We start from the raw sequence: 267,253 nt of genomic DNA on the forward strand, positions 1-267,253 counted from the left end.
TTTGTGACAAAAACCTATATTATGTCAAAAACTTGATCACAATCCAAATTCAGACAGAATCAAGCTTGAATATTGTGACCAAATTTGCCCCAACTGTTCAGGATTCAACCACTGGGGTCGTATAAAGCTGCGCCCTGCGGAGCACCTGGTTTTTAAATTGTAATTGTAATTTTGCTTAGTTTCTTCAAGCTTTTACCTATTCTAAACAAAATATATTTAACCCAGCTGCATTTTTACAGCTGTTTAATGTTGTTAACCACGAGCCTTTGTTATTCTTTTATTTTTATACGACCGCAAAATTTGAAAAAATTTTCGTCGTATATTGCTATCACGTTGGCATCATCGTCGTCCGAATACTTTTAGTTTTCGCACTCTAACTTTAGTAAAAGTGAATGGAAATCTATGAAATTTTAACACAAGGTTTATGACCACAAAAGGAAGGTTGGGATTGATTTTGGGAGTTTCGGTCCCAACATTTTAGGAATTAGGGGCCAAAAAGGGCCCAAATAAGCATTTTCTTGGTTTTCGCACTATAACTTTAGTTTAAGTGAATAGAAATCTATGAAATTTTGACACAAGGTTTATGACCACAAAAGAACGGTTGGGATTGATTTTGGGAGTTTCGGTTTCAACAGTTTAGGAATTAGGGGTCAAAAAAGGGCCCAAATAAGCATTATTCTTGGTTTTCGCACAATAACTTTAGTTTAAGTAAATAGAAATCAATGAAATTTAAACACAATGTTAATGACTACAAAAGGAAGGTTGGTATTGATTTTGGGAGTTTAGGTCCCAACAGTTTAGGAATTAGGGGCCAAAAAGGGACCCAAATAAGCATTTTTCTTGGTTTTCGCACCATAACGTTAGTATAAGTAAATAGAAATCTATGAAATTCAAACACAAGGTTTATGACCATAAAAGGAAGGTTGGTATTGATTTTGGGAGTTTTGGTCTCAACAGAATAAGGGGCCCAAAGGGTCATAAATTAAACTTTGTTTGATTTCATTAAAATTGAATAATTAAGGTTCTTTGATATGCCGAATCTAACTGTCATGACTGTGTATGTAGATTCTTAACTTTTGGTCCCGTTTTCAAATTGGTCTACATTAAGGTCCAAAGGGTCCAAAATTAAACTTAGTTTGATTTTGACAAAAAATGAATCAGTTAGGTTCTTTGATATGCTGAATCTAAAAATGTACTTTGATTCTTGATTATTGGCCCAGTTTTCAAGTTGGTCCAAATCGGGGTCCAAAATTAAACTTTGTTTGATTTCATCAAAAATTGAATAAATGGGGTTCTTTGATATACCAAATCTAACTGTGTATGTAGATTCTTCATTTTTGGTCCTGTTTTCAAATTGGTCTACACTAAAGTCCAAAGGGTCCAAAATTAAACTTAGTCTGATTTTAACAAAAATTGAAATCTTGGGGTTCTTTGATATGCTGAATCCAAAAATGTACTTAGATTTTTTATTATGGGCCCAGTTTTCAAGTTGGTCCAAATCAGGATCTAAAATTATTATATTAAGTATTGTGCAATAGCAAGTCTTTTCAATTGCACAGTATTGCGCAATGGCAAGAAATATCTAATTGCACAATATTGTGAAATAGCAAATTTTTTTTAATTAGAGTTATCTTTCTTTGTCCAGAATAGTAAGCAAGAAATATCTAGTTGCAAAATATTGTGCAATAGCAAGATTTTTTTTTAATTGGAGTTATCTTTCTTTGTCCAGAATCAACTTAAATCTTTGTTATATACAATATACAATGTATATTCACTTTTTACTACCAACTGATAAATTAAAATAATCTTTACCATTCAGTGATAACAAGCAGTTTTTTTACATCTTAATATTTTATGATGTATTTAAATGAGTAGTTATTGTTGCAAACTCCATTAGAAATTTTAATTGAGATTAGTTTTGGAATAAGGGAAAGGGGATGTGATTAAAAAAATTGGGTTCAATTTTTCTCATTTGAAATTTCATAAATAAAAAAGAAAATTTCTTCAAACATTTTTTTGAGAGGATTAATATTCAACAGCATAGTGAATTGCTCTAAGAGAAAACAAAAATTTTAAGTTCATTAGAACACATTTATTCTGTGTCAGAAACCTATGCTGTGTCAACTATTTAATCACAATCCAAATTTAGAGCTGAATCCAGCTTGAATGTTGTGTCCATACTTGCCCCAACCGTTCAGGGTTCAACATCTGCGGTCGTATAAAGCTACGCCCTGTGGAGCATCTGGTTAAATTTTGGTTTATTGTGGTGCCCATTTCACTGAACTAGTATACATTATTGTTTTGCTGTATCACTTTAGCAAAAGATAACAAACAGTAGGAGAAAAGTTGCATGTCTGAATAATTTTTTTCCCACAAGAAATCATAGTATTCTACATATTAAACATGGGAGTTTCAACTTGTGTAACTTGTTAGCCATAATATAAGAAAACTGACCTTGACCTCATTTCATGGATCAGTAAACAAGGTTAAGTTTTGGTGGTCAAGTCCATATCTCGAATACTATAAGCCATAGGTCTAGTATATTTTGTTGATGTTGCTCATAAGTGTTTCTCGTTTTTGTCGAGCCTACTATAAGCAATAGGTCTAGTATATTTGGTGTATGGAATGATTGTAAGGTGAACATGTCCAACTGGCAGGTGTCATCTGACCTTGATCTCATTTTCATGGTTCAGAGGTCAAAGTTAAGTTTTTGAGTTTTGGTCTTTATTTCTAATACTTTATGCAATAGGTCAACTAAATTTAGTGTATGGAAATATTTTACGATGTACAAATCAGTCTCATAGGTTTTATTTGACCTTGACCTCATTTTCATGGTTCATTGCTCAGTGTTAAGTTTTTATGGTTAAGTTTGTTTATTAGATACTATAAGCAATTAGTCAACTGTATTTGATGCATAGATTGATTGTAAAGTGTACATGTCTGTCTGGCATGGTTCAACTGACCTTGACCTCATTTTCATGGTTCATTGGTCAATGTATAGTTTTCTTAGCTAAGTCTGTTTCTTAGAAACTATAAGCAATAGTCAACTATATTTGTTGTATGGAAGGATGGTAAGCTGTACATTTATTTCTTGTTTGGTTTTATATGACCTTGACCTCATTTTCTTGGATCCTGTTAAGTTTATGTTATAGTTGTAGTTGAGCATTATATTTAGGACTATCAACATAATATCTATGGTTAGTAAAGAAAGCAAGACATTTCAGCGTGTGCACTCTTGTTTATATAGATTATACTGTTGGTTTTCCCTTTTGAATGGTTTTACCAAGTAATTTTTCTGGCCTTTTATAGCTTGTTGTTCGATCCAAGACTCCTTTTGTAATTTGACCTATAATGGTTTATTTTTATAAATTGTGACTTGGATGGAGAGTTGACTTATTGGTATTCATACCACATCTTACAACTACTTAAAATCAATAAAAATAGTTTGACTGGTACTGTTTAGTAAGCAGCATCAGCATATAAATATGCATGAAGTTATTTCTATGATAATTTGGAATAACATAGGGATTTCAGGGGCGGATGCAGGAATTTTCGAAAGGGGGGGTGCTAACCCAGGGCACCCAGGGCAAAGGGGGGGTGCAAAACATATGTCCCGATACAAATGCATTGATCGGCAAAAATAAAGGGGGGGTGCGCACCCCCGGAACCCCCCCCCCCTGGATCCGCCACTGGATTTTTTTTTCATTTAACTAACACTTAGAATTTTTTGAGATATTTGTAATTCAATGGAACATAAACTTTGTAAAGTTTTTTTTCCAGATAACATTGAGATAAATTAACATGGAAAAGGAATTTTCTGTCATTTCTTTTCATTGTTGTCTTCTCTTTGTTATATTTTTTTTCTGCTACGAACTATGCTATTCCGAGTTATCGGGCTTTATTCAATAAAAAAGGGGGATTTTCAAGTTTTGGACAAAAGTTTTAAAGTGCTTTGAGCAGTTATTATGAAACTTTGGTGACTGGTTTCTATTTAGAAAACTTCTCTGTACATGTAGATTTTCATGAATTTCAGATATAACTTCGAGAAGTTATTGAATATTATTCTTTGAAAAGGGACTGGCGTATTATGACGGCTCATGGCGCAGCTATTTATTACTACCATGAGATTATGACTTCTGAATAACAAACTATATAAAACTTCCCCATATACGAAAACCAACTCAAGCAAAAAACGTCTGTTCACCAAATATGTCCCTGCATACATGCTGAAATATTTATTAGTTGAGTTTGGTTTCAGGGCCGTAACTACCTATGAGGCAGGGGAGGCAGTTGCCTCCCCTGAATTCTCTACACCAAATTTTTTTTCAAGTAATAAAATGAAATATTGACAATATGTACACGAAGAACTTGAATTTATATTATAAACAACCTAAGTTTACAGTTTTAACAGTGTTCTCATGATACGTGATATATGTCATTTTCCGGATTTTTGATCGATAGTGAACCGTTTCAGTATTTGTTTTATTTTATTTTTTCGTGTGGCCTTCCGTCAGTTATTCAGTATTCGTACGAGAACACATATATGAAACTTTGCTTTCGACAATTTTGAATAAAACTTAACTATTCACATTTATTTAGGGGCTCAATTAAGCAGAGGAAGTTGCCTTTGTATTGTGAATCGGCTGAATCAGCTGTTGGATAATTTCTCCCGATCGTACGAGGACATTTTGGTCAATGCCTTGGTAGTTAAACACTCCCATTCGTTGTAGCAGGGACTTTCTATACTAAGTATATACTAGTATAAAAACTTTCAAAGTCCCTGGTTGTAGTTATATACATGTCTGTTTAGCTTTCAACAATATTGAAATTCAAGGTCCTAGATAAAAAAGATATCTTGCGTTCTATGATATCGCTTTATATGTTTTTTTTTAACTTACCAGTTTGATTTCTAACAAAAATATCTTTAAATACAGATGATAATTGTTTGCATAAAAATTGCTTCCAGGATCCAGCAATACTTATGTTTCTTAAAGTAAGGAAATCGAAGGAAAACGGGTCATTTTTAGCCACTGATTTTATTGAGAAAAAAATCTGCGGTCACAATGTATAAATTTAATGTTAATAAATATAGGTCAAAGTACGGCCTTCAAGACGGAGCCTTGGCTCACCCCGAACAGCAATCTCAGCCTCTTTTTGCATAAAAATTGCTTCCAGGTTCAAGCAATACTGATGTTTATTAATGAAAGGAAATAGAAGGAAAACGGGTCATTTTTAGCCATTATACTGAGAGAAAAAAATCGGCGGGGGGGGGGGGGGGGGCTGCGCCCCCCAAATCCCCTTTCTTACAAGTTTTATTGTAACAATATCTTTTACTTTAATAACATAACGAAATCTACATTTTGAAATACTTGAATATTAGAACTTTGTCATTAGGTTCCTTGACATTGTCTGTAAACTTTGCTAGGCCATTACCAGCTGGTCTGTATGAAGCTACTATTACTGTTCTGTCGTTTCCTATAGCTTTACCCATTCCCATTTCCTGTGTGTCTTTCCATACCATTTGACTAAAATGTCCATAACCTGAAGTAAATAAGTTACCGTTGTACAGCAGGTGAGGATCCATGAATTTGAAATTTAAAGGCGGTGCCTGGTAAGTCGAAATTATACATTTTTCAACTCATTCGGTATTCAATAGCTTTCAGCTGCTACTCAAGTCTGTATAAAACGTCACTAGTGTCTGAGCAGACAGTTGATAAAGGGTTGTGTCAAAGAACGTCAGAACATCTTGTTCTTCAAGTTCTAAAAATGTTTATCGGAAAATACCAAGACCTTGTTGATAGATATTCCATATCAAATTCACAAGTAATAAATGATGGTCATGAAGTATAGATTCTAGGTATTGACGTTCTTGATAGTCTAAATCACGTGTTATATTGTGCTTTATATTTGTCTTTGTATATTTTATTCTTTACTTTTAAGTCAATTTTTGTACATACTTTTGGCGTGAAGCCCTACGTATTTATGCATCTATTCTCGCCTTTGTGTTATTGTGCTATGGTCGTTTTTGTATTCTTGTCTTTCATTTTCGCTGATGCACTTTATGAGCGTCTAAATGCCATTTTGTTTTTCTTCGTTTGAATAGTGATTTGTTTTATGGTGATTTTAAGATTATTACATAATGTTGACTGCTGTACCTTAATTTTTGACATTTTTACCTATTATGTTTCTTTGTTTCGCTCACACATAGTTGTCAATATAATGGAATGCTACATAACTGTCATACAAGCGAGAGGTTTAGCTAGCTATAAAACCAGGTTTAATCAACCATGTTCTACATAATGAAATGCATGTACCAAGTCAGGAATATGACCATTGTTTAACACAACATATCTAGCATGCCAAAAGTTTGTCATCCCCTTGTTTTACAAGACTTTTTCTAACTAAATGTTCCTGCCACAGTTCAATATTTTATGATAAATATATGGAAAATGTTGCCATGGATACACAAACGATTTTTCACCATTGTAACCGTTGAGAAATAAATCTATGTGAGATATAGTAACTGATTACATAACAAACAGCTAGCTTGATTTATAAGGACGTCTTGAATAGAAGATGGATAAAGTGCTACCAAAGTTCATAGGAATATATGACATTATTACCGACACATTATCAAGAATAAATGATACTAGTATGCTTTGAAAAGAAGCATCAGATATCAATGTTAACAGGGTCTTTGATTTTACCAGGTAGGGCGTTGATATTTATTTTCTAACTGTATAGAGTGCTACCAAAGGACATAGGAATATATGACATTATTACCGACACATTATCAAGAATAATGTCACTTTTATGCTTTGAAAAGAAGCATCAGATATCAATGTTAACAAGGTTAAAGTCTTTGGTTTTACCAGGTAGGGAATTGATATCATGGGGTCCCAAACTCGGAGTCGAGTCCACAGAGATATATTTATAAAAAATTATGTCGATGGCAGATCCTTTATTATCTCTGTTTATCTGCAGCTTATTTACTTGATAGGTTAAGGCCTATTTACAGCTTGACGTTCTGCATAGACACTTGTCTACGGTTGAAGATTGGATCCAGATGTATATAAAAAGATGTGATATACACATGGTTGCCAATGAGACAAATCTTCACAAGAGACCAATTGACACAGAAATTAACAGCTATAGGTCACCGTACGGTCGTCAACACTGAGCAAAACCCATACCGCATAGTCATGGCCCCGAAATGACAAATTTAAAACAATTCATACGAGGAAACTAGTGGCCTAATCTATGTACAAAAAAAAAGAATGAATGAAAATATGTAACACAGCAACAAACGACACCAACTGAATTACAGATACAGACTTGGGACAGGCACTTACACACAAAATGTGCTGGGGTTAAACATGTTTTCGGAATCCCAAACCCCCTTAACCTTAGACAGTGGTGTAACAATACAACATGAAAACGAACTATAAAAATAAGATGGAAAAGGCTTAACTCATCAGATTGATACAAATAGAAATGCCTCTAACAAAACGAATAGAGTGGACGTGACCGGGTACTTGTATATTCGAAAGAAAAGAACAAACACTGCTTAAGTAAAGATCTAAGAGTACTTTTAGCAACTGACAGCTAGTCCAAATCCAATAACAACTAAAAAAAAAAGCATGCATCTAAGAATAAATTATAAATCATTAGTAAACATATCCAACATCCAATGGATTTAGTGTAAAGACGGAACAATATGACCTTGTGCAAGGTCGACAGATTGTAGATTCCTGTATGTGTATATGTATATAACAATTGATTAGTTTGCTTTTTATTTACTGATTACAAAATCAATATTAATACTACAATAAAAAAAATAAAACAGTAACGTCAAAACTGTATCAAAATACCTTTAATTATTTCTAATGGAGGTGGTTCCCTTCCAAAATATGGTTGGTAGATATCGACCCCGCTGTACCATTCTTTTATAATATCTTCAGCTATAATTATAGTGATGAACTTTAGTAGTCACATAGCACGAACAATTGGATCATACGGTTAACCATTTTATAGGTGATGTTAATTATGCCATTGCATGTTTATTTATGCTTTTGCATTAAGATTTATTCATTCAAACTAAAAAAATCGACAATTTTGTGCTTGACTATTCTATTTCCTTTTTACACGAATAAGAATAACCAGCAAGATTGCAGAGCTATTATAGGGAAAACTCAGTTTTGTTTTCTCAGTTTGTGTCTTGGATTTCAGTTTTAAAAAAGATGGGTTTTTATACGACCCCAAAAAATTTTTGGGATCGTATAATGATATGATGTCGTCGTCTGCGTCGTCGTCCGAAGACACATTGGTTTCCGGATAATAACTTTAGTTTAAGTGAATAGATCGTCCTGAAATATTTTTTAGAAGGTTCAATACCACAAAAGGAAGGTTGGGATTGATTTTGGGGATGATGGTCCGAACCGATTAGGAATTAGGGGCCCAAAACGAGCATTTTTCTAGTTTCAGGATAATAACTTGTGTAGAAGTATTTCAATTGCTCTGCAATGTTGAAAACCACAAGTAGAAGGTTTGGATTCATGTTTGGGGTTATGGGGCCAAAGTTTATGAATTAAGGGCCAAAAAGGGGTCAAAACAAGCATTTTTATACGACCGCAAAAATTTTTTAGTCGTATATTGCTATCACGTTGGCGTCGTCGTCGTCGTCGTCCGAATACTTTTAGTTTTCGCACTCTAACTTTAGTAAAAGTGAATAGAAATCAATGAAATTATAACACAAGGTTTATGACCACAAAAGGAAGGTTGGGATTGATTTTGGGAGTTTTGGTCCCAACATTTTAGGAATTAGGGGCCAAAAAGGGCCCAAATAAGCATTTTCTTGGTTTTCGCACAATAACTTTAGTTTAAGTGAATAGAAATCTATGAAATTTTGACACAAGGTTTATGACCACAAAAGGAAGGTTGGGATTGATTTTGGGAGTTTTGGTTCCAACAGTTTAGGAATTAAGGGCCAAAAAAGGGCCCAAATAAGCATTATTCTTGGTTTTCGCACAATAACTTTAGTATAAGTAAATAGAAATCAATGAAATTTTAACACAAGGTTTATGACCACAAAAGGAAGGTTGGGATTGATTTTTGGAGTTGAGGTCACAACAGTTTATGAATTAGGGGTCAAAAAGGGGCCCAAATAAGCATTATTTTTGGTTTTTGCACCATAACTTTAGTATAAGTAAATAGAAATCTATGAAATTAAAACACAAGGTTTATGACCATAAAAGGAAGGTTGGTATTGATTTTGGGAGTTTTGGTCCCAACAGTTTAGGAATAAAGGGCCCAAAGGGTCCAGATTTAAACTTTGTTTGATTTCATCAAAAATTGAATAATTGGGGTTCTTTGATATGCCGAATCTAACTATGTATGTAGATTCTTAATTTTTGGTCCCGTTTTCAAATTGGTCTACATTAAGGTCCAAAGGGTCCAAAATTAAACTTAGTTTGATTTTAACAAAAATTGAATCCTTGGGGTTCTTTGATATGCTGAATTTAAAAATGTACTTAGATTTTTAATTATTGGCCTACTTTTCAAGTTGGTCCAAATGGGGGTCCAAAATTTAGTTTTGGGTTAATTGCCCAAAATATGTAGGAATTAGGGGCCAAAAAAGGGCCAAAAAGAAGCATGCTTCTAGTTTCCAAACAATCATGACAATAATTTGTGTTTAAGTGTATGGATCTCTCTGAAATTGTACTACAAGGTTCAATACTGCAATGGAAAGCATAGGATTGAGTTTAAGGGTTATTGCTCCAAGGGGGTTTCAAAAAGTTGGGGGGGATTTTTTGTTTACCATTTTTTGAAGGGCTTCCTTTTTTTTCAAAATTTTTGAAAAGTTTCAAGAAGAAATCTTCAATTGCACAGTATTGTGCAATAGATTTGTTAGATCTTTGACCACATTAAATTTGTGACAAAAACCTATATTATGTCAAAAATTTGATCACAATCCAAATTCAGACAGAATCAAGCTTGAATATTGTGACCAAATTTGCCCTATCTGTTCAGGGTTCAACCACTGGGGTCGTATAAAGCTGCGCCCTGCGGAGCACCTGGTTTTCACAATGTCAAAATATTCAGTGTTTGACTCATGTAAACTTTAAGGCACGAAATACTATAGAAAAATCGAATACGTCTGCAGATGGTTCGTTTCTTAATTTCAATCGTCTTCCCAAATGATATAGTCAGCTGTTTGTTTCAATGGTTTGTTTCGGGTAAAAGTACTTGTGTACAAAACATCTTTAAAAGATAAAACTGTACTGACGTTAAATATAGCTAAAGATCCTTGCTTGTGCTTTGTCAAGTAAAGGTAAAGATAAAGAGCATACGTTTCAAAAGAGGTAGGCTCAAAAAGTTCTCTCATACTACATAAAACCTTATACCTTATATAAAGAGAGTCGTGGTGTAGTGGTTAGTGCATCGGACTACTAACACAACGGTTCCTGGTTCAATTCCCGTCTGTGATAAAAATTTCCGGGACTGAATTTTCGGCTCTCCCTTGACACCATTTGCGAGTATGGTCTTGAGGAAACGATGATAGTCCGTCGGACAGGGACGATAAATGGTTGACCCGTGTTAAGAGAGAGTCATATCTCTTGCACGTTACTTGTAGATTTCGAAAAAGAGCAGGCTAATGCCGCTACAAGGCAGTACTAGCACCAGCAAAGTGGAAAGGGATTAATATAAGTTGCAAAACTTGTTTCCCAATCCACTATAAATAAATACGTTTAAATTAAACTAAAACCTTATACCTGAGTAATCGACGGCGTAATTCTCGTAGGAATCTTTTACAGTGATATTCTGTCCGATATTCTTTCTTCTAAGATGCTGGACCTCAGGCGTGTCTTGATTTGTCTTAACTAAATACTCCGCCCATTCCTGTGCATGCTGGACTAGATCTTTTGCAAACTTTAACGGTGGAACGTTATGTTTGCGTCTTATGGTATTGTGTAGGATCAAACCTTCAGAGGTAAATTGTTTGACGCTTGGGTATTGAGGACTGCATCCGAAACAACTCATTCTGAAAATGACAATATTAAGATGAGTATATGATCATTGTGGTGCTCCACATTACAAATGAATTTGATTTAAAATATTAATAAACGAAGTCGGTGAACATATAATCATATTTTAGATCATTAAAACGAAAATGTATGTGTCAAAAACTTTTTTGGTTTTAGGAAATCTAATACAATGGATTTAATATTGGAAATGTCATGTTTTTAAGACAAATTTAGGAGCGTTTGTCGCCGAATGCGAGTGCTTTCTATACAAATGCTCACCTATTTCGAAAGTATTCAATCAGTTATTTTTCAGAGAATAGAAGAGATAAATGCATTTTTTTTCGATTTTCAGCAAAGTTTAGTTCAACGAGCCAAAGTTGTACTCGGAAATTGTTATAAATGATAAAGAACTCATTTTAAAACTGTTGGATATGTTTTTTTTTCAAGGAGGACAAAAACAACTTACGAAAAAAGACAAAAATAATGTACAGATTTGAGCTAAATTTATCATTTTTATCCTGTTTAAAGTGTCAATTATTCAAAATAAAAAAAATCTTACAAATAACATCAAAGGAATTTAAATTAATCATGACATTAGTAGATCAGATAAGATGCCATTATAAAAAATTCTAATTCCTTATAACTTAAGGATATTCAGAATTCCTTTCAGATAATCTATAAATGAGAACGCATGCTGGCGAATTAAAAATAGATGACTATTGTGGATGAAATGGAGGGAAATTACACGTATATTCCGAGATGTATGGCTTTGCTATTTACATTTGATTGATTGCACATGATACATACAACTATAGGCTACCGTACGGAGTTCAACAATGAGCAAAACCAAAACCTCCTCGACCAAAATCTTTAACCTGAAGCGGGACGAACGAACGGCGAAAGATACAAAAGGAACAGTCAAACTCATGCATAGATCGAAAAAAAAAACTGCAAACGCCATGGCTAAAAAGGAAAACGACAAACAAACAAACAATACTACCAAGGCCGTAGCATCCATTGAGGCAAGTGAGGCAAATGCCTCACTAAAAAAAAAAAGTATGGTATTGATGTTTAAAAAAAAATCCTTTATGTATCCAAATAATGAGCGATGACCAAAACTAATCCTAAAAGTGGAGGACAACTATCTACTTTGCGTTCTTAGACCATGTTTGTACCGAGATGGAGAGACGTTTTCCACATGATCAACGTCAGATGATGTTAGGCCAAAACTTGGTCCATCAAAATTGGCAAATCTTAATGATACCATACAAAACGTTTCAAGTTTATTCCCCGGATCTGCCAGATGTAAATACATGGGAACAAGAAGTGACAAGGTGGAAGGTTAAATTTTCTGACATCCCGAAGGCCAAATTACCAGGTACACTCAAATCTTCTTTGAAACAGGCACATCAAGACTTTTATCCAAATATCAAACGGATATTTGTGCTACTGTTGACAATGCCTGTCACCAGCGTTTGTTGTGAAAGATCCTTTTCAGGACTTAGTAGACTGAAGACGTGGGAAAGGTCCACAATGAGTGAGGAACGCCTTTGTGGACTGGCAATGCTTCACACTCACAGGGACAAGGATGTTTCACGGGAGGATATTCTACTAAGATTCGATAGAACTGGACACAGACGGATTGGAAAGCTGACATTTGACTAGAAGATTTCACTTAAATGAAATATAGGCCCTTATAAATGTGTGAAATTTTGATTTTTGGAAGAAACAGTTTAATGACCACAAGTCTTGTCTTTATTTTATTCATCTTTTTTCTCTGACAGTTTTTCTATTTGCCATAATCGCCGATAATATCTACGTATGACATAAAAATGCACATAACCGCGCATTTGTAAACAGTACCACATTTATAATTTACCAGATAAAGAGGTTCCAATTTATTCATTTTACACATAAGTAACCATATCCCCCCCCCTTTTCAAGAAAAAAAAATGTTTTATCACTTTTATGGCATATGAACCCCATATGATCGATATCACTAATATAGGCTCAGGAAACGCCCAGATAGCAGGATTTTGCACCGTTTACCCCAGAGCTTCTGGGGCCCTTGAGCGGCCCCCAGACCCCCTGCCAAATTTTGTTTGCCTCGCTCCGCTCGGCGAAAGGAACTTGCCTCACTATTTAAAGGACCCTAGCTACGGCCTTGACTACACAAGACACAACATAGAAAACTAAAGAAAAATGTGCCCAAACCCAAAACTGGGAGTAAACATGTCTGTGAACGCTCAACACACTATCATTTTCTGTGTTCAGTGGACCGTGAAAATATTTGATGAAATTGAAGTCCAATGATCAACTTGAAACCAAGGACGTATAACTAACATATACGTCCTTGTTGAAACTTAGTATAAAACATGTTCCCTATGACATGATCTTTCTAATTTTAGTGCAAAAACCGTAGTCAGAAATAAAAGGCCCAACATAGCAAAATATGAAACAATTTAGATAAAAAAAAAACAGCCGGATAATGGCCTATTAAAAACAACCAACGAAAATAATAAGATGAAACAAACCAACCAACGATAACCACTGAATATTAATAAACGTTTACTGACTCGAACATTAAACGAGCCTGTAGTAAGTATGTTTATTCTAAATATCTGGTCTCTAAAACTATAGATCTTAGTATATACATTAAGTTCCCTTCATAAATTCGTCATTTAATTCGGTACTGTACAGTAGTCATGATTGATTTTGATGATAATTTTCTTACAGGGAAATAAAATGTAAATCTTACCTTCTGCATGTTAGTTTTCATTAATAAATACAAATGGTAACATACTGCACACTTCATGCGTCTATGAATAATTAAAGATCACTGTCAATATCAGATTTCACAATCTTTTACTCATTTGAAACATAATACTTGACTAGTTACAAAAGTTATTGTTTTATTAGTTTTTATGCTACAGGAAAAAAATTGGGACATATATTTATCGCTATACGTTTGCGTGCCGTCCGTGCCGTCCGTGCGTCAATTAGTAAGAAGTCAATTGATTAGGGGTCGTTGTTTGTAATTTAGTGCGTCGTTCTAAATCTCGTATCGTTAATTTTTGTTGGTAGTAGGATATACTGAAATTGAATGTGTATAGTTACGATCACTTCCGGTGCTTTCGAAAAGGATCCAAAGCACTGGAATAGGATTTTTAAATGGCAGCAATGATACATTTACTACAAATTCGTGACAAATAATGAAAAGTCAACACTTCTGTGACATTTGCATTTGTCTTACCATGATGTCATTGTACATTTAGTTGAAAAGCAAAAGGTACAACTCGGACAGGTCTACCACAGCTTTCATAAGCCGTAGTTTACAATACAAGTCCCCTCGTGCATTCATAGATTAGATACTAGTCATATTTTTCAGCTTCGATATAAGAGTGTGAAAAACTAAAAAGTTTGTTATTAAAGTGACTAACATGTTTAAGTTATACTGTCACTTGTCTTTCAGGTGTTGCGAATCCATGACAAATCGCCCCCACTTGCAAATATACCACTTTCGAGTTCATCCGTCACCGGAAAAAACTCGTCAATTATGCACGCCTTTATGATGTCATTTACCAGATAGAGGGGGTCACCTGTATCCCTGCACTATTAACGTTCACCAAGCGTCTTAGTGATCGTCATTGTGTAAGATAAGCTAGAAATACTATTTGTTTTGTAGGTACATGTACTTAATCACAATCTCCTAATGACAACAATGCTGATTGTCAATTATGAGAATTCAATTTGCCGATTAATTTCGTACAATATAGCATTATAGTTTTCCAACCACTTGCTCAACATTGAAACAGAAGTGACGACACACCTAAACGCACAAATGACGTTCACTAAAACCAAAGTTTTTGATGGAAATGCATCGAACTCGAAAGTTGTCTATTGTCCCACACCAAATTGCCCCACTTCTTCACCAACTAGCCAGGGTACTTATGAAAAACAGTGAAATCCCATTGAGCATAGGTTGGATAACTTGCCCCACTTATGAAAAAGATTAAAGTCCCACTGAAATGAGGTCTGCCAAACTTGCCCCACTTATGACAAATAGATAAACCATGATGAATTTAGTAATGCCAACTCACCCGACTTATGAAAAAAGATGCAATCTCGTATATATATTTATGTTAAAAAATACCACACATTCTTAAATGTAAAGGAATGAAAGGACATTGATTCTCTTTGATGTTTACTTGAAAGTAACATTTGCCTTTCACTAATTTCTAATTAGTGTTCAGTTATTATTAATTTGTTTTTTTGTATTTTGTGTAGATTACATTTCATTTAAGTGGGGAGATTTGGCAGACCAGAAAATTATATATCTATCAAGATTTTACCTTTTTTTCATTAAATTAGGGCTAGTTGCAATTGGCAGGAGTAAAATGAACGGAATTTAACCCTTTTCACAAGTGGGGCTAGGTGCTGAAATAGGGGGCAATTTGCCAGTGGGACAATTTGTTCTGCTTCCAGTGTTGCCAATGAAAGAGAAATACCCTTTACCGTTAGGCATTAAAGAGTCATTTTCAGCTACTGTTAGTGTCAAATTAGTTTTAATAAAATACCCTGACTCGTCAAGACATCCTTATAGTGGTTTGTCATACTGTAGGTCCTAAATAATCATAGTTACCATTATTTTTGAAAAAAATTAATGTGAATCATCAAAATCAGTAGAATTTTTTATCGTCTGAAAGAAAGTGTACATTTTTGTGCCTGTCCCAAGCCATTATCACTGAACTAGTACACATTTTTGTTTAGGGGCCAGCTGATGCACACCTGCAGGTGCTGGAATTATTCGCTGTATTGAAGACCCATTGGTGACCTTCGGCTGTGGTCTGCTCTTTGGTCAGGTTGATGTCTCTTGACACATTCCCTATTTCCATTCTTAATTTCATTTTATCGTCATGCACCAACAATTATCTTTCAAGTCATTTGGCAAGAATGTTGACTGCTTTTTGTCATGTAGGTTCCCACATTATGACCCTCATGAAAGAGAATTTACATAAAAACTGTTTAAGGCTCATATTGACTTTTATCTGAAATGACTGTTTTTACACTTCAAAAACTTACACAGAAAAACACAGCCAATTATTAGGAGGACTGAACTATTCAGTTTGATACAAAGTCAGCCATTTGAATTTTGCAAAGGTCTAGAAAACTTGGCAGGGCTCGAAAGTATATATTTATTCCACCAGCTTACAGAAGTTCCACTGGAAACTTTGTTTAACTTGGCAGGGCTCCAAAGTATATTTATTCCACCTTACAGAAGTTCCACTGGAAACTTTTTTATGAACATTGAATGTCATAATATTTGTTCCTGTTGAAACAGATTTTATATACCCTTTATTCCGTAAGGAACAAATACTGTAATATTTGTTCAAATGGAAACAATATTACAGAATATTTACTCCACTTGAAACCTTAATTATGAAGGAACTTCTAATCCATGACAATTCAAAATTACTTGATCTTTCATGGGCACTTGAGTTATTGGATATCATGCTGTAATCTCCTTAATTTTTCATTGTTAGTTCAAGGTGCCCAATATAAGAACTCTTTCAATGGAATCTATTTTATATCTTATTTTTTAGAAACAATGGACAGACAGATGCAATCACATTTTACAGCCACCCTCAGCCATAGCTTTAGTATGCCTAGCTTGGCTGAGGGCAGTGAACCTATTTCTGAAGTGGAGGAAATCAATGAGGTAAAATTAATCTCAGCCATTTTGTTAACACTCAACCCTCAACCTTTAACCCTTACAGGCTGGTACCCTATAGTGTTCACAATATAAAAAAGAAGATTTGCCAATGAAACAACTGTCCACAAGAGACCAAAATGACACAGAAAAAAACAACTATAGGTCACTGTATGGCCTTCAACAATGAGCAAAGCACATACCTCATAGTCAGCTATAAAAGACCCTGATATGACAATGTAAAACAAAGCCTTCCAAAGCTGAGTTTGTGAGTTCCAAATTTCCTCCTGACAAGGTGGTTTTCTATCAAAGATCATGATTCTCTCGTTGTGGACTCTTACCTCCTCCTTTAATAATAACTGGCACCCATGATAAAGCAGAGAGTGCTGCAATCCGCATTAAACACAAATATTCAGTCAATCTAATTGGTACCTTAATAACACAGAGTCAAGTTTTATGTCACTAACTATAGTAATATCTCAAAGTTTCGTACATGTAGTACTAAAAGACAGAAAAAAACATGCATTATAAAATTGACTGATGGAGAACTAAAAATGAAAACAATATGTTATCAAATTTCATGCATCTGAATCACTTTTCTTGATTAACCTTTACAAGAAAGGCTCAAAACTGAAAATTTGAAAGCCAAGGATGTATAAGAAGCGAAAAAGTTGAAGAGCTGTATTACCAAAAAGGACCATAAAAATTGGTCAATAACTTGATGATAATATATCATTTAATCAACATGAAGTTCCAAATTGTTAAGAAAAATTATGTCTCTTTCAATTTAACTTGAGTAGTGTATAGTATGATTGCTAAGGTCATGATAAAATTCAATGAAACACTATCACGACTATGAATGTCTTTCTTGAATATAAAGTTATTTCTGTTGCCTAACATTGCAAGGTGATTTTGTTGTAATATATATTTTCAAATATCAACAAAATTATAATCAGATACATTTTTTTTAAACACAATTTAATACACTTCAATCTGATTCAATTGTTTAACTTCTGTTGACATAACTTTTTTTTTTATTTCAGATTAAATCACTTCGGGAAATGGGAGACCAAGCTATGCAATTACAAGACTTTACTGTAGCCATAAAACGTTACAATGAAGCTTTGGAAATTGATGATAAAAACATGGAGGTTTTATTTGCAAGAACAAAAGCTTTTCTTGACATGGGAGATAACTCTATGGCATTGAAGGATGCTGAGAATTCAATAAACATAGAACCTGACAACCCAGAGGTTTGATTTTACATAATATTTAGCTGCGAAAACGTAGCTCAGACCATCTATGGCAAAACAAAATTCAAAGGATAATAGGGTTACGTTTTTGCAGCTACATAATTTTATACATGTCTACAGTAAAATAATAAAAAAATATTTAGACTATGATAAGTATTTATCATTTTAACAGTTTGGATTAGTAAAATTACTTTAAAGGGAGATAATTGTCTTCATTCTTGTTAAAAAAAAATTTGATTTCTTTTTTTGCCATAAACTTATATGAAGATGCATTATTACATAAGAATTTGCTAGTTTGAGAAAAAAATAAACATAATTATTTCTTTACAGGCATACCGACTTTATGGCTTGACTTTATGCCAAGTTAACAATTATAGAGATGCTGTCTCAGCATTTTTGACTGCCCTTGACCTTGACCCTGACAATGCAGATGACCTTACAGACCACATTGCAGAAGTTGCTGAACATATATGTCATATTCCAAAAGATGTATTAGAGAAACTAGAAGGTTAATATGTTCCCTTAAAAATCTCAAATTATACATTTCCAAGGTTTTTTTGGTCAAATACAAATATATTTATGATTGCATAAGAATGGTTAAAGAAATTTTTACTTGTAAAGTAATATTTGCTCTTGAAAATAACATATTAGGAAAAACTTGATATGCAAAATCAGATGCAATCAATGCATTTTTCCAAAAAAAAAATTGACAACAGAAAACAAATATTTTTATGTCACAATATGGATTTCTCAAATGATCTTTGGTCAGTTCTGTCATGTCACTTAGATTGGAATTTAGTGTTACTAACTTTTCCCCCCTTAGCATTCAATTTTATAAGTTGTATGTTTTCTTTATTTTTAGAAATGGACTCTTATAAAAAGTTAAGTGAAATTGGTGTACATCTTTTCCAAGCTAAAAGATATGACTTCTGTATAACGATTTTGGAAGCAGCTCAGAAGTTTCAAACAAATCAGAAAGGAATAACAATGAGGATATTATTGACTTTAGCCAATGCCCATTCTGCTTGTAAACACAATGAACAGGCAATTTCTATATACCAGGAATGTCTGTCCACGGCAATTGCTACTCATGAACAAATTTACCAGACAAAATCCCTTGTGAACATTGCAACTCTTTATCTGGAAAACAGAGACACTCATCAGGCTATAGTATTCTATGAAAAATTATTACAATTAGAGGCGGAGCTTGAAGAGGAGGCTGGATCACAAAGAGAACTCCCAGATTTCTGGACAAAAGAACTCCAGTGTGGTTTGCGTCTCAATCTAAGTATTGCTTATAAAACAATCGGACAGATGCATCACGCAGAACATCATGCTAGGAAGTATATATCCTTGTTAGAACAATTTAAACTGGAAGGTCGAATAAAATCAGAGTCTTACCACAATACAGGCATGTTGAATGAAATCCTTGGAAACTATGATGAAGCTATGAAAAACTATAATTTGTATTTACAATCTTCTAAACGGAATAAAGATCGAAAAGGCATGGCCCAGGCTTATGGATGTTTAGGTAGTGTTTATGCTGCATTGAGAAACTGGAAGCTGTGTATAACATATCATGAGCAGTATATATCCATGGCAAAGCGTTTTAAAGACACAAAGATGACTGTAATGGCATGTGAAATGTTAGCTGACACGTACCTCATGAAGGAAGATTATGAAAAGGCCATTGAAGTTTATGATCAGATGTTGAATGCTGCCATTCGAACAGACTACAGAAGCAGAGCCACAGCTTTATGTAAAACTGGCAATGTTTACAGAGAGATGAAAAGATATCAGCATAGTTTATTTTTCTATGAACAAGCATATGATCTTGCTGATGATATGGAATATTATGATATACTTAAAATCTGTCAGTACAACATAGCATGTATACAACAACATTCAACACAGCTTAAAGATATTGAACAAGCTCGGCAATATTTTGAATCACTGATTCCTTTCTATGAGACAAAGATTAAAGAACATCATGATGAAGATACTTATTGTCCACCTGACTATGAAAAACAATTGACTGAATGTTATGATGGCATGCAATGTGTTTTGAGCAAGCTTGGTAACAAGAATGAATGTTTACAGTTTGCCGAAGCATATCGTAGGAGATACATTACAAAGATGCCTGGATATGTAGGATCACAGATTGGTCCACATTTAGATTCTGTAGAACATATTACCAGAATTGTTAACCAACAGAATGCCAATGTTTTATATTATTCCTTACTACCCAGTAGACTGTTGATATGGGTTTTACTTCCTGGTCAAGGTGTTGTCAGATTCTATTCTGGGAGAGCAGAAGAGGATGAGGGCATGATAGAACAGGTGGGTCATTCAATCAATGTTGATAGATATAAGAAGATGTGGTATACATGAGACAACTCTCCATCCATGTCAAAATGTGTAAAAAGTAAACAATTATAAGTCAAAGTACTGCCTTAAACACAGAGCCTTGGCTCACACCGATTTTCATTGATCTTGAAATTTAAACAAAATCATGAACTTTCATACTTGTTGTACTTTATGGAATGCATTTTTTGGTGGAAAAAACAGACACCATTTACAATGATACTTTTCTGCCTCAGCTGTAAAAAATAAGTTCAGTAGGTCAGACGTCAAACATATGATTGTTTTGGAGGAATATCACAGATATACATATTTTTATGTAGGCTTAATAATGAGAAAGTATTTTTAAAGTTCTTTATTTGTCGTTTAGAATATATATACGGTACATGTACCAAATTGCTTGAATTTTATTATTTCGTTGTAGGTCCAAACTTTATTGAAAGAGATCAGAGGCAACGCTGACTGGAAAAATTTGCAAACAACTTGTGAAAACCGAGCAATTCCATTGAGTGAAGAAAGACTCAATTTAAAGAGACACAGAAATATGATGCTTGCTGAAAGAAAGTCTGAAGACCACAAAGAAAACAAAAACAATAATAATGAGAATACTTCTAATAAATCTCCATGTCATAAACTCTTTAACTTGCTTATAGCACCTGTTGAGGATATACTGATGAAGTTAAACAAGGGAAATAACTTAGTAATTATACCAGACAAAGATTTATTTCATTGCCCATTTACCATCTTACAGGATTGGAGTTCAAATTATTTGTCAACTAGACATCATATAACCATATTGCCTAGCATATTAATGTTGGAAAAATGTGTGAATAACGAACTTAATTATTTAAAGAGTCAAGATGAACTAGACTTCTTAAGATCACAGGTTAGAAAAGGTGGCTTGAATAAATATTTGACCAAAACCATTTTGTCCAACGCTACCACTCCAGCAGATGATGCTGAGTCATCTTTATCCTTCATGTTAGATCTACGTAAGGTATCAAACCCACGGTTAGTCACCACACAACTTTCTCTTAAGTCTGAACTTGAAGAAAAAAATGACCAGTCGAAAGAAAACACTCAGTTATCATTGGAGGGTAACAGAATGACGTCTCCCCGATCTCCTAGTCAGAATTTACCACTAATTCCTGAAAAATCAGCTTTGAAGGCTGCCGATTTCTTATCCCGTGTTGGAAGTCCAACATCACTTGAAGCTTTACTGAGTCTACATAGCTACTCTACACTGACCACATGCACCTCTACAGGAACAGATATAACATCGTCTTCTAGTGCGGTTACGGAATTTCAGCAAATCAGTGACAGGGAGAGATGTCTGGCAATCGGAAATCCCCAACTACCTGAAAGGTAATATATAGTGTTTAAATATATTTGAAATACATTCCAGTAGATGTGAAATTGAGAATGGAAATGGGGAATGTGTCAAAGCAACAACAACCCGACCATAGAGCAGACAACAGCCGAACAGTGTTGGTTTGAATGAATGAGACAGCAACCCAACAACAACTGTAACAAAAATGTGAAAATATTTTTTTGTATAATACACTGACCGAAATGAAAATATGTCAATGTGAACTTTAATTATGTGACTAGTGTTTAATAATTAGTTGATTTTTTTCTTACATGTGAAGGTATAATTAACTTTTGTTCATTTGTCAAATAATAGCTGTAAATAGATGTGCCCTGTAGAATATTGTTGAATTCTACTGAAAAGAGTTTCATAAATTAAAAAAAAAACTTGGGAGTTGGGACTAGTCATAACCATTTTGAATAAGTGTAGCATAAATTTGCCAATGAAATGTTAGAATAAGTTTACTCATTATATTTTCCACTTTAATGGCAATAGAAATTTCTCCCTTTATCCAATTAAACTCTGTTTACAGAACCACAATATAGTTAAAAGTCAATATTACATATTGGATATAGTGTAAACTCCTTCTTGTCCTGAACATGTGTTAAATAGTTGCTATTGGCTGTTGAACAAACAATAAACTAAAATATATATTTACTTCTCTGACATTTAACAGTGCAATATTGCATGGTAGTCCATGGAAGCCATCCTGTATCAGTCTACCAGCCGCCAAGAGAGAATTGTCAGCTGTAGGTTCCTGGTTAGATGTTTCTCCTATAACAGGTTCACAAGCTACCAAGGAGGCTTTTCTGAAAGAAATACAGAATTCAACAGTCATACATATAGGTAATTAGAATTCAACAGTCACACATGTAGGTAATGAGAATTCAACAGTCACACATGTAGGTAATTAGAATTCAACAGTCATACATATACCGGTAGGTAATTAGAATTCAGTCTCACATGTAGGTAATTAGAATTCAAGAGTCACAGTCACACATGTAGGTAATTATAATTCAATAGTCATACATATAGGTAATTAGAAAACAACAGTCAAATATATAGGTAATTATAATTTGACAGTCATACATGTAGGTAAGTATATTCCATATAAAAGATCCTTTTTATGCCCCATTTATAGGCATTGTGTTTTCTGGTCTGTACATCCGTTTGTGCGTTCGTTCGTCCGTCCCACTTCAGCTTTGTTTAAAGGGAAATTCCGCGATTTTTTACTTATCATCTAATTATGTTCATCTTAACATAAAAAACACATTTGCAAAGTTTTAAATTTATATTCCTTCTAATGACGGAGAAAATCAAGTATTTGTAACTTTTTTGGTTGAATTCTCGAGTGGGTCGTGACGTATTGGCCCGATTTATTGAATTCTGGGAAAAAATAAAATCTGTTTAACTCTTATAGCTTATCGACAATATACGTAATTAAAAGCGCACAGCTGACGAATGGTCGAAGTTATTAACCACAATTTAAGAATGAACGAAAATGAATATGCATATACCGTTTTGTATTGATTGAATTAAACTCCTATAAAATTATCTCTAGTAAATGTTTTCGAATAAATTTCATTAATTATTGTTGAGATTTTTTTCATAAAATATTTATTGAACATTTTTACTGATATTGAACTGAAAATATTTCAGTTCTATTTACCGTTATTGTTTTGATAATCATTTCAATGCAACTAATGTGTGAGCAGAGTGTGTATATTATTTTGTAAAGGTCACTGTATATTTCTCGGCTTGAGGTCAATTCGTTTACCTTGTAGCTATTTAGCCGCAGGTGTGAGTTCAAGCGTACACAGGTATAAATGTTGTTATTTGGAAAGGATAAACAGAAAGGATTAGAAAGAGTATGCTGTCACGATGTTAATACACTAAGATTTAATACACGATGAGAATAAAGATACAATAATTAAATTGTGTAAATTAATTGAAAATAAAATTCAGATTCGTAATTCCGAAAGTGTATAAAAATAAAAGGAAACAATTTTTGATTACTTTCTTAGCGGCAATTGGCGTAAAGATTCAAATATGAAGCAAAAAATAGTAGTTTTAATCTTTTATAAAAACTAAATGCAATATTACCCAATTTGATATACCATTGTACATCTGTTTGATATCATTGACTTTACCGGAATTTCTTAACTTGTATTCAAATCTGGCTGTGTTTAAACAAGGATTTGTATATTTAAATGCTAATAAAACTATTGCAATTTTAAAGTTTTTAATTGACAAAAAAATACAACATACAACATGCATGATTTTTTTTTAGTTTCTTTTTAACATTTTATTCTTACATAATTAAATTCATTTGACAATCATTTACACGAACTTTTTGTGAAAAGAATATCAATTATCTAAGCTAAGGCATTATTTCTTTTGAGGATTTTTGAGGATTTTTTTTTAAATTCTATGATAATATTTGTGCAATGTTGAACATGATAGCCGTCATTAATCCAAATAAGTAATACAGTACTTGTAATAAAAGTTATATTTTAGTCATGCATAACTGATATTGACGAATTTATAATAGTTCGTCCATACATCGTTGTTCTTGAAACAATCATTATTAGTATACATGTAAGTTTCCTGACGTATAAGAGCCATTGAGGATGAGCTCCAGAGAAATCAGACTAGTGGCGTTTCGTTCGTTTGTTTGTTGGGAAAGGAGAGGAAATGCAACCGCTTGTACAGATAAACGACAGAATTACCATACAAGCATTTATAGTCAACACAATCAGAAAGAGTTCCCATCGTTAGACGGGGAATATGAAGGCTTCCAAGAATGAACAAGTGACATGTCTAACTCTGAACAGTTAGAAAACACACTATCGACATCGACCGCTTGTTCTTAATATTTGAAACTGTATGCATATATATATACATATACGTTTATGATATATATAGTGATGAGTTCTTGCGTCTGACAAAAACTAAATTCCTTCATGGTTATATCTTGCCATACGTTTATATTGGTTTGTAAGGTGATTACTCACAATCGTTATTTGAAAATCCTGTTTGTGAGATGTAGATTCATTTCAATACAGAAATTTCGTCTATATATTTCACAAGTGTAACACGGAGAAGCTCTGAAGGTCCATTACTCCCATTTTGTTTGGGTGTGAACCATCGATGTTTACAGCAATATCACAGAATAAGATGATGATGGTAGAAAGAACTATGGGCGTCATGTGGCAAATATTACATGCATATCGGACAATGAGTTGTCAATCTGTATGAAAAGATTTCCAATACAACCATATTATTGAGAAGGAATGTTTACATGCTATACTCTCGTACTAGTATTACAGGGTTCTTGTGGCGTTCACCTTAGACACACATCTTTTTAACGATGTTTAAAAAAAAGACAGAACCAATTTAATGTCATATTTCCCTATTTTTTAAATATAACTAAAAGTCTTTTATCTGACAAGAATACCCCTATTTAGCGAACAAGTAATTTATTCTTTTTTCTGTTATTGAATACCAAGAAAGAAAATAAATCCCGAAATTAATTTGAAACTTTGATACTCAAAAGTTTCCCAGCAAAATATTCACATTCCCTGGGGATAATTAGTGTTCGTCCAGTGGCATATATAACAATTGTGATGACGAATTACTTCCTTTGTTCGAGAACAATCTTATTGAAATATAAATCTGTGATTTTACTAGGTCCACAGCTTCAATGAACCAAAGCAAAAGTTATACATCGACCTGTATTTAAATCAAATTGGTTCTCTTCTTCTTCTGGTATACAATAGTCTATCGACATTCGATGATTACATACTGTTGGCATATGTGGACTAGTCTATTTACAACACTTTTACCCCTATTTATTCAAAATATATGTTTTTCTCTTATGTTCAATGTATACATGTATATATTTTAAATTGCGCTATAGTTCCGTAACTTTCTATCCAGTCGTATAAACGAATCGTCGGCAAGTGCGTACATTTTTTTTAAATCAATATTTCTGGTCTGTTCCAATCTGTCCTTCACTATTGACAATGACTATATATTACATTTTCCCAAATTCACCCTTGGAAAAAGTATTTAAATAGATTTTAATTTCATCAAATCTTATTTGTTGGGTATTATTTATATGTTTATGAATTATATTCTTTACACCAGAAATGTTATTTATAAACAAGCGTATGAGTTTAGTAATGACAAGTAAGACAGAGTTGTATATTATTCATCTGATAGTTCAAAATGGAAAGTTATAAGTTATAAGTTATCAGCTGTTTACACTGATCAATACCTGCAGAAGTGAAATGATGCATGAACTTGCAAGCCCGACAGGAAATCGCTTGAATACCTGGACGTGTCACCTCACACCCCTCACAATACCTTTGGAAGTAATACCTTTAGCCATGCTGGTGATCAGATGAGGGAAGATCAAAATATATTTGTTTATTACTTTAAAGAATTATGAACAAATTAGATTTTCGAAAACAATTTTCACGTAACACTTATTTATGATTTCAACTTTGACTTTTCACCTAATTCCAATATCAACAGTTTAAAAACAACAGACCATGGTAATTTAAAAAAAGTAAGAATATTTTTCGAATCAAGTTAGTTAGTCGTATAAAACAACCGTACGATTGACAAGATATCGACACGCAATTACGACTACATTGGTTACTGTAGTTTTGTTTCTTTGTGGTTTATAGACATATCGTTTTTATTAATCGGGAAAGAAGACAAAATGGCGGATCACAGAGAATTGATACTCTAAATTTAAAATCGATGGTGATCGCTTATCTAGCGGAATAAAACTTTAATATCTATGAATTTGAGCATTTTTATACAGAATGAACATAATATCAATTTTTGATTTTTTTGCGAAGTTTCCCTTTAAAGTTTTTAGTCGAGGTAGTTTTTAGAAAGTTTGCTATAGCTTGCTATTGCTACTTTCCTTAGGTGTCGGCCTCAAACTTCCAGTGACAGACTATCGCAATGTATTCTTCTCCATGGTAATGTAGTACTAGTGTTTGAATTCTGATTCTTGGAAGATTCTTTTGAAATTTTGAGTAACTACTCTTTTGACTGAAAAGATAACAGCTTGAATAAAAAAGAAATGAATGTTCAATGACAATTCAGATGAATTTAACTTCATTTTGAAAATGAGTATCAACAACACATTGCGGATCTGCCATGCGCTGAAGAGAAAATCACAAGAAATCTACGCTAGATTGCATTTTCATTCATGAATATTTCATGAGTGAACATTTTCCTGCTCTACTTTTACTATATATACCTACGTAAACGTGGTAAAAGCCCGAGTGTATCGAAAGAATCGGGAATGACTGATTAAAATGCGAGAACAAATTGACATTTTGACCAAGCTGTCAGATAATTGACAAGTGATAATGGTTTGTTTAAACAATACACAGGTGATAGAATATAAAATACTCGATAATTATACGTCTAATGTCTCACGCCAAAGAGGAGCCTGTAATTCAGTGGTTGTCGTTTGTTTTAGTGTTACATATTTGTTTTTCATTCATTTTTTTATTTAAATAAGGCCGTTTGTTTTCTCGTTTGAATTGTTTTACGTTGTCATATCTGGGCCTTTTATAGCGGTATGGGCCTTGCTCATTGTTGAAGGCCATACGGTGACCTATTGTTAATAATGTCTGTGTCATTTTGGTCTCTTGTGGACAGTTGTCTCATTTGCAATCATACTACATCTTCTTTTTTATATTTGATAAAAAAAAATGCATTGTTTTTGTCTAAACATCTATCAGAAGGTTTTGATACCAAAAATCATTTGAAAACTTTTAATTCCGTAATTTGAATACTAATTGTTTCATATTCCAATGTGGATATAAGGACCTTCACTCGTTCAGCATGCTCAAGTGGATCAAACTGACAGCAGAAAACATTGATCCAACGTCAATTTTTCTTCTTCCAATAATTTACATCATAAGACCTCTGGTGTATTAATATATCGCAAATTTGTATCGTATAGCATCCGTATTGAAAGCAACCGAGTCAGCATCTACTTCTTAGAATATTATAGCTCAGTGTATCAAGACAAGTGCTGTAGAAATGATTAAGGTTCATGATGTGTACCCTCTGGCTAAAATGGCTGCATTTTCACCTCAAAATTTATATAGATTACAGACAAACCTGTACATCTCAAAAAGTTTCAAGGCATAACATGCCCTTTATAAATAGAATTCAATTGCTTTGTCATCCAAACACAGATGCAATGATTACTAATATATCAAATTAATGGCTTAAAACAAAAATTCTCAAATTTTATTGACTCATAAGACAATGCTTAATTTCACAGCAGCAACTAAAATGTGTTACAGGTTATTAGCACCTCTATGAATCTAGTGTTATGTATATAAATTGTATTCCTGTGGTCATACTGCTGTTGTTATGCCCCCACCGTATTGAGTTTTATCCGTGTTCTTCTGTAAGTATGTACGTCCTTCCCTTACTTGTACGTACCTCCGTACATCCCAAAATTCATTTCTGTTTTCTTACTTTAGTTTGCCTGAACCAAATTGTATGAAACTTATATGCAATGCTTATAACCACAATACACAAGTCAAGTTTGAATTTTGGTTGCGTCACTTTTACCATTCTAGCATTTTATGCTACTTTACAAATAGAAAACTTGCTGGAAATTTTTGTTTCTGTTCTCTAACTTTAGTTTGTCTTAACCAAATGTTATAAAACTTATACACAATGCTCATTACCACAAACACTGATCAAGTTTAAATTTTGATGGCGATAGTTATACTGTTTTAGAGTTATGCCCCTTTACATATGTAAAAATTGCTAAATATTTTCGTTTCAGTTATCAAATTTTAGTTCGCTCAACCAAATGTTATGAAACTTATACACAATACTTTTAACCATAAAACCAAGATCAAGTTTGAATTTTGGTGGAGTCATTTTTACTGCTCTAGAGTTGTGCTTGTTACAAATGGAACCAGATGCTCCGCAGGGCACAGCTTTATACGAGCGCACAGTTGGGCAAGTATGGACACAACATTCAAGCTTGATACAGCTCTGAATTTGGATTGCGATCAAATTTTTGACATAATATAGGTTTCTGACACAAAACAAATGTCAAGATCTTACAAATCTATTGTGCAATACTGTGTAATCAAAATGTATACACAATGCTTATTACTCCATAACTCAGATCAAATACAAATTTTGGTAGCGTCACATTTACAGTTCTTGTGTTGTGACCCTTTGTAACGTTAATGCTAGCGGGGGCATCATTTGTGTCCATGGACACGTTCCCTATTTTTGATCAAAGCCTTTAATATAAATTCACGTTCATTACAGTTGTATTGATTTAAGTTACTGTAACTGTCTTATTTATAAAAAAGGATGCAATATTTTTTGCAAAGAACCAATGCTATCCAAAAGAGTTCAAAGGAGAAAAATGTATTAATAACTAAAGGCCACCATACGGTCGTCAATAATGATAAATATTTGTACCAACAAATATGGACCATATACGTGTAGAAAGCTATAAAAGGCCCCGATATGAAACATGTGGAACAATTCAAACAAGGAAACTTATGTGTTAATCAGTAACAAAACATGTTGCTAAAAACAAATAAGAAGGACCTAAACCAATAGAAAAATACTAATTCACAGGCCTTTGAAGTTGACATGGCATGGGTACTTAAAGAAATTAACAGAGCTTTCTGTATATTTCATTATTTTAGATCTACAGTTTTAGGTTGCAATAGAAAATATCAAAACTTTTTGTGATAAATATGAAAAAAAGTGATTTTTGATAATTACTGATGAGACAATGGTTTAAAACATCAAAGCTGTGATGAAATACATATTTGAAATAATACACGTCTATAACCTTTTTGGACTAATGCAGTTGCAAACTTTTCAGAGGTGCTATCCAGCACCTTGATTGATGAAGTTAAAGTCCAATCAACTTGAAACTTAGTAAACATGTTCTTTATGATATGATCTTTCTAAATTTCATGCCAAGTTAGACATTTTACTCCATTTTCATGGTCCACTAAACATAGAAAATGAAAGTGGGGATGGGGCATCCGTGTACTTGGGACACATTCTTGTTCAATAATAAATTTGAAGGCATTTATGGTTCGATTTTAACAAACGATTTTGTTGAAAAACGCAGATTAATGTGTTCAATATTTGTTTTTGGGGTTTTCTTCAGTTTTTTTCTGGTCAACCTGTATTATTTGTCGGAATAATCTTAATGTCTTGTGGTTGAGTCTGTTGTGCCAGCCTTCAACATCAGCAACTATTATGCGCACATCATTGAAAAGCAACTATTATGCGCACATCATTGAAATACTAATCAATTATAATGAAAACGATTTCTTTGAAAATATCACTAGCTAGTACTTTATTCACATTTAAAATATTAAATTGTCACGAAAAACTAACCTTAATAATTAATAATCAATATATCATGCCCAATATATCTTTCTTCCCAACTAATTAATAATAAACCATAGATTTTTTTTTTTAGATAAGTTAGTATTTAGTTACATTTGATATAAGTTAATCATTAAAAATTAAAATAATAAGGCTATTTAAATGGTAAATATTGTTTAATTGAGGGGGGTTAGAAGGGGTCCTAATCCCAAAATTCTGGGCTAAAAACATGAATTCCCAAAATCCTGATTTAAAATTCGTAAAAAGAATTCCCCGATCCCGAAAGGGTCAATCCTGAAATCCCCAGCTTAAAAACACCCGATTCCGGAATCCCGATGAAGGTCTATCCCCCCTCTTTAATACTGTTTTTGAATATGTTGGAATGAACTGACAAGTTTTTCAAAAAATTGGAACAAACTGACCTAGCAACTTGGGACGAATTTGTTGGTATGAATCAGAGTTGGAATGAATCATCCTGATACAGAAATTATTTTATGTGAATTTTTAAGTAATTTCTCAAAACATGACATTCTGTTTACCTTTTCAACTTCAACTAACAGGTAAGAAAATAAGCAAATAATAAATTTATTTAATTTATTTTAGCAACCTTTGGTTGTTGGAGAGAAGGATATCTTGCATTTACACCTAACCCAATCAGACAAGAGTCAGGTCCTCCTCAGCAATACTCATATATTGTCACAACCAGTGATATTTTAGCCTGTAAACTAAATGCTCAGCTTGTTGTGTTAAATGTTGGATACAACTCTAACAGGACAGAAGAAACTATTGAACAGGGATACAGTTTGCCGTCTGCTTTCCTAGCTGCAGGTAGGTGTTTATATTTGATAAGGAGATATGGTATGATTGCCAATTAAAAAACTATCTGAAAGACCAATGGGCTAAGAAAATATTATACAAAATCTTAAATAGTGAAAATTTCAACCATACCGTTATAAATCATAATAAGATGGCAAAATCAAAAGCTAAAACACATCAAATGAATGCAACACTACTGTCATATTCCTGACTCAGAACAGACATTTTCTTATGTAAAAAATGAAAGATTAAACCTGGTTTATATATCAGGCTAAACCTCTCACTTGTATGACAGTTGCATATAGAATTTCATTATATTGACAACAGTGTGTGAAAAAGATAAAAAGACATTATAGGTAAAAATGTAAAAAGTTTGAAATATTAGCTTACATTGTTAATTATGCCCCACCTACGATAGTAGAGGGGCATTATGTTTTCTGGTCTGTGCCTCCGCCCGTCCGTCCGTCTGTGCCTCCGTTCGTCCGTCCGGTTAAAGTTTTTGGTCGAGGTAGTTTTTGATGAAGCTGAAGTCCAATCAACTTGAAACTTAATACACATGTTCCCCATGATATGATCTTTCTAATTTTAATGCCAAATTATAGTTTTGACCCCAATTTTATGGTCCACTGAACATAGAAAATGATAGTGCAAAGTTCAGGTTAAAGTTTTTGGTCAAGGTAGTTTTTGATGAAGTTAAAGTTACATCAACTTGAAACTTAGTACACATGTTCCCTATGATATGATCTTTCTAATTTTAATTCCAAATTAAAGTTTTGACCCCAATTTCACGGTCCACTGAACATAGAAAATGATAGTGGGAGTGGGGCATCCGTGTACTATGGACACGTTCTTGTTTTATATAATTTCAGAGACCTGAATATTTTTTAGATAAGATTAGGGTAATGAGTATTTAGGAATTTTTGTTATTAAGTTAAGCATGTGTGATGAGGGCAATATTTATTTGTTTGTTTTTGATTGCTCAGGAGAAGTTTATTTTGTATTTTATTGCTGTATTTTTTAGGAGCCCAATGTGTACTTGCATGTTCCTGGTTGACACCAAATATTGCTAGGGAAAAGTTTTTCTATAGATTTTACACAGAATTACAGGAAGGGTGTTTGGTAACAGAGGCTATGTACACAGGCATGCGATTTCTCCAAAGTGATGAAAGGTATATTGTGAATTAATTTTTATGCATAGGATACTGATTTCTTTGGATTTTCTGGGTAAAGGTGACTCACAACATGCATAATTTGAATATTCATTGAAGTAGACTCAAGTAGTCAAAACCAAGTTATCAAATATCCTCTGAAATACAATTCTTCATCAATCCTTGGAAGTACACATTTTCTAAAGAATTGAAAACAGACATTGGCAAACCTATGAAATTAAATTTTTGCAATAACACAATTTTTCCTCAATCCTGGAAAAATGTTACCCATGCAGTGCCAGATGTCTAAATATCTTATTTAATGTTTTTTAAGATTGTACTTCCTCCAGTCATGGAAATATACTGAGTTAAAAAAGTTTAGCAACATAGAAATTAATTAAACATTATTGATATAATCCTTAATTTTACCTGTAATTTAAAACAGTCGTACTTTTTTCCTGGTGATTGATTTCCCGCCATTTCAGCTTTGCATGTGTATTTGATGTTTTACCTTCTGTACTTGTACTTTTAAAATCATACCAAAAATTTCTTTTTCACTAACGTTCAGAAACACACCATTGGTAAGAAAAACACATACACCTTTAAAAAATTGCATGGGGTGTCAACCAGGCCTCCCTGAAAATGACTGCAGAAAGCTCTTGGAATCTTTGATGCCGGAATGAGTGTTGCTGACATCGTGGCTCGATTTAATATGCATAAGGCAACAGTTTAGAGACTGACAAACAGATATTGAAAAAATTGCAATTGCACAGGATAGGTCGATACCTCTTAGACCAAAAAAACTATTGTCAAGGGAGAAGTGCTACCTTCGCTTTACGTCAACAAGTGACAAGTTTTTTTTTTCGGCCACAAGAGTAGTTCATTGAATAAGGGCAGCTGCTGGTGTGCCTGCCAATACTTGATTTGTGCACTTAGGGCATGGCTGAGAAATTGATTTTGAGAAACACTATATTCATTTCCACACTTTGACCCTCCCGCGCTCCATACAAAGAATATCCTAATGAATATGAGTGATAAACATTCATGTTGCTTCTGACATGTCATAATTTTATTTTGTTATTATTAAAATTATATGTTGTTATGATTTTGTAATAAAATAAAATTTCACATTTTTGTTGCTAAACTTTTTTGGCTCAGTATAATTTGAATTGCTTTTCAGCACACAGAATACACACAAAACTACATGTACAATGAAATTAATAACACTGATTTTGATATAAATGTACAATGGTTTTGGTTAAACCTTATGTCTGCTCTTTTTTGAATTCCATTAAACATACTGGTAGTCTCTGTGAAAGCTTACATTGCAATGCATTAAAATGTAATGTGGTATTTTATTTTTTTCCTCAGATATTCAGATATTCAAACATGGTGTCCATTTATGCTGATAGGTAAAAATGTTGCTATTAACCTTAAACAGATACGGCATGCAATGTTAGACCAGAAACTTGATCAAACAGAAAAAATGGTGGAGGAAAAAAGTGGAAAAGAATTCTTGAATCCAAAAACATTTATACCATCAGGTAATTGCTGTTGTGTTATGGTGCTGCCACCCATTTTTACCCCCAACGATTCCTCAGTAAACTCTTTATAAGAATGCATTCAAATTATCTCAGAATTCTAATTATAAAGCCATTGTGCTTAACCATTGTTTTTTATCCACTAATATTTGAACAGTTTCGCTAGGCAAATCTTATACTTCGCAATTTATGTTGTGGGAATAAAGGGTATTATTTTGCTAGCTTTGCACAGAGAACTATATTGGTGGCACTGTATATAATAATAGTAGATTTTGAAAATATTGTAAAGAAATGTTTAATCAACTCTGTATAAGCCAATGAAAAAAAACAAGCTTTGACCTATTTTGTTTAATTTTTTTTTTATCTCAACATGATTTCATCTCTAGTAGAGAATTGTTTCATTGACAGTAGTACCACATCTATTTTTTTTTATTTGAACAAAAAAAGAATTTGAAATTAATTTGAATCAAGTACTGATCCAAATGTTTTTCATTTTACTGTAGTGCCTTCCAGGGAAGAAAACTTAGCATCTGTACAGAGAATTCTGGGAGAAATATTACAAGACCACAAATATCATCCAATGGTTGTTTCTGACTTAATTGATTTGGTAAGAACTGTTATAGATATAAAAAAAATTGAGTTTTTTTCTAGTTTTATGAAATAAACTTGAAAGCTTTGAATCAAATTCAATGAAAATTTAGTGACTGGTTTAAATCTATAAAAATAAGCTTCCTTAAGTTTTTTTTTATAAATTTATGATATGACATTGAGGAGTTATGGAACTTTATTCATTGAAAAAGCGACGACATAACATGCACTCATGGCAAAGCTCTTTATTGATTATGATTTAAATTTCTTTTAATTTTTGATGCAATAATATGCAGGATCTTGTGTGACCTAAAGTAATGGCAGACAAATTTGCATACAAGTGTAAATATGTCTATTTTTAAAATGATAGAAATTATATATTTGTATAAAGAATATTTTACACCATTTTCTTCTATTTACAGTTGGATAGTGCACTGAAGAGACTACACACCCAGGATAACAATCGACAGATTAGTTTAGTGACGGACAACCTCCTACACAGTAGACCTGGTCTTGACTTACTGAAATTGCTGGGATTTCATTTCCAAGCCAAAGCTGAAGATATTATGCAACCATATGTGGTTTATCCACATTGGAATAAAGATGAACTACTGATCCCAGTTTATGATGCTCTCAGATCTATTATGGGTAAAAATTATACGTAAAATGGAACTATATCAAATGTATAATTCTTGATATGAAGGCAAGCAAGCAACTGTTAATTGATAAATAAGTTTTTTAACATTTTTATCATTTCAAGTGAACTGAGTTAGGAGTTATGTCCCATGGTCAAAATGGTTGATTTTCTTATTTGGCTTAAACCAGATTTATGAACATGTGAAAAATGTAAAATTGTTCAGAAAACAACATTATCTGCAGTCTTACAGTCATTATAATAACTAAAACGGGTTAAGTTTTGTTTATTTAGGAATAAATTCGTACATTTTAAACTTTTTTTTTTGGCAAAGGGAAATAACTTTCAATCAAATTATGTCAATCCAAAACATTTATCATGGTATATTTTTGTTTTTATCTATATAGAACATTTCCCTAGTCAGAGTTTTTTTCTTGTTTGGTTTATTTACAAACTTGATCACAATTTTATACCCTTTGCCTCAAATGATTTTTTTTTGCATCTTCAGGTTGTTACAGCTAATATAGATAAACAGTTCTTTGAAATTTATTTTTTTCAGATATATCAGAAGACAAAGACTGTACACAAGCTTTACATGACATACTACCTGCACCACAGGAACAAATATCACTCTTTGTTGACCTGGTAGGTAATGAGTTATCTCCACTTTGTTGTCCTTGTAGGTATTGAGTTATCACCACTGTGTTGTCCTGGTAAGTAATGAGTTATCTCAACTTTGTTGTCCTGTAAGGAAATGAGTTATCTCCACTTTGTTGTCCTGGTAGGTAATGAGTTAATCTCCACTATGTTGTCCTTGTAGGTAATGAGTTATCACCACTTTGTTGTCCTTGTAGGTATTGAGTTATCACCACTGTGTTGTCCTGGTAAGTAATGAGTTATCTCAACTTTGTTGTCCTGTAAGGAAATGTGTTATCTCCACTTTGTTGTCCTGGTAGGTGATGAGTTAATCTCCACTATGTTGTCCTTGTAGGTAATGAGTTATCACCACTTTGTTGTCCTGGTAAGTAATGAGTTCTCTCAACTTTGTTGTTCTGGTAGGTAATGAGTTATCTCCACTTTGTTGTCCTGGTAAGTAATGAGTTATCTCCACTTTGATGTCCTGGTAAGTAATGAGTTATCTCCACTTTTTTGTTCTGGTAGGTTATGAGTTTTGTACACTTTGTTTTCCTGGTAGGTAATGAGTTATCTCCACTTTGTTGTCCTGGTAGGTAATGAGTTATCTCCACTTTTTTGTTCTGGTAGGTTATGAGTTTTGTACACTTTGTTTTCCTGGTAGGTAATGAGTTATCTCCACTTTGTTGTCCTGGTAGGTAATGAGTTATCTCCACTTTGTTGTCCTGTTAGGTAATGAGTTATATCCACTTTGTTGTCCTGGTATGTAATGAGTTATCTCCACTTTGTTGTCCTGGTATATAATGAGTTATCTCAACTTTGTTGTCCTGGTATGTAATGAGTAATCTCCACTTTGTTGTCCTGGTAAGTAATGAGTTATCTCCATTTTGTTGTGCTGGTAGGTAATGAGTTATCTCAACTTTGTTGTCCTGGAAGGTAATGAGTTATCTCCACTTTTTTGACCTGGTATGTTATGAGTTATCTCCACTTTGTTGTCCTGCTATGTAATGAGTTATCTCCACTTTGTTGACCTGGTATGTAATGAGTTATCTCCACTTTGTTGACCTGGTTGGTAATGAGTTATCTCCACTTTGTTGTCCTGGTAGCTAATGATTTATCTCCACTTTGTTGTCCTGTAAGGTATGGAGTTGCTTACTTTTAGTGGGCATACAAGCAGATACTTTTGCATATTTCATTGGGAGCTTTCCCACAATTTTGGTACATGTTTTGAAAATGAATATATTATCTATTATACCATAGATTTCCTGTGTGAACACTTTTTACTTGATAAATTTAGTTTATTTTTATGGCATTTTTCATTGTAAAGGCAGAAAACTTTTCATGGTATGATGTGTAATTCAAATACACAAAATTCCTTCATCCACTTGACAAAGCAAATAATTAATTAATAATTGTTAAAATATTTGAATTAATTGCTCAAAGTTTAAAAATTGACATGTTTTTTTAACCTCTTAATTGGAGAATTGGATTTCTCTGGTGTTAATTTTATTTAATAAATTCAAAAAAAAATTAAAACAGAAAGTAATATTAAATATCAAAGAAGACCATGTGATATAGGTTCTACTAAAATTATTTGCTTTAAATATCAGCTCTCCCCCTTTTTATGGAATTGACACTTTTGTCATTGTTGATCATTTTGAATACTAATTTTATTATATCTCTAACTAAAGCATGTTGAATCCTGAATTATTACACTTTAGTTGATGAATATCAAATGATCGTCAAGAACTGTATTCAACTTTTTTACATATATATTTTCCACTTAAGATACCAAAGTATAGTAGTAACTCGATTTAATCTTTGCAGCTTGCCATTACAAAGCATGCACCAGAGATACAACTAAAAGTGTCTGACTTGTCTGTGCGCCCATTATGGCAAAACGTGAAGGCCAGGAAAGTGCTGATGAACTCTGGTTTTCATCAGATTGGTATGATTCTTAACTTCAACAGGACTCCATTATACAGGTAATCTCTTACCATATAACTTTACAATAATTTCAATGTTATACATGCAGATAGAGTCTTGATCAAAAACTTTAATCGGATATGGGATGAGGAAGTTCCTGAACAAACTAGTTTATTTCTTAGTTATTGTCTCATCAACTAGAAATGTTCTGCCAAATTAGGATTTTGAAATACAGGGCATGAACACTGAAATGTGTGTTGGTGTGATCAGGGCATGAACACTGAAATGTGTGTTGGTGTGAGCAGGGCATGAACACTGAAATGTGTGTTGGTGTGAGCAGGGAATGAACACTGAAATGTGTGTTGGTGTGAGCAGGGCATGAACACTGAAATGTGTGTTGGTGTGAGCAGAGCATGAACACTGAAATGTGTGTTGGTGTGAGCAGGGAATGAACACTGAAATGTGTGTTCGTGTGAGCAGAACATGAACACTGAAATGTGTGTTGGGGTGAGCAGGGCATGGTGATCTACTTGACACATACTTTTTTTTTTTATCTCAATAAGTAATGAAAAGTAGAAGAAACAAACACATTGAAAAACAGTCCAGAAAAAATTTCTAACGCTAGGAGATACAGTGACAAAGAATTTTACAAATACTATTAGTAAACCTACAAAATTCAGACATTCTTGTATGGTTTTGGTCGTAACATAATTTTCAGTGTAAATTATTTCTTTCAGACGACTTATGACATCAGTTCTACAGTTTTTCCTGGCTGTAAGCGCACACAAGAGTCAAGTGCTATTGTATAGGTTAGATGTCAACTTATTAGGAAAGCCAAGTATTTCTAAGGTAGATATATTGTCATTTGGCAAAATCTTTATTTAACTTTGATGCATACTTTTTCTGACATTTTCATAGCACTCTGAGGACAATATTAAGCAGACACGACTTGAATTGATGATTTATCTCTATGTTAAATGAAAATTCTAATGCAAATTGTATGTAACAATTTTTTTCATTGGCTAAAAGTTGCCGTCAAATCCACAGTTGACCAGGCGTAACTAAGGATGGACCCGCCATTTTGAATTGTTGAATCAACAAATGTTCGATTACTACTATATAATTGAAAATAAAACAACACCACATCTCGAATTCGCCATTTTAATGTTATTTTATCCGAATTTGAATCGTACAGGTAAAGTAATAATCTCCAGTTTGTAAGTTTTCATTTGTATGATGTCACGTTTAGCCATGTCGTCTTTGCGCCAAAATCATTCATGAAGTTTCACAGATTTTTTTTATTTGTCAAATTTAGACCTTTTTTCAAGTTTTATCGTATTATTTCTTTTTGTAATGCATTAGAATAGGAATAACAGTACTAAAGTTGAAGAGTTGCCACCGTCAATTTTGATTTGACGGTCTCAAATCTCTGTTTTACTGTCTCCGCTTGGCATTGCCAGTAAAACTGTATTTGCAACCGTCAAATCTACAATTGACGGTGGCAACTCTTCAACTACAGTACTGTTATTCCTTAAATATAATAATTGCTATAAGTTCATGTATCATGCTTTTTTTTTAATTCTTCTAGTACTTTCAGTCATGCAATATCCAACAAGAAAGAAATGTTTTTCATTGAGTTATGAAATAAACTAAGAATATTTATAGAAATTGTAGAAATTTTTGAAAATTGAAGTTTTATATTTTTATTTCTAGAGTTCTCAGTTTATAGAAGCTGGAAAATTGCCATCACTTACGCCACTGATTCTCCCCAGAAATCAGGTTTGTTAATAAAAACTCAAAATTTTGTTCTTTCAATGTATATGGGTCATGGAAAATTTCCTGCTCTGTTGCAACATAAAGTAAACCATATCATTAACTAAAGAACAAATAAGAGAAGACACGAATTGGTCCAATAAAAGCAGACAACACATTTGCTTAAAGAAAAACAAGGAAAAGACCAACAACAATAACAAAACATGTCATAGAAACTAAAGATTTAGCTACATTAACTTCACCAATAATCAGGTGCTCCAGAAGAGAAAGCAGTTTGTGCTCCTCCACACGTGGCACCAAATAATATATACCCATCAAATCCCTGACAATATATTTTTTAAGAAATATGCCTGGCTACCAAGAAGCTAAAAAAATAGTAACATTGAAAGTTTCTAAATTAAAGAATTTATATTTTTTATATACTGGTGCAATATTTGTTTGCCAATGTAATTGTGAAAATATTTATCTGTATAATGCAGCCAACAATATTGCTTAATCTATAATTTAAATCAATTGATACAGTTGAGGATGAGCACACCTTGGCTGAGTCGAGCAGAAAGAACTGAGGAAATGGATGAAAAAATCAAGTTGGCAAGGAGGTATTTACATACTGTGTAGTCATTTATTTTCAAGGGATCCAATTGTCATGAATTTAGAAACAATTCAATTTTCTTAGATATTAGATTTTATGGTTTTGTATGAAAATAAGAAGATGTGGTATAATTGCCTATGAGACAACACTCCACTGTAGACCAATAGGTGTATTTACACTTGTTTGCAAATTTGTTTGTCACTTAAAATCACACACAAGTTCTCTTAAATTTGACAACACAAATTAAAAAAGTTGACATCATAAGTAAAAAGTTATCGTTACTTGAAGTCAGAAGATTATTCAGAGCTGATCTAAGGTCATTCTAAGACAATATTCAGCTAATTACTGAAAGTGTTAAAACAATTATTGACAATATTCAGCTAATTACTGAAAGAGTTAAAACAATTATTGACAATATTCAGCTAATTACTGAAAGTGTTAAAACAATTATTGACAATATTCAGCTAATTACTGAAAGAGTTAAAACAATTATTGACAATATTCAGCTAATTACTGAAAGTGTTAAAACAATTATTGACAATATTCAGCTAATTACTGAAAGTGTTAAAACAATTATTGACAATATTCAGCTAATTACTGAAAGAGTTAAAACAATTATTGACAATATTCAGCTAATTACTGAAAGTGTTAAAACAATTATTGACAATATTCAGCTAATTACTGAAAGAGTTAAAACAATTATTGACAATATTCAGCTAATTACTGAAAGTGTTAAAACAATTATTGACAATATTCAGCTAATTACTGAAAGTGTTAAAACAATTATTGACAATATTCAGCTAATTACTGAAAGTTTTGAAACAATTATTGACAATATTCAGCTAATTACTGAAAGAGTTAAAACAATTATTGACAATATTCAGCTAATTACTGAAAGTGTTAAAACAATTATTGACAATATTCAGCTAATTACTGAAAGTGTTAAAACAATTATTGACAATATTCAGCTAATTACTGAAAGTGTTAAAACAATTATTGACAATATTCAGCTAATTACTGAAAGTGTTGAAACAATTATTGACAATATTCAGCTAATTACTGAAAGTATTAAAACAATTATTGACAATATTCAGCTAATTACTGAAAGTGTTAAAACAATTATTGACAATATTCAGCTAATTACTGAAAGAGTTAAAACAATTATTGACAATATTCAGCTAATTACTGAAAGTGTTAAAACAATTATTGACAATATTCAGCTAATTACTGAAAGTGTTAAAACAATTATTGACAATATTCAGCTAATTACTGAAAGTGTTGAAACAATTATTGACAATATTCAGCTAATTACTGAAAGTATTAAAACAATTATTGACAATATTCAGCTAATTACTGAAAGTGTTGAAACAATTATTGACAATATTCAGCTAATTACTGAAAGAGTTAAAACAATTATTGACAATATTCAGCTAATTACTGAAAGTGTTAAAACAATTATTGACAATATTCAGCTAATTACTGAAAGTGTTAAAACAATTATTGACATAGTAGGATAGCAACTATAGGTTGTATATAGGTCACCTTTTTTCTCCTCGAAAATTGTATTAAATTGAACATTTGAATTCCTTTAAGTATTTTCTAAATGCATTCTCTGTAGTCTGTGATTGGCACACATGTACCAAGTTTATTTGACCTTTATAACTTATTAGGACCTTTATAACTTATTAGGACTTGTATTTAGCATAGCTTCGCACCAAATCACTATAATGACAAGAGAAATATATCTGAAGGTAAATTGTCAACCAAGAGAAAAGTTTGAAAATGCTTTCTTTTTTTGTCAGATTGAAATAAAATACAAACCTATTTTCTATAAAAGAAAATAAGTTGATGTTTCTTGATTGCCAATGAGACAGCTATATAATCCACCAAAATTTAAATGAAGTGGAAGGAAACAGTTATAAGCAACCATACAGTCTACATTTAGATAATTGATATTATGAATGAGGTTTGATATGGTGAAGTCTGCCAGAATATAAATATGTCTTTTACATGGAATTGTTTGAAAAATTCTAGCTATGTTATATTATTCATAAAATTATGAAACTGTTTTTCAGTAAATCCGACCTGAAGGAAAAGTACCATAACTTTGTAGACAGAGCTAAGACCTGGCACCAGATCACTGTTTCAGCTCAGGTAAGATTTTTATTGGATACACTATTTTCAAATTTGCCATAGATATCTAAATACATTAAGTTCAAATTTACCTCTGAAACCTGATTAAACTAAGTTCACACTTATCATAGAAATCTTAATACATGTACTTTAATTACAAATTTACCATAGATATCTAAATACACTAAGTTCAAATTTACCATAGATTTCGGAATACACTAAGTTTAAATTTACCCCTTTAACATTGTCACATGATGATTAGTCAATAATACTTACACTACTTGTGGTCAGTAATCTTATATAAGAATATGTATTACCAATGAATAAATAAATTTGGTGTATTTACTGTCTTTTGATCGGCTAAAGAATTGGCTTTATTTTCAATGTTATCAATTTTTATGGAGACACGCCCACTCTAACGTTGTGTATTCATACGCAAACATCTGTGTACGTTGTTATTGGTATTAATATATATCTTTGAGCATTATTTTTGATAGAAATTTATTTGTAATGAATGGCAATAATTTATTTTGAATTTATTGAACCATAAAATTAATTTTTGACTGTTCACATTTAACATAATCCGCTTCGCGGATTATTCAATGTGAAGAGTCAAAAATTAATTTTATGGTTCAATAAATTCAAAATAAATAAAAGCCATTCATTAAATAGATGGGATCTTAAGATTCCCAATAATACTTGCACTACTTGTGGTCAATAATCTCATATCAGAATATGTATTACCAATGAATAGATGGGATCTTAAGATTCCCAATAATACTTGCACTACTTGTGGTCAATAATCTCATATCAGAATATGTATTACCAATGAATAGATGGGATCTTAAGATTCCCAATAATACTTGCACTACTTGTGGTCAATAATCTCATATCAGAATATGTATTACCAATGAATAGATGGGATCTTAAGATTCCCAATAATACTTGCACTACTTGTGGTCAGTAATCTCATATCAGAATATGTATTACCAATGAATAGATGGGATCTTAAGATTCCCTGTCTATAAGTGTACTATAAATCTATTTATTTTTTTGTTGATTTCATAATGATATTTAGGAAATGTGCATAGTCTATGACCTATTTGATTTTAACAGCATTTTTTTCAAGTATTTTTTATAGCATATTGAGTAGAATTAATCAATAGGGAGAAAATGTGTAAAATATAGAGTTTTTCTACATTTAACCTATGTGATGAGATTGTGAGGCATATTGTGAGATACAAGCTTTGGACATCACAAAGGCTTAATAGCACAAGAAACTTATAATAAATCCAGGAAAATCTTTCAAAGTGAATTTAAAACTGCAATAAATATTGATGTATTAAAAGCATATCATGTATTCTAGAAAATATTTAATGCATGAAAAAGAAAGACTTTTCTGTAGTCCTATGTGTTTAAAATATTACTAGTTCTAGATTTTTAGATGAATATTTAGGAAAGGTGAAAAGTTTTGATATATGGATATATAAATTAGAAGTTTCAATATAACTATACACTAGACAGTTAGTCATCAGCCAAAGACGAGTGATCATCTTGGTATCACTGTCCAAACTTAAACAGAGATCAACAAACCATTTCATAGGACGAGTTTAACTATTAATGAAGTCTATGGTTAACAAATTTGGAAATAAGAGAGGCAAAAAAACAACAACAATACAAAAATAATTAAAGAAAGCATTGGAATACAGCATACTAACTTGGGACAGATATAAATTTAAAATCATGGTTATGGTTATGGAAAAAAGTTACAAATCTTAACAAATATTTCGTTTTGTTCCAAGGAATACATTTGCTCCATACTTTGTCTGTCAAAATTTTCTTTGCATAAATAACATTTAAGAATTATAGTTATACATTAGAAAAGATAAATTTTAACGGAAAAAAATGATGGTTCTCATTATTTTGGCTTCTTAAGTCATGCTATTTTGTGAGGTCATAGACAAATGATTGAAAATTATATAATAAGAATACAGAGGTAGCTTTTTGTCGTATAATGCATTTACATTGCTTGTGCTACTTTTGAATTTTAGACAGAGAAAACAGAGGTAAGGGAGATAATTGCATGTTGTTATGCACAACCAAATCATTGTAGAACTGTTTTTTATCATTGCTGTCATTATGAATATATATATCACATGTCATTATAGTCATGATTATAGAAAAAGATATTTAAATTCCTTCTCGGTTTTCTGAAGAACATTTGTTTATAATTTGGACTTTAGATCCCAGGTTTAAATTATAAATTCACTTTTAGTAACATCACAGGCTAAATTGAAGTTTAAAATTGAATTTATTATTATTATGTTTTTTTTCAAAGTATTCCGTGTACAACATCTTCAATTTGTTTAAGGGTATATGCAACTGGTATTTAAAAAAACAACATTGAATTCTTTTTCAAAAGGAAATGAATGAAATACATCAAAATTTTGAGAAAAATAGAAAGCCATGAAATGAGGTCTGCTTGCTTGCGTTTAGTTACAAGCAATTTAAAAGTTTAAATTTTTTACCAGAAAAATATTTCTCTTGATTTATGACCTAAAATTGGAGGGAAGAAATGAGGGTTTCACTGTATAAAAAAAACCTCATCAGAAATAACAAGAATTTCAAAATATTTTACCATATTGAATAAATATAAGATGTTAGTTTTATAGAATATAAGGTGTTAAATGGTAAAGAATTTTAATAATTATAAGTAAGAGGTGTTATGAAATACAAGTTGAAAACCTAAGATACAAATAACTGTAGGTATATGGTTCACAGTAACATGTACTGATGATATTTATGTTGTAAAACAGTCAATAGATTTCAGTTGATAATGCATGCAAGTTTCAATGATTTTCTTAGTTTTAATTTTTGAATCATTCCATTAAAGCTGATTTCTTTAATCCTGCTTTGATGTTGTGAGAAAATCCATTTTTGTATTCAGCATGTTTAAAAATTTAATTTCACATTCATTGCTATAGATGTTTTCTCAGTACATTAATTTTGTTATAAAGTTCTATCGTAGTCTTGACAAGAAGTGTTAATCTGTACATGTATTACATTGTATCCATGTAGCTCAATTTGAATTTGTTTTCAATAAAAAATGTCTTTATTATATATTAAAAAGTATTTTCAAATGTACTAGTATTCAATATAGGTGTGTTACTGCAGATGAAATGTGATAAAAAGAAGAATTAAAGTAATAGAAATTATCCAATTTTATCAATTTCACAAATTGTTACATTTCATGATTTCATGTCATTGTGTAATTTCTTTTGAAGTGACTTCATTTCCTCTACCTGTACATAATTGTAGCCTTAATTAGAAGGAAAATCCACCCCATTCTTTGTAAAGATACAGCCCTGATTATTGTCATGAGATGTACCTATCCTTGTTTAGAAATAAATTATAACAATTAAAACACCCTAGAGTTATAGCCCTTTAGTAAGTAAAATAGTTACAATTCTTAAAAAACTAACCATTAGAGTTAGAATTATATTTAATTGTTGTTTTGATTGTATTTTATGGTATTTCATTGCCTAACAGCTATAACCAGTGCCCAAATTCATAATTGTGCTAAAATTTCATAAAGACCCTCATGCATGCTTCTTGTGATTTTATGATTGATAATCATAAATATTCAATTTTGCATGACATTAACTGATACCAAAACAAACAGTCATCCTGTACATTTTGACTTCATGTTAATTTATATGCAAACACTAATTCATAGTTGAACTGACCTTTATTTGAATAAATGGTGTGTTATGAATATAGTTGTTTCATTACATATAATTATGAATAGACTAATGGATATTATTTTCAATTATCTGAAATACAACACCCTATATTATTGTGTTACAAAATTGGTGTCCATATTCATCCTGTATAAATGATGTCCAAGTACAGTCATATTTAGTAGAGATTATCTGAACTGCCTAGAGGCACCAAAGCTAAATTTATGTACTTCCATTGAAATTTCATACATATTTACTTTGTATGTTTTGTTTTTATCATGCAATTATTTTTGTTATGATACAACTGAGCAATGGGTTTGATGCAAGTTTGTATTTGATTTTGATTCACCTACTTTTTGGCGAAATGGCAACACTTAGACAGAAGATAAACATTATAGCAATCATATTGCACCTTTTACTTTGTTGGGGGTATTTTTTCTTGATTTAAGGTACTGTGGATTCATTTATTTTCGTGGATATCAATTTTCTTGGATTGACGAAAACCAGCATTTCCGTGGATAATTGATTTCGTGGTGTTGCCAATATCTGAATACAAAGCCTATGGAAAATATGTATTTCGTTGAATATTTGAATTTGTGGTTCACCTGTACCCACGAAAACCAGGAAAATTAGTATCCAACGAATAATAATGAATTTACAGTATTTCCTGATATTAATTTGATTTTTTAATTTTCATAGTGAATATCTAAAGGTTAAAAAAAATCAAATTTGTTGGATTTTCAACTTTTGAACTCTTTTCTGGAAAAACCTGTATCAGGAATGAAAATTAATATATTGCTGGTAATATATAGATTTGTAAATTAAACCATATTCCAAGGGCCACTGGCTTTCATTGGTATAAGTTTTCCTTCCAAGTTTACTTTGATCAAATTTAAAGTCAGAGTTTAGTTTTCAGATTCTAATTTAATAGATTTACAATGATATAATTTACTGGAAAGGTGAATCTTTAGGAATTTCAAAACCTAAAGAAGGTCAATTGAGACTGACATCTACAAATCTTTCTTCATTGACTTTTGTCAAGTATGAGAGCATCCTACGTTAAATAGGCCACCCAGACATAACTTGTCTTCCTCATTGAATAATTATATTATATTTTAATGTCCAAATAATAGATGACCTACAATGGCACCAACTTAATGGAAATTGTATTTAGGCGAGCCTCTGACAAAACAATTCAGCTGATCATTGTATGCTATAGTTATTTTTTCTTCTTGATCTGTACGTCAAATTCTAAGTGTCAGACCTAAATTCAGTCATGTTCACATTAAAGTAACATTTTACTTTAAAATATATTTTGATTTTATATTGGGGTTTATTGAGCAATTTTTAGGATAGATAAACTTTGTAAATATATAGACAGCATTTGTATTATTAATCTTGAAATGAAAATACTGTAAACCAACTTGTTTTTGGGAGCCATTTATATTTGCAAATTTCGCAAGTAGAAAAATAACGCAAATATGTAAAACTTAGATCATTCCTTATTCTACTACTTCAAGTAATTTGGGAATAGCGAAATTAATTCGCTGCAAAACGGGAAAGAGAGGGCTTAATGTGAACTAAAGTATTCACAAAAATAAGTTGGTTTACAGTAATTTATGACTACGAATTTCATCCTTAAAACCTATTTTCAGGATCAGTTTATTTATTTCAGAGTCCGAAGTCTCCAATGTGTAATACTAACATGGGGTTAAAGTTGTAATTGTGAACTCATAAACTTTATATCCAATTACCTAATATGTTGTTTACAATTTTTTTTTATAGGCAAATGAAGAACTAGCCAAGTATGGGAGACCTAAGTCAACTCCCAACAAGGTCAAAGTTCTACCTGGAGCCTCGGCATCACTTGAAAGAGTTCCTTTGAAGAAGGAGAGATTGATGGTTATTCCAGAGGTGGATCAGAGACGTGATTATGCACACTTTGTATTACAACAAAGACTGAGTAACATTGATGTCAGGCACAAAAATGATGTCATGAAACTTTACTTACCGTACATACAAAGTACTTAGGAAAGACATAAATGAGGGTCTAGTGGAATTTACAGAATTATAGAGAATCTAAGGGGGATAAAATGTAAATCAAAGAAATTGAAAAAAAAAGAATTGAAAAAATGGCTATAAAATATATTTGAGTGAATACAGAGATGAGGACGTCCCATCTAGACCCTGATTGATGACATTTATAGAAAAGATAGGATATTGACTACTTTCTAAGGCAACATTTTTTATTTAAATTTTCAATCTATAGCAGGTAAAATTAGAAGCAAAATAATGGAAGATATGATTATTTTTTTTAATAAATGACACTCTTGTTTTTGAACATAATTTTCTAAGTAAATGACAAAGTGTTTTTGTTAAGTGCTGTTTTTGTTTTTTGTTTGTTGATAATACAAGTATGTTTTTTGTTTGTTGATAATACAAGTATGTTTTTTGTTTGATTCATTTACTTTGATTCATTCCTTTTATTGACTAAATTGGGACTTTTCAGTGAAAAACAACAAAATTTGTTAACATTTATTAAAAGTTCATGCATGTCCAATACAAAATAACCTTGTGTTGCAAGCACTAGTCCTGGAAAAATGACCTCCACACAGGATAATAAAACTCATTCTCAATGATCATTTGCACTCGATTTAAAAAAAATATTATGAAATAAAATAATAGTAAAATATATTTATATGTTTAAACTGTGATATTGTCTTTGACACACTGCTTTTGGTTTTTGTTTGTTTTGAAAAATGTTGTCCATTTCAATTGTCTTTAGAAGTGATTTTTTTTTATATAGATTTACTAATACTGACCAATATGGAAACTTTTTTGACCACATTTTATGTAATATAAAGTGTTTAGCTTGTATTGTAAATTTTATTTTTTATATGTTCAGAAGATTCTGGTACAGTAGTATAATTCTCAATTTACAAAAATTTAATCCCATGAAAATTAATAAATCCACAGTAAGTTGTTTTTTCAAACTTCTCAATGAAAGATAAAACATGCTTTTTTGATTGAAAAGAGCTGAATCCTAAATTGAAAAAAATAAAACAAACATAATTATGTGTAACAGTATATCTGTGAAACACCCAACCAAACTTGGTGCCAATGGGGATACCAGATGACAAAATCTCTTACACAGTACACATCTTGAGAAGACTTATTCCCCAATAAACATCTCACACATATGGTAACATTGAATTAAGTTACTGTTAAATTTTTTCCCCCAACATACAATAGATGTGGCTGCAATAAGCTTTCCAGTCTTATGTGTCTATCCCATAATGGGTTGAAGTTTTTTTTTAAGGTAGTCTCCCATAAAGTTGTGCTCAAATCAACTTGAAACAAGCACACATGTTCAAAACGATGTGAACTGATTTAAAAATATTTGCCTGATTTGGAAGGGGCTATTTACCAAGATTTAACAGTTCCCTGAACATTGAATTTTGATGGAGAAGCCTTAGCATGTTGTTCCATGGACACATGTTCTTTATTAAGTTGTCTTTGCATCATTCACTTGTTTTTTGTTCTAATTATATTAACTATAAGTATTATTTTTTTGTTTAGTTTTGTTATGTAAAGTTTTATTTCTACTACTGTTATCTTTATAAAATGATTTATTTTTTACATGACACATTGCGATATAAAAGTATACCAAACATTTTTGTGTGTTTGATTTTATTTAATATGAATAAATATGTGGGATTTATGGTAGAGACCAGAAACCTAGAGACACAAAAACTAAACACTAACAAGTTTACACCACTTCTTTTAAGTTTGTACACTTTGAAAAGGCAATCTGAGATCCTAGAGTAGAGACTTTTGGTAATTCTAGCCAATGACTTTCACAGAGGAACTATTTTCTTTTCATAAACTTTAGATGCTGTTTGTAAGGTATTACAACAACCGAAATGCATCTTTATCTCAAAAATGGAAGTCTTCAAGGGAGGTGTGTGTTTTGTCTTATTGTACAAACTAATATGAAGAGAAATGATGATGCCATCTTCAACCAAAAACCCAAATTCAAAATCAAAATAGCAGGTGCACAACTCTTTGTCATGTAGAAAGACTTGGGCAAGTTAACAAACTGGTTAACACCTAAATGTCGAGCAGCACTGATATTTTTTTTAAGGCAAACACAGAAATAACTCAGATATTACAATAACAGGTCAAGCTGTCCTCCAGGAGTAAGTGTTATAGAGTGACAGTGTAGATCCTTTTGTCATTTTAGCTGAAAATGTCCCAGGTAATTAGACTGTCTGAACGACCACAACAAAGCATTGGTATTTAGTGTTATAAAGAATGAAATTCTCATATCTCTCTGAATGTTTATAATAAATACATACACTTATCCTATATATATATATATATATGAAAGATTAATCAAGTACAATTTGCTCAGCACTTTCTTGATTTCACCAAAAGGAGCATAAGGTTTTCTTTGGAAATGTACATCTTATTAGTATTCTGCTAAACCCAAAATCAAGTTACTTTTATAGCCGACTATGCAGTATGGGGTTTTGCTCATTGTTGAAGGCCATATAGTGACCTATAGTTTTTAACTTTTATGTCAATTGGTCTCTGGTGGAGAGTTGTCTCATTGGGTTAATCATACCACATTTTCTTATTTTATAATTAAGCAAACCTCTGAAATTCCTGACATGAAAATAACTTGATAAATTGTAAATGATATCAAATACAATAGATCTACCACTCTGCAAAAGGAAAATGGAAATTGCACACAATGTGAATAAATATAAATGGTCCAGAAAAAGACTTAATTTTTATTAAATGCCATTAATGAACACTGTTGTGCTTTTTAAACATGTTTTGGATTGTATTTTCTAATTACAAACTGAAGATAATGGTTTTTATTTTATTTTTTATTGCACATGTTATTAGAAAATCATATAATGTCATATTAATATATATATATAATATATGGAAAACACGCAACAAATAAACAATATACCAATAACTATAAATTAACTAAAGAAAATAATAGTGTGAAAGCATTTGTATTATGAGTTCTTAAATAGTCTGTCTTGACCATCAAAACCAATTTCAAAATGTTCAAACAATTTCTTTCCTTTTATTTTAAGGAAGCATATATTCAGGTTGGCATATCCAAATAAATTCTTGGTTTTGAAATAATTCGTTATTTTGCCATTAGTGAGAAATGCCACTAGAAAATAAGTGTTGATCGTTTTGTGTTTATTTTTTTATCTTTATTCTACATTTTGCCCCCAAGAATAAGAATAAAAAGTCAAATTCATGATTCTGGGATACAAATTTCGTAGATTGGTTTATAATTTTGGGCAAATTTCCTAATTTAATTCATACATTCTTTGAGTTATGGTGAGTATTTAAGTATCATGATAAATTCTAGTAAACTAAAAATATGTATATGAATGCATACATCCTTTGTGATTCAAAAATGACAAACCTTTTTATTTCATCTGCAATCCTGCATTTTTATATATGGGGGTGATTATGTGTTATAATGAAACAGTCTGTAAAATCGCATTACATTGTTTTGATTCAAAATCATATGGGAAAATGAATTATTTAGATCACCAGAAGTGCAGGAATGCAAATGATCAGACAGAGCTTTTTTGTTAACAAAAGGAGGTGTGTAGTATATTGTGAAAAGGGGAAAAACAAGACAGGTTTACTATAAAAAAAAAAGCATTAAGAGGTCACATTCAGTCAATTGTAAATATGGTCTTACTTAAAAGGATAAAAATGTTTCAACATGCAACCTTCAAAATTATGAATATGAGTATTCTCAATTTAAACTTCAGAAGCGTATTTAGAGGGGGGGGCCCCCCTTTTCTGGGAAAAATTTGGTTGATTATATAGGGAATCACTAAAGCATGACGTGAGCAGGGCCCCCACAATTTCTGGATCCACCACTGAACAAAAATTATTTTCCATCATAACTACTTTAACAGGTTATTCCAAGCACTATTATTAGTATTCACATAACATAACATAAAAGTATAATTCCTAAACATATGTTTCTGGATTAGCCTTCATCAAGTCAGAAAAAATTAAAATCACAAAAACATGAAAACAGCCAAAAATGTCTGATTCACATTTGACGGAGGGAGTTCCAACCTAAGCTAAAGAACATAATTTATGCTGAACTAAAAATTTACAGACAAAATATATAATCATTTAAATAATGCCAGTAAAAAACTGTATTGGTTTGCTCCTCTTTAAAACAAGTCGCTGCTAACAAATGACAGTGGGCAATTATCATTTTTAAAATGCATGAAGGCTGCAAAATTAAATCTATGTTTATAATATTTTGAATTATCTCCCCTTAACTCTTCACAGAGACATATTTATAAAGCCTGAATATGGCATGCATAAGATTATGTCTAGAGTTCAATTATAACAAATGACAACCCATAGAAATTCATCACTGTTTACATCACTTCTGTGGTACATGTTCATTTTGTCTGTGGATCAACTAATGCTTTCTGTTTTGCTGTCTCTTTAGAAACATTGGAATAAAGTTTGTTAAGACGATCCTGAAATAAAAAAAAATTAAACTGAAACTAGTTTACAGACTAAATTTATTCGTTCAGTGTATAAAATTGAGAATGGAAATGGGGAATGTGTCAAAGAGACAACAATCCAACCATAGAATAGACAACCACAGAAGGTCACCAACAGGTCTTCAATGTAGCAAGAAATTCCCGCCCCTGGAGGCTTTCTTCAGCTGGTCCCTAAACAAATATATATACAATGTACTATTTCAGTGATAATAAACACCATACTAAACTCCAAATTATACACAAGAAACTAAAATGTGTATGTTCACCTGTGTTAAGCCTTTTCAATTGATAGTTTATAGTGTGTCTTTATATGTTGTGATGTTACACTATTGTTTCAGATAAAGGTGATGTTTAAACCTGCTGCAATTGTTTGCACCTGTCCTAAGTCAGGAATCTGATCATGCTGATGTTCAGTAGTTGTCGTTTGTTGATGTGGTTCATAAGTGTTTCTCGTTTCTCATTTTTTAATATAGATTAGACTGTTGTTTTTCCTGTTTCAATAGTTTTACACTAGTAATTTTGGGACCCTTTATAGCTTGCTGTTCAGTGTGAGCCTAGGCTCCGTGTTGCAGACCATACTTTGACCTATAATGGTTTACTTTTATAAATTGTGACTTGGATGGAGAGATGTCTCATTGGCACTCATACCACATCTTCTTATATCTAATAAAAAATACTAGCTCATTATACGACATTGTATTTTCCTACCATACATGTAGGGTTTATGTTACATGATGTCAAACTTTTCACGACTTTTTAGTTGGTTTTGTTTATCAGTTTGATTAAACTGGTAATGTTTATATCACATACATTTGGAAATGATGCTGTTTAATACATTATCAAGTGTACCTGAGCATTCTGTAATATATTATTCACTAGCATAACTCTTCTTCTGGAATTGTTGAGTTTTTTCACATAGGGTTCAAGATCTATTGGAATTCCTTGAAGCTCAGCTATTTTCTTTAAATCTGAAAAATACATATTATAATCTTTAAAAGTGAGTGAGATTGACCAACAAAACAAGCAAAATTTCCTACACATAAACACTTTTAAGAAAGCATTGTCTGTCCCAAGCCAGGATTTTTGACAATTGATTGAACAACTGCAACATTAGCAGCAATACTTTATTTTAAGGGGGGAACACAGTTAGCTTCTTTATAACTTATCTTCACTTAGGCCCTCATCATAGAAAAAGCATACAAAAAAATAGATACATGGCAATGATGGCATACATTAGTAAAAATGTCAAGTATAATAATAATGTTCTATACAACTACATAATATCAGACTCAGAGGCATATAAAAATATGTATATATATGTCTCTAATAATATGCTATGAAAAAATAAACATTGTGAAATCATTAATATATTTAATATTTTTCAGCTGGTTGCTTAATCTTGAAACTTTAATACAGAAAGCTCACTTGTGATGTCACTTTGAACTCATTAACATGTTGAAATTTACAAATTTGACTTAAAATAATCCTTTCTCACTTAGTTTTTGGAAGAGACATATTTTTTATATGTCTCTGGTTTTTGGTCAAACTATTTATGAGCAAGAGCAGGACCCCAAATTAAGTTTTAAACACATTTACATAATGATAAGCTTGAATTGAAAGCAGTTTTCCATGACCAACTACAGACAGAACTATTACTGGCAGAAACAACAGAGATAAAAAAATAGAATTTTTACAAATTCAACCCTGAAACAATATTAAAAGCATGATGAACAAAACTAAGGGTTGAAGTTGAGTGCAGGAGAAGGTTAAGTAGTAGGCAGTGTCTGCGCGTACCCGCTTTCGGGTACGAATAGTCAAATCGCCGGTCTTGGCTGTGCGTACCCACATCCGGTTTTCTATTAAAATGCCATGCATCGGATCGGGAATGAAACGTGAAATATATATGGAAATTATCAAAAATATGGGGATTTCGTGTAGAACGAGTGAAGTGTATGATAAATTATATTTTCAAATTGTATTTATTAAATAATGATACATAATAAACATTGCAAAATTATGCACAAGATGGAAAATGAAACTGTACAGTCTCTGTAAAAGAAAAACATGATAGAAACTGAGACTACTATGTGTTATAGTAGTCTCAGATAGAAATTAATACTTTTATAAAATCTAAATGAAAATTTAAAGAATAAAATTTTAATAATTTAAAAATATATCCATATAGCTTGAGTTTATAAAAATTAAACAAGCAAGTAATAATATCAATTTAAACCAATTATTACAGATTCATGATCATATTGGATATGTAAAATTTGTTTCAAATCTTAATTAGTTACATGAATCTTTTATAATTGGTTTAAATTGATATTACTACTTGCTTCTTTAATTTTTATAAACTCAAGCTTTAATTTTAGTAGTTTTATATATTTTAAAATTTCATTTTCTGTTTTACATTTTACTAAAAGATTATTTTAAAATATCATATGGATATATTTTTAAATCATTAAAATTTTATTCTTTAAATTTTCATTTAAATTTTATAATAGTATTTAAAATTTCTATCATGTTTTTCTTTTACAGGGACTGTACAGTTTCATTTTCCATCATTGTGCATTTAATTTTGCAATGTTTATTATGTATCATTATTTAATAAATACAATTTGAAAATATTATTTATCATACTCTTCACTCCTTCTACACGAAATCCCCATATTATCGATAATTTCCGTATATATTTCACGTTTCATTCCCGATCCGAGGGCATTTTAATAGAAAACCGGATGTGGGTACGCGCAGCCAAGACCGGCATTTTAACTATTCGTACCCGCATGCGGGTACGCGCAGACACTGCCTAAGTAGTATCTGCTCCACTTGTCATGTTACTTATATTGTAAGTACAAATTTGGCAATAATGTAAAAATTGAGGACAAGAGGACAGGATTGAGGATTTGAAAATTGGAACATATCAGTAATGGTCTTTGATAAAGCTATTCCAATACAATTAACCAAATCATGATTTCACCCCTGATTTCTTTCATTAAAAACACTTTTTGGGGAGTATTTGGAAAAATAACTAAGTTATTAAAATGATTAAGCTGCATAAAATGCATTGTACCTTCAGCCACCAGATCAATCTGCTGTCTAAGTTCAATCTGGCTCTCTCTGAAAAAAGCAAATAATTCAGGAATCAATCAATAACTAAGTACTGACCATCATTAATCATGGATCATACTGAACAGAATGGTCATGTGTGGTAGAGTCTCAAGGCTTAAAATTGGTTTATTTGTGCTAATTGTGAAAAAAAATCATTTGTTTTTAAACATGTTAAATACATTGTTTTGAAGTGCTATGTTTTATATTTGCAGAAAATGAATAATCTGTCCTCTTAGTTTACAAAAATAAATAACCGATCAAAAACAAATCCTCCTGCCCCCCCCCCCCCCCCCCTCACCCCAGAATATCAAATGGTAATACAAAGTACATTTAAAATTATGTATTAATGACCTGGTTCCAAAGATATTAATTGATAACCTATAGGTACTTGAAGAACATTATTTATAATTTGAAATGGAGGAATGAGACACATGAATAGATCATGCATAAAGAATTTAAATGCATGATGTCATTGGAAAACCAAAAGGATTCAGTTAGAATTTATTGTTTCCAAGTAGCTATAGTCTAAGTCTGTTGACATTCAACTTTAAGAAATGTTTGCTCCATCGTTCTTATCTGTTTCTGAATATAAAGCTATATTTGCTTAAAATACAGATACAGTGTATATATAGGGTCGTTTGTTTATATATAAAAATTATACTCTGCAGAAACAAGTCGAAACGCCCACTTCTTTGAAACTGAATGTCTGTTCTATATAGATCACCTGACAGTTTTCACACGGCCATCAATTTCTTCAACCGATGGCTTCAGCAAATCAACCAATCCATCAGCAATCGCATCTCTTGTCGAACAGTCGAGAGGTTTTTCTTCTTCCTTTTTCGCACCGATACTGGACATTTTTTTCTTTTCAATGTCAATTTTAGTCTTATTTCATAATTCAAAACCTTCATCTTTAAAACGTACTGTAGACTAAGCTTTTGATATCACCAATGACCCATTCAGAAAGGAGAAAATAATGGCAAACGACTTACATTTTTAAAAACCACAACGTCTTTAAATCGGGCAATAAAATAAAACAAAATAAAGTTCGACGATTACAATGGTGTACATTTATGCAAGGACGTATAATTCAGGATTCTACTTCGTCAAAATTGTCTCCCCATTACGCCAGTTTATTTTCACAATCGTAGAAATGGAAGCCATTGTAGGGATGACGCGCTACCAATTTTGCTCTTGAAACCAATAAATTTATCCACATTGCACCATTACGATCCTTATATGTCAGTTGTATTTTAAAAGACAAATGTATCTACTAGCTAATGAGCATCAGTTAATGATCTTGTCTGCATTGATTTTTAAAATTTAAAACTATTGTCTGATCAGTTGCCAGGTGGAATTTTCGAAAATTCATAAACATTTAAAAAAAAATCTAATTATTTCGTGGAAGGGCAGACTAGATTTTTTTAGTGGGTAAAGACTATAAACCCTAGTTATCCGACACACAAAATTATAATTTTTAGAAGATATGCATTTTCATCATCCAACTTGAAAGACTGTTGTCAAGTACTTTCATTAGATAGGTATTTCACTTGACCAGACCCATATATTTCATCTTTTAGTACTGTGATATTTTTCTGTTATAAAGTCAACCTGTAGCTTTGATATATAAAAATGATAGAATCTGAAGCGAGACGATGTATGAAATATTCTTGCTTTCTACCATATCAAGACAAAATATTCAACTCAAACACGCCCTTACATAAAAAGGTGCACTAGATTTTCTCTTTTCGATACTATTCTCACCCATTTTTTGGAATTTTTTCTTGAGTCACATAATCGAAGGGTAGACACGAAAATTACTGAACTAATAGATTGATATGTTTTCCATCCGTCATAATTTTTTTTCTTAAATCAGAGGTTATGCATTTTCTACATCCAACTTGAAAGATACCCATGTCGTCGACTTGATATCTAATTGTTCTGCCTAATTATGTACTAGATAAATTTAAAACTTATGCAAATGGTGTTTTTAAAATAAATCACTTCGTAATTAAGAAGAAAATTGTAATTTTGTTTGTTTCTATTAACTTTTAAAATTTTTGTCACTATAGTAAACATTACAGTACACATTTATCGCCTTCTCAGATATCATTGAGATGGGAGCCATCTCTGTAGGCCCGCTGTGAATAATGTGTAGTAAAACATTGTTTATCTTCACCATGGGGTTGTCAACTGAAATCAAAGTTTTTGACATAGAAAGTTATACATAAATTATGACACACCCTCTGATGTTGGTTTATATACATGTCAAGCATCAACTTTGAAATCATAAGGGAGCTACCATTTGATTTTTATGGGGGGGCTAGGATGAAAAAGTTTGTCCTGCATTTTTTTTTAGCTGTAATCTCTGTCCTGCCTTTTTATTTTTCACTCTGTTCGGTCCTGCCTCTTTTTTTTTTAGTTTATCCTGACATTTTTTAACGTAAATTGTCGTCCTGACTTTTTTTTTTTTGCAAGTGTCTCATCCTGCCTTTTTTTTTTACTCAAAACTCCTGTCCTGCCTATTTTTTTCAAATTTCATCCTAGCCCCCCCCCCCCCCCCCCCCCCCCCCCGCATAAAAATCAAATGGTAGCTCCCTAACGGTTCTCTAGATATAGAGAGGACACAGACATGGGGTTGTCAACTGAAACCAAAGTTTTTGACCTTGACCTTTGACCTAGAATTTTGTGCATAAATTATGACACACCCTCTGTTGTTGTTTAATATTAGTGTTGTCAACTGTAAACCGGTTAATCGGTTAACCGTTTGAAAGAACGAATACCGAATACCAAAAACGCTAAAACCAGACTTTTTTTTCAATATTGATAGATTTGATATAAAGTATTGTTATCATAAAATAGTTATGTTTGCTTTAAAAATTGTCGTCGCGGTAATTAATTTGATGGATCAATTGTCTAATTATTAATTGCTATTGTTAATCAAATAACATGAAATTGATTAGAACTTGTCTCTCAGCTCGGGGCAAGATCTTAAGGAAACATAATTGGCATACATGTTTTTTTAACAATAACTTTAAATCATTAATAGTGTCGATTAAATTTTACGAATTACTTCATTATTTTATTTTTGTTCTTCTATTGTGAAGACCTACATCTGAATGTGCAATCGTGCATGGCTTTTTCACACTTTAAACGAAATGCTAACTCAAAAATTATAAAATGCAAATCAATGTGAATATAATCAATGTATACTTGATAGTACGAGTAACACGCTTGGATTAATCATTTAAAATTGAAACACTCTATATAATTTTCGGAGACAACAAGAGAAAATGAAAGAATCATTGGTTTCAGATGGCATCATCGGTTTCAGATCTATCCCAGGAATAGATTACCTTAGCCGTATTTGGCACAACTTTTTGGAATTTTGGGTCCTCTATGCACTTCAACTTTGTACTTGTTTGGATTTTTAACTATTTTGATCTTAGCGTCAGTGATGAGTCTTATGTAGACAAAACGCGTGTCTGGCGTATTAAATTATAATCCTGGTACCTTTGATAACTAATCAGACATTCTAAGTTCTACGAGATCAAGAAGGTTTTTTTTTATTTTTCTATCTGAAGTTAGTACAAATGTAAAAACGCTATAGTTGATACGGTGTATTTGATTATCAAAAGTCAAAATTCGCAAGGAATCTTCACAGACAAGCCTTATAATACCAAGGCACAAACTTCAATTCATCATTTTATAAGAACCTAAATGTATGACTTGGTAGGAAGGTTGTCACATTGAGACTCATACCACATCTTCCTATATCTATTTGTAGGGTACTATAGATAAGACCTTCAACCATCAACTTGAACTACGGTACCGGTTTACTGGTTAATCGGTCGAACGATTATCCGAGTAACTGGTTAGGCAAAAGTGTACGATTTGACAACACTATTTAATATACATGTCAAGTATAAGCTTTGAAATCATAACAGTTCTATATATATAGAGTGGACACAATTTGTTATGGAAAACAATGACCAATAAACATGTAAATGAGGTCAAGGTCAGATGAACCCTGCAAGACAGTCATGTATGCTTGCAATCATTTCATACATCGCATATATAAATTCAATTCAATTCAATATTTTATTTACGTTTCACCTTATGTATAAAATTACACAATATATTTATAAAAGATACATTTTATATACATAAGCCAATCTGTAAAGATTTATGAGAGACGATATCTGACCTTTTGCTTTAATATAGTATCTGAAAAGAGTAGCAAACTACTGAAATATTAACAAAAAACCATGTAAATTGTCGTTAAAGAAGTGATATTGGCAAGACGGACAGACATGAACAAATCATTCCATACATCAAAAACTGAACATTGATCAATAAAGCATGAAAATCAGGTCAGTGTAGGAAGAAACCTACAAAACTGACTTGCACATCATTAATTCATGTCATTATCATATAAAGTTGACCTACTTCTTAGATTATGTAAGAAACAAACCATATGGTGAGACTTTAATGTTGATCGCTAATCCAAGAAATGAGGAAGAGGTCAGTTTATTTTTGTAGGATGGATATGAAGACCTTGCAAAGTACCCATATAACAAATAAAGTTATATGCAAGTAGGAAAATCACGACATAAAAATTGTATTTTCTTTAAGGCAGTCACTAAACCATTAAAATGAGGTATAGGACAATGAATATCATCATCATGACTGATAGAAGACTCCTGTAAACAAGGAATAAAAAAGCTGAGAATTTACTTTTCAAAATCAAGTGATTGTATTAGATCAGAATACAAATGGGGATTATTTAAAACAGTCTCAAGTTTAATCAATCAATTTCTACATACAGAAATAGAAATGCCTGTACAAAGTTAGAAATAAGACATTTGTTTTCCATTTGTTTGGTGTGCTTGAGTTTTTGATTTTGCAATTTTATAAGGGACTTTCTTTTTTGAATTTCTTTGGAGTTCATTATTTTTGTTTTACTGTTTCTTTGCGGTTTGTCTTGGTGTAGGTTTATTTTTTTTAAAGAAGTTGTGGTTTGGTGGCAGATTTGAATTGTAGTTGGTTTTGGATTACCATTGTTAGTACATATATCAATGATAGATAACCTTTAAAAAAGTTCATTGATAACAAACAAACCAAAAATCAAATTTATTTTTAATAATAAAAGAGCACTTCTGGAATATTGATACACTTTATAAAGTTGATACATTCTGGTAAATTGTAAAGCTAGTAATCTCTTTAACAACAATATACAAAACATTATATTCCAAAGAATCACATCTATAAATATCTCACATCTCTGATTAATTGATTAATTGCTTGATTGATAGGTATTTAATACCACTTTCAACACTATTCATGGAGATCAATTCTTATTGGTTGAGGAAGCTGGAGTGCCCAGAGAGAACCACCAAACTCAGTAAGAAAACTGACAATCCTAGCCAATCAAAACTGGAGATCGGTGAACCTACGAAGTGTGGGATTCGAACTCGCAACCTCAGTGTTGACAAGCTAGGGATACAGTAATTCAACTACTCAGATCACTCAACTATCGATTTTCCTGCAAAAGGGTGGTGGTTTCCACCGAGTACTACATCATCCTCCTATAAATTTAAAAATTCACAAATTAATTCCAATTGAACAATGCAAATGTTCATATTAAACATAATAAAAATATACTTAACAGATATGTAAAGGTTTACAAAAACAAAGAAAGATCATATAAAATACCGGTACATATCTAAAACAGTAACTTTCAAGATTTAATATTCATCTGTTGAATAAAATAGTGTATTATTTGCCTAAAATTATGATCATTATTATGAAATACTGTAATGTAATATTAGTCAGCATGCACAGTCACATAAATGTATTGTAACCGGAGAGCACGAATTTCATTACAAAATTGCTTGTCTCCACCGGGACTCGAACCCGGGACCTCTGTGTTACAAGGCAGCGCGCTAACCGACTGAGCTAAAGAAGTACTTCTTTAGATCAACCGCTTACGGCTGACTAAGTATCTACTAAGTTTTTCTAAGGGAAGCAATCCCGTCACACTTCCCCCACCTCAAGAGTCATCATACCATTATGACTCTCACACAAACATACCCTAGCTAGAATTCCTCTCTAACTACTGTGGGTTTTTTAGTTGGGCGCCAATGTAACCGGAGAGCACGAATTTCATTACAAAATTGCTTGTCTCCACCGGGACTCGAACCCGGGACCTCTGTGTTACAAGGCAGCGCGCTAACCGACTGAGCTAAAGAAGTACTTCTTTAGATCAACCGCTTACGGCTGACTAAGTATCTACTAAGTTTTTCTAAGGGAAGCAATCCCGTCACAGTATAATGTAAACAAACCAAAAACAATTACATTCAGCTACAATAGTTTATTCATTAACATTGTGGTATTGTTTATTGCACATTTAGACTAGTTACTACATCATTTGAAACATCTAACAATGTTACAAAGAAGTATCCATGAGACAGTATCCAAGATTTGTGAACTAAAAATCTAAAAATTATGTAAGCTGTGTATTTTACTGGCTTTGAAGCAAAATTTAAAAAAAACACATAAAAAACCAACATTTATTTGTTGCTATGTCATATGTCTGCATTGCTTAACATTTAGTTGCTGCTTATATCAAATATGGGAATGAATAATACATTACAAGAACTTATAAACATATCCACTCCAAATATCAATTATCAATTATGATTACAGCTGATTCCATTGTAGGCAATGGTTATATCTTTTGGTTAGCTTGCTTGCTGGCTGAACCGTGAAGTCAATTTAAGGTCAAGTATACTACTCTCCTTTCGAAATAGCCTAGTCCAACAGACAGATAGATTGGTTTGCTGTCAAGACTAGTTTACTCTTAAAGTAGTGTAGTTTACCTAACCTAAGAATGACTTCACGGTTCAGCTAGCAAGCAAGCTAACCAAAGATATTACCTTTGCCTACACACTCAATGGAATCGGCTGTAATTCTTCAAAAGCACACTTCTATATTCACCCTTTTGGTAGAGCAAGTTTAAAATGGTTTTTTTTTTTCTTCAGAAAAATCATTAAAGAAAAAGAATTGAATTTCACAGTACAATTATTGGTGAATGTTTTTCAAATTCACAAAATTGTAAATATTCAGATATGAAAAATAAAGTTACTTACAAATATACCATCTAACATGTCTAACAAATATAAGTACTGGCAGTTAAGTTAATACACAATCTGAAAACTGTTAACCCTTTAACTAAACTTAAGATTTTGACTAACATTATTTATAAGAGGTAATCCAATATACAAATAGGTAACACTCTTATTTCACAATATAGATAAAGGTAATTCAATTAATAACATTCTTAACTATCAGATCTAAAAGTATATCATAACATACTATTTTGAATTATAACAAATTCTATAAATATTGGCCCTATTTTAACTTTGACTCTAAGATTGTCTGAAATAAATCATTTAAATCTGTCTTTAAAGCTTTGATAATCGTGATCTCTGTATCCTTGCTGATATGTTCCCTGATGGCTTGTCTGTTGGCATATATACCTAGAAAAGACACAATAATAAATTAATCATTCTTTTTTAATTGTGGGTGGCAGTTACTGTCGAAAAAATATACTGTGGATTTATTATTATTTCGTTGGATACCAATATTTTTGGATTTCATGGGTAACCAGGTGCTTCGCAGGGCGCAGCTTTATACAACCCCACAAGTCGAACCCTGAACAGTTGGGCAAGTATGGACACAATATTCAAGCTTGATACAGCTTTAAATTTGCATTACAATCAATTTTTTTTAACATAATATGAGTTTCTGACACAAAACAAATGTCAAGATCTTACAAATCTATTGCACAATATTGTGCAATTAAAGATTTCTTCTTTTAATTTTTCAAAAATTTGGAATTTGAGAAATTTGAAGAAAAAAAAAATTGAAAACAACTACCATCCCCCTTTTTTTGCAAATAGTCCAAAACCTGACACTTCTTTATACATAATATACAAGTAGTGCATTGTATGTTAAATGTTTTCGAATTACCTCCCTTACCCTGCTTTAAAATTGTCTTAATTATCCATTGACCAGAAATACCTAGTTTTTCCCCTTTTTTGCCCCTAATTCTGAAATATTTTGAGCCATAACCCCAAAAAGTCTATACTAACCATTTTCATTTTACATACAATTTCAGAGAGATTCATACACCTAAACATAAGTTATTGATTGAAAACTACAAAAATGATTAGTTTGGGCCCCCATTTCGGCCCCTGATTCCTAAACTATTGGAACAACAACCCCCAAAATTAATCCCAACCTATTCTTAGTGGTATTGAACCTTCTTGTACAAATTTATAGAGATCAATGCACTTAAACACAAGTTATTGTCTGTAAACTAGAAAAAATGCTTCTTTTTTGGCCCTTTTTTCCTACATATTCAGGAAAATTAACCCCAAACTGAATCCCAGCCTTCCCTGTGTTATATGGAAACTTGTGGTATAATGTCAAAGAGATCCATACAGTTACACACAAGTTATTGTTTGGAAACTAGAAAAATGCTTGTTTTGGCCCTTGATTCCTAGACTATTTGCCCAATAACCCCTTAAAATAAATCTCAACCTTCTACTTATGGTATTAAACATTTTGGGACAATTTCAGAACAATTGAAATACTAATACACAACTTTTTGTTCTGAAACTAGATAAATGCTGTTTTTGGCCCCTTTGGACCCCTAATTCCTAAACCTTTGGGACCATAACCCCCAAAATCAATCCCAAGCTTCCTTTTGTGGTTATAAACAGTGTGTTAAAATTTTATTGATTTCTTTTCACTTATTCAAAAGTTATTATCCGGAAACAATCCATCTTCGGGCGATTCTGACGCTGACAATGACGTGATACCAAAATACGACCAAAATTTTTTAAATTTTTGCGGTAGTATAAACCTAATTTTTTTTAATTTTTGCGGTCTTATAAAAATGAATCTCATATTTAAATGTTTAATGAATTACAGTTTTTCTATCAGGTTATATGCAGACTTTGGAAAAAACCATGGTAACAAATATCAATGAAAATGCAAGTTTATCATGTTTATCTCCAGCCACAAAAATTGGAACAAACGAAAATAAATGAATTCTCAGTACTGTAAATTCCAGGAAATGCTGCATACAAATAAAACAATGCTGTTAAAATTCTAAAAAGAGAAACATATCCAGTTGTTGTTTTCGCAATAACAAAAACATCGCAATAAATTCTTTATAATCTACACTAGTTTTACTTTAAAAATAAGTGAAGTACATTTTGGGACTTTTAAAGCCAAATTAACTAACAGAAAATGAGGCATAATCCCATTATATGATAATATTACTAAGGGGTCATCCATAATTGTCAACCATTTCCAACGTGTACAAAATGTACACTTGGGGGGAGGGGGTTAAAAAATCAACATTTTTACCGTACGCTTATAAAAAAAATTAAAATAAAACAAGTCTGATATATTTCAGTTTATTTTCATTGCAAATTTCGATATTAAACGCAATTATGATAGACAGGATTGTCTTTTTATTAAGAATGATTGATTTTTGTCTTTAAATCTGAAAATGGTTGATGTACACTTTTAGAGGGAGGGTGGGGGGCGGGGGGCATGGGGGGTCTGAAAAAGAGTATGTTTCGTACACTTTGGAAAATGGTTGACAATTATGGATGACCCCTAATGACATTGTTTAATAATCAGAAGGAATGCTCCCAGAAAATCAAATTCAAGCAAATGCACAGTTTGACAGTGATGTTATAAAACAAAAGATAAAAAAAACTTATGCTTGTATGCTTTTTTGTTAACACAGAATATTGTGATTTTTTTTTTAAGTATCCTTAAACCAGAACCATAAATACCTTGTAATGGCAAATTTTTGACATGTTTACCTATTATGTCTGTTTGTGTTGCTCACACATTGTTGTCGTATAATGGAATTTTATGTGACTGCCGTACACGTTATTAAAGAAATGCCTGTACCAAGTCAGGAGTATCAGTTGTTTTTCATTCATGTGATGTGTTGGATCTTTCGATTTTGCCATTTGTTAAGGGACTTTCCATTTGAACTTTCCTTGGAGTTCAGTGTTATTTTACTTTTTGTTGTTGAATGATTATATATAAACTATAAACAGTCTATATTGTCTTAAAGCTAGTGTACACTTAACATATATAGCTACATATAGGTTCATAAGATACCTCGTTTTTATAATCTTTTAGGTTGATCTTTGTGAATTTGTTGTAATCCATACCAAAATAATGGACATTTGGTAGTGTAATCTCCATCTTTTCAACCTACAAAATATAAAATAGACATTAGTCCATTTGCCAATTACCTAATTAATTTTGTAATTACACAATGATAACATAAATTACTTCCCCTTGTCAATTGTAGATGGTTTTGATATGACAAAATAGGCTTCTACTCATGCAAATTCATAAAACTTTTTATAAAATTCAAGTAGGCCAATGTTGCTTTAACATCAAAGTGTACAAGCAGATATTGAATACTGTGTATTCTTTATAATTGGTGTGTTACTAATTTTCAATTATTTCATTGCTTAAAAGTGAATAAAAAAATCAAATTTTCAACAAAATATAAATTTCATTTTGTCTTGTTTGCAGAATAACAAGTATTTGATTTTTCAAAATGTATAAAATTCAGGTATAGAGATTCAGTTTCACACCACTTTTTAATGCTGCAAGATTCAAAAATGTTAATTTACCTGAGGTATCTTTGATAAAACATTTCTGACTGTTAAATGAAGGGTATTCTGTACTGAAGGGGAGAAAACTCCAGTTGTCGCTGGTCCTGCAAATGTATCTAGAACAATACCTTTAATACCTTCCCTGAAAAAAACCCACAATGAATAATTTTGGATTAAAATGAAATTCTTATTTGTCTTCAATGCTGTCAGACATGCGATTCTTCCAACATGTCCTGTGGGAGACCAAAATCATCAAAGTTTTAGGCCCACTTTTGTCCCTCTTGTTAAAAATTAATATCGCCCAGCTTCTAACTTTTTGACAATTTTGAAAATTGTGAGTCTTCACATTCAGTTATGATGTCCATAACATCAGTTCTCTTTATCAATTTTGTGTCAGAACAGGTGGAGTCAATGAAAGGTCAAGTACGTTCTTAAGGCATGTTTATGACTATACACCATTTAACAATTTTTGACAATTAACTTTTCACTAACAAGGTACATGTAGATTAAAATGACATATGCAAAGATCAGTAATAGTGAAAAACAATAATGGAAGTAGTTGAGTAAGCAACCACTCAGTGATCTTTGATGCTGTTGAAAACTTTGAACTGATCATCAAAGAAGTTAAAATCTTTAAACTGACTGTCAAAAAAATTGAAAACTTTGAACTGATCATCAAAGAAGTTAAAATCTTTAAACTGACAGTCAAAAAAATTGAAAACTTTGAACTGACCATCAAAAAAAGTTAAAACTTTAAAATAATCATCAAAGAAGTTAAAAACTTTGAAGTGATCATGAAAACAGTTAAAAACTATGAACAGACCACCAAAACAGTTGATAACTTTGAACAGACCACCAAAACAGTTCATAACTTTGAACAGACCACCAAAACAGTTGATAACTTTGAACAGACCACCAAAACAGTTGATAACTTTGACACTGACCATCAAAGAAGTTGAAAACTTTGAACTGAGTATCAAGGTAAAAAAAAGAAACAGTGTTACACCTGGACCATCTAAAATGAGTGTTAGAAAACATTGAGTTACTCCCCTTTTTTTAACTATATTTTTAAACGCTAAAAAACAAAAAAAAACATAACTCAAAAGTTAATCAAATGAACAGTTCATCTAGAAATTTGCAACTTACAACAGTTTTTGAAGAAGCTGTGTCAGTGGAGTAATTGTTAACAGCCTGTGCAATATTGTATATGAATAAATAAAAAAAAATGTTTTTGAAGTCTACAACACTATCAAATACATCATAACATAATAAACTTTTTTTACAACAGAGCTATAATGTCACAATAACTTACCACACCTTTGTGAAGTCTACACTGTTTACTGAATTATACCACCACCATGAATCTACAACAGTACAAAATAATCTGTCATCAGCATCTGGCAATGTCCTGAATTCATCATCTACAAACTTTCTAAAGGCTGACTGTGTTGTTTTCATGATCCTCATTTCTTTAAGTCCTGATCTCAACAATGGTTTTCCTTTAAAATAAAATATAAAGACTAAAAGGTTAATTACTCTAAACTTCTTTAAATGGGAACCAATTTCAGTAATTGGTTTTTTTGTTTAATGGGAACCAATTTCAGTAGATTGAGATTTTGTTTGTCAAATATATTTGATTTTGTGAAGTCTGTATACAAGCCTATAGAAAAATGAGTACTTTGTAAACATCTGAATTTGGTAGTGTTAAGTAAGCAATCTGGTATATGGAAAATTAATTTTACTAACAAACTTCATTAAAGATTCAACTTTTCAATCTTTTTGAACAATATTACCTTGAATTCACAATAACATGGTTATTTTTTTCATTTAACAAATTTATTCAATATCAAGTTATATCAACATCAAGGTAGTATCATTGACATGTAAACATTCTGAAAAATATGTGAAGAGTTGTTTTTACCTCCCCTTTCCTGAGTTACTTCACACCTTCTTATAGCCTCCTTACTGAAGAAAAAGGCATGCACATGCTCCTGTCCATCCTGTAAAAATAGATAATGTCAATGCTATAGTTTTCAATGAAATTTATACAAACAAATGGGAAAATGTTTCAATGTGTTTTAACTGTCTATTTTTAATATTTAGGGGACAAACTATTTGTGTGTAATTAGCATATAGAATCTAAGTCAACTTGTTTGTATTGTGAATAATGAATTTATAATTTTTGTTTTTAAAATAACCAGTTTAAACTGTTAATGTTGCTGTAACCAACATTTTGATACTTTGTTAAATGCCCTCAATGTGTACACAATAAGCTAAATTATGATAAACATTAGTGAAGTTGGGAAGTAGTGGTTTTACAGCCTATCTGAAAAGCATGGATACTTGGACCAAGTATTCATTGTTATTTGTCTTTTATGTCTTCTTAATGGATAATGTGGTCTGTTGAACTGTGTACTGGTAGTATTTTTTGTGTTACCTGTTATCCTATTCTATGTATAAATATACTGGTATCCATATTGTTCCTTGTAACCACACACAAATAAATGTGATATTAAACCAAAAGGATGTATGCTGATCTTGTTTTCTGACCTTTTGTCAAGATGTTTGGAATCCTATGTTTTGATCCATGATGTGCTATGAATAAATTTGGCAACTAACCCCCTACTTCTTTTTATTATATCATTACATGTAGCTTAAAATGCCATTTAAAAAAAAAAATGAAGGAAAAAGAAAATTGTGCCAAGGTTCATGATGTTAAATTCTTAAAAATTCAAGAACAATCGTTATATTAACAAAATATATGAAAAGATATTATAAAGTCAATACCACATTATAACAGACTCCTATGCATCCATGGTACATGTGTGCACCCTTACAAGAACAAAGTATGCATGAAATATTTAACTACAGTTTTTTTAACCCTTTCTTTCATCTACTGTGGATTAATCTATTTTCGTGGGTACTAATTTTCATGGATAAAAGAAAACTCACATATTCGCGGATATTTGATTTCGTGGTTTTGTCGAAGTCTTCATACAAGCCTATAGAAAATTTGTCATTTATTGAACATTTAATTTCGTGGTTGACTTTGACCCACGAAATCCACGTAAATTGGTATCGAACGAATATAAATGAATCCACAGTAACAGGGTAAACAGATTTCCTGCCCCAAAAAGTTTCTTTCAAGTTTTGGTGGAAATAGTTTACATGGTTTACTAAACAATCAATAGAATGAGTTTTTGAGTAATATCTATCAGTTCTCAGATTCTTATTGGGTGGTTAGGAAATTGGGAATTCTGTGCTATTTACCCACCAAAAAAATCATGTCATGAGACACATTAAATATATCAATTTACCACAGATATTCTTTTCCATGGTGCTTCTTCAATATAAATTTGAGTATTGGTAACATGACTATATTTCCTCAAAAAGTGGTCAGATATAGTCAAAGCAAACTTCTCAATGGTCTCTATCTGAAAGAAAAATATAGAATTTAATTACAAGGCTCATTGAAAATATCAAACAAAGTGTATGTAAAATTATGTCTTTGTATGCCTTTTTTTTTAAACAATAATAGAAATAGAAATTCCTAACATAACATATAACATATTCTCTGAAAGTTAGACTATTTTGATTGTGATTCTTAAATAATGGACAAAATGCCAAATAAATGATTAAACAAGTATTTAAACTTGGAAAAAATTTAAAATCTGGAAAATAGACTAAAATGTTTAATGAGAATGCATTCATATTGAAATACCATTAGCATGCTGCCCAAGTGAAATATTTTTAAAACGATTACTGGAAATGAATACGTTAATCAAAGAGCTGATAGCTCTGAGGTGGAAGAAGGTGAATAAAAGGTAACCTGAATTACCACAAAAGCAGCCCCACTTACCAAGGCTGCTTTGTTCCATTATCGTTATGATGTATTTTTTTTTCTTCAAACAAGAAAAGGTTATAAGTACATGGATTTCCCATCCGTACAATCATTTTCTATGTTCAGTGGACTGTGAAAATTAGGTTAAATCTTTAAATTGGCAGTAAAATTAAAAAGATCATATCATAAGGAACACATGTGCACTAAGTTTCAAGTTGATTGGATTTCAACTTCATCAAAAACTACCTCGACCATAAACTTTATAACCAGAAGCAGGACGAACGGACAGACCAGAAAACATAATGCCCATAAATGGAGCATAAAAATAGTAAGGCTTGTTACATACCTGCCAACTTTTGAAAGTTCCCATAGGGGTTTTTAGTGCACAACAACAATTTTAAGGTTACAATTTTAAGCGAAGTATTTTGCACAATCTGGATTGTCTAGAAATAGTGTCATATTTGTATGATGAACTTACATGCCTTTTTCTTAAGTCTGTTTGCATGATTCTAGTTATTAAATCGGTAGAAGAGATGAAGCTAGCAGATCAGTGTTTATTTTCTTGCGTAAGAATATTAGATGCTTGTTGAAATTTCCAATTTTGAATTATGCACACAAAGATGGACCTTTAACAGGTTGGGAACAACACTCCAAATGAGGGGTAACCTTATTGGAAGAACATTACAACCCACTGTAAAAAATGAGCACATTTTTATTCATATTATTTGATGAAACTTTCCCCCAAGAACTATGCATCTATTAAGTACTAAATGGTCAAAATATGTCAACAGAATTTTCTGTTGTTTCTAAACTTATATCTTCTTTATTAACTTGACCCCTCATTTAGAAAAGTTGTTCCATATATAAGAATTTTCCCACTTTTGAGTTTAATAAAAATCTTTAAAATGTTCTTTCTTTTTTTCAAAAGTAAAATGACCCCTTATTTAAGGGATACCACTCATAATTGGGGGGGGGGGGGGGGGGGGGTCCAACCTGAATACAAAAATAAAATATGTAACAACCAGTATTATGTCAATAAATTAGTGAAAAAAATTACTATTTACTATCTTTATCATGTTTATGGTAGTACAGTAGACTCCAGACAATCGGATACCCAAAATGTCAGTTAAAATATCGGATTACCCGATATATTCAATTAGATGATGAATGTATATTCAATGAATATTCTACAATAATAAGTAGATCTATTGCTTAATATGTGAAAGGGCTGGAGGATTGATGGAGTGATTTTTATCAGTTACATCACCACGGTGTTTGCGAGAAAAATTATCAGCTGATTATGTAGCTAATGATTAAATTTGTTTCCACTTGCAGTTTTTAAATCCTATATTTATTAAAATCAATCAAATGTCCTGAAATATTTATGTAAATTATTATTTTCCATCCATAGTTTGTCTTTACTTGTTTAGTAAACAAATTATTTACATTTTCACACAGGTAAACTGAAATAACTTAGGCATTTACAAGACAACAAATATAACATGTGGAACGTGTATTTAAAATCTATACAAGAACACATAACAAAGTTGCTAAGGATGTGACGTTACATATGGAACACCAAAGTATAGCGTTACATAACGCGCGGTTAAAGTCATTACATAAACTAATTTGGCTATAAATAGATCAAAGCATGTCTGAGTAGAATCTCTTATCTAAAATCGTAATTGTTATAATTTTATTTCTTTAAATAATCAAATTTAAATTTATGAAAATAATCATGATTTATAAAATAGTATTGCATAAAGTTTACGCTTTCAGAGACAATTTATGTTTAGGTCATGGTTCTACAGGCTTCTTCACATACATGACATATTTGTATACAAACCAATATGGCCGCCACACGTGATTACCTTTGCACATGTGAAAAAAATATTTCTGACAAAAGTCAGATTTCTCTTGTCAAAAGGGATTTATATTTATATTGCAATAAATTATTCAGAAGGAGGTCAGTTTCAATTATATTTCTTATTCTATGAGCATTTAGAGTTTAATCAAATTCTCCCAACAGTAATGCTGCTCTTGTCAACTGTGTCTTGAATAATTTTATAAATAGATTCAAACCATTTGAAGTAGAAAGGCATCTAATTCACATGACAAGGAAAACAATGAATAAAGACACCAATTTAATAAGAAATAGATCCTTTTTATTTATTAAATACAAAATCTTCTTGTCTGCAAGATTGCAAATTTGTAACTTCAATGGCGAACTTGTAAACAGGGCGAGTTGTCCCGATACCAAATTCACGCATGCGTACTACAAATATCTACAGTAAAAACATCCGGTTACAAGTAAACAAATAACGTTCATGGATTTCATGTGGATGAGATGCAATCTATTAATTTACATAAATAAAAAGGTCATATTTACGATAGTGATTGTTTTTCAATCCTAATTTACAAATTAAATGATTCAGATGCTTAATCATGTGTAAAAATCGGTGTTAGGAATCTAAGTTGTTAAGAAATTGTAATACACAGAAACGAATGCGGCATACGGAGGCTCAATGAGTTTAAAGTCGGTCCCATAGGTCTTCAGAAGACTTGACGTCTTCAGAAGACTTGACGTCTTCTTCCACCAAAAATGATAAAAGTTTAATGAACCTTAGCCATGTGTGCATGGCTAACAAACTTACTTTAGTTTAGTTTAGGTTAGTTTAGATTAGTTTTCCTTATATATTTCTTATCAATTTTCCGGAATCCAAAATTATTTCAAACAATGCAATTCCTTATTTTACAGTTAAAAGAAAATACTGCATACAAAATGCATAATGCCATGAATACCGTACAAATTTTTATGTGACTTTGCATTTTTGTATTACCTTTCTGGTCACAGTTTTTGCAATAATCAGATAGTAAAAGTATTTCTAAAATGTCTACTTAAATATTACGATATACATTTGTACTAAACTTACTCCATGTTGTCTAGCTAGAACATATACTGTGTTTTTCTGTGAATCTGTTGCAATGATGTCAGAATTATCACCATGTATATAGTCTTTTGTGTTATTAAGGGTCAATTGTGTGCTGACTTCTATTTCTTTCACATAGTGTATTTTACCTTCCCGTCTTAGTTGTAGCACTTTTACAAAGTTTTTACCATAACCACTAAACTCAAACTCTGTCTTTAAGCCTGACTGTGACATTCTCTCAAAGGAAATTAAAAACTAAACAAACTATTTGTCAAGCTAAGCTGAAAATCTCTGATCTGAAATAAAAAGTAGACAAAATGCTTCAGAACCAGAACTTAAGCATGTTTTTGTCCAAAATTCAAAAATTTCATAAAGGACATGATTTCTCCTGCGGTAAGTAAAATAACAAAATCCGAAAACAAACCAACATTCTGACCGATTATAGACACAATAGGATATATATATATTGGTACTTGTATCAACGTATATATACATTGATAGTGGGTCTTCCCATGAATAGAAACAAGTGCCTGTGGTGTAGAATCCTAAATAGGCTTTTTTACACGGTTTCAATCCAACCACAGGAGTTTGAAATCTCAGCAGTAATGGTGTATAAATATGTCAAACTCGACTATCATAAGCTCTAATACGATAGTCAAGTTTGACATATTTATACAATTTAATTGCTAAGATTTAAAACTCCTGAGCTCCAATGAGTCCAAATAACTATGAAGTCTGGCAATTTTTTTTTTCTGGGACACTTTCTACGACCTGTAGGAAGGCGTCCAAGAAAAAAAAAAAAATAGCCTTGTCAGACGTCATAATTATTTGGACTAAGCTCCAACATGCCCAGGCAGTACCATTCTTTTGATATTTCAAAGGGGACTACAGGGTGCTTAGTTGGGACATATTCTAAGTACTTTATTCATAGGCATAGGTTTATACAGAAACTGCTGTGAAAGGTCTCAGAGGGTGGTAAAGGGGGTGCTTGCACGGAAAAAAGTGAAATAAGACATCATTTCACGTTGAACGTGAAATAATTTCTGTAATGAATGTTGCACGAAAAATAAAGACTTTGATGTGAACCTTTTGTGACTGAGTTCTGAGACTGAGTCACTGTCGAGTCATTGTCCTTTTGTATAATATATAAACTTAACAACCTGTTTTACTTGATATTCCCAATTAAGTATACACAGTTATGATATAAATGGTTTACAACTTTTGATAAAGTTTATAACGATCTTCTTAACTTTTAAAAGGCAAATATCCCGCAGACACGAAGTGTATTCTTGGTCTAATTCATTGTCTTTATTGACAAGAATACACATATCATTTTTTCTTGACAATCCCTGCCAAGTGTTTGAATTTTATTTGAAAAATTACGAGCACGTAAAATAAGCATTTGAAAATCTCGATGCACATAAAACTAAATCATTTGTAAATAGACAGAACACGTTTAACGAGGCACCTGTCTTGCACGACTGAACGCGAAATAAAAAAGTAAAAACACACATTGAATGTGAAATAAACAAGAATGTGTCCACAGTACACGGATGCCCCACTCACACTATCATTTTCTATGTTTAAAGGACTGTGAAATTGGAATAAATTCTCTAATTTGGCATTAAAATTAGAATGATCTTATCAAAGGGAACATGTATACTAAGTTTCAAGTTGATTGGACTTCTACTTTATCAAAAACTACCTTGACCAAAAACTTTAACCTGAAATTTGCACTATCATTTTCTATGTTCAGTGAACCGTAAAATTGGGGTCAAAACTCTAATTTGGCATTTAAATTAGAAAGATCATATCATAGGGCACATGTATACTAAGTTTCAAGTTGATTGGACTTCAACTTCATCAAAAACTACCTTGACCAAAAACTTTAACCTGAAGCCAAAAACTTTAACCTGAAATTTGCACTATCATTTTCTATGTTCAGTGAACCGTAAAATTGGGGTCAAAACTCTAATTTGGCATTTAAATTAGAAAGATCATATCATAGGGCACATGTATACTAAGTTTCAAGTTAATTGGACTTCAACTTCATCAAAAACTACCTTGACCAAAAACTTTAACCTGAAGCCAAAAACTTTAACCTGAAATTTGCACTATCATTTTCTATCAGTGAACCGTAAAATTGGGGTCAAAACTCTAATTTGGCATTTAAATTAGAAAGATCATATCATAGGGAACATGTGTACCAAGTTTGAAGTCGATTGGACTTCAACTTCATCAAAAACTACCTCGACCAAAAACTTTAACCTGAAGCGGGACAGACGGACGAACGGACGAACGAACGGACGGACGAACGGACGCACAGACCAGAAAACATAATGCCCCTCTACTATCGTAGGTGGGGCATAAAAATGGCGATCAGGTTGCACGGAAATAACCCATTTACCACCCTCATCTCAGTAAATCATACTTATTTAGATACTAAATTTATAAATCTAAATCATAAGGGACGGTGCAATATTTATCAAGCAAGGGGACCGGTACAAATCGCAAAACCTGTTTGGAAAAAAGTATTGTCCCATGCTGATGTGCTAGGAAAAAAAGTTATGTCCCATGACCTCTATTTATTGAAAAAGTATGTGTCCCATGAATATCATGAATATATTGAGTGAATAAAAACACAATCTGTACCTTAAATAACGTAAAGCAACAATATTTATTGTGATATAAATGTTTTTGACAATCATTTTAACATTCTCGACTAGTCTTGACCTTCAAATTTAGTTTTGACTGGTGTAAATCAGCCCATCTAACTAAATTAAATATTGATCTTACAAAATTCAAGCTTATTAGGTAGTTTGATTTATTGCTGTGAAATGAAAGAATTCAATTTTACAATAAGTAAAAATAAAAATTATTATATAAATTCAGACAGGCATCTTTAATTTTTTTATAACTTTTTCAAATCAACGTGGATTTTCATCAAACTAAGCAGCTATCTTAGATATATATTAAGCTTACTGAATCCCATGTCATTTAGTTTTTTGTTGTATTGCTGTAAAATTTAAGAATTAAAGTAATCTTGGTAAAAAAAAGCTAGGATTTGCAATTAAGATAGGCATCTTTAATTTTTTTAATAACTTTTTCAAATCAACTTAGATTTGCATCAAAATATGCAGCTATCTTAGAGATATATTAAGCTTACTGAATCTTAGGTCATTTTGGTTTTTGTTGTATTGCTGTCAAATTTAAGAATAAGATAAATATAGGTCAAAAAAGCTAGAATTTGCAGTTCGAACAAAATAGAGATAGTACACTTTACAATTTAATTGTTAAATTTGACAGCAATACAACAAAAAACAAACATGACCTGGGATTCAGTAAGCTTAATATACAATGTATATCAAAGATAGCTGCATAGTTTGATGAAAATCCAAGTTGATTTGAAAAAGTTATTAAAAAAATTAAAGTGTACTATCTCTATTTTGTTCGAAATACAAATTCTAGCTTTTTTTACCTAGATTAATTTAATTCTTGAATTTGACAGCAATACAACAAAAAACAAAATGACCTGGGATTCAGTAAGCTTAATATATGTCTAAGATAGCTGCTTGGTTTGATGATAATCCAAGTTGATTTGAAAAAATTATAAAAAAAATTAAAGTGTACTATCTCTATTTTGTTTGAACTGCAAATTCTACCTTTTCTGACCTAGATTAATTTAATTTTTAAATTTGACAGCAATACAACAAAAAACAAAATGACCTGGGATTCAGTAAGCTTAATATATCTAAGATAGCTGCATAGTTTGATGCAAATCCAAGTTGTTTTGAAAAAGTTATTAAAAAAATTAAAGTATACTATCTCTATTTTGTCTGAATTGCAAATCCTAGCTTTTTTTACCAAGATTACTGTAATTCTTAAATTTTACAGCAATACAACAAAAAACTAAATGACATGGGATTCAGTAAGCTAAATATACATCTAAGATAGCTGCATAGTTTGATGAAAATCCAAGTTGTTTTGAAAAAGTTATCAAAAAAATTAAAGTATACTATCTCTATTTTGTCTGAATTGCAAATCCTAGCTTTTTTTACCAAGATTACTGTAATTCTTAAATTTTACAGCAATACAACAAAGAACTAAATGACATGGGATTCAGTAAGCTTAATATATATCCAAGATAGCTGCATATTTTGATGAAAATCCAAGTTGATTTGAAAAAGTTATTAAAATAATTAAAGTGTACTATCTCTATTTTGTTCGAAATACAAATTCTAGCTTTTTTTTACCTATATTAATTTAATTCTTGAATTTGACAGCAATACAACAAAAAACAAAATTACCTGGGATTCAGTAAGCTTAATATATATCTATGATAGCTGCATAGTTTGATGAAAATCCAAGTTGATTTGAAAAAGTTATAAAAAAAATTAAAGATGCCTATCTGAATTTATATAATAATTTTTATTTTTACTTATTGTAAAATTGAATTCTTTCATTTCACAGCAATAAATCAAACTACCTAATAAGCTTGAATTTTGTAAGATCAATATTTGATTTAATTAGATGGGCTGATTTACACCAGTCAAAACTAAAATTGTTTATCATATTCTGTTTCTGTTAAGTGTTTGAATGTTTCTTGTGTGTATTTTTGGGCTAATTAAAATAAAATGTTTACTACTTAAGCATTTGAAAAAAGTGTATGTCCCATGCATTAAGATAATGAAAAATCATCAGGTCCCACTACTTTGCACTTTGAAAGAAGTACATGTCCCCTTACCATTTGCACCGGTCCCCCTAGTCCAAATAATTATGACGTCTTGAAAGGCTATTATAATTTTACAGGCGTCAAAGAAAAAAATTATAATAGCCTTTCAAGACGTCATAATTATTTGGACTACGGTCCCCCCTGCTTGATAAATAATGCACCGTCCCTAAATGAAGGTAAAATTATTTTGGAAGACAAATTCATTACGAATCAAAATCAAATAATGTCAACACATACAATTGGTTGTACTGTGAAATTGGGCATATCTGCAATACCTTTTGATAAAATTCTATGGCAATACTTACATTTTGCCTAGTTATATCACCCCAAAAACAAGGTCAGTGTCCAACGTGATGACAGACACGGAAAATTATCTCCCCTTTTTTTGTTTCGTCCTTGACACAAGAGTTTGTCTCAGTACCAAAGCTTTACAATTCAAAAAGTAGGACAAAAAGGGCGGCTTAACCTATTTTCGTGGAATGTTTTACTGATTGTATACAAAATCAGATTTGTACTGAAATAAGTAACTTTAAATTCTCCAATCATATATTTTGTCGATAGCCAACGATATTTCAATTTATGATGGCAAAAAGTAATTTATGTCCTTTCGATCGACTTCGGGTTTTGGATATATATCACGTGACATTTGTTATTTATATATTTGTCAACTTTCGCAATACTTAATTTTTCAATAATATTTTAACAAAAAGTGATCTTCCAGTGATATAAATCACTCATTTAACCCAACAAGAGTAACATACAGTAGCTTTTAAAGGTAATATTGATTTAGATTATGGAAAACACTCACACAGACTCTATACACTATGATTATCTGGTTTATAAATTATACAACATGTCATACATAAATATCTATTGTACATGCTCTATACTATAGAAAGTAATATAAACCTTAGCCTTAGAAACACAGTGAAATATGAAGATTACAGTATAATTACCCATAAAATTAAAATTAGACAGGAATGGTCCTGCAGGTCATATTTTTAACAGTATCACTACTACTGTAAAAGGAAGGAATTGAATTACATGATATAGTGATATAGAAGCATACGTAATAATAGGCCCTTTCAGTTTCAATGTTATTACAGTTACATTGATTAGGGACGACATCAAAAGTTCAATGAAGGATAAAAAACTTAATTCAAATAGTTTTTTCACTGACCCCCCTACCCCCCTATTAACTTAATTTGGGAAAAATTGATTGACCCATATGGATATATGTAAAAATCAATGTCGGATAACAAAATCTTGCAGCAGTTCAACCCCCCCACCCCCAAACTATTTGAATTAAGTTTTTTATCTTACATTGATCTTTTGATGTCGTCCCTTAGGGAATAGATTTTCATAATGAAGGTAAAAAATGGTTTGAAATACAGGAAAACATCATTGAAACCGAAAAGTTGCATGGAAAACATTCAGAGGATTTCTGTAATTCAGTGGTTGTCGTTTGTTTATGTACGTGTTACATATTTGTTTTTCGTTAATTTTTTTTTTTGTATAAATAAGGCTGGAGTTTTCTCGTTTGAATTGTTTTACATTGTCATATATATCGGGGCCTTTTATAGCTGACTATGCAGAATGGGCTTTGCTCATTGTTGAAGGCCGTACAATGACCTATAGTTGTTAATGTCTGTTTAAATGAATGACTGTAAATTATTGCAGAAGAATGAGCTATTTCTTTGAAATGTTGTTGTTTATTTCTCAATTGTACTTTTATCTTGATACAGTCATACTAGTACATGTACTTGATGTTTTTTTATTGGTAAATTGTGTTTCAATGGTTCGTGCATGTGTATGTTTTTACTGTGTTTAATCTAAAGTGATCATAATTTGTACATACATTATACATGTTATATATACAAATAGAGAAAAATAATATTGGCTGTGTATAGTGGTCTATAGTGTGTCAATGCATAACTAAAATTTAACTGATGTTTTCTGCAGAAAGTAATTTATTATTGTACATGTTGTACTTACATTGTATAAGTTGACCCGTGACAAATTTTTGATAAAATTTCTAACCTACATGTATATCAGTATAACTTTGGCTTTTTAAAATAAAAGGAAAAGCATTCTCTACTACATTTCAATCACATGTACACATAACACATATATATTCTACTATTTCTTCTGATTTCATTCTGTGTATTGTGATCGATGAAATCAAGCTAAGTCACTAGGTGATTCGTTAATTACATTTTAATGTAATCACAGCTATTATCACAGGTAGTTAATTTCTCATTTGAGTGATTAAAAAGGTGTCAACATTATCATGATTAATACATTGTAGATGTGGTAGTATGATGTGATGTTCCCAGCTTAACCTAATGTGTCATGCATGTGATAAATAATTTTAAAAAGGTCATAAAAATAAGAGAAAAGCCAAATTAGTGGTAACTTTTCATTGTACACTGAAATTTGACATAAAATTGAGAATGGAAATGGGGAATGTGTCAAAGAGACAACAACTCGACCATAGAGCAGACAACAGCAGAAGGTCACCAACAGGTCTGCAATGCAGCAAGAAATTCCCGCACCCAGAGGCGTTCTTCAGCTGGCCCCTAAACAAATATATATACTAGTTCAGTGATAATGAACGCCATACTAAACTCCAAATTGTACACAAGAAACTAAATGAGTTTCACTTTCAATGTTGACATTCTTTTCCTTTAAATAACTTTACACATACAATTCACGTGTTATCCATCACAAGCTACATTTGTAAGGGGTAAACCCGGTTAAATTGAAGTTCACATGAATACAGATTCAATGAGGTCTAATTTTTCACTTGCAAGTGAATAATTCATAATCAATGTTTTTATACGACCGCAAAAATTTTAATTTTATGGTCGTATATTGCTATCACGTTGGCGTCGTCGTCGTCGTCCGAATACTTTTAGTTTTCGCACTCTAACCTTAGTAAAAGTGAATAGAAATCAATGAAATTTTAAAACAAGGTTTATGACCACAAAAGGAAGGTTGGGATTGATTTTGGGAGTTTTGGTCCCAACATTTTAGGAATTAGGGGCCAAAAAGGGCCCAAATAAGCATTTTCTTGGTTTTCGCACTATAACTTTAGTTTAAGTAAATAGAAATCTATGAAATTTTGACACAAGGTTTATGACCACAAAAGGAAGGTTGGGATTGATTTTGGGAGTTTTGGTTCCAACAGTTTAGGAAATAAGGGCCAAAAAAGGGCCCAAATAAGCATTATTCTTGGTTTTCGCACAATAACTTTAGTATAAGTAAATAGAAATCAATGAAATTTTAACACAAGGTTTATGACCATAAAAGGAAGGTTTGGTTTGATTTTGGGAGTTTTGGTCCTAACAGTTTAGGAATAAGGGGCCCAAAGGGTCCAAAATTGAACTTTGTGTGATTTCATCAAAAATTGAATAATTGGGGTTCTTTGATATGCCGAATCTAACTATGTATGTAGATTCTTAATTTTTGGTCCCGTTTTCAAATTGGTCTACATTAAGGTCCAAAGGGTCCAAAATTAAACTTAGTTTGATTTTGACAAAAAATGAATCCTTGGGGTTCTTTGATATGCTGAATTTAAAAATGTACTTAGATTTTTAATTATTGGCCTAGTTTTCAAGTTGGTCCAAATGGGGGTCCAAAATTAAACTTTGTTTGATTTCATCAAAAATTGAATAAATGGGTTCTTTGATATGCCAAATCTAACTGTGTATGTAGATTCTTAATTTTTGGTCCAGTTTTCAAATTGGTCTACATTAAGGTCCAAAGGGTCCAAAATTAAATTAAGTTTGATTTTAACAAAAATTAAATTCTTGGGCTTATTTGATATATGCTTTATCTAAATATGTAATTTGATTTTTGATTATGGGCCCAGTTTTCAAGTTGGTCCAAATCAGGATTCCATATCAAGTATTGTGCAATAGCAAGAAATTTTCAATTGCACAGTATTGCACAATAGCAAGAAATATCTAATTGCACAATATTGTGCAATAGCAATTAATTTTCAATTGGAGTTATCTTTCTTTGTATAGAATAGTAGTTGATAATATATGTTGGAAATTTGCCAGACATGACTATGATGTCATTTTCTATTTTTATTTGCCAATAACTTTATGTAAATGACTTCATTGGAAATTTGCCAATATAAAATGTTGCTGATGAAGCTTTTTTCCCTTATCTTATCTAAAATGTTTTTAGATAATGTATGTTGGACATTTGCCAGACATGACTATGATGTCATTTTCTATTTTTATTTGCCAATAACTAATAACTTTATGTAAATAACTTCATTGGAAATTTGCCAATATAAAATGTTGCTGATGAAGTTTTTTTTATTGTTTTATACAATAAACAATGTATATTCACTTTAACTACCAACCAATCTTTACCATTTAGTGATAACAAGCACTTTATTTTACATTTTAATATTTTATGATGTATTTAAAAGAGTAGTTATTGTTGCAAACTCCATTAGAAATTTGAATTGATATCAGTTTTGGAAAAAGGAAAACGGGGATGTGAAAAAAAAGGGGGGGGGGTTAAATTTTTCTCATTTCAGATTTCATAAATAAATAGAAAATTTCTTCAAACATTTTTTTGAGAGGATAAATATTCAACAGCATAGTGAATTGCTCAAAGGCAAAAAAAAACTTTTAAGTTCATTAGACCACATTCATTCTGTGTCAGAAACCTATGCTGTGTCATGATCAACTATTTAATTTTAGATTTAAAAAGTTTGAAGAAGAAATCTTTAATTGATTTGTAAAATCTTGACATTTGTTTTGTGTAATAAAAACCCATGTAATGTCAAAAATTTGATCACAATCCAAATTCAGAGCTGTATCAGGCTTGAATGTTTTGTCCATACTTGCCCCAACTGTTCAGGGTTCGACCTCTGTGGTCGTATAAAGCTGCGCCCTGCGGAGCACCTGGTTTTTAGCTTATTTTGACAAAATGATCCCATACTGGCTGCTAAAAGCCACTTACAATGTATAATTTCCCTGTTTGCATTTCATTAATGATTGAGCCAAACAAATGAATTATCAGATTTTTTATAAATTTGTAGCTAGTGCCCCTTTTAATATTTCAAATTATTATTAGTTTTTATAATGTGATTATGTTCCAGTGTTCTCCCCAGATATTTCATTTAGCATCCTCGTAAACAGGGGAAATTGAAATACCATCTTGTTTCTAAAAATTATAGCATCACATCCATAACATAATCTATAACATGTATAAGAAAACCACTTCAGATAGCATCACATTTATAACAATAAGGCATTTCTGTATGTAACTGGTGACACAGAACATTTATATCTCTAAAATAGGGATGTCAATGTGTACTCGAGTAACGCTCGATAGTACCAAGTATCAATTACCAAAATGATACTTTACTAATCAGTTTCCTGTTAGAATGTTGTTGCTTTTTTAAGCTTAAACAAAAAAATATTTTTATTGAGAGCACCTGCTGCGAAATTAAATATTAATCAAATATAACAAAAATTAAAATATGATTGGAACGTTTGCGTTTAACTGTTCTTTAAAATTGCTCCAAACAGAGGTAGGATATATGAACAAGTGCACTTATCCTAGGCCTACATTGTTAGCATATCTTAGTCATTCTCCCACCTCTGTACCCTCAGAGCATATATTTTCATCAGTGGAACTGTTAGTATCTAACAATCTTGGGAAGTTGCCTTGTTTCAGAAAAAGTTGACAAGATAATACAAACAATTGGTTGCACCCTATGTCCACCCTTTGAAAATGATTGAAGGCATCAGTAAGTTCTAATCATCACCCCTTTGATAAAAAATAAATGTTTTTTTTTACAGTTTCAAAATACTGATGTTTGTCAAAGTAATCATTTTTCTTTCGATATTAATATTAATTAATTACTTGATTAGATCATTGTGAACTTACATAACTTAGAACATTGAGTAACTGACATGGGCTATTAATTATGAAATAAAATTCCTTGGACTATAATCTAGTTCTAGGTAATAAGGTTGAGGGTTTTATGTTCATAATGCAACGACCAACAATACATAAAATTTGTATAATTCTGCGTTTCCATTTTGTTAATGTTTTACCGAGCGAGTACTTGAGTACGTATCGCTCAGTCGGTTAATCCAACAAGTACTCGATTAGTTCATCTTCACCATGTTGACATCCCTACTCTAAAGACATTATTTGTGGACTAATGGCATGAGTAAACTTATATAAACCTCAGTAGGCCAGTTATTACATGGCATTTAATTGATACTATTGATATTTTTCAAAATGGATTCACTATTTTAATTTACTAATTAAATATGTATAGGCAGATACATAAACACAGACCATATACATATTGATATGAAATGACACCACACTCCAGCCCTACATAATAATAATAATGAAGTTGATATAAAATATATGTGTCATGTGTCTCATATTGATTAAATTTTGAACAATATACAATTTAACATACATATGTATATACAGTATTAAAATTTAATCAATTTCCAGCCAAACAAATTAAGATATTTAAAAATTATATTACAAAGTTGTATACAGTGCTTAATAAAATGAAGCTAACGATTTTAGAGTAGATCTGGTTCTTCACCTCCTCCTTGACTAGGGCATGGAACCTGTACTTTATTTCTCATATATGGGTCAGAATTTACTGTCATGGAATTTGTGTTACATCTTACAATTTCTTAAAATGTATGGCAAATTAAGATTCTGAATGAATAAAACATAGAATGGGAGAAAACTTGCATGATGATGATATAAATAACCCCAATAGAATTCCACTTTTTCTGATGCAAGTGTTTCTTATACTAAATTTCAATGTGACTTTTGGTGGACATTTTGTTGAATTTATCGTGTCCTTAAAAATCTTGTTGTTAAAAACATGTCTCAGTTGAATGTATCTTTCAAATACTCTTTGCTATGTGAATATTAATATCAACAAGAGATGTTAGATAACTATTTCATGGTGCTTAAAAGGGTATATATGTTATATTAAAACGAGAAAATAGGTTATATTTGCAGAAGTTGAAGATGTAACATTTGGTGTCATAAATGTTACATCCGAAAAATGTTACTTAAAACAGCTTTGAGATGTTCCCTGTCCAAAACATGCAGATTTACACGGAGATAAACTGTTCCAATATTTGGGTATAATGTTGTGCATGGACGGTTTTTCGTAGAAGAACTTCAAATACACAAGTGATTGACATTCATGAAAATGGTGTCAATTTGTTACATCTTATATACAACACTAATAAATTAAATAAAAGAGAACCAATTAACATAATAGCAAAGTTCAATTGAAGTTTTGAAATATTTATTACATTACGTCATACTATTGTACAACCATATTCAACACATGCAGTCTTTTCAACTTTCAATGAAGAAAACAAGGTTGCAAAATTGAAGGAAGTGCAAACCAGAGATTTGTTACATCATGTACATAAAATATTTCAGTTATATCTACCACATAAATATACATGTAATGAAGGATTACTGTGATTAGTTTAGTTATTTCTAAATCTGATATCATCTAGATTGTTAACCTGACAAATTTGGTACAGCTAAGTTTGATGTAAACAGACTTCTGATAGATAAAGAATGGCACAACCATTTCAATGCAATAATATTGTTACACCCTTGACTTTTTTGTCTAAATTTAGGCTAATGAAAAATTCATCAATAAAAGTAACCCAATTTACACATGAAAATTAGTTCACATTGCACCACAATATTAATACAGGAGAGGTTCATGAAGGGCTAAGCTAAAAGAGATACTGCAGAACATGATGTAACACTGAAACTAAATCAATTTTTGATGTAACAAAGACAACAAATTTGAAAAATAGTTTATAATAAAAAAAGTATGAGGACCCAATTGGATTTAGTCAACTTTTTTTTTTATTTGCACCATGCATTTCTTATATTCTGTAACCTTTCACCAAAAATTGATTGTGATATAATCAGGAACATGAAAAGAAAACCGAAATTGTGTCCTGTTACATCCATGAGTTTAAAAGTGAAATTTCTTGAATATGGGTCAAAATTAGACAGAATATTGCTAGTATTTAATCTGTAAAGAGATAATGAACAGACTTTACCCTACACAGATGTCTAATTGATCATAGAATTTCTGAAAACCTGTATGAAAAAGAAGTTTTGGAGTCTGTGTTACATCATTCAATGAAATGAAAAAATGCCACTAATATCATGTTTCATGAACAAGTTATCTTTTTGCATACAGAAATGGAAAGGCCTTGATCCCTAGGTTTAATTTTCAGTGGTCTTTTCATTTTCTGAGCAGTTTCAAATTTTCTGAAAAGACAGTTTTGGATGTAAAAAAAATTCATGACAGTAAATTCTCACCCATATATATCCTGAATATCCTTGAAAAACAATTGGCTTTTGTTTACTTTCAACATTATTTTCTGTGGAAAGGCCTATTATATTTGTTCTGATTTTTTTTTTCTTTTTTTTCTGCTAAATTTTGTTCTTGCTTGTAATTTTTGTTTCCCAACATGTCACTTTAATAGATATTTGGTGTATGTTATCAAAAAGTTTAATCACTTTTAAATTTGACCCTGCTAAGCAGAACAATTATCTTTGTAAGAGTTATCTCCTCGGGCGCTGTTTTTCTTGTGTGTGCATCTCCTTTGCAATCGTAAAAGATTATCACAGTAAAAGATTACAACAGAATTATTTTTCCAAATTACCCCAAGTGGTAAAGAGATTCCATATGAGAGTTATTTCCCTTTATGCATTTGATATTATTATAAGTGATATGCATTTGTAATTGGTAGACCTTTAGTGATATAGACCTAGTATCTTTTGATTTGAGTCCAGAATAACAGAAAATTAGGTCAAGGTCAAGGTCATATTCAAAATTTTAAGGTTAATTTGACGTTCTAGATTTTGACCTTTGCTTTTACTTCCTATATGTGTACATGATAAAGCCATGGGACATTTTGCATTCGGTTGCTATTTTTGCACTGGAAATGACATCTTAAACTGGATATTGTTATTTTCATATCAAGTGTATAGTTTCAGTTGGAAAGGCCTTCAATTGTTCTCCGAACAACTGGTTTTTCATTTGTATATACATTTGTTTACTCTTCTTTATATCAAATGACAAATGATAATTTTTGATAGTTTTTATATTTTCACCAATCATGCTAATTAGGATAAGGATATGAAATATGAAAATCAATCAATGATATATGATAATATATTATAATCAGGGGAATTAATTCATGTTATACATGTTATAACACTGCACATCCTACAGGATGGTCTGGGTAGTGTTTGCAGAAAAGAGTATTATAAGCTTAGGAATAAGGAAAAGAGAAAAAGAGACAAACAAATATATAACATGTATAATGGAAATAAATGGTAAATGGTAAAGAAAAATGGCCTGTTAAAGAAAAAATACTGAAATTGAGCCCCCTCCGTAACCTCATATAGCAAAAAATATAAACAATAAAATATTTCTTTGTTTTAGTTTTAATTTGAATAAATAGGATTTTCAATTTCAATGAAAATGAATGATACCTTACAGCTCTCAGTTAAACAAAATTGCAAGGCCTTAGAAAGAGATTAATCAAATCAGATATATGGATAAATATTACAAAACAAAGTAAAATTATTGATCCAAGCATATTTATATTGCCTCTGAGGGAATTGTCCAATATATTGCTGTATAATGTTTGTGTGTAGATTCCTAATGATATAATTTGTTATCCTTCTTGATGTAAATATGGCTGAGTTATTTACGCTGTTCATGTTTGGATACAGGAAAAAGAAAAATAACATCATGCCCTTTGTAAGTTTTTATGTGCTTGGGTGGACAATTTCTCTTTAAATATTATTCATTATCATTGTATATGATCATTGATGTTTTTTTTATTCCAATTTGATCAATTTAAGTTTGTTTGTTTTGTATGTTTATTTATATTCTTTGAATTAGATATATTGGCAAAGGTCAATTTTGATATGGAGGGTCAATATATCAATATCATACATTAGGGATATTAGCTATTAGTCCACGGTAATGTCTGAAAAGTCCAGGTGAAGCATGAGATTTTTCAGTAATGTCAGAAAACGAGCAGCTGAAAATTTAACATTCACATCTAAACATTGTGTTTATGTTTCCATAATTTGGCATTGGTCACCAGACTTGACTACTAACTTTTCATGTTTTCATCATAATCTGAGAGTTATTAATATACGAAGCAAACTTTTAAACCACATGTTTTAAATACTTTTCTAACGTTTATTATACACAAATATCATCCTATTTTTGTTAGAAAAAGATGTCACAGTACTTGACAAACATCAGGGACACTAATATTCTTGATTGTAACGCTTTGCTACCTTTGATTCCTTTGAGAATATTTAGCATGATTCCATATTCACTCCGATTTGGTGGCTTACAAAGTCACGGCTTACAAGGTGACAACAAAGCCAAAGAGCTTCCCACTGAATTCTATTGATGACAATGGAATATTTTATATTCTTCTCTGACACTTCTTGGCCATTCTATAAAATACTGTAAATTCAGAAATTATAAATGCAAGGTTTTTATTTATATGACTGGATGAGTATCACAATAAAAGTCCTGAATTTACAGTATATTTTGTTAGGATAAAGCAAATTTATACCAGATCAGACATGTCAGACTTGTAAAATATTTTTTTATATTTTATTTTAAAACCTGACAGACTGGTAACATCATTATTGTAAATAACCAGTTATATATATGTTTTGAATATTTTTAGGTAAAAATATTCTTGAATGATTGGGTGAATGGGACACCATGTCTCTAAAGATAAAAAAAGGTCATCGAATAACCTGACGACACCAAAAGGAAAAAAGTCCGCCAAAAAACCAGGTGGTTTGTTATCCTCTTCAAAGGGGGCAGGTCAGCCCAAAGGTGCTACTCAAACATCAAAGACGGAATCATCCAAAAAGAAAATGCCTTTCTTAAGATTTCAAAGTTCACAAGCCAAGAAACGCTATCAGGACCAAATGTTTGAGGTATTATAATGTGTAATTTGATTATTTTATATACATGTAACCACTTTCACTTTGTTTAAAACCCAACCAAAAAGTAGAAAACAGCTGAAGGCCACTAATGACAATAAGTCTTCAAAATATTTTAGAATATCCTGCAACCAGAGGCGTGCTTCAGCTGGCCACTAAACAAAAATGTGTACTAGTTCAGTGATAATGAACACCCTATGAACACCAATACACACACACAGACTCCAATTGCACAAAGATGAGATGAACTACAAGGATATCATGTGACCAAAGATGTTTAAATGATAAGAAAAGAAGTTTTTACAATGTTGTTTTTTCACTCATTGTGAATAAACTGTCTTATAATTCAGTTGCTATGTTTAGGTGCTGTACAATGACTACATTAACACCTTAATGCATTGACAATGAAAAATCGGCAGTCAACCTATCAAAATCATTGTTCGTGAGGAGATTTTAGTGTCATAGAACATATCTACCAAACAATAAAGCAAAAATTGTTTTATATACAACCAAAAAACACTACCACTGAGCTCCTTTTTCCATAATGTTTGTTTTTGTTTTTCTTAATACAGGCTGAAAATAACCCAGAACCAAATATTGATGTTTCCAATTGTGAACTTGATGAGGTAAGTAAAAATTAACAATTTTTTTACGGTTGAAATCATATTGGTTTTAACCTATTTTGTTTCCTGTTCTTTATTCTAATTCTATGAACTTCTGTTAAAAAATTGTATAACTTAAAAGGGAAACTACTAGATTCGATCTGGTCTAGTCCATCAAACTAAAATAATAAAGTCCATCAAAAACACAAGATGTCAAAATCTTGGACAATATGTTCTGCAACAAAATAATCTACAAAATAAATATAACACATTTGAATACTGTTCTATATAAAACTTGAATACAAATATTTTGTATACAAAAAAAAAATAAATAAACTTCTACCTATATATATATGACGTGCACATATGTGGTCACTACCCAGTCCTCAATAACTAAAAACCTGTGCAATTTACTTTTATACTGACCGCCAAACCGGTTAAGGGCAATAGTATACAACTTGTACAAAATCTCCTTTATAAAATTAATGCGCAATCTTTCAAATACCTTCCGCATACAGCACATAAATATATTTCTGATACTATATTGTACTTGCATATTCTTAGATTAAATGCTGAAATTACAGTTACAAACATCTGCATGGTCCTGGGTAGAGTTGTAAACTTATTGGGTTTGCTTTGTGTTTCAGATACCAGATGATTTATATTCAGCATGTAACTACTTACAGAAAGAGGTCAGTCATTCTTGATTTTATAACATGTTTGGTTTATTCAATATGAATATATGTTACTGATTTAATACTACTATTTGAATGAAAAGAAGAGTGGGATCAACATCAATGAGACAGCCAAATACCACAAAAATTAATAGACATCTAGAGGTCAACATATATATAGTCTTCAAGAATAGACAAGTGTCGATAATATATCAAGCTTTAAATATCCCTGAATCTTTAATAATTATGCATAAATTAAATGAAACTATATAAAGATCTGCCAAAACGATCTCAGTAGAAAGAAAAACCATTACGATATGATAAAAGTTTTGGGACAGGAACATGTGTGGTTTAAGTACATAAGTACTACCATTCCATACTACAATATGGTATTTTCCCTATTCATCCTTATAAGCTCTGTTTGTTTTTTGTTCCTTTGAAAATTGCTTTAAAGCAATGCTTTATCAGTCTATTTGTCAATTTTGAATTAAATTGAAAATAAGGTTCATTTCATAATTCCATGTTCTGCTCAACTATTGAGGAAACAAAAATCATTTGTTCTTTGTTTATATGTTTTCAGGCCTTATTATTGAATAACAACTGGTTATCTGGAATTGACAAACCAGACAGATTAAATGATTTTAGGACACTCAGGGTAAGGTTATGTAGGAATAGAAATACAAAGATACCGTAAATTAAGAAATTATTACAAGGTTTTTATTAACCCTTTCCTCCATAGTGATGCCTTTTGACGCCACCCCCTTTACTCCATAATGACGCCTTTTGATGCCCGTGTAGTACCTCAGTTGAAACGCTTTGACTACAAAGTGTCTGCAGTAGACTTAATAAAACTTGTATCCATTATGAAAAGGAATATCGTAGGAATATCTGACTTTAATTTATTTGATGAATTATTTGTTTTTCACAATGCATTAATACTTTAAAGCATATTTTTAGCATTTTAATGAAAAATCCTTATGCGAATCAAGTATGCAAAAAAAAATAAATTCAATGGAGGAAAGGGTTAATTTGAATATTGTGACTGGTTGCATTGAGTATTTGCAATAATAATGTAATAAGAACTTGCATTTTGGTATCTGATGCATTTATCCATATGCATATTATTTTGAAATCACAATAATTAATCACACATTCTTCAAAATATGCAATAATAAATGAACACATTAATTTCTGAATTTACAGTACTCATCTACAAGATATGACCGTCTGCCAATTAGAAATGCATCTGAGTTCTAGGTTTACAGCACAGAGTCACTAGTGTAACAGTATTTTATTTGATCTTAAATTTATATTGTTAGCACAAGCAACAGTTTGGATAAAAAGTGAGCAACTAGTGCTGTATAAAGTGGTTGCATATTCTAATTGATGAATTGTACAAAAGTTATATACTTAGATAATTTAAAAGGTTTCATGGAATTATTAAAATAATTATTTATTTAACATTGTCAAATTGACAGTTTTATCTTTATAGAATATTGATGAGGGTGTTGCTGGGAGTTAACAGAATAGAGAATAATGTACAAAAATATATAAAGAATAGAGAATAACCCTTATTAATGTTCCTATATATCAATAGTTATTCTGTATATTACTTTTTTTCAGGTATTGGATTTACACCACAATGAAATCAAAAATTTGCCTGAGAATATTCATCAGCTTGAAAATCTACAGGTAATTTTTAGAAGCCTATTGTTTATACTTGTAGTTTTCCTCTTTATTAAAAGAATAAAACCACTAATTCATAGCCTCATTGCTTTCTATGTTAAATTCTTCAATTTTAAGCATTAACAGCTTCTTTGTCATCAGTTTAAATAAAGTAGTAGTCATTTGATGTCAAAACTCTACTTTATCCTGACTTGCACTGTAAAATTCAACATACCTATAATTACATAATAGAGCACAATGGTTCCCAGAAGTTTGGTATAAAAAAAACCACAGATACTTCTTATCTGAACAACTGGGGAAATGTTATTATTTAAACAACCGCAAAATTTTTTTTTTATACGACTGCAAAAAATTTTGGGGATCGTATTATGGTATGATGCCGTTGTCTGTGTCGTCGTCAGAAGACACATTTGGTTTCTGGACAATAACTTTAATTTAAGTAAATGGATCTCTATGATTTTTGATAAGAAGGTTCAACACCTCAAAAGGAAGGTTGTGATTGATTTTTGGGATGATGGTCCAAACCGTTTAGGAATTAGGGGCCCAAAAGGGGCCCTTAACAAGCTTTTTCTAGTTTTAGGATAATAACTTGTGTTTCAGTATTTTGATTGCTCTAAAATTGTACCACAATGTTTAATACCACAGGTAGAAGTATGGGATTAATTTTGGGGGTAACGATGGCAACAGATTAGGAATAAAGGGCAAAAAAGGAGCCAAAAAAAAAGCTTTTTTGTAGTGTCCAGACAATAACTTGTGATCAAATGAATGGATCTCTTGTACTACAAGTTCCTATACTACAAACACTTGGATTGAGTTTGGGGGTAATTACTCCATGAAGGGATTCAGAAAGTTTGGGTTTTTTTTAGGGGGGGGGGTCATTTTTTAAGGGGTTCATATTTTTTTTCAATATTTTTGAAAAGTTAAGAAGAAATTAAAGAAGAAACCTTCAATTACACAGTATTGCACAATAGATTTGTATGATCTTTATACCAAATGTTTTTGTGTGTTAGAAACATATATTATTGCAAAATTTTTATCACAATCCAAATTCAGACAGTATCAAACTTGAATATTGTGTCCAAATTGGCCCCAACTGTTCAGGGTTCGACCTCAGCGATCATATCAGGCTGCGCTCAGCGAAGCAATTTATTTTATTCAAAATAAACTTTCAACAAGGGTACTGCAGTGATCCCAAGCCTTCATTCAATACCAAATTTACCCAAACATTTTACTTTATTGACAAATTTACGATACAGCTATGCGTATAAACTATTTTGTATAACTTTTACATGATGTACTACTTTCTGGTAGGGCTAGAATTAGTGGTTCTATATGCCAAGAAGGCATTGTCGTACTACTGGTTAGATCTTGAAAATTTCTTTTACTTGATGAACAGATTACCATGTTATGTTGTTTTTGTCAAAAACACCATAAAGCTTGAACAATTATAAACCAATATACCATGTGGTTCAGTCACTTGAACAATTATACACCAATATACCATGTGGTTCAGCCACTTGAACAATTATACACCAATATACCATGTTGTTCAGCCACTTGAACAATTATAAACCAATATACCATGTGGTTCAGCCTCTTGAACAATTATACACCAATATACCATGTGGTTCAGCCACTTGAACAATTATACACCAATATACCATGTGGTTCAGCCACTTGAAAAATTATAAACCAATATACCATGTGGTTCAGTCACTTGAACAATTATACACCAATATACCATGTGGTTCAGCCACTTGAACAATTATACACCAATATACCATGTGGTTCAGCCACTTGAACAATTATAAACCAATATACCATGTGGTTCAGTCACTTGAACAATTATACACCAATATACCATGTGGTTCAGTCACTTGAACAATTATACACCAATATACCATGTGGTTCAGCCACTTGAAAAATTATACACCAATATACCATGTGGTTCAGCCACTTGAACAATTATAAACCAATATACCATGTGGTTCAGTCACTTGAACAATTATACACCAATATACCATGTGGTTCAGCCACTTGAAAAATTATACACCAATATACCATGTGGTTCAGCCACTTGAACAATTATACACCAATATACCATGTGGTTCAGTCACTTGAACAATTATAAACCAATATACCATGTGGTTCAGCCACTTGAACAATTATACACCAATATACCATGTGGTTCAGTCACTTGAACAATTATACACCAATATACCATGTGGTTCAGCCACTTGAACAATTATACACCAATATACCATGTGGTTCAGCCACTTGAACAATTATACACCAATATACCATGTGGTTCAGCCACTTGAACAATTATACACCAATATACCATGTGGTTCAGCCACTTGAAAAAATTATAAACCAATATACCATGTGGTTCAGCCACTTGAACAATTATACACCAATATACCATGTGGTTCAGCCACTTGAAAAATTATACACCAATATACCATGTTGTTCAGATACTTGAACAATTATACACCAATATACCATGTGGTTCAGCCACTTGAAAAATTATAAACCAATATACCATGTTGTTCAGATACTTGAACAATTATATACCAATATACCATGTGGTTCAGCCACTTGAACAATTATACACCAATATACCATGTGGTTCAGCCACTTGAACAATTATACACCAATATACCATGTGGTTCAGCCACTTGAACAATTATACACCAATATACCATGTGGTTCAGCCACTTGAACAATTATACACCAATATACCATGTTGTTCAGATACTTGAACAATTATACACCAATATACCATGTGGTTCAGTCACTTGAAAAATTATGCACCAATATACCATGTGGTTCAGCCACTTGAACAATTATACACCAATATACCATGTGGTTCAGCCACTTGAAAAATTATACACCAATATACCATGTGGTTCAGATACTTGAACAATTATACACCAATATACCATGTGGTTCAGCCACTTGAACAATTATACACCAATATACCATGTGGTTCAGCCACTTGAAAAATTATACACCAATATACCATGTTGTTCAGATACTTGAACAATTATACACCAATATACCATGTGGTTCAGCCACTTGAACAATTATACACCAATATACCATGTGGTTCAGCCACTTGAACAATTATACACCAATATACCATGTGGTTCAGCCACTTGAAAAATTATAAACCAATATACCATGTGGTTCAACCACTTGAACAATTATACACCAATATACCATGTGGTTCAGTCACTTGAACAATTATACACCAATATACCATGTGGTTCAGCCACTTGAAAAATTATACACCAATATACCATGTGGTTCAGCCACTTGAACAATTATAAACCAATATACCATGTGGTTCAACCACTTGAACAATTATACACCAATATACCATATGGTTCAGCCACTTGAACAATTATACACCAATATACCATGTGGTTCAGTCACTTGAAAAATTATACACCAATATACCATGTGGTTCAGCCACTTGAACAATTATACACCAATATACCATGTGTTTCAGCCACTTGAACAATTATACACCAATATACCATGTGGTTCAGATACTTGAACAATTATACACCAATATACCATGTGGTTCAGCCACTTGAACAATTATACACCAATATACCATGTGGTTCAGCCACTTGAAAAATTATAAACCAATATACCATGTTGTTCAGATACTTGAACAATTATACACCAATATACCATGTGGTTCAGCCACTTGAACAATTATACACCAATATACCATGTGGTTCAGCCACTTGAACAATTATAAACCAATATACCATGTGGTTCAACCACATGCACAATTATACACTAATATACCATGTGGTTCAGCCACTTGAACAATTATACACCAATATACCATGTGGTTCAGCCACTTGAACAATTATACACCAATATACCATGTGGTTCAGTCACTTGAACAATTATACACCAATATACCATGTGGTTCAGCCACTTGAACAATTATACACCAATATACCATGTGGTTCAGCCACTTGAACAATTATACACCAATATACCATGTGGTTCAACCACTTTGAACAATTATACACCAATATACCATGTGGTTCAGCCACTTGAACAATTATACACCAATATACCATGTGGTTCAGCCACTTGAACAATTATACACCAATATACCATGTGGTTCAGTCACTTGAACAATTATACACCAATATACCATGTGGTTCAGCCACTTGAAAAATTATAAACCAATATACCATGTTGTTCAAATACTTGAACAATTATACACCAATATACCATGTGGTTCAGCCACTTGAACAATTATACACCAATATACCATGTGGTTCAGCCACTTGAACAATTATACACCAATATACCATGTGGTTCAGCCACTTGAAAAATTATAAACCAATATACCATGTTGTTCAGATACTTGAACAATTATACACCAATATACCATGTGGTTCAGTCACTTGGACAATTATACACCAATATACCATGTGGTTCAGTCACTTGAACAATTATAAACCAATATACCATGTGGTTCAGTCACTTGAAAAATTATACACCAATATACCATGTGGTTCAGCCACTTGAACAATTATACACCAATATACCATGTGGTTCAGCCACTTGAACAATTATACACCAATATACCATGTGGTTCAGTCTTTTGAACAATTATAAACCAATATACCATGTGGTTCAGCCACTCGAAAAATTATACACCAATTTACCATGTGGTTCAGCCACTTGAAAAATTATACACCAATATACCATGTGGTTCAGCCACTTGAACAATTATACACCAATATACCATGTGGTTCAGCCACTTGAACAATTATACACCAATATACCATGTGGTTCAGCCACTTGAACAATTATACACCAATATACCATGTGGTTCAACCACTTTGAACAATTATACACCAATATACCATGTGGTTCAGCCACTTGAACAATTATACACCAATATACCATGTGGTTCAGTCACTTGAACAATTATACACCAATATACCATGTGGTTCAGCCACTTGAACAATTATACACCAATATACCATGTGGTTCAGCCACTTGAACAATTATACACCAATATACCATGTGGTTCAGCCACTTGAACAATTATACACCAATATACCATGTGGTTCAGCCACTTGAACAATTATACACCAATATACCATGTGGTTCAGCCACTTGAACAATTATACACCAATATACCATGTGGTTCAGCCACTTGAACAATTATACACCAATATACCATGTGGTTCAGCCACTTGAACAATTATACACCAATATACCATGTGGTTCAGCCACTTGAACAATTATACACCAATATACCATGTGGTTCAGCCACTTGAACAATTATACACCAATATACCATGTGGTTCAGCCACTTGAACAATTATACACCAATATACCATGTGGTTCAGCCACTTGAACAATTATACACCAATATACCATGTGGTTCAGTCACTTGAACAATTATACACCAATATACCATGTGGTTCAGCCACTTGAACAATTATACACCAATATACCATGTGGTTCAACCACTTTGAACAATTATACACCAATATACCATGTGGTTCAGCCACTTTGAACAATTATACACCAATATACCATGTGGTTCAGCCACTTGAACAATTATACACCAATATACCATGTGGTTCAGCCACTTGAACAATTATACACCAATATACCATGTGGTTCAGCCACTTGAACAATTATACACCAATATACCATGTGGTTCAGCCACTTGAACAATTATAGACCAATATACCATGTGGTTCAGCCACTTGAACAATTATAGACCAATATACCATGTGGTTCAGCCACTTGAACAATTATACACCAATATACCATGTGGTTCAGCCACTTGAACAATTATACACCAATATACCATGTGGTTCAGCCACTTGAACAATTATACACCAATATACCATGTGGTTCAGCCACTTGAACAATTATACACCAATATACCATGTGGTTCAGCCACTTGAACAATTATACACCAATATACCATGTGGTTCAGCCACTTGAACAATTATACACCAATATACCATGTTGTTCAGCCACTTGAACAATTATACACCAATATACCATGTGGTTCAGCCACTTGAACAATTATACACCAATATACCATGTGGTTCAGCCACTTGAACAATTATAGACCAATATACCATGTGGTTCAACCACTTGAACAATTATACACCAATATACCATGTGGTTCAACCACATCACCATGTTGGAATTTTTATATTGATTTTTCTTCTGTCTCAATGGCATTTACCAACTCCTCCTTTTATTATGATAATATAGAACATTCTTACGTAAGCTTCTCGTAACATAGGTACATAACTGTTTGTTCTTTTTAATAGAATATCTGGGGCGGATCCAGACATTTTTTAAAGGGGTCCCCATCCTTGTATATAAGAGGGGTTCCAACCATTTGTCCCAAATCAAATGCATTGATCATCAAAATAAAGGGATTCCAACCCTCAAACCCCCTGGATCCACCATTTTTATACGACCGCAAAATTTGAAAAATTTTTCGTCGTATATTGCTATCACGTTGGCGTCTGCGTCGTCGTCGTCGTCCGGCGTCCGAATACTTTTAGTTTTCGCACTCTAACTTTAGTAAAAGTGAATGGAAATCTATGAAATTTTAACACAAGGTTTATGACCACAAAAGGAAGGTTGGTATTGATTTTGGGAGTTTTGGTCCCAACATTTTAGGAATTAGGGGCCAAAAAGGGCCCAAATAAGCATTTTCTTGGTTTTCGCACTATAACTTTAGTTTAAGTTAATAGAAATCTATGAAATTTTGACACAAGGTTTATGACCACAAAAGAACGGTTGGGATTGATTTTGGGAGTTTAGGTTTCAACAGTTTAGGAATTAGGGGCCAAAAAAGGGCCCAAATAAGCATTATTCTTGGTTTTCGCACAATAACTTTAGTTTAAGTAAATAGAAATCAATGAAATTTAAACACAATGTTAATGACTACAAAAGGAAGGTTGGTATTGATTTTGGGAGTTTAGGTCCCAACAGTTTAGGAATTAGGGGCCAAAAAGGGACCCAAATAAGCATTTTTCTTGGTTTTCGCACCATAACGTTAGTATAAGTAAATAGAAATCTATGAAATTTAAACACAAGGTTTATGACCATAAAAGGAAGGTTGGTATTGATTTTGGGAGTTTTGGTCCCAACAGAATAAGGGGCCCAAAGGGTCCAAAATTAAACTTTGTTTGATTTCATCAAAATTGAATAATTGGGGTTTTTTGATATGTCGAATCTAACTGTCATGACTGTGTATGTAGATTCTTAACTTTTGGTCCCGTTTTCAAATTGGTCTACATTAAGGTCCAAAGGGTCCAAAATTAAACTTAGTTTGATTTTGACAAAAAATGAATCAGTTAGGTTCTTTGATATGCTGAATCTAAAAATGTACTTAGATTCTTGATTATTGGCCCAGTTTTCAAGTTGGTCCAAATCGGGGTCCAAAATTAAACTTTGTTTGATTTCATCAAAAATTGAATAAATGGGGTTCTTTGATATACCAAATCTAACTGTGTATGTAGATTCTTCATTTTTGGTCCTGTTTTCAAATTGGTCTACACTAAAGTCCAAAGGGTCCAAAATTAAACTTAGTCTGATTTCAACAAAAATTGAAATCTTGGGGTTCTTTGATATGCTGAATCCAAAAATGTACTTAGATTTTTTATTATGGGCCCAGTTTTCAAGTTGGTCCAAATCAGGATCTAAAATTATTATATTAAGTGTTGTGCAATAGCAAGTCTTTTCAATTGCACAGTATTGCGCAATGGCAAGAAATATCTAATTGCACAATATTGTGAAATAGCAAATTTTTTTTTAATTAGAGTTATCTTTCTTTGTCCAGAATAGTAAGCAAGAAATATCTAATTGCAAAATATTGTGCAATAGCAAGATTTTTTTTTAATTGGAGTTATCTTTCTTTGTCCAGAATCAACTTAAATCTTTGTTATATACAATATACAATGTATATTCACTTTTTACTACCAACTGATAAATTATAATAAATAACATTCAGTGATAACAAGCAGTTTTTTTTACATCTTAATATTTTATGATGTATTTAAATGAGTAGTTATTGTTGCAAACTCCATTAGAAATTTTAATTGAGATTAGTTTTGGAATAAGGGAAAGGGGGATGTGATTAAAAAAATTGGGTTCAATTTTTCTCATTTGAAATTTCATAAATAAAAAAGAAAATTTCTTCAAACATTTTTATGCCCCACCTACGATAGTAGAGGGGCATTATGTTTTCTGGTCTGTGCGTCCGTCCGTCCGTCCGTCTGTCCGTTCGTTCGTCCGTCCGTTCGTCCGTCCGTCTGTCCCGCTTCAGGTTAAAGTTTTTGGTCAAGGTAGTTTTTGATGAAGTTTAAGTCCAATCGACTTCAAACTTAGTACACATGTCCCCTATGATATGATCTTTCTAATTTTAATGCCAAATTAGAGTTTTTACCCCAATTTTACGGTCCACTGAACATGGAAAATGATAGTGCGAGTGGGGCATTCGTGTACTGAGGACACATTCTTGTTTTGAGAGGATTAATATTCAACAGCATAGTGAATTGCTCTAAGAGAAAACAAAAATTTTAAGTTCATTAGAACACATTCATTCTGTGTCAGAAACCTATGCTGTGTCAACTATTTAATCACAATCCAAATTTAGAGCTGAATCCAGCTTGAATGTTGTGTCCATACTTGCCCCAACCGTTCAGGGTTCAACCTCTGCGGTCGTATAAAGCTACGCCCTGCGGAGCATCTGGTTAAAACTTATGTCAGTTGTCAATGGATTGAAAAAATAAAATTTTACAAATCTTTACCCCTCACAAAGCATTTTATAATGTCTTCCATGGTTTTTATTTTATTTTCTTTTTCTAGGTATTGAATTTAGAAAACAACAAATTATCAAAGCTACCATCATCTATTGGTAAATTACGACATCTTCAAACACTCAATATTAAATGTAAGTAAGAAATATGATATGAGATTTGTACAGAAGCATTTTGTAAAATATTAGTTATAATTACACCTTATGTAAGAATCCTGGGTTTTGATTGGTTGATAGCCAGTGTATTTTTCACCAATTTACTGTTATCAAATAAATATCGTTCATTTTTTAACGTCGCTGGTATAGATGCAAAAAGGATATGCCTTTTTTACCCTCTCTGCCATGGTATTTGCCAAAAAATACTGTATCCGACTGGAGGCTTGTAACGTCATGATCACCAATGCGTTTTTAAACATTAACATTCAGTGTAATTAAACAGATATATCATGTTCTTGGGGGGTATTTGTGAAAAATACCAGTCTTGAGAAAGAATTTCCATCACCTTACGGCTTGCGAAATTTAACATTCTCTCGACTGGTATTTTTCGCAAATACCCCTCCTTTACATGATAAATCTGTTCAAAATACAGTTTGAAAGGGTGTGATTGCTTAACAATGGGGGGGAATATGAAAATGCTCATTAATTTAGATTTTTTTGTGTGATTTTTATGCCCCCACTGCAAAGCAAAGGGGGCATTTACTGTTGCCCTTGACTGTCTGTCTGTCCCATTTTCATTTGAAAGCTAGCTTGAGCGGTAGCTTTTAAAAAAAGTATATCATAAATGATCACAATAAGACTTTTGTAGAAATGGATTTTCATTGAATGTACATGGGTTGTGAAGAATGATATTATTGTAACAATAAAAGCAATAAATCAACCGAATAAGACTTTGAAGCTTATTTCTTTTCATCTTACCTCATGGAAGTCTTATGCAAATATACTGAGTTAAAAAAGTAAAGCAACATATGCTTTAATGTAAAAACTTTGAAATAAAAATTCAAAAGTTTTAAAAAATGGACTAAATATTTTGTTTAATAAAAATTGCACCTTATGATTTATTTTCCTTGTTTCATTAAATCTTTTAATTGTTTTTATGTTGAGTATAGTTTATCATGAAATATAAGATTAAAGATATTCGTAGCTAATTGTATTTTCCAGTATATTTAAAATTATATCTTTTATCTGTTGCTAATTTTTTTTACTCAGTATATGTAAGGTAGTATTAAAAAATATGACAATTAATATCTGACAGATTTATGTCTTTGAACGTCCGAAATATGAAATTTTGTGTATTTGAAATTATTCATGGCTGTTGTCTAAATTGACAAACAATTATCATGCCAAGCTAGTTGACCTAGAATACTCTAGTGCTTTGTATAACCATTTCATACTGAATTTATCTTTTTGTAATCCTCCTCACAAACCAAAATGATCTTTTTGGCACACCGGTGTAAAAGCCAAAATTATCTTTAAAGGAGACATTAGTTTTTATTTTTAGATAGCCCCATTGTAAACAGAAGGAGTTACATTCTAACAAATTGCTTGACCATGTTGATTCATAGATAATATCATAAACACTTGATGCTATTTATATATTTTCATCAGGTATTAATATGCTGTCAAACACAATGTTTTTTCAAAGAATGTTTTAAAGAGAAAAAATTTATGACGTAACAAAATGTTGGAATCGAAAACAATCACTGTTAGAAAAGTTATTGATAAATGTAACTAGCTAAAATCAACAGGCCAAAAAGTAGCCTTATTCTACCTTGTCATTTCAGATCAATTGCTTAGGTTTATATTGAGACCACACTTTTGTAGTCATGTAAAGAAGTTTTGAAAATAAAGATATCTGACTAACAGACTTCTTATTTTCCAGTCCATAACCAGATATAGCTAGTTTTTAAATGTTAATTACCTGTTTTTCTTTACTTTTTCAACATAGCCAATAGATTACACAGCTTTCCTGAAGAGATATGCAATTTGAAGAGTTTACGAATGCTGGATATCTCAGGAAATAAGATTGTGAGATTGTCTAAACAGTTCTACAAAGTCAGGACTTTAGAAACATTAATATTAGATCCAGAACAGATGCACTACCCACTTAGTGGTAACTATGAGTTTCTAATATACAATATATACTGATACACCATTTTTAAGGCAGACACCACAAACATGTTAAATAAGTATCTATGATCAGGTACCTAAGAGAAGAAAAAGAACAAATGGTCAAAAATCTCAAAAAGTGATAAATGAAGCAAGTTAGAAATGAAGCACCATACTAGTAGCTATAGAAAAAAGGTGAAACTGTAAACAGTGGTCATACAACATTATTCAGATGGTTGCATAAATTACATGTAGTTTGTTTATAGTAGATATATATGCTTACATGAATTACTTTTTGCTATATAGCCTTTCTGCGTTGAGCAAATAAAAATCAATCCTCTTTGTATTATATTCCTTTTTTTTTATCAGATGAGTGTTGTAAAGGTACAGAAGCTATCATGATATTTATTTGCTCAGGTGAGTCAATAAGTGCACATAAATATTTTGTAATCAGTTTATTGCATATTATTAAGAACTGTGAAACAATAACTTAAATTTGAATATTGGTGGTGTTTGTTTCGCTCAGATATAAATTAACTAAACTTGCACATATTCTTCTTCAGGGCAACTGAATTTTAATCAGTAATTTTTGCTTGTTTCTCATATGCTTGATATATTAGTTTGTCAACCAATAACTCTTTGCAAATGGATACAAACTTGAACAGATTTTTCTTCAGAACATAAAGATGTGCACCTGCTATTTTAAAATTTGATCTGACGGATGTAAAATTGATCTGATGAGTTACACCTTTTTCAACTTATTTTTATAGTTTAGTCTTCATTGTCCTGTTACACCATGGCCACTGTCCTAGGTTAGGATAGGGTTGAGCGCTCATAGACATGTTTAACCCCTCCACATTCTTAAATTTTTGTATTTCTTCCTTTCAGATAACCAATTAGAGTATCTATTTCCATCTAATTTCCTGTTGGATGTGTTAGATATTCCTACATCCCCAAGAAAAGTCCGTCAATAATTGTATTTCTTACTTTCAGATAACCAAATAGAGTATCTTCCTCCGTCTAATTTCCTGTTGGACGTGTTAGATATTCCTACATCCCCAAGTAAAGTCAGTCAATCATTAGCTAAACATCTCAGAGACGAAGAAAGTTTACAGGTAAAAAAATACTTATTGTATTGTTCCAGACCGTATGAGTATTTGGACCGTACGGTCTGGACCGTATACGTACTTTTTTAAAATACTCATGCGGTCAGACTAATATTAAGAAGTTGGTCAAGTTTATTAGATACAAATGCATATATCAAATCAACATAACTTAACTTTCAAATTGATATAAAAAAGTTCAATTTTAATTGAAATAAAAACTTTATATTTTAACTATTTAAAAAAATCATACTAATCAACTCTGTTAATCTCTTGTATTTAGCATGTCCATCAGTTATACATTAATTGAATTATGATCACAGAAATTGAAGATATGTGAGGTAAACATGAATTGGGAGGACAGTTGTTTAAGAATGTTTAGCAAAATTACTTCACAAAAAAATTCAAATGCAAAGGAACATGCATGAACTGCAAACATGTATATTTTTAAATGTAAAAAATATTACGTTACTTGTTGTAGCAAGTGTCACCTAGGGCGAGTGTACCAAAACAGGATTCAGATATACAATTAAAAAAAATGTTTAATTTCAATTGTTCGTTTGTTCAGTTTATCCATCTAATTGTAATAATAACAATTTGTAAAACTAAAAATAAAGATTGTGATAATTTGTTTAATAACCCATATGATCCAATCACATGTATGGTCACCTCGTACTGGACCATACGCGTATACTCATACGGTCCGAGCATATGTGTATGATCGTACTGTACGAGTATATGTATACGGTCCAAATACTCATACGGTCTGGAACATATAAATTATTGTTTGGATCAATTTGTCTGAAACCTTATTAATTAAATCAGTATTATTTGTCGGCATACCAATTCTAGGATACTAATTCTCAGATACCAATTTTCATGGAATTTGTGGGTATATTGTTAAATACCAATTTCAGTGTTCAACACAGTACAAAAATAGGCTTGAATGCAGACGTTTTCAAAATTGCAAAATCAAATAACCACAAAATGCAAAAATTTTCTCAATTCTCAATAAATTTGTCCCCCATGAATCCATAGTATCTACAAATTTGTCCCCCATCAATCCATAGTATCTACAAATTTGTCCCCCATCAATCCATAGTATCTACAAATTTGTCCCCCATCAATCCATAGTATCTACAAATTTATGCATGTGTTTTTTTTTTCAAAATTACTTCATTCTTATTAAAAGCATCAATTGGAAAATAATCATATTCATGCTGTAATTTTATATGTGTAGTTGTGATACTATAAATTTATTTTTTGCATGAATCATCATCTTACTTTAACAACTGAATTTATAGTATTTCAAACCATACAGTACTGACAAAGGATGTCACTTCTGTTAAGTATTATGGTTGGAGAAGATAAAAAGGTTGCTTTCTGTCTTATCAAACAAATATTTCATTTGTTTTCCAATCGAGACTAGATTTGTATGGACACATTTTATAACATGATGTATTGTGGATCCAAGGGGTGTTCTGAGGATTGGAATCTTCCATTTTATTTTTATTTATTATGTGAATGTTTCATGGTGTTCTAGGGGTTGGGACCCTCCCTTTTCAAATTAGCTGACTCCACGATTCTGATGAGAGATTTTCTTGTTTCTTTTTCAGAAATCTGTAGATGATTACAACACACAGATGGTAAAGTATTACTTCAGTTCTTCTCATTGATTATTTTCTAATCAGGCCCATAGCCACGAATTTCCAAGGGGGGTTCTATACAATCATACTCAACTTTAACCATTACTATTCAAACAGAACCTTGACTTTAAACAGTGCTTATTTGTTTTCAAAGGTGGTTTGTACGAACACCTTAAACCCTCTGGCTACGGATGTGTTAATTGTAATAAAGCATTCAAAACAATTATACACAAATAATGGATGATATTTTGAATGGTGTTGTTTTTTATCAGGATGTAAAACCAATATTATATCCATATCTTGATCAACATCTTAGTTTAAAATGGAAGGTCAAAATTTTACATAAAAATAGTATACCAGTACTGTTTATTTCTGTTTCATTTTGGTAGCTAGTATAAAGTTTTCTAATTGGCAATCATACCACATCTTTTTTATATGTATCACTGAAAATAAGATCTTTTGAATGGATGTACAAAAGACTTTCAAAATGACTTTTATTAGAGCCCATTACCAATTTTCAAATGTATCTCCGAATATATAAATGCAGGTAAATGTTGTTCAAAATAAAAGAATTGTAATTGCAAACTTTGAAAATATATCCTGCCCGTCAACCGAAAAAATATTTTTGTTATTACATTTAATATTTTAAATAGCTTTGATAATTGATTACATTTCACATTTCATATTATAAATAGCTTTGATAATTCATTTTGCAATCAAATTATGCATTAAACTCAAACAAAACTTTGGTACCATACAACTGGAAGAACTTATTTTCATTATCAATGTTTAAATGTACAGGATAGAAAAAGACAAGAATTGGCAGATATAGAAAGAAAAATGCAACAAGAAGAGACTGAGCAGGCAGAGATTGCAGTCAAGATGAATATCAATAGGAACAAATATCTGGATGAAGTGGTTCAGGTACAGATTATATACATAAAGTCAATTCTTATTATTCAAACTCAAATAAGTCAATTATTTGGATGAAGTGGTTCAGGTACAGATTATATACATAAAGTCAATTCTTATAACTTAAACTCAAATAAAACAACTTATCGCAACTGCTGGCTGTAGCGCTGGTGATACTTTCTTCCAGTAGTAGCATCCTCTGAAAATCAAGAATATCATCAGAATTTAGAAGCAGTGATTTAACTCATTGTAATAAGTATAAAATAACAAAAATACTGTAAATTCCAGGGAAATTAAATGTGGAAATTAAATTATAAAGGCAACACAAAATACTTTTGTTCGGACATTTGCTTTAATTAGAGTTTGCTGTGAAAAATTGTATCAAACTTAGATTTTTGTCTCTCCTGAACAAAGTTGAAAAGGGGAATTTATGTGTGTTGTCTGTAGTGTGTCCATGGCAGCATCAACAATGTATAAGTTTAAGATTAAGTCATTTTATGAGGAATTACTAATGGTAGGTGGGTCACAATTCAAATGCATTTTTGGAGAAAAAAAAGGAGGGGTATGCAGTTTTAATAGCATTTGCAATTCTCATTTCCATGAAAATTAAATGGATCTACCCTCTCATCATGGTTTATTCATTGACTTCAATGTTTTGCATATAAATATAGGAAGATGTGGTATGAGTGCCAATGAGACAACACTCCATCCAAGTCATAATTTGTAAAAGTAAACCATAGTTGGTCAAGGTACGGTCTTCAGCCTTGGCTCACACTGAAAGCAGCAAGCTTTAAAGGACTGTAAACAGTTTACATGTTAATTTCAACATTTGCAATTTACAAAGGAATAACATATCAAAGGCACAATAAACCTCTTTGTCAATGTTAATGGTATTTGTATTTCTTTGTTTTGTGTTGCAGGATAGTGACAAGATGGACAAAGAATTAGAAGTAATTTCTCATAAAAAGGATGAAGAAAGAAGAAAATTATTACTGGAATTGGAAAAAAGTAGGTGTAGAAATCACATCATTTCAAAAGACAAATGTCTTTGGATTTAGACTTTTATTTTCAATTTTAAACACAATTTTAAACACAATTATTGATAATCACCTGTGAAAATCTTTCTTTCTTATGATTGAGGATTTAGAGCAATTTTAAACTAACATTACAATAAAACCACGTTACTTACTTCACATATTACTTCCTTCACATGTTACTTACTTCTCTTTATTTTATTGAAATTTCAACACTAGAGTAACTTTAATTTGAATAAATCATTAATCAGAGTCTGTCTTTTTATTATTTCATTTATTTTGTAGCGGACAATGTCTTTATATAAATTCTTGTATTTGTAGTTGAGAATGGAGTGAATCGACTGATAGAAGATATGATGGCTGAGAACAAGAGAGTTAAACAGGTTGAACAATGGATTGATGAGTTGGAAGAGGAGAGGTAATATTCGAATCAGTTGATTCCAGTTTTCAAATTTCAGTTGACCGTCTGCCTAAAATCACATTGACTTTTATGCCCCACCTAGGATAGTAAAGGGGCATTATGTTTTCTGGTCTGTGCGTTCGTTCGTCCGTTCATTCGTCCGTCTGTCCCACTTCAGGTTAAACTTTTTAATCAAGGTAGTTTTTGATGAAGTTGAAGTCCAATCGACTTGAAACTTAGTACACATGTTCCCTATGATATGATCTTTTTAATTTTAATGCCAAATTAGTGTTTTTTCCCCAATTTCACGGTCCACTGAACATAGAAAATGATAGTGCGAGTGGGGCATTCGTGTACTGGGGACATATTCTTGTTTTAATCAAATTTCTTTTTGTTTCTTGTATTTATTTACTATATTGATCAGCATGAAATAAAACCAAATTAGGTATGAACAAAATAAGATAAGGATATAAACATCAGTGATACAGGTTTTATGGTTTCATCAAAGTCTGCATACAAGTCTACAAAAATACAGAAATATGTTGATAGTTTAAATTGGTAGTTCACCTGTACCCATGAGATAAATGAAATTTGGTATCCCACCAAAAATGATGAATATACAGTATCAAGGACATTTTGATGATGTCAGATTGTTTGTTGTTTTGGTACAACTCTTTACATTTGTCTACATTTTAAGTGATTTAAACTTGTAAAATGTCTTGAACGCTTGGCCATTATATGACTGTATAGTGGTTGGTAGTTTTTTGTTTTGTCTGCAGCTAAAGTGACAGAAAGGAGACATGGAGACATGACTGATTGCTCACATTTGGCCCAGACATATTTGAGTTTAACTTTTAACCACACAATCCATGAAAACTGGTATCACCTGGTTAATAATGAATTGCACAGTATTTAATGGTTTCTTAACTTTTCTTGTAGTTCACAGGTGTTGATTTTATTGTAATTTAGTTACTATTGTAATTTAGTTACAACTTTCTAAATTTACATTTATTGATTTTTTGTTATCACAGTTTATTTATGTTATATTTTAGAATGAAAGATGATGATTGGTGCAGTGTTCAGTATGAAGAGTATCAGAAATTACGGAAGCAAGAAATTTTAGGTAAATGTTGACATGCTAAAACTTGCATCTATGATACTGATTGGGCACATACCCTCAAAATGCAAATATATGACTCATAATTGTGCACATGCCCTCAAAATACAAATATATGACTCATAATTGTGCACTTGCTCTCAAAATACAAATATATTATTCATAATTGTGCACATGCCCACAAAATACAAATAAATGACTAATAATTGTGCACATGCCCTTAAAATACAAATATATGACTCATTATTGTGCACATGCCCCCAAAATACAAATATATGACTCATATTTGTGCACATTCCCTCAAAATACAAATATATGACTCATAATTGTGCACATTCCCTCAAATTACAAATATATGACTCATAATTGTGCACATGCCCTCAAAATACAAATATATGACTCATAATTGTACACGTGCCCTCAAAATACAAATATATGACTCATAATTGTGCACATGCCCTCAAAATGCAAATATATGACTCATAATTGTGCACATTCCCTCAAAATACAAATATATGACTCATATTTGTGCACATTCCCTCAAAATACAAATATATGACTCATAATTGTGCACATGCCCTCAAAATACAAATATATGACTCATAATTGTGCACATGCCCCCAAAATGCAAATATATGACTCATAATTGTACACGTGCCCTCAAATAAAAATATATGACTCATAATTGTGCACATGCCCTCAAAATGCAAATATATGACTCATAATTGTGCACATGCCCTCAAAATACAAATATATGACTCATAATTGTGCACATTGCCCCCAAATACAAATATATGACTCATAATTGTGCACATGCCCTCAAAATAAAAACCTTTGACATATGATTGTACACATGCCCTGAAAATACTAATCTATGACACATGCATATGATTGTACACATGCCCTGATAATATAAACTTTAAATCTTTTACTTAAAATCTTTATGATCATGAAAACAGGTACTAATATAGAGAATGGAAATTAGGAATGTTTCAAAGAGACAACAACTTGACCAAAGAGTAAAACACAACAGCTGAAGACCACCAATGGGTCTTGAACACAGCCAGAAAATCCAACACCCAGAGACAAACTTGAGCTGCTCTCTTTAATGTATGCACTTTCTGGATGTGTCTCATCTTGCATTCTTCATCACTTGTTCAGGCATCTTTGGACATGGTGAGATCCTAACAGAGATGTGCCTATATAGTCCTTCATGGTTGGTTTTCATTCCAAGAGAAATGAGTTGAGGTCTACTCTGAACACAGTTCTAGTTTGAAGAATCTTATCTTTTTTTTCCAGAAAATATGCAGAATCTATTAAATGATATAAATGCACAGGAAGCACTAAGACTGCAGAACTTAGGACAAAAGGATGAAACAATGAAACTAGCATTACACAGGTAGATATGTTGTACTGTAGATATATACATAGATAAAGCAGAAAGTAACTGTGGCAATTGCTTACTGTAAAATATACTTTTAATTAGATGCATATAGGTTATTTAATAATTTATGATATTTTTTCAGGCAAAATTAAACAGAATTGAAAAATAATTTTTTGAAGGCACTTTCAAACAGGGTAGCTAATTATAGATGTAGATTTAGAAATACACTTACATATTTGCTGTTCTTGACATCAACTAATTGTGCCTTCCCTGGGTCCCATGTATGTTTTATTATAGATCATCCCTTAGAACAGAAAGCACAATTATAAGAAATTGTCTGCTTTGATCAAGTTTTATTTTTTATGAGACATTTATATGATGTACAACCAAATTCACTACATTCAAAACACCACACACACAAATGTATTATCTTTTAAAAATTACAACTGTGGCTTAATTTATTTTTGTGGGTAGCAATTTTCATAGATTCAGAAAAACTTTTTGGTGGATACTTGATTTGGTGGTTTAACCAAATCCTGCATAGGCTATGGGACATTACTAATTCATGGAACACTTAATTTTATTTCACCTGTACCCACGAAACCCTTGAAAACTGGTATCCATTAAAATACAATGAATCCACAGTAATACACGTTTTACATTAATCTTTAATTTTATTCAGTGAAGAAGTAGCTTCTTATCAACAAGTAGAAGATGTATTATTAAACAAAGAAATAGGACACACAATAGTTACAGATTTATATATACAACAGGTATGGAATATGTTGATATACTTAATGTAACAGGTGATTCAACATTTTAAAATTTTTGAATACAGTCTTTGGGTCACAATAACAGATAATGATTAAAGTTATGGATCATCCAGAATGAAAACAAAATCTGGATCAAATTTTCGCAAAAGCAGAAGATTTAGTTTCCTAACGGGAGGGATGGAAGAGAGCTGAAAAATCAGAAGATTTTGACTCCCACTGGAAGAATCACATGTACCGGTATGGATCCCCATTTTGCTACAAAATTTAAATGCTTATACAATAACACATTTACATGTACATTTGTTCAAATATTCAGAATGATTTGAAAAAAAAAAAAATTGATATCCTACCGTAGTCTAAAATCGGTCATCTTGTCAGTTCGTTAGGTATTTGTGTTTGAACTTAACACACTACTCATTGATGTCACTACGCTACTTCCGGCGTAGAAAAACAGTGCAGAATACGTTTTTTCTGCACTATTGAATAAAAAAAAACATTTCTAAAGGTAAATTTTCATTGTTGTTCTCAATTATTGCTAAAAAGTGCCAATGTTGTAATGCTGTTTCAATCCTGACTTCCGAATGTCTAAAAACATTCTAGAACTTCACAAAATCCCACTTCTGGCCTCCATTGCTTTGTGTACATTCCATATAGCGTCATTAGTCTTGTGGCAGGCAATACAGGTTGAGCAAATCTTATTTTTAGGAATTTTAAAATGACATGCTCCTTACATCTTTCGAGATTTTCCCGCGAAAAAAGCCCAACCAAAATGAAAGGAAAACTATATGAAAAAACGATGTCCATGCCATAATTTTGTACAGGAATATAGAGAAGGTTAATAAAAAACAATTTACATTTATTTTTCATAGAATTTTTTTTTATTCATTATAAAAAGATCGATATTCTGACCATCATGACTGTAGGTAAATATTCATACAAAAATCCATTGATGTCGAAAGGAATGGCAAAAAATGAGGTTTCCTGTTGAATAAAACCCAAAATTATAGCAAACTATTTTAAAGCAATATCCCACAAAGAAATAACGTAATTGCCGTAGACTGAAAAATCCCCTAATTGATAGTAGAGCAATTTGATTGGGTAGAACGAATTGACATCACGTGATTTTGACGCCATTGAAATTTGATTGTAAACAAACAAGGTCAGAATGTTCAGTATGGGACAGCATCATACATTGAGTTACTAAGAAACAATTATGAGTTACCAAGCTTGACAATGCATGGTAATAAAAAATGACAGCTAAGTCTACAGATAAAATAAGAAAAATATAGCCTTAGGATAACGACTTATCAACACACCTGGATATAAAATGCTTTTCTATATTTATGGGTGGTCCATTTTATAATCTTTATAAGACTTAATATGAAGAAGGCGCTACCTTAAATGCCAGCTTTATACTAAGACAATGTCCTATATATTGATCGGTTGTTGGTTGTTAAACATCCAGTGGCAAATATTTCATGCATGTTCAGAACGAATGTCCTATGCTACATTAACATATTGTTTATGTCTAAAATAAAATTATAAGTTCAGATAGAAAATGTTAAGGATACCATCATTGAACCTGAAAAGGAAGGAGGGGTTATGGTATTTTTCCGAAAAAAATCTTCTGATTCCCAAATTGATGAATAAAAAATCTGTTCAAGCATAGGACAAAAAAATATATATTGAATCCAGATCTTCACCAAAAATGATTTTATCTTTCAGATATGCAAAATAAATTTAACTTTTATATATCTAAAAACATTAAAACTTCCCAAACCGCACAGGTAAGTCTGTACACAGTAGTTTTTTAGGTGATAATAAGGCCGTATTTGCCAATTTGTTTAATAAACCTTAATACTGGTGTTAAATTTTGACTAAATAATTTTAAGTGATAGCGCTGAAGGGCTTCTGTGAAAAAATCTGACTCGAATAAAAAAATATTTGTATTCCTGATCATCTTCAGTTTGTGAGTTCTACATCAATTTCATGTACTAATTCAGAGTCAGTTTTATGTCATTTCTTGCATATGTTTTTTTTTTTTTGTTACATGTACATGATGTAGCCTTAACAGTAGCTTACTTTTCAAGTTTTAAATGACAGCAAAATAAAATTGAGAATGGAAATGGGAAATACAAGCAATTTTAGCATGTCAAAAATTGGCATTCAAGTAATGCTTAATCATGTCATAGTTGTTTTCAAGAAAACACATTTGGTTTCCAGACAATAACTTGAGTATAAATGAATGGATCTTTATGAAATTTTATTAGAAGGTTCAATACAAAAAAGGAAGATTAGAATTGATTTTGGGGTTATGGTACAACATTTTTTGGGGTGTTTTTTTCTTTTAATTTTGGGGTTTTCTTCCAAAATTTACCTTATTTACATTATACTCATCTAGTATATATAGACACAACAAATGCTGATTTGGCAGGAGATGCACACAAAATAGGGTGTTTTAAATATTTTATCTGTAATTTGTGTGCATTTTTCCTATCATGTGTACTTCTTGATAATGCCGACGTGGTAAGTATATATATATATATTCATAATTGACATGCGCCAATGCCCTGCAAAAGTATCTACTTTCTTTTTGATTCCCAAAATTGCACATGATTTTTTTTTCTCACAGAAACACATGAGTTATTTGGTATTAAATAAAACACTTCTCATTGTTTCAAACTTTCAGTAATAAAAATTTAGTTTAGTCTGTTTGAATGTTACACTGATTGTGTGAAAATTTTAACAGAAAATTTACAAAATACTTGATAAAATTGCATTATCTGCAGAATTATTGATAACTTTCCTCACTATATATTCACAAGGACATAACTAACATATTGTCCATGCTATTCTGATCTGAGTTTTTATTCATACATATACTGGCAGGCTGGTGCTGTTTCAAGTTGTCTTCTTTTTCTGTTTCTTGAAAAGTACTTGTTTAACCTGTTCAGTCACTATAAAATGTTACAATTCTTATTTAGACGCAACACATAAATAGTGACCAAAAAGGTACTGCTTTCACAGGAGAGAAGCTAGAAAAAAAATTAAATGTTCACATTTTCAATATTTTTGTAGGACTTACTATCATATGAAATTAAGAAGATATGTAGTTAGAGACTTCTGCTGAGTAGAAATGTTTGGGTTCACCTGATACCTGTTTTCAAATTTATAGTCCATATTGAAGTTTGAAGGGTCCAAAATTAAAATATGTTTGATTTCAACTGACATAAAAAATGTGGAGTTTTTTATATGCTAAATATACATCTGTGGTTGTGTTAGGCTGTGTGTGGCAAAGCATTTTATTGCCTTTAGGTTTGTACTTTATTTTGTTTTTTTGGTCATGAAAATAATACAATATTGGTACGGTGATGTTATATAACCATAAGTGTGTTTTGCTAAATGGGTTGAAATGTGAACCTGACAGTGTCAGATGTTGTTGTCCTAACTTCGGCAATTTCCGTGATACAATAAAATTCAAATAAGCTACACAATTTACCAAAATTTCTGAATTCTTGTTTTTGTAAACAAATAAAAATTCATGTCTTATTTAAGATCGAAATTATTCCGATCTGTCCCGTTTTTCCAAGTTAGCGTTGAAACGTTTAATTCGGCCACCATTTAAAAAAATAATCGTACAAGATTTAACGAGAGTGACGAAACTTTTCAGATGGGTCGTGTAGAGAGAGTTATCTTTCTTTATTCCAAAACAATGTTTCTACCATAAGTGCCAGCTAAAGCTTGCATATTACTCAATGATTTTTTACTTTAAAAATGAAAAACGCAAAAGCTAGAAGGGAAAAATCCAGGTCAAGTTAATTAAAAAAAACCTCAAATATTTGCCTGAATAATCTTAACAAAATGTATAAAATATTATTCATTGATTTCAGGAAAAAGCCCAGAGAGATGCATTTGAGGTATTACAATTACAAAAAGATGCTAGAATCCAGAGAATAACTGAACAGATAACTATGATTGAAGAAGAGCTGTATAATCTTACTCTGGTTGAATTAGAGAAAAGACAAATGAAGGCTACCTTAGAAGCTGTATGTATTTGATAAATAGGGGGCACCTATGCTAGTTGAACTTATCTATATTGCTTGTTGAACTAATAATTTCAATTATAGTGTTGCAAAATTGACTGCCAGACATTTAAATGTGTAAGTAAAGATAGAAATTGTTAGAAGCTATTTAAATGAATTGCTATAGGTTAGTGTATGAACAGCTTTGAACATTCTTCAGAAATAATTGAAATTCTTCTATTCAGCAATAGTAGTGGTACAATGAATGAAATCTCCTCCTATTATTAAAGGTAGATAATAAAAGATAGTTATGAAATGAATTGTGTGAGGATAGCTAAAAGCATCCTTCAAAATAAGTCAGATGTTGATTCAGATTTACATTGAGCTTCCTGTGTTATGCTTGTTACCATTTTACTGATGATTGTATTTGTCAAGTGTCAAATCCATCTCCTTGATTTATTAATAATAAAAATGGATAATTATTAATATATGAGATTTCTGATAAAACCTTATAAAGATGGAAATTATAGGGAAGGGGAAGAAGTCCAAACATGTCATATTGCATGAGAATGCATGCTCTTATTGTGAAGAAGGGATTAACATATCATCAATATTTCCATTATAACCCATGGTCCTCATTGTAGAACCTCCTCAGTAGTCTCATGGTAGCATGTTGGAGTGCTGGAGGTCGTAGGTTCTAAAGGAGAAAGAGCAAAGACTGGTTGGCTTGGAGTATTACATGTCTGAGTAAGATGATATGTCTTCCTGCGGACTGTTACCTTGTGATTTAATGGGTTATAAAGTGGCTCAGCATGTTGGTCTATTTAATGGGTTATAAAGTGGCTCAGCATGTTGGTCTATTTAATGAGTTATAAAGTGGCTCAGCATGTTGGTCTATTTAATGGGTTATAAAGTGGCTCAGCATGTTGGTCTATTTAATGAGTTATAAAGTGGCTCAGCATGTTGGTCTATTTAATGGGTTATAAAGTGGCTCAGCATGTTGGTCTATTTAATGAGTTATAAAGTGGCTCAGCATGTTGGTCTATTTAATGAGTTATAAAGTTGGTCAGCATGTTGGTCTATTTAATGAGTTATAAAGTGGCTCAGCATGTTGGTCTATTTAATGGGTTATAAAGTGGCTCATCATGTTGGTCTATTTAATGAGTTATAAAGTGGCTCAGCATGTTGGTCTATTTAATGGGTTATAAAGTGGCTCATCATGTTGGTCTATTTAATAGGTTATAAAGTGGCTCAGCATGTTGGTCTATTTAATACAAGCAGGGTTTATGATATGTTAACATGATCTTGTCCTAAATATGCATATTTATTTGCCGCTGGGTTTTAAGCAGTCATCTATCATTATCATCATTATAGAAAATGTTTAAACGCTTGAGGTGATTAAATATTATGTGCGCAATGTACCATTATTTTAGATTACCTATATTTCCAGCTTCCTCCCAATGCTTAGATACAATGTGTATAAATTTATCTTTTGACATATATCTTTTCTTTGAAAATCACCTGAACAATAAGGTAATTTATATTTTTAGAGTTTATTAGAAGAGAAGAGGCACTCACTAATCAATATGTTGGAACAATTGATGGAAGAACAAGAAAATAGAAGAATGGAATTGAAGAAAAGATTGGTAATTATAGATTTTTCTTTCTGTGCCCAGGGACTTTCTGAAAAAAAATAACTACTTAAACTCGGTAAATGTGTCCATTGAAAAAAGATTTCATTTTTCAAAGCAACAGTCCTGATTGATAACAGGATAATGAAAATTAACAAAACCCTTCATAGATATAGGAAAATGTGGTGTAAGTGCCAATGAGACAACTCTCCATCCAAATAACAATTTTAAAAAAGTAAACCGTTATAGGTCAATGTACGGCCTTCAACACGGAGCCTTGGCTCACACCGAAAAACAAGCTATAAAGGGCCTCAAAATTACTAGTGTAAAACCATTCAAAGGGGAAAACCAACGGTCTAATCTATATAAGATATAAAAAAAAAACGAGTAACGAGAAACACGTATAAATTACATAAACAAACGACAACTACTGTACATCAGATTCCTGACTTAGGACAGGTGCAAACATTTGCAGCAGGATTAAACGTTTTAATGGATCCAAACCTTCTCCCTTTTTTTGAAACAATAGCATAACATCACAACATGGAAAAACACACGATAAAATATCAATTGGCAGGACTAACTCGATAAAAAAATGTACATTAATACACTATAAACGAATAAATTCAATCTGCGATATCTAAATGCAAATGCACAGTTAATAAAATGTAAGGGACAAATATTAAAGGCCATAATTTGGACATGATCAAATACAACTTCTGGAGGAGGATCTTGTTTTGCTTTATATAAATTAAATTTCAGAAACAATAAGGTACAAATGTAAATTTAAAACATAACAACAAACAAGTTAATGCTATGAAAATATTTTCATCCCGACCACCTGGTTTCTTGGTTGGAATTTAAACCTGAAAAAAGTCTTAAGAACAGTGAAGCTGTACATAATAAACCCCCTTTATCAGAAATTTATCCCAGAATCAAAAAGACAGGTTAGATGATCACTGGTGAGGCAGGACATTCAGCATTCTCACTCTATTATCAATGTTCAATACTCCCTAGTTTCCAATGATGAATTCACACTCTATTATCAATGTTCAATACTCCCTGGTTTCCAATGATTGGTTTCACACTCTTTTATCAATTTTCAATACTCCCTGGTTTCCAATGATTGGTTTCACACTCTATTATCAATTTTCAATACTCCCTGGTTTCCAATGATTGGTTTCACACTCTATTATCAATGTTCAATACTCCCTGGTTTCCAATGATTAATTCACACTCTATTATCAATGTTCAATACTCCCTGGTTTCCAATGATTAATTCACACTCTATTATCAATGTTCAATACTCCCTGGTTTCCAATGATTAGTTTCACACTCTATTATCAATGTTCAACACTCCCTGGTTTCCAATGATTAGTTTCACACTCTATTATCAATGTTCAACACTCCCTGGTTTCCAATGATTGGTTTCACACTCTATTATCAATGTTCAATACTCCCTGGTTTCCAATGATTGGTTTCAAGCAACACTAAGAAGATAAGGATTTTTAAAACTTGTATATGGTACATTAAATAAACTTTGTACTTTAATATGAAATTACTGGATTTTCAATGGACGTTTTCAACACTTGATAAAAAAAATGAATTCCTTTGTGAAAAAGAACATAGCATAAGCCAATTATTTACCAATACCAATTATGCATAAAATTGAGAATGGAAATAGGGAATGTCTCATTATGACAACATCCTAACAAAGAATAAAAAAAGCAATGTTAACCGAAGGCCACCAATGAGTCTTCAACACAGCAGGAAAATCCTGCACTGACTCTTCAACACAGAAAGAAAATCCTGCACGTATACGAATGAATACAGTAGATGATCTTTAACTATGAACTGAAATTCTTACACATAATAACTAAATTTAACCTTTTAACAGATTGAAATGGAACAACAGAAAGACGATGATGAAACAGACTACTGGTTGGTGCAATATCAAAGATTGTTAGACAGTAAACCACAGGCTGTTATAGATAGGGTCAGTATGTTAAGGTCTAAAATTCTTCATTCTGATACTTCTATGTTCAGGGTATGTTAAGGTCTAAAATTCTTCATTCTGATACTTCTATGTTCAGGGTATGTTAAGGTTTAAAATTCTTCATTCTGATACTTCTATGTTCAGGGTATGGTAAGGTCTAGAATTCTTCATTCTGATACTTCTATGTTCAGGGTATGGTAAGGTTTAAAATTCTTCATTCTGATACTTCTATGTTCAGGATATGTTAAGGTCTAAAATTCTTCATTCTGATACTTCTATGTTCAGGGTATGGTAAGGTCTACAATTCTTCATTATGATACTTCTATGTTCAGGGTATGGTAAGGTTTAAAATTCTTCATTCTGATACTTCTATGTTCAGGGTATGTTAAGGTCTAGAATTTTTCATTCTGATACTTCTATGTTCAGGGTATGGTAAGGTCTAAAATTCTTCATTCTGATACTTCTATGTTCAGGGTATGTTAAGGTCTAAAATTCTTCATTCTGATACTTCTATGTTCAGGGTATGGTAAGGTCTAAAATTCTTCATTCTGATACTTCTAGGTTAACAGATTCTGAATAGCCATTGGTTAACTTCATTTTCATGTCCCTGCCGTAGCGGAGTTGGCATTTAGTTTTACCCTTGTCCGTCTGTACGTAGGTACATTTCAAAGTTGGTTTCCGTTCTCTTACTTTAGTTTGCCTCAACCTAATATTATTAAACTTATACTCAATGCTTATTACCATTAAATACAAATCAACGTTTGAATTTTGGTGGCGTCACTTTTACTGTTCTAGAGTTATATCCCTTTACAAATAAAAAAAATGCTAAATTTTTTCGTTTACATTCTCTTACTATAGTTTGCCTCAACCAAACGTTATGAAACTTATACACAATGCTTAGAACCAAACTATACAGATCAAGTAGAAGTTTGGTGCTGTCACTTTTACTGTTCTAGAGATATGCAAATGGAAAAATTGCTAAATTTTTCTAGCAATTTTTCATTTTTTTTCTTAAAAGTATCAATCAAGTAAATTTTTTAAATTGGAGTTATCTTTCTTTATCCATGAGTATTGTTGAATCAGCTGCAATCAATGCTTTATACAATGCAATGTTTAATTTTGCCTTCCACTGATAAAATATTTATAGTGAATATAGCATCTTCTGCATGAAGAAGTAATTTGATATAATTTAATACAGTACTAGCTGTGTATTGATTCCTACACTTTTTTAAATGCTATATACAAAGGGAGGGAATTTGATTCCCCTTAGGTTTAATTAGTATTTTTTGCAAATCAATATCCCTAAGCTTGTTTCAAAATTAGTTACTGTAAGACTTGTTAAAGCACTTTTTAAATCACAAAAATGCTAATTTTTAGTATCCGTTCTCTAACTTAAGTTTGACTTTACCAAATGTTATGAAACTTATACACAATGCATAATCACAAAACACATTTCAACTTGAATTTGGGTAGTGTTACTTTAACCATAATCGAGTTATGCACTTTTATAAATCGAAAAAATTGCTAAGTTTTTATAGGTTCCATTCTATAATTTGAGTTTGCCCCAACCAAACATTATGAAACCTCTACACAATACTAATTACCACAAAACTTAGATCGAGTACAAATTTGGGTATTGTCACTATTATCGCTCTTGAGTTATGTTCCTTAAGCTAGGTTCACACTGCCGATCAGACCAACTCAATCAATCTCGATCAATGACAAATTAAGCGATCGGGAGACTGGTCTGTCTTAATCGGCAAGAATGTTCGGGGTGGTCTACCTTGGTCGTCATCGACCTGTCTTTCTACCCTAGAGTTTTTGACATGTCAAAAACATTCATGTAAGGATTAAGAAGCCAGTCACACGAGAAGAGATTGAGAATTTATCGAGAAGCGATCAAATTGATCGGGATAGGATCATGAAGAGATCGAGTTTGGTCGGAATACAAATAGTTTACCGATCAGTACTTGATCATTTCAATCTTTACTCGACAAATACCCAATCATTTCCCAATCAACGACAACCTATATGATATATGGTCAAGATTAACTTGACCAATGCCCGATCGCTTCATGATCACTGCGACTTCTATATATTTTTCATCCCAGACCAACTCGACCAAAACCTGATCTCTACGCGACCACATTCGATCACTCTTCGATCTCTACTCCGCGATACACAAGTATACATGACTGCTACACGATTCTCTAAAAATATGTGCAGCTCTGATTAACTCTCATAACTTGACTTCTGATATATTGTCACTATTTATTTTTATACCACCGCAAAAATTGAAAATTTTTTGGTCGTATATTGGTATCACGTTGGCGTCGTCGTCTGCGTAGTCGTCGTCCGAATACTTTTAGTTTTCGCACTCTAACTTTAGTAAAAGAGAATAGAAATCTTTGAAATTTTAACACAAGGTTTATGACCACAAAAGGAAGGTTGGGATTGGTTTTGGGAGTTTTGGTCCGAACATTTTAGGAATTAGGGGCCAAAAAGGGCCCAAATAAGCATTTTCTTGGTTTTCGCACTATAACTTTAGTTTAAGTTAATAGAAATCTATGAAATTTTGACACAAGGTTTATGACCACAAAAGGAAGGTTGGGATTGATTTTGTGAGTTTTGGTTCCAACAGTTTAGGAATTAGGGGCCAAAAAAGGGCCCAAATAAGCATTATTCTTGGTTTTTGCACAATAACTTAAATATAAGTAAATAGAAATCAATGAAATTTTGACACAAGGTTTATGACCACAAAAGGAAGGTTGGGATTGATTTTGGGAGTTGATGTCCGAATGGTTTAGGAATAAGGGTCCAAAAAGGGGCCCAAATAAGCATTTTTCTTAGTTTTCGCACCATAACTTTAGTATAAGTAAACAGAAATCTATGAAATTTAAACACAAGGTTTATGACCACAAAAGGAAGGTTGGGATTGATTTTGGGAGTTTTGGTCTCAACAGTTTAGGAATAAGGGGCCCAAAGGGTCCAAAATTAAACTTTGTTTAATTTCATCAAAAATTGAATAATTGGGGTTCTTTGATATGCCAAATCTAACTGTGTATGTAGATTCTTAATTTTTGGTCCCGTTTTCAAATTGGTCTACATTAAGGTCTGAAGGGTCCAAAATTAAACTTAGTTTGATTTTAACAAAAATTGAATCTTTGGGGTTCTTTGATATGCTGAATCTAAAAATGTACTTAGATTTTTGATTATGGGCCCAGTTTTCAAGTTGGTCCAAATCGGGGTCCAAAATTAAACTTTGTTTGATTTTATCAAAAATTGAATAATTGGGGTTCTTTGATATGCCGAATCTAACTGTGTATGTAGATTCTTAATTTTTGGTCCCGTTTTCAAATTGGTCTACATTAAGGTCCAAAGGGTCCAAAATTAAACTTAGTTTGATTTTATCAAAAATTGAATCCTTGGGGTTCTTTGATATGCTGAATCTAAAAATGTACTTAGATTTTTGATTATGGGCCCAGTTTTCAAGTTGGTCCAAGTCGGGGTCCAAAATTAAACTTTGTTTGATTTCATCAAAAATTGAATAATTGGGGTTCTTTGATATGCCAAATCTAACTGTGTATGTAGATTCTTAATTTTTGGTCCCGTTTTCAAATTGGTCTACATTAAAGTCCAAAGGATCCAAAATTAAACTAAGTTTGATTTTAACAAAAATTGAATTCTTGGGCTTCTTTGATATGCTGAATCTAAACATGTACTTAGATTTTTGATTATGGGCCCAGTTTTCAAGTTGGTCCAAATCAGGATCCAAAATTATCATATTAAGTATTGTGCAATAGCAAGAAATTTTCAATTGCACAGTATTCAGCAATAGCAAGAAATCTTCAATTGCACAATATCGTGCAATAGCAAGAAATTTGCAATTGCACAGTATTGCGCAATAGCAAGAAATCTTCAATTGCACAGTATTGTGCAATGGCAAGTATTTTCAATTGCACAGTATTGCGCAATAGCAAGAAATATCTAATTGCACAATATTGCGAAATAGCAAGAAATTTTCAATTGGAGTTATCTTTCTTTGTCCAGAGTAGTAGTTGAATCATCTTAAATCATTGTTTTATATAATATACAATGTATATTCACTTTTACTACCAACTGATAAATTAAACAATCTTTACCATTCAGTGATAACAAGCACTTTTTTTACATTTTTTAATATTTTATGATGTATTTAAATGAGTAGTTATTGTTAGGGGCCATTAGAAATTTGAATTGAGATCAGTTTTGGAATAAGGGAAAGGGGGATGTGAAAAAAAATTGGTGGGGGGGGGGGGGGGTCAATTTTTTTTCATTTCAGATTTCATAAATAAAAAGAATATTTCTTCAAACATTTTTTGAGAGGATTAATATTCAACAGCATAGTGAATTGCTCAAAGGCAAAACAAAAATTTTAAGTTCATTAGACCACATTCATTATGTGTCAGAAACCTATGCTGTGTCAACTATTTAATCACAATCCAAATTTAGAGCTGAATCAAGCTTGAATGTTGTGTCCATACTTGCCCCAACCGTTCAGGGTTCAACCTCTGCAGTTGTATAAAGCTGCGCCTTGTGGATCATCTGGTTAACTACTTTTAACTGTACACAAATTCCTCCATGTACAGTACGCGTCTGTACTTTTGCAAGAAGGTGTAAATTTTTTAAAGAGAGAACATAGATACCAAAGGAACAATTAAACTGAAAGGTCAGACCAACACAGCCATTGCAATATTATTATTAAAAATGGCAGGTTCCTGCCATGGATACACCAAAAAGAAATATCTTGAACCATTCAACTACTGGGTATCAGATCTATGGGTAAATACTGATTACATACATATAGATATAGGAAGATGTGGTATGAGTGCCAATGAGACAACTCTCCATCCTAATAACAATTTATAAAAGTAAACCGTTATAGGTCAAGGTACGGCCTTCAACACAGAGCCTTGGCTCACACCGAACAGCAAGCTATAAAGGGCCCCGCAACTAGTAATGTAAAACCATTCAAACGGGAAAACTAACGGTCTAATCTATATAAAAACGAGAAATGAGAAACACGTATGAACTACATAAACAAAAGACAACTTCTGTACATCAGATCCTGACTTAGAACAGGTGCAAACATTTGCAGCGGGATTAAATGTTTTAATGGTACCAAACCTTCACCCTTTTCTGAAACAATAGTATAACACCACAACATAGAAAAACACAATATAAAATATCAATTGTAAGGCTTAAGTTAATAAAAAAAAACGCAAATTAACACACAATGAACAAATAAATTTGATCTTCGATACCTGAATGCAAATTCATAGTTAATAAAATGTATAAGAGATAAATAATTAAGGTCAAAAGTAAATAAACGGGTTTAAACAAAGTTAAAGAATGATACCACTGTGAAATATTAAACAATTTATAGAAAATCATCACTTTTGAAAAAAACCTGCATCATATCCTACATAGGTAAATGAAAAATAATTTTGTCATTATATATTCTTGATCGTCTGTGTGTATAAAATCTTTCGTTTAGGAATACCAAAAAAAGGGGATGGTCATATTTATGTATATTGCTATCTAACATCAGTACTAATCCAGTGACAAATCTCATTTTGAAGAAAAGAGCAATAAAACTCCCATAACAAATCGGTGTCCTACTTTACTTTCAGAAAGTTTTTATAACCATTGGTGTCCTCTTTGTTCAGCTTCTGTAAATCTCTCATACTTTTGATTTTGCCATTTCATTAGGGACTTTCCGTTTTAGATTTTCCTCGGAGTTCAGTATTTTTGTGATTACTATTTATACTGCTCACACAGTGGTCGCCTTGTCGGCCACTGCATCATCTAGATTTTTTGTCACCCTTTGCTGTCTACCCCTTTATGTTTGCTTTGGACGCTCTCTTCAAGCTCCGTCACAGCTATTAACCTGTCTATCTGACCTCTAACCACCTTGCCAAACAATCCAACTGCTTTATTTCCATGTAGATATTTCAAATGTATAATTTTACTCTGTGAACCACTGAATCTAACCAAATAAACTGGGAACGTGTCCATTGGACACAGGTAATGCCCCAGCTTGCATATAAAGTTACAAAGAGTCATTACCAAAGAACAGTAAAAGTGGCGACACTAAATTCACATTTGATCTGTATTTTATGTTAATGCCTTCCATTAAATTTGGTTGAGACAAAATAAGATTAGAGAACGGAAACTAATTGTTGGGATGTACATATATGCACATTGGGACGGACAAGGGTAACACTTAATGCCTTCTCCCCTGTAGCTGCTGTTACAAAAAAATCAGATGCTTTTATGCTGAAATTGTACAAATCCGACCAATGCTCGACTATCCCTACGACCCCTTTACGATCAAGTCGATCTGGACTGGCTGAGATCAGGCCTGGTCGTGTAAAAATCGTATAGAGATCGTGAATTGGTCGGAATTATCGAATATGTATTCAATTAGTGGTCAGGATTGAGTCGTGATGGAGTCGTTAAGGAGTCGTCAATGGTCGGGTTATGGTCGTGTACAGTCGGGTAGAAGTCATAAACAGACACAATCAAGAATTTGGTCATACTTGGTCGTGGAAATTTGGACAATTGGGATCATCGAGTTGATCTGATCGGTAGTGTGAACCTAGCTTTAATAATGTAGTATACAAGCAGGGGCATCATTTGTGTCCATGGGGACATATTCTACATTTATTTCTATAAAAATATGTAAGGCTTTAGAAATTTTTGTTTTTAAAATCCTAATATATCAAAATATCAAGTTTGTAAATATATATACTGTGGATTCATTATTATTCATTGGATACCAATTTTCGTGGATTTTTTGAACCACAATTTCTAATGTTTATATAAAAAAGAAGATGTGGTACAAACTCATTACAAATTTTCTATTGGAATGTATGCAAACTTTGGCAAAACCATGAAATCAAATATCTTTGAAAATGCAACTTTTTCCCAATCCACAAAAATTGGTATCCAGGAAAAATAACTGAATCCCCAGTATATAGAGATATTAAACAATATGCTGTTTTATATTTGCAGGAAAGGCAGTTAGCTACAGATGTTGTGACTATATTAGAGGATTCAAGGGCAGGAGAATATATTCCTGTGTTTACACGACATAGAATGACTCCAGAAACTATTCTAGATATAACTGATGATGAGCTTAAACAGGTAAGCATATATCAAAATGTCATAATTTTGTGCAACTGTCATACAAGTGAGAGGTTAAGCTAGCTATAAAACCAGGTTTAATCCACCATCTTCTACATAAGAAAATTCCTTTACCAAGTCAGGAATATGACAGTTGTTATCTATTCGTTTGATGTGTTTGAGCTTTTGATTTTGCCATAAGATTAGGGACTTTCCCTTTTGAATTTTACTCAGAGTTCTTTGTTTTTGTTATTTTAATGTTTATATAGAAAGTAAGGAGGAAAAAAACCATTTAGACGTCTTGATTTTCTTTATTGTTGTGTTGCTGTCTTATACTGTACATCTTCTATCATTCATATTAATTTGACAGATAAAAACAGGCAAACAGGAACAAAAAAAACCAACATTTCAAATATTTAAAAGACTTGATTATTTAAAACTACTATTGCATGCCTCTTCTTTATACATTTTAAAGGGTATTAACTCCCTACTGCATTCAGACTTCAGAACATTTTTTTTTACAGATTGGAGTTCATGAACTTGGTTTAAGAAAAGCTATTTTGAAGAATATAAGCAAATACAGAGGTCAACGAAAATTGGGTAGTGGAAAAGAAAGTGCAGCTAATCTAATTAACAAAGAAAAGGAAGCCATGTTGGCTGAAAAGGGAGAGCACCCTCAACCGACAGCTCCACCTACACCTACAGATGAGACAGCTCAACCGTTTTTCAGGCGTTCAACATCAAGACAAGCATCTATATTAGCCAGGGGAGTCAACTCAGAATGTGTTGTATGCATGGATAACCAGGTAATCATTTTAGTGCTTTTAGTTCTTAATGTATTAAAAATTGTCATTTTTTATGACCCTGACCCTGAAATTAGTTACCATTCTCTAACTTTAATTTACCTCAACCAAATGTTATGAAACTTATACACAATGCTTATTTAAAGATTTATTTGATAATGAAGCATAAAGTATTTCATTCTGTATTTCAATAGAAAGGATAAAAATGATTGATGAATACATTTAGTTCACGTTCAAGTTAACATGTAGGATTGCATATTTTCACTTTAATTGAAAGAATTCAATTTATTATGATTTTATTTGTCTGCCATTAAATTTATAATATCTCATGTATTGATGAAAAAAGTTAAATGAGTTTGATGTCAATAGGTCCAAGGTCAAGGTAAAGGCAGCTTTTGATATGCTGAAACTTGGCAATTTTTTGGTTTCTGGATGTTATCTTTTGAATCATTTATCCCAATTTTACTAGATTTGGTTGAAGATAATACTCTATGAGATTAAGAACATCCCTATTAATTTTGGGGTCAATAGGTCAAGGTCACAGTAGCTATTGATAGACTTGCATAATGACACCATTGTTTCCAGATGTTATCTTTTGAACCATATGTCAAACTTTTACTTAATACAATTTAATAATTTTGAGGTCACAATGTCAACTGTCAATTTCACAATAGCATTGAATATACGGAAATTGGTTTCTGGATGTTATATTTGGAACTGTTTATCCAGATTTTACCTGATGTAATGTGATAATGCCATGCTATGTAGAATATCTCTATTGAATTTGATGTCAATAGTTTAAAGGTCAAGCTAAGGTCACAGCACCAATTGATAAGACAGATTTATGGGCAAAATATTTGAGTCCCTCAGGTCTTCTATAGCTGAATATACTGTTATAGACTGTGTTGGATAGTTGAACGTAGGCAATCATACAGCATCTCTTTGAAATAATGCTATTGAGAAAAATCCTGTTTAATTCATAAAAGAAAATCAAAATGCGAGTTCAAATTATTGCGATTATAACCCTTTCATATTTTTCGCAATAATAAAAACATCAAATAATTTCTGAATTTACGGTAATTTAAACTTATTATTTTCCTAACTCAAAAAATTGAAAACTTATAGTTTAAAAAAGCTTATTCCTAAATAGATAAACTTTTTCTCAACTTTATTTGAAAATATCTTGAACCTAATTTGATCTGTTTTATTTTCAGTCTGATGTCATATTCTTGAAGTGTGGCCATGTGTGTACTTGTCAGAAATGCTCAGAACCACTTAATCAATGTCCGCTGTGCCGTGGAGAAATTGTTAGCAGAATTAAACTGTTGTCCAATCCAAGATAGAACTGTAAAATGCATGGTAGTGCTTGAATTATAACTCAGTCCATATTGGACAGATTTATATCTAAGTATTGAAATGTTATTTTTTTCTCCATGTGATTATCTAGGTTGTCTTGATTTTACAAAGGAAGAACTTGTTCAAAGTTTGTATGTTACAGATAAGTTTTATTTTATTTTGTCTTTTACATTAAAGAATCTAGCAAAAATATGATATGAGCTGCGTGGGATAGAAATAGACCTTATGCAAGTGCACATCTACATGTATTACTTGATTTATTTCACTTGACTGGGTGGAGTTTAACCGGTTCGCTTATTCATGACCAGTCCATCTATAAACAGGTGTTTCGGGATAAACTCATCAATGAAGTGTCCAGTTATTCGTCCAATATCATACACTCAGTTCATTTGGATACTGATAGGTGATTAGAAATCAAGTATAATTATAATGGCCATCATCCTTATCACACACATCTTCAAATAGACTGTCCTAATGCAAATTAAAACGTAAGCTCCGCCCGATCAGTTGAAATAACATTGGTAATACATGTTTACAACTGATATTAGTTTTAGAAACATTAAACATATTCAAATACAAAAATAAAAGTTTTAGAAACATTAAACTTGTTCAAATACAAAAATAAAAGTTTTAGAAACATTAAACATGTTCAAATACAAAAATAAAAGTTTTAGAAACATTAAACATGTTCAAATACAAAAATAAAAGTTTTAGAAACATTAAACATGTTCAAATACAAAAATAAAAAGTTTTAGAAACATTAAACATGTTCAAATACAAAAATAAAAGTTTTAGAAACATTAAACATGTTCAAATACAAAAATAAAAGATGAATTTTGGTGTGTTTTATAGGGTTCCTATAACATCTCAATTTTCATACAGATACACACTTTTGATAGAGATTTTATTCTAAAAATCTTAAGCTGAAATAGAATAATAGATATATTGATATTCACTTGAATAAGGTCGATTTCTATCAGACAGAGTCAGTATATTAAAACATTATTTGTTAGGTTCTAATTTCATCCTTTTCTCTGCAAAATCAAGACAAAGTTATAAATGTTGTGATAATCAGTTTTCAGTCTATAGTTATAAATAAATCATTGACTGTGAATACATCTATTTTAATGGGTTCAAATTGTTTGGGATCCTTGAACAAATTGTATAGTCATGGATTCATGATTTCGTTGATTTCACAGATTCTATGTCGACGCCAACAGGAATTTGTTAGTTCTTTACCCATGAAATCAACAAATGTAAATATCCGACAAATAACAATCAATTTCTAGTGTACATTGTTGTGAAGTTTATTTCATGTTTATGTCTGTATTTATAAATATATTACAATTTTAATGATCTTGTACTGAAAATTATCATCCGTTGTTTGTATTTTTTTTACACTTAATACTAAATGTTAAATGAAGCTTTATGTGCAGTTATTTTGTATATTTACAAATATTACAAAAAATATTACTTATGTTCTTATAAATTATCTTAAGTAGTATGGAAAGTTTTTATAAGAATTAGGACTGTAATTTTAGAACTTGTGCTCTGGCCAAAAGTTAAACCTTGTACTGTGTTGTCTGTTTTGTTGAGACTTTCGTTTTTTCTGCTCTGAAATGTTTTATGTTTTTGGTCTAATCAATGCCTGTTATTGATATAAAATTGCTTAAGCCAAATGAGCCATATTAATACCAACAATGAGAATATTTTTTTAAGAGTTCACCAATGCCTTTAACAAATGTTTGCACTGGTAACATTCTATTATGCTTTTGAATTTCAACCATTGAAAAAAATATTTTGATCACATATTTCCACTTCCATTTGTACAATCAAATGTTATAACATAATTTTATTCAAGAATTTTCAGTTGTCTGCAATTGTGAGAGATAAATTGTTATCTGAAGGAATAGAAATCATAAAATTAGGAAAAATTTGACATCACGTACCGAGAGTAATTTTTTTGCATAATGGGTACATGATAATGTCTAAGGTTATAAATTATGGCCAGTAATTTGGTTAATAGATTATTTCTTGCAAATGATGACAACAGCATATTTTAAAAATTCATATCTTTAAGAGTGAAATTTGTCTCTGTCATACATTTTTGTGAGGATTTAGTGTACATTATATAGAAGTTAAACTGTAGAAATGTTGATAGTGCTATCATGTTTCTTTAGATGAAAACTGTTATTACCTCTACATTGTTCATATATGTTACTAACTTACTATAATTTCTTTTTTATGATAAATCCTGTATTAGTGGTGCAATGAATAGTTTGTTGTTGTATTAATTTTTAAATAGAAATAATTTAGTTATATGGATGTATCTAGCTATCTGCTCTTTTAATTATATCTATATGAATTAAATCTGTTTATATAATATGTCAGCATCATATATTTATTGGTTCTTTTTCAGCTGACTGAAACCCGTATGTTTTTACTCAGTATATTAATATTGTCCCACATACACCAACTCCACATATATTGCATTTTTATACGACCGCAAGTTTTGAAAAAATTTTCGTCGTATATTGCTATCACGTTGGCGTCGGCGTCGTCGTCGTCGTCGTCATCGTCCGGCGTCCGAATACTTTTAGTTTTCGCACTCTAACTTTAGTAAAAGTGAATGGAAATCTATGAAATTTTAACACAAGGTTTATGACCACAAAAGGAAGGTTGGTATTGATTTTGGGAGTTTTGGTCCCAACATTTTAGGAATTAGGGGCCAAAAAGGGCCCAAATAAGCATTTTCTTGGTTTTCGCACTATAACTTTAGTTTAAGTTAATAGAAATCTATGAAATTTAAACACAAGGTTTATGACCATAAAAGAAAGGTTGGGTTTGATTTTGGGAGTTTTGGTCCCAACATAATAAGGGGCCCAAAGGGTCCAAAATTAAACTTTTGTTTGATTTCATCAAAATTGAATAATTGGGGTTCTTTGATATGCTGAATCTAACTGTCATGACTGTGTATGTAGATTCTTAACTTTTGGTCCCGTTTTCAAATTGGTCTACATTAAGGTCCAAAGGGTCCAAAATTAAACTTAGTTTGATTTTGACAAAAAATGAATCAGTTAGGTTCTTTGATATGCTGAATCTAAAAATGTACTTAGATTCTTGATTATTGGCCCAGTTTTCAAGTTGGTCCAAATCGGGGTCCAAAATCAAACTTTGTTTGATTTCATCAAAAATTGAATAAATGGGGTTCTTTGATATACCAAATCTAACTGTGTATGTAGATTCTTCATTTTTGGTCCTGTTTTCAAATTGGTCTACACTAAAGTCCAAAGGGTCCAAAATTAAACTTAGTCTGATTTTAACAAAAATTGAAATCTTGAAGTTCTTTGATATGCTGAATCCAAAAATGTACTTAGATTTTTTATTATGGGCCCAGTTTTCAAGTTGGTCCAAATCAGGATCTAAAATTATTATATTAAGTATTGTGCAATAGCAAGTCTTTTCAATTGCACAGTATTGCGCAATGGCAAGAAATATCTAATTGCACAATATTGTGAAATATCAATTTTTTTTTTAATTAGAGTTATCTTTCTTTGTCCAGAATAGTAAGCAAGAAATATCTAATTGCAAAATATTGTGCAATAGCAAGATTTTTTTTTAATTGGAGTTATCTTTCTTTGTCCAGAATCAACTTAAATCTTTGTTATATACAATATACAATGTATATTCACTTTTTACTACCAACTGATAAATTAAAATAATCTTTACCATTCAGTGATAACAAGCAGTTTTTTTACATCTTAATATTTTATGATGTATTTAAATGAGTAGTTATTGTTGCAAACTCCATTAGAAATTTTAATTGAGATTAGTTTTGGAATAAGGGAAAGGGGGATGTGATTAAAAAAATTGGGTTCAATTTTTCTCATTTGAAATTTCATAAATAAAAAAGAAAATTTCTTCAAACATTTTTTTGAGAGGATTAATATTCAACAGCATAGTGAATTGCTCTAAGAGAAACAAAAATTTTAAGTTCATTAGAACACATTCATTCTGTGTCAGAAACCTATGCTGTGTCAACTATTTAATCACAATCCAAATTTAGAGCTGAATCCAGCTTGAATGTTGTGTCCATACTTGCCCTAACCGTTCAGGGTTCAACCTCTGCGGTCGTATAAAGCTACGCCCTGCGGAGCATCTGGTTATATATTCAGTACAGTTTGATGCAGAATGAAACTAGAGCATGATGACATGAGCATGAAAAAAATGAGAAAACATCCTAAAAACATCATTAAAAAAAAAAAATTATTTTGTTTTCATTCCATTAACCAGCTTTTGGTGATCGTAACTGCATTTGAATGGGAGCATATAGTTGGAATCCCCACCTTTACTCTGGGTTGGGAACACCCCCCACCCACCCCTTTTAAAATGGCTGGATCCGCCCCTGCTATAACCCTTACACTTACATAAGCAATCATTGACTTTGTTGCACATTCAAAACTATAAATATAAAAATAAGATGATATGGTACAATTGCCAATGAGGAATGTATCTCCCTCATGCAAAGCTCTGATTCCTTTCACGGATTTGGCTATACTTTTTGGACCTTTTGGATTATAGCTCTTCATCTTTTATATAAGCTTTGGATTTCAAATATTTTGGCCACGAGCATCACTGAAGAGACATGTATTGTCGAAATGCGCATCTGGTGCAAGAAAATTGGTACCGTTAATTTTATTATTGTGTATATACATTTGTAGATAAATATATATTTATTTTCTAACACTCAAAATTGATAATTAAATTTATTATAAAAATTATATGTATAAAGGAACAATATATCTCTTTTATTTATGTTGTACATTCTGTAACTTTATTTTCAAATTAACTGTCAAACAATTATTTTTAGATTCATGAACTCCAGTAAATTTTGAGTTAAATTATGCTAAGTAAACCTATTCACCTGTGAAATTTTGAAATACAAAAAGAAACACATTTTTGTTGGTTTTGCACAATTTTGAAGGCTTTGCAGTGACTTTTAGGCCATTGATGTCTGTTTACTACCGTAATTGTCTCATAGGCAATCATACCACAGCTGTGTTTTTGGTATCTTGGTAAAATTCAAAGTAATATGATTAGCTGCAAGAAATAAGAATCATTTGTATTGCTTTTGAAGTAAACATCTAAAAGAATATTTTTTGGTCAGATTGTGCTGTTGAGTTGCTGCCTCATTGATAAGAAATTTGAACTTTTAAAATTCACTGAAGTCCATTTTTTGCAAAAGAAGTTGTTTACAATTTTCTTTTAATCAAAGTAGGGCTTCATTTTCATAAAAAAAAAGGTCCAGATTCTCTCATGTTAATTTAAGTTTCAGATATTTTTGTCGAATTTCAATGAAATGTGCATGTTTAAAGCTTTTTAGTTTAGTACAGATATATTTCTAGTCAATCTGTTCAATCATGCATGTGCATGTAAGTAGAAAATTTCATTACAAAAAATACAAATGTTGAATTTTTGTAAGATACCATTGACTTAATCACTATAAATTTACACTAATGTAAATTGTCTCATAGATTTACAACTAGCATGTTTCCTTATTTATCTAACTACATCAAACGAATTTGAAAAATCACCAAATAAGTTTTGCCCATTAGTCAGTAGTCATTTTATTTGAAATTTTATCTTGAGCTGTTTTAAGACTAAATATCAAAATTAATATTGAACAGAAAAAGTAGCTGAACCTAAGATACCTTAGATTTATTCTCATTCTTCTGGAGTAAATTTAGTTTAATCAACTTATCCAGTACAAAATGTAACATAAAGTCCAATTAATGAATTGATTCAGAACAAAACAAATTATTTTTATAAATATATTTAAAACTAAAATGATCCCTGCATCAAATCTTTATGCAACATATTTAGAAAACAATTTAGCTGTGCTTTGATTGACCCCTAGGTAATATATTACAAATGAACTCAAGAGACTTATCTTTATTTGTTTATACATGTAGTTGCCCCTTATATTTTACATATGTATTGTCCTTGATCTTATGTTTTATACTGTTCTGAATAAATAACATTATAAAGATTTTAAATCTTGGTACTCTTTTTTATGATATTGTGTTTACTTAATAAGTTATTTATGAACATTAGAAATTATATCATAGTTGTAGCCATCTTAAAAGATTGTGAGATTGATGAAATTAAAACTGGTCTAATTTTTATCTAGCCTACAAAGAATATGGCACTATGTGAGACAAATGGAAGTTAAAATGTAATAGTTGAAGTTCTTTGTATATCTCCAGATTTCAGAAGGTGGAAGACGCTATTACTTAAGGTAGCACAATACAAAGATTTTTTTAATTCCAATCACTAACCTTTGAAATGCTGTAACTTTCTTATGAATGCATAGAAAATAATAAAAGAGGTATATATAGATAGATACAAGATTAATCTTTTAAATGAATGCAACATTTTTATTATGCAATCATTATGTAATCAATTATTATGTAATTAGTGGCAAAATCTGGGTAAGTTCACTTGAATGAATTTAGCTCTATCATCTCTTAAACTATACAAAAAATTTTTATGGGATCTTAATCAACACATCATGGGCTTCAAAAGGGTGTGTCAGATTGTCTCTGTGGTGTTCCATTCTCTCATAAATCTCTAATTAGTGTAAACATCATAACCACATAAAAGAAGATAATTGTTCAATTAGGTGTAAAATTTGTTCTATACATTCTATCCGAAATCTGAGACACCCTTTTGTAGATAATGGCCATAGGAACAACATATAATAAAATCAACCCTCTAGGGATACCTATGCAGAAGCTAATTTCATTTGAAAGTGGAAATTTGGTGAAAAATATTTTAGACACAGTTAACATTATAATTGGTTACATAATAGTTGCATAATACTAACATTGCATTTATTTGAAAGAGTAATCTGTTAGCTATCCAAAACTACCACTTTTATAAATTTTCAAGCATTATTAAGAAAGTTACAGCATTTTAAAACTTGGGAGTTGGAGTTATAAAATCTTTGTATTGTGTTACCTTAAATATCAATTCAAAACAGACTCTGTCCTAAAGGTAATATCCTAGTATCCAGTATTGGAGATTGTGGGTTGAACTCGGCTGGAACAAACCAAAGACTTAAAAATTTGCATTTGCAACTTCTTTGTTCTACACATACCGGTAGCATTTATAAGTTAGAGCATAAACTATAGGGCTCAGTTTCGGAATAATGTGTCAGAGTAGGTTGACATGTCTTCCTAAAGACTGGGATTTTGCAAACTAGAACTTTAAAAATCAAGCTCAGTTTATCGGTCTGATACATAGCATCTTAAAAATATCTCATTATCATGTTGTCATCCTTGCTATAAATATAAATTGCCACAGAACTTTAGGAAATACACCACTAATTCATGGTCCCATTGCTTTCTATGTTAAATTCCTCCATTTCAAGAGGGCACACCTCTTTTTATTTTAAGTTCAAATAAAGTGGCAATCATTACATGTAAAAGCAACACTTTATGGTGTCTTGTACTGAAAAAATCAACATACCTTTAATGACTGGTTCCCGGAACTTCGGATGTACCAAAACAGGTACTTCAGATCTGACAAACAGACAAAATGTACCCTCTTTTTAAAATTTGGTCCAGTTATTTTAATAATTTAAATTAAAAGTCCAAAAGTGTTCTACATTGATCACCAGTCCTTCAGCTTTCATTTGATGCCAAAAATACCTAAATATCTTACATATTTTGAAAGTTACACTCGTGCGTAGATACTATTTTGTGTTAAATATGTACTACTTTCTGGTACGTGCTTTCTGGCTGGGCCCGAATTAGTGGTGTTACACCTTTAAACAGCCATATTTATACATATATCTCATGTTTTATACAGTCTGAAAAAAGATTTACCAAGTACTAAGCAACAGCAGTGTATTGCAGCAAGATATCTTCAATTGAATATAAATTCAAATCATATAACCAATTTTAAGTTCTTAGACTAGTTATTCTGTGTCAGAAACCTATATGTGTAAAATAGTTAATTACAATCTAAATTCAGATAGTTTCAAATTTGAATATATTGTCCATATTTTAAGTTAGAACCTATAAAGGCAACAGTAGTATACCGCTGTTCAAAACTCATAAATCCATGGACAAAAAACAAAATCGGGGTAACAAACTAAAACCGAGGGAAATGCATTAAATATAAGAGGAGAACAACGACACAACACCGAAACGCAACACACACAGAAACGGACCAAGCAATAGACAAAACACCACGAGAATAACAAATATAACATCAAAACCAAATACATGAATTTGGGATAGACAAGTATCGTGCCACGTCTTATCTAAAAAATAAGAGAAAACACAAACGACTCAACGTTAAAATGCAACACACACACAGAAACGAACAATATTATAACAATGGCCATCTTCCTGACTTGGTACAGGACACTTTTAAAGGGGAATAAAAGTGGTGGGTTGAACCTGGTTTTATGACATGCCAAACCTCGCACTTTAATGGCAAAGTTAAATATAACATTGAAATGACAACATAATATTACAGGACTAATATTTTATGACGTTTTCTATAATTTTGATATAATTTGTCCCCAAAGTATTACAACACGTTGTAAAAAATTTATTGAGAAAGCACAGGTGGGATTTTTTTTAATTTTCATTTATTGTCTAAAAGAAATGTACTACAAAATAATTGTCTCAGACCATAAGTGCGCTTCTATCAACCTCCATGGTATAAGGAATAAAACATATGCAAAAAAAAAATGCCTTAAGAATGTACTTGAGGGATTTTGAAAAAAAAATGAAAAATTTAAATTTGACTCTATTAGTCAAAAGTATATTGTTAGTCAAGGGACAAAATATTGTACCCTGCATGGTAGGAAAAAAACCAAGTTGTCAGAAACATCAGACACAAATTCATAAACCTCACCTTAGTACATCCTTAATGTAATAATTTTCATACATGTATGCTCAAGTCAGATTACATGTAGCTGCCTCACAACCATGATGATGCTTATAATTAAAAATAATTAAACTAAATAAATAAAAAACTGGTAAAGAAATAACAACAAAAAAGTTTCTTTTCTATTTATTCTTAATTAAATATAATTAACAGTGATCAACACTGACTGAGAGTTAAATATCAATATTCCAAAAGAGTTGACATTATCCATCCATACTGTCAAACTCACACTCTATAATCAAATAACAAACATTGGTCTCCCATAACAAGACTTTAAAACAAATCTTCAGTGTGAAAAATAAATACAAATAATAGTTTTTTTCAAAAGTAAATGACTAGAAAAGTAGATGGATCTGATAGTACTTCCAATATTAATGTGACTATTTTTGCTTTAATCAATGTTAAAATAATCTACTACATTATCATATCAAAATTCTCTTTTGTAAACTATATCTTTTTTGCTCATTTAACAGCTAGGATTTTTGTCCATCTTATGTACCAAATATTTGAGTGTTTTTTTGGGTTTTTTTTTTCTTACCACGGTATATAGAAAAATATTGTCAATCTTACTCTCATATGGCAGTATGTATCTTCTATCTAACCTACTTAAATCACTACTGGACTCACAATTCAAGATCAAATATGTAAGTTACACAACGGATTAGTCATCAATAAATAGTAACTCCTTGCAAATCTTAAAACTGAAAATAAATTTCTCTTTCACAAATAAGTAATAAATATAGTCATTAAAACAGGACTAGGTTTAAAGTTTAAATCAAATATTAGGTCTTAAAGAATTGAACAAAAATGTAACAATGCTTTGAAAATACATGAAATATAAAGTATAGCAGCAGATCTCACAGAATGATAATGGACAGCTATAAATTGATCTCACAAATGAAAATGGAATGTTCCATTTACGTCCACAAACTCAACTTACACTAAAACACACTTAACAAACACCATAAGATACAAGTTGCCTTTTTTTCATAACAAAGTTGTTCTCAGTAATTCAGTTAAATACCAAAATATAATTTTAATTCATAATCTTTGGTTGTCAAATTATTTTATCCAGTTATCACTATTATAATATTCTATCACTTTCAAAACCAGTCAATGATTTATTTTCCCTGTTCAGCTTTCCATTTCTTGAAAATTTCATCTGCTTTGGCTAGAGTTTCATCTTTCTGTAATGATAAAAACATTTATTTTAATTTAAAATTAACCTTTATTAAAAAAATAAAATAAGATAGTTACACAATAATTTCAGAAATTATTGCATGCATTTATTATTGCTATTTTTTTAGCATGGACAAAATGAATGCAAGATTCATTATTTCGGTTTCAGAAAAGTGTGTAAACAGATATATGTATCGGATGTCCTAACAAGGTTTAGTCTGAATTGTCCATTTCCCCCCTCCAACAACAAGATTAAATGTCAGGATCATAGAACATGCCATTAGAAAGCATATTTGTCCATTTGAATTTAAAAAAATCCAGCAATTTGCATTTGCGTCATTTTGCATTTCACTTGCTTTGATTTAGTCTTTCATTTGCACTGATTGTGTACAGGTAAATTGGAGGTGAAAGTTATTTTTTTTATTTATCATTATAAAACTCGTCTGATAGCCATTTGTACATATGTTCACTGTTGTCTCCTGTTGGGAGGTGAAAGGAGAATTTCGAGCAGGATAAGTCAATTTAAAACAGGGTTGGCAAAGTATAACCCGCCCGGGAAAACCCAGGCGGGAATTCCCGGGTTTTCCCGTGCTGGGCAATACTCCCAGAAATAGGTAATACTGGGTAATACTGGGCAATAAGACTTTTTAAGCTTATTTTAACACAAAATAGTAAAGACTTGTTGTAGTTTCATAGTATTATAGCTAAATATATACATTTTATACAGATAACCATTGAGAGTCATGTTTCTAGAAGATTGAAAATTCAATTTCATTCTTTTCTCCACTACTTCTATGTAGGCAGAATACAAAATTTGAATATTTTAGGATTATTAATACCTTGTTAATTTCCATGTATTGTTTCAACTATCCAAACTTAAAAAAAAAATGCATTTTACAGCAGTGTTTATGTGAATTATGAATTTAAATGTCTATGCAATCATATTGCTAAATAAACACCCTACAGCATCAAGTCATTAACCCTTATAGAAATGAAAAGGCTGAATATTGTTATATAAACATATCAATGTCCTAATCTGAATAATTACTTATTAATTAGTGATGTACATATAAATTTAGCAAAAATAATTTTTCTTACATTTTCTTGTTAATTCTTAATGTAAGATATATACATTTGAAAAATGAATTCTTTGAATTGACCAATCTAGACGAGAGGGTGATTTAATAGACTTTCAGAAGAGAATTATTGATAAAGGCCTTTTCCATTAATATTTGTGTAATGTGTGCCTACATGTTTACTTGTCTCATGGTTGCAAGAATAGTACTTTTTCAAATGTATATACACTTGTATTATCACTCTCAAACAAGTAAACTAATTTATAAATCAAAATGTGTTTATAAATATCTTAAATGTATTGCAATTGAGTTTGATCACTGAATCCTCTTTAAAATTCAGGCAAGTATTTTATATTACCCAGTATTGCCCAGTATTACCCAGTAAAACCCAGTAAAACCCGGGTTTTCCCAGTATTTCCCACTGGGCTGGGCAATACTCATAAAACCCGGGTTTTTGCCAACCCTGATTTAAAAGATAAAAGCATTCTCTGTTTACATCCTCTAAAATCATGGAGTAAAAATTTATTAACAACATTCAAAAGCACAACATTAAAATTATATCCAGATTTTAACAATATATCTTCTAGGTATAGTACATGTACATGTATTAACTCACCCGTGTTAAAATTCAAAGCATATAGGAGAAAAAATAGAATCGGCGCTATTGAAAGAATCAAATAGAATTTAAATCAGTGCAAATGTCATAGGCCCCAAAAAACACTCAATTTAATTATAAAAGAGGGAAGAAAGATACCAAAGGGACAGTCAAACTCATAAATCTGAAACAAACTGACAACGCCATGGTTAAAAATGAAAAAAGACAAACAAACAACAGCACACACGACACAACATAGAAAACTCAAGAATAAACAACACGAACCCCAACCAAAAAACTAGGGGTGATTTAATTATTTTGTGAGCTAATAATTATCACAAATTATCTATCAGATTTAAGAATTATGGAAATATGAAATTCTTCATACAGATTTGCTTCTTGCACTCAAAATGAGAGCTTTTAATGAAAAACATTTCAAAAACTGTCCAATGGTCTTGTCTTTGACATCATACATCATTTTAGATACATAAAAACATTACTGAAAAAATTGTCTTGAAAAAAATGCATATTTTTAATATATGGTTAGTATAGTATTTTCAGCCTCACTTTTTTCAGAATCCATCAGGGTTGGCAAAAACCCGGGTTTTATGAGTATTGCCCAGCCCAGTGGGAAATACTGGGAAAACCCGGGTTTTACTGGGTTTTAGTCGATAATACTGGGCAATACTGGGTAATATAAAATACTGGTCTAAATTTTATAGAGGATTAAGTGATCAAACACAAATGTAATACATTTCAGATACAACATGTACAATATAACTTGTTTAATTTGTCTAGATTGGTCAAACTGTAAATATAAAGCAAAATTTTTTTTTTTTCAAATAAGTATAACTCTTATTAAGAAGTAAGAAAAAAATACATTTAGATAATGTATATGTACTGTCACTAATTAATAAGTAATTATTCAGATTAGAATACAGATTTGTTTATGTAACAATAATCAGTCCTTTCAATTCTATAAATGTTAATGGTATGACCCCTAAGGGTGTTTATTTAGCAATATGAATGTTTAACAATTAAAATAACAATTCACTTAAAAAATGCATTTTTATCAAGTTTGGATTATTGAAACAATACTTGGAAATTATATATAAACCAGGTATCCTTAAATGTGCAAATCTTGTATTCTGCTTACATATATAGAATAAATGAAGAACAGAATGAAATTGAATTTTTCATTCTTCTAGAAATGACTCAATGGTTATCTGTATAAAAAGTATATATTTAGCTGTGATACTATAAAACTACACCAAGTCTTAACTATTATGTGTTAAAATAAGCTTAAAAAATCATATTGCCCAGTAATGCCCAGTATTACCCATTTCTGGGAGTATTGCCCAGCCCGGGAAAACCCGGGTTTTCCAACCCGGGAATTCCCGGGCGGGTAATACTTTGCCAACCCTGGAATCCATATTTGATTTTTTTAAATTTTACAATCTAAGTCAACATTATAGTCAAAACTATGTTCCTACCTTTATAAAACAAAATCTGACAAACTTCTCTCCAAGGTTTTTATGTTCCTGGTTATAGAAAGCTGAGGGTGGTATCACAGATAATCTCTGAAAAAATAACAAGTTCATAATACATCAATTGGCGATAATCTCTCAATCAGTTTAATTGAGGTCTGGAGCTGGCATGTCAGTAACTGCTACATGTAGTAGTCCTTTTTTGATTTATGTATTGTCATTTTGTTTAGTTTCTTTTGTTACCTACTCTAACATGGGACTCGGACTTCTCTTAAACTGAGTTTTACTATGGGTTTTGATGTGTGTTTGTACGGAGTCTTTGACCTTTGTTAGTCTTGTATGATTCTTAATTTTAGTTTCTTGTGTATATTTCGGAGTTTAGTATGATGTCCATTATCACTGAACTAGTAACATATTTGTTTAGGGGCAAGCTGAAGGACTCCTTCGGGGGAGGGAGTTTCTTTGCTGCATTGAAAACCCATTGGTGGCCTTCGGCTGTTGTCTGCTCTATGGTTGGGTTGTTGTCTCTTTGACACATTCCCCATTTCCTTTCTCAATTTTATTGCAGGAGAGGTTTATCCTATAGATATACCTGGTCTTGATTATTTTTCAATTTCATGCCACTAACTTAGTTCTTGGTTTCTTTTTACTTTGATTTATATGTTCCTTAATATATGAAATTTGAACACCAGTCAATAGCTGTTTTTTTCTATATATTAAAGATGTGGTGTGATAGCTAATAAGACAACTCTTCATAACAGACCAAATGACACAAAACTTAACTATAGGTCACCATATGACCTTCAACAATAAGCAAAGCCCATGCCACATAGGACTAAAAGGACCCAAATGGCAAATGTAAAACAATTTAAATGAGAAAACTAACAAATTTTTTTTTCCAGTTTAATGCATTTCCATAAAAAAAACTAGGTTTAAGTAAACATCATTTGTGGATTTAGGGGCATCACCACTTCTGTCTCATGTTGAGCTAGTAGTTTGAAAACTTTGATGCTATATTGCATGAATTATTCAGCAAATTTAATTCTCATAATTGACCATCAGCACTGCTGTTATTATGATCAAGAACCTACAGAACAAGCATTATTTCTGGTTTATCCTGCACAATGACAACCACTAAGATGTTTGATGAATGTAATGGTGCGCATAAATGACGAGTCTGGTGAAGGACAAACACCAAAGTGGTCTATTTATACATTTGATGTTTTTTTTTGTGCATCAAATTTTCTCTTCTTACCAACAGCCTTTAAAATCATGATCTTACCAATCTGTCAACAGTAACAATCTATTAAATGCCAATTTAATCTAATTTAGAAAAATAGGAAATTTTATCACACTGAATAGTGTGGATTAAGGAAAACTTACATGTTCTTGGATATTTCATTTGATGGTTTTACCAAAGTCTATTCACAAGCCTATAGATATTTTGTTAGTCATTGAACATTTAAATTCGTGGTTTCCCTGTAACCACAAAAACTGGTATTGAACGAATTATAATGAATCCACAGTATACAACTTATTCTGTTAAGTTTCAATTCATAATACCAAATACTTAACAAGAATGTGTCTATAGTACACAGATGCCCCAATCACACTATCATTTTCTATGTTCAGTGGACTGTGAAATTGGGGTAAAAACTCTAATTTGGCATTAAAATTAGAAATATCACATCATTAGGAACATGCGTACTAAGTTTCAAGTTGATATGACTAACTTTATCAAAGACTGCCTTGATAAAAAACTTACCTGAAGTGGGATAGACAGACGAACGAACAGACGTACAACTGGACCAACAGACCAGAAAACATAATGCCCATAAATGGGGCATAAACAAATCATGAGACAGTGACTCACCTTTTCTTTACACAGCCATCGTACAAATTTAAAATCATAAGGATCCTTAGTGCCATCTTCTGGAATATCTACGTCTGTAATAAAGAAAATCAATCTTACATAGTATGTCTATACAATACCATCTTATTATTACAATTAAAGTAAAACTCTCTCTGGCAGATCTGACCTTGGGATAACTTTATATATTCTGTTAAAATCCTTTTTGTAAAAATTCTCTAAATTTTTTTATTGTTTTGGATGTATTTTTTTAATTTACAATATAAACAATAGAAAGATGTGGTTTGATTGCCAATAAAACAACTCTCACTACGGAATTATGCTTTCCAGTAAACTTGTAATGTGTGGCAGTGATTGTTGATTTGATTTGATTTTTTGTGTTTTAATGCTGCTTTTAAGAACAGCTTTTTGGCTATTTTGTGGCGGCCAGTTTTTATTGTTGGAGGAAGCTGGAGTGCCTCAGAGAAAACCCCCAACCTTTGATAGGAAAACTGACAATCCTAGTCAATTAAGATTAGAGTCCAGTGCACCCAAAGGAGCAGGTAGTGATCGTTGAAAGACACACAAACTTTAAAACAATCATGTGGTAGTGTCAAAATGAATTTAGATGGCAAATCATTACATTTCTTTTTAAAATTACATGGATATTTGTCCAAAAAAAGACATGCCTTCAAAACCCAATGGCCTTCCCATTTTTTGTTCTTAAACAGCTCTATATTTAGTAAATCTTACTTAATTTAGAAATATCAGCCATCATGAAATATCCTCCCTCAGGGATAGTGGGTATCATACCAATCTCTACCAATGATTTAGCTAGAGCATCACGTTTAGGTTTCAATTCTAGAGCCAGACTGGTCAGGTAACATTCTTCCTTGTTGTCTTGGACAGATAATTCATACTCCAGTCCTTCTGCTACTGCCTCCTACAAAAGCGTTTTATCATGTAGTTTCCTATAATTAATTTATGATGAGTGTTGAAAATTACCAATACGCCATTTGTGATTCTACTACAATCTGGGTAATATTTTCAAAAGATCTTAATCAAGGAAATTCTACAAATGATGTCTAATGATGTTTACATTGTTTTTGTTTTATAGCATGAACAACAAATCTACCAATAGACCTTTAGATTTTAAGATGGTGAATTAGACCTTTGCATACAATTGAGACACTAGTCTATTCTTGAAAATCTCAAGTTGACCTTTTGCAATTTTTGTTTTTTGTCTCAACGATGTACAACTCAAATATCAAAAAAAATATATATATTTTCGTACATATTTGATTTCTTGGTTTTGTAAAAGTTTTTATACAAGCATATAGAAAAGTTTAACATTGTTGAACACATAATCTTGTGGTTTTATATTTACCTATGAAATCTATGAAAATTGGTACTTACTGAATAATAGTGAATTCACAGTATATGTAGTAACAAAAAGTAAAATCACAAAATTATGGAACTCCGAGGAAAATTCAAAACGGAAAGTCCCTAATCAAATGGCAAAAAACATAAGCTCAAACACATAAAATGAATGGACAACAACTGTCATATTCCTGACTTGGTACAGGCATATTATCTATATTTCAAATTTTATTCCAATATTTGAACTTGATGATCTACCTGTATAGGTGTTGGACAGGTGTATATACAGTTCTGATGTAATATCTGCATGGGTTTAATGAGATGTTCTGGACCAACTCCCCATCCTAACTTCCATCCTGTAGCACTAAAAGTTTTACCAGCACTTCCCAATGTTACTGTTCTCTCCCACATGCCTGGTAAAGAAGCTGAAAATAGATAAGTTATAGCATACTGATTATCCCAATTTAAAATTTAAAGGAAAAGGATTTTGAACCCTTTTTTTCCGAATATGATAGTGTATGAACTTCATACACTATCATATTTGGAAAAAAAGGGTTCAAAATCCTTTTCCTTTAAATAATACTATGAAGGACCTCCTATTATGCCACAAACTCAAGATGGCTTTTCTACCAGTTTATACAAACAAACCAAGTTTGTATTCTTTTGTCTCATATTGTAATTCTTTTCTGTAGTCTCACATTTATTTTTCTCAGTGTAATGTTGTATATTTATTGAGTCTCATAAAGTAGAATATTGTTTCTGTACTTTTAGTATGATGTTGTATTATTTGTATAGTTGTAAGAGTTAGTGTTTTGCCAATACTGCTAAACTATGCCTCTAATGTCAGTGATCAAAACATTCCAGGTCACCAGTGGCAGGCTTACTAAATTTCTAGAGACATAATTTTCATTTACCTTTTCCAAAGATCAAAGTATCAATATGCAAGCCTTCCATTGATAAGATGAAATGTTTAATGATGACATCGGCCTACATTTTAACAGGTGTAATTTTTCAGGTAAAATTTTGTTCTGTTTGTATTAATGAGCAAGTCCTGAAAACCCACACTTACTCCTAATAGAGCAAATGAATTAAAGGCTTGTTAACACTTATTAACACTGGGTTTTTTAACATATATTTGCTATTTTCAAGATATATCTGGGATTTTGGTCTCATGACCATCAAATTATTATCCTTTATTTCTATCTCAATTCATTGCATTTTATTTGACACAATAATTAAATTCAGAACCAAAAGTTTAAGCATAAAATTAGTGATCTGTTAACACTTGCAGAGATATGATAAAGCTAAAATGAGTGAGGTATTTACAGTTAATATTGTTAAAATGTGTTTGGACGTTCTTATTTCATGTTCTACGTTTTCAATTCACTGTGAAATTAATCTTTTTGAAGTTGTTTTTGCCACACATTCCTACTTTTAAGCAGTTAAAATGTTCAAATCAAATTTATACTGTTGATTTATTAATATTCATTCAAAGCCAATTTTTCTTTGATTTCATAGGTATAAGTGAACCCAAATATAAATGTTCAACACGGTACAAATTATCTATAGTCTTGTATGCACAAAATCCTATATCCAAAAAAAGTAAAAATTTTCCTCATGCCAAACAAAAATAAATTAATCAAAATTAGTACTATTATCTTACCTATTTTGATGTGCTTATTTTCATCGTAAATCATCCATTCATAAACTTCATCAGATATACATATACAATCATACTTCTTACACAGACCGGCTATCATTTCCAACTCTTCTTTCTTAAATACCTATAATTAAACGAAATATGGGGTATACAACAGCAACCAAAAATGAAAAAATAAAAAAAAAAAAAAATATTGCCACCTCAGGAAGGTAGACAACTAGTATATATATTTGTTTGGGGGCCAGCTGAAGGACACCTTCGGGTGTGGGAATTTCTCACTGCATTGAACACCTGTTGGTAACCTTCTGCAGTTGTTTGTTCTATGGTCAGGTTGTTGTCTCTTTGACACATTCCCCATTTCCATTCTAAATTTTATTTCTATCAAAATATATGATTTAAATATTCTGCAATTTCAACAATCTAACTAAAGATATCTTGTCCAATCAACACTTGGTTTGGAAGGACCTTTTAGAATCTGTATACCCCAATACCCAGTGATCAGGAAGGTCGTGTGCCCTGCGCCTATAGCCCATATTGACAACAAATGGCGCATACAGTGACAAATGTAAGCACCCATGTGGCGCACCATATTTTTCACTTCGTTTCAAAACGCTTAGATATCGTCAAATGGATTTCCGATCGTGTTCCGTGCTGCAATGTGTGTGTACACAACTGTGTAATGTTCCTCCAATTATAGGAGCACCTATATATTTTTGGGATGTCTCTGGTGTTTCCCTTAGATAATAGAGCCATGCCGTTTTTAATGTCTCGGGAGTTTTCCTATTGTAATAATAGAACCATGTGATCTAACTGATAACCCGAAAAACATAATTAACCATCATTCATGATCTATTTTTTTCATAAACAACTTTAAATTTGTGAAATTTGGCTAGTACAGACGAGATTTAACTCTAATAATAATTTCATTTGGTTTAGCTTGCTTTTATTTCGATTGAAGAACCCTAAAGACTTTTTAGGAATATAGTTTTTGTCTCCAAAAAAGACGCTTAACTGTCCTTGTCATTTTTTGGTCTTTGGCTTGTTTTGACATTTTGTAAACATGACTTCAGCCATTTGTTGTTTTGTTCTATGAATTAATGGTTCTCTATACTGTTATTCTTGTCACCATGATGAAGTTATAATAATACAAGAAGTGCAGAGGACCAAATGTCTGAAATGTCCTCTGATACGGAACGTCTAAAATAAGTATGGTATTGACGAAGACCCAAATTTAATGTACAAAAAAAAACAACATGAACATAAACAAGGCAATAGTACCAGTTTAAACATTGTAAATAAATTTAATGGTTAACTAAAATATTGTTGGGGTTGGAAGAAGTTAATGTATATTCATTGAAATTGAAATTACAAAATCACAGGAACAATACCCATGATTTTATTTAAAATAATAAAGGTAAGTACCAACATCTCTTTGCCAAAATATACTGATACATTTATTTTTACAGAAGTCAATTCAAATGGCCCACTCATTTGACAACATGGCCCATGATTTTTTAAAATGGCCCATTAAATTTATTTTTGAGGGGCCCTGGGCCCATAGGGAAAAAACCTTCCAGATCACTGAATACCCAGACTTTACTTCATAACAGAACTTTCCTACTGGAATATTGGCAGTTATAATCATTATAACTTTTCTGATACTTTGTGTAAATTCTAAAACTTTTCATGCAAAAGTATATCTTGTAAAGCAATGTACATGATCTATATATTCCTGACTCTGTACTATAATTTACCTTTCCTACTGGATTATTAGGACTATTGATCATTATAGCAATGGACATGATGAATCCTATATAACCTAGACTCTGTACTATAATTTACCTTTCCTACTGGATTATTAGGATTATTGATCATTATAGCTTTGGTTTTGTCACTAAACTTGCTTTCCAATTCTACAGGATCTAACTTCCAATCATCACTAGATAGAACACCTTCTTTCTTTATCTTAAATAATCAGATTTAAATATATTAACAGATTATGCCAAAATATATATATACATGTATATATCATTCTTCATTTAAGCTTATACTGTAAGAACATAGTTCAATTTCACAGTAATAAAGAGGAAAAAGACAACTTTCTCTGTAAATAACATTGGGAAACATGACCTATAGGTTACTGTGGATTCATAGTTAGTTATTTGTGGGGTACCAATTTTTCATGGATTTCAATGGTACAAATTTGTTAAGACTTATATACAGTCAGGGGTACTACTTATACAAGTGTATTTTATTTACTTGAAGAAGTGAAAAAAAATATACACATATAAGTAAATAAATAATGTTTGAATAATCTCCCCTTAATTTTCTGAAAAATTTACTTGTACAAGTAAATTTTTCTTACAATCCCACAAAAATCCTCAAGTTTTGAGATGTAAAATCATGCCTTTAATGATTTTTCCCAGGTTTGCTCAAATTTTTTCATTAAAGTTCAATGTTTCATCTCATTAATTCACCAAAGAAACTGATTGAGCAAAGATCTTGAATATTTGCGCAAGGCAATCAAAAATTGCTCCTTTGGGGCTTGTAAATGAGCAGTGTTAAGAAGATAACAGACAAATGGGACTTTCATTGTCCATGAAATTACACTTGAATGATTAGTAAAGATATCTGCACAGGGTACACAATTTAAAATTCTATTAGAGCAAAGAAATCTTCAGAATTCAAGAAAAGAAGAAAGGATGATTTTTTTACCTATACAAGTAAAAAAATCTGATTGCGGAAGAGACATAACTCAGCCAATTTTTTTTTTACCTATACAAGTAAATAAAATTCACTTGTATAAGTATCCTACAAATTTACTTATATGTGTATATTTTTTTTTACTTCTTCAAGTAAATAAAATACACTTGTACAAGTAGTACCCCTGACTGATATACAGACTTTGGAAAAACCACAAAATCAAATATCCACAAATATGCAAGTTTTCCTTTCTCCACGAAAATTGGTACCCACGAAAATGAATCCCAGTATTTTCAATTAAAAACAGAACATATGGAATGAGTAATTAAATAATTGAAAAGCTTTGTTTACCTTACACTTCATACTTCTGACTTATTATGAGTGAATATGACATACTTACAGTTATGCTTTAATTAAGAAATAATTCAAGGGGGCTTGAATATATCGTGATTTTACCACAGGTTGGAACTTTATGACAAATATTTTACCCTGAGCAATAGCGAGGGGTAAAATATCGGTATAAAGGGACAACCTGTGGTAAAATCGCGATATTTTCAAGCCCCCATGAATTATTTCGATTCTAATAGGACAAATATGGCAATTGTTTTGGATTGAAGCGCTCTAGGTGAAGGCATTATTTGCTGTTCCAATAAATAAATGCACTATTAAATTGACGTAAAAGAACGGAGCAAAGAGAATAAGTAAAATGCTTAAACTATTTACAATAACATATTTAAATAGGTTTGGATGAATCTGAATGATAATTGTACTTAAATATCTTTTATGTATACAAAACATGGCTTATGGCACATTTTAGTATCGTTTGCTTATGTTTCCTTGTTGTGATGATTTTCAGTTTCACAAGTGTGTATTTTCCCGTAAAACGCCTATATTCTGACGTCAATGTTCTATGACGTCGGGTAGCTCATTCATAAATAAGCATATGACGTGGGAGTACGATCAGAACAGCCCAAACAATATATTTATATTTTACCACAGGTGTGTTCTCAAAGCATTTGAAGGATGTCATGTTAGAATGTACAATTTATATTGTGATTAAGTCAATTAATAGAATATCGCTTATATTCATCAATTATTCAAATGAGTAAAGAAATATCTCAACTAAGTTTAACATAATAGCGATGATTTATATTAGCGTTGTTTTTCTACTCACGAAGTTGTGATAATAAATCACTCACGTAAATAAGTTTGTTTTACAGTTCCCAGTCTCTACGAAAGATTTTCAGAAATTATTACAACCTTTTAAATTCAAATTAATGTGCCTTTTCTCAGCCTGACTTCAAGTCCTTTAAACTTATCTTTTTACCAATCCTAATGTGCATGCTGACTCAATATTTATAGATACTTACTGGACGGAGTGGTACATATTTTGGAGTGGCGCCAGCAACTTTGACCATAGGTTCGTAACAATCAAAGTAGGGCTCTACAATAACAACCTGAAAACATACAAACAATATTAAACAAGTGAAACTGCGAGCTACTGCTCACTGATGATACCCCCGCCGCAAGTGGATAATATTAATAGTGTAAAAATATACAAGTGTTCGGTAAACAGGAAGTTGTCGAGTGATGAATCTGAAAACGCATCACACGGTATAGCTGACTTATAAAAATCCTGAAACCAAATTTCAGAAATCCTTTTATTGTAGTTCCTGAGAAAAATGTGACGAAAATTTTTAACTTGGTTATCATGTGTAAAATCATACAAGTGTTCGGTAAACAGGAAGTTGTCGAGTGATGAATCTGAAAACGCATCACACGGTATAGCTGACTTATATAAATCCTGAAACCAAATTTCAGAAATCCTTGTATTGTAGTTCCTGAGAAAAATGTGATGAAAATTTTCAACTTGGTTATCATGTGTAAAATCAGACAAGTGTTCGGTAAACAGGAAGTTGTCAAGTGATGAATCTGAAAACGAATCACACAGTATGGCTGACATATATAAATGTTGATACCAAATTACAGAAAGGGTGGATGTGTAGTTCCTGAGAAAAATGTGACGAAAGTTTCATGGGATGGACTGACTGACGGACGGACGGACTGATGGACGGACGGACAGACAGAGGTAAAACAGTATACCCCCCCCCTTTTTTAAAGCGGGGGTATAATAAGAATGATTATTTTTTTTACTGCTTGACAATACGAGTACAAGGTTTGTACATAAATCAAAGTAGGTTGGTTATTTGTTAAGTAAATTATTATTTTTTTATTACTTATGGTAAATATATAATTAAAAGAATATGTGTTCATAGAGCACCATAAGTTGATTGCACCATCTTACTTCCATTTTCAGTGACACTTGAAAACTTTGTCTAAGTGCTTATTTGATAAATATATTTCACATGGTAATGGACATGTTTACAAAGTTTCAATTATATGTGACTACAAATTTTGAACCAAAATTTAACCTATCTTGATCCTTGAAAAAAAACATGTTTGAGTTAAGCCTTTTTCAAATAATTTTTATAGTTTGTTCTTATGTTGTACTGTTAGAGCACTGTCCCAGGTTACGGGAGGGTTGGGATCCTCCTAACATGTCAAATACTGTATGGATGTGCCTGTCCCAAGTAAGGAGCCTGTAATTCAGTGGTTTTAGTTTGTTGCTGTGTTACATATTTTGTTTTTTTCATTCATCTTATTGTACATAAATTATGCCATTATTTTTCTCATTTAAATTGTTTAACATTTTGTCATTTTGGACCTTTAATATCTGACTATGGGGCGTGAACTGTATGTTGAAGGTCATACAGTGACTTATAGTTGTTAATTTCTGTGTCATTTGGTCTCTTGTGGAGAGATGTCTCATTGGAAATCATACCACATCTTCTTTTTTATATCAACCTTAAGAAGTAAATAATTTATTTAGTCCATTTCTGAGTGTCAGCCCAGAAAAATGGACCACACCCCACGATCCTCTCTCCTCCATAGAATGTCTGTCTCTGATTGTCTGACCCTTAATACAAAATATAACCTTTTCCCTAATTATTTGCACTCCCCCCTTCCTAACTCCCAACCTCATCCAATCCTTACCTCATCTCCAGGATTAACCAACCCTTGGACAGCACAAAACAAAACACCATAGGCCCCGACAGAAACAGTTACATTATTCATTGGGTCCAAAGTTCGACCAATTAAAGGGCTATACAACTTGGCAAGAACATTCACCAATCTTGGATGTCCCTGTAAAAGAAAATAAGAAAAATAGAAATTGTCAATATTAGTAAATGTATTCTGACAACCTGATATTAAGGATGTATTCTTCTGACGTTTCAGTCTCATTGAAATCTCATTCTTGAATTATTTCCAAAACATGTGATTCAAGTGTATTTAAAAAATGTTATAACCAAACATAACTCTGAAAAAATTGTGTATTTACAATGAATAGTTTTTGAGTTATCCAGTTTACAAATTTTATGACCAATCAAGTCAGTATTTTTTGCCAAAATTTTGAGAAAATGGGTGAGGGATACAAAAAATGATTTTACAAGAATCATGTACATCCCATATCATTTTGGTCTTTTCAAATTTCTTAGATATGTATTTTTTCAAACATTTATCATGTTTATAACAAAAAAGTTGAAATTATATGCATTTTGTCCTTAAAACATTTAAAACAGAGAAAAACACAAATTTACAAAATTGACAGCATGGAAAATTTTACACAAAAAAGCCTCAAAATATGATAAAATTTTCTTATATTAACAGTTACACCTACGCTTCCTATAGTTTATTTAAGTAAAATTAATTCAGATTGGTCCACTTCATCTTTATAGAAAGTATGAAAAATAGTTAAACTGTGGAACTGTGATTTTTTCACGATAATAGCCCAAAAATAGGTAAAAATCGATGAAAAATGGGAAAATCATCAAAATTGGGCATTTTCAAAGGGCTGTAGCAAAAAATGAAATGCACCACCATATGATTTTTTCTTAACCAATTATTTTGTTACAGTCTTATAAACCTCAAAATCAGGTTAAGAAAAAAAGTTAAATTCTAGAAATTTTTAGCTCCTCAGAGGTTAACATCCTAAAATCGATACTTATCATTATACTTACATAACTACGAGTGTACTGACTGAGGAGAGCATTCTCTGAACCATCAACAGCATGAACCATCTTGTCAATCACATGTTGTGGGGGTTTGAAATCAGGAAATCCCTAAAATATAAATATCAAAAATACACATGTGCACATCAGTTAATCACTATTTAACTGAGGAATGTATTTATGTCAGGTTTAGAAACATTTGTCAGATGTTCAGACTCTATATGATATCTTTCAATCATATATAATACTAGAACACACCCGTGATATCGCGGGTCCATGACTGAATTAAAGTATATAACTATGCGCAAGCCTTATCTTAGTATTAGTACTGTCATCTGATTAAGTCATACCGATTATAAGATAAACAATTTTCTCTGCTTTCAAATCTTTCAGTTTGAACCCGTCGAACTGGAACTTATCAATTATTGGTAATATTAATTATTTGGAAAACAAAAGATCCTGGAATGGAGTATTTTTTAATCAACAGCATTGTCCTATATTAGTTATAAATAAAGTTGAATTCTTTGATTCGCTGTTTTACGTCATGCCCGGTAACAAATTGAAACTTATTTTTAGTCCAGATTTTTAGTATTCGTATTGTTATCTTAGAAAGTCTTACGGATTAAAATACTACAATAGGTAACAATTTGACAATTTAGTAGTGTCAACCCTGTGATTATGACCCGTGTATATAGCATATTAATCCTGAATACACCGTTTGGTGGTGCGCCTGTCAGATGCGGAACGTACAGATAAGGTAATAGGTAACAGGTGATTATACTATTGGTATTGGTATCGGACTCGACCCGGAACTTCCTAATTATTGGCAATATTAATTACGTTGAAAACAAAAGGGCCTGGAGTGGTGTAATTTATAATCTACACCTTTGTACTATATTATTTGTATATAAAGTTGAATTCTTTGATTCGTCGTTTTTACGTGATGGCGGCTGACAAATTGGACCTCGTAATTTTAGTATTATAGATATATGAATCATGAAAAATTTATGATATTAGGAAGTCTTTTTTTCTGACTATGATTTTTTTTCTTTCTCTGAAATATTCCCAGAACACAATACAAGTGTACCTGTCCCATATCTGGAGTATGTAGTTCAGTGGTAGTTTTGTTTCATGGTTGTCATATTTCTTATGGATACACAATGATTTATGTTACTCTGAAACAGGCAATTTTACTCCTTGATTAAGTAACCTTACCTGTCCTAAGTTCAATGCTTTATAATCGACAGCAAGCTTTCCAAACTCTACCCTGTAAAACATAAAAATTCAGTTAAGCATAACAGTACTACAATAATATATGAATAAATACAAAGATCATACAGCTCTTTTTAGTGTAAAGACTGTAATTCTTAACAAACTGCTGCCAGAATTAGGACACTAATGTACACCAAATTTCACAATTTTCAAATATCCATAAAAAGTTTCTTTACTCAATTTTCATTTTTTTTTCAAAATCATTGATATTCATAGCAGTACATGTGGGAAAATGATCTGATTACTTACAAATGTTGTAAAACTTGGTTTTTGCTGTATTCTTCCCCAGATTAGTTAGAAACTAGATACATTACTTTTAAATTTATCTGTATTTAGGATCATTCATTTTGACATTCTTTTAGAATTGGATAAAAAACATTAAAATCTTTTCTAGCAGACTGTTCCTGTGGGGTTGAATATTGTTGGTTTTTTTTTACCTTTTTTTACCTTACAATTGACCTTTGACAGGAAAACTCACAAATCAATTGGGACAAGGGTCAAACATGTCTTGCCAAGAGTTGACAAACTAGTACTCAGTGTAGATGAACCAAGGCCCTTAAAATATTTATGTTTGAAAATTACTTGCACAAGAAGGAAAAGTTTATGTTGAATTATCTCCCAATGCATCACTTTGTATGGTCATTCATTAAGAGAACCACATACAATCAAACCTGCTTAAGAGACAATCTGTATTATGCAAAAACCTGTATGATAAGACCGTTAATTTTAGATCCTTCTGTAGAACATTTTATACAGATTAAACCTGTATTAAAAGACCACCTGTCTTTAGAGACTACTTTTTGCTCTCCCTTGAGTGGTCTCTTAATACAGGTTTGACTGTATCACAATATTTTATCTTACCAGACATTTTTCTCTGTTCCTTTCAATCTGTCAGCTCCCTTCAACTTGGACATTTTTGAATATTTTCTCTAAAAAGACAGAAAGTTTAAAACAAATTAATTTGTTTTGTTGTCTTAAAATAATTCATTATGACATGCATCAAGGATATTGTTAAATATAACAACTTTCTCCCTTTACCTCTTACACAGGTAATTTATATTTTTGTCACTTTTAAAAACATGCAAAGTTAAACCATGTTCTACATGAGTTAAATGTGAAAGTAAAAACAAACAGCAAACAATTTTAAGAAGACCATGTCTCAGAGAGTACATGTAGATCAAATTGTTAAAAAGAGTAATTAATATATCTCTCTAAAACATGCTTTCATTTCTGATGAGTATTTCTTTTAAGCATGTAACTTAGGAGATAACTGTATTGTATTTTAAGCTCCGACGGCATCAATTGGGGATTTGATGGTCGCAAATTAAGTTTACTGGCGACGCTTTAGCGGAGACAGTAAACGGGTATTTGCGACCATCAAATCCCAAATTGATGCCGTCGGAGCTTAAAATACAATATTGTTATCTCCATTCTAATGAAACTGACAGAAAACAACGTTAAAACATGTATTTAAAATCTGTCATATGCTGTCTGCGCTTGCGCGTACGTCCCATAGCATCAGTTGTCAATTGATGCCATGTAAGAAAGTGACGTTATCCAATCAAAATGAACATTACAAACGTTGTTGCATTAGAATTAAATTTATTCAATTTATAACCTAATACAGAATACAAGATAAATAGTACCATACTAAGAGGGTCTGGATGGGGCTTACAGAATAGAGAATTGTCAGCAAAAGTGCAAAATAAAGGCCACATAAACATTAAAAATAAAGAAAGAAAAAATTGCAAAAAAATAAAGAATAGTTGGGTGCTGAAATATATAGAATAGAGAATAATGGGGTGCTAAAATATAAAGAATATAGAAAAATTCTACAAATAATTGAAGATTAAAGGAACAGAATTGACAAACAACCTCCTCACAATCCAGACCCTCTATACATTTGTCCAAAAGACCACTAAAATGTTATAGCTACAGGAATATAATAAACAGGTATACATTATATAATTGACAAAACATAAAATAAATGAACAAAAACAAATGTGAAAATTTTGTATAAAAAGCTTTTCAAGTATGTAATTATCATACTCAATGCATTTTAACCATATTTGTGAAATAATTGATTTTTAAAAATACACATTTTCAAATGGACTTTAAAAGACAGAAACAAAATTAACAAAATAAAACCAACTAAACTAAATACAATACTGAGGAGGGATAGGACCGGGATCGGGTGTTTTTAAGCTCGGGATTTCCGGATTGAGCCTTTTGGGATCCTGGAATTTTTTTTTCAACTTTCGGGATTTCGTGTTTTTAAGTCTGGGATTTCGGGATCTCGCGTTTTTAAGCCCGGAATTTCGGAATCAGGACCCCTCTTACCCCCTCTCAATACTGATCCCATTATTCCTTTAGATAATTATAATTTATTTCAAACCTCTTGACATTCTATTTTAAGATATATACATTGTACAATGATATGCTTTACATTAGGCTAATTATCTCCCCTTATGCTGGATTTTGTCACTAGATATCATTTATCTCAAGTAAATTAAAAACACCAGTGACCATTTCAGGGGAGGGGAAGGGGTGGTGTAGATTATTTTACCCGTCATCATAGACTATTAAGTCCCCCCTTTCTGTCTTCCCACTGTTGTTAACACCCCGACATCTGGTTCAATTCATCTAAAATTCATGCTGTAATAAATCTTCACCATTTTCAAAATTATTTTTTTAAGATGACCTTCATATTATGTCTCACCACCATTGTGCAATTTTCTTGTGATCAGTTTTTATTGGTGGAGAAAGACAGAGTTCCCGAGAGAACAACAACATATGATTGGAAAACTGACAATCCTAGTCCATTTATATTGGAATCATGAGTGCAGCTGCCCAATGCCGGATTAGAACTCTCAACCTTAGTGTTCATTTGCAACCACTCGACATAGGCAATGTTATTAACTTCCAATTAAAAAATACTCTTTCATTACTTTCAGACTGCACAAAGAAGACAAATTGGCACAGAAATCCCCCTCCCCCTTATTGTGTTTTTGCTAATTCAGTCACACAGAGTGGTTCAAATGACCTGTAATATATCTTCATTTCACTAAATTTGATGTTTCATTTATATTTTGAACTATTTAATTTATTTGTCAAAAAAATGAGCTTTATAAAACTGGTAACAAATAAATGTTTTAATAATTACATACTACATGTAATGTCAAAAGACAAAAAATAATCCAGTATTTATAACAGAAGATAAGGATGTAATATGTATGTACAAACGTACTAACATTAGTATGTGTGTCCCTAAGTGGAAGTAACTAGTATAAGTAATAAATTTACATCCTTTAACATTTTGCTATGTAAGCATGACAAAGTATATTGATGTTTACCCCTAAGCCTTTATTCATGTTATATATATATACAACTAAATCACTAACATTGCATCATTAGCTAGTATGAAAACAGCCTCTATACCCCAAACTAATGAATGGTCTGAGATAATTATATAAATCCCTATGGCATTTTAACTAGCTTTATTTACATACCAGTAAATTACTATATCAATACATTGATAAAAACATGATAAAACAAGTACCAAAGATCAATGAAAACTAACATGGTTTATTAGAGAAAATATGGTAATCAATAACTTTACTATCATGTTTACTAGAGCATGACTTACAATAGGTTACAAAGGTCATTCACACAAACAAAGGACAAAGAAATACTTCCCAACCAAACCAAAAGCTCTAAGCCATGTATTCAGCCTTGAAACTAAACACATCTTTCTCCATAAACTAAATGATCCTAAATGGAAATGAGATTTGTATAACATTTGTGAAATTTTCCATTGGTGAAATAATTTAATAGTTTAGTTACAATATGTTAATCAATTTTACATTTCATGTAATTAGTAAGCACTAGGTCAATGGGTTCATTATAGAAAATTTATACTGATAAAATCATTTATCATTATCAGGCCTTACAACAAGTCGAGAGAGATTGTGGGCAATGAGAAAGATTGTGGGCAATGAGAAATTGTGGACAACTAGAAATTGGGGATAAAGTTGAAGTAATGTATACATGTATAATGATTCATAATTAACGATTAACGCCTCCCCCCCCCCAAAAAATAAAAATAAAATTCATTAAATAAGTAAATAAAGAGCTAATAAATTTTAAAAAGAAAATAACGTTAAAACTGAGTTCTATACTTGGCTTAAATATTTAATAACTGCTCTTTCTGATTAGTCTGACCTAAACCCAACTTTAAATGTTTAAAATCAATGTGTTAAAATCTTTTGTTCACCAGAAGCCTGTAATCCAGTGGTTGTCGTATGTGTATGTGTTACATATTTGTTTTTTTTTCATTTTTTGTACATAAATTAGGCTGTTAGTTTTCTCGTTTGAATTGTTTAACATTGTCTTTTCAGGGCCTTTTATAGCTGACTACCAGTATGAGCTTTGCTCATTGTTGAGGGCCGTACGGTGACCTATAGTTGTTAATTTCTGTGTCATTTTGGTCTCTTGTGGAGAGTTGTCTCATTGGCAATCATACCACATCTTCTTTTTATTTATATTAACACAATGACTGTGCATGCCATAACCTCTGGTTGCTACCAAAACAATTCATGTACCTCCCCAACCCCAACAACATGAACATAAATCTAACAAAAACTAGTTATAATATTAAATTAGTAAAGAGGAACAGAAAACAACACATGTTTGTTAGTAACTAATAACAAGAAATCAAAACCAAAGATAAATATATAGAAGAAGTGACAGTTATTTTCTTTAAGTTCCTTTTTTTTAATAACATATACTGTAACAGTTAAAATTGATATGAGCATACTTCACTGTACTTAATATGGTTTTGGTTGTCCCTTTGTAACACCCCCATCCCCCCTTTTTTTCCCTCTTCACTTTTGGATCAAAACATAAATTTCAATTAATTCAAACTAATCGGCTTTAAAATGAGCAAATAAACAAATAAAAACAAATTGACACTGTTTCATACTTGTGTAAATTATAACTAAATAAATAAGGTGATTTATTTAATCCATTATAAAACTTATTTCCTGGAAGGATTAATATAAAAGCCAAAATGCAATATTTAAATCTAAATTCATGAACCAAAGCTTGTTTCACATGAAAATTTGGGTATCTTTTAAATATTTCAAATAATTTGTGTAATATATTACAAACAAAAAGTATAATTACTTTTATAATTTTAAGTAAGCGTGAAAGATGAAAAGGAATGAAACCCAAGTCGTGAAAGATCGGTTAAAGTGACTTATTTCTCATTGGATAAATGAAGGAGAGGTAACTCATGGTTACTGAATAAACCTACCAACATTGTTGTTCAAATAACTTACTTTTTTTCAAGCAAAATTTATACACAAAACACTTTAAAAATATTGTCAATTGGAAAGGTACAAAATACAAATCCCCTGGTTCCAAATTCAAATGTGACTTTTAAACTGTCATTGAATGGGTGCCAAAAATAATACACACAATTATTAAGATTTTTTAACTAAGACAATGAGACATTCTAAGTGATGGAAAAAAATTGAAATCTGGACTTGTGGTTTTAAACAATTACTACTTGGTGATGCAGGCGAAGAAAAGTATGAGCCAATGACTATTAAATAGTAGTTTTTGATTTTAATTGAGTTTTCTTTATACTGATATTAAATTTTGCCTTGTATATTTGAGAGGTGCATGAAGACTACAGAAAGCTTCCACAATTTTTTTAATAAGGATCACAACATAGAGGAAATTACAATAGAGGAAATTTAATATAGCTATCAGCTGAAATTTAAGCATCTGACAAGGTAAAATAAATTTTAAAATAAAACTCTAAGCTTAATCTGTTATTCGGACCCTAAAATAAACTACTGCTTAGGACATGTTGGAATAACAATGAACTATATAAAAAATATAAAAAAAATATAACAGTTTTTCTTATTTCATTCATTTTTTTTTTCAAAAAAGGGGTGGCAGTTTTAAATGTATACACATGAAAAATGGTACTCAAAGTAAACAAAAGCACTCAAATTAGCCAAGTGTCAAACAGATTATTAAGCAACAAAGAAAACACTATGCGTACATGCTACGACTTACATTGCTGCTTATTATTGGGAGAACAGTTTTATGGCTTGTTGACTGTATTACATATGTAGCAAATGCTATACCGACACTTTTTACTGGATTCAATACTTGCATAGCTTCACTTGAAAAAAGAATGTTAAATATTTATAAACCTCACCATTGGGCCAAATCTTCTCAAAACATTTATTCCATTTGAGATGATGATAATAGAAAAAAGAAAGAATTTTCTAAATTTTTTTAATCAGTAATCTCTTAACAATTTATTGGCTCATCAAATGTATTTCTAATGTCATCAATTCATCCTTTCAACATTAGACATAATCAAGATAATGTAAGTTCAGAAATTATTGCAATTTTTGCAGAGTTGGAAAAAAATGTGAGATTCATTTTTGTGGCTTCAGGAAAAGTTGCAAACAAAAATTTTCAGATATAATAATGCCAGTGTTTTTATTGCAATTCATTCTTTGTGCTTAATTAGCTTTTATTAAAACCTCACAATAATTTCTGAATTTACAGTCATATCTTTAAATGATTCTTTTTTAAATAACAGCTGCATCTAGCTGCTCTAAGTACATTAAGCTAAAGGAAACAAACTCTCATGAATCTGTAGCAGAACAAAGGCTTTAACACATTGACAACGAAATAGTTCCTTGTTTTATATTTTAACGAAGATTTTGTATTTTGCCACCTTTCCTTATATATCTGACACTATATAAAGCATGACAAGATTGAAGAATAAGGAATTTGTATCTGCCTGGTATACAAGTTATGACAAGTGAAAAACTGTTATAACCAACCTCAACTAACAGTAATGTCAGTCATTCCAAAGGTCACCTGAGCCAAAAATAAAATTATAATTGGTTGATGTTGCCTTCCTTCCCACCTTAAAAGCAGCCTACCCGAAAAAAAACATTTATGACAGATCGTTTCAGTTTTTAGTTATATAAAGTTGTTTTCGTGCTCTTACACCTTTTTCTAGTTTCAAACATGAAACTTATCTTGTTCACCTAAAAAATTAGTCCCTGCCTACCCAATCAAACCTTCAAGGTAATATCAGACAAAGAAGTTGTTGGTAAATGTCCAGTAAAAAAAAGTTTGGTCCACAATTTTCTTCTACATACATGTCGTATAAGAAGAAACATTCAAAAATTTGTTTATATCTTCCATGAATTCATTGGTCTTGATGGGGTTTACAGAATAGAGAACAATGGTTTCGATCTACTGACAATAGGCCAAAAAAATAAAAGATATAGAAAAATAGACTAAACAAATACAGAATACAGAATAATCAGGTGCTAAAATAAGAAAAAAAATAGCAAAAAACATAAGGAGTTGAGAAAAATTACCAAAATAAATAAAGAATACACAATTTATACATGTATTGTAAATAAAATTCAGAAGATTTTTGTGCTGAGTCAAATGTGAAATCACAATATTCTGTTCAAGAACAAATAGATGTAAAAATTAATTGGCTCAAAAAAAGCAATTGTTTAATCAATTAGCTGTTAGTGCAGCATGCTGTACTTTGAATACAATAAGTTTTAACAAAGCACCATTTAGGCCTTAATGTGCATGTATACTAGTTTATATTGTGTCCACCATGTCCACTAGGCTTAACAATTTGAACTGGAAGAAAACAGTTTTAAATAGTTTTTGTTAGTAAAAAAAAAAGTCATTTGATTCTCTGATTGACAGTGGTCTCATCTGCAATCACAACGCATCTTCTTATTATATATGATATATAAGTTCTAAGTGACACAAAATTTTCGACTGAATTTTTATCCACTATTTGAATTGAATAGTGCGAACAAAAATAGTCTGCAAAATGTATGAAACTAACCTGAGAAGAAGATCAACTTCAAAGCTAGGCTAGCTATTACAAGTTCCATGGGTATCAATTTTTGAGGATTGAGAAAAAAATAATAATTATCATCGATTCATGATTTTGTGATTTTGGCAAATTCTGCATGCAAACTTATAGATATTAAACCCTACTCATTGCTCTTAAAACTAGAGGCTCTTAAGAGCCTGTGTCGCTCACCTTGGTCTATGTGCATATTCAACAAAAGACACAGATGGATTAATGACAAAATTGTGTTTTGGTGGTGGTGATGTATTTGTAGATCTTACTTTACTAAACATTCTTGCTTCTTACAATTATCTTCATCTTTCATTAACTTGGACCATTAGTTACAGAGGAAAATATTTTGTTAAAAATTTACAAAAATTTACAAAAGGAGTAGGTCCGGTAAGGACCGATTTTGGCCTCAAATTTCAGGTTCATCTGACGAAAGATTTTGACCACATTTTAAACACTTAAGTGTCTATTTCATTTGAATCAATTAGTTTATGTGAAAGATTTTAACTGATTTAGTCATTAAAAACGATCCGATTCAAGCTCAAATATGAAAAATCTACCAAATATGCTGAAAAATGTCACTTTTCAGATGGTTTTTGTCAAAAATGAAAGTGGCCGCATCCGTGTTCATCCTTAACCTTTATATATGTTATGTATTATCATAAAATACAACTTACATTTCAATATTAAGGATGAACACGAATGCGGCCACTTTCGTTTTACACGAAAACCGTCTAAAATTTAACTAAAATGCTATAATTGTGAAGATTTCAGTAATTTAACAGGACTTAATGGTGCTTATACCCGATATATGTGCATTGTATTGTCAAAAACAGCCCATATTTATGTAGCAGAAGCATTCTACTGTCCAATAAATAACTAAAAGTTTACATTTTAACAATTTTGTAAAACTGCTATATTTTGGGGCCAAAAAGGGGTCTTACTGGACCTACTCCTTTATGAAAATTGTTAAAAATTGACTGTAGAGGGCTGCAACTCCTTTAGGGGTCAACTGACCATTTTTGTCATGTTGATTTATTTGTAGATCTTACTTTGCTGAACATTATTGCTGTTTACAGTTTATCTCTATCTACAATAATATTCAAGATAATAACCAAAAACGGCAAAATTTCTTTAAAAATTACCAATTCTGGGGCAGAAACCCTACAACCAGTTGTCTGAGTTGTCTGAAATTTTCAGGTCAGATAGATGTTAACTTCATGAACAATTTAACCTCCTGTCAGATTTGCTCTAAATGCTTTGGTTTCAGAGTTATAAGCCAAAATCTACATTTTACCCCCAATGTTCTATTTTTAGCCATGGTGGTCATCTTGGTTGGTTGGCCGGGTCACGCCACACATTTTTTTTTACCCCAATGATGATTGTGGCCAAGTATGGTTATATTTGAGAAGATTTTTGTAAAAGATTACAAAAATTTACGAAAAATTGGTAAAAAATGACTATAAAGGGCAATAACTCCTTAAGAGGTCAACTGACCATTTTGGTCATGTTTGACTTATTTGTAGATCTTACTTTGCTGATCATTATTGCTGTTTACAGTTTATCTCTATCTATAATAATATTCAAGATATTAACCAAAAACTGCAAAATTTCCTTAAAATTGCCAAATTCAGGGACAGCAACCCAACAACCGATTGTCCAATTTGTCTGAAAATTTCAGGGCAGCTACATCTTTTCACTTGATTTACAATTTGACCCCATGTCAGATTTGCTCTAAATGCTTCGGTTTCAGAGTTATAAGCCAAAATCTACATTTTGCCCTTATGTTCTATTTTTAGCCATGGTGGCCATCTTGGTTGGTTGGCTGGGTCACGACACACATTTTTTAAACTAGATACCCCAATGATGATTGTGGCTAAGTTTGATTTAATTTGGCCCAGCAGTTTCAGAGGAGAAGATTTTTGTAAAAGTTAACGACGACGGACGACAACGACGGACGACGGATGACGAACGCCAATTGATCAGAAAAGCTCACTTGGCCTTTTAGGCCAAGTGAGCTAAAATTGATATTTGAAAAGTTCTTACAAAATCATTTTAAACATTAATGACTTTATATTTGCAGAGATACAAAGCTACACCAGGATGTCAGGTACATGTAGCTTGGTAACTTCATATTGTACATTTGTAAGAAATGTTTGAACATATGGTTACATTTTCTTTCAAGGACATAATTGCAAAGTGAGAAATTGAGGTGATAAAAAAGGGAAAAAAAGGACCACCAAAATTCAAAAATTCAAAAATTGAACCATCAATTGCAATTATTATAAAAGCGTTTCAGTTGCATTATTAAAATGTATAAATTCGTGTTTTTATTGTATTCTACAAACAAATTGATTTATTTAATATCATTTAATATTTGGAATGGCAGGTAGCACTTTAATACTGAAAAGAAATTGAGGATACATTAAAGGAGTCCAAAATCAGTGATTTCCTATCATGCCATTTCGCCTGTAGCATTAAGATTTAATTATGAAAGGTTCAGACGAAAAAAATTGTTTCACTGCCTTTAGCTTAAGCGTTATGACATCGTAGGAAGGCGTCTCTGAAAATAATTAAAATAGCCTTTCCAGGCATCAATTTATTTTGAGTATTGTACAACCTACTCCCAATAACTGTAGTCTTGGAAGATTATAAATTTCAATATTTTGCTGTGATACTAGGAAGATGTTGCAACAAAAAGAAAAAAAAATTAACAGATATATGATTATTGCAGTTTATTATAAAAGGATACACCACAGGCACTTGTTTCTATCCTTAAGAAGGTCGACTATTCCTATATATATAGAAGCTTCTATTTTATATATGGATAGTCTACCTTCGTATGGATAGAAACAAGTGCCTGTGTGATACAGTAGACTATCATATAATCGCCGTCACGTATGAGACCACTTATTTTAATGTTAAATTATCATGATTATAAACTGAGACTAGATATGCATCCCTCGCACGATCGGATTAAGGTGGTCCATTCTACATTATCATGACTGAGTGTAAAAGGGGAGTACACAAGGTGGTGCCCAAGTAACTATCTTGCAAGGTAAATAAGCAATGACGTGTCTATTTCTCAGTAAAAGAATGAATAATGAATATAATGCAATACATTACAATGGGAGATTTCATTAAAACATTAAAAATGAAATGGAAACATTATTATCACGTTCAGCTTACCACGATGGACTTTGTCAAGGGAGAGAACAACGTCTGGTTCGACTGAATATTGGTCAACTCGGCCCAGATACAACTCGGACCAAATACCAACTATCCATATATGTCAGAAATTCATGTAACATCAAATGACATAGATTTTTTTTATATAAATCTTGATCCTTCTAAAGCCACAGGTTCAGATGAAATACCCACGCGCAATCTACTGTAAACACTTTGCACCCGCTGATCCGCTGAGTTTACACCACACATCACTTTCATGATTTTTGATAAATCTTTTTTAAAGGAGATGTATTATTACACTGCAGACCAATTGCTGCAGACAGGCAAAAGGTATTCCTATGTTTAAGAAAGGCGAAAAATACCTAGCCTTAACTACAGGCCTGTCTCCCTAACTTGTATATATGCTGCAAACAATTCATGTATAGAACACATTGTTGTCCGACACGAAGAAACATCCCAAAACCATCTGGACACACATAACATATCATTGGACTGTACATTGGCGGATCCAGAACTTTCAATAAGGGGGAGGGCGCTCGAATCTTTCTTCAGTGATTCCCTATATAATCACGGGGGGTTTCAACATGGGATTTTGGGTACAGGTGTGCAGCTGGGATTTTAAAAACACCCCCCCCCCTTCATATATTGAATAATTGTGAAATCCCTACCAATACATATATTTCACAGCGAAATCATAACCCATTCATATATTTATCACCCATTGATATATCACAATCGGTCAATTACTACCTATTGATATATTTCCTCGGTAAAATTGCACCCCATTGATATATTTGACGGATCAAAAAAGGGACCCATTCAAGCGGCACATATGTATATACCTTTATATAGGAAGAGACCCCCCCCCCCGTGTATATAATCAACCAAATTTTCCCCACGAAAGCCCCCCCCCCCCTGGATCCACCTATGGGACAATCAGCATGTCTTCAGAGCAAATCGCAGCTGTTAAACACAACTTCTGATATCAAGTCATGAATTCCTCAGTAATTCGTTACGGCACCACACTTATGGAGGAAATACCTAGAATTGGGTATCAGCCTTCCTTAATAATAGAATGCAAAAGGTTGTCATTGATGAGGATGTATCTAGTCAAATATACCTGTGGTAAGAGGGCTTAGTGTCTTGGGGCCTCTTCTTTTCCTGGTATTCATAAATGATCTTCCTGCAATAGACAGTAACATCAAAACACACCGCTTGTTCGCAGATCACGGACTGTATCCGATATATAGAACAAGACAACAAATTAGCAAGATTGTATCATCCTACAAAGTTAATTAGACTGCCTAGCCAAATGGGGAAAAACTTGGGGTAAGCAAAATATTCCGTCTAGAAAAACCAAACTCCCTATAAAGATCTATAAACTGTTACAAGATTACAGTTACCATACAAACATAACTATTTACTAGGCCACATTTTAGAATCCGTCAAGACATCAAAATATCGTGGTATCATCTTATCCAACAACATGTCATGGGATACACAAATCAAAAACACCACCACAAACATGGCTAAAGCAAACAAGCTCTTATATAGTCTTTTTAAGAAGAAACTTACCAATAAATGAATCCCCAATAAATCAGGAAGAAACAAAAAGTTTGGCTTATAAGTCTTTGGAACGATCAACCCTTGATGGTCCGTGTAACACTTATCAATTCAAAGTTTTAAAAAGTTTTGAAATTTTAGATTTTTGGAATTTTGATCAAAGTTTTAAAATATCAAAATTTCAAAATGTGTAAAAGTTTTGAAATTTTGAAATTTTAATCAAATTTTTAAAATATTAAAATTCTAAATATCGTTTATAAATTTGATAGTTTAGGAATTTGATCAAAATTCTAAAATATTAAACCTTACGTGCAATTTTGATTATTTCACTTTTTGAAAGTTTGATTTTTTAAATTTTTGATTAAAATATCAAAAATAGAAAAGGGGCGAAAAGAGGGGTAAACACTGATGTAAACACGGCTCCGATAACAATCATTCTTAGTTATAAATAAATAGCACGAAACATATCAAATCATTTTTAATTACAAAATAAATAATGAAAAAAGAAGTCGTTTTTTTTTCTTAAAACATATTAGACATCACATGGGATAACAGTATCCTGAAATTTTTAGGTTGGGCATCTATCAAAAAAAAAAAAAATAGTTAACCACCTATTTAAACCGGAATCAAATAAGTCGATTTAAATCTCTTATATAAGGTTAGCGTTTGAGATAAATAACTCAAAGCTATTTGGTGTTCCCAGTGCCCAACATTTAGAAGTAACAGTGAAAACTGACCAACTCGCAGTAAACCAAATAGTATTATTTGCCTCTTTTTTTTGGCGTTCCTGATGAAGGTAGATCCAGAAAAAGCGCTTCGGTCGCATGCAACTTTGAACATTTTGTTTTCTTTTTTATCAATTGCATGACGATAATATATTGCCTTTTATGACTTATTTCAGTTCCAAGAAATGATACGGAAGGAATACTTAATGTATGGCGTCGAAATGAACGTTGTGCTAGGCGTGCTTCAGCTGGCCCCTAGACAAAAAAGTGTACTGGTTTAGTGATTATAGACGTCATACTAAACTCCGAAATATAACAATGAACTAAAATTAAAATCATACAAGACTTAAAAGGACAGAGGCTCCTGAATTGGGACAGGTGCACAAATGCGGCGGGGTTCAACATGTTTTGTGATATCACAACCCTCCCCTATACCTCTAGCCAATAAGAATGAAAAACACACAGTATTACGAACAGTAAAACGCACTTAAAAAGGAATACAAGTCATATGTCAGAACAGGAAACAAAAGAAACTAATCAAAATGACACTGATAATGAATTAACAAAGGACTACTAAACAAATATCATTTTCTTTTGTATTTAGAATCATTTTTTGAAATGAGCCATTTAAGAGGAGATAACTCTTTTGTCAAAAATTTATACAGGACTAATAGGGAAATTTTTTATTTTTACTTGTAGCAAGAAAACAAAATCGGTGACCCCCTTTTTTCTTTTTATTTTTTTAAAACATGTAATAAAACCGATCTTCTCACAATTTATTTCAAAATTCTATCTCATGGAATTTTTTTTATGCACACAAATGTGTTTTTTCATGAACAATCTAACCAAATTTAGGCAACTTTCAACGACTCATAACTTAAAAAATAGCACGGTGACCCATACTTATTAATATATTTTTGAAAAAACGCATGGTAAAATCTTCATTTTGGCAAATTATAAGAAAATTCTGTCTCAAAAAGTATATGCTTATGATCTACCTTAATAAGTTTACATAGTTCGTTCAGTTCTGTACATTTTCTTGAATTCATTAAATCATAAAACTTCAATTGGTCTATTTCTATAGTAAAATGCAATACATTGTTTTCTACAGTTATCAAAAGCTGAACAATTAAAAATATAATGGTATTCATCACCAATAGCATCTGAATTACACAATACACATTTTCTGTTTTCTCTTTCTATGTTTTGCCATCTTCCAGTTTCTATTGGAAATTTCATGTTCAAAGTTCGAAATTTAAGAAATAAGGATATCTGCCTGTCTTCGCAGAAGGGCAGCACGCAACGTCATGCACCAACAGGTAGTGTCACTCCCATGATGAACCGTCTTAAATGGAATTCACTTGAATTTTAAAAAGCGATTATTTTTTTTTGCAAAATATGACTGGGGCACCACTCGTTTGCAGAATAACGAATACCGTAATGGAAAAATAGTGTAGAATACAGGTACGGAATAATGAAAGACAAAAATATGCAAAAAAAAAAGAATATACAGAATAATGGGATAAAGAATAAAGATTTTTTTTTTAAAGAATATAGTTATAAAGGGTTCATTCCCTCTATTCCCACTTTTTATAAATCTGGTAAGAAAAGGTAAAATTTCATGTGGGAATAGAAGGAAAACTAGTGCAAACAAAGGATTATACTGTACAAACATTTTTTAATCAACTGTTAATTGACCAGTGTTTTTTTTTATTAGAACAGGTAATAAGTTATTTTTGCATCTGTATGAATTCTGTTTTTTTTAAAACAAAATAAATAATGAAGTAAAGTTAACAGTTTTCACCCAATATTTTATATCTTTGATTATTGGTCCAAGTAATTATATTTTAAAGTATACTTTTATTCCACATCTTAAGCCAACAGGAATCATTAAAAGCATTAAATTATCGTTAATTTAAAGTTACTTTGGAGTTTGAGAAATATTTATTTTGGATGACCGACAGATATCCTTATTTCTTAAATTTGGAACTTTGAACATGAAATCTCCAATAGAAACTGGAAGATGGCAAAACATAGAAAGAGAAAACAGAAAATGTGTATTGTGTTATTCAGATGCCATTGGTGATGAATACCATTACATTTTTAATTGTTCAGCTTTCGATAATTGTAGAAAACAATGTATTGCATTTTACAATAGAAATAGAACAAACACATTGAAGTTTTATGACTTAATGAATTCTCCAAAATGTACAGAACTGAACGAACTTTGTAAACTTATTAAGGAGATCAATAACAAATTGAACTTTTCTGGGTGAACAAATGTGAATGCCTCTATCTACTTTCGTACATTATATATTTATGTAATTGTATTGAAATATGTAAAATTATCTCTATACCTTTCTGTTATTTGGTTTGTGAGAATAAAGATTTATCTATATATAAGATTATACTTGGTTATAATATTATTTATATGATGATTTATTAGTAAAGCAGACAATTTTTTAAAGTTACAAATTCAAAAATTATTAAAAATAAATCTGACTCCAATCTATTTATCATAATTTTTCTTTATTTTGAAGTACACATTCAAAAGTTTAAATATAAATCTAACTCCAATCTATTTATCATAATTTTTCTCTATTTTTAAGTATTTATTTGATGAAAAAAGAAACATATTACAAATAAACAAGGTATTATACCTAAACAGTGTACCAAATATGTTATGCTTTAAAAATAATACAGGTAAATCTTAGGTGAAATTCTAATTAACCCTGATTGTTATAAAAACAAATTATTTATCAAAACATCTATTGTTATTTGCAAGTGGGAATAGAAGGAATAGTATTTTTAAAAAGTGGGAATAGGAGGAAGACACCTTATAAAGCACCCGGCCAACCTGCAGACCCCCTGGCCCCCACCCTTTAATGTTCCCTATTAATGCATAACTGGTTCTTAATTTAGAACCGACTAAATTTGTTCTATAACTCACAACTGAAAAGTTAGAAAATGTATATAAACGCTCTAAATATATATCTGAATAAAATAGTATGTTATACATCTGTATATTATGATATATATGTGCTCCATTACTTTAAAAAAAATAGTTTCAAATAAACGGAAGACACTGAACTTAACTTGTGACACCAACAAAACTGCGATGCAGTAACAATGGAATACCGTTCATAAATTCCTTTTTCGTTCATTTTATTTATTTTTTTTTTTGGGGGGGGGGGTAGTCTCAGTCGAAATTGACTTATTTAAGTGCGCATTCCCTAGCAATTGAAAGAGGGCGTTATACCAACATTGAAAGAAATAAACGCATTTGCTTATCCTGTAACAGACAAGAAATTGAGGATGAATACCATTTCTTCTCAATCTGTCCATGCTATAAATCATTAAGGGATACCTATATACAAAATATTAATAAAAATCTTAATTTCAATTTTATTAAATTGCAGTCCACTATAACACTAAATCATTTGACTGTACTTTTAAATAGCAGTCTACCAGTCATTATAAAAATCACCATAAAGTATATTAATGATTGTCTTTTATTAAGAACATCTGTGTAACTTTGTTTAATATGCAACCTAATTTTTGTTTGTGTTCTTTTTTATAATTGTTCATGAACGTTAACAATGTGTAAACTGTTGATATTTATAGCCTTTTTCTTCTTCGCTGTGAATACCACTGTCACTCTAATATAGTTATAATCAATTTAACTATTGTCAGTTTATTGTTTTAATTTTGTATGCCATAACCATTTAATGTAAATGTGTTTGTGCGAATAAAATATTGTCTATTGTCTATTGTCTATTGTCTTATTTTTCACTTCATGCAGTCGGCAAAATTTCAGTTTAATACATCGTTGGGCATTTATAATTAGGCTATTTTAAGGCTTAGTTCCGAAATAAAACATAGAAGTACATACACGACTGTGGTGCTGTAGATTTGAGTAAAGATGAAAGACCTTTTCTAAATCCGACGGCTCAAATTTGAAATACATTCAGGGGGCATTTATCCTATTCATGTTACAAGAAAACACGTAATAAGTCATGGAAAGAAGAAATACATTCAGTATATTCATTGTTTTCAGTGGCTGATCCAGAACTTTTTCTAAAAAGGGGGCGTTGACTGACTGCCTAAGTGGGCTCCAGTCATGCTTCAGTGATTCCCTATATAATCAACCTTTTCCAACGAAAGGGGGCCGCCCCTCTTGGATCCGCCTATGGTTTAACTTGAAAAAAATAGTTGCCCCCATTATGGTGTTTTTTCTTCTGATTATTGAAAAAATGTATGTTCGGTTTATCATATGAACCCTTTCGGTCATTTCGTTTATAAAATTTGCATAATATTTTGGTCTATCGGAATATCCACCGTTTGAATATCAATATTAAACACTGAATAATGATATATGACAACATATTTCATTAGTCCTTTAAGTTATTTAGGGAGATACCATTTGATTTTTATGGGGGGGGGGGGGGGGGCTAGGATGAAAAATTTTGTCCTGCATTTTTTTAGCTGTAATCTCTGTCCTGCCTTTTTATTTTTCACTCTGTTTGGTCCTGCTTTTTTTCTTTTTTTTTTTTAGTTTATCCTGACTTTTTTACCTAAATTGTTGTCCTGACTTTTTTTTTGGCAATTGTCTCATCCTGCCTTTTTTTTTTACTCAAAACTCCTGTCCTGCCTATTTGTTTCAAATTTCATCCTAGGCCCCCCCCCCCCCCCCCCATAAAAATCAAATGGTAGCTCCCTTAGATTGTTCTAAAACACTATATAGTCAAATGTGAAGTAACGCTGCTGATTAACTTACGGATGTTGACAATAAGATATAAAAACGGCAATACTCCGTTTGTGATGTCTATTCGTTTTTACCGCCTACAATATTAAGAAAAGCATTCTGTATTATAAATATTTTTTAAGCAACAAATTTTTAAATTTACAACAACATCTTCAAAAGTTGGATACATTTTACATGAATAAGTTAAGAACGCGGACGTCCGAGAAAACACAGGGCACTTGACAAGTTGGTTGATCACAAGTTGGTTATACGACCTCGCCTCGCTTTGACTCAGTCAAATGGTCAGATAGGTTTTTTTTTGATATATTTACGGTAACCAAATAGTAAATAACCGCATTCTATTTTTGGTTTTGGTGACCCGATTCAGCCAATCAAAAACTGAGTCAAAGGGCGCGTCGGTCAAAATGACGTATACAAATTTTCAACGAAAGGTTTGATTGGGTAGCTATAAATTTGGCAATGTAACATACTTTTTGATTGGATTAATTTTCAAAGCCCGCTCTTAGGTGTTGATTTCTTTTTTCAACCGTTAGCGTCTGTACAGTTATCAAGTTTGAAGTAATTTGGTAAGTTGTAAATTAGAAATGCAAAATAACTGCATATTTGCACCCAGTTGTCACAAAGAATCTTTCTAACAGGATATGAAATCATAATTTTGTTGCACTTCGTTACTTGTGTGTAGCTTTCACTTTCATTTTACCCAATCAACTTCTTTTATTCTGTTATGTTTTGATCAGGACGTCAGTATTTTTGTCCGCCATTGAACAATCAGCTTGTGTAAATTCACAATATTTAACAGTATTTTATGTTGCAGGAAAGGTTTGTTTATTTCAACAACAACAATAAAACATGCTTGATTCAGATTTTTTTCAAAAAAAGACTATAATTAAAATGCTGTTTAATTTGTTTTGTCAGATACTGTATCAGTATTTCTGATCAGGCATTAAAATTTGCAGACAATTTTTGGAGAGATTATTCTGCAACTTCGTCCACCATTTAAATGATTATAAACAACAAACAAAGTTTGATTCTGATGGTTTTGTTTTTGTTGTCTTATCCATGGTAACCCTTATCCATCACTTTTAATATAAAAAAAAAATAGTTATGAATATGATTTTGAATGCAGAAAATGATACACATGTAAACATATGATATAGGATGCAGTCCTGTAACTTCGCCACCTAAGGCTTTGATCTTGTATATTTATTCTTTTTAATATAAATCTAAAAATGTGCATGCTGCATGCTTGTGTACTATTTCTAATTGTGTAATAATTCGATTAAAAAATATTTTCAAAGACAGTATTTCATAGTGGAAGTATTGTCATGAACAGAATTTCATAGTGAAATATTGTCCAGATGGAGGTCAGTGGCGTAGCTTGGCCATTTTTAAGTGTACGCCCGAAGCTCAGCTAGGTTTCTGATGATCACCAGCGGTTTCGAGAATGAGATATAATTTGTCATAAAATTCATCAGTACCAACACACTTTAGAGTCTAATTATAAAAAAGAAGATGTGGTATGATTGCCAATGAGACAACTGTCCACAAGTGACCAAAATGACACAGACATTAACAACTATAGGTCACCGTAAGGCCGTAATTAGTTTATCTTTTATGTTTTCCATTGTGTTGATTTGGAAACTTATTGTCATTGGCTTAAGAGAAAATGTCCAAACCAGTTACTTTAAATATATATATGTTGAAAAGGAGCAGTTGGGTGAAGCAATCACTAGATCAAAACCCCTTTTTTGTGCAAATTTCAGAAATGGACATGAAATAATAAATTGTCAAATATGCTAAGATTCTCAAAGGGTTTAGTGATATCGCCTGGAATTGCTTCCCACAAAAAGTGAATCCATTCTTCAGTCAACAGCAGGATTTAAAAGAATCAATCATTTTCTTTATTCTTTTTATTTCATTTAACTTCTGCCCAATTTTCATGACAATCTATGAAGGTTTACAAATTTATCATGAACTAAAAAATATACCAGACCTCTTTTAATTGTAAAAAGATATGTCCGTAAGTCAGTATATAAAAAAATGAAACTAAAAAAAATTGCTTTCAAAATTTTGTTAAAAGATTAATAATATAAAAGCTGTTACAAAAGTTTCTTAAAATTCGATGCAGATTTGACAAATTAATTGATGTGTTACAAAGCTTTTTATACAGACTGTATACCCGCTTGTTAACCTAATTCAAATGTTGACGCCTCTGACGAAATCTAGGCTTGCTATGTATCGCTTTCTCGACATAAATGTTGTCTGAAGGCACAACAAAAAATGCAAACCACATATCGAATCTCAGCAGATAATGATTGCTTTAAACTAAATAAATGGAAGTAGAATTCACAGTAGATTCAGACTTTGACAGAAACTGAACAAATATAAAATACAATACTTTTTGATTAAAGCAAATTTTATAATTACAAGCCATTGAAGAAAGATTTACAAGGCTGATATGCTTTCAACAGTTCTTTTTGATTTATTAAGGTTAAAATATTTGTTTACCAAAATTCAAGTGTACGCCCGGGCGTTTTGACGTAAACGTAGCTACGCGCATGGAGGTGACAAAATTTCATGGACAAGGACACTATTTCATTATGAAATACTGTTAGTGACAGTGGACAATATTTTATGTTACATATGGAGGACCCATTTATCATATACTAACAAAACTACAGTCTTCACAATGAACTTCAAAATCTACAGGCCCGGAGCTCAATTTTTGAAAATTTTTAGTTAGATTCTGTTGGCCTGTAGATATGATTTTTACAGGCCCGAGAGCAATTTTAACAGCCTGGGCTGCCACTCAGTGTGAAGACTGAAACTAAAACAGTAGGAAATGATGTTTAAGTAATCGACCACTAAGAAAGGAGAACGAAATATAAAAAAATCAAATCAATAAAAAAGACAATATGACCAAAAAATTGGTAAAAAAGAAGAATTAACCAAAATGTAAAAAAAAAATTCTGAAGATCAGAAAATAAAGAAAAGTTAAAATATGATTATAAAAAAAGATAAGAATGTAAATAGAATGGTTAATAGTATTCTTATCTGCGGAACCGTAGCTCTTAGGTCTATTTGGGGGGTCCGCAAATAGTCAAAAAATAACATAAGGACCTCAGAGCTACGGTTCCACAGCTATAGTATTCTCATAACAAAATTGCCATCATTCAGTATTCTGAAATGCAGCTAGGTAAGGCCAACATCATCCTTGTCAATTGGTTTAATGTCTGTGCAGTAAATCTAGTGATTTAAATATATAACCCAAAATTTTGTTTTTATTCTTTAGAATCGAAAAAATATCACCAAAAAAAACAGAAAGCTTGTGTCAAATTTTCATAAATATATTTCTCAAAAGATACAGGATTTTTAAGATTTTTTAAAATTTTGTTAATTTGGCTTTCCAAAAGTTTTAAAATTGAATTATCTCCCTTTGAATTTGGCATGACATTTGCAAATGGTTTTCTTTAAAGTGAAAATGATATAACAGGCGAAAAAATTTGGTAGAGACACGTAAGAAAAGGGCGGAATTACTGTACACAACTACTTGAATTTTACTAGACCAAATGATAATGATGTCTCAAAAGGATATAATAAGTTTTTTCTTTTACGCCTTCCATCGTTTCATGTAGGCGTTAAAGCAAAAATTTTAGATAGCCTTCCTAGACGTCAATTATTTGGACTAGAATTTTACATGTTACAACATTCAGAAAAGCAGTCAATATTCTTAATCATTTGAAACATTGCATTTTATATATCATTCCTTTGTACAGGTATATTAATAGTAAAACAACTATTAGATTGCACATGTTTATTTGCAAAATGCATACTTGGTAAAATTCATGAATTCAAATTAAACAGTCATATTTGTCATCACATAATCTGAACATAAATGAATACACTTAACTTTTGATTAATTTTATGTTTTTCAGTTATCGCTCATAATGGCAGCTACAAAAGGACGAGGAAGACCTAAGAAGGCCGCAGCTGGTGGTGATAGTGCAGGTAGGTTATAAATCATAAGCTTTTCAGTTTAAATTGATAAGTCGTATTTGTTGAGAGTGAGAATTAAAGGTTGAAAACTTTAAACACAAAACTTTATCAAGCTGAATTTCAAGAGCAGCCTAATCTCGCATCATAATTAGGAAAATATAAAAAAAATGTACAAAAAATAGTTGCTTCTCCAAATAAAAAATGTTTCCCTTGCAAATTTTATATTTGGTTTTAAATTTGTATATTGCGAAAATATAATGCAGCAACCATTTGATTTTCTGGGGGGGGGGGGGTCTATGGATTTTTTTTTCTGGACAATCTATTGTTTTGGCGAGAAGTCAAAAACAATTTTTTTTCTTTCAATTTTAGCATTACATTTAGTGGCAGCTGTGGGTGAAACTAACAATTTTTTTATCTCTCAGGATCAGAAACAAATTTTTTTTTCTCCCAAAACTGGAAACAAACTTTTTTTTCCAAAAAAAAAACATAGGCCCCCCCCCCCCCCAGAAAATCAAATGGTTGCTGCCTAAGATGAGAAAGTTTCCCATGTGAAGTAAAAAGTAAATTGTAAATAAATGCAATTATATTGATTATTTTAGATGTAAGCTTGTATTTTAATTAATGATACCTGTCTATTTTTAGCCAAGGCAAAAGCTCCAAAGAAATCTCCCAAAAAAGGAGCAAAGAAGGCAGTAAAGCGAGCAGGAGCAAAAAAGACTGCAAAGAAAGCAGCAAAGGGAAAGAAGAAATAAAAGATCTCGTCTCATTGTAGTCACCATCATATAGACATGAATGTTGTTTGGCGGATCATGTAGATAGTGTTTTGTGTAGATATTTATATTTTTACCTCACAGAAGAAACTTTTAATATACTTAAAAATTTTTAGATGAAATTGACAACCAACTTTTTAGAGACTTTGTTAGAGGATCAGATGTTCATTACACATATTTTCTGTGGTTTTATTCATACTACATTTTAATACTCATTTTGAGATGAATGTTAAGTCTTGTATTGGAAATATGTAAAATAAATGTACACAAATGTACTTACTATTTAATGTAGTTGTATGTTTTTCTCACTATTTATATAAATACGAAAAATGTTCCAGGGATTATTTATGAAGTTTGTGTCCGCAGAAGCATATTAAGACTCAATTATATTTTTGGAAGGTTGCAAAAGATTGAAACTCATTACCCACCCACAAATAAAATGTTCTAGTAGCCTTACAAAAATGAGCATCAGGCCAAAGAAAGTGTTATGTCCCTTTACAAATGGAAAAATTTGCATTCTCTATCTTGTTATGTATTTGACGAAAACTATAGGTTTGCACTCTCTCTGTCTTTCTCCATCTCATTTCTGTCAGTCATGGAAATCAGTTTTTCACACTTTTTTCTTCATGCTTGAAGATGTTGATTTAATATTTGGGATATTGTTTTATCATGACAATTTACAGTTGACGTTAGAATTTTGATCCAATCTGATGGTTTTTTGCAGAGTTATGGTCCCTTGGCTTAGAAAATATGTGCTTAAATATATAGTGATTTGAAAATAGGTATATAGTTTCATCATGACAAGTTACAGATTGAGTTCAATTTTTCGATCCTTTGTCCTTGGACTTGGAAAATTCACTTTAATAGATAGTTATATCATGACAAGTTACAGATCAAGTTCGAATTTTGTTCCGGTCCTATGATTTTGTGCAGAGTTATGGTCCTTGGACATGGAAATTCACTTAGATAATATTTTCACTTTTGTCATGCTTGTAAAAATGACTTGAAATTTGTTATATAGTTGACACAATGACAAGTTATTAATCGAGTTAGAATTTTGTTTCAATACAAATAATTTTTAACTGGAAGCCAAGCAGACTATGTATTGCCATTCAATATTCGCAGAATGCTTGTTCACAATTCACAATGCTTTATTACTTGTAAAAGCACAGATTAAGTTTAAATTTTGGGGTGACTTTTACCATTCTACAGTTATGTCCCTTTCAAATAGAAAATTGTTTAAATTTTCGTTTCAGTTCTCCAATTTTAGGTGTCTTAACCAAATGTTATTTGATATTTACATAATTGTAACCACAGAAATCTTATCAAGATTGAAGTTGGTAGCACCACATTTACTGTTCTTGGAAGTTAGTAATGTACTAAATTTCTAATGTCCTATTATAAAGTTGTATGCAAATGGAGGCATCATCTGTGTCTTGTGAGCACATCTCCTTTTATTAGTCCCCTACCGACAAAGGCGAAGAGGACTGTAGGTTTGCACTCTGTCTGTATGCCAATTCATCAGTCAGTTTCAGTTTTGTTACAGTCTAATGACTTTGTGTGCAGAGTTATGGTACTTTGACTTAGAATATTCTCTAAAATAATCAGTTTTCCAAACTTTGAAGATATTGATTTTATAATAGGTAAATGGCTTTATCAGACCAAGTTCAATTTCTGTTCCCATGAGTTGGTCTTGTGACTCAAACTGTTTAGGAATTGGGGGGGGGAAAAAAGAGTTTCCTGTTAATGGACAGTTTAAAAGCAGTGTAAGGGAGGTAATTCAAACTCATTTTAAGTACAATGTTGTTTATGTTTGAATTACCTCCCTTACACGGCTTTTAAATAAAATTATGTATAGAGAAATTTTGTATTGTCTTGAGGTGATTAGCTGTCAATTTATTTTTTAGAAGTTCCTATTAAAGGAATATAAATTTTAGCCATGATTATGGTTTATTGCCGATTGTCCCACTTTCTGAAATTTTAGAGTTATGATTGTCCCACATTATTTTATGAAGTAAAGAGTTCTTAGATAAACAAGGTGAATGATGTTTGTTTTGCTTAACACGCAAGAATTAATTATTGCAAATTCAATATTAATTTTGTATAAGTATAAAATAAAGTTTTTTTAATTCATAGGATTAATGCACATTTGAATAGTAAATATATATAAGATCAATGATTTATGAAATATATCTACAATGTTACGTCCGTTATTTATTAAACAAATTTCAATACTGTAATTTAAATTAATTTTTTCTATAAAGTTTTAGAATAAATATAGAAATATTGCAAGCGATTTAAAGACAAAAGTTTTAAACTAATCTAAATTCTAAACTCTTCATAATTTGTTGATGGAGAGATGTTTTCACTTTCTTGGGAAGTCAGAGGACATAAATGCAACATTCTCTGTACTATTGAAGACTGCTTACACTCAACGTCAGATTCGCTTGAACCCAACAACTTTCTTCATTGCTAACGAAGCTGCTGTCTATAATTTTGCCATATCTGCCTACACAAGAATCACTTTTAACGGTGGTTTTTCCAATATTCCCATTGTATTTGCAGTCAACAGGTCTCTTCACAAACTATGATTATATATATAACTGCCATGCTGACTTCCTCCAAAAATAAGAAGATGTGGTATGATAGTTAATGAAACAACTCTCCCAAATGACACAGAAGTTTACAATTATAGGTTGCTGTACGACCCTCAACAATGTACAAAGCCCATACCGCATAGCTATAAAGAGGCTAAAAAAATCAATTGAAACGAGAAAACTTAAAGCATAATTTATGTACAAAATAATGTACGAAAAACAAATATGTTACACAGCTACAAACGGCAACCACTGAATAACAGGCTCCTGACTTGGGAAAGACACATACAGAATGTTGTGGAGTTAAACATGTTAGCGGGAGCCCAACCCTCCCCTAACATGGGACAGTGGTATAACAGTACAACATCAGAACGAACTATAAAAATCAGTTGAAAAGCGAATGGATCATGAAAATTTACCAGAAAATCCAATACCACAAAAGAAAGATTGATGAATTTTGGGGTTAATGGTACCTACAGTTTTGGAATTGAAGACCAAAACAAGCATTTTAGTAGTTTCTGGACAATAACTTGTGTGTAAGTGTATGAATCTCTCTGAAATTGTACCACAAGGTTCCGTATCACAAAATTAAGGCTAGGATTGTGTTTGGGGGTAATTGCCCCAAAACATGCACGAATTAGGGTCAAACAACAAGCATTTTTCTTGTTTCCAGAAAACACCTTGTGTTTTAAGTGTATGGACCTTAAAAAAGTAACTACATTTGTATGAGGTTCGATACCACAAAAGGAGGGCAGGGATTGAAATTGCCCCTCCCGCACATACTCGATTTATTTTTGCGGTAATTGCCCCCTCATGTTCAGAAAAAAGTGGCCAAAATTAAGAATTTTCCTACCGATTACAAGACTTATGTTAAAATTTTAGGGAACTCTGAAAAGAAAATAATCTTCAAATTTTTAGGGGCCGAAAGGGTCTAAATTTTTTTTTATAGAACTCTCTGAAATTTGAATATTTTTCCTGAAAAGAAAATAACCTTCAAAATTAAACCAAAAAAAAGGGGTCAAAAATTTTATACGACCACAAACAATTTTTGGGGTGTTATATTGTTATCACGTTGTCATCGTCATCGTCGTCCGACTCATAAGTCAGTATAATATATCTGCTCAAAATAGTTTTTTTTTTACGGAAAATGTGGTAACCAGTAAGAATAAACACGTTGAGGGTTTCTCGACTGACTCTCCATTTGAATGTCGACCATAATGCTTTTTTTTTATAATTCTTTCAAAAATCCGCCAAATTATTAATTGTTATCCCTAACATGTTTGAACAAAAAATCTGCTAGAATAAAAAAAAAAAGTTTGACCATCATAACCCAAACAGAAAAATAAATGAACAAACTGCTTTTAAATCGTGATTCTGCGATTTGTTAGTACCATTTGCTTGCGATTCATTAAACAAATCAGACTTTTCCAAATTCCCTAAAACTGATTTCTTTGTGATTTCTTTCTATTGTATGATTTGTAAGCAATTTGTTTTTGTTTTTGTGTGATTTCTTTATGATTTGTTTACTTAGAATATCGTATGGAATGATTTGAAAGAAATTTGTTAGCTAGAATGGTGTGATTTCGGTATGATTTGTTTCCTTTGATGATTTGATACAATGAATAAAATGTAAATGCATTCAAATTTTCTTTGTTTAAACATCTCTCTGACTTCCGGTTGAGGTCAAATTTCAAGGGGGGGGGGCAATATGTTAACAACACCTCGATTTTGGAAAAAAAAAACAGTTAACAAAAAATGCAAAAATGCTGATAACAGTTAACAAAATTAAACAGGGTTGAAAACAGTTAACAGCTTAAATTGATCTCAGATAACAGTGAACAACACCTTCAGTTGAAAAGGGCCATAACAGGTTAACACAAAAAGTTATTGCTCCCCCCTTTCAAATACTGTTCTATATTAACTGAACAAAGAAGGTTGCAAGATGAAGAGTTTTATTGAGTCTATGAAAGATGACGGTGGTAAGGAAAGCCTCGGTCACACCTTACCGGATAGCTCGAACGGACGCCTAACGGATAACTTTTTTTCAATCCGTTCATGTATGTAAAACTTTTGAACGGACGTCCAACGGATAAAATGTCCGTTGAACGTCCGTTAGGCGTCTGTTTTGTACGGTACTCGTCCGTTTCGTTTCCGTTTTGTATCCGTTACGTGTCCGCTATACATCCGTTGGAGGTCTGGAAGAACTTCTACCGGACGTTTAACGGATAAAACGGATGTTGAACGAATGAGAAACGGACTTCTACCGGACGGATAAAACGGATCTGAGAAGGATAAATGCAATTGAAAATTTTGGGTCAGAAATGCCAATTATTGGTATGTCAGATTTCTTTTAGGTTTTGTGAATTCTTATTATTTATAATTAATTTTAGAGTAAGGGCACGTCTTCACAATCAAGCAGCTCTTATTCAGGCCAGACACTGCCCTTTGGTGGCATTTTGAAGAACAAACCAAAACCAGTCACACAGAAACATTTTGAATATTTATGCGATTTACATGTTTTATTATTGTCGCCTTTAATTTTTCCGTATATCTTGTTCATCCGTTTTATCCCGCCTGAAACCTACACAAAGGGAACATTTCGTCCCTCATCGCAACCAAATATAGTATTCCTTTTTTACAATTAGAGGAGTAGCTATTAAAGGTAAAATGAAGACAATTGCGCTTCAAAGTTTGGGGTTTTTAGGGGCAGAACATATTTTTGATCTGGGTAAATGATTTAATTTGTGAATTGATGATTGATGCTAATTTATTTACGATTTGCTTGTGAATATATGAATTACTTCTGATTTGTTAAAGATTTGATAACAATTTGTTTATAATTTCTTCATAATTTGAAAACAATTTGTTTATGATTTGCTTGAGGTAGGAATAATATGATTTACTTCTGATTTGTTAAAGATTTGATAACAATTTCTTTACGATTTGAAATCAATTTCTTTGTGTGCTTTGCTTGAAGTAGGAAAGCAATTACTTCTGATTTGTTACATCCGATTCCATTGAGTGTGTAGATAGAGGTAATATCTTTGGTTAGCTTGCTTGCTAGCTGAACCGTGAAGTCATTATTAGGTTAGGTAAACTACCCTCCTTGAAGAGTAGACCAGTCCGACAAATAACCAATATATCTGTCTATAGGACTAGGCTACTTCGAAAGAAGGGTAGTATACCTTGCCTAATAATGACTTCACGGTTCAGCTAGCAAGCAAGCTAACCAAAGATATTACCTCTATCTTCACACTCAATGGAATCGGCTGTAATGATTTCAAAACATTTTCTTGACAATTTGTTTATGATTTGCTTATGAATTGTGAGCAATTTGTTCGTGATTTGTTATATGGTTATTGTGATTTGTAATCTCATTTGCATGTGAAATTTTATCACTTTCAAATCACAAAGAAATCATACGATTTGTTTATCATTGTTACCATGACTGATTTGTTCCTCATTTTTTTTTTGGGGGGGGGGAACTTGGTTCCATACAGCAAAAGGAAGGTTGGATTGATTTTGAAGATCATGACCCAACCCGTCCGGGAATAAAGGCATAAAAACAAGGAGTATTTTGAGTATAAGTAAATTGAACCACAATTAAGTATCCATACCAAAAAAGGAAGATTGGAATTGTTATGGCCTTAACCGTTAATAAGGAATTAAGCGATCAACAGCAATAATATCAAATAAGAAGATGTGGTATTATTCATTGACAATGAAGCAACTCTCCACGAGAGATCAAATGACGTAGAAATTAGCAATTATTATAGGTCACCATACGACCCTCAGCAATGAGCAAAACCAATACCGCATAGTCAGCTATTGTAAAACACCCCGAAATAACTAATGTAAAACAATTCAAACGAGTATGAATCTGGGTCCGTTCGCGCCCATTCACGTTCGCATCCGATCACGTTCGCGCCCTTTCACTTTCGCACCCTACACGTTCGCGCCCAAGTTTTATTGGTATTGTGTTTGATAACCAAGTTTTGGCAAGTGTATTCATATTAGTATATTTGTTGTCATTGTCTCAAAATAAAGTGAGACAACGTGTTTTTTGTGTTGAATAAATCTTAATCATGTTTTGCCGGATAGTGTATTGTTAAAATATTTTTTATCATTTAAATAAAGTGAGATTCTGACGACCGGGATTTTCGGGTGGAATAAATCTTAAATATTAATCAATTTTGGTTAGTGTATTGCTATAATTTTTTATTTAATTGTTTCAGATCAAAGGGACCAATCTGTTAAACAAAAATTATCTTTTGTGTTTTTCATTTAAAATTTTCAATGTTTTACTCATACGAAGCTAAATAATTGCATTATTTACACCAAGGCAATTTAAAACAACAATCATGATTTTCTAATTATTCAACTGGAACTTGATTTTAAATTGGGTGCGAACGGACCTTGGGTGCGAACGTGCGAGGTGCGAACATGTAGGATGCGAAAGTGTATTGGGCGCGAACGGACCTGATACCTGAATATTACAGGCTCCTGACTAGGGACATACACATACAAAATGTGTCGGGGTTATCCATGTTAGCGGGTGTCCAACCCTCCCTTAACCTTGGACAGTGGTGTAACACACAGGCGCTTGGGTATATGATACAGATTTATTTTTGGATTTTTTTTATGCTGATTAAAATATTCAATTTTCTATATTTATAATACATATCTATCACTTCTGTGCATGTCTCACCTAGTTTCGAGTGATTTAAACGACCAAGAGAAAATACCCAATTTTACTATCCATAGAAATGGATAGTAAAATTGGGTATTTTCTCCTCACCTGGTTTCGAGTGATTTAAACGACCCAGAGAAAATACCCAATTTTACTATCCATAGATCGTTTAAATCACTCGAAACTAGGTAATGGATAGTAAAATTGGGTATTTTCTCTGGGTCGTTTAAATCACTCGAAACTAGGTGGATAGTAAAATTGGGTATTTTCTCTGGGTCGTTTAAATCACTCGAAACTAGGTGAGACATGCACAGAAGTGATAGATATGTATTATAAATATAGAAACTCAAAGAAAAATACAACATCTTTAAAAACACAGATTTTGAGGATGTTTACAGCCTTTGGACCAACATAAAAGGCTTGATTTTAGATGCCATCAACCAACATGTTCCAACCAGGAACACTTTCATCTTTTTCAAGAACAAAACATTCCCATCCATGGATGAACTCAGAGCTTAGACGACTCAGTAACAAAAAGCAGAGGGCTTATACCCTTGCCAAAAGCAGTGGGAAAACACGAGACAAAAAGAAATACAAATTTCTGAAAGCACAACTACAGAAGGAGGCTAGACAAGCACACAGTAACTACATGGAAGATATAGAAAGCAACGACTTGGAGAAAAACCCTAAAAGATTCTGGTCATGTGTGAAGAGCCGGAAACACGATGCATCCCAGATTGTGACCTTGAAGTCAAAAGATGGCTTCCTACATACAACATAGGGACACAGATACTAAGCAGGGGCGTAGCCAGAAGAAAACGATATGCAAGCAACTTCCGCCGAGCGGAGCGAGGCGAAAAATTTTTGGGACCCTTTAATGCAGAAAAATGTTTTTTTTCTGTTTTCAGTCATAGGACGGCTTAAAGAGGAGCTACATGTAGATAGGACTTATAAACAATTTATGAACGTAAAACTATTAATACTTGAATCTTCTGAATATCTAGAGTAAATCATGGTTAATTTAATACATAAACAACACATTTTTGAATTACAGAATTTACTCAACATTGACCAAAATCTGCTCTTCGGGTCTAAGCAGAAACGAACTTCTCTATTACTTTGTCAACATTCACACTGAAATCCCGATCAATATGCAGTAATGCTAGCGATGATAACCTGACGTTGTTAATTTTCAACAGACTTAATAAACTGATAGATCTGCATGGTAGCACTCGCGAGATGTTATAAACCAGCGTACGTGTTCTCCATCGAGCGACCTCCCGATTGAAATTGTCCGCCAAATACATGCCAGGTCATTTTGTATGTCTCAAACAATGTTGAGAATTATTCGTTGGTTATATGTCCTACAACACGAGGAAGCAGATACGACACAAAGAAGCTATTTTCTGATAATACCAGACATCCTCTACTCTCCAATTCCATTATCATATGGTCTTCGTGTGTGAACGCAAAATATAATGAGACTTTCCAATGCTCTTTTGGCGTGTTTTCAGGGTGATTGGCTCTGGTAGTCTGTCGAATACATCGCCTCGGCATATTTTCAATAATATCAAATGGTTTCGATAAATCTCGATTGGTACATCGCATCGCAAACAGATAAGCCGTACTCTGTAAAATGTGCTCCGAAACTACACGTCTTAGACTGAGTATAATAAATTCAAATCTGGTAAAAAATACAAGTTACTGTCCGATTTTTACATGATCTCTAATAAAACGTTTAATTTGAAATGCCGTTATTTAATGAAAGTTCATCAATTAAAAAAGTAACAACATATGTGTTTCCTTTAACCATAATTAATTTATAAATTTTTATTTTGGCATTTATTTTTTTTGCTTGCCGAATCGATGTGCACGCAACTGAGTGTTAGCGTATATGGAGCTACGCGCCTGCTAAGGCATCTATACTGAACCAGCAATGCCAGTCAGTGTACACCAAAGAAGATACCGGTACGTTACCTGACCTAGTAGGCACAAGTCCATATCCAACCATGGACAATATCGTCATCCATGAAAGAGGTGTCTACAAACTCTTAAAGGGACTCCGACCATTCAAAGCAACAGGCCCTGATGAAGTTCCAACAAACATTCTCAAACAGGCAGCTGAATCACTAGCTCCTTATCTTACCCGGATGTTCCAGCTTTCCCTGGACGAGGGTAAGATACCAGATGAATGGCGCAAGGCAAACATCGTGCCAATCTTCAAGAAAGGAGAGAAACACCAACCCTCAAATTACAGGCCTGTGTCATTGACATCCATAGCATGCAAACTACTAGAGCATATTACTCATAGCACAGTAATGGATCACTTTAATGGATCACTTTGATCGACACAACATTCTATGCGACGAGCAACATGGATTCAGAAGTCGACGCTCATGTGAGACCCAGTTAGTTGTAACACTAAACCAGATTGCCAAAAACATGGACCAGGGGCACCAGACTGACATCATTTTACTGGATTTTTCAAAAGCCTTTGACAAGGTACCACACGAACGCTTGCTTTGGAAACTGGCATACTACGGAGTGAAAGGATCAACATTGAACTGGATAAAGGACTTTCTAAGCAGTAGAACCCAGTCAGTTGTGCTAGAAGGACATACATCAACTCCTTTAGATGTAATATCAGGAGTTCCACAAGGGACAGTCTTGGGTCCTCTACTATTCCTGACACATATCAATGACATGCCAGATTGTACATCTTCAGATGTAAGGTTGTTTGCGCACGATAGCCTGGTGTACAGGACAATTAGAAATCCTGATGATGCTGCAACTCTACAGAGAGACCTCACTGCTCTGGAAGAGTGGGAACACAAGTGGCAGATGTGTTTCCATCCAGAAAAGTGCACAGTCATGAGGATATCTTACAAGCGCACCCTGCACACAACATACACCTTGCATGGACACCAACTAGAAGTTGTTGATAGCGGAAAGTACCTTGGAGTTACCATTAGTCAAGACCTACAATGGAATAAGCACATTAATAACACCACAGGAAAAGCAACCAGGACCCTCGGTTTTCTCCGCAGAAACCTGGGCCGATGCAAACCATCTGTAAAAAACACAGCCTATTGTGCACTCATCAGACCATCGATTGAGTACGCTGCCACAGTGTGGGACCCCCATCAAACCACCTTGATCAAAGACATCGACCGGGTACAGCGTAAAGCAGCACGATTTGTTTACAACCAGTACACAGACACCTCCCCAGGATGCGTCACTGGACTATTAGACCAACTCCAGTGGGATCCACTACAGTATAGACGAATTAAACAACGACTCGTCCTATGCTACAAGATACAAAACCAACTAGTGGAGATACAACCAGCTATCTACTACACATCTGGGGACAACAGAACAAGGGGTGGCCACAGACTTAGACAGATAAGAGCTACTAAGGAAGTATACAACAACTCCTTCTTCCCACGCTCTATAAGAGACTGGAACCTTCTGCCAGACACAGTAGCAGCTGCACCAACACTCGAGGAGTTCAGGGCCAGATTATCCAGTGTGCCCTGGACCCAGATGCAGCCCAACTAGACATCAGCCTGCCAAATTGTACAGTGTATATAGTTTTAATTATCTTGTTAATATTTACTTTTAATCAATGGAGAAGCCTCCTGTTTTACCGAGCGGAGTTAGTAAATCACTCAAATATGAGGTCAACTCCTTAACGGAAGAAGAAGAAGAAGAAAATTGAATAGTTTAATCAGCAAAAAAAAAATCAAAAATAAAATCTGTATCATAAACCCAATCGCCTAAGGTGTAACAGTGTACTGAATTATATATCATGCACAAATTACAAAAATTAGTTGAAAGTGGCTTAGATCGAATATGTTGTTTTGCTTATTTTTTTTGACAAATTTCAAAAGGGTTTAATTCAAAAATTTCAAAGTATGCTGAATCGAATATATTTATTTAGGACTCGTTAAGGCCTCGTTTCAAAGTTAATTAGGGTCATATTTAGTGCAAAAGGTCGAATAAATATTAAACCTTGTTTGATTTCAACTGAGACTACTATAACACATAGTAGTCTCAGATTTCAACAACAATTTTTTTTCTTTCTGTACTTTGATATGCTGAATCAGGAACATATATATAAACAGTTAGATTATGTTCCCAGGCTGAATCAAAGAAGCGGAATCAAACACTGCATTTCTATTTAGATTTTTTTACCGGTTTTTAAATTTGTTGACAGAGCCCAAACTATATAGTTCTATAATTCGTATTAAATCTACCCCTTTTAAAAAGTTAATTTTATACTTTGAAAAATTCGCCTTTTAAATTCCCTTCCCAGTTTGATTCACAAACTATAATATGAAAGTCTTTATCACAACTGCGTTTAAAATTACCTGTTTTGCAAAGGAGTAAAGAAACATGTCAAACTAAAATTTCCCCGCGATTTTTTTTGGAAAATGCCACCAAGAAGATCTTCAAGAGCAAATCCTTCCAAAGAAAATACCACTGAACAGAAATCGAAATGCAACGGAATTACCGAAAAAGAACCAGACCAGTGGGTCATGTTAATCAACAGTACAACCCTTCAGACTAACCAGGATCCAGAGGAAAATCCCAAATTTTACCAGTTAAAACATCCGAAGACCGAAAAGGGGGCATTGTTCTTGTTTTCTGGAAATGACACAGACGTTTATGAGTTACAGAGTTTTAATCAACAATTTAGATCATGGATAATTGACAATGAAATCCTTAAAGATGGAAAAATTCTGTTTACAACTCCCATCGATCCACTGTTTTTGGTTTTGCCGTACCTGCAGAAAGAGGAGAAATCTGGCAAATTCATGACATTAGATCAAATAGTTGCTGATGACAGTTTTCCAGAATGTAGGAGACTTTGCAACACAAGTGGGATGTCACTGTTAAAGGTATATCAATGTAATATAAACCACTATCCAGTGCATGAAGTATCTACAAGTTTATTGGGCTATTCCAGAAATAGTCTGTCCCCCTCCCTATGGAAAACATTGGAATTCCAGATTTTTTTTCCTTTATTTTTTATAAAATTCCAAACAAATTTTCCATCTGGACAAAAAAAATCCAAACTTTTTGTCTATTGGTGCACAAGAAATTCCATGTATTTTCAAAAGAGGCGAATAATTTCCATATAATTTTTACTGCTAGTCATTAAAATTTTCCAGAACAGAAATATTTTGTGACCCACAATTTCCCAAAATAATTCCTTTTTTTTCATTAAATTTGTTTAAGAAAGTTTGACCTGGAGTTTATAATCAGAATTGGATGCTCGAAGGGTGCAAAAAAGGAATACATGTAGTTCTTATATTATAAAAAGGATACTTCATGTACTTTGCATGTTTCTATATTTATTTATATAAATAGTGTATAAGGGTGAAAACAATGTTGCGCGATCTATTGGAAGATTAAAGTCGCACCCATTCCGAATACCTTATTCTTGACCAATGGTAGCACTTGAACTCTTCAATTTGGAGGTAAAAAAAAATGTAAAAACACGGTAGCGTCTAGATTCTACACACTTGGTAAAGCCTCAAACAAAAGTAAACGTCAACATTCATGCATTTGTGCATAAAACATACACAGGAACTTCTATTAGTTGATTAAAAACATTCAAGTTGTCACTAAAAATAGTCGTATGTTTAGGGATGTAAAGACTTGTTGCACAATAAACAAGTGGCAATTGTTTACAAACACCCCCCGTATGAAATTGTAAGGCATATTACGCCTGGAAATAAGGCGTAAACCAGGCGTAAGTGGTATTTACGTGTCTAGATCCAGGCGTAAGGGAGAAGGAAACGTTAATTTGTAGTCCTTACGGGCGTAGAAAAAAGCAGTAAACCTGGCGTAAATTGAAATAAGCAAGGCGTAAGTTTTCTTACGGGCGTAAAACTGTTGGTATGGAGTAAATAGAAATACCCATAATCCTTTGTTTAAAGGATCATGGGATTTTTTTTCAAAATTTGGCTCTGGTTTTAGTTTGCAAGAGTTAGACACATGGCAGCTTCATATTTTCAGGGATAATTAGCTTGTTTTGTGCTTTTTGGAAGAATCTTAAATTGGATATACTGAATCAAATAAATTAATGAAAATTGTGAAATAAAAGGAAAGTAGTAATACATGGTAAATAATAATAATGTGAGTATAACTAAGTTATTAAGTATTATGTTCTATCAGAAATTTTGAAATCCCAAAACCTTTATCCTTGGATAATAACATTAAAATCTTTTACTTGAAGTTAAATTGCAGTATTATCATTTATATTTTAGTTCAAAAGACAATAATTTTCAAAAACAACTTAGTTAAAATGCTAATTTTATTGAGATAAAATAATTGTCAATATTCTATTAAAACTTAAACTTATTTGAGCAAGTGTCTGCTTAAAATGTATTTATTTCTATATTAGCTTCTTCAATGGTTGATATTTCAAGTTTTTTGTCAAACAATAAGAAAAAAAGCAACAGTACAGAAGTTTGTATCAAATACACAAAAGTACACAGCTAGGTTAATACACTGAACTAAAATAAGTGTAGTATTATGTAAGGATATTACGCCTGGTTTATTTATTGACCAGGCATACTCATTTGCATATTACGCCTATTTTTTTGTAAACCAGGCGTACTCATTTAAATATTACGCCTAATTTTACGCCTGGTTGACGCCTGGTTTCCGTGTCATATACGGGCGTCACAGTTCGTACAGGCTTCTACATTTACTCATGATCATGTTATAGACACTTTTGATTGGATGCAGCGAGTTTCAACTGCAACCAATGAAAATCCTTATCCTGTGTCTCCGAAATTTTATCTCAATCCACCAAGGGTGGAGAGAGCGGGAGTGGATCGTAACCCTTGGCTAGCGAAGATGATGGTGATATTAACAGTGAAGAATATCTCTGCTTGAGTTGTCAGAGTAGAGATTGCAAAGAAATATTTCTTCAATGTCCACCTCTCTTGGTATACAGGAAACCGTCACACTTCAAGGACATGGTAAAAAATAAAGCCAAATCTTTTTTTAAGCACACATGCTTTTTTTTTTAAAAGTTAGTACAATATTGTGTTGGAGATTGGGGTGTTGTAGAGGGGAAACAAATAAAATTGCTTTTATTTTACACTTGTATGCAAATTTGTCCGCCATAACATGAAATCACACAAGTTCCCATTAACTTTGACATTACAATTAAAAATTGATTGTTGCTTGACGTCAGGTTATTATTCTGAGCAGATCTAAGGTCATTCAGAGACAAGGTTCAGCTAAACACTTAAAGTAAGGCAGCAACCATTTGATTTTCGGGGGGGGGGGCTATGGTTTTTTTTGGAAAAAAAAGTTTGTTTCCAGTTTTTGGAGAAAAAAATAATTTGTTTTTGATTCTGAGAAAAAAAAATTGTTTGTTTCACCCTCAGCTGCCACTATATGTAATGCTAAAATTGAAAGAAAAAAATTGTTTTCGACTTGTCGCAAGGCGGAAAAAAAATTTGTCCAGAAAAAAAACCCATAGCCCCCCCCCCCCCCCTCCCAGAAAATCAAATGGTTGTTGCCTAAATATGTTTATTATACATGTACATGTATCTTTCATTTTGTATTTCAGGAAATATCTGATGTCAAGGGAGATGATTCATTCAAAGCTTACAGATTCAATAAAGAGAAGACACTGTCTTGGCTGAAAGAAAAAGCAAATAGACTAGCAGACAAAATGACAGAGAAAGATATTTGTGTCAGCGGTTCATCTCACAGTGTCAACTTTATTAAAAGTAAAAAATCTTCTGTAACATCTCGAGAAGACTTTGTAAGATTTGCCCATGGTGTTGTTTCCGATTTCATCTCTGAAGACCTAAGTATTGCTTTAAGAGACTATATGGGAATACCTGTAATTATCCCTAAAAAAGAGATTGAAAATGAAGAGCCACCGGCCAAAAAACAGAAAACAGGGAGTTCAGCACCAACAGATGATTACAGCAAAGAACAGTCCAAGCCTAAGGCTCAAACAGAAAAAAAAGTATCCACAGCACAGAAAAAATTGAGTCAGGTTGATAAATCTGGCATGAAGAGTTTATCAAGTTTTTTCTCCCCAAAACCGAAGAAATAATTTCAAACTTTATACATAATCATCACTGGTGCTATATAAAGTCTGTAAATACAAACATGTTATTTATTTACTCGACCTATAATCCACTACATCTTGTACATTTTGCAACCCTTAAGAATATCCTTGATCCGAAACAGTTGAAAACTTTTCATTCGATTTTAGTTTGATGACAGAATAGGAGAAGGTATTAAAAGAGTTTAATTTCACTTCAAATTACACAGCTAAAAAAATTTGCACAGTCCTAGAAAAACAATTTTACTTGAATTAAAGATTGGTCATAGTCATGCAGCTAAAAAAAGGCCCCAAAATGACAATGTAAATCAATTCATTCTAGAAAACTAAGGCCTTATTCATGTACAAAACAATGAACGAAACGCAAATATGAAACACAGCAACAAACAACAACCAGTCCACTGAAAGGCACATGCATACAGAATGTTATGGGTTAAACATGTTAGCAGGATCCCAATCCTTCCCCTAACATGGGACAGTGTTGTAACAGTGCAATAATAGAACTAAAATGTAACTATTAAAATCACTATTTTACTATCCCGTTTTTTTATACGACTGCAAAACAGTTTTTGCTTTGTATAATGCTATTATTTCGTCATCTGCACATTTAGTTTCCTATAACTTTAATTTAACGGAATGGATCTCTATAAATTTTTACCAGAAGGTTCAATACCACTAAAGGAAGGTTTGGCTTGACTTTGTGGGTTATGGTCCCAACATTTGAGGAATTTGTAACTTCCAGACAATAACTTGTGTTAAAGTGTTTGAATCTCTAAAATTATACCACAAGTTTCCATACCACAAAGGGATGGTAAGGATTAACTTGGGGGGGGGGGGGGGGGGGCTGTTATTGCTCAAACCATTTAGGAATTAGGGGCAAAAAAAAGGAAAAAGACAATTTAAAAGCAGTGTAAGGGAGGTAATCCAAATACATTATAGTGCATTGATCATAAAATTTCCAGTAATTTATCGATGTAATATATGCTCAGATATTTAAGGCACACAATGATGATACACTTGTTAAGAAAATTACATAACTTTTGCAAGGTGCAGGAATCTAATATCTGTTCTAAAAATATAAATGAAGTCATTGTTTTAGCTATCTTTAAAAATTGGAGTTATCTTCTTTTGTCTAGAATTGCTGTTTAATCAACTACAATCAATGCAATATTTAATTTCACTTCCCCCTGATAAATTGAAGCAATTCCCCAGTGCTTACAAACACTTTGATTATTTTCATTTATTGTCTAAAAGAAATGCACTACAAAATAACTGTTCTTAGGCCTAATTATTGGGCAATGACAAATGTCAAAGGTTAAACCTAATTACTTTTCATGTGAAGTCAACATGTCAATCAAATAGTGGCCTTTCTATGACAAAACGTCTATTTTAAGAAAATGAACTCATGGATAGGATTTTTAGGATTTGATTTGATGCTGTGATTCTTGCATCAAAGTTTAAAGACTAGAGGGATGTATGTGTTATTGAAGTGCATCCTGCCCTCCATTCTTTTTAGGCAAACACATTCTTGAGGGGATAGATACATAATCTTGTAAGATCATTAGCTGTATGTCATGCTGTCTGCTTTTAAACCCAATAGGATGTGCGATTTTAGAAGATGTAAAAGAAATTAAAACAATTTTGGAAAGCCTGTGACTTCTGTCGCACCAATGCTTGATATAGGATAGTGATCCAGTGGCAACAGTGATGTTAGCTTACTTCTTATAAGCTTAACATTTTGGAAAGTAGAAGACCAGTTTATACTCTGCATATATGAGGGTTTGGATGGGGTTAAATGATTAAAGAATAATGCCCTTAAAAAATGAAGATTAGAGAATAACGGGCAAATAAAATGAAGATTAGAGAAAAAAGGGGTGATAATTAAATGTTTACAGAATAACAGACCCCCCCCCCCAATCCAGACCCTCATATATAATTTTAATAGATGCCTTATGTTATGAAGGTTCTGGCTGTCATGTGCCATATACATGGTTAAGCTACTACTTGAAAAAAGTATTCTTAATTTCGCTCTTATTATGAGTAATAGGATAAATATATTTGGTATGTGCGTACCTTGCAAGGTCCTCATTTACTGAATCGGTGAACAAGGTTACGTTTTCGTGGTCAATTCCATTTCTCAATTACTATAAGCAATAGGTACTATATTTTCGTTTATTGAATAACTGTAAGGTGTACCACAGGGACTCGGTTAGCAGATTAAAATTTTGTTAATCAATGTTTTTTATATTTTTTTTTAGTATTTCCTGTCTATTTGTATTACCTTATTAACGTATTTGACGTTGCCATCAGGCCCGTAGCCAGGAATTTATAAAGGGGGGTTCGTTTGACCCATGAACTCGACTTTAACAGTCACAATTTGAACAAAACGTTGACTTTAACAGTGCTTATTTGATTTCAATTTCAACCCGACGACCCCCCCCCCCTGGCTACGGGTATGGCCATCGATATTTCTTTGTTTTCTAGCAATGTGCACTTTACTATCCGTATCTGTATACTGAAAAAACCTAGGTCTTTGTTTTCTAGCAATGTGCACTTTACTATCCGTATCTGTATACTGAAAAAACCTAGGTTAATAAAGTGCACATTGCTAGAAAACAAAGACCTAGGTTTTTTCAGTATACAGATACGGATAGTAACCTAGGTTTTTTCAGTATACAGATACGGATAGTAAAGTGCACATTGCTAGAAAACAAAGAAATATCGATGGCATCGTCAAATACGTTAATAAAGTAATACAAATAGACAGGAAATACTAAAAACAATATAAAAAAAACTTTGATTAACAAAATTTTAATCTGCTAACCGAGTCCCTGTGAGGTGTACATGTCCACTGTCAGATTTCATGTGACCTTTACATGGTTCTTGGTTCAGTGGTTAAAGTAAAATTTTGTGTTTTGGTCTGTTTTTCGAATACTGTACTATATGCAAAAGGTCAACTATATTTGTTGTTTAAAAAAATACTAGAACATACCCGTGATATCGCGGGTCCGTGACTGAATTAAAGTATATAACTATGCGCAAGCCTTATTTTAGTATTAGTATTGTGTTGGGGGAAAAAAAATGGTTGCTTATATAGGGAATCACTGGAGCGGCCCCCCTTTTTTTAGGCAGTCGGTGGGCCCCCTTTATGAAAATATCTAGATCCGCCAGTGGTCATCTGATAAAGTCTTGCCGATAATAAGATACACAGTTTTCTCTGCTTTCAAATCTTTCTGTTCGAACCCGTCGAACTGGAACTTATCAATTATTGGTAATATTAATTATTTGGAAAATAAAAGGTCCTGGAATGGAGTATTTTTTAATCAACAGCATTGCCCTATATTAGTTATAAATACAGTTGAATTCTTTGATTCGCTGTTTTACGTCATGCCCGCTAACAAATTGAAAACTGTACCTATACGCCTTATTTTTAGTCTTTAGGTTAAAGTTTTTTCTTTCTAATTTTAATGCCAAATTAGAGATTTTACCCCATAACACGGTCCACTAAACATAGTGAATGATAGTGCCGATGTGACATCCGTATACTACGGACACATTCTTTTTTCCACATGTTTAACTTATTTCAATATATATGCAACTGGTATGACTCCTTAGATAGTAAATATTTCAGAAAAAAAGTAGACAGAATACAGAGTCTCTGTATATTATAGTAGTATAATCGTAGTTTACAGGTGGATAAACGCGAAAACATAATTGTCTCTAAGGAGGTATAATAGTTGTGGTTCTTGCGATCTAAAAACCATTATATAGAGAACGCTCTGATTGGCTTATTTATTTTTCATTTTTGTAATCTATCATACGATTGGTTGTTCTTGTGCATGTATAAAACCGGAAGTCTTATCTATGACTAAAAGTCAGTCTGATAACGGACACAATATCCGGACACAAAAGTAGACAGAATACAGAGAGTCTATATATTATAGAAGTATAATCGTAGTTTACAGGTGGATAAACGCGAAAACATAATTGTCTCTAAGGAGGTATAACTAGTTGTGGTTCTTGCGATCTAAAAACCATTATATAGAGAACGCTCTGATTGGCTTATTTATTTTTCATTTTTGTTATCTATCATACGATTGGTTGTTCTTGTGCATGTATAATACCGGAAGTCTTATCTATGACTAAAAGTCAGTCTGACAACGGACACAATATCCGGACACCTATTTTGTCGCTTTTTCTCCCAAAATAACTCAATCTGAATAATCATAAGAATGGATGACAAATGCGACTATGCATGATACCTAAAGAACACAGAGGCATGATGATTAATTTATTGTGGAAGGAAGAGAAGCGACACACAAAATGAGGTCTTCTCGTTTAATAGTATAGATAGATAATAGATTATTTTTTTTCAAATACTTCCAGAACTTAACTTATACTAGACTCTCATTTAAATAAGTATGACATATAACTCTTTCGAATCCCGCAATCACAGTAATAACTAAGTTCGGGTACATGCATGCTTTGTTCATCAAATGTGAATCAAACCTGAAAATTCGGTGTTAAAAATATTATTGTAACTCGCAACTCGACTTTCCTAACTCGCAACTCGACTTTCCTAATTCGCAACTCGACTTTCTTAACTCGCAACTCGACTTTCTTTACTCGCAACTTGCAACTCGACGATAAGAAACCCTCGTTTCAATTGACCTTGATCTAATTTTTATGGTTCATTGCTCAATTTTAAGTTTTTGTTTGTGTTAAAATTATCTTATACTATAAGCAATAGGTCAGCTATATTTGGCGTATGAAATGATTGTAAGGTGTGTATGTTGATCTGGCAATTTATAAATTTATCTTCTGACCATGGCCTCATTAGAAGGTTATATTGGTTCATTGGTCAATCTTTTAAGATCTTTTAAGTTTGTTTCTTATAAATTCTGTCCAATAGGTCAACTATCTGTCTGTCGGGGTTTATAACCTTAAAGCAATGGATAGTAAAGAAGGCAAGACATTTCAGCGTGTGTTCTATTGTTTAAACTTATTGTGAACGTATTCTGCCTTTCCAAAACCATGAAAATAATCTATTAATAGATGAGCTGTTGATTGCGTAGAGTTCAAAGCTCGCTCAATTCACAAAGATATACATTTTGTATCTTTAAAAGGTGGAGTTGAAATGAAACGGCTGAAAATCCAGTGACATTTTTTTTTTAATAAATAAACTAGAAAACTAAAGACGGATCAACACGAAAACCTACTGAAAACTGGGGGTTAGCTCACGTGACCCAGACTTGTTATAAGATGATGCTCTTCGTGTGCCACCTGTGATCACCTGTGTGTTTTGCTCTTGTAAATACCAATTATGTGATACGTACATAAAAATAGGTCTGTCCATTGCCAATGAGACAACTCTCCACAAGAGACCAAATGACACAGAAATGAACAATTATAGGTATAACCATGCGGCCTTTAACAATGAGCAAAGCCCATACCGAATAGTCAGCTATAACAGGCCCCGAAATGGCAAATGTATTTAACAATTCAGTCAAACGAGAAAACTAACGGCCTAATTAATGTACAAAAATTGAACGAAAAACAAATATGTAACACGTCAACAAATGTGCCGCTATAGACCATCAGATACTTCAGTCTTGTGGTTTCATAGACTGATTAAACATATATATCTTCATTTTTTGATTGGCCGACTCTCAGGCCTGGCTTCACTGTTTTCGTATGCCATACATAGACCTATAATAGAAAAAGAACTGAAATTGTATGTACGTTAGCTAATGTAAGTAAGACATTAGAACAGTGACATTTAAAACTAAACTGTTCGTCTTTTGATAATATTTCTGTCAACAACGTCTTGGTCAAGTTGATCTGTTAATCTGTTATACATATTATAAGGGAACGATCATTTAACTTCAAGAGGGGGATGTGTATAATTGTTTCCAAAAACAAAATTGTGATCCTCAATTTGACGAGAGAAAAAAACATTGTGGTCAAGCAGAGGACAAAAAAAAATTCTTAAGGACGCCTCCGGGTGCGGGAATTTCTCGCTACATTGAAGACCTGTTGGTGACCTTCTGCTGTTGTTTTTTATTTGGTCGGGTTGTTGTCTCTTTGACACATTCCCCATTTCCATTCTCAATTTTATTAATGCAGATTTTCCATTAACCTTTGTTAAAGTCTTAAATTTTGAAAAAATAATTTGCTTGATAGTGTTGAAAAACTAAACAAGAGGCTGAATCTCATCTCCATTTTTTTTGCTAAATTCATTCATCAATAATTATTTTTTATTTTCAATATATATTATTGAGTGGCTTTAAAATGCTATTTACATGTTCTTTTCTTTAAACAAAAATGCATTTTACCCCTATGTTCCATTTTGGCCATAGTGGCTATATTTCTTGACGAACAAGGTAATAAAATACAAAATTATACTAGATACTCTAATTAAGCCCAAGTTTGACCCTCAAAAATGAGTAAAACCCATAACTCATAGCCAGCTACAAAAGGACCCGAAATAGCAAGTGTAAAACAATTCAAACGACAAATTTAACGGCCTGATACAGGTACAAAATAATGAACCGAAAAAAATAGGATATACTGATAAAACGACAACCTCTGAATTACAGGCTCCTGACTTGGGAAGACACATAAACTATGTGGTGGGGTTAAAAAGCTTGAAGGCGCCAACCCTTCTACACTGGGACAGTGGTGTAACAGTGCAATATAAGAACAAACTCTAAAAATCAATTGAAAAGCCGAGTTCAACTCATCAGATGCATGGATACAAAGAAAATATACATATTTGGACATTCTTTGTCCTCCTCCAATTTCCCTTATAAAAATATAATAATACATTGGCATTTTATAATTTATTCACGTTTACCGATATATACAAATAAGAGCTAAACTGTTAAAAAATCCCGCCATTTTCTCTCTCGATTTCTATATATACCAACCTTTGTACAGTTGTCTGCCTTTGGTTCAATATCTTCCCTTGTACAACATTGTTCTAGAAAATGAGTTTCTGCCATACAACACGTTTTAGCTGGTACTATAGTCTCAAATCTCATTGGATAATAATCCCATAAAACATTGGTATTGATAGCAAAACCAGCCATGTCTACAGCAAACACTCGATGGTTTGACCACCACGCACTGAAGTTCGTCACCTACACATACAGAAAAAAAAACGTAAAGTAAATAAAGCTAATGGTAACCGAATAACCACATCTATATTATTAACGGGAAGCTAAATTCAAACAATTATGATAAAAGGGATGATTTTTTTATTTCCTATCGTTAATTATCCATTTTTAGATGGTGACGTTCCCTTGTCACCATCTTATGGTGTTTATATATCTCAACTTGCACGATTCGCTCGTGTATGTAACAACGTATTGGATTTTAGCGTGAGAAATTTATGTATTACTGAAAAATGATTCCACTAGGGTTTTCGATATCACAAATTAGTCAAAACATTTACTTAATTTTATCATCGGTATAAGGAAATCATTCGTAAATATAACTCAACATGCAGACATCTTATACGTGCAGGTATTTCACATCCAATCTTTTATGGTAATATTCTTTACAAAGCACAAAAATGTCAGTATTCATCTCAAAAGTCTTTAAAATGTAACGATAAAATTAACATATTATTTATCATTTAATCCCGGGTTGAGAATGTTTATGAATAATTCTTCTTTCTTCTTCCGGAGAAAATCATTTTGACGATTGACCATATACAATGGAAATATTTTAAATCGTCCATTAGAACAACGATGGAAATGGTTGTTAGCCCTGATGAGTGTTAAATCTTCATGGTTAGTTTGCTGTCTGTAAAGTCATTCTAGTCCGCAGTTCATTTTTTGTCTCTCCAACATAGAATTCCTCACATTTTGAAAATATGAGAAAAAATATGACGTTTGTACATTTACAAAACACATTTTGTTAAATTGTAAAATGCTTTCCATTCTTGAAATAAATTGAACTTTCTTCTATTAAATCTGGACAAGCCATACAACGTTTATCGGTACATTTTTTACAATAGGTATAGTTTCGTTAAAGGAAGGACGTATATTATATGTTAGTTATACGTCCTTGGTTAAAGTCAAATTTTGAAGATATTAAATATCGTTTCAGACTTTTCGACTGTACTTTGAGTAAAAATTTAAATACATTTGTGTATAAGTGTCTTTAGAGAAGATATCTGTGACAATTTCATTGTTTTCCGTTATAGTTACTAAAATATCCGGCAAAACGGCATTTTCCTGACATTTCTGTTAATAGTGAAACAAATATGTTGATTGAAAGAGTTTAAATCAGAATGAAAATCTGAGACAGATATATATATCCGAATTCCAAATTATAAAACAATCGTCAAGAAATCGTTTCCAGTTTTGACGTATGTAAATGGCAAATTCATTTCCGTATTTATGACTCATTTTTTTGTATAATAATTGTTCCAAGTATCTAAGTACCAAAATGGCATATGAATGTGCTTGGGGATATTAAGTGTACGTCCAGTGGCATATATATAACATGCATGTCGGAACAGGAAATTTGGCATACAATACAGAACCATGTTCACATTATTATACATTATACCCAACAATTGTGATGATGACGAATTCCTTCCTTAAAGTTTGTTCGAGAACAATCTTATTGAAATATAAATCTGTGATTTTACTATGTCCATAACTTCGATGAACCAAAGCAAGTTAAATATCGTCCTGCGTGTACATTTTTGTTAAATCAATATTTTTTGTATGTTTCAAATTTGACAACGAGTAATTACATTTTCCAAAATTTACCCTTGGAAAAAATGTGTAAACAGATTTTTATTTTATCAAATCTTTTTTTTTATTTAGATTTTTATCAATAATATTCTTTACACCAGAAATGTTATTTATAAACAAGCGTATGAGTTTTAGTAATGACTAGTATATCACTATCGGACACGCAAGACAGAGATGTATATTATGGTAAACGGAAAAAAAGTCACGGGAAAAAAGTCACAAAATACCTAGGAAAAAAGTCGCAGGAAAAAAGTCACAAGAAAATAAGTCACAGGAAAAAAAAGTCACAATTTAATTTTATGTTTGGGTAAATCTGAATACACTTGAATAGGATCAATTATCTTTAAGTGGTAAATTCAAATGCCTTTTTAACAAGCAGGGAAAGCTTATTGTTTCGTTTTATTCATGAATGAGCCCAGCTTGTATTTCATTGCCATAGCTTCCAAAAGAGGAAGTGAAAGGTCTTCAAAAAGTGAAATGTGCCACAAGAAGCCACTAATTAATAACAAGTCCCTATCAATAACGGTTGTAAATACTAAACTATTATTAATGGCAATGAGTTGTTTGTTTAACACTAAATTGAAGTATTTTTATCTTCAAAAATCAAAATAACATGTGATCAAGCCATATACTGAATTTCTAACTTTGACTGAAATTAAAGGGAATTGTTGCTGTTTTAAAAATACAACTCGCATCTCCTTCTTACGGGATAAAATACACCTAATCGCTATTTATTCCATTCCGGATAAGTTCTAAGATTACACAACTTTTTCATCCAGTTGAAGTTATCTGGGACCCTGTTTAAACAATGCACCATGCATGATACTTTTTAATGAGACCTGTTTAAACTACCGTAAATACTTCAAATAAAATATTTTTTTACTTTAATTTTAATTTCGAAAAAAGTGGATCATACTTTATCAAAGTTTCTTGATGATCACTTTTTCTCCCTCAGCTCACTACTGATGACCTCCATTTTTCGCGGCCGGTGACCCAAAACAGGAAGTTGTATAAATGACTGTTTTTCCCGGAATGGACTAAATAGCGATAAGGTGTATACAAAAAATAATTACAGCAAAACATGTATCTGAAATACACCAGCATGTACAGGTTTCATTTAAATGCTTCGCCGCGATATAGCCTTTTTGTGCTAATGCGGCGTAAAGCAACCAACAATCAATCATTTAAATGCTTATTGATTTATATCTAAATTTCCAAAGGTCCGAATTTATTTAAATAAGTTTATTACATAAAAGAATTATGAACAAATTAGATTTTCGAAAACAATTTTCACGGAACACTTATTTATGATCATTTATGACTTTGAACTTTGACTTTTTAACTAATTCCTTCATAAACAGTTTTAAAACGACAGAACATGGTTATTCAAAAATTAATAACATGTTCCGTATCAAGTTAGTTAGTCAGATAAAACAACCGTATGATATCATTGACAAGATATCGATACACAATTACGACTACATTAGGTTACTGTCGTTTTGGTCCTTTGTGGTTTATAGGCATATCGTGGTTTCTAATCGGAGGAGATGTCAAAATGGCGGCACGCAGATAATTGATACTCTAAATTTAAAATCGATGGTGATCTCTTAACTAGCAGAATAAAACTTTAATATCTATGAATTTGAGCATTTTTATACAGAATGGACATAATATCATTTTTTTATTTTTTTGCGGAGTTTCCCTGCACAATGTCTATAAAATGGCTTAAATCCTGTGTAACGCTGTTGGGTCCGCCCACAATACAATCTAATTAAAAACCGATCTCTCATCGCTCCTGTTTCTGATATGTCGCGTGGGAGATCTAACGAAACCCGCTTTGAGGTCACATGTGAGTGACCTCGTAGGTGTGTCTTTTTCGACCAATGAAATTGAGTCTTCCACGATCTTGGAAGTTTAACGTAAGGCAAAGGGATGTAACTCATTTTATTTACGACGAAATCGTCAGTCAAAATAATTCATAAACTTTTTTGATTGGCTTATTAATAGGTCGTCAACTCATTTGCATATCTTTATAAATTCATAACTTTTAGTTCACTCACATGTGACCTCAAAGCCGGTTTCGTTAGATCTCCCACGCGACATATCAGAAACAGGAGCGATGAGAGATCGGTTTTTAATTAGATTGCCCACAATAGGTCCAAATTTTGAATCATTTGGTCTTAAAAGTTCGATCATATGTATTCACTGTTTTGTTCTGATACCGCATTTGAAATTTCCTCACTTTTGTGAATTTTTGGTAAACCATAGAAATAGCTTTCTGAAAATTTAGAATTTTATATATATTTATGGCGCCATGACTTTCTTTCAATATATACGCTAACATATATAACTGTAAACCAAGTAATTTCCTCGTAACGCGAACATAAATCGACGCGAATTTGTAAAACTTGGATTTTTTCCTTATTAAACTACATACAAAAAATTTGATATTTGCTAAATTAAGATTTGCGCGAAGTGGTCTAGTAAGGGCTAAACGCGAAATAAAGTATTCGCGGAAATAAGTTGGTTTACAGTATATGAGCGTTTGTATTTGGTGATTGGGGGTTTTCAGTTGTGTTTTTCTTGAATTTCTATATATATATATATAGGCCATGTTTCTTTTTTTTATTGGCCAAGTATTCTCCATTCTTTGTTTTAGCACCTAATTATTTTGTAATCTTTATTTTTTCACCCTTCCCCCCCTCCCCCTCGCCCATCATTCCCTATTTTAAATGTAAAAACTATTTAGACCCTCATTTATAAGAAAAATTGAAAGCGTTCGTGCAACCAAGTGCTGGACGTTGGTAATTTGTGATTATTCAGCGAATTGATAGGACATTAGCTGGGTGAAATCGGACGTTTTATTTTCATGGTTTAATCAAAGTTTAACTATCTCAACGAAAAGAAATCAACCAATGCCCATTTCAGTGATAAAAAAATATCCATTTCTTACCTAAATGTATTTATAATATAAGACAATGATAAATGATATATTTTATTATCAAAACAGCACAATTAATTAAATGCAGCGCTATAAATCTAAAAAGCTTGCACGTATAACCCACGACCTCATTTTAAACCATGTTATTTCATATCGGTTAAGAATAAGATTTTCTTATTGGATAAAAAGGGGTCACATGACATTCATTAATCTTCAGTAATAAATTCCATCGGTCATTAACAGAACAAAACGGACCAGAAAACCGGTCGTTAAAGAACTTTTACATGATATGGACCGGTGGGGCGTGGTTTACGTCTGATAATGACCGTTGGGGCGTGGTTTCCGTTTGATAATGACTGTTGGGGCGTGGTTTCTCTGTTAATGACCGGTGGGGCGTTGTTTCTCTGTTTAGAAAGATGTACTTATTATAAAACATGGTCCTGTTTTTAATATTACATTTAAGTTGTTGAATTTTTTATTATATTTTTTCGTTAATTGTAAAATTAAAGAGAACTTAATTAAGAATTTATATACTGAAAAGTTGCACTAAAATGAATGGCAGTATTACTACGACTGGTCTTCACTCTTTGCTATAGAAATCGTACAACTACTCGAGTTCGCTTTAGGCGTTTTGAATTTATGAGAATTTTCCAAAACATGGTTTCTCAATGAAATAAACATAATAGTTCATGAAAAACTGGTCATTATCGTGATACATGGACTGCCCGTAGGACAGTGGTATTGACTGCGACAGCGATAATGACCTCGCCTTCGGCTCAGTCATTATCACTATATATATCTTAGTCAATACCACTGTCCTGTGGGCAGTCTATATATCACGATAATGACCAGTATTTCAAGAACTATTATATAAATAAACGTCTATGAACTCAACTAATACACGTGTTCTGGCCAGCACTTATATCACATGCATGAGCAGTCTCTTCGTATATTACTCTGGAATATTGGTCATTAAACGCAAAAAGTATTCGTTTATTCCATACGTAATTGGAGACAGGACATTTTGTTTTAGCCCTCCCATTTTATCTAAGGTCCGTATTTTTTTTTAAGTTTCTATAATTTTCGTGTTTTCCTGTGACATTTTAACATATTTATACTATACTAATAACATGTATTTACTATCTACTATTAGTAAGAAGTCCTTGATCACTATCCATAGTGGTACTGAATGATAATAACTCTATATTTTGTCTGGATTTATTTTACCTTTTATCAATTTATGATCTATTTAAACTTTGATGATCAGATAACAGTTCATCAAGCGTGACCCCTTTCCTTCGTAAGTTTTTTTTTAATTTTGATTTCAAACCCTTAACAAAACCAACACAAGTTTCGCTTCTTGAACAAGAACTAAGTATTTAACACCCCCTCCCATTTTACATGTGAATCAATGAATGCAATATAGGTAAAATGTTAACTCGAGTTTTTCGATTACATGTACTGCCTCCATTTGCTGAAACTATGATTATAATTATTTTAGTATTACCTTTCCATCTTTGACGATAGGTTTCTCTAACCTCATTGCCCCAGAGAATCCAACGGGCCACATGGAAAGTTTTTTAGTGTACCTCATCTGTAAAAGAATAAAATATCGTTTTCATTCATAAAGATTCATGAAATATTTGCCGCTGGATGTAGAGCAAAAATTAATTTATTAACTATTCATTTGTTCCTGTTACAAAATTAAAATTTTACATTGAGGAATTCAGTAAACTATTAAATATTTTTATCTAATTTTATTTATTGAATTTTAATTTAAATGGCCACTTAAACTAAAACTCAAGTACACCATGGGTTAACACAGTGTAGTCGCAGTCGGAGTTAGATGAAAGCGAAAAGACAGACGGATCCATATCTGTAACTAAGCACATTAGTTTACTTATAGTATAAATTAATTCTACTTGCAAGATTGATATTTTTAACGGAACATTAGCGCCTGACGTTTTTGCAACTCCAGATCATTTACATAATAACAAACCTCTTCAAACAAACGTAGATCGTAAGTATTATCATCATCTGCAAAATAGACAACTGCGGGTTCTCCAAAACGATGATTCTTATTTATCCATTCGAGTGCTGAATTTTTCTGGTCATTTCCCTTTGAAGCATTCGATGTCTCTCTGGTGGCTTGTGCTATATACGTAAAGGATATATTAGAAGTATGTAAAAGATCGTGAACGTTGTGGTTGGTAAAAGTCCAATCCTCCACCACGATCCAATGTAGGCGTCTAACATTTCGTAGAGTGTTTGCAAATCGTGTTAAGTCTGCCATTTGTGTTAGTCTATAGTACGTTGGCGTTACGGTGTAGATTAGGGGAATGACTTTAGGTTTTATACGGGATTTGGTGACTGCGGTCGGATGATTTGATGCCTCTGGTAGTTCTTTTAAACCTTTTAGTTGCCTTGAGATACTCTTTACGTAAATACGCTGTTTTACCCTCAGACCTGGATAAGGAAAAAGGAATATTATATAAAAATAATTTTAGTTGGTTCTGGGTTTACACATAAACTACTTTATGTGTAATAAAGAAAACTGATGATATAAAAATTAGCTGATGTGGTACAAATTCCAAAATGAGACAGATATCCACTAGAGTTAAAATGAATGTACTAGTAGTTAGCAATTATCGACCCCCGTACGCAATCAACAATGAGGAAATCTCATACCTTATTGTCAGCTATATAATTCGCTGTATAATAGTCACATCGTATTGGCCATTCACTCAACGAAATGTTTTAATGCACCAAACGAGTCAATGGTTCAATTCTCTAAAAGGGGGATGGATCTTCCGATGAAAATTTGTCGGAGATCCTATTTCACAAGTTTTTTCTGTGATATCTTACCTTTTTTTTTTGAAAGGCTAATTAAATAAGTAACAATTATTATTTAAATAAATTCACTTGCAAGGGCTCGTTAGACTGTCGTACAAAGTGACAGGTTTAGCGCTATAAAACCAGGTTTAATCCACCATTTTCTACATTTGAAAATGCCTGTACCAAGTCAGGAATATGACAGTTCTTGTCCATTCGTTTTTGATGTGTTTTGTCATTTGATTTTGCCAAGGTAGGATTTAAATCTTGTAAAAATGACGTAGGCTTATCTTTCTATCCTACTTTCATTTCGGTCAAATCACTACTATAATGGTTTCTTTTATAAATTGTTATTTGGATGGAGAGTTGACTCATTGACACTCATACCACATCTTCCTATATTTTTTCACTATAACAATATTTTTTTTCTTTGAAAGCCTTCTTACAAAAAATAAAATCACAAAAATACTGAAATCCGAGGAAAATTCAAAACGGAAAGTCCCTAACCAAATGATAAAACACATCAAACAAATTGGCGACATTTGTCATATTCCTGACTTATTACAGGCATTTTCAAACTGTAAAAAAGTGATGGATTGAACCTGGTTTAAAGAGCTGAACCTCTAACTTGTATGACATTCTTATCAAATTCCATTATATTGATAACGATGCGTGAACAAAACAGACACAATAGGCAAAATTTTCAAAAATAGGTGTATAACAGCAACACGAAACCCGCTAAAAACTGGGGTGGTGTTCTCGAAGCTATCTTAGGATTAGGACGTGTCCTAAGACCAACTTATGACTGACAAGTCTTTGTCCTAAACCGTGTTCTCGAAGCTCTCTTAACTTATGATATATCGCACTTTTCGTCCTAACTTTAGGATACCTAATTAGGTGTCTTAAGATCATCCTATCTTCATCCTAACTTAATAAAGTTTGAAATTCACTTTTTGCTCATTTTTTACGTGTAAATAAACATGTAATGAAACGCACTATCGGTTATTAACTCGTATATAAAGAAATTGTGCATGATTTTAAACTTTGAACTTCGTGTTTCACGATACGATATCACTACAAATTTAATTCCCATTTCAAAACAAATTATTTTCCAGTTTAAATTTACAATCCTTTTTTTATATAATTTTATAATTACATTTGAAATCATGCATATTAATTCTATACATATAAATTATTAAATTCATAAACAGTTTTAATAATTTGTTTCGTCATTATTAAATGTTTTATAACAAAGTTACTTAAACGATTTAAAATTTCGTACTTAGGATATGTTTAGGACATCCTAACATAAGATGCGTCTGAGATAGCTTCGAGACACAACTTAAGAGTGTCCTAAGTTGATTCTAACATAAAGGCAACAGTAGTATACCGCTGTTCAAAACTCGTAAATCAAAGGACAAAAAACAAAATTGGGGTAACAAACTAAAACTGAGGGAAACGCATTAAATATAAGAGAACAACGACACAACATTTAAATGTAACATACACAGAAACGGACTAAGCAATAGACAAAATCCGATGAGAATAACAAATATAACATCAAAACCAAATACATGAATTTGGGATAGAAAAGTACCGTGACACGTCTTATAGTAATGTGAATTCACAATTATAAGAGAAAACAAACGACACAACGGAAACACAACATTAAAATGTTACACACACAGAAACGAACTATAATATAACAATGGCCATTTTCCTGACTTGGTACAGGACATTTTTAAAGATAAAAATGGTGGGTTGAACCTGGTTTGTGGCATGCCAAACCTCGCACTTTAATGGCAATGTTAAGAATATTATTGAAATGACAACATAATATTACAATACAAATAAATAGGAGAACGTATTAGACAAAGAAACACATGATTAATAGATAACAAAAGGCATCAGGTTTAAAATTCAATACGCCAAAAAACGCGCCTCGTCCACACAAGACTCAACAGTGACGCCCAGATATAAAAGATTGAAAGTGAAAAAAGTATAAAGTTGTACAGCACTTCAAGTCCATCCTAAAATTAGTCTTATCTATGACGTAGGACGAATCTTACGATACTTTCGAGAACTTCACCCCTGGGGATGATTTCAGATGATCCGGAAGGGTAAGCAGATCCTGCTCCACGTGTGGGTCCCATCGTGTGGCTCATTATGTTACAAAGCCTGTAAATAGTCTAAATCGTTATGTCACATTCGTGAAAAAGGAATGGGACTGTAGTTACGACCTAATGAACATATCCGATATCATCTGTATAACGGATATTCCATATTGGTCAACCAACTCATGATGGCTTCCGTAAAATTTAAGAAGTGGTGATTTAAACTTCATCATTTGGAACTCTTGGTTTAAAATTGAAAAAAGGTCACAAATTTCTCCTTGCTTTATATTTAACACTTCTCTCAACAAGCCAAAATTGTAATGATTTACAATAAAGAGAAACTACCATTCTCCACACACATGGCCAAGAAAACACTGATATATAATTTCCTATTCAGATGAATTAATAATTAGAATAAAAATGTTCTAAGGTTCACGTATTAACTTTTTTAAGCAACTTTTTCTATTATTAACAAGTGAATGTACAACTAAGAGTAGTCGGGACCACTCTTACAAAAAATAGCTAGTGCAGCTATTGCGAATTGTTCTTGGTACACCCCTAAGTTGCTAAGTTTGTTTTTAGGAACACTTAGTAACTGACCAAAATTTAAGAATGATTTTGTGTTACCGGAATTAGTAAGATCGCTTTAAGGTAGGCGTAAGAATCGTTCTTAAATCATGCACTTTTTCAAAACATTAAGGGCTGTCAATCATTCTAAAATAGGTCTGAGGTTGGGTCTTGTTACACTCATAAATCTTAAGACGCCCTTTCGACATTCGTAAGACATAAGAATGCTTCTTGTTACCGGCCCCAGGCACGTGGCGTTGCTAACGAAATTGACATGAAATTGACAACTTCGTCATTCAAATCACAGGCACTTGTCTCAGAATTTTTTTTCCCTATATACCTTAATATAACACAAGGTACTTAACTAAATTTTTTGAAAAATGACCCCCAGTCCCGAATTCCCGTTATTTTTCGATTTCTCGGTTGTCAAACCTACTTAAACTTAATATGCCGTAAATCTAAATTGATTTATCTACACAATGGTATATGACACGACTATCATTGTTGTCGGGATCATTAGTAGCAGGTCTCAGAAGTCGGTCAACGGGACTTTTTTTGCATTCGTCTGAAACTTTGGCAACACCCAGCCCGCAGTGATTGAATTATCATAAAAATTATTAAAATAAAAACTGTCAGCTTCCTTCTGACTATAACTTATTATCTTTATTGTAAATTCTTTACAGATTATGTGAAACAAACCCAAATAAGTGTTTTTGAGGTCTCTCGAATGTGTCAGGAGTTTCTAATTTTAGAACTCAGATTTTCCCATTTTATTGACATCATTCAGACTCTCTCTGGACTTTAAATAAGATATTGAGATAACTCCAAAAGGTTTGAAAAGCGAGAAATTTTTGAAGTATCATGAAAAGATGTATTTAGCTAATAATGCTATTTGTTCATAGTATGTATATTTCTAATAACATTTTGATATCATTTTGAGTAGGGAAAACAAAACAAAAACATATGTCAATCCTTATTTGAATGGTAAATTGACATTTTTAAAATCCTAAACTTGCAGAACCCCTTGTATTTTCGAAAATATTCATCAATAGTCAATTTTTGTAATAGTTCGTCATTTGAAAAATGACCATCTGCTATACCGGAGCAGGAATGGACAGTAATCCCACCTATATTCAAGGAAGCCACTCCCGTTGTTCCTGTGACTGCTACCGTTTCCCCCCTTTTTTTTAGTTCTTGTTCTATAGTACAGACCAAATGGCTCTTCCCCGTTCCACTTTTTTGCCCCGGAAGCAAAAGGTTATGACCATTTTTTACCTCATTCAATGCTATAAGCTGTTTGACATTCATTTTGTTATGAAACACACGTGTACACAACGACACTAATGTAGAGTTATAAATTGACCAAAATTTCCCACATTTATTTTTAGCCAGACGATTGACCAATGAGAAACCAGTTTAAAATTACATGCGGACTGGGTGTTGCCAAAGTTTGAGACGAATGCCAAAAAAATCCCGTTGACCGACTTCTGAGACCTGCTACTAATGATCCCGACAACAATGATAGTCGTGTCATATACCATTGTGTAGATAAATCAATTTAAATTCACGGCATATTAAGTTTAAGTAGGTTTGACAACCGAGAAATCGAAAAATAACGGGAATTCGGGACGGGGGGTCATTTTTCAAAAAATTTAGTTAAGTACCTTGTGTTATATTAAGGTATATAGGAAATTTTTTTTCTGAGACAAGTGCCTGTGATTCAAATGTAGGTAAAATAGCGATAAATAGATTATCATTGGTCATCTCAACTCGATTGCCTTTCTCGCTTTCGCCGTCCCGGCTCAAGCGAGAAAATCAATCTCGTTGAGATGATCAACGATAATCTATAAGTATGCAATAAAGCGGCTTTTGCTGCTTTACATTATTTAATGCTAAAGTCAAACTAAAAGTGCAGTATGATACAGACCATGGCTATCAATCTCGTATCAGTCATGGCAGACATTGCAGAGCGACCTTACCACCTCTCAGCCACTGGTCACTCTCAGGTATATATTATTGCAATGTAGCTTTCAGTATTAAGAGAAATAATGTACAGCATCAACAGCCGCTTCATAACAGGTACATTATTCTTTTGGTTAGAGGCTTCCCGACCGAAGATTTTTAGTTGAAAATTGATAAAATCTTTTTAAATTGTCGGACCGCATCAAGCTTTTTGTTTAGAGGACTCCCGTCCGATTATTTTTGATTGGCTACTCCTAGTAATAATCTTTCGGCCTTGCTTTTTGGTTTAGAGGATTCCCTACCGATTTCAAAAAAGCGGATTTTGTGTTGAAATAATCTTTCGGCCTAGTGTAAAAAAGCGGGTTTTGTGTAATAGTAATCTGTCGGCTTTGTGAAAAAAAAATTCGTAAGGGTTCCACGGAACCCGGTGTCTCGCCTACTTTTTCTGTTAATCGCAGACTCAACAAAAATGAGGAAAAACATCAATAAAAATTTCCCTCACGATACTGTCTTTTGATTGAAAGAAGCTTCCAAGTTTGGTAAAAAAATCCAGGATAGTTTATGAATCTAATAAATGTTTTATAAACTTTAACTGCAGACTGTATGTAATGTTAACTGGAAGAAAAACTAAGTCCATTTATAAGTAAAATACGGAAAAAGTGATTTTTTTTTACAAAATTTACTTCTGAATAATATCTTATGATCAGAAATAAGCTTTTGTCTAAGTTTGGTAGAAATCCAGGATAGTTTAAGAACATTATAAAAATTTTAAAAACTTAAACCACAGAGTGAATGTTTTGTTTCTGGCAAAAAAACTAAGTCCATTTATAAGTAAAATACGGAAAAGTGGAAATTTATTTTCACAACATTTTCTTCTTGATACTATCTTATGATCATAAACAAGCTTCTGTCCTAGTTTGGTACATATCAAGGATAGTTTATGAAAGTTATTAAAATTTTAAAAACTTTAACCACAGAGTGAATGTAATGTTTCCTCGCAGAAAAACTAAGTCCATTTATAAGTAAAATACGGAAAAAATGGAATTTTATTTTTACAAAATTTACTTCTGGATACTTTCTTATGATCATAAACAAGCTTCTGTCCAAGTTTGGTAGAAGTTCAGTATAGTTTAAGAAAGTTATTAAAATTTCAAAAACTTTAACCACAGAGCGATATTTGTGGACGCCGCCGACGACGACGCCGACGACGACGGAATGTAGGATCGCTTAGTCTCGCTTTTTCGACTAAAGTCGAAGGCTCGACAAAAACCCAATCTGCGGCCGCCGCAAAAAGAATTGGGAAATATGAATCTGCGGGTTGGAATAACAATAATTTGCGGGCGGGAATGATAATAATCTGCGGGCGGGATTGATAAAAATCTTCGGGAGTGATGATTTGAAGTGCGAGGAATAATTATTTTTAATGCATTTCTAATGGGAAAAAAATAAAAATAATCGGGGGTTCACTGCGGCTTTCCATACATTTGTTCAATACTAATAATTTACTTACCATTACAATTTCAAAAAAACTGTTCATATGAATTTTTTAATAACTAATGCAAAATAATAACTAATGCAAAATACAATCTAATGAAACTATAGATTTCTGATTTCGTTATACTACATATGAGCTATATTATAATTAGATCATGTGTGTAAAATAAGCTTCCCTATAATATGCATATTTATACCTATTCCTTTTTGAGAGTCCATATATAACAATACTATCAGTACTGTAGATAAAATCAGTATGCAAAGCACGTTAAATTTAGTACCATCCTTTACACACAATCTTCCCATTTCGTTCTTTAAATGTGTTTCTATCTTCATGTTTTTTTGCCAAAGTGTATATCCAATAAATCCCGATAATATCTCAGACTACAGAAACTTTCAATTTCGGCGTTTAAAATGTTTATTCTTCTTCTACTATGTTTAAATGGTTAAATAACAAAGGGTCTGAATGGGAGGTCTTTCATTTTGTATTCTTTTATTTGTTTGGCTATTTTTCTCTTCGTTATATTGTCTGCTCATTATTCTTTATATTTTGGCTCCCTATTTTCTCAACATATGAATTTAATTTAAAGGTCTATTTTCTCTCTTCTTAATATTTTTTGTCCATTATTCTCTATCAAAGTCCGTAAATCCCCATCCACACCCTCATTACACGGTTTAATTGATTTTTGTACCTAAGTAAGCATGTTATTTAAATAAAAATCAACCTTAGCTACCATTGACGCAACGACGCACTTGCGTGCACAAACGAAATGGACCCAAAAAAATCATAATTAAAAAATAAAAAGAGTACGATTAACTTTCACTATAATAAATACATAGGTGTTTCAATTTGTCAGAAAGGTTTCCGTGTTTTCTATCAGTTCAGTTTTGTTGTGCGTACTCGGTATATACTATTTTTAGACGTCTTGTGAATTCGGAAGAATGTTTTCTTCCCCAGATACTTCTTCCAAACAATCTGAAAAGTTTGAATAGGGACCATCAAATTTGCATATTTCGCACCTACGATCCGATCTTCAACCAGAAGATCAGTTTCTTCTCGAAATTAAAAGGTGGGTTGCGAGATGGGATATTTATCCATCTAAGAAACCAGACTGGCATATTAACTCTGTGCAACATTGGAGATGACGCCGAAAGAACTTTACCCAAATATATTCTATATTCTGCAAATACTTTTCACCCTGCCCCCTCAACCGCTACTGCTGAACGCTCTTTTAGCGCTCTAAACGCGAAAAAAACGTATCTGGTATCGACAAGACTTTCTTTACTTGCACTGCTGCACGTTCATTCTGATTTTGACATTGACACTAAAGAAGTTTCATCAATGCTAGGCAAAGGAAAATTTTACTCGCCTAAATGACCTCGGTTGTTAACTTCAATCGTACATACGGTCTTACATGTATACGAACGTCACATTCATATATCACAAAATTATTGAATTGCTTTGTTTTCGTATGTTAACATATATGTCATGAGATGATCCAGTTCTCTAGGCCTTTCTTTCTCTGAAGCATAATAAATTGTCGAGCATTGCAAAGTTTTTAGATTTTTTAGTCAGTTTAAGGTCTTTGATTTGATATATAGCTTAACACTCAACTTTGCATACTTCACTTCAAAATTAACCATCTTTTCGAAAAGAGATTCTTTTTCTGCAAAAAAGGGTCTAAATTTTTTTTCGCCTCGCTACGCTCGGCAACTACTGAGTGCAGATCAATATAAGTTTAGCTACGTCCTATTCATTGTTTGATCATAACTTCGTATCTTATCGTCCTGTAAAATAATAAAATAATAAATATACACGTTATTAAAATGAATTATCGTTGATCATCTCAACGAGATTGATTTTCTCGCTTGAGCTTGTACGGCGAAAGTGAGAAAAGCAATCGAGTTGAGATAACCAATGATAATCTGTTTATCGCTATTTTACCTATGAAGACGTTGTTAATTTCCTTGACAACGGCACGTGTTCCCCTTAGTTTCTAGCGATAATTTTCATTTCACTCGACTCCGTTTTCATCACTCGACTCCGCTGAGAAAGGAAATTATCAGTCAGCAAGATCAAAAGAAAATTTCGTAAAAATAGCGATAATATTAAATATTTAAAACAACTTCTATTTCAGTGCTAATATTATAAACCGACTTATATTTGATGTATAAAAGTCAGTGGTGGATCCAGAAATATTCATATGGGGAGGGGGGCACTGAATGCCTTAGAGGGGGCTGTTAGCGTTCCAGTCATGTCCTCGGTTGAGGAGAGTAATAAGCAGTCGAATTGACTAGTATTGTTAGTTTCGTACCAAAGGTCGGGACTTCTCCGACACTTCGGCTTCCTTTACCACTAAAAGCTGACAACCATGAAAGTGGTGTTAAACACAAACCAAATCAATCAATTCAACCATATATAAAAATAACCACTGGAACATAGAAATGAGGTCAAGGTCAGATGACACCTGCCAGTTAGACATGTACACATTACAATATTTCCATACACCAAATATAGTAGACTTATTGCATACAGTATTAGAAAAACAGACCAAACACAAAAACTTAAATATAACAACTGAACCATATAAATGAGGTCAAGGTTTAGATGACACCTTCCAGTTTGACATGCACACCTTACAAGCATTCTATAAACTAAATATATTAGACCTATTGCTTATAGTATCTGAGAAAGGGATTTGGCAACGAAATCTTAACCTTGCTCACTGATCCATGAAATGAGGTCGAGGTCATGTGAAAACTGTATGACGGACATGAGGACCTCGCAAGGTACCCACATACCAAACATAGTTATCCTACTACTCATATTAAGAGAGAAATTAAGGATACTTAAAATCTTAACTTTTTTTCATGTAATCACTGAACCATTAAAATGAGATCAAGGACAATGGGCATATGACAGACAGACACTTCGTTACATGTATAAGGCATCTATACAAAATTAAAAAAAAACCAGGTTTTCTTTATTCTGAAATATGAAGCTTTTAGCTAACGCTGCCACCGGATCACTCACCCTATATCGAGTTTTCTGCGACAGAAACGATGACCCAAGGATTTTTAAAAGATTTTTTAAAATGGCTTATTTAACTATACATATTATAAAATAATGAAAAGAAAATCAAGGGTTAGCAGACTAGATTCGGATTGGCACTACAGTGGTAAAATAGGAGGATTTGAGTATCTGACTAAAATTGATAAAGAAAAGTAGCGAACATTCTTTAAAACTACTCTAATTTTCGATATTGACGAATTGAAAACAACAAATACAAATAGTAAAGCCTCGGTCACACCTTACCGGAAAGCACGAACGGACGCCTAACGGATGAAAATAAAAGTTGTCCGTTGACAAAATTGTTATCCGTTGGGAGTCCGTTGATGTACTGATCGAATAAAACGGACGGAGTGTAACGGATGCATAACGGACTCACACCGGATATGTAACGTACGAGAAACGGATACGTACCGGACAGAACGGATGTCGAACGTACATCCAACGGACGAGTACCGCATAAAACGGACACATAACGGATGCGTACCGGATATAACGGACGAACAAGATATACGGAAAAATCAAAGGCGACAATAATAATACATGTAAATCGCATAAATATTCAAAATGTTTCTGTGTAACTGGTTTTGGTTTGTTCTTCAAAATTCCGCCAAAGGGCAGTGTCTGGCCTGAATAAAAACTGCTTGATTGTGTTGACGTGCCTATACTCAAAGATCGATTATTAAGAAATCTGACATACCAATATTTGGTATTTCTGACGCGAAATTTTCAATTGGCATTTATCCGTTTCAGATCCGTTCATCATCCGTTTTATCCGTTATACGTCCGGTAGAAGTCCGTTTCTCATCCGTTCAACATCCGTTTTATCAGTTAAACGTCCGGTAGAAGTCCGTTGGTGAATTTATCTTCGACACGTAACGGATACAAAACGGAAACGAAACGGACGAGTACCGTACAAAACGGACGCCTAACGGACGTTCAACGGACATTTTATCCGTTGGACGTCCGTTCAAAGTTTTGAACATGCTCAAAATTTTCCACCGGACAGAACGGACGTCGACGGATAAAACGTACGCTTAACGGACATTCAACGGATATGGACGGACGTATAACGGATAAGAACGGACGTTTAACGGACATGAACGGATTGAAAAAAAATTATCCGTTAGGCGTCCGTTCGAGCTATCCGGTAAGGTGTGACCGAGGCTAAAACAATGTATTCTTAATTCTATTGTCCCACCATGTAACACAAAACCCGACAATGTACGTTGATTTATTCCTTATTTATATTTCAGATAATTTCCGTTTATTATCTAAACATCACTGTGCTTAAACGGCTGTGGGTAACTTAAGTTACCCACAGCCCAAGATGGCGGACTCTAAACTCGTTGATATTTAATTCATACAAAATGTACCTTTTGCGACGTTTTTCATGCAGAATGTAAATATTTATAGGATTATTGAATAAAGAAATGACTAACAATTACCATAAATTTGTTAATATAGAGTTCACTAAAGCGCAAGGTCAACTTTAAAAAATGCATAAGATGTCCGTAACTTTTTGATCGAAAATAAGCAGACTGTCCGTAACTTTATTTTTAGATGTGGGTAACTTTTGATTTAAAATTTTAAGAATTATAATTTCAACAATTAGAAGACAATTAACATCATATTTGTAACCTTCGCGGCCGTTTATACTACTCATTCACCACCAAATGTGATTTTATTAACGCATCATACTTACACCACAGAAGTTTAATGTGGGGTTTGTGGTACTCCATCCTGGTTATGGTTTGAACTTTTATTTACTGATGTGCGTCTTATCGACGTTTTTCGCTTGTCAGACCAAGGCTTTTCCATACTCTTTAATGTTTTGAGTTTAATTATATGTTTGCGGTTTACCTTCACCTCTGTTTCTTTCTATGTGTATTTTGATGAGTACTCTTGGACGCGGCTCGGTATTTATACATCCCACCAGTTAGTTATAGTGTTATGATTTTTTTAATATGTTTCCTAGTATGTTTTTTTCTCTCTTTGTATGTTATCAGGGGTTGTTAGACTATTAAATTACCCTGTTGTCCTACGTAGTTATTTATATTTTTATATACTATGTCGAATTGTTACACTATGTTGACTGCTTTTTTCCTTTTATTGTCACTGACTTTTACCTATTGTGTCTTTTAGTTTTATTCAGTTTAATGAGATTTAATGCAACTTGCATACAAATGAAATATGCAGCTAGCTGTAAAACTAGGTTTATTCATTTATACAAATTGTCCTTTTTTTTTTTTTTTTTTAAAGTTTTCCCCTTTACTGTAAATCTTGGCCAGGGTGCCGCAATATCACCGTGCGCAACGTCCCAGTGTGTCCAGATTGACACCCCTTTTATTTTACTGTCAATGCTGATGGGATTTGTTTTTGTGGGGATGAGAGAAAAGTGTTCTTGGTTTTTTCAAAAAGACGGAAAAAGTTTGTGCACTTAAGTCTCGTATAGTCTATCCACTGCATGCCTGGGCAATTTGGGTTCCCCTCCAAAATCCCGGATTCACGCTACCCTTGTCGTTGCTGGCAGAAAATCAGTAAGTGTATACATGCTACATGTATGTGTAAAAAATACTTATGTAGTCTACTTGTTCAAAAATAAAAACGAACAATGATGTTTCAACAGTTTATCTGCTATGATCAGAAACAACCCTCCGAACTAGGCGATTCGGGTACCCCGACGTTATACAAAATGAGACCCGAGTTTTGCGGATTTATCGTGATTTTTTTCATATTTTTCCCAATTTTGTCTTCCATCGATACAATGAATTATATCATACTAAACATCTACTTCGTTTTGTGAATATGTATTCGATGCAATCTCTATCATCAGTTTAAACATTACATCCGCGTATGTCGATTCTTTGAAAGTTACGGACATCTCTATTGGTTTGATGAAAAAAGTTACGGACAAGTTGTTTTGAAGTTACGGACAGCCTAAGTGTTTTTTAAAATAGTGCTGTGATCGTTTATTTTGTAGAATTTAATCACCTTTCCAGTTTAGGGGTTTCCCTAAACGATTAATACAACTTTTAAATTCAGTTGTTTAATTGATGCATTCGTGGTATTGTTATTCTATAGAAGAAAAGTATCTAACCGACGCAAGGCGGCTCCATCTTGGGCTGTGGGTAACTTAAGTTACCCACAGCCGTTTAAGCACAGTGAACATGTTATGAATCAAAAACATTCCGCCTAAAGGAGGATTACAGTTCTTAATGATTTTAAATTAAATCATAGTAGACCTATTATACTTACCATTCAATTCATTTGAAAAGATTACCACTAGGCTGCTTGCTCACCTTATTTAAAGGTACAAAGGTACACATCATGCAGTACATCATATCAAGGCGCTACATATCTACACATAACGATGTTTAAACAGTTATGTTCAGTAGTACTGTCAACGTATATTTGTTCCGCCTAACAGAAGTTTCAATTGAAACTTTGTTATAAACATTGTCATAATATATATTCCTGTTGGAACAAATATTATATAACCGCGCTGAAGTACGTCCATTATTCATAGTTCATTATTCATTATTCAATAATGAATAATGAAATAGTTCATTATTCACTATTCAATATTGAAAAATGAATAATGAATAATGAAATGGTTTATGTTTCATTATTCAAATTGAAGCGGTGAATAGTGAAAAAAAAATTTAAAAAATTGACCGTGACACTATAGCTATATTTTGATTCGCAATGACCATAAGAGGGTTAACGGACGACCTAAATGCCACAATATGCATAAAAAATGAGGAAATATAAAAAAAAAAGAAGATGTGGTATCATTGCCAATGAAACAAACATCCACAAAAGACCAAAATGACACAGACATCAACAACTATAGCTCACCGTACAGCCTACAACAATGAGCAAAGCCCATACCGCGACCCTTAAGACCCTAATTATAGATAAACCTTATACCTCATTCGAAAGCTATAACGGAAGAAACAACATGTATATAGTCAGCATGTTCTGCAACGCATATTAGAGGACTTAAATGTCGAAATACGCGTGAAAATTAAGAAATAGCCAATTTTGAATAATGAAATGGATATTTTGAATAATGGAATGGACTGCTGTGACCCTTTAGCCCCTAATTATAGATAAACCTTATACCTCATTCGAAAGCTTATAACGAGAGGAACAAAATGTATATAGTCAACATGTTCAGCAACGCATATTAGAGGACTTAAATGTCGAAATACGCGTGAAAGTTAAGAAATAGCCAATTTTGAATAATGAAATGGATATTTTGAATAATGGAATGGACTGCGGCGACCCTTTAGCCCCTAATTATAGATAAACTTTATACCTCATTCGAAAGCTTATAACGAGAGGAACAAAATGTATATAGTCAATATGTTCAGCAACGCATATTAGAGGACTTAAATGTCGAAATACGCGTGAAAGTTAAGAAATAGCCAATTTTGAATAATGAAATGGATATTTTGAATAATGGAATGGACTGCTGCGACCCTTTAACCCCTAATTATAGATAAACCTTCTACCTCATTCGAAAGCTTATTACGAGAGGAACAAAATGTATATAGTCAGCATGTTCTGCAACGCATATTAGAGGACTTAAATGTCGAAATACGCGTGAAAGTTAAGAAATAGCCAATTTTGAATAATGAAATGGATATTTTGAATAATGGAATGGACTGCTGCGACCCTTTAACCCCTGATTATAGATAAACCTTATACCTCATTCGAAAGCTTATAACGAGAGGAACAAAATGTATATAGTCAACATGTTCAGCAACGCATATTAGAGGACTTAAATGTCGAAATACGCGTGAAAGTTAAGAAATAGCCAATTTTGAATAATGAAATGGATATTTTGAATAATGGAATGGACTGCTGCGACCCTTTAGCCCCTAATTATAGATAAACTTTATACCTCATTCGAAAGCTTATAACGAGAGGAACAAAATGTATATATTCAACATGTTCAGCAACGAATATTAGAAGACCTGATTGCCAAAAAACGCGTGAACATTTAGAAACAGCCAATTTTGAATAATGAAATGGATATTTTGAATAATGGAATGGACTGTGGCGACCCTTTAGCCCCTATTATAGATAAACCTTATACCTCATTCGAAAGCTGATTACAAGACGAACAAAATGCTTATAGTCAACATGTTCCGCAACAAATATTAGAAGACCTAATTGCCAAAATACGCGTGAAAATTAAGAAAAAGTCAATTTTGAATAATTAAATGGACTGGCAGGACCCTTCAACCTCTCATAACAGATATATATTATACATCAATCAAAATCTTATCAAGAGAGGAAAAAAATGTATATAGTCAATATGTTCCGCAACGCATATAAGAGGAGTAACGAAGGACTTAAATATCGAAATACGCATGAACATCGAGAAATAGCTGATTTTGAATAATGGAATTAACCGCTGCTACCCGTCAGCTCCTAATTAAGGAAAAATTAAACACTTTATCAAAGTTTATTGGTAGAGGTATAAACTAAGTATAAATAATATGAGTCGCAATGACCATTATAGGGGTTACTGAGGTCCTAAACATCGAAATACTCGTGAACAATAAACAATAGCTGATTTTAAATAATAGAATGCACTGCTGCAACCCGTCCGATCCTAGGTAAGAAAAAAAGCATACACCAAATTCAAGCTTTTTGATATATGCCGCACTGTCCATTAAAGGGGTTACAGAGGACTTAAATACCAAAATAAGCGTGAAAAAAATCATACGCAATATAAAGACTTATTGAGAAATGAACAAAATCGAGAAATTTTCCGCCATATGGTTGCAATGAACAAAATGTCGGTATATGTATTCTTTATCTTCTTTTCTGAAAATAAGTGACTGTTATAAATTTTTTCAACTCTACTTCTCAACGTAGATGCATTAATTGGCATCGGCATTATATATCACAGACTCCAGTATATATCTCTTGATTGCAATATGCTAGTTCCATATATAAACCGGTTGGCCACGTTATTACCGGTGACCTCAACCTTGTCAATGAGATTTCCCTCTGAAATATTGTAAGGCTAAATCCATTAATTGGAAACACAACTTAAAAATACTGATGGATTCAGTCGAGAGTTATGCCAGGCAATAGACAAGATTCTAGAAAGAAGACGTAGATACTCTTTCCACATGAAATGAAGCTGTGAGGTCGGCAAAACAAATCAAAATTAAGAAACTGAATATGTTTACCTAAAACCCATACTACGTCCATCTTTAGAAACCCAAATGTTGAAAAACACTTCTACCTCCATTACCAATGTGTTGTTGTCCCCACAGATTAAGCCACAAACAGCATCGTTTTTGTGTCCAATCTCATTACATACACTTCGTTAAACATGCTTTAGGTATTGACAATTTACTTGGAAACTCTACATATACCCCCACGACACCTACCAATGAGGAAATCATAAAAAGATTTGTTTTATGCTCTTTAGAAAATTCAAACAAAGATGAAGAACTGGATCTTTCATCACGGTATTTCATACCTAAACTACACAAGTATGTCCTACAAACAATGGTCTATTGATGGGTCTTCCAAGTGCTCCATGAAACCTATGTTTTAGTAACTAACAGCAATTTTATGAGCAATCAAAGCTGAACTTCAAGGTTATTGTGAAACTGCTTATTCTACAGGTCTATCACGCGTATTTCGACATTTAAGTCCTCTAATATGCGTTGCTGAACATGTTCACTATATACATTTTGTTCCTCTCGTTATAAGCTTTCGAATGAGGTATAAGGTTTATCTATAATTAGGGGCTAAAGGGTCGCAGCAGTCCATTCCATTATTCAAAATATCCATTTCATTATTCAAAATTGGCTATTTCTTAACTTTCACGCGTATTTCGACATTTAAGTCCTCTAATATGCGTTGCTGAACATGTTGACTATATACATTTTGTTCCTCTTGTTATAAGCTTTCGAATGAGGTATAAGGTTTATCTATAATTAGGGGCTAAAGGGTCACAGTAGTCCATTCCATTATTCAAAATATCCATTTCATTATTCAAAATTGGCTATTTCTTAATTTACAAACGTATTTCGACATTTAAGTGCTCTAATATGCGTTGCGGAACATGTTGACTATATACATTTTGTTTCTCTCGTAATAAGCTTTCGAATGAGGTATAAGGTTTATCTATAATTAGGGGCTAAAGGGTCGCAGCAGTTTATTCCATAATTGAAAATATCCATTTCATTATTCAAAATTGGTTAACATGTTTAACCCCGTCACATTATTTATGTATGTGTCTGTCCCAAGTCAGGAGTCTGTACTTTAGTGGTTGTCGTTTGTTTATGTGTTACATATTTGTTTTTCGTTCATTTTATAAAATAAATAAGGTTTTTAGTTGTCTTGTTTAAATTGTTTTACATTGTCTTATTTGGGCCTTTTATAGCTGACTATGCGGTATGGGCTTTGCTCATTGTTGTAGGCTGTACGGTGAGCTATAGTTGTTGATGTCTGTGTCATTTTGGTCTTTTGTGGATGTTTCTTTCATTGGCATTGATACCACATCTTCTTTTTTTTTTTATATTTCCTCATTTTTTATGCATATTGTGGCTATTTCTTAACTTTCACGCGTATTTCGACATTTAAGTCCTCTAATATGCGTTGCTGAACATGTTGACTATATACATTTTGTTCCTCTCGTTATAAGCTTTCGAATGAGGTATAAGGTTTATCTATAATTAGGGGCTAAAGGGTCGCAGCAGTCCATTCCATTATTCAAAATATCCATTTCATTATTCAAAATTGGCTATTTCTTAATTTTCACGCGTATTTCGACATTTAAGTCCTCTAATATGCGTTGCAGAACATGCTGACTATATACATTTTGTTCCTCTCGTAATAAGCTTTCGAATGAGGTATAAGGTTTATCTATAATTAGGGGTTAAAGGGTCGCAGCAGTCCATTCCATTATTCAAAATATCCATTTCATTATTCAAAATTGGCTATTTCTTAACTTTCACGCGTATTTCGACATTTAAGTCCTCTAATATGCGTTGCTGAACATGTTGACTATATACATTTTGTTCCTCTCGTTATAAGCTTTCGAATGAGGTATAAGGTTTATCTATAATTAGGGGTTAAAGGGTCGCAGCAGTCCATTCCATTATTCAAAATATCCATTTCATTATTCAAAATTGGCTATTTCTTAACTTTCACGCGTATTTCGACATTTAAGTCCTCTAATATGCGTTGCTGAACATGTTGACTATATACATTTTGTTCCTCTCGTTATAAGCTTTCGAATGAGGTATAAAGTTTATCTATAATTAGGGACTAAAGGGTCGCATCAGTCCATTCCATTTTTCAAAATATCCATTTCATTATTCAAAATTGGCTATTTCTTAATTTTCACGCGTATTTCGACATTTAAGTCCTCTAATATGCGTTGCAGAACATGCTGACTATATACATTTTGTTCCTCTCGTAATAAGCTTTCGAATGAGGTAGAAGGTTTATCTATAATTAGGGGTTAAAGGGTCGCAGCAGTCCATTCCATTATTCAAAATATCCATTTCATTATTCAAAATTGGCTATTTCTTAACTTTCACGCGTATTTCGACATTTAAGTCCTCTAATATGCGTTGCTGAACATGTTGACGATATACATTTTGTTCCTCTCGTTATAAGCTTTCGAATGAGGTATAAGGTTTATCTATAATTAGGGGCTAAAGGGTCGCAGCAGTCCATTCCATTATTCAAAATATCCATTTCATTATTCAAAATTGGCTATTTCTTAATTTTCACGCGTATTTCGACATTTAAGTCCTCTAATATGCGTTGCAGAACATGCTGACGATATACATTTGGTTCCTCTCGTAATAAGCTTTCGAATGAGGTATAAGGTTTATCTATAATTAGGGGCTAAAGGGTCGCAGCAGTCCATTTCATTATTCAAAATATCCATTTCATTATTCAAAATTGGCTATTTCTTAATTTTCACGCGTATTTCGACATTTAAGTCCTCTAATATGCGTTGCGGAACATGCTGACTATATACATGTTGTTTCTCCCGTTATAGCTTTCGAATGAGGTATAAGGTTTATCTATAATTAGGGGCTAAAGGGTCGCGGTATGGGCTTTGCTCATTGTTGTAGGCTGTACGGTGAGCTATAGTTGTTGATGTCTGTGTCATTTTGGTCTTTTGTGGATGTTTGTTTCATTGGCAATGATACCACATCTTCTTTTTTTTTTATATTTCCTCATTTTTTATGCATATTGTGGCATTTAGGTCGTCCGTAAACCCTCTTATGGTCATTGCGAATCAAAATATAGCTATAGTGTCACGGTCAATTTTTTTAAATTTTTTTTCACTATTCACCGCTTCAATTTGAATAATGAAACATAAACCATTTCATTATTCATTATTCATTTTTCAATATTGAATAGTGAATAATGAACTATTTCATTATTCATTATTGAATAATGAATAATGAACTATGAATAATGGACGTACTTCAGCGCGGTTATATAATATTTGTTCCAACAGGAATATATATTATGACAATGTTTATAACAAAGTTTCAATTGAAACTTCTGTTAGGCGGAACAAATATACGTTGACAGTACTACTGAACATAACTGTTTAAACATCGTTATGTGTAGATATGTAGCGCCTTGATATGATGTACTGCATAATGTGTACCTTTGTACCTTTAAATAAGGTGAGCAAGCAGCCTAGTGGTAATCTTTTCAAATGAATTGAATGGTAAGTATAATAGGTCTACTATGATTTAATTTAAAATCATTAAGAACTGTAATCCTCCTTTAGGCGGAATGTTTTTGATTCATAACATGTTTAGATAATAAACGGAAATTATCTGAAATATAAATAAGGAATAAATCAACGTACATTGTCGGGTTTTGTGTTACATGGTGGGACAATAGAATTAAGAATACATTGTTTTAGCCTCGGTCACACCTTACCGGATAGCTCGAACGGACGCCTAACGGATAATTTTTTTTCAATCCGTTCATGTCCGTTAAACGTCCGTTCTTATCCGTTATACGTCCGTCCATATCCGTTGAATGTCCGTTAAGCGTACGTTTTATCCGTCGACGTCCGTTCTGTCCGGTGGAAAATTTTGAGCATGTTCAAAACTTTGAACGGACGTCCAACGGATAAAATGTCCGTTGAACGTCCGTTAGGCGTCCGTTTTGTACGGTACTCGTCCGTTTCGTTTCCGTTTTGTATCCGTTACGTGTCGAAGATAAATTCACCAACGGACTTCTACCGGACGTTTAACTGATAAAACGGATGTTGAACGGATGAGAAACGGACTTCTACCGGACGTATAACGGATAAAACGGATGATGAACGGATCTGAAACGGATAAATGCCAATTGAAAATTTCGCGTCAGAAATACCAAATATTGGTATGTCAGATTTCTTAATAATCGATCTTTGAGTATAGGCACGTCAACACAATCAAGCAGTTTTTATTCAGGCCAGACACTGCCCTTTGGCGGAATTTTGAAGAACAAACCAAAACCAGTTACACAGAAACATTTTGAATATTTATGCGATTTACATGTATTATTATTGTCGCCTTTGATTTTTCCGTATATCTTGTTCGTCCGTTATATCCGGTACGCATCCGTTATGTGTCCGTTTTATGCGGTACTCGTCCGTTGGATGTACGTTCGACATCCGTTCTGTCCGGTACGTATCCGTTTCTCGTACGTTACATATCCGGTGTGAGTCCGTTATGCATCCGTTACACGTCCGTTTTATTCAATCAGTACATCAACGGACTCCCAACGGATAACAATTTTGTCAACGGACAACTTTTATTTTCATCCGTTAGGCGTCCGTTCGTGCTTTCCGGTAAGGTGTGACCGAGGCTTTACTATTTGTATTTGTTGTTTTCAATTCGTCAATATCGAAAATTAGAGTAGTTTTAAAGAATGTTCGCTACTTTTCTTTATCAATTTTAGTCAGATACTCAAATCCTCCTATTTTACCACTGTAGTGCCAATCCGAATCTAGTCTGCTAACCCTTGATTTTCTTTTCATTATTTTATAATATGTATAGTTAAATAAGCCATTTTAAAAAATCTTTTAAAAATCCTTGGGTCATCGTTTCTGTCGCAGAAAACTCGATATAGGGTGAGTGATCCGGTGGCAGCGTTAGCTAAAAGCTTCATATTTCAGAATAAAGAAAACCTGGGGTTTTTTTTTAATTTTGTATAGATGCCTTATACATGTAACGAAGTGTCTGTCTGTCATATGCCCATTGTCCTTGATCTCATTTTAATGGTTCAGTGATTACATGAAAAAAAGTTAAGATTTTAAGTATCCTTAATTTCTCTCTTAATATGAGTAGTAGGATAACTATGTTTGGTATGTGGGTACCTTGCGAGGTCCTCATGTCCGTCATACAGTTTTCACATGACCTCGACCTCATTTCATGGATCAGTGAGCAATGTTAAGATTTCGTTGTCAAATCCCTTTCTCAGATACTATAAGCAATAGGTCTAATATATTTAGTTTATAGAATGCTTGTAAGGTGTGCATGTCAAACTGGAAGGTGTCATCTAAACCTTGACCTCATTTATATGGTTCAGTTGTTATATTTAAGTTTTTGTGTTTGGTCTGTTTTTCTTATACTGTATGCAATAAGTCTACTATATTTGGTGTATGGAAATATTGTAATGTGTACATGTCTAACTGGCAGGTGTCATCTGACCTTGACCTCATTTCTATGTTCCAGTGGTTATTTTTATATATGGTTGAATTTATTGATTTGGTTTGTGTTTAACACCACTTTCATGGTTGTCAGCTTTTAGTGGTAAAGGAAGCCGAAGTGTCGGAGAACTCCCGACCTTTGGTACGAAACTAACAATACTAGTCAATTCGACTGCTTATTACTCTCCTCAACCGAGGACATGACTGGAACGCTAACAGCCCCCTCTAAGGCATTCAGTGCCCCCCTCCCCATATGAATATTTCTGGATCCACCACTGACTTTTATACATCAAATATAAGTCGGTTTATAATATTAGCACTGAAATAGAAGTTGTTTTAAATATTTAATATTATCGCTATTTTTACGAAATTTTCTTTTGATCTTGCTGACTGATAATTTCCTTTCTCAGCGGAGTCGAGTGATGAAAACGGAGTCGAGTGAAATGAAAATTATCGCTAGAAACTAAGGGGAACACGTGCCGTTGTCAAGGAAATTAACAACGTCTTCATAGGTAAAATAGCGATAAACAGATTATCATTGGTTATCTCAACTCGATTGCTTTTCTCACTTTCGCCGTACAAGCTCAAGCGAGAAAATCAATCTCGTTGAGATGATCAACGATAATTTATTTTAATAACGTGTATATTTATTATTTTATTATTTTACAGGACGATAAGATAAGAAGTTATGATCAAACAATGAATAGGACGTAGCTAAACTTATATTGATCTGCACTCAGTAGTTGCCGAGCGTAGCGAGGCGAAAAAAATTTAGACCCTTTTTTGCAGAAAAAGAATCTCTTTTCGAAAAGATGGTTAATTTTGAAGTGAAGTATGCAAAGTTGAGTGTTAAGCTATATATCAAATCAAAGACCTTAAACTGACTAAAAAATCTAAAAACTTTGCAATGCTCGACAATTTATTATGCTTCAGAGAAAGAAAGGCCTAGAGAACTGGATCATCTCATGACATATATGTTAACATACGAAAACAAAGCAATTCAATAATTTTGTGATATATGAATGTGACGTTCGTATACATGTAAGACCGTATGTACGATTGAAGTTAACAACCGAGGTCATTTAGGCGAGTAAAATTTTCCTTTGCCTAGCATTGATGAAACTTCTTTAGTGTCAATGTCAAAATCAGAATGAACGTGCAGCAGTGCAAGTAAAGAAAGTCTTGTCGATACCAGATACGTTTTTTTCGCGTTTAGAGCGCTAAAAGAGCGTTCAGCAGTAGCGGTTGAGGGGGCAGGGTGAAAAGTATTTGCAGAATATAGAATATATTTGGGTAAAGTTCTTTCGGCGTCATCTCCAATGTTGCACAGAGTTAATATGCCAGTCTGGTTTCTTAGATGGATAAATATCCCATCTCGCAACCCACCTTTTAATTTCGAGAAGAAACTGATCTTCTGGTTGAAGATCGGATCGTAGGTGCGAAATATGCAAATTTGATGGTCCCTATTCAAACTTTTCAGATTGTTTGGAAGAAGTATCTGGGGAAGAAAACATTCTTCCGAATTCACAAGACGTCTAAAAATAGTATATACCGAGTACGCACAACAAAACTGAACTGATAGAAAACACGGAAACCTTTCTGACAAATTGAAACACCTATGTATTTATTATAGTGAAAGTTAATCGTACTCTTTTTATTTTTTAATTATGATTTTTTTGGGTCCATTTCGTTTGTGCACGCAAGTGCGTCGTTGCGTCAATGGTAGCTAAGGTTGATTTTTATTTAAATAACATGCTTACTTAGGTACAAAAAGCATTTATCCTGTGGAAATAATATTCGGTAATATTTTTTTTCCTTTTGGAACTAATATTATGAAGGAACTTCTATTCCGTGACAGTTCAAACTATGGATATGTGTAGCTTCTAAACAACATGCATAGCACGGAACAATTATCATAGAAAGGTTATAACCTAGTTCCAGATTACTGTGACGTCCAACGGTTGTTTTGCCAGACAAGCTGGGCCGAGGGTAATCTCGGACTAGTTATAACCAAGCCATAATTTTCATTTCATTTCCGAAATGTTCTTGCCCCACCCCTTTCCCCTCAAAATATCAAATATTCGTGCCCTTAGTATGATAACTTTTTTATGAAACGAACACGGTTTGTTTGGCACACAAGTTTTTGTTACATCGTACATATATGTATGTTTTGAGACATGTCAGCAATTATCTGTATTCTAGGTTTCTTAAAAAAACTGTCTGCTTAAATAGACGAATTCAAAATATTCGTGTAAGCGAATTTCGGAGTGATAAGTTTTTTATATATAGATTGCGAATTCGGCGGCCTGCAAAAGTTATCCCAATAAACCAATAGCTGCAGCACGTTATCTTCCGTATAACAGAAGCTGCAAACATTATCTGCCTTTAACCAGTAGCTGCAGCATGCTACATGTATCTCCCGTATACAAATAGATGGATAAATATATTTCACATCTAATCGTAGGTTAAAATCGTCAGTCTAGTATACCAATAGTTACAACAAGATCTGAAGTTTACTTCTACATACCAGTAGCTGTAGCATGTTATCTTCAGTAGACTATTAGCTGCAGCAAGTTATCTTCCGTAGACCAGTAGCTACAGTAAGTTATCATTCGTACACCAGTAGCTACAGCAAGTTATCTTCTATAGACCAGTAGCTGCAGCAAGTTATTTTCCGTAGACCAGTAGCTACAGTAAGTTATCATCCGTAGACCAGTAGCTACAGCAAGTTATCTTCCGTAGACCAGTAGCTGCAGCAAGTTATCTTCCGTAGACCAGTAGCTACAGCAAGTTTATTTTTGTAGACCAGTAGCTACAGTAAGTTATCTTCCGTACACCAGTAGCTGTAGCAAGTTATCTTCCGTAGACCATTAGTTGCAGCAAGTTATCTTCCGTAGACCAGTAGCTACAGTTAGTTTATTTTCGTAGACCAGTAGCTACAGTAAGTTATCATCCGTAGACCAGTAGCTACAGCAAGTTATCTTCCGTAGACCAGTAGCTGCAGCAAGTTATCTTCCGTAGACCAGCAGCTACAGCAAATTTATTTTCGTAGACCTGTAGCTACAGTAAGTTATCATCCGTAGACCAATAGCTACAGCAAGTTATCTTCCGTAGACCAGTAGCTACAGCAAGTTATCTTCAGTAGACTAGTAGCTGCAGCAAGTTATCTTCCGTAGACCATTAGCTGCAGAATTCCGTAGACCAGTAGCTACAGCAAGTTTATTTTCGTAGACCAGTAGCTACAGCAAGTTATCTTCCGTAGACCAGTAGCTACAGCAAGTTATCTTCCGTAGACCAGTAGCTACAGCAAGTTATCTTCAGTAGACCAGTAGCTGCAGCAAGTTATCTTCCGTAGACCAGAAGCTGCAGCATGTTATCTTCCGTAGACCAGTAGTTACAAGAAGTTATCTTCCGTAGACCAGTAGCTACAGCAAGTTATCTTCCGTAGACCAGTAGCTACAGCAAGTTATCTTCCGTAGACCAGTAGCTACAGCAAGTTATCTTCAGTAGACCAGTAGCTGCAGCAAGTTATCTTTCGTAGACCAGAAGCTGCAGCATGTTATCTTCCGTAGACCAGTAGCTACAGCAAGTTATCTTCCGTAGACCAGTAGCTACAGCAAGTTATCTTCAGTAGACCAGTAGCTGCAGCAAGTTATCTTTCGTAGACCAGAAGCTGCAGCATGTTATCTTTCGTAGACAACTGTCTGCTAAAATAGACGAATGTACATTTAAAGTATTCGTGTAAGCACATTTCTGAGTGATAAGATTTTAATATATAAATTGCAAATTCAGCCTGCAAAAGTTATCTCAATAAAACCAATAGCTACAACAAGTTTACTTCTGCATACCAGTAGCTGTAGCAAGTTATCTTCCGTAGACCTTTAGCTGCAGCAAGTTATCTTCCGTAGACCAGTAGCTACAACAAGTCATCGTCCATAGACCAGTAGCTGCAGCAAGTTATCTGTCGTAGACCAGTAGCTACAGCAAGTTATCTTCCGTAGACCAGTAGCTACAGCCAGTTATCTTTCGTAGATCAGTAGCTGCACCAAGCTATCTTCCGTAGACCAGTAACTATAGCAAATTATCTTCCGTAGACCAGTAGCTACAGCAAGTTTTCTTCTGTAGACCAGTACCTGCAGCAAGTTATCTTTCGTAGACCAGTATTTGCAGCAATTTATCTTTCGTAGACAAGTAGCTGCAGCAAGTTATCTTCCGTCGACCAGTGGTTGCAGCAAGTTATCTTCCGTATACCAGTAGCTACAGCATGTTATCTTCAGTAGACCAGTAGCTGCAGCAAGTTATCTTCCATAGACAAGTAGCTGCAGCAAGTTATCTTCCGTCAACCAGTAGCTGCAGCAAGTATCTTCCGTATACCAGTAGCTTCAGCAAGTTATATATCGTGTTCCAGAGCTGCATATATTTCTTTTCGTTTGAATTCAGGAATTTCCGATATGTTAGATAAAAAGTTGTATGTTCAAAACTGGAAGTTCAGAAATGACTTGTTGGTGTTTTGGATTTACCGGTAGATATATGGGTTATACATGCACACGAACTCCATTGGTCAATTTGGTGGTTTTAAAGTGTGGCGTTTCTTTATACTAGATAACAAAATTGTTGAGATATCATTTGTGTTTTCTCACACTTTGTTATCAATAAAATGGAATTCTATGCGACTGTCATGCAAGTCAGAGAGTTACGCAAGCTTTAAAACCAGACCTTTTTTTACACAAGAAAATGTCTGTCCCAAGTCAGAAAAATGACATTTGTTGTCCATTCGTTTGATGTGTTTGGGCTTTTGATTTTGACATTTGATAAAGGACTTTCCATTTAAATTTTTCTTGGGAGTTTTTCTTATTTAATTTTTTGACCACGGACCAAGCTTGTCTGAAAAAATGGCCGTTGGACGTCAGAGTAATCTTAAGACTACATATAGAGTTATATTCAGTCTTTGTAAGAGTAGAGTTACCATATATGGTGTATATTTAGATCAATTTGAGCCAAAAACTAATTGTCCATTATTTTGCATTAACAATGGAGGATGAATGCGCTCTAAGAATACCTTTTAAATTTATTTAGAAAACCAGGAGCTATTTATAATAGAACTGACTTCTGAATGGTCGTGTTTCACTACAAGGCTTTAAATCTTAATTGAACATTGACATATAGAAAGATGAAACATGTGCAACTCAAGATATACCTGCATGGTTTCTTTGAAGTTAAGTTATTAGAAAGCTGGGAGAATTCTAAATTAGGTTGATTATATAGCGGTTTTTAATTGGTGGTATGACACTTTTAGCACGCAACACAACCTACTTTCAATTCTGAAATAATTCTACCTTTTATCTTTTATTAAAGGGATCGAAACACCCGTCGACCGGTCACACTCTTTTGAACACGAGGTTAGTAAATAGTACTGTATTATATTCCAGCCCGTTTAGTTTGTGTACATATAAATCTTTAGTTGTGTCGTGACTTTTTATTAAGAAAAATAAATATATAAATATTTATTTTTACAGAATAAGACTTTTTACATTGTTTGCAAAGAAAAACAAGTTAGTTTAATAGTTACGTCATAGATTCGTTTAAATAGAACGATTAAATCAAAGTTTCTAGAAATAAGTATCAATGGTCACGATTAAAATTATACATTTTCAGTGAAGTGAGACACAAAGATTACGTGGTTAATTTAAATGGAACGTTTCTTCCATTGAAATAGGACGTTATTCAACCATTTTATAGGAATTTGATTAAGGCCGATCTGAAAGATGGTGAAGTTAAATATAAACAGTAACATATGGAACGTTCTTTGTTTGCTGCTTTTGTTTGCGATACTGTCAGTCTTATTAACAGTAGAATCACCCAAAGGTAGGTGAATTTGATCGTTGTATATTAGTAGTTTGGGACAACACTCCCCCCGAAAAAAAAAAGATATACATGTTTGATGGCAAATGAGACAAAGAAAATTATGTAAACCACTACAGACCATCGAACGTTCTTCCACAATAAGCAAAACTCTTGTATTATTTTTTAATTTTAGTTTCTTGTGTACAGTTTGGAGTTTATTATGGCGTTCATTACCCCTGAACTAGTATATATATTTGTTTAGGGGCCAACAGAAGGACACCTCCGGGTGCGGGAATTTCTCGCTGCATTGAAGACCTGTTGGTGACCTTCTGCTATTGTCTGTTCTATGAGCGGGTTGTTGTCTCTTTGACACATTCCCCATTTCCATTCTCAATTTTATCATAGGTATTGTCGATTAAATGTAAAACAATTCAAAAGAGAAATAAAACCCGGCCTAAATGGATCGAAACATTTGTCAGAAAGTTTGTATGAAGTTGAATTTGTGGTCAAAATTCAATGCCTTGCTCATTTTATACTGAAATTTGATATCAGATCATATGTAGCAGTTACTTGTTGATTGCATCTAGTTTTTTTTATTGTTATATATGAAACCGTGAAAGCATACATGGTTGAATAGATAGTGATTCGCCTTTCATTGGAAAATCACGGAAAAATATATACGATTGTCTTTGGAGTAATTTTTCTTTCATTTCTTCTCATAGGAAAAACACCGTCTCGCATTTTTAAGATATACAAGTCTTTCATTGTATTTCATGTCAAAATCATTTAACGTAAATGTGTTTACGAAAATAATATGTTCTTTATATGTACTTGATAATTTGAGTCAAATCGGTGAACATATTAAAATTGACAGCGAAAACCCCTGATGTATCTTATGCCGGGTTTATGAGAATAAAGATTATTATTATGTAATATTTCAGACCAGATGGATAAGTAAAAATTTAGAAGATAATTGGAAGATTTTGTATATTATAAAGATCATTCTGTTAAAACAACTTTATGCAAACACCACATTCTAATAACACATGTATGTCCTTAAGCTATCTGTCTGGGCTTTTAATTTTCCCATTATAATAGTATTTTTCAGTGAACCACTTGAGTGCACATCTCGCCATTCCATTTATTCTTATCTTGTTTGTTGTTAATTGACATATTTAATGTTTTTCTTTTACAGATTTAAATACAAAGAAAACAATACATTCGAAAATGATTTCACGACAACTTAAAACATTTGCAGAAATACCAAACCCAACACAGCAGGTATTGGAAAACAATAAACCACGTATAAAACAAAAAGAAATTCCACTTATTTACGCCATTACTCCAACTTACTATAGATTAACACAAATGGCGGACCTAACACGGATGGCAAACACTTTACGGCAAGTCAGACGGCTCCACTGGATAGTTGTTGAGGATTGGACATCTACTAACCATCATCTCCACGAGTTTTTAGTCTACACGAATATGTCCTTTACATATATATCTCAAGCAACAAAGGAATCTACAAATGCTTCAAAAGGAAATGATCAGAAAAATGCCGCCATTCAATGGATAACCAGAAATCACCGCTGGGGAGAACAGGCTGTTGTGTATTTTGCAGATGATGACAATGCTTATGATCTACGTTTATTTGAAGAGGTTTGTAATGAAAACCATTATAGAACACTAGGTGAAAGATAATCAGATCTTTCCGTTGTGCTTGTGCTTCGGAAGGTTTGTCGCTAGGAAGTCTACTTATTCCGACAACCTTACGATGAAATAATACACAAAAAAATCCAAGCCCTTTTTTATATTATGTAAAGAATGAGGTATGCTAGGTTGAAAACAGTGCAAAAAAGGTAAATATTCTCTAGAACCCTTCAAGTAGCATTTCCTTTCTTAAAATGGTAGGTCAAACCATGGAAGTATTATATAATATAATACTTCCATGGTCAAACCCAGTGAATTGAATATTTGGTGTTATGTTCCTTCTTAGTGATCATTATCAAGTTTTATGTAATGATATGTACAAATAGATGCTGCGTTTCACAATGTTTTAATGTTTTAGCGAATGAGCTTAGAGACCAAGTTCAAAAGGATTCATATTGTGTCGAGGAACTAATATTTTGTAAGGAAAATCTTTTAACCGACTATTTGTGTTGGTCACAAGATAGAACCAATGAGACAAGGGGTTCTCAATTAATCATATACATATATTTGCATAATAGGCAGGTTGGTGGTCGGTTACAAGGCAATGTTTCTGTCTTTATTTTCCTAATTCAGTCCGACTCCCCACCCTTCGTTCGTTCGATCGCCGTTGCAGTGCCTGTTCTTATTGGATTGATTGTTTACACGGCCGACACTCGGCTAACCGAGAGATTGGTCGGGTAATCTATATTGAGTATGCGGCTATATCGGCGGTTGGTCTGTTAATCAGGTGTTATCGAGAAAATCATTGAAAGTTCAGCATGTTTCATTGTATAACTTTATAAATATACTTTCATCATAAAAAGTATTCATGTCTAACAAAACAATTCAATGTACTGAATTTAGTGGTGTAATTATTATTTTTCTAGCTTCGATGTACGATCTATGAAATGAAAAGGCGGGTTACTCATCATTAAATTTATACACATTTTACACACATAAAATGTACACAAAATGACACATTGGTTATATTTACTTGCATTCAATATTTCTAACATCGAAAAAAGAAAGGCATTATGTTTGTTAACCATATTGATATTATTGTGTGAAAAATCTACACGAAAATCTGTATTTTGGTGACATATATCAATCTTTATTTAAAACCTGGTCTGTTAATGGGTCGGATGTATAAAACCCGGTCTGTTAATTGGTCTGTTAAGAGTTATGAATGGCGCTATATGGGGTGTTATCTGATCAAATGAGTAGGCTCAAGACGAGCGGCTAAAATATACGAAAACAACACATGAGCAATGAAACAGAACATATACGGAAACAACACATGAAATTGAAAATTGATAAAAATGGTTTCAAAAAGTGTAATATTAAAGTAATATTAATTTCATCCAAGAATGATCGCATATATCATGTTGATTCTGTTTAATTGTCATGAATGACACAAATTTTTCATCTACATTGGTAACCAGTATATAAATCAGAGATAGTAACTAAACATCAGTAAGTAAAATATATTGGGATGACAAAATATGAAAAATAAAGAAAGAATAATGAGTAAGATAAATAAGATGTAGAAAAAAATGACATAACAATTTAAAGAATACAGAAATAAACAATACCCCCAATCCGGACCCTCTTGGTATACACAAGAATCTGGATGGAAACGCGGAATAAAGAATAATATATAAGGACAGAAAAGAGTGATACATTGCTAAAACCGAGAGAAAAATAACACTTGTTTAAGAATACAAACATGAAAAACCGATGGCTGTTGAAACAGTAACGGATTGCGATGTACTTATATTGGTGACAAATTCTAGAAGTTTACATGCGGACAACTATGGTGGCAGGTTAATGCCATTTTGCGTTTTAGCGCTTTAGCGTTTTCGCCTTACATATTCTATATCACGAAAACGCGAAAACGCGAAACCGATTTCTCGTTTTCGACTTCGCGTTTTCGCGTTTTCGACTTCGCGTTTTCGCCCTATAGAATATGAAAGGGGAAATCGCGAAAACGCGAAATGGACTTCACCGGCCAACATAGACAACTGTATTTCTCCTCTGCACTTATGTAGAAAGGAACTAAACCGAATAAAATGAATTGAAACTTAAAATAACCAAATGTAGCTGCATTCGCCCCTTTCCGTTTACTTCTTTAGAGTGATTTGTAAATAACATATGATTAAGTAATAGAAGAAAAGAACCAATTGGATGATGCTGACGAATTAGGGTTTAACGTCCAGTGACAAATATCAAGCTCATATGTGAACGAGAACACGTTATATGTACCCTGTGTTGTATTAGAAAGACACTTTCAGTCGGAATTGAGAACGTGCTACTTCGAACAGACACAAAAATTAAGGCTAATTGAAAACGTCAATAAAAAATTCATGCATATTCCAGAGGCCAATCCATATCACGCTATATTGAAGTGACACACCCTTCAATAAAATGCAAAGAAAGTCAAAATAAAAATGCTCTTTCTAGGATACTGGGCACCGTATTGTCATTTTTGTTTACTCAGGAACATCTCATTCTAAAATTTTTCAAGGGGAAAATATAAAGGTAGCAAAATTATTGTCGTGGCTAAATAACTCTTAACTGACACAATTTCAATTGTCCAACCCATTAACAGACTTTATTCCCATAATTTTCACTAAAACGTGGTATTATTCACATTATTTTACAATTATGAAATATTTACTCATGTCAATTTATTTTTTAGAACCACAGTACTATTTTTTGTCCTTTAAATGATATCTAAATTTGTTTGTTTCGCCAAGTTTATTAAAAAAATTGCTATGCGTATAAGCATAAATACTACATACTTGCGCGACGCCTTTTAGTTTTACTGAAAACTGCGCAGACTAAGAAATGTTTTTACAAGTGCAAACTGTTCTATGATAGATATCATTTTGTCAGACACTTTTCTTTTTTTGATTTGGCCAAAAATCTGTATATTTAATAGAGTTTGGCATTAAATTAAGCGTTTTACTCTTAACAGACGTATAACCAACCCGATTAACAGACCAATCGCCCATATAGCCGCATACTCAATATAGATTAACCGACCAATCTCTCGGTTAGCCGAGTGTCGGCTGTGGTTTACAGTCAGTAATTTATTCTCCCACGAACAAACATGATATATTTGCCACGTGATGTTTATCGCACAGCAACCCATCAATCTTTGACAAACACTTAAAATGAATTAATAGATACAATTACAGGTTCACGAATAAACAAATGATGACAAAATAAATTAAATTTTAACAGTGAACTTTTAGTTTGTTTAACCTATTAACACGTGTTTTTGCATTGTAATTTTTCTAATGTGTAAAAAAGTGAGGATCTAGACTAAGGGTATAAAACTCCTTATCTAATGTAAGTTTATGGGTTGCCTTCTTTTTTGTTTGGTCATCACTCGATTACACAGCAGTCTTAGTATGTAAGAAGGGTTTAGAGATTAGAGGATAATGGACAAATTCTTCAGGAATATGGCCCCAAAAATAAAGAATTAAAGATGAACACGTTGTTTTTTTTTAAATCCTGAAATGAAGGAACCCACCCCCCCCTGGAGACCTCATGAAACAACAACTATATATTATTGTTAAATACACACTTTTAGTTTAATCTCATTCTGAATTTATTTTTATTTAAACGGATTTATTTTAGTGTGTGTAGGCCAAACTTTGTAAAAATGTGATAATTGCTTTTTTGAAGTTGGCGACTGTGGAAGAACTATTTAATTGCCTAAGGAGGATTAAGTCCACCCTTGTGACTGTTGAAATCAATTATCGATCAAAGTTTTTATTAAAAAATAAACATTTATTTGAAATAAGTATTAGATAAAATACAAAGGTAACAAAGAAACAGGCCGGTAACAACCGTTGTCGGATAGTTTTTCTGCACGAGTAGTCAGGTCAAGGTCCGAGGCGATAGCCGAGGACCTTGACCTGACTACAAGTGTAGAAAAACTATTCGGCTGGTTGTAACCGGCCTGTTTCTTTTGTTACTTTTGTTTTTTATCTGACTTGTACGACGTTTCAAGTAATAATACTTTAAGCAAGACTAAACATTTGAGAAACTTGGATAGCCATAAAGCAGTAAATGTAAGTTATAGTATAAACACATTTTTTTTTTCATTTCCCTTCAACCAAGATTTTTTCTCAAAAAAAATCAGGAATCTAAAAATTTAATAAAAAAAAAAAGAACCATTTCAAGTAAAAGATAAATGTTGTAGTACACATTTAAGTCTTTTTAAAATGCAACTTCGTAAAAAAGTAATATATTAGTGGTAAGTAAGATAACGTTTGATTTTTATGAATACAACGGAAAGCGGGGAGGTGGAGGGGGATGCTAATTCATATTAAAATACACAGGCTGTGATCTTTATTTTTGATGAAAAATTCAGGATGAGCCATTCAATCCCCCCATTCCCCCTTAAAAAAAATCGTAAAAATCGCGCGTTTGTTGCCAAATACATGAATTTAACATGCAGTGGTGGGGGTCCCGGGGGTTGAAACAACCCTTTTTTTGAAGATCAATGCATTTAAATGGGGACATAAAGTTGGACCCCCCCCCCTGTTTTGTTCTGGATTTCGACATGGATCCGCCACTGATATAAATTCGATAACAATATAAAGTTATCAAAAGAATGAATTTCCTACTTCATTAGTGAATGAAATATTTATGAAAAAAATGGATTTTGTCTAAATATTATATATATTCAGGAATATACTTTGATTTTTTTTTTAATTCATGCTCGTCTCTAGATCTACAAGTGTTGATCGGGATTAAACACGTGTTACTCACAGGCACTTGTCTCAGAAAAAAAATTTCCTATATACCTTAATATAACACAAGGTACTTAACTAAATTTTTTGAAAAATGACCCCCGTCCCGAATTCCCGTTATTTTTCGATTTCTCGGTTGTCAAACCTACTTAAACTTAATATGCCGTGAATCTAAATTGATTTATCTACACAATGGTATATGACACGACTATCATTGTTGTCGGGATCATTAGTAGCAGGTCTCAGAAGTCGGTCAACGGGATTTTTTTGGCATTCGTCTCAAACTTTGGCAACACCCAGTCCGCATGTAATTTTATACTGGTTTCTCATTGGTCAATCGTCTGGCTAAAAATAAATGTGGGAAATTTTGGTCAATTTATAACTCTACATTAGTGTCGTTGTGTACACGTGTGTTTCATAACAAAATGAATGTCAAACAGCTTATAGCATTGAATGAGGTAAAAAATGGTCATAACCTTTTGCTTCTGGGGCAAAAAAGTGGAACGGGGAAGAGCCATTTGGTCTGTACTATAGAACAAGAACTAAAAAAAAGGGGGAAACGGTAGCAGTCACAGGAACAACGGGAGTGGCTTCCTTGAATATAGGTGGGATTACTGTCCATTCCTGCTCCGGTATAGCAGATGGTCATTTTTCAAATGACGAACTATTACAAAAATTGACTATTGATGAATATTTTCGAAAATACAAGGGGTTCTGCAAGTTTAGGATTTTAAAAATGTCAATTTACCATTCAAATAAGGATTGACATATGTTTTTGTTTTGTTTTCCCTACTCAAAATGATATCAAAATGTTATTAGAAATATACATACTATGAACAAATAGCATTATTAGCTAAATACATCTTTTCATGATACTTCAAAAATTTCTCGCTTTTCAAACCTTTTGGAGTTATCTCAATATCTTATGTAAAGTCCAGAGAGAGTCTGAATGATGTCAATAAAATGGGAAAATCTGAGTTCTAAATTTAGAAACTCCTGACACATTCGAGAGACCTCAAAAACACTTATTTGGGTTTGTTTCACATAATCTGTAAAGAATTTACAATAAAGATAATAAGTTATAGTCAGAAGGAAGCTGACAGTTTTTATTTTAATAATTTTTATGATAATTCAATCACTGCGGGCTGGGTGTTGCCAAAGTTTCAGACGAATGCAAAAAAAGTCCCGTTGACCGACTTCTGAGACCTGCTACTAATGATCCCGACAACAATGATAGTCGTGTCATATACCATTGTGTAGATAAATCAATTTAGATTTACGGCATATTAAGTTTAAGTAGGTTTGACAACCGAGAAATCGAAAAATAACGGGAATTCGGGACTGGGGGTCATTTTTCAAAAAATTTAGTTAAGTACCTTGTGTTATATTAAGGTATATAGGGAAAAAAAATTCTGAGACAAGTGCCTGTGGTGTTACTATATGATCCAATCGCAGCTTACCGCCCAAAATTGATGACATAAGTTGAATGATTTTCTTCTAGATTTGCTTCTTATTTGGACGTGTATTACATGAACACTTTTTGTTTATAGGATCAATCGTGCATTGGTGAGTTGATAGGGATTTTATCTTTTGATATTAGATTTGATTTTTATTTACTTATTTCCTGTCTTATTTTTATTGAAATGTTCACGACAGTATCATCCCTTCTTTACTTTCAGCATTGTCCAAAATACAATTCATGTCCATATATAGAAGAAAACTTTTCATTGACCGAATATTTTAGCTTCATAAAGGGGGCGGTTTGTTCTTTTTTTAGTATATTAACTATTTACTTTTCAACGCCATCACCAAAATGTTTTTGTATAAATTAGCACCAGGGGCGGATCCAGTCATTTTAAAAAGGGAGGTTCCAACTATATGTCCCCATTCAAATGCATTGATCGGCCAACAAAAAAGTGGGTTCCAACCCCCCCGGACCCCCCCCCCCCTGGATCCGCCAATGTACACTATTAACGGTATTTGAAAAATCAGGAATCATTCAAAACATTAATTTGTCATCTGCTTGACCATAATAATTTTTTTCTCATAAAATTTGGGATCAAAATATCTATTTTAGGAGAAAACCATACCCCCCACTATTGAAGTTAAAGAGTGTACTGATGTGAATAGTATTTAACTGGAAATGTTTGAAAAAAGATATTAATGCTAACGTAAATATTTTTTTCAATAAAAAGACAGGAAATAAGTCGGTGAACCAAAAAGTTCAAATCTAATTGAAAGTTAAAGTGCCCATGAACTCACTGATCATGCACGAGTGATTCTATTCATAAAAAGTGTCCGTGTAACAACTAAAAAGAGTCCGTGTATCGTCTAAAAAGAGTCCGTGTAACACCCGTTGATGTGCTGTTTTTCTATAGCTCTGCGGGGGGCAAAGTCGTACAAACAATTATATAGTTAAGAATAAAAGTAATATGTGTATATATAAGCACTTTTGGATTTAAATTTCTTAAAAAGATCCAATAGCACAGGCACTTGTCTCAGAAAAAAGTTTCCTATATACCTTAATATACACACTACTGTGGATTCATTATTATTCGTTGGATACCAATTTTCGTGGGTTTTGTGGTTACGAGTGAACCACGAATTCAAATGTCCAACGAATTACAATTTTCAATAAGCTTTGTATGCAGAGATTGCAAAAACCACGAAATCAAATATCCACGGAAATGCAAGTTTTCCTCAATCCACGAAAATTAATACCCACGAAAATAAATGAATCCACAGTATATTAAGGTATATATGTTTTTTGTAAGTGCCCGTGTTCAATACGTCATTTTGTTTACGGGTTATACGTGAATGACGCCACGGTTCAATAACAAAATAGAACAATCGATAGACGGCTAGGGATCAGCATTTTTTTCTACCACAATACTGAATGGTTTTTTCCTACACTGCCAATTATTAAAACACAAGTTGAGTCTGGGAAAACATGAATTTTAATTGGTCGATATTTTTTGCTTTAAAAAAGCTTTCAGTTACTGCGTTCGAATAGAGAATGGAAACTGAGACTGTGTCAAAGGTACAACAACCCGACCAAAATGGTTATGGGAAGGTCGAGCGCTCATAAGCATATTTAATCCCACTACATTGCGAAAGTGCCTACCCCACGTCGGGAGATTAATTTATCAAGTCCTTTTTCTCTCGATTCTGACATTACTGGAAGCGACTTTGCTCATTGTTGCAGGCCATACGGTTGTTAATTTCTGTTTCATTTGGTCTCTTGTGGAGAGTCGTCTCGTTGGCACATCTTTTTTTTTTTATAAATAATGTCATCAAAATTTTTATTTGCCACAAGCAACTTGACCGGTAACACTATAGTAGAATCAGCTCCGTTTACCCTTTCAGAGCACCTGCAATCAACAGCTGTTTATTTCTTATTGTTCTGTCTAGTAGTATGCGCAGTGTTTGGTAGACTGTTATTTATTTTTTCTGGTCTCTATGGTATTGTTTGTGGTTTTTCGGTTAATGATCCACCATCGTCCTCTTTGTATCGAAAAAACTATTTTTTTTATTTAATAAAGTTCTAAAATATTAAGAGAAAAATATTTGGGTACGCAACCTCCATTCTTTTTTTCATGTCAGAAGGTACTTAAAGGAATGTACACCAAAATGACCATATTAATAAATAATAAACGAAAACGCAGATACTGAAAGTATGAATAAAAACTTAATCTGCTGATTTAGAAATCCTGCCTTTATATTCTGCAATATCAGCTGCTTTACTTCAGAGAAGATTTCGTAAAAACACATGTGAAAAGTTCATGTAAACAAATGTCATAGAATTTCGATGATGAATTGAGACACTCTGATGAAAAACTCAGATAATCACAACTCGCGTGTTCGTTATCAAATAAAGATAACGAAATGCGTATAGCTTATTTAGATAAGATTAGCCTGAGAGAGATAGTTTAAAAAGTTTACGTAGTACTGTAAGATAGAATGTTTTTTAAAGTAAGTTTTTGTTTGTTTTCTTTTTGTAGATGAGATATACACAAAAGGTTTCTATGTGGCCTGTAGGACTTACAGGTGGGAATAAAGCAGAGACACCTGTTGTTGAAGATGGAAAGGTAAACTACCTAAATCAAATATACGTTCCATTCCGAAACCTTACACAGTATACTTCACAAACAAGTAGATGAAATGTTCTTTATTTAAGGACAAGAAAACAAGAAGATGAAATGTGTAAAATAATCACTTTCTAGATTTGATGAATTAATAGGTCACTATAATCAAGTTAAAATGTTTAAATGTGTGAAAAGATGGCAGAAAATACCAACAGGACAATTCAATCCCAAATTTACCAATATATATCAGTAATTTGTTCCATATGTATACGTTAGTATGTATATAGGGAGTAGTATGATGCTCGATACAGTGTCCTGTACTCACACACCCATGGTTTTAACGGCAGGATTCATTTTGTTTTTTTACTATTTTGTTTAGGTGACAGGCTTTATTGGATGGGCAACAAAATATCGTGTGTTTGCTGTAGATATGGCAGGATTCGCTGTCAATGTCAATGTTTTATGGGATTATCATCCAATGCTATTTGAAACACAAATGCCAGCATACACATGTTGTACAGCAGAAACCAAGTTTTTGGAACAGTGTTGTACTATTGAAGATATAGAACCAAGGGCGGATAACTGTACAAAGGTTTGATTTTTAATTCCTTCCATTTACTTATTTCGTTTGCAGATTTCGGTTTGGTCGTTTCAGAATCTAAAGGCATATGGGTAGTTCATTGTCCGTACCTTGGCAAACTAACAACAATCCAAGAAAGCCATTGATGTTTAAGAACCGAAATAGTTGAAAAGCGTTATTGTAAATAAAAGAACCTAATTTAATATTATAGCCAAATCCATCCAAGGTCAACTTTGCCTGATGGAGTTAAGTCCTTAGTTTTTTAACAATTTCGTAACATATGAACGGACAATTTAAGAAAAGTTTGTTAAAAATCAAGTCATTACAGAACTGGACAGCTGAACTGATGATAGTTCCACCCGGGAGACTATGAACGATAGTATACCAGCAGAGGAAAAGAGGAAATTAAGACTCAAATCATTTGGGACACGCACTCATCCGTTTCATGCAGAAGGAATGTGCACATTCAAAACTATAAAAACTGTATACATGTAAAAACTGTATACATGTAAAAACTGTATACATGTAAAAACGGTATACATGTAAAAACTGTATATATGTAAAAACTGCATACATGTAAAAACGATAAAAACTGTATACATGTAAAAACTGTATACATGTAAAAACATGTTTAGAAGATAACACTGAATAAAGAGGTGAAAGATTCCAAGTTCAAACTCAAAAGTCGAATAGAAACTAAACACTTCATGGCAAAAAACAAAAAAAAAAACAGTTAAAAAACAAATGAAAAGATAACCAAAACCAAAGAAAGAGCAACATAAACCAACAAAAAGTCAGTGTGATTATCGGGTGCTCTGCACAGGCTGATAGTACCTGATCAACATGTAACATGTTTAATTGATATGTTTATGTTAATCAAAAGTTAAAAATATGTATATTACATTTACATAACATGTCTTCTACTTCAGGTCTATGTATGGCACACTAAAACGGGGAAACCAAAGTATGTAAAGAATGACGCAAGATTAGACCACATTTATGTGTAATGAATTCCAATGCAAAACGTGAAGTTATGCATATCTGTTGCAACGAGTTCATATGATGAAACGGGATACAATAGTTATAAGAAAAGATGGGCCAGTTCGAGTAGATCGATAATTCTCTCAATTTTTAACTCAAGGACTTTTGTTCAGTTTGGGAATACATCGAGTGCACTCATCGGCAAAGTATATACCCATGAATGACATGTACAAAAAGCGTGTTTAATCTTATAATAAAGTAAAGTTAGACACTGCCAAAGATGTCTATATTATACTACTAAGGACTAGCAGTTGTAAGCATACTGTGTTAGAAATAAAAATATAAAACAGTTCTGTGCTTCATGTTTTTAGTGGATAGTTTGACTTTTTTTTAATTTTAAAACTCAGAAAAAGCAACTATTTATCGATGTTTAATACAACCAAACTCGTGCGTGCATGATACCGTTCAGATCCATTACATGATTGAGAACTAATAATGGTATGGCCTCGATTTACAAACTTTATGTTTTGGTTACAGTACTAAATGAACTCTTAGATACAAATAGTACAATAGCAGTAAGAGGATGCCCATTTGATTTTCAGGGATGGAAGAGAGATACGAAAGATTTTGGAAGTTTATTTAATTTTGTTGATCTTGTGAAACTGAAATAAATAATCTTTACAAAAAGACAAAAAGCGAAAATGAAAATTCGGAGAATGGAAACGGGAAATGTGTCAGAAACAACAACCCGACAAAATAGCAGAAAACAGCTGAAGGCCACCAATGTGTCTTAAACGCAGCGTGAAAATCACAAAATGGGAGGCGAGTTACACCAACACATTAGAGCTCTTATAAGAAGAAACATAGTATTCTAAATCATGCCTAATTAAAATTTTACTAGGAATAAAAAGAATAATCTAAAATATTTAATGATATCTAATTTTCATAGAAACATGTCTTGGACGCGATTCCATTCTCCTTTATGGGGTAAAGGTTTCACATGTAAAAGTTTACATAAAACTTGGTAAACATCAACAGCTCTCATTGGACCAACTTTGTCATTCTTCTTTATATCTAAAAAATAAAAGAAAAACGTTTAAAAATTTCTTATATCATTTATAACTTTACACTGATTATATATTGTTCTTTCTAGTCCTATCTTTTTTTTTATTGTTATCCATGTCAAATCATATTGAACGAGTTAAAGTTTGGTCTATCTGAAATATTAAAAAGGAATCTTAGTAGAGTCTCACTAGATGTATTAAACGTCCGTTTTCCCACTCTTTGCAATAAACCCAGTTTTCCCCTCTGTACGACATACCCAGTTTCTCACTCTGCACGATAAATCCAGTTTCTCACTGCGCGGTAAATCCCGTTTCTCACTCTGCACAATAAATATAGTTTCTCACTCTGCACGATAAATCCAATTTCCCACTCAGTATGATAAGTCTGGTTTCTTACTCCAGGAAAAAGTCCGGTTTCTTACTTCAGGATTAATCGAGTTCCCACTTTACATGATTATAACCCATCGAAACAACAAAAAAGATTGCGCCTTGTTGGTGCAGCACGTTCTGGAAAAAATACACAAGGAATTTTTGGACATTTTTTCCATGGGTTTTAAGTTCCCACGAAAAAACCCACACTGGAATGAAGAAGGAAAATACACTTGTGCATTTCATATACTTGGAGTACTACATACCGGAATAAAAATACGATAACATATCAAGCCCATACCAAACATTAAATAGATTGACACTCGAAACAATTGCTACAATGATTTTGAGTGTACTAAGGGTCTGTAAACTTTATGTCTCCAATCCGACCGGACTTATAAAGTCCTGGCTACGTATTTATAAATTCCAACCTGACAATTAGACGCCCGCCTTCTCGTCATAGCTCTTGGTACTGGACGGAAAAATTCGAGACAACCAGATTGTCAACATCTGAATACCTACAGTTGGTATTTCAGCTTTTCACAGAATTAAAAGACCGGTTGTGTCATTAGGTTTCTCCTATTATCAATGCATCATCCAGATTGTGCAAATTGCGCTTTCGATCCAGAGCGCTTCAACTACCCAATGCATTAAATTGTTCACTTACCTGGTCCTGTTGCTAGGAAGATCCCGCGCATATCTTTATCGACATTATCAAATCCATGCCATCCTTTACTTGTGACCGATGGATACTCCGGCTGCAAATATAAATTAGTTTAATTGATGTGAATTAATTGTGGTGTTTTAAAAGGAGCTACCATTTAATTTGTAGAGAAGAGTGAAAAAATAAAAATGCAGGATAGTTTACAACTAAAAATATTTTTCATCCTAGTCCCCCCTTAAAATAAAATCATGGTAGCTTTCTAACTTACAAATAAGAAACTTCATAGACACATCTATGGTGTCCTGTAAGGCATCAACCATTTTTGTTTTAATTATTGCTTGTTGCTTGCTTGACGCCAAATACCAATTATTTCATTCGTATGCCTCACCCTGACCAGAACAAATTAACAGTCCATACAAATGGTAGCGGGTTCTGAAACATAAGTCGACCGTCCGGGATGTAGGGTGGAAAGTATTTGACTGCCACTGGAAACTTCGGATATATATTGGAAAGCGACAGAAATTTTGCAATGCAACAAGCAGCCTATGAATCACTCTGACAGTTATTTCAACGAGTAGTCGTAAGCGGCCAGAGAGAGCAACAGTACGCAACGTCTCCATTGCGACTGCATGGCCGTGGTCCGGTATTTATACATCTCGAAAAGCCGAAAAGTTTAATTTCTCTCCAGATTGTTCAGGGGATTCGAGATTTTCTGCAGCCTGTGTCAAAGATACATCCGTTCACACACAAACAAAAATTTCTCAGTTCAATGTGAAATTTTAATAAATATATTATCATTTTGTTAAAATAGTTTCAAGGGTGCATGCGACATTTTTTTTACCTTTTAGAATAAAATTTCCTCAATCAGAGTACAAGTTTGGTAGTTAAAATATTTCCCCTACCGTTAGAATAAACCATCCACTTTCCGCGACAACTGTAATTGGTGGTACAAGCTTATGATGTTTATAGCACCAACAATCAGGCAGATCATCTTTCTTGTATATAGTGATATGATCATTGTTCAGTTTCTTCAAATCAGAATATACCTAGAATAGTTGTAAAGTAAAACGTAAAGTAGAAATTATCAAATATCTTAAAATGTCATTTAGTAAAAAAAAGTTGGTAACAAATTATAAATAAAACTTACAAGCAAAAAATAAATCGGATCAATGCCAGAGTAGAAGAAACATGTCAGAAAATTGTCAGAAATCAAACAATTCCAGAGTAGAAGATACATGTCATAAATTGTCAGAAATCAAACAATTATAGAATATTTAATATTTCATTGACAACGGCTATTTTTTAGGTTTTTCTTAGGGTTAAAGTACATATTACAGTTGCCTATAATTACGTTCATCCACTTTATTTGCACTGTGGTTGACGGTGGTTTCATTGCCAATCATACCAAGTTTTCTTATTTTTAAATAAAATGTAATTTTATGAAGATATTTTGGAAAAAAAGGTTTTTTTTTTAAATGTTCATAATGAAATCGTTATACTGATTAAATTGTGTTTTTTTTTCTCACAGAAAGCTCTTGTTTTAATGTCTGTCATCTAACCTTTTCCAGTTTGTGATCATGGGGCCAAATATTACACATGTGCCCCCTGTCGGTAAATATTTTCACATCAGTTGTATTTAGTATATGAGATACGTCAACAGTTCGTTCGGGTGATATATCTTTCATTCCATGGTCAGAAAATATGACTATATTGACTTTATCTCGTAAAGACTGTTGTTCTAGTTGATCCAGTAGAGAGTCTATAGCTGTATCAAATTCCACTAGTTTTTGGTGGAAGTCATCTGACTTTGTGTCAATATCATGTCCCCATTTGTCAATTTCCCAGACAAAAACTCCTAAAATAAATTCATAATATTTAGAATGATATGATATATAATCCCCTTATATACCACAAGCAAACTAACTTTAACGTACAAAATAAAGTAAAAATATCGGTAAAGATAAAAAAATCTAAGCACAGAAAACACGTTTATATTATTACGATGTAAACCATCTTAGGATAATCATCACCCCTTCTCCCCCAAGTTTAACGACTGTTAGACTTGCATCTGAATGCCTTATATTTTACGAATAAGCATCATAAATTCGTAAGGGTTCCGCGGAACCCAGTGTCTCGCCTACGTTATCTGTAAATCTCCGGCTCAACAAAAATGAGGAAAAAAATCAATAAAAATATTCCTCTTGATACTATCTTTTGTTTGTAAGAAGCTTTGTCAAAATCCAGGATAGTTTAAAATCAAATAAATGTTTAAAAATTTTATAAGTAAAATACAGATACACAGGTACAAAATTTTAACAAAATTTCTTTCAAGATACTAGCTTTTGATCATAAACAAGTTTCTGTCCAAGTTTGGTATCAATTTGAAACAGTATAAGAAAGTTATTTAAATTTTAAAAACTTTAACCACAGAGTGAAAGTGTTGTTTTCTGGCAGAAAATCTAAGTCCATTTAAAAGTAAAATACGAAAAAAAATGATTTTTTTTTTTACAAAACTTACTTCTGGATACTGTCTTATAATCATAAACAAGCTTCTGTCCAAGTTTGGTACAAACCCAAGAGAGTTTAAGAAAGTTATTAAAATTTTAAAAACTTTAACCACAGGGTGAATGTAATGTTTCCCCCAGAAAAACTAAGTCCATTTATAAGTAAAATACGGAAAAAATGGAATTTTATTTTTACAAAATTTACTTCTGGATACTATCTTATGATCATAAATTTAAACAAGCTTCTGTCCAAGTTTGGTAGAAATCATGTACCCCCCCCCCCCCCAAAAAAAAAAATATGATGAAAAATGTATGATATATTTTCGAATAAAATAATATAATAGATTACATTTGATACCTGCCATATCAATTTCGTCGCTTTTAAACATATCCAAAGATTTTTTTATGTTGCGCTTCATTTCTGGCAACATAGCCCAATTTTCTCCATCCACTGGTAAACTGTATGTAGAACTGAAACCTTTATGAGGAAATTCACCACCACTCCACTCAAACATATATGTTTTCTTCCCCTGAATAATCAGATATATACTTCTTACAACAGAAAATGTCACCTACATGTACATGTACGAAATGAGAATTCAACACGGTTCTAGGACTTTAATAATGTTTAAATTTACGATTTCTAACAAACTTAACATTATTTTTCATAACTTTTCTGGGGATGAAATATTCATTTATATCCGTGGGACTTATTTAGTTACAAATGTGTACACAATTATTTCCTACATTTTGTGGAACGAAATATTTTTTTCACCCGATCTTAGTCATTTTTTTTAGTTCTTTCCATACTAATATAATCATTTAGTAATGCTCCTGCTACCCCCATTCCGTAATATCGAATGCCCGTGAGTCCCGCCCGTCTCCTAACAAGAACCTGACCTGTTTGACAGCTGTGATCCAGAATGGTTCAGCATCTTCCCACCAATGACTATTTCGACATTCTGGATTGGCCATCATGTCAAACCTTTCACCTCGCTCTTCGCTATACATGTAGTTACCAACCATGCCATGATCTTCACAGTATAAACCTAAAATAAAATTCTGATTTTTTACTTTTTTAAATAAAAATTTTAACTATATCTCAAGTATGGTCTTATTTATTCTAGGAAATGAGAAGCTAGTGCTTTGGCAGGTCAACCAATTACTCTTCAAATTCGTCTATTTGATTCAAATATTATATTTGCTGTATGCATGGCTGCATGTTTTGAGATGTTTGACGTCCAGCAATTTGAAAAGGGAACAGCAGGATTTCCTCCCGGATACATTTGTTTCCTGTGTATGCTATTTGCACGTCAAAAGATCTAGAACCCTTACAACAACTCGTCTGCTTGACTGTAGATGGCATTTTGCAACGCAAAAGCTTCTGTATTGGACACATCTCCCAGTTTATATTCCAGAGCTCACATGTCCTATCATGAATTCCTTGATAAGAGTGTTGATGCTTACAAGGAAATGATTAAGCCCAGAGTTCCAAGTGTTCGTGACGTTGAACTCATTCAAAACTTTTACGGACGATATGATCAGTTAATCATCTCCTCTAATGTGACCTAACGAATCAGACTTATCACTTTATCACTAGGTTTGTAAGTTAGAATGTGTAACACGACGAATAACACATGTGGGGCAGGATTTGCGTACCTTTCCGGAGAACCTTATTTAACCCCCGGTTTTAGGAGAGATATTTGTTATTAGTTGTCTATGTTGTGTTTTGTTGTTTGTGTTTATTTTGTGGTGTTTTCGTTGTTTGCCATGTTATTATCAGCTTCAGGTTTACCTCCGACTTAGTTGTTTGTGTTTATTTTGTGGTGTTTTCGTTGTTTGCCATGTTATTATCAGCTTCAGGTTTACCTCCGACTTATGACTTTCTCTGTGGTATACTGTAAATTCAGTAATTATTGTGTGCATTATTTTGTCATTTTAGACTTAAATGCGATTAAAATTTTTACGATTATGAAAAAAATCCGGTTGAATGTTTAATTCATATTTTTTTTTCAAAATGAGAGTGAAAATTAATTCTTTTACAACTCTGTCGCAATTTTCGCAATAATAAAAACCTCGCAATAATTTCTGAATTACACTCATAAAATAACATGAATAATGACTGAGAGTTAAATATGGAAAACCGAAGACAACTAAATCGACAGCAGGGGCGGATCCAGGATTTTGTAAAGGGGGGGCGAAGATTATAAATGTTTTTGGGACCTTTTTTCGGCTAAAAACATAAAATAAGTGTAATATGCACAATTTAAACGGTTCCTGGCTTGGGGCATGTATATTTTATAGTTGCTGTATTAAAAGTGTAAGGGTTGGACATTTTTTTATGGACATGGACATTCGATGAAATTTACAATACGACCAACACGAGTTAAAAAAGACAAACAAGCAGTTTTTATCAAAATGTTTGATTGATATATGTTTCACCCAACATAACTTAGAGAACGGAAGTGAGGGGTTCCAAATCCCCCAAAGATTACGAAAATGTCTGAAATGACAACGAATTTAGACTGATGGTCGACAAATGGAGACATAAAGGTCACACCCAGTAGGCAGGTTACAAAGTATTCAATATATATAAGTCCGGCGAAACAGACATTCAAGTCAGACACGCAAACCCCGGCCCCAAAAAAACTACGCCCGTTTTTTTTCATCATGTTCATTTCATGCTAAATAATTTTGTTGGAAATTTTCGTTTTTAATAGCAAAAAACTGGACAAGACTATTGTTTTTAATCCAGATACGGTTCAGAATTTTTGTTTAAGGCAAGAATCAGAGTCAATTTTTCTCTCTCAAATATCTAAGACTGTCTCCTCAAATCAAATGGTTCGTACCTGAGACTTGAAATTCTTATAGAGCTTATACTAAAATTGAGAATGGAAATGGGGAATGTGTCAAAGAGACAACAACCCGACCACAAAAAAACAACAGCAGAAGGTCACGAACAGGTGTTCAATGTAGCGAGAAATTTCCGCACCTGGAGGCGTCCTTCAGCTGGTCCCTTAACAAATATAGTTCAGTGATAATGAACGCCATACTAATTTCCAAATTGTACACAAGAAACTAAAAATAAAATAATACAAGACTTACAAAGTCTAGAGGCTCCTGACTTGGAACAAGCGCAAAAATGAGGCGGGGTGACAGGGGTTCTTTATTCAATTTGTTATTTATAAAATAAGCTGGTGCATTTGGGGTTAAACATGTTTTCGTAGGTAAATAATATTGTGGAATTTCTTTTTCTTGAGGGTGCAATAGTCTATAGAGTATTTACTATTACTTTCTGTTTGGTGGAATAGTGAAATAGAAGTCAATACGTTCTTGCTCAATCCTGTGTTGCTTTGAAGGTTTCCTGATTGTCATGACATCCTCAGCCTAAGCAATGTTTATTACTGTAATTTTAATTTCAAAATGACCGTCGTGTGCCGTTTTTTCAACGCACTGGTCAACTCCACCATAGCAAATCATATGACTTTGACAATCAGTAAATACCACCGAAAAATATCTTTATATTAAGTAAAGAATTGTCGTATAAAAATTAAATACTCGGGAAATGGCAAAGTTCACGAAGTCTAGTCTGATAAAATAATTTTACAAAAAAAAAAAAAAAAAGTCCGAGCAAAGGGGGGGGCGTACGCCCTCTACGCCCCCCCCCCCTGAATCCGCCACTGGACAGTCTCGTTCATATAAAGACTACGGCTCATCCTAATGATAGAATATAAACGAAGAACGGAATTCGTACTGCATTAGTATGAAATTCATATGTGCATGTTTTACTCAGGTAGAACCCATATCACAAAGACCAGCTCATTCGGTATTTTGTATACGTTTAAAAAACAATTTATTTATTTTTCTGTTCATGTGTGTGCACTTTTTTTATAAATGTGTACACGAAATAAAAGTATTATTAAATTCCATTCTATTTAAATTTTGTGCAATCTAGCAGTTTTTGTCATGTTTGTTAAGCCTTAACATTTAACACATAATAACTCCCATTGTTCGACTCATACCTGTCATAAGAGAATAGTAGTTTGGATAAGATAAAGACGGGTAGACAGGTTCCAGATAATCTGCTTTAACACCTTCATTCAGCAACCTTTGGAATCCCTTGAGATCCTTTCTGTTTTCTAGGTAGTCCCAACGAAATCCGTCACAAAGCAAAACCAACAATTTATTAGCCATTGTTTTATGTACACACTAATTTGCATACACACAGGATTTTGTGTTTAAACAAAACCTGTACCAGCTAAACATTGAACAAAAAAATCAATTTGTTTAAACTTCCTGTATATATATATATAGCAAGCAATAACACGTTACATAACTCTGACACACATCACGAATCAACCGTATGAATAAAGCTCCGCCTTTCTAATCTTTGCAAATCAGCTGTCGTCACTATAGTAACTATATATACTTTAATACTATATATACGGTGTTTTGTCGAACAAGGTTCCATAATCATAATTTTGTGTAAGTCTTGTGACAGATATTTGACATACATGTTGGACATAGGTGACGTTACAATTATTAATTAAATTTTATTTCAATAAGAAATTAAAGGGAAAAAAACATGTTTATGTAACTTGTAGTTTTGGCCTGGTTTTGGACCATAACTATATTTATGCATTCTAATTTTTGTTAATATATTTTAAATTCTTTCGTTATCCTGTTTATTTTATGTAATTCTGTTTGCTACAGTCAACTAAAGGTTACTAGGACGTTCAGAAATTAGTATACTACACTGATCACTGATTTATTTTTGGCGCAAATGATACCATGTAATTTTAAAACAGGTGGCGCAAACGTAGCATTGGAGAAAAAAAAGTTGTGGCGCTAAAGAACGCATTTTTGGCGCTATAAAATTAATAGCGAGTTTCTTGATATTCTTGGTGCTCTTGGTTTAAAAATGATTAAGATTTAAGATTATTTTCTTTTAATTTTATTTTGAAAAAAATAGATCAAGTTTATAAGTATCTCAATATTTTAATTTAACAGTAATTATTATTGTTATTATTTGATATTTTATTAGAATTGTTTATAGTATTTTACTATTGTTTTCAATTTATTTTGTCTTTAAAATTGTACTTTGAAATTATATTGTAATTACTTTGATGTTTTGTTTATTACATAAATAGCGAGTTTCGTGATATTCTAGATGTCAGTCGATCCTGGCCTGCCTCTATATCGGCAAAAATGCCCGACCTGCCTTTGCATCGACAGCAATGCCATGTACCATCCTAGACATTGTCACAGCTTGTTTCCCCCATCATGTAAAAACCCAGAACCAGCTATCACAGATCTCTGTAGTTCGTCGGTCGAGAGTCTGTTGGGAATCAACACAACAGCTTACTTCACAATTAGTACCAACAATCTATATACCATTCACATGGATTGCAATGTCGTTCTTTATTTATGTTAAAATATATAATGGAGGACCCGTCTCGAATTCGTCCTTTTATTTATGTTATAATATACTTCAGCATTTAAAAAAATGGATAGATTGACGTCCAGTGATTTTTTTTACATTGTCTTCTTCTTCTCTATTCTTTCCTCAACTATCTGGAGTACCACTACGTTTGTAGCACGCAGTGGCGGATTCAGGGGGGGGGGCGTAGAGGGCGTACGCCCCCCCCCCCCCTTTGCTCGGACTTTTTTTTTTTTTTTTGTAAAATTATTTTATCAGACTAGACTTCGTGAACTTTGCCATTTCCCGAGTATTTAATTTTTATACGACAATTCTTTACTTAATATAAAGATATTTTTCGGTGGTATTTACTGATTGTCAAAGTCATATGATTTGCTATGGTGGAGTTGACCAGTGCGTTGAAAAAACGGCACACGACGGTCATTTTGAAATTAAAATTACAGTAATAAACATTGCTTAGGCTGAGGATGTCATGACAATCAGGAAACCTTCAAAGCAACACAGGATTGAGCAAGAACGTATTGACTTCTATTTCACTATTCCACCAAACAGAAAGTAATAGTAAATACTCTATAGACTATTGCACCCTCAAGAAAAAGAAATTCCACAATATTATTTACCTACGAAAACATGTTTAACCCCAAATGCACCAGCTTATTTTATAAATAACAAATTGAATAAAGAACCCCTGTCACCCCGCCTCATTTTTGCGCTTGTTCCAAGTCAGGAGCCTCTAGACTTTGTAAGTCTTGTATTATTTTATTTTTAGTTTCTTGTGTACAATTTGGAAATTAGTATGGCGTTCATTATCACTGAACTATATTTGTTAAGGGACCAGCTGAAGGACGCCTCCAGGTGCGGAAATTTCTCGCTACATTGAACACCTGTTCGTGACCTTCTGCTGTTGTTTTTTTGTGGTCGGGTTGTTGTCTCTTTGACACATTCCCCATTTCCATTCTCAATTTTAGTATAAGCTCTATAAGAATTTCAAGTCTCAGGTACGAACCATTTGATTTGAGGAGACAGTCTTAGATATTTGAGAGAGAAAAATTGACTCTGATTCTTGCCTTAAACAAAAATTCTGAACCGTATCTGGATTAAAACAATAGTCTTGTCCAGTTTTTTGCTATTAAAAACGAAAATTTCCAACAAAATTATTTAGCATGAAATGAACATGATGAAAAAAACGGGCGTAGTTTTTTTGGGGCCGGGGTTTGCGTGTCTGACTTGAATGTCTGTTTCGCCGGACTTATATATATTGAATACTTTGTAACCTGCCTACTGGGTGTGACCTTTATGTCTCCATTTGTCGACCATCAGTCTAAATTCGTTGTCATTTCAGACATTTTCGTAATCTTTGGGGGATTTGGAACCCCTCATTTCCGTTCTCTAAGTTATGTTGGGTGAAACATATATCAATCAAACATTTTGATAAAAACTGCTTGTTTGTCTTTTTTAACTCGTGTTGGTCGTATTGTAAATTTCATCGAATGTCCATGTCCATAAAAAAATGTCCAACCCTTACACTTTTAATACAGCAACTATAAAATATACATGCCCCAAGCCAGGAACCGTTTAAATTGTGCATATTACACTTATTTTATGTTTTTAGCCGAAAAAAGGTCCCAAAAATTTTTCGCCTCGCTTCGCTCGGCAACATTTATAATCTTCGCCCCCCCTTTACAAAATCCTGGATCCGCCCCTGGCACGGATAAGCAACTGATTTACTGTAAGCAACTGTGTGCATGTGCAGGAATATTATACAGTGTATATGATCGGTGCACAAACCAGTATCATTTCGCCTAAATATATTGTTCTAGATACTGGTATAATGGATATCAACACAGCCTGACGTACCCACCACCAATTTACAACGCAACGGCAGTTGGTCTTATCCAAAATGAGCTTAGGCTGCGATCCCAGCTGGGAGCTCAATTCAAACATAAAACTTTAAAATAACTTAATGTCAAATCACTTTTGTAAACGTGCAGGAAACTGTTCCATCACCATACTATATACATTTGAACTCCATATAAATCACGCATGTTATGTCAATTATACACTAGTCAATGTCTATTACTTTAAAAGTTCATGCACTGTGGCATATACTAAAATCTAAAATTACTTCGTGTACCATCAAATTATCAATGTTACTGTGGCAGTTTGTTACTCAGCATATAACTCAACTTTTTATTGTTCATTCTAAATTAAACCAATATGAACATCTTTATTGGTACTTCACTCAAGTTTCCTTACACTGCACCAGTAGCCTAATATCTCCTACTTCACTAAAAAAAATAAAAAAACACACAACAAGTTAAGTTAGGGAGAAAATCAGTAGCTTACATAATAGTTACTTTATCACCTATTTGGGACAAAAATGTTATTATCCGAGTATAATTTCCTTATACCTTAATAGACAAATAATTTCTTAACTTAATAGAACATGTACAACTTAGCCAGTTATATCAACCCTTAAGTTTCCTTACAAACTTAAATATAAGTATTGCAAAAAATATCAGAACACAAGGGTTACTTAACATTAAATTGTCATATTAAACCTTAAACTTTTGATTAATAGTAACTTTATAAATTTATTTATTTTATTTTAAACTATTAAATGATTTTAAATGACTTTAAATGACATTGCCATCCTAGCTGCCAACTAAATCCAGTATAGAGCATCTTTTATGGTGTAGAGCATATACCATTCCTCTTGTTATGGCCTCAATTTTCTACATAAATGAGAAAGTCTGTATTAATATTGGAACTTGTGGGCTAGAAACATCCAAAATCACTCTCAATAGCATTGAATTGTTTGAGAAGACAAGATTTCCTATTTCATGATTAAAGTCATAAAGCAGAGTTCTTAGCTTTGGAATAAATTGATTCCTCACAGTATCTGTGCTAGCACACTGTAGCAAGAAATGTTCAGTATCTTCGATCTCATCCATACACAACAGACATATCGCACTTACTTCGTACTTGTTAAATCTACTACGATTTGATTGTAGTGTATACACTCCTGTAAGTAATCTAGCTTTTACATTAGCTTTCATAATAGAAATAGAGTCAAGTCCTGTGTTGGCACAAACGTTATGAACAGTTTCACAATTCATTGACATGGGATGCAAAAAGCGAAGAGTAGACTTTCCTTCTGCCATATTCGTTATCTTCTGTCTCCAGAATGTTTCTATTCTCTTTTTCACATAGTTTTTCCAAATTTCTCTATTTGGAATCGAATTTAAGATGTCAAAAATAGATTCAAATTCATACAATGAGAGTATATCGTTCACATAAATAAACCAGCTATGAGAGGTGTTATCCTTCATCACAAGTTGTCTAATACATTGTACATATCTCCTTCTCTATATCATTGTTTCGCACAATGTTGCCAAAGTTTACTAAAATTTGTCTATGTAAAAACGCTTCTATTGGCATCTGGCCAGACAGAATATATATTGCTGCATCAGCGGTTCGTTCTGGCAAGTTTTGCAGAATTTTAAGTTGTGATTTGTGAAAAAAGTTCAATTCATCCAATTCCTTTCTGGTAAGTGTTACACAGTCTAGTCCAAAAATTAATCGTGGGCGAACATATGTATTCCATAATTTGATGACTATATTTGGGTTGACTCCATTATATCCGTGTATACCTGCACCCATTAGCGAATATCAGGTTCGTCTAGCTAATTTAATTCTTTCTGATACCAAATATTTTTCTACTGAATTTCGACTAATTCCAACATGCGTATATGAAACAACATGTTCTATAGGTTTTTCGTGTAAATAAAATTCATCCACACATTTTTCATTTCTTCTACTATTGAAAGTCATAATTTTACTTTTAGCTTCACTAATAAAATATCTATCTTTATTTGCAAAAGTTTCTTGTAAATTTAACATTGTCTGTAACGAAATAGCATCTTCCGCTAATAATACAATATCATCTGCGCATGCTGGTGAGGCAATATGTATCGTTCCAATACGGAAGCCCAAATGTTTGTTTTGATACCAATCTAATAATGGATTAATTTAAAGTTTATACAGAGTAGGAGACAAAATACCACCTTGTCTAACTCCCTGTTGCTCATCAAAAGCTCTTGAGAAATGTCCATCCCACTTAACCTTTGATCTCATTTGCTGATACCATTTATATACTACAAACCAATCCTCATCCTTAACTCCAGGCTGAAAAAGTTTTAACATTAAAGAATCATGCCACACAACATCAAATGCTTTAGAGGCATCAATAAAGGCTACAAATACTTTCTTTTTACGATCCTTTGCGTCAGCTAGCGTCTCAGTAAGTAGTAAAGCTGTATTTGTTGGAGATACCCGTTTAGTAAAACCACGTTGCAATTTATTTTGAAGTCTAAGTCAGGTGAAATTTTAGACAAATGTATAGTCTCAAAAACTTTCCCCATTATACTACATACTGTAATTCGCCTATAAGAATTTGGATCCTGCAAGGGTTTACCATGACTCTGTGTATTGGAGTAATAATTCCAGACTGAAAAATTTCAGGTACATCGCTTTCTTGTAAAACACGATCAAAAAGAGCTTTTAATATTATAGGTACAATTTGTCCACCACATTTCAAATGTTCACTCATTAGATTTAACTCGTCAGGTGACTTTCCATTTTTCATTTTGCTTATAGCTGCTGTAACTTCATCTAAAGTTGCATATTGCATTCCCTTATTCCCTGAATTTTGTAGTGTCAAAATATTTTGTATATTACGCTTCACAATTTGATGCTGATGATCACAAAATGATGAACTTGTAGATAATGTACTTAATTTTTCGAAATACGATGCCCAGCCATCCCTTATTTCTTCTGAGGACTCAAGATTTATGCCATCAATAACTAATTTAGTCAATTTCTTAACTTGCCCAGTTCTTTGTATATTAATAAGTTTGTAAAAGAGCTTCTGATTTGAAGTATATGAGTCCATTATTTCATAATACAGTTTATATCTATTATTGGCATCCAACTGCCCCTGAGCTTGTCGGAGTTTCTTTTTAGCCAATTTACAGTTCACCCATAGAATGTTAGTTTCACATTTATTTCCGCCATCTTGTTTGAAAATACAATGTATTATATGCTTGTTTACTGTCATGACAAAGACTTCTCAAATTCATAGGCCACGGCTTTAACTTTCGAACCCTACGTTTTTAACCTCCTCTGATGCTTCCTCTGCACTTGTTTTAAAAATACCAGCCACATTTTGAAATTGTTCATCCAGAGACATATAATACATGTATTATATGTCTCTGGTTCATCTAAAGTTCCAGATGCAATATCTAAGGAATTAAATTTTTCATCAAGTAACCTCTGGTACTTCAACGTCTCACATTTCTCCCAGTTAATTCTATTCATCGTAGCAGTATTGACTACATCAGTTTTTTCTGTAGCATGTAAATTACATATAAAATTGGCAGTCACTGGCACATGAGATGACAAATTTAACGGCGACATACAATATATATCTGTCTTAATAAAAAAGTTACTATCATTAAAAGCTAAAATATAGTCTATTTGTGACGAAGCTTTGTCATTATGGTGAAAAAAAGTATGACTAGAAGGATAATTCCTTGGTACATATAAATTATTTCCTGTATTGATGTTAAAAACACTTTGTCTCTTGTAGTTTTCTGTTTACGAATCAATGAGGCATTTAAGTCACCTAGCACTATTATGGTGTGGTCTGCAAATTTAATATTCTTTGTTTGATGTTGTTTTTATAATACATATGCCTTTTAGTATTTGTAGGTTGGATATTTTTTTTGTCAACAACATCAGTTACATTTTTCTTAACAAGAAAAACGACATCAGAATATGAAAAAAACTTGAACGAAAATTTGAATCGATTTGTATTATATATTTTTCAAGTAGGATGCTTTTTAAGTTGGTAGGTAGGCAACACTAAACACATTAATTATTTTTTGAGTCTGATTTGAGTTCTACAAAGAAGATATTGTGTAGTGATTGTATTTTCCAGGGAATGCATTCAACCCAACGAAAACTGAATTTTAGTAAATTAAGATCGAATTCGAACACACATGCTACGTGCGGGAATCAAACGCACAACCTGACAGACTAGGTATACAGAATTTCGACTACTTAGACCACTTGGCCACCGACGCCCCCTATAAAAAGTAGCCGGGAGTAATAATGCTAGGCAGTCTAGATTAGAAAGGATTTCTACCTTCCCAGCGCAATAGTACATAACAAAATATTATATTGGACCTTTAAAATCAAATAAAACATGAAATTTCGTGCATGCAAGACTTAGTTTAGTATATATATTATATATATTCATGCATTGGTTTAATAATTTTGATAACATTCAAATTTCAAGAAACTTGTTTCATATGACTTTAAGAGACAGCTTTGAACAGTATTGAAACCTACAACTCGAGAAAACTTACAAAATAGAATTAATGACAGATCGTATTTTAAAAGTTCTTTCAACAAAAATGCAATCAAAGTATCTGAAAACAGGAAGTATAGAAAATCCATAAAAGTGGCCACCATTTACAAGTCATTACTGTCAAGCTCAGACTGACCAGTAGTAACTTGAGAAAAGATTGGCAGAATTTGTGTTTGACCAAATGGATGGACAGACAAGAAGGATAAAGAGCATGTAATATTGCTCTTAATTCTAGTGGGGTAATTCTAAATATGTACTGTTACACGTATGTCACAGTTTGGGGAGGGTTGGTGCCTTCAAACTAGTTTAACATGGCCTTATTCTGTATGTGACTGTGCCAATTCAGGAGCCTGTAATTCAGTGGTTGACATTTGTTTCTGTATATCATATTTGTTATTCGTTCATTATTTTGTACATAGGGATGTTAGTTTTTTTTTGTTTGAATTGTTTTACATTTGTCATTTTAGGACCTTTTATAGTTGTTGAGTTGTCTCATTGGCAATCATACCACATTTTCTTATTTTTATTGGATCAAATATTAACACAAAATAATGATCACATTTAATTATAAAGCGAAATATATAACCAATGACAAATAATTAACAATTATAAACAGGATATATTATCAATAACAACTTGTAGTTTCACTTGAACTAATTTTCTTTTTGAGTTTGTTGTGTGGTAAGCCTTTTACTATTTCTTCTTACTTCAAACATATTTTATAAATGTTTTTATAGAAGATATCTTATAAATATTTTTTTATGAAGATATCTTATAAATATTTTTTTATATAAGATATCGTATAAAGTTTATTACTGGTAGATATTTCAAAGTTATAATAAATAGTAAAACAGCTTGCCATAGTATTGGTAAATTATATATTCTGGAAAAGCTGGTTGCAGAACATACACCAGAAAGTACAGTCTGTATATTTTGAACAGGAAAATATATATAAAGTTCGATATACTGTTCCCAGATAAATATATAGTTTGCACATAGATACCATCACAAAAATATTCAATTGTTTATTTTATTTCTCACTATCAAGTTAATTTGATGACAAATTATTTTATTTGGAAATATGTGTAAATAGTTATCAAAGGTACAAGGATTATTATTTAGTACGCCAGACCTTGCTTTGAGCCCCTCCCCTCCAATAAAGCAAAATAAAACAACAAATTAATCGACTGTCATTTACTACATGTAAAATGGTATAGACATTACTAAAAACTAATTTAAGTAATTCATCGATCACCTGATCAAAAAAAGTTATCAATTCTTCATCAGATGTCTGACGCTGGGAAAACCAACTTAAGTCTGCAATCTAATGAATCTTTGCTGAAGAACATTCCAATTTTTTGTAAGTTGAAAAACTTCTGACATCATCATACACAACCACATTTTCCAATGACAGTCCACACCTTTTGATTCAATTTTCATAACTAACCTTTTAGATTTATGTTTACTTGTTCTAGGCCAGAATGTGTTGCTGAATGTTAGACAAACATCAATCAATAATTTAATTTTGGATGTAACACGTCTTCTGATTGGCTCACGTTATTTTGTTATGAGCCCATATACATAATATAGTCATGTGCCCGTGACGTCATCAACGTTTTTTCATGGTTTCCTACGGTTTAAAATGGAATTTAGAATTAAATTATAAGAAATGACTGTAATATTTTTTCTGTCTATTCGAAATAACATAAAAAATGTGGTGCACACTGTTAAATAACCTGCTATACACGTTATTCAGTGTGCACCAAATTTTTTATGTTATTTCTTCATAGACAGAAAAAATATTACAGTCATTCCTTAAATCAAATAATTCACTGAAACATGTTTAGACAGAAAGGCCCTAAAGTTTCTCATTGTAAAATCTCTCAGTAAAAATTCTGATACAAGCTGTCAATTCAAAATAAGATATTTCTTTCCCATCTGTATAAGTATCATTTCAATTAACCAAAACAAACTTGAGCCTCCATCTGGAAACAAAATGTCATTTTATTTTAAGGATGTACCTAGGTGAGATCTATGAATTTGAGTCAGATGTTTAGACTCCTTGGTTTTTATCCTTCAATACAGGATAAAATATTTTGCCTCGTAACACCCACTTTTCTTTTCATAAAAGATCCAATAACTCTTCAAATGTCACTTACCAAAATTTAAGCAATTTGTTGATTTCTTATTTTTCGATATGAGACCCAAACAATACAAATGCAAATATAAGGTAAAAGTACAAGTCGGCCTTTTCCCGCCATTTTTTAAAATCAGATATCTTGAAAAGGAGTTCCACAACGGTTTACCTATCAATATTTTTAGCTTATTTTGTTCCTTAACTAATGTTCTTCCAATTTATAGCTTCAATTTTAAATTTTTGATTTTTTTAATTTCAAGTACATCATTTAAGAAGTTTATTCAGATGTAGAACAAACTGTTTTATCTTATGTATTTTATCAAAGTTCAATATGTGACCTTTAAATAAATAAACTATTATTTATCTTATCAATGGTAAAAGAAAAAAAGACATTAAAAAAATTTCAAATAGTTTGATAAAAAGCAAAAGCAACTACAATAGTAAAACAATAATTATTACATTAAAGCAAACATCAGATCTATTTATCTTCTATCAGGAATATTTTCTTCCAGTTTCTATGAAATAAAAACAACTGTTATCTAAAATTGTATTTGTTGTACTAATCAACCTAAGTACCATTAAATTTAGATAAAAAAAATATGAACACTAAACAAATTCTGAAAAAAACTTGCTTAACTTATGACAACTATAAAACTTTAATTCTATAAATGACAAATATAAAAACAACAATTATTTTACATTGAAATATGAATATGTAATGAAAATTCACATAAAAAATGATGTGAATTTTTTTTCGTGAAACTCATTTTCAGGAGGCTGTTCTATTAAAGTATGATCCTATGCTACACCTGAAAATTGAAACTGTGAATAAACCGGTGTTATTGTATCACTGCTAAAAAAATAAGGTGACAAAAAAAACCCCCCAATTATTCCACAATAATCAACACACATGTAACAGGATACAAAATCTTTGAGGGTCTGGATGGAGTATCCTTCATTTCTATATTCTTAAATTTTATGCTATTTTTTTCTATTCTTAATATTATTTGCCAATAATCTATTCTTTTTTATTTAACTACCCCATTATTCTCTTTTTGTTTTGTTTTTGTCTATTTTTCATATTTTAGGCACATAATTCATTATTAAGTAAACCCCATCAAATCCCTCATTTGGAAAATGAATAATAATTGATACAATTAACATCATAACTTGAAAAGAATTTTTTTCCGCAGTAAATGTGCATTTACATTTGAATTGATTATCATCTTTGACTTTACTAATGCAATTTAGATTGGACTTGACTGATGTCGTATATATATTTGACTTGGCTAATGTCTTTTAGTATGACTTGACTAACATCTAGTGACTAGATCAACTACAAACATAATAAATGAACACAAGTCTAAAAATGCAGCTTATGAAAAGACTTCTCTCCTCTGCTTTTCATGTAGCAATACAACACACTGTGTATAAACAATGTTATACAAATCTGCATTACTAATATTATATTAATAATAATATGCAAGTATTTCTAACAGAAAAATCTGAATATCCAAAAATAAAACAAAAGAACAAATGCCTAATTTAATAGAAAACAATATATGAAAAACAAATATGACAGACATGATCCGATGTCAACCACTGTACTACAGGCTCCTGACTTGGGGGAGACACATGGAGAAAGTGCAGGTTAAACATGTTTGTAAGTGCTCAAACCCTCCCCTAACCTGGAACATTGGTGTAACAGCAACCACACAAAATAAGAACAAACTGTCAAAATCAGTTTCAATTTGCTTTAAAAAAAAATTGATACTAGACCAGGGAGAGATCCAGCCAGATGTCCCCATTCAAAAGCATTGATCGTTCAAAAAGGGTGTGTGTGTTCCAACCCCTGGAATCCCTCCCAAACCCTGGATCCGCCACTGGAGGAACAAAAACTACTTGCACGAAAAAACAAGATGCCTCACAGGGCACAGCTTTATACGACCGCAGAGGTTGAACCCTGAACGGTTGGGGCAAGTATGGACACAACATTCAAGCTGGATTCAGCTCTAAATTTGGATTGTAATTAAATAGTTGACACAGCATAGGTTTCTGACACAGAATGAATGTGGTCTAATAAACTTAAAATTTGTTTTTTGCCTTTGAGCAATTCACTATGCTGTTGAATATCAATCCTCTCCAAAAAATGTTTGAAGAAATTTTCTTTCTATTTATGAAATCTGAAATGAGAAAAATTGAACCCCCCCCCCCCCATTTTTTTTCTCATCCCCCTTTCCCTTATTCCAAAACTGATCTCAATTCAAATTTCTAATGGAGTTTGCAACAATAACTACTCATTTAAATATATCATAAAATATTAAAATGTAAAAAAATTGTATATTGTATAAAACAATGATTTAAGTTGATTCAACTACTATTCTGGACAAAGAAAGATAACTCCAATTGAAAATTTCTTGCTATTGCACAATATTGTGCAATTAGATATTTCTTGCTATTGTGCAATACTGTGCAATTGAAAATACTTGCTATTGCACAATACTGTGCAATTGAAGATTTCTTGCTATTGCACAATACTGTGCAATTGAAAATTTCTTGCTATTGCACAATACTGTGCAATTGAAGATTTCTTGCTATTGCTGAATACTGTGCAATTGAAAATTTCTTGCTATTGCACAATACTTAATATAATAATTTTGGATCCTGATTTGGACCTTCTTGAAAACTGGGCCCATAATCAAAAATCTAAGTTCATGTTTAGTTTCAGCATATCAAAGAAGCCCACAAATTCAAATTT

The 267,253-nt window shown here is 32.4% G+C and overlaps 9 protein-coding genes and 1 long non-coding RNA gene across 15 annotated transcripts; 4 read left to right on the plus strand and 6 right to left on the minus strand.

The window, feature by feature from the left end:
* Positions 1-5,311: 5,311 nt before the first annotated feature.
* LOC143063044 (Golgi-associated plant pathogenesis-related protein 1-like) lies at positions 5,312-13,297 on the minus strand. The gene is made up of 4 exons (XM_076234961.1): positions 13,239-13,297; positions 10,773-11,041; positions 7,872-7,961; positions 5,312-5,541 (listed from the first exon to the last, which is right to left on the minus strand). The coding sequence occupies exons 1-4, from the start codon at positions 13,256-13,258 to the stop codon at positions 5,354-5,356; spliced, it is 567 nt and encodes a 188-aa protein (XP_076091076.1). The 5' UTR covers positions 13,259-13,297; the 3' UTR covers positions 5,312-5,353.
* Positions 13,298-14,128: 831 nt separating this feature from the next.
* LOC143063045 (uncharacterized) lies at positions 14,129-49,343 on the plus strand. 2 transcript variants are annotated; one of them, XM_076234962.1, is made up of 20 exons: positions 14,129-14,313; positions 16,628-16,743; positions 17,778-17,987; positions 18,318-18,495; positions 18,850-20,327; positions 20,773-21,713; positions 22,394-22,563; positions 30,748-30,972; positions 31,982-32,129; positions 33,480-33,652; positions 34,153-34,256; positions 34,660-34,885; positions 35,431-35,516; positions 37,332-37,489; positions 38,168-38,279; positions 39,144-39,209; positions 39,726-39,802; positions 41,871-41,949; positions 43,980-43,994; positions 47,454-49,343. In XM_076234962.1, the coding sequence occupies exons 2-20, from the start codon at positions 16,633-16,635 to the stop codon at positions 47,697-47,699; spliced, it is 4,803 nt and encodes a 1,600-aa protein (XP_076091077.1). In that variant the 5' UTR covers positions 14,129-14,313; positions 16,628-16,632; the 3' UTR covers positions 47,700-49,343. The 2 variants fall into 2 exon arrangements, with proteins under 2 accessions (XP_076091077.1, XP_076091078.1); XM_076234963.1 differs by lacking the exon at positions 43,980-43,994.
* A 2,503-nt stretch (positions 49,344-51,846) lies between these two features.
* LOC143063047 (SNARE-associated protein Snapin-like) lies at positions 51,847-56,248 on the minus strand. The gene is made up of 4 exons (XM_076234964.1): positions 56,085-56,248; positions 55,323-55,369; positions 53,096-53,214; positions 51,847-52,219 (listed from the first exon to the last, which is right to left on the minus strand). Exons 1-4 carry the CDS (start codon positions 56,216-56,218, stop codon positions 52,139-52,141), a joined length of 381 nt encoding a protein of 126 aa, XP_076091079.1. The 5' UTR covers positions 56,219-56,248; the 3' UTR covers positions 51,847-52,138.
* A 4,239-nt stretch (positions 56,249-60,487) lies between these two features.
* Positions 60,488-78,003, minus strand: LOC143063049 (uricase-like). Its single transcript, XM_076234967.1, has 8 exons — positions 77,893-78,003; positions 72,859-73,151; positions 69,402-69,518; positions 68,006-68,084; positions 67,397-67,583; positions 66,103-66,226; positions 65,576-65,671; positions 60,488-62,901 (listed from the first exon to the last, which is right to left on the minus strand). Exons 2-8 carry the CDS (start codon positions 73,087-73,089, stop codon positions 62,827-62,829), a joined length of 909 nt encoding a protein of 302 aa, XP_076091082.1. The 5' UTR covers positions 73,090-73,151; positions 77,893-78,003; the 3' UTR covers positions 60,488-62,826.
* Positions 78,004-78,222: 219 nt separating this feature from the next.
* Positions 78,223-130,281, plus strand: LOC143063048 (E3 ubiquitin-protein ligase LRSAM1-like). The gene is made up of 23 exons (XM_076234965.1): positions 78,223-78,362; positions 88,375-88,633; positions 89,212-89,265; positions 89,889-89,933; positions 90,496-90,570; positions 91,539-91,607; positions 100,497-100,581; positions 102,392-102,556; positions 102,922-102,969; positions 103,546-103,667; positions 105,272-105,301; positions 106,103-106,225; positions 107,134-107,221; positions 107,569-107,665; positions 108,700-108,770; positions 110,064-110,163; positions 110,831-110,921; positions 114,812-114,967; positions 116,494-116,589; positions 118,472-118,570; positions 125,627-125,758; positions 126,262-126,543; positions 127,755-130,281. The coding sequence occupies exons 2-23, from the start codon at positions 88,403-88,405 to the stop codon at positions 127,881-127,883; spliced, it is 2,388 nt and encodes a 795-aa protein (XP_076091080.1). The 5' UTR covers positions 78,223-78,362; positions 88,375-88,402; the 3' UTR covers positions 127,884-130,281.
* Positions 130,282-136,973: 6,692 nt separating this feature from the next.
* On the minus strand, positions 136,974-165,313 carry LOC143063050 (kynurenine aminotransferase-like). Of its 5 annotated transcripts, XM_076234968.1 has the most exons (14): positions 165,254-165,285; positions 160,219-160,327; positions 154,993-155,060; positions 154,075-154,126; positions 152,869-152,970; positions 151,844-151,993; positions 150,160-150,246; positions 147,929-148,051; positions 146,090-146,210; positions 144,685-144,851; positions 143,800-143,989; positions 143,071-143,144; positions 141,204-141,290; positions 136,974-138,047 (listed from the first exon to the last, which is right to left on the minus strand). In XM_076234968.1, the coding sequence occupies exons 2-14, from the start codon at positions 160,318-160,320 to the stop codon at positions 137,982-137,984; spliced, it is 1,389 nt and encodes a 462-aa protein (XP_076091083.1). In that variant the 5' UTR covers positions 160,321-160,327; positions 165,254-165,285; the 3' UTR covers positions 136,974-137,981. The 5 variants fall into 5 exon arrangements, with proteins under 5 accessions (XP_076091083.1, XP_076091086.1, XP_076091084.1 ...); XM_076234971.1 differs by lacking the exon at positions 160,219-160,327 and having other exon boundaries at positions 165,254-165,313; XM_076234969.1 differs by lacking the exons at positions 160,219-160,327; positions 165,254-165,285 and adding an exon at positions 165,191-165,250.
* A 23,408-nt stretch (positions 165,314-188,721) lies between these two features.
* LOC143063051 (ribonuclease H2 subunit B-like) lies at positions 188,722-192,506 on the plus strand. Its single transcript, XM_076234974.1, has 2 exons — positions 188,722-189,260; positions 191,954-192,506. Exons 1-2 carry the CDS (start codon positions 188,793-188,795, stop codon positions 192,449-192,451), a joined length of 966 nt encoding a protein of 321 aa, XP_076091089.1. The 5' UTR covers positions 188,722-188,792; the 3' UTR covers positions 192,452-192,506.
* A 4,896-nt stretch (positions 192,507-197,402) lies between these two features.
* On the minus strand, positions 197,403-206,638 carry LOC143062143 (uncharacterized). Its single transcript, XR_012974573.1, has 4 exons — positions 206,175-206,638; positions 205,683-205,769; positions 199,393-199,605; positions 197,403-198,172 (listed from the first exon to the last, which is right to left on the minus strand). It is a non-coding gene; the product is annotated as an uncharacterized LOC143062143 (long non-coding RNA).
* Positions 206,639-233,516: 26,878 nt separating this feature from the next.
* LOC143063053 (galactosylgalactosylxylosylprotein 3-beta-glucuronosyltransferase 2-like) lies at positions 233,517-246,235 on the plus strand. Its single transcript, XM_076234976.1, has 5 exons — positions 233,517-233,801; positions 234,976-235,442; positions 244,240-244,326; positions 244,703-244,915; positions 245,833-246,235. Exons 1-5 carry the CDS (start codon positions 233,702-233,704, stop codon positions 245,908-245,910), a joined length of 945 nt encoding a protein of 314 aa, XP_076091091.1. The 5' UTR covers positions 233,517-233,701; the 3' UTR covers positions 245,911-246,235.
* A 562-nt stretch (positions 246,236-246,797) lies between these two features.
* Positions 246,798-254,779, minus strand: LOC143063052 (glycerophosphocholine cholinephosphodiesterase ENPP6-like). The gene is made up of 7 exons (XM_076234975.1): positions 254,508-254,779; positions 251,386-251,534; positions 250,844-251,015; positions 249,541-249,836; positions 248,884-249,027; positions 247,985-248,075; positions 246,798-246,958 (listed from the first exon to the last, which is right to left on the minus strand). Exons 1-7 carry the CDS (start codon positions 254,677-254,679, stop codon positions 246,828-246,830), a joined length of 1,155 nt encoding a protein of 384 aa, XP_076091090.1. The 5' UTR covers positions 254,680-254,779; the 3' UTR covers positions 246,798-246,827.
* Between the last annotated feature and the right edge of the window lie 12,474 nt (positions 254,780-267,253).

This window comes from Mytilus galloprovincialis, chromosome 2 (assembly GCF_965363235.1).
Source record: "Mytilus galloprovincialis chromosome 2, xbMytGall1.hap1.1, whole genome shotgun sequence".
Classification (NCBI taxonomy): domain Eukaryota; kingdom Metazoa; phylum Mollusca; class Bivalvia; order Mytilida; family Mytilidae; genus Mytilus; species Mytilus galloprovincialis.

Excerpts from the sequence above, each read along its gene's own strand:
- LOC143063050 (XM_076234968.1), bottom strand. The coding sequence starts at position 160,320 with ATGCAAGTATTGAATCCAGTAAAAAGTGTCGGTATAGCATTTGCTACA. Across the intron at positions 154,127-154,992 it reads GGAACAGAGAAAAATGTCTG|GGTAGAGTTTGGAAAGCTTG; the intron begins GTAAGATAAAAT and ends TATGTTTTACAG. Across the intron at positions 152,971-154,074 it reads AAGCATTGAACTTAGGACAG|GGATTTCCTGATTTCAAACC; the intron begins GTAAGGTTACTT and ends TTTATATTTTAG.
- LOC143063047 (XM_076234964.1), bottom strand. The coding sequence starts at position 56,218 with ATGTCCAGTATCGGTGCGAAAAAGGAAGAAGAAAAACCTCTCGACTGT. Across the intron at positions 53,215-55,322 it reads GATTGATCTGGTGGCTGAAG|ATTTAAAGAAAATAGCTGAG; the intron begins GTACAATGCATT and ends TGTATTTTTCAG. Across the intron at positions 52,220-53,095 it reads ATATATTACAGAATGCTCAG|GATCGTCTTAACAAACTTTA; the intron begins GTACACTTGATA and ends TTTTTATTTCAG.
- LOC143063052 (XM_076234975.1), bottom strand. The coding sequence starts at position 254,679 with ATGGCTAATAAATTGTTGGTTTTGCTTTGTGACGGATTTCGTTGGGAC. Across the intron at positions 251,016-251,385 it reads GGATCACAGCTGTCAAACAG|GGGAAGAAAACATATATGTT; the intron begins GTCAGGTTCTTG and ends CTGATTATTCAG. Across the intron at positions 246,959-247,984 it reads CTTCCTAGCAACAGGACCAG|ATATAAAGAAGAATGACAAA; the intron begins GTAAGTGAACAA and ends TTTATTTTTTAG.
- LOC143063048 (XM_076234965.1), top strand. The coding sequence starts at position 88,403 with ATGGGACACCATGTCTCTAAAGATAAAAAAAGGTCATCGAATAACCTG. Across the intron at positions 100,582-102,391 it reads TCAAACACTCAATATTAAAT|CCAATAGATTACACAGCTTT; the intron begins GTAAGTAAGAAA and ends TTTTCAACATAG. Across the intron at positions 110,922-114,811 it reads CAGATTTATATATACAACAG|GAAAAAGCCCAGAGAGATGC; the intron begins GTATGGAATATG and ends CATTGATTTCAG.
- LOC143063045 (XM_076234962.1), top strand. The coding sequence starts at position 16,633 with ATGGACAGACAGATGCAATCACATTTTACAGCCACCCTCAGCCATAGC. Across the intron at positions 32,130-33,479 it reads TTTCTCCAAAGTGATGAAAG|ATATTCAGATATTCAAACAT; the intron begins GTATATTGTGAA and ends TTTTTTCCTCAG. Across the intron at positions 39,210-39,725 it reads TGATTCTCCCCAGAAATCAG|TTGAGGATGAGCACACCTTG; the intron begins GTTTGTTAATAA and ends CAATTGATACAG.
- LOC143063049 (XM_076234967.1), bottom strand. The coding sequence starts at position 73,089 with ATGTCACAGTCAGGCTTAAAGACAGAGTTTGAGTTTAGTGGTTATGGT. Across the intron at positions 69,519-72,858 it reads TTCTAGCTAGACAACATGGA|ATAGAGACCATTGAGAAGTT; the intron begins GTAAGTTTAGTA and ends TTTTTCTTTCAG. Across the intron at positions 65,672-66,102 it reads TTTTATCAAAGATACCTCAG|GTTGAAAAGATGGAGATTAC; the intron begins GTAAATTAACAT and ends TATATTTTGTAG.
- LOC143063044 (XM_076234961.1), bottom strand. The coding sequence starts at position 13,258 with ATGTTTACTCCCAGTTTTGG. Across the intron at positions 11,042-13,238 it reads ATGTTTACTCCCAGTTTTGG|AATGAGTTGTTTCGGATGCA; the intron begins GTTTGGGCACAT and ends TGTCATTTTCAG. Across the intron at positions 5,542-7,871 it reads TCCATTAGAAATAATTAAAG|GTTATGGACATTTTAGTCAA; the intron begins GTATTTTGATAC and ends TATTTACTTCAG.
- LOC143063051 (XM_076234974.1), top strand. The coding sequence starts at position 188,793 with ATGCCACCAAGAAGATCTTCAAGAGCAAATCCTTCCAAAGAAAATACC. Across the intron at positions 189,261-191,953 it reads GTGGGATGTCACTGTTAAAG|GAAATATCTGATGTCAAGGG; the intron begins GTATATCAATGT and ends TTTGTATTTCAG.
- LOC143063053 (XM_076234976.1), top strand. The coding sequence starts at position 233,702 with ATGGTGAAGTTAAATATAAACAGTAACATATGGAACGTTCTTTGTTTG. Across the intron at positions 235,443-244,239 it reads ATCTACGTTTATTTGAAGAG|ATGAGATATACACAAAAGGT; the intron begins GTTTGTAATGAA and ends TTCTTTTTGTAG. Across the intron at positions 244,327-244,702 it reads CTGTTGTTGAAGATGGAAAG|GTGACAGGCTTTATTGGATG; the intron begins GTAAACTACCTA and ends TATTTTGTTTAG.